At 40.0% G+C, this 245,000-nt stretch overlaps 1 protein-coding gene across 2 annotated transcripts; it reads right to left on the reverse strand.

The window, feature by feature from the left end:
- Window positions 1-31,568: 31,568 nt before the first annotated feature.
- On the reverse strand, window positions 31,569-212,687 carry LOC122806380 (zinc finger protein 883-like). 2 transcript variants are annotated; one of them, XM_044076734.1, is made up of 5 exons: window positions 212,513-212,687; window positions 190,626-190,752; window positions 128,574-128,696; window positions 102,598-102,720; window positions 31,569-35,937 (listed from the first exon to the last, which is right to left on the reverse strand). In XM_044076734.1, the coding sequence occupies exons 1-5, from the start codon at window positions 212,522-212,524 to the stop codon at window positions 33,905-33,907; spliced, it is 2,418 nt and encodes an 805-aa protein (XP_043932669.1). In that variant the 5' UTR covers window positions 212,525-212,687; the 3' UTR covers window positions 31,569-33,904. The 2 variants fall into 2 exon arrangements, with proteins under 2 accessions (XP_043932669.1, XP_043932670.1); XM_044076735.1 differs by lacking the exons at window positions 102,598-102,720; window positions 128,574-128,696; window positions 190,626-190,752; window positions 212,513-212,687 and adding an exon at window positions 44,355-44,427.
- Between the last annotated feature and the right edge of the window lie 32,313 nt (window positions 212,688-245,000).

The raw sequence follows: 245,000 nt of genomic DNA on the forward strand, positions 1-245,000 counted from the left end.
AGTTTGAAATTGCACAACACAAATCTTAATTTATATGAAAAATCCATGGTACTAATCAAATTCAGCACACACTACCATAGCAAATTATGTGTTTCATAGATTTTGTTTAGACGTTACAACAAAAAAGGCAGTATCCCTGCAATTTCGCTTACTTCAACAGAGCCATATAGAATATACAATTGCTTACGAATCTCTCCTGTCATTACGAATATTCCATCCATCAACCATGTAGTAGCAGAAGTTAAATCTGTCAAGGTTTCAACAGTACTAAAAGCAATTTCTGTTATTCTGCATAAAATAGCCTCTACTTCTCAGGTGCTGTCCTTGGTGTACAAGACATTGTGTGTTTGGCATTGATCTGGCTGCCTCAGAATATGAGGAAGCCATTGCATGATCTATTACTTGAAATGGCTATCTCAAGACCTCTCTCTTTCTTTTTATTTCTTTCACTCTTTTCCTAATCTACTTAATCTTAAAAAATGTCTTGACTGCAAATGATATCAATTGTGATATAATTTTTACTTCACTGTATGTTATTATGCAAAGAATTTACTTTTGGAGCCATTCTCCTCGGGTCTCCACTGAAATGGGCATGTGCTCAGTTGGACCAACCCAGTTAACAAATGTGAAATAAATAAATAAATAAACAAGACTCTGCTTTAACCCTAAGCCACATGGCTGCTTCGTAACATTCAACTTCCACCAAATCATGCATATGATCATGTACTGAATATTCAGTCCTGATACAGATGGCAGATTAGCACAACCCTTGCACTTATTAGACAACTTAAACTTTCATGCCAAGTGTTTTTGTTTGAAGAAACCTTTTCTACATTATGTACACGGCCATCCACTTCAAGCACTGCCTTGTCACACCATGACACTGTGATTGCAATATCAGATAAACCTATTCAAAGGTTCCTAGTGTGTGGTATGTATTTGCACCATGTGGTTAGTTGACTTCCATACAGCAATGCTAGCCAGATACTGACAAAAGTTATATATCATTGCCAAACTACACTAATTATTCAAGTACTGTGTTGATGACATTATGCCTGTCAGCAAATTACTAACATGATAAAATACATACATGACTGTTATTCTCGAATTTCAACATCGGAGAATAGTCATAATTTCATATATATAAATATGTATGCACATACATATTCTATATAGATTCTTGCTGAATGCTCTTTATTCTTACTCTACCAGTGGCTTAAGGTATACAGCCATTAAAGTCCTTTACTTGAAATACTACCAATGTACTACATTGAATTAGCCACACTGTGCATTCTCTACTCAGATACCCCAGCATACCAGCAACATATGACTTACAAGTATGCTGCGTATACAGTCTCGTGGGGGGGTTTTGTCAAAATTGCAGTATCTCTGTCTTAACGAGATGGGGGAATGCACAAGATGTGATGCCCTGTACACCTACACTTTCCTTGCAGTACTCTCTTTAAATGACCACAGTTTGAAAAGAACAAATGGCAGAAAAGCAATTATTTCACATGCCTTCCTGCACTAACACCAGAAAATTCAGGCACTGTTGCACAGTGTGCTGTGTCTATCATTTTGCTTCTCAAGAAATGCTTATGTCCAGTACATCATTTATCTCAGTTACTAGCCCACTGACAATGTTGTGACAAATTCATTTTTTTCCTTCTGAATTGTGCATCCATCAGAACAGTGGCAGAGACATCATATACCCTGCATGGGGGCTCAAGTTGCTACCCATGACATATTTGCACATTTATAATTTCTGGAAATAAGTAAGGTTTAAACATCTGCATACATATTAGCAATTGCTTTTGCCTCATATTTTTGTCTTGTACTTCATAATTTTTTTAAAATGTTCTGGTAAATTACTGATGATTACAGGTAGATAATAATACCACACACTAAAATTCCATGCTTTTTATTGTTCAGAAAATGTATGCTGATAACAAAACCTGCTATTCTGGTAACTTTTAAGTAAATTAGAGTAATATTTAAAAACTGTCCCTAATTTTGGGTGCTGTCCACCCACTGTTTTTAGCTTTGTCCAGATTTCTTGATCAAAGAAGTTGAAGAGTGTGTGACTGCAGTTCCTGGAGTGTTCAAAGAAAATATAATCATGTGCCTTCCTCAATGTCATATAATTCAGAAGCTGATCAAACCCAGACATGTAAGATGCTGTATTACAGTTTATTACCTTAAACATAACGCTGTAATTCCAAGAGAACATGAATATTTAGGGGGAGACAGAGCCGGGTAATGGCACATAGAATTTCATATACAGAAATTCAGGCCACAGAAGATATGTCAAAGGTTTTATTGTTCTGTAGTTAACAGCTAAGAAACATAAGCAATCAATAATGCCAGACAGGGTGCTTGTGTTATTGTGTAAACAAAGCATTCACAGGGGTATACTAATTACCAATGCTTTAAGCATTATTGTTGCTGGAGGAAGTATTTTACATCTAAAATATAAGTTATCTAAGTATTTAATGTCTACAAAAACAAACGCACATTCACAAGCACACAAATATATACTTGCAAACATACATGGCGAGAGACATTCAAAAATACAGACACACACACATACATATATATATATATATATATATATATATATATATATATATATGTGTATATATATATATATATATATATATATATATATACGGAAACACTCACATGCACAGTACTTACAGTAACTTTGTTAATGAGCACATTGTCAGACGTCTCGTATAGTAAAATCATAGAATGCGTGACATTGCAGCTCCTCCCCCTCACCACCTTTACTGTCCTTGATTTTGTCCTTACTGCAGCTCTATAGAATTATCTCCTCCTACAATATTTAAGAATAAAGTCCGTCAATAATGACAGACATTAGGAGTTTCATAACTCCATGCTGATTCTATCACTGAACCACCAAAGTAAACATGGTGGACTACCTGTTGCAGTCAGCGCTGCCTCTCTCATTCAAGCACACACACGCAGACACACACTGAGCAGTCAAGTGCTCTGGATTATGCAGAATGTTCTGAATTCAACATTGACTTAGCCCACTGCTTCCCTGTCCCGAAAAAAACAGTGATGGTTCCAGTTTGCGATATTTTTTTAATTAATTCATATACTGCAATTACAGTCAATCTGTATTGCAGTATACAAGCCAATCAAGTAACTTCTCCTAAGACATACAAAGCCAATGAGGATGCACATAATTTAGCCAATTGTGTGCCTCTAGTGTTCATGCCACTGCAATTAAAGGATATTGCAAGGAGCAGAGAGTTCACTTTTAGCTAGGAGAGAAGAGGAGAGGTGTTCATAATGGAATTGTGGTAAATTCTGAGCTGAAGATTAATTTGATGGTGGATAGACAAGACTGGAGGGACACACAGACCGTAAATGATATGGGAGTTGCTACTAGCACTATAGCGCATCAGGGTGGAACAGTGACTGTATGTCAGGCTCGGACAGGAGTAGGGCTTTGTAAATTTGTCACTATTTACCTATTTATTTTTTTAATTTACTTTACCTTCCTTATTTTACTTATGTATTGACCAGCCACTGATTTTAACTCCAGTGTTAGATCTGCCTCTTTTAATCCCTACTAAACTGGTAACTTTTGGTGAAAAGATGTGAATTACACTTAACAAATGACAAGAATTAGAATTACAAACTTCTGTTGTTTCAGAAAATGTATATTAATTCACATATTCTTCATTCCATAAAGGTCTCGAGGTAAAAGTAGCACTATTTTAATAGTGCCCCTAATTAATTCTGGATTTTTTTCTTGATTCTACTCATATTTGTTCTTGATTGGTTAACAGATTTAGCTGGAAGATTTGGAGGGTTGGAAAAGCCGGTGCTAAATGGCATGTTTGTTTGCTATTTTTTAATTCAATAGTTACACTTGAATAACGTTCTTTAGCCATTTCCTGCTGAACATACTGTACTTTATCAATGGTTTCTGGAGATTTTATTTATTGACGTTTGATTACTGGGGTAGTCCAATTGAGAGTGCTTAAGTAAATGTTATTGGCTGTGGTTTTAACTTCTTTTTTAAGATGCATACGATCAGTAATGCCATTCCAGAGTGTCATGCTTACTGTGCATGTAGGCTGATATTTATGCTCCAGTAACTTTTAAGGGAATTACAGTCTAATTAGTAGTTGCACTGCAATCTTAATGATGCCCAAGTATAGTGGTTTGTATGTGAGTTCATAGGTTCGTAGGTGTGTACTAGGCTAATGGCCCTTTTATGTACTCTCCTTGCTTACTATGTCTAACATGTAATTTTTTCATTTTCTTTGTTATATTTTTATATTTTTTTATTTTATATCTGCCAGCTTGAGTTTCTCTGATGATCCTTTTAATGGTCATACAGTATTTGTAATCAACATTTGACCATTACAAGGAATATTTTGTCATGGCAAAAAATTTTTTTCTTTCTGCATCATTAATATTTATGAAGTTGGTTGCCTTATTGGCTGAAGGTTCATATAAAATGTTTGATGGATGGGACTTTGTTTTTGTCCCACACTGAAGAAGGCAACACTTGCCGAAACCGGTCTGCATTTGAATGTTCAATAAAGGATTAATATTTACTCCAAACTGCTCATGCTGGTCTACTTGGTGGTTTCGTGGCATTTGGTTTGGACCGTGCATTTCCCCCTTGCATAGGATTTGGTTGGTTTGGTCTGTGCTCACTCTGTGCTGGGGGACCGAGCAGTGGAGTCGTATCTCCCTTTTGTAAGGTGGATTTTGGACTATTTATATATTTTTTACTTTTCTACCCATTCAGTGTGTTTTTTCACTGTGGGTTTTTGTTATGGACAGTGGCTTTGTTCCTCCATCAAGAATTTGAATCCGGAGATTATCGTTTAACTTTTGGATCTTCAGGACTTCTCAAGCTTGCTTACTGCGGGTTAAGCTGCTTTGTTTCAGTTTGGCGCCTAAACGGGAAGTAGCTGCAGCTCATATTCTAATATTTCCACCAGTTTCGGGACCCTATTAACATTTATGGTAAGTCCTTGCATTGTGGATGCCTTACCATATCTCTCCGCTTTGATTCTAGCGACAAGCCAGCATGTGGATACGCCTAGTGTTTTCTCCATTTTGGCTCTGATTTAGGAGGCCATACAACACTAATAACTGTGCTTATACCATATATTGTTTATATGGTTATTATTACATTTGGGGATTGAGCTTCAATTTTTTCAGCCCACGCACATTTGGTGTTTCCGGTCTGCACTTGTATTTGGGGTTGACACATCTTTTGTTATTGGAAACCAACTACGATTCTACGTGTTTGATAACTGATGCTTTTAAAGATCAAGGTGTGTTGAACCTTTTGTCCTTATATTAACAGTGATACTTTCGTGGTTGGGCCTACATCAGGGGACTACGGAGTTAGTTTTCACAAAGCTCTCATTACGCTATGTCCTGCCTTTTTGGGCTCATGTTATTTCGGTGAATGTGGGGACATTGGATTCAACTATTGTTACCATCTGGTTGGTGTGCCATTTACACTTTGTTTTTGGTACAATTCATTGAATGACTGGCGTTGCTGGAACTTTGTTATATTTGTATTTCTTACTGTTTCAACGGTGTTGCTTCACATCTGGGCCCTTAAACTGAGGAACTGCCATTTTTTTATCAGGACTGGTTATTCACAGCATCTATGATTCAAGACTGGTTGGACAACGGAACTAGTGGACTATTAGTTTAAATTTATCATTCATTTAATATTATTAACAATTGGTGTTTGATAGTTTATAAGGGGGTACATTATGTCCAACTTTTGGTTGAACTTGAACTATGTTGTATGTACTGATGTTCAGTGATTTAACTTTCATAAGTTTTGGCATTTGAAATCAGTTTTGTTCATTGGTGCATGCACAGTTGATTCAGGCAACAATTTTCTCGTTTGGTGTATGTTCAAACTTTAGAATTCTGGTTACAATTTGTGGACATCAATATTGGATATTACCATTTTATATCATCACTAATTGATATCAGCATATTATCAGTCGAATGGTCTCAACTTGTCTTAAGTTATATGTCTTGTTATATATTTTTGCATTGTATGCTATATAACTACTTGGCCTAAGTACATCATGGTTGCGGCCAAACCTCAGTTGATTAGCTGACTTATATGCATTGAGCTACACTTGTTTCTATCTTTTAGCACCTCACATTGGGATGTGATTTTCACTTTTTTGTCTAATCTGATGACTATTTTATCGGTCTCATGCCTGTTATAAGTTGAGGCCCTCATTCTGATTGGATTATTATACGGTTCTCTGGAGCAGTTATAGTTCTGATATAAAATCTTATTGAGGCTGGTGTTTACCAGTAGTTTATTGGGTCCTTTACGAAGATTGTTTAACTTTTTTTATTCAGCAATATTGTTGTTCTAAGGGATAGATGAACCTGTCATAACATTATATAGTTCATGCTTTTGAACATCAGCACATGTTTATTATCAGGGTCTCTTTTTGATTCCTTATGGATCTAACTGTAAGAGTTTTTAGTTACTCCATGGTTATCATAAGGTATTGTTAAGCTTTTCCAGTACATCTACAGGACTCTTTATTAGTATTCTAAATTTATTATCAGGTTTTGATGTTGGGCATTTAGCCTATTCTGGTTTTGGATACTTGGATCAAGCATAATAATAAGATTTTGTAATAAGGATTTGCCTTATGATTACAGTGTCCTGTTCTTTGTAGTACCAGTTGTTATACTTTCACTAGTGAATACAGACCCACTGCTCGGTCCTCCAACACAAATAAATACACACATTTTTATGTGACTATATATCTTTCTTTGTCTTTGATTATAATTATCTAATAGACAGGGTATCTAGCCTATTCTGGTTTTGGATACTTTGGTCAAGCATAATAATAAGATTTTGTATTAAGGATTTGCCTTATGATTACAGTGTCCTGCTCTTTGTAGTACAAGTTGTTATACTTTCACTAGTGAATATAGACCCACTGCTCGGTCCTCCAACACAAATAAATACACACATCTTTTGTGATTATATATCTTTCTTTGTCTTTGATTATAATTATCTAATAGACAGCTCTTTGGTTGGCTTTGGAATATATTAATTGGTTTAGGCGGAATATTGCCGGTGCTTCCTGCTGATTCTGGTCTTTTCCTTTTGATTTTTTAACAGAGAATTGGTATCACTTGCGAATTTTCTTTTTCTTTTTGGTGCGACTGGGACCTCTGGTCCCCAGCTTTTCAGGGATTTATCATTAACATAATAGTTTTCTGTGTTTTCTCACTTTCATAGGGTGGGTCATTTTTCAGTTACATTCGCAGCATGGATCTCAACAACATTTTGTCCGGATTATGTGCTGATCGGCAGGATATAGGTGTTTTTGGGATTGACACCCTACCAAGCAATGATCCGGCGAATTCGGCACAACCATTTTACGGTGGATTGTGATATGTTTTTTCATTCAATCACCAAAGCATTTAAAACACTTAGTTCTAATATTTGGCATCTGAAATTGTTCAGAGCATACTCTACTCAAAATATGGCTCCCAGAGGACTTCGAATACGTCTTCAACCTCTAGTGGGGAGACCAGACGATAAATTGAATCAAGATTGGAAGGAAGCCTTACAGTTGGGATCCATGTCATTTGTGAATATTCTACTACAATATTATGAAAGAACGGTTGATTTGAACATACAAGACATCAAGACTTTATGTTCAGATGTCCACAAGTTCGAATCTTCTCCCAAATATCAAGATAATATTAAAATACTCTCCCATGATCTGATGGAACATGAGAAAACTATTAAGGAACGTAAAATCAAAAAGTTCCATAGGGATTATTCGGATTATCAACGGGGTAGACCATTTGATTTCAGTCGGTCTGTCAGATTTGCTGACACCAATCAGGTCAGGACTGGGCCCAGTCGCACCAAAAAGAGACCCCGATCTATTTTGAAAAACAGGGGTGAGTCTTCAAATAGTACGTCAGGGGATGACTCTTCAATAACTGATAGTGAAGGGGCCTCTGAGAGGGGTTCTCCCAATAGGAAGAAAACCAATAGAACTTCCCCTTTAGAAGGGGTAAGGGACACCGGGGGGGCAGGAAGCACCGGAAAACAAACCGCTCAGGTTTCATTTCAGGGCCTACTGAACAATTTTCTGAGCTAGGACTCACTCAAACTCTCAATCAGAATGTATTAAATCTGTCAAATGTTTCATTATCTAATGAACAAACAGCTTTATTGAACAAAGGTCTTAATTATATTCCCTCATTTTTTTGTCAGGAATATCATATCATTCAGGACTTACAGGCTTTTTGTCGGACTTTGAATTTAAAATTGTTTTTTGCTGATGATAGTTCAGGACCATCTGATGATTTTTGGTTTGGCAAGTCATCTTTCCAACCGCCCATGAATAAACATGTTTCCATATTCATAGACACAATTTTGAGGGACCTTCATTTTGAGAACCTTGGGCATGTTATGTTAGGAAGTAACCTTACCTTGGATGACAAGTTGGCTCTGGACCAACTATGTAATAACAAAGATATTGTGGTTGTTTCTGCTGACAAAGGGGGTGCTGTGGTGGTCCTTAATACTGCTGATTACATACAGGAGGGGTTGACACAATTATCTGATAAAAAATGTTATATGCATATGTCTATAGATCCCACACCCGTTTTCAAAGAAGAAATTGACTCATTTTTGAAGTTAGCTTTTGAGGAGGGTATCATCAGTAAAAAATGTTTGTCATCATTAATGGTGTCTGAACCCTCCAAACAGATTTTGTATCTTTTACCTAAGACTCACAAATCTTTGAATAAACCACCCGGCAGACCTATTGTCTCTGGAACAGGATCTCTGACTGAACCCTTATCTGCATTCCTCATGAGATATCTCAAGCCACTTCTAGGTTTGATAAGATCAAGATTGCAGGACACTACCCAATTTTTACAGATCATTCAAGATACTCAGCTGGAACCCGATTGGTACATGTGTACACTTGATGTTAAATCATTATATACCAGTATCCCTCATTGGGCAGGTTTACAATCCCTTCAATACTGGTTAGACAGGGCGAATCTCTACACACCAGGGTTTAACACATTATTGATTTGTATGTCAGAACATGTACTCAACAAAAATGTTCTATATTTCCAAGGCCAGTGTTACTGGCAGTTGCAAGGGACTGCCATGGGATCATCCTTTGCTCCCATTTATGCCGATCTTTTCATGGCTTACTTTGAGGAGTACATGATATATGACGCTTTACACAACATCTATCAGGTGGAGATCGACATCTGGCGACGATATCTGGACGACTGCTGGTTAGTGTGGCGTGCGGATTTGGGTTACCTATACGAATTTGTGGAATATTTAAATGATAATGCATGGGGACTTGAATTTTCAGTCACACATGACCAAAATTCAATCAATTTTTTGGATGTCACGGTCTCCAGAAATTCTGACCACACCTTATCCACGAAGGTGTTTCGCAAGTACCCACAATATAACACTTTGCTTCATGCTTCCAGCTTGCATCCCCGTCACACTATCAGAAGCATTCCAGTGTCTCAGTTTATACGCATAAAATGTCTTAGTTCCAAGGATGAGGAATATCAAGTAGCTAGTATGGATCTGAGCCAGAGGTTTGCCAGCAGGGGTTATGACCATTATGATATCACTTCAGCCAGATGTAGGGCAAATCGTATGGATAGGGAACAACTATTGGAATACAAAAACAAAAACAAGAATGCATCTTGTACCCTTGTCAGGTTTGTTACGACTTATGGAAGAAATATCAATATGGTCAGGAATATTATTAACAAACATTGGAATATCCTACTGGCTAATGACCGGTTACGATCAGTTCTGGGCCCACAATGTCGGTTTTCATACAAGCGGGGGAAAACCTTGGGTTCATATTTGTCACATTATAAACACATGGCTAGTGGAGGTACCATTCATAAACAACTTACCTTACAAGGTGATGAGCTTTTTGGCTCCTTTCCCTGCGGTCATTGTGGATCTTGCTCCTATATGCCCAAATCCAAGGAATTTTCCAGTCGCAACACTAGTAAGATATTTAACATCAAAACATTTGGTAACTGTAGTAGTGATTGGGTAGTGTACCTAGCATCTTGTTATTGTGGTGCATTCTATGTAGGCCAAACTTCCAGGGCATTTAGATCTCGAATGAACGAACATCGTAGTGACATTAGAAATCACAAAGAGACTAGTGCTTTGTACCAACATACACTCAAACATCCACAGGCCAGATTCAATTTCATGATCATTGATCGCATTTCCGGCGATAGAAGTAATAAACAAGGTTGGCATGGCCTATTAGATCACAAAGAGAAATATTGGATAATTACATTGGGGGGTTTGTTCTACCCTGGGCTCAATGACCATTTTTAATGGGTTTCATATGTAACAGTTGCACAAGCCTATCCAATATATGTATATATGGCATATACATTTGGTCTATGTTTGTTTCTGTATAACTATTTCTTATTTCTGGGTGGCATTGTTTTCAGAAGGGGGCAGATCCGCTTTGTTTTGTATGAGCCCTTGTTGTTTTTAATAGGGTTTTCCGATATCAAGACATATGACAGATATTACCATTTATGTGTTACATTAACATGTCCCTAGGTATCTCATTTGGAGTGGTTGATCAGTGCAATCTAGTTATTGCTAATTTTGTTCATTATAGGCACTATGGATATTCACCAGATGGAGGGTTTGTTCAATATATTGTTGTATATCCAGATCATGATGTTTGGTCTACAACATACAGCAATTTTTCATTAACCTTTTTTTCTTTAACTTTTGTCTGTTGGTGAACTGTGCTATACAGTATACTATTGATCATATGGATATTTCTTGAACACTTTATATCCAATGTATATATCTTTTATGTACTCTCCTTGCTTACTATGTCTAACATGTAATTTTTTCATTTTCTTTGTTATATTTTTATATTTTTTTATTTTATATCTGTCAGCTTGAGTTTTTCTGATGATCCTTTTAATGGTCATACAGTATTTGTAATCAACATTTGACCATTACAAGGAATATTTTGTCATGGCAAAAAATTTTTTTCTTTCTGCATCATTAATATTTATGAAGTTGGTTGCCTTATTGGCTGAAGGTTCATATAAAATGTTTGATGGATGGGACTTTGTTTTTGTCCCACAATGAAGAAGGCAACACTTGCCGAAACCGGTCTGCATTTGAATGTTCAATAAAGGATTAATATTTACTCCAAACTGCTCATGCTGGTCTACTTGGTGGTTTCATGGCATTTGGTTTGGACCGTGCATTTCCCCCTTGCATAGGATTTGGTTGGTTTGGCATTTACAAGCCTTGCCATAGGATAACCCTGGCATAGTGCCACCCGACCTTAGTTCCTAGTGCCTCTGTCAAGTAGAGCCACTGGAGTTATCTCCAGGGTGAATTATCTGTTTCCCGTCTGCTCATAAAGATTTCTCTTGAAGAGGGTCAGCGAGGTGCTCTGCTTGACATGTATGGGAAGTCTGTTCCATAGCATGGGCAGTCTCTGGGTTATGAATCTGTCCCTCCAGCATGTTCTGTTAATTGTGGTAATGAGGTTGAGGTCTCCAAAGTGTGTGGTGCGGAGGAATTGGGATTTCTTTAGATGTAGCATTTCTAACACAGCTTGGTCAGACATGGCTTTGCAAGTCAAGCAGAGATCGCCTCTAAGTAGGCGATATGAGACAGAGAATAGTTGGAGTTTTTTGAGTCAGACAAATGTTTAAGGCCTAGGATCCTCTTTGTGAGGTACTTTTGTGGCCTCTCCAGTTGTTGCAGGTTTCTTGTGAGGTACATGCCATATGGGACATTGTACTTGATGACTGGCCTAATGAGGGAAGAGTAGAAGGAGACAATGACCTCTTTCTTCCTGGATGCAAAACCCTTAGTAATGAGATGTGCACATAGAAGGACTTTCTGACCACAGTGGCAATGAAGTGATCAAAAGAGAGTTTGCTGTAAACCTGTGTTCCCAGATCTCTTATAACACCTTCTGTGTTCAGTGGACTACCATCAATGTGGTAATTCATGAGAACTGGGTTTTTCCCAAAGGGGATGATGACACATTTTTTGGCATTGAGCTTAAGGCCATGGTTCAAACACCAGTCGTTGGTCTCAGTGAGGCCATTCTGTAGGATGTCAGCATCCCTTGGGGGGTTAATAATAGCTCCCAACTTGCAATCATCTGCGAACATTGACAGCCAGAGTCCCTTCTTGTTGGCCTAGATTTCAGAGAAGTAGATAGCAAACAGGAGAGCACCCAGGACCAAACCCTGTGGGATTCCACTCATCCCTAGTCAGCAGTCTGACCTGGAGTCAGCTACTTTCACACTGTGGGTTCTATCTGTGAGCCAGTTTTCACCCCACCTAGTGATATAGGGGTTGATGCCAAGCTTAGTGAGTTTTTCTATGATTTCTGTGTTGGGAGTGGTATCAAAAGCCTTGGTCAGATCAAGGTAGGCTGTATGAACCACACTGCCTTCATCCACAGCTCTGGTGACTGACTCAAAGAAGTCAATCAAGTTGTGCAGGCATGATCTACCCTTTACCAAACTGCGTGGGATCCAGAGTTTGGAGAATCCCTATATCCTTGTTTATTAGGTCCATGATGATGTGTCCCATAGCTTTGCATATCAGACTCATCGGGCTAATGGGGCAATAGTTCCTAGGGTCTATATTCACTCCACCATTGTGGAGAGGGATGACTCTAGCAGTGCACCATTCGGTAGGGACAAAGCCTGAGGTGAGGCTGGGACTGAACAGGGCATACAATTGAGGTGCCAGTTCACTCTGTAGTTCATGTAGAACACAACCAAGGATATTGTCAGGTCCCATACAAGATGTATTCTTGGCCTTGGACAGTGCTATTTTAACCTGTGAAGCAGTAATACTGGATGCCTGGCAATCAACTGGTATTGTTATTGGTCCTTGGGGGGGGTGAGGGGTAAAGTTGGCACTGAATATGTCAGCCAGTATATTGGCAATATGTGTTTGTTCGGTATAGGAGGTACCATTGTGCAGTAGCTCAAAGCAAATCTGTGTATTGCCGCAGATATTCTTTACTTAATTATAGAAGGCCTTGTGGTTGTCTTTACTATCTGCTGCAATTCTGTTTTCATAGCTAGCTTTAGAGGATTTGATGAGGGATCTCAGCTTTATGTTGAGGCTGATAAGGGAGTTTTCCCAGTCTTGGGACTTCACCTTATTCCACATCAGTTTCCTCCTTCTGTTGTAGAGTTTGTTTATGGCAGGGGACCACCATGTTGGCTTCCTTTTTCTGGAGGAGAGCTTCTTGGTTCTATTGGGTATGGTGAGATCCATGCATATGTGCACGTGTTTGTACAGTGCATTGGTGTATGATTCTGCAGTCACACAATTACTCTCCATTTGCATGGGTGCCGTTAAGTTAGCCACCTCTGTTTTTAGGAGCCCAAAGTTAGCTCTGGAGACGTTTTTCTCCAGTTATGGGCTTTTCAATAAGATGAGCATAGTTTCATGCACTACTGTGAAGAAGATATTGACTGAAGCAAACCTAATCTAGTAACTTTTTAAATGAATTTGTCTTGTCACAAAAGCTATTTTAATGTTTCACAATGACCAGGAACTGTAGGCTGCTGTAGGATGTGTTCAATAAAGTACAATGCATTTAGTAATTCCTAATGCTGAGTAACATTTAATGTATTTTGAGGTAAAACCTGTTATGGGCTTTTTAGGAGTGCCATACTATTTGCATATGTTGTCACAGGGAAAATGTAGGTCGATACAAAATGTTCTAGTCACTTTTTACACAAATTGTGTTTTTGTCACTAAAAGATGTTCTTGAATGCAAACTTTGTTGCCTAGAAAAAGAATGATAATGCATGCAGGGTTCATTACTATTTTTGTTTGGTAAATGTTGGCATTTAGAATAAAACATCCCTACTTTTGACAATGTAGGTTACTGCATGCAGCAACTTATTCCGATTACTGCTTAGAAAATGTAGGTCAGTGCAAAATGTGTTCTATAATAAAAGATTATAGGTAATATGTAAGTACAAGTAAAATAATAAAATAATTCAATCCCAAACATATATACCCTTCAAATACACCTGGAACAAGAAAAACTTCTCTCCAGAAACAATCTTCTACTTCAACATTGTGACTGGTCCCCATTAAAAACCCTGCAACTAGACCTTGCAGTTGAATACTTTAATAATAAATTCATTGAAATCCTAAATAATCTCGCCCCCACCAGGAAAATCTGTACCAAATCAAACAATTACCATGGCTGTCTAATGACACTAAGGCTGTAATCAAACAAAGGGACAAAGCCTGGTCACATTACCATACAACCAAAAATAAAAATGATTTCTCCATATTTCAGCAACTAAGAAAACAAGCTAAGAGAAAAATATCCATTGACAAAAAACTTACTTTCAATCCACCCAACAAAAATACCTGAACCACTCACAAAAGTTCTGGCAAAACATCAACTACTTCCTTAACCCCTGTAAAACCACCACCTCTGCTCCCTCCACAGGTAATACCTCTGAGTCCATAGCATCACAATTCAACTCCCACTTTATTAATTCAATCACCACCCTCCTAAACAACACACAACTTTGCCCACTAAACCTACCCCCCCCCCCCCACCACCAAGACACAAACTTTTTCTCTCTCAAACCCATTCAGGCTATGTACATAAAAAACAAATCAAAAAAACTAAAACCCTGATGTCTTGCCATAGACCAGCTCCCCAATGAATTCTTGAAAATAGCTGCTCCATCCATAGCCTGCCCCATATCCACCCTAATCAATCGCTCAATCTCTAAACAATATGTTCCTCACCTCTGGAAAATTTCTTAGATCATTCCCCTTCACAAGGGCGGCCCCTCTAGAGAAATCTCAAATTATCGACCTGTCTTCCATAACTAAAATACTAGAAAAATGTATCCACCAACAGCTTCTAAATCATCTCTGCTATCCCCCTCACAATATGGATTCAGGGCCAAGCCTAGTACTAACTGTCCTAATTACCTTCACCAATACCATTCAACACCTTAAAAATGAAGGACAATGGGTCTCTGCAATATTTCTAGATATGTCAAAGGCCTTTGACACCGTGTCTCACCAATTGCTACTCAACAAACTTGCAAACTACAATTTCAACTACTCATCTCTAACACGGTTCCACAGCTACCTTTCAAACCGTCAACAGGCTACTAAATGGGAAAACAATCTCTCTCCTCCACTGTCTGTCCATAATGGAGAACCCCAAGGATCCATACTTGGGCCCCTTCTTTTTATCATATTCACTAACAACCTAAATTCCACCACCCAACCTGCAACTATCATGCAATATGCAGACGACTCCACACTTATTTGCTCAGCCCCTTCTCCCCAAGAACTTCAACAAAAAATGCAATCATCCTTCCTGGACATAGAAACATTCCTCTCCAAGCATCAACTCATCCTAAACCCAAATAAGACCAAGTTAATGATTTTCACCAACAAATCAGTATCTACTCCTCCAATAGAACAAAAATCGACCCAACTAATCAGACTAAACTCCTTGGAGTTACAATCGATAACAGAGTAAAATCTGACATGCACATCTCCTTAATAATCAAAAAAGTCCATGTCAAACTAGGTACTCTCTACAGGGCCAAACCCTACCTCACTCACCAAGCCAGACTAGCCACTGCTAGAGCCCACTTAACTATCTACACTCCTCTATTGTTCACATATTTTCACCAACCTACGCAAGACTGACCTTAATAATCTAGAATCTTATTACGAGATAGCTAGGTTTGCAGCCAATCACCCCCATAAACACATCATTGCTCTACTCTCCAGCACCTCAACTGGCTGGAACTTCCCAACCTGCTAACTCTACACCAACTTACCTTTGCCCACAAAGTCTTCCACAACCCCAATAACTGCCATGCCCTCTCTAACCTGATCCAACCCAATGTTAACTGCAGGTCACTTAGACCCTCTGAGCAGTTACTGCTAAAAACTACCCCATCGCACAACTATCATGGCGATTCCCTCTACTCCAATAAAATAGCCAAGGTCTGGAATGCTCTAACTCAGGACATCCAAAAGAATACAAACACCTCTTTTTTAAAAAAAAATCCTAAAAGAATATCTCACCAGCAGATGGCTCTGTCCCTGTACTTCACCTGTATAATCTCAAGTCTGTACTATCATTCACCTCAAACAACTACAGCTGTTTGCTACTGGAGTTCTCATAAACTCATTTATACTGCTGTAAGTTGTTATAATATGTAACTAGAACTATTTGTTTTATGAGTACTGTATTAATGTAATGTTACATTTAACTAATGTACTGTTTTATTAAGCTATATTAACTACTATGTTCTTAATAATCGTTTCTGCTTATAATCTTGTTTAAAGTTTGTTGATGTGTCTGGAGCTTATCTCCCCGGGTCTCTGCTGAAAACCGGCTACTGGCCCACTCGGACATTACCCGGTTAACAAATGTAAATAAATAAATAAAATAATATTTTTAAATGTATTGTGAGTAAAAGTTTGTCCCTGCTTTTTTACATTGCCTCCCAACTTGACCTTGACTTGTGAGACTGAAAAAGTCCATTGCAATGTTTCATACTAGTTATTACTGTATTGTGCCATTAGTTTGCAGTACTTTTATCCAAAATAGCAAACAAAGCATGTTCACGTGTGCAGCACTGCAGCCATACTTGCTGCCTTTATATTTTCTCTATATTTATAACTGCATGGAGTTTTCTATTGCAGCTGAAGTATGATATTTAGGTTTTAAAGTAGGATATTACGATTTTTTGTTTCACAAATATCCCTTGTTAGGGCATGGAATGTCTACCTGAAAGTGTCTTTCTGCTTAAAGATGTGAGATCTTGCATTATTTGGTCATGACCATGACTGCAGTCACTTGCGGCTTCTGTCTGGGCTTCTAAATGTTGGCTCATGTTATTACTACCTACTTGATTTTCTACGTCAGACCTGCCAAGACATTACTTTAGTTGTCATGTTTGTTCACAGACTTATCTCCAAACTGCCTCATGTTATGACTTGTGTGAATGTCATATCCTCTGTAAAAATACTGAGTGCCATGGTTTGTATTAACTTTTAGACTAATCTAAACTACATTCAAATGGCACCTTTACCAGGTACAGATCAGGGTGTGTAGAGCACGCCTAGAATACATCTGAAGATGTGACAGGTTAATGACATGCAGGCGGTATTAGTGTAATTGTGCATGTAACAGTTTATATATTCATTGCTACTGCTTAGGTACATAGTATTTCCTGTAGGTACATTTCAGAAGTGTTCTGCAAGGATATTTGCTAAGCTTGCTTTACTCATTTTGAACATGGATTTCAAAATAGAATTAAGGGTATTTCACGCAAACTGCAAATATCATCTGTGTAATGAAAATCATAATCTCCTTTCTGCAACACTGGTTAGGTGGGCAAGTGAGAGCCAAAGGATTGCAAATGTCACTGTGGAGGCAAGGGAGTGGCAAACCTTAAGAAGACAGTTCTGCATTTTTTCCCAGTTTCTTTGCCTTTGTTAATTGATACCCTTGTTTTACAAATCTGCTAGATACAGACTGCCTGGATCACAACGAAGACACGGATACAGATGTTACTCCATTGAGGAAATGCACAATTTTTCAGCCAAGCTGGGCAAGTCCCTTTGACTGGCTTTCTGTGAGTAGGTGTTCAGTAAAATATGCTTACTACAAGACCTGCGGCACTGATTTTGCAATTCATCATAGTGGATGGCATAATCTGCAGTGAAATGCCAACAGTGAGAGAAAGGCAGAATTGCAAACATGCAGATGAAAGGACTATGACAGACTTCTTTAGACGTCAGTGTTTAACAAGTACAAAGGTTATTGAGGCAGAGGTTGGTTTTGTGTCATTCCTTGCAAAACAAAACGTGTCATTTAGAGCAAGAAACCACATCCTCAAGTTTAAGAAAACCGTGAAGAGGATTGAGATGTTCTAAGGAGAATGACATGTGGAACAACAAAGGCAGCCTGCATTACACAGGATGTTCTAGGGCCTCATTACCAGAATGAAGCTGCTGCCAATTGCCAGAAATCGACATTCTTTGTGTATGTAGGCAACACAGAGATGACAAACTTTTGGTGGCCCTTGTCAGTTACTTAGCTCAAAAGACAGGCAAAAATGTGTTATGGTTTCCTCTTATCCCAGAATATATGTCAGAAACTGAGCAAGCATTGTTTGATGCTTTATTATCCACGCTGACAAAACATGACATTCTAGCTTCCAACATTGTGGGTTTTCTTCAGACAGTGCTGCCTCATGACTGAAGAGCGCAATGCTGTGCTATCTCATTTAAAGGAGATTAAGCCCACCACTGTTACCATAGGGTATCTGTGTGTAAGGTTGGTGTAAAAGCACTACTTTCACCAGTTGAAGAACACATGTCAGATGTGTACTGTCATTTCAGTTCCACTGCACAAAGACAACAAAAAGTGCAAGAATTTGCTTTGTTGACAGACACTGATCCCCTCAAGATTATTAGTCACATGTGCCTACTAGGTGGCTGAGTCTAGGGAAGGTCATTAACAGAACTCTAGACATGTGTCCAGGCCTAAGTTCATGTTTTTGTCTGAAGAGCCATGGTCTAATAAAGTTAACTTAATTTCTGGCCATCTGAAGAGTCATGAATTGAGTATGAGTTTTATGTATTTCAAGTATGCACTGGAACCTTTACTTACGTTCAACCTTCAGCTTTACAGCCAAGACAGTCAGCTACTGACACTGCATGCCACTGTTCATAAACTTCTATAGCAATACACTGGCAGACTCCTGAGACCTGCAGCTACTGACACTGCATGCCACTGTTCATAAACTCTTGTAGCAGTACACTGGCAGATTCCCCGAGACCTGCAGCTACTGACACTGCAAGCCACTGTTCATAAACTCCTGTAGCAGTGCACTGGAAGACGCCTGAGACCTGCAGCTACTGACACTGCATGCCACTGTTCATAAACTCCTGTAGCAGTACACTGGCAGACTCCTGAGACCTGCAGCTGCTGTCTGACTTCTCCAACATAATGATGTTTCCATGTTGACTGATAATAGCTCTATTCTTCCAAACAGTGAGATGATTACTGGCTAAGAGGTCAAGCAGTACATGAATGGCCATAAAGAGGATATTGCTGTAACAATTATAGAATTTAACTTTTATAAAAAAAAAAATACAGCTTTTATGCTGCAGTAAATGCTTAACAAGTTTCCAATGCAAAAAATAAATAATAATGAAAGACACTGTATTTCTTATTAATCCTGCCAAAAAGTTGGACATATCCTCGGAATTTGTTAGAGAAGTTGGTTTCCATCTGGGTGTCTGTAGAAATGATGCTGAGGCTGAAGAATTAATTGAGGAATTTAGCCAGTATCAGATTGAGGACACAGGGAATCTGACATGTCTAGTAGAAGGGCCCTGCTCCTGTGTGTACTGGTACTGGGCACACCTTCTGAAGGAACTCTGTGTTGATGGGAAACTTTTCAAGCATTTCCTGATGACTTTATCTTGCTTGCTACATTCAAACGCAGAAGCTGAAAGAGCTTTTAGAATAGTAAGGAAAGTAAAGACTGAATTGAGTCAGTCAATGTAAAAATGTTGAACTCTTTATTAAGAGAAAAAATGAATGAAGAACTGGACTACCAAGATCTTAAGCTGCCAAAATATGTCTTAGATGCTGCTAAGAAAGACACATCAGCATACAATGTGTGCATCTAAAGGATGCTGTTTTGTTCATGCAGTTGCTGCATACATGGAATCGGCTGGGTGATATGGAGCAGATCTGTTTAGAAAATGTAAGAAGTGGTATTAATGAGCATGTGATTTTAGTTTTGATTCTATACAGAACTGTTATTTCATATTTAGTTACTTATGGTACAGATATGGTGGTTTTGCAGATTACAAAAGTTTTGGATTTGAATCACAAGCATTTGTATCACTGAATTTTACAAATGTACATTATTCACCAATTCAATATTTCTGGCAGAAAGACCACATCAATCTATCCCAATGTAAATGGTGCATTTTACCACAGTACGGAAATCGGGTGTTCCACATTTTGAATGTGTCACCCATTGCTAGGGTCTGTGTTCCACAAGGGGCTCTTAAGATGGTGAGACCCAAATACAGAGACGGAGGAGTGAAGTTAGTCACTAATGCCAAACATTAGGAGTTTCACAACTCCATACTAACGGGGTGTCTGTTGCAGTTAGTGCTCTTTTTCTCACAATTTCTTATACACACACACACACACACACACACACACACACACACACACACTCCTGCATGCACAGACACAGACATACTCAAACACAAACACACACACACACGTTTTTTTCTTCTTTTCAGTTTACTTTTTATCATAGTTTAAGGACTCTAAAGAGCAAAGCGCTGTTCAGCAAGAGTAAGAAAATGTCAACTTGTTTGTTTTTTCTGATATCAGATCCAACTTGGCTGCCTTTTCCAGACTTAGACTCTGAGTCTCAAGTGCATCCCCCTTCCCATAATACATCACACCTTCTCTAATTCACCAGATTTGAGTTTGCTGCCCTTTAGTCCAATATGTCATAGTAATAGTACAGAAAGTAGAAAAGAATCAAGGCTCAAACCCAGAAAATAAGGGTTCTGAATTTCATCCACAAACATCTCAAAGGCAAAAGGCTGGGGGATGGCTGGGGGGGACATGAGGAAGAATGACAATGGACAATACAGATACCGAGTTATGGCAAGTACATAAGATTTAAATCTGATGTGATCCTTTTCATTCTTCCTCATTGATGGGCCACAGTCCACAGCTATATAATTCTTGGGTGGCCCTCAACAAAGGATGTGCCGGAGCACAGTCGAGCAAAAGGATGCCCTGCTACTAGAAACAATATCCAATTTATAATGAGAGACAAAGGTGTGAGACTTAGACCAAGTGGTTGCAGCACAAATCTCATCAATTGAGGTCCTGGAAGAGAAGACAGATGATGTAGCCATAGATCTGGAGGAATGAGCATTGGGTAGCTGTGGTAATGGAATATCTTTTCTGTAAATAAATGAAGGAAATACACTCCATAATCCATTTGGCTAAAGTAATCTTTGAAAATGTCTGATGTGAATGGTTTGCTGAGAAAGATACAAATAGCTGATCAGAGTTCCTACACATTTGTGTCCTGTGGAGATAAAAACATAATTGCCTGTGAACATCTAGAGGATGCAAAATATATTCTCCTTTGTTTGAAAAACTGAGGAAAAAATGGTAACTGAACTGATTGGTTAATGTTTGATTATGTGGCTACCTTAGGTATAAAGGAAGGATTTGTTCTCAATGATACCCTGTGTTTATGAAAAATGATGTAAGGAGGTTTCATTGACAATGCTTGAAGCTCCAATACTCTCTTATCTTAAAATTGTTTTCCAGGATAGAAATTTCATGTCACAACTATCCACCAGTTCAAAGGGCTTCTGGTTAAGGCCTTGCAGCACTAAAGTGAGATGTCAAGGAGGAGAAAGGTCTTTAATAAGAGGTTGAAGAAGAAAAATGAAAAACAACAAAATGGTCATGAACACAGAAATAAAATTTATTACCAAGACGTAGAACTTCAGCTCAACAACAGCCTTCAGAGACTCTTGGAAGGCTATTTTTGAGCTGAAGCACTAGGTCTTGTTAATAAATTTTATTTCTGTGTTCATGACCATTTTGTTGTTTTCTATTATTTTCCGTTACACAGTTGTTTTATGAAGAAGAAAAATGCCCTTCAAGAAAGTCTTGCATAACCTGGAAGAAAAAAGAGAAGACCCCTTTCCAGCATGTAAATTGGGTATGGCAGCCATTTGAAGCTTAATCATAGGGAAACTGGCTCCATCTTGAAAAGGATTACTGAGAGAAAGGAGAATAGCTACAGTGAGAGCTGAGAAAAATCACTGATATTCTCTTTAGAAGCCTAAGCAGAAGATCTCTTCCACTTACTGCTGTAGACCCTTTTAGTGGAAGCCCTCTGAGAGGCCAGGATTACATCACGGACAGAAAGGATGAGCCTGGACCTTCTTATAATTACTGGAAGTGGAGAAATCATGTGGTCAACCTTAGGTTGCGGAGATTGAGGGGGGACTGGTTGTTTACTGGATGGAATACGAGTTCCTGTCTGGGATCCAGGAAAACATACTTTATGAGGCCAGAAAGGGGCAATTAGGATAATTGAACTCTTAACCTGCTGGCTTTCTATAGAAATTGTGGGATCAGAGAAATGCAAGATAAGCATAAAGGAGCCCTGGGGCTCAATATTGTACTACAGCATCCCTCAGTGACTTCTGATTTAAGGGGATCATTGCAAAATACTTGCTGCACTTGAAGTTCTGGGGAGAGGCAATGAGGTTGCAACAAGGTTGTCTCCAATGGCTGAAAATTTTGTTTGCTACCGACTGATTGAGAGACCACTCATGAATCTGAATAGATCTGAGTCTGAATAGATCTGCCAAATCTGTCTGCTAGGGCATTGGTTGTGTGTAGCAACTAGAAAGCAGTTTGAATATATTGCCCATTCCCAAACTATCATGGCCTCCCTGCACAATGGGTACAAATGTGTTCCTCCATTTTTGTTGATGTAAAAGACCACTGACATGTTATCAATATAAATTACAATTGGCCTGAGAGGCAGAATGTCCTGAAAAGCTTGCAATTTTAGAAGAACTGCTCTCATCTCTAGGACACTGATAAGCAGATTGGTCTCGATTGATGACCACATGCCTTGGAGAATCTTCCCTCAGTAATGCCCCCCCACACACACACACATTGGGAAGCATCCATGGTCATTGTGGCTATCAGAGTGGGGAGAGAAAAAGGTCTGCCTAGAAACAGGTCATCTGATTGCATCCAGCACTGCAGATGATTTCTGCAGATTGAAGACAGTTTTATGGGAACTGAATGTGTTTGGCAGAGGATGGACCATTGAAGTGCTACTGTCCACTGAAGTACTCTCATAAAGAAACTCACTAATGGGAGTAGAAAAATTGCAGCTGCCACTGAACGCAGAGCCCGAAGTATTAATTTTGCTGGCAGAGAAGGCATATCTAATAACTCATGGACCTGTTGTCTTAGAGATATTATACAATGCTTTGATAAGGAAGCCACTTCTATAGTTGTGTTCATCTGTGTCCCTATGAATTCTAGGTTTTGCACATGAATCACAATTGATTTTGCCAGATTTATTGTGATATCCGGATGTTTGAAGATCTTTACTAGACAGTTTTGGGCTGAAGCAGTTAATGCCTTGTTGGTGCAGTGACAAGGCAATTGTCTAGATAGGGAAACACCTAGAATCCTTTTAGCTTCAGGTGAGCTGCTACCACTGCCAAGCATTTGATAAACACCTGGGGGGTTGTGGTGAGTCCAAAGGATAGTGCTCTGAATTGGTAGTGATTGTCTCCCAGCAGAAATGGCAAGTGCCATCTGGAGCTTGTGTCTATTTTGATATGATAGTATGCGTCCTGAAGATCCGCTGAGCACATCCAATCATCCTTGTGCAGACATGGCAGAATGGACTGAACTGTAACCATTTGGAACTTTGACTTCTAGACAAACTGATTCAAATTGCTGAGGTGTAATATAGGTCTCAGGTCCAGTGTTTTATTTGGCACTAAAAACAAGTGAGAATAAGTTCTGAATCTTCTTTGTTTGGTTGGGACCTCTTGGATGACTCCTTTTTGCACAAGTGTTTGGACTTCTTGAATAGTGTACACCCTTTGTCTAGGTGGTATATTGATGAATTTCCTCCTGGGACCTGTAGGATGAAGGGAAAAGGTATTGCAATAGCCTCTGGACTCTGGATATAATGTTTATCATCCAAGTGTCATTTGTTATGTTTGTCCAGAAGTCTAGGTGCAAGGATACACAACCCCTAACTTCCTCCACAGTAGAACAGTCTGGCAGCACTTCAGCAGCACTGATAGGGTCTGTCGGGAAAGGGCTCCCTGAAACTCTGATTTTGTGGACCCCCCTTGCCTCTAGTATGGCATCTGCTATTAAAACCTCCTCCTCTGCCTCGGGAGGAGTTGTCCCCAAGTGGGTCCTGGAGAGATCCTTGAGATTTTCTGAACCAAGTTTTCTTCCCTCCTTGCTGACTCTTTCAGAAGGTCTTCTGAGGGGTAGAAAACTTGATCCCCATGGTAGACAAGGTCTTCCATTCTTGCTCACTGTGGGTTAGTGTGTCTTTCACTGATGGTCCAAACAAAGAGGAGCCATGAAACCAGGCATTAATAAGTGACATCTTGAAGGGCTCCACAAAGTCACAAAGGCGCATGCAGGGCTGTCACTTAATCACTATGCCTGCACCAGCTGGTCATGAGGTGCCTTCCACTGTGTGTGAATTCAACCTCATTGAGGAATTTGCAAGGGAGGGAATCATAGCCAGTTGGGGAAAAACTTTCTCCTCCTCTGACATGGTCTCTGCAAGAATCGGTTAACTCCTTGATTAGATCTCTCTACAAATGGGTGAAATGTACCAAACAGTTTAACGATCTCAGAGCAAAAATAGCAGAGGTGTAAACGTGTTTTCCATGTCTGTTCATTGAGAGAGACTCCTTGTTTGGTAGACAGACAGTGGAGCTTTGTTCAGCCAGCTCCTTTTTTGTGGCTGGTGCAGCAACAATAGTATCATGTGAAATACCTTTGCTCCAATGTGGATGATCAAAAGGTGGTCTGAGAATCTTATTGGGGTGCTTGGGAACAGGATTGAATATGTCTAGTTCCTTCCAGGTGTGGTGGGAGACTAAATCTATCAGGGCATGCACTGAGGAGACACCCAGGACATAGATAGGCCCGCCTCCAGGAACACTGATTCCTCAGAAGGAGGAGGTTGGGATGATCAGCCACCTTTTTTGCTTAAGGAGTTCCAGAATGTCTCCAAAGTAGACATTGTCAGGTGGTAATCAGTGGGATCCTTCTCCCTCATTGAAGTCAGTGTCCTCTGTGAGGGACTTCATAGAAGAGTCTATGTACCTCCTTTTACACTTCTTCTTCCGAGGGACCTCCTCCTTGGTGTGTTCTGTAGAGGCATTGGAAGGGGGGACTCCCTGGGGTGGGGGTGGTCTATAGGCTCCGTGAGGCAGCCTGACCTATGGCAGGCATGATGGGCTCAGTGCTCAGATCTGATGAAGGGCGGGACAGACCCTGGGAGTGATGAGACATACTCTAATCATGGAGAAAGCCCTTTCTGCAATCTGGAAGGTTGATGAACCTGAGGAAACCCTCTCCTTGGAGCTGAAGTTACCAAAAGAGAGCCAGCAGAGCCAGCCAAGTTTCCGAGGCCTCCATACAGAACCCAATCTGAACTGTTGAGGGCTAAAGCTCGGAGGGGAAGTAAAGGATCTGACAAGATCAGAGCCGACAGCAACCTCCCAGAGTTGGCACTGATGTCTTAGATCTGGGATGTGCTCTGATCAGAAAAGAAAATAGTAGGGCTGGTCAGAGATGTAGTTGGAATTGAGGAAGGCAGCTTCCTGGGATCTGACCTCTACTTTCTCAGGAAACAAGGATCTTGGGTTTCCAAAACAGAGGGAGGAATTGGAAAAGGAGTCTGTAAAGTAGGAGATGGAACACTCATGGATCCTAGAAGGGACGGAGATGGCAGGACCCCCATCTGGATCTGCACCCTGAAGAACTTTCACATCATCCTGTTCATATAAGCCTCAGTGAGAATTTGGGAAAACCTGGAGAAGGATGCCGAGAAAGTATGCCTGGATTTAGTTGGTGTCTGAAAGAATATTTACTGGAAGGGCTTGAGAGACTGGTTCTATTTGGAAGGCTGGTAATCAAGTCAATATAGATGACTTTGAGGGTTTCGAATCTGAAGAAGCTGCTGGAGTAGGAGAACTGGAAATAAGGATCAGTTCCTAGTATCCAAAATAGACTTTGATCCACTTGGGGCCAAAGCAATAGGATCCAAAAAAGGAGTTTTGACAGTAAGATCCATAGCAGATGGATCCGAAGATTCTTTGGATCAGACACTTTTCTGGTCCCAGTCAGATCTGGGGTTTTCACTACACTACAAAAAACAATAACAACAATAAACTTTAGAAAATAACTCTAAAATACTATAAGTTTTTTTTTTTCTAAACAGTGAAATAAGTGCCAATGGCACAATACGAAGGGAAAGAAGAGATCTAACGGTCCCTAATGCCCTCGCGATCCAATGATAGGAAGGGGAGAAAAATAGAAAACAACTGTTTACAGTACATTTATACATTAACAGAAGAAAACTTTGTGAAAAAAATTATCTGAAATCACCAACACTCATAAGACTTTGGAACCACGAAGGTACGTGAAGTGCAACAGATGAGATCAGGGGAATTAAGAGAAGGTGTGAACTATTATGGAAGAGGGAGGAAATTGACACTTGGAGCCTAAGTCTGGAAAAAGCAGCTTAGTCGAATCCAGTGTCAGATCTGAGACCCACAGTATGGAAGAATGAAAAGGACAACATCAGATCACATAACTCAGTGGTGTATTTATTTGCAAGTAAGGAACAGAAGGTTTCAGATTAAAAGATGCAGTTACTGCATACAACAGCTGAAATGAGATGTGAAATAACTAAAAATAATACACATTAGAAAAGGAAGGGAAACCAAGAGGACTGCCAATCTGGAATACATGGTTTAATACTAGGATTAACCCTTGGACCCTATATATACTTGTTGAAAAGATAACTCAGTTAACACAATGATAACAGCATGGCAGCCAGGATGCAGTCATACAACAGTATGAATTTGTTCAGCAAAAATGTTATTGCTACTGTCTGACGTGTACTAACTATAAGTCACAATTCAAGTATTACAAGTAGCTCCTAAGTATAAAGTACTTCATACTTACTAATTAGTAAGTGGCAGAGAGAGACATGGGTACAGCCAAAGTAGAATGAAATGCATCATCTAGGGACTTGTCTGTAAGGGCATTCAAACATGGATGGTTTAGAATACTGTCCTTGAACTTTCTAATAAGAACTGAGGGATCTGGATAATAAAAGGAAGCTTCTACAATTTAAAAAAGCAATTCCAATTAGAAACAAGGAATGATTCCACATAAGAATAAATTTGATTAAATATACGATACACACAGTGAGCAGAAGAAACTTTAGTTACAGAGTGTGAATAAGTCAAGGGGTGTGCTTTCACCCACTAACAGCATCAAAAAACATTGTGGTACAGATTTAATAGGTTAATTGCTGTTTACTAGGTTAACGAATACCCTTGATAAGTGTAAGCAGGGGTTTGGGAGATGGAACAATTTACAGGTTGCCTGTGTCCATTAAAAGCATAGGTATCAAACCAGGGATGAATTTCCTAGTCGCAATCCAATTGTCCAAGTTACACTTGAACTGAGTTAGGGAGGAACTCTGCTTCACATCGATGGAGAGCCTGTTCCAAAGAAGGGGTAGTCTCTGCGATACATACCTGTCTCTCCAGCAGATCTTATTTATATCACAGGCCAAGATTTAAGACTTTAGAATGGGTAATATTAGTGCTGTTTGTTTTGTAGATATGCAGGAGGTCCATCAGCTTGGGGCCTGACAATGCATAGATCTCCCTTCAGCAGTCTGTAGGAGGCAGAATACAGGGATAGGTCCTTGAGGTGGTCAGCATAAGACCTAACACTTAAGCCCTGTATTCTTTTGGTGAGGAACCACTGTGGACATTCCAGTTGTTGGATATGCCTGGTTAGATACATACCAAAGGGGGCATTATCAATGATAGGTCTGACAAATTGTGAATACAGTGGAATAATGTCTTCCTTGGACCTAGATGCCATATTTTTGTTTCTAAGTTGAACAACATAGAATGATTTCCTCACTACTGTAGACACATGATGGTCAAAGGCTAGATTATTATCTATGTGTGTCCCAAAGTCCTGACCACTGGGTCAACTCTTAGGAGTGTGCTGTCAATAGGACAGTTACCAGGGGTGAATGACTTTCTGAAGGATACTATTATGCATTTCCTGGCATTCTTGGTCCATGGCCCTGACACCAGCTGTTTGTTTTTGTCAGCCATTCCTATAGAACATTTGTGTCAGTGTGGGATTCAATAACAGCTCCTAATTTGCAATCATCTGCAAATTTAGTGAGCCAGAGGCCACTGACATTGCTCTTGACTTCAGAGAAGTAAATACCAAAAGGAAATGTCCCAGAACCAACCCCTAAGGGACTCTGCTTGTGACTGGCCTCTTTGTAGAGATAGACTCCCCGATTCTAACTTACTGGGTCTTGTCGACGAGCCAGCTGGCTATTCACCAGGTAACATAAGGGTTTTTACCTAACCTCCTGAGTTTGTCAACAATCCCCAAGTGGGGTATTATTTCAAATACCTTGGCTAGGTCAAGGTACGCAGTGTGAACTACTTTGCCTCATCCGTTGCTTTGGTGACCTTCTCAAAAACATCCACCAGGTTGAGTAGGCATGACCTACCCTTAACAAAACCAAATTGGGCTGGGTCCAGTGTCTGGAGATTTCCTGTTTCATTACTGTTCACTTACATGATGATTCTTTCCATGGCTTTGCATACAAGACTAGTGAAACTTATGTGTCTGTAGTTTCCAGGGTGTGTAGAAGGCTGACCTTTGTGCAGAGGGATGATTGTCGCTGCGCCCCATTCATGATGCATGAAGCCTATTTGGAGGTTACAGTTAAACAGCAATTTCAGATGGCCTTATAGGTCATACTTCATGCTATTTAAAATGCATTGTGGGATACTGTCTGGGCCCACTGATGCCGTGTTCTTGGAATTAGAGAGAGCATTTAGGACCTGTTCCCTAGTGATAGAAGGGGGAGTTATATTTGATGGCATTTCCTGAGGAAAGGTTCAGGGGGAGAGAGGGGTAAAGTTGGAGACAAAGTTTTTGGCAAATAGGTGTGCTATGTATTCTGGGTCAGTACAGGAGACTTCATTAACAATGAGCTCTGCATTCAATTGAATATTTCCTTTGATGTTGCAGTCATAGCTAAAGAATGCCTTATGGCTGTCCTTGGACTGGGAAGCCAAATCTACCTAAAAATTTGGCTTTTGTAGACTATTTGTCTCTGAGTTGTTTGTTTAGTTTGATGACAGCACTTTTACCCTCCTAGGTGGTGCACCTCCTCATTTCTGCCATCATTTTCTTCCTTTTGTTATTGACCATATTGATGATGTGATTCTACCAGGGTGGCTTGTTTTTTTATTTAGTTCTGTACTTCTTCCTGGGGTGTAAAGCTGCCTCTTTGTAGCTACTAACATACTTGTATAGGGTTTCTCTGAACAGTTCTGCATAGGCAGCAGTGTTCCCAGAGTTTATGGGGTCTGGAAATTTTGCCAGGTTATCACTTAATAGTAGTAAGTTAGCCTTAGAGTAGTTCCTGAACATTCACAGATTAGCTGGGGTTCCAGGTTTTATTTTTACTTCAAAGGAAACTATTTTATGGTCTGACCTTATCGGAGAAGACATTACACTAGGGGCTGTGCAGCATTCTCCCTTATTAGTGAGGACCAGATCCAGTATGGTTGTACCCCTGGTCGGTTTACTGACAATCTGGTCCAGGGACTTTGTGTTTGCAAAATCCCTGAATCTCTGCGCCTGTACATTTGGTGTCATATATGATTCCCAGTTAACACTGGGCTAATTAAAGTCGACCATGAACATGGTATTGGGTTGCATGGTGAGTGTTTCCAGTAAGTTTAAATACATGGTATGTGTTTCCTGGGTCATAGAGGGGGGGACTACAGCTTGTAAAGAAGTGGTATTGGATTTTGCCTACAGTGATTTGAACTTGGAGACGCCAAAATGTGTTGTCCTGTTTGACCAGCCTTGAGGCATATTTATCTTTGATGTAAATTGATACACCTCCACTGTTTGTCCCTGTCTGTGTAGTAGGTGGCCTAAATGTGTGGAAAGCATTATAACCTTGCAGTGTTGGTGTGCTGTCCATGGCTTTAAACCATGTTTCAGTGACTGCACAGACATCAACATTCTCTATGGTGAAGAGAGCTTCTAGGGAGTGGAGTTTTTTTTGTTTAGACTCCTAGCACTGAGCAGTAAGGCTTTAGATTTCTTGGTTTTGATTTATGTCAAAAGTACTTTCAGACTGGCTTTGCCTAAAACAGGCTCTATGTGGGAGGACAATGTTTTAGCTAATATTCAAAGGACTCAAGAGAAGAGGTACAAACCATCCCTGGCAAAGCAGCATGGTCTTTTGACCATCTCCTTTCATGCTGACAGATATTGCACTCCTTTAGAATGACACCAGAAACTAAGCTAATTATTAAAGTCAGTCATCTTTTGTTCATATTGCTGCACTATCCTTGGAGAAGGTAAAATGCTAATCAGTGCTAGGCTCATAGAGCCTGGAAAATGAATTCTGACACCTCCATGATGTCTCTCTTCTTATAGTCTAGTGAGATATGTCTCAGGTCATTTTCACCCACCTAGACTATAACTGAATCATACTGGTACTTCTGGTCCAATGACTTGAGTGCATGCATAATGTGATAGATATTGGCCCCTGATAAGCAAATGACCATGATTTTCTCCTTACTCAGCCTTGTGAGAGGGACATCAGTGTGTCTCACAATGGAGTGCCCAATGACCAGAATGTTGGACTGAATGGTGGCTTGCCTTATTAACTTACAAGTAAGAGACTCCATGAGATGTGGCTGTATGTGCTGATGCGGGTATTGTTTTGAAAGACTACATTTGGGGCAGCTGGGGGTATCTGTTATGCAGACTTCATCTAGGAAGTATTTGGGGTTTAGGAAGGTTACATTTAAGTGCCTCAGCATATGTGGGTCTATATGTCTGCTTTGAATTGTGTGTAACAGGTGCAGTGTGTGTACTCCTGACAAACTTATTGACACTAGGAGTGTTTTTATACGTAAGCTTTGCATCCAGGAACACTGGGGGCAGTGCTTGTCACTACAAACTAATTGTCCTGTGTGTAACTATGTACCGGTGAAATTGCAATGGTGCTTTTACAAGAAAAAAATGCCAACTCAAGGTGCCTACATCTATACAGTGCACTGCTAAACAGTTCAGGGGAAAATAAAAGTGGACCCTGATGATTTATGGATTAAGTACTTAGGCAGATATTCTGCAGTCAGAAGCAAATCAAGCAGTACTTACTGAAAAGGGAGACTTAGCTTGTCAAGAATGATGAAAAGAGGGGAGCAGGAGTGGCCTTAGGTCAACTGGTGCCCTAGGCAAAAGGGCTTCATGGCACCCCCCACCACATGACCTGCTGCCCTCATCCTGGTCTACCTAAACCAAATAAATACTGGAAAAGTGCCCCTAGTTGAGTGGCGCCCTATGCAGCTGCCTAGTTGGCCTATGCCTAAGGCCGGCTATGGAGGGGAGTTACGTGAACATCTACTGCCTGGCTACTACTAGTGTTGGTCTCACCACAGCTTTACTCTGCTGGGATACAGTGCTCCTTTGTTTCTTTTCTCACTAGAAGCAAAACAGCAGCATCAGTCCCAAGATGACAAACAGATGATGCGAGGATCTGTATGCTTGTTGCACTCACATTACAAATTGTTCAAGGGCCAAAATACCAGGGATCAATGAAATTAAACTACTTGCTTGAACATATGATAGCAGATTCATTTTTTTTTTTAACAAATACTCCTACTTAGGAGAGGGTTACATTCATAAAGATCAATAGACAGTCAATTCTGGGATCCTGTAGCAATAAAATGTATAAAGTTTTTGTTTGTCTGATTCTGTAAGGGCATCCCATACACCTTAATAAAATATAATGCCCTCCAAGATTGCACAGGGAGATAAAAGAAAGCAGTCCCCATTCTATTAGTATTACAACTGATGATTCTCAGGACTGACCACCAGTGGAACAGTGCTTCTAATTATTCAATAGTATGGCACTAATAAGACCTTTATAGATGGATATCACAAGAGCTTGATTTTCTACATACATTTCAGTATATATTAAAAGACATCTGGAACACAATATTAATATATCTTGAGAAAACCTGCATAGTGATTAATATTAACAGTGCATGCTGATTTGAATCTCCTGTTCTACTATGTAACAACTGTGCGCTAAAGACCTCTACAAAGTTTGTCTCCTTAAGACTAAGATTAACTTTAATGTCATTTTATTAAAGTTGTCTGTTTCAAATGGCATCAGATATTGGCAGAAATGATCTCATCGTTTGTAAAATTTCACTGCAGTATTTTGAACTATAATTGTAATAAATCTTCTGAATGTGGAAAAATTGTGCTACTAATACTTACAATTTCTGGATTTCAAACAATATGTACTATACACACAAAGACAGTGATAGAAAGTTTAGCATCTCTGTAATGCAGCAAAACAGATGTGTGGATGTCAGGCAAATTGAATTACTGTGTTGTATAAGTTAGCACCTTTCCTCATTAGACTTAGTATTGACAAATCTGACATAAAATATTTCACTTGACTTTGCTCATTACACTATGGACATCCTGTTCTTTAACTGCTGTGCATCGGCTAAACAATGCATTTGTCGATTCTGTCCGCTCAGCTGTATGTACTACAAAATTTATTTAAACACATCCATTGTACCTTACTCAGGGGATTACATGTAGTTTTTTTTTTTTTTTTCCTTGTTAAACAAAAGTATATTAAGAGAATCACTGTATCAAATTCTCTATCCCCGGACTATCAATGCTGAGCTTGATTTCTGAACGAAAATGCCTTTTCTGAACTTTACAGGGCTTCTGGAAATAATGGCTTTACTATAATGGAGTTTGTTCCCTTATCCCAGACAGTACATTTCAAATACACTTTACTAAAATACTCTCCATCTCTGCTTCTTATTTTCCTTCCAGGTTTGTAATGTCTAAGTTTATAATGAGCTCTTGCTTGTGAAAAGTGAAAATAGTGTGTATCAATACAAACATCATTACAGTTAGCTGTGTAGAACACCTTTTTTATACGTTTTTTTCTCTCTCACATCTGTTTAGATGAAACAGTTTTGATGTTAGCCATTTTATTTCCAAAATGAGAAAAGCAGTAAATGGCACTGTTTATGTTTTTGATAATTAAAGTTTTTGATATTCTTCAGCTCGTGGTCAGTTAGCAAGGCCTTATATTTGCCTCCCTTACAGCAAAGCTACCACTCACAATAGCTGTTAAGGAATGCTTGCCCTTTACAAACAGGCTTCTTATTATTACATTTCTAAATGGTACATCTACAACCATTTGACTTAAATCAGATATTATAATTGCTTCCTTCACCTGGAATAGACATTAGCCTTATAGCATGTAGTTCAGGTTTGTACAATGTCTTCATGTGTTAAGCCACACTTATCTTAAAACATCTCTTCCCACTATAACAGCAGCAGGACAAATCTTTGCTCATTTGCATCCAACGCCCAGAATGCATCTTCTCAATAGCTCCGCATAGAAGAAGCTTGTGATTTGTTTTTTGCATAGAGGGTCTTAAGAAATGGACCTTGACATGTCACACATCAGATTCTACTGCAGCAGAATTCAGCATGTGGTAAAAATCTGTTAGATGTTACTAAATTAATTTTTTTGTGTCTTGAGAGCAAAGTTCAGTTACTATTTCCATGCAAGCTCTAGTAAAGTCTGCTATCTCCTTGCCCTTTGCAGTGTGGTGTTGTCCTTCCATTCATCCACTTTGTTGAGGGGAACATACCACCAGGTTTCAGTATCTGAAGATCTTTTTGAGATAGTTACGCATCTCTCTGATTGTTCACCTTCCAGCATTCTGAAACACCCAATGAAGCCAACTCACAAACATTCTAATCTGTAACAAAACTGTGTTACCTGCTCATCAGCTGAAAACTCCTTTTTCAATATTTTCTCTTTCCATGCGTATTGCATTTCGTTTTTTCTTTTCACCTTTTTTTTGTACAGCATGTCTTTTCCTTATATGAATTTGCTGGTGTGTCATCAAATTACCTTTCTGGTTGAAGCACTTACCACATTCTGGACATTTAAATGGTTTTTCTCCAGTATGAATTCGAATATGTGCTACTAGATTACCTTTCTGAAGGAAGGCCTTGCCACATTCTGTACATTTATACAGTTTCACAGTTTTGTGAATTTGCTTTTCTTTTAATGCATTACCATTTGTGCTGTAACCATTCACACAATCAATGCATGTATATGGTCGAGTTTCTTTGGAAATCAGCTGCTGCTGCTTTACAACAGAAACATGCTCAATATAATACTTGTTACACTTTATACATTTGTGAAATGATTCCTGCGTATGCAGTGGTGGATATGATATGCTGTCCTTGTTCAAATGGTTCTGGTCAGATGCATTAAAATTGTAGGGTTCTTTAGGAATGTGAACAATCAAGTGCTTTTGTAAAGCAAAGCGTTCTTTAAAGTGCTCTTCACATTCTGAACACTTATAGGATACTTCCTCTGCATGAATCTGTTGGTGTTTTAAGAGGCTTCTTCTTCTATTAAAACTTAGATCACATTTGCAACATTTATAGGACCTCTCACCTTTGTGAACTTTTTCATGTGTCAGTAGTGCACTCTGCCCTGTGTACGTTTTTTTACATTGTGAGCATTTATAAATTCTCTCATTCCTGTGACTTCTCTGATGAGCTAAGAGATTTCCTTTTTGGTTAAAAGTCCTGAAACAGTCAACACATTTGTATGGTCTCTCTCCAGTGTGAATTCGCAGATGTGTAGTAAGTGCACTTTTACCTGAAAACGTTTTGTCACAATCTGTACACTTATATAGACTTTCATCTGTGTGTGTTTGTTGATGCCTCATCAGACTACTCTTAACTGTAAAACCCTTGTCACATTTTGCACACTGATATGGCCTCTCTCCAGTATGAATTCGTTTGTGTATCAGCAGAGCACAGTGCCGTAAAAATTCTTTTGAACACTGTGGACATTTATATGGTCTGTCTGTCCTATGAACTTCCTGATGTGTTATTAGGTTCCCCTTCTGGCTAAAGCATTTGCCACATGCAGAGCATTCATACGGTTTCTCACCCAGATGAATTCGCTGATGTACTGCAAGAATACCCCTTCCTGTAAAACTCTTGTTACATTTATTACATTTATATGGTCTTTCACCTGTATGAATTCGCTGATGCTGCATCAGGTTACATTTCTGGCTAAAGTATTTGTCACAGGCAAAGCATTTAAATGGTTTCTCTAGCAAGTGAACCATTTGTTGGTGTTTCCTAAGAGCATGCTGTTTTGTAAAACTTTTATAACAGTCTGAACACTTATACGACTTCTCTTCATGAGTTTGCTGATGCCTTATTAGTCTACTTTGTGCCTGAAAACTTATGCCACATTTATCACATAAGTATGTTATTTTCCTGTCATGAGTGCGAGTATGTGTTTTGAGATTTCCCTTCTGACTAAACCTCTTATTACATATGGTACAGATATGGGGCCTTAATCCTGTATGAACTAATAGATGCATATTTAAGTTACCCTTATGAACAAATGTCTTGTTACAGTCAGGACATCTATAAGGCTTCTTCAATAAAACATCGTCTTCATATTTTACAAATATGTCTTCCTCTTCTAAAGTAATATCAAAACCTTCACAGTTGTACTGCATGCCCTCATCAGGTACTTGCTTAATTATGAGTCCATTTTGGACAATGTAATTGCTACAGCTATCATCTAAATTTATCATGCAAATATCCCCTTGACAACTGTCATCTTGGGTATCTTTCTGTATAAAGACTGAATGATATTCATGCAAACTCTTTCCATATTGCTGGCGAAGATGACGGTTTTTCTCCTCCATTTGGCTTGTGTGTTCTCTTTCTGGTGAGAATCGCTGCTTCGGAAGCTCACTGCGATCAAGACTCCTGCTGACTGAAGAGAGAAATTCTATTAGAAGTTAACAATGCAGGGTAGTGTGCATTTCAGAATTTTAATATTGACTGAATTAAATATAAAACTTTGTTTATAAAAAAAAATGAACTATTTGAATTATATCACATATATTTATAATGTACCAGTGCTAACAGAATGTCAGGTAAAACTGCCATTAAATTAACACACATTCTTACCAGCATAATTATTTCTACTTACAGTCAATAACAAAACACAATTAGTACTCATTTCCTTCCGCAGGAATTAATCAATTTAAAGGGAAGAAGAATAGGTTAATACTCGGCGGGTTGTCTTCTACTTCTCATCGACAAATAATGCACTACTCTAATAAATTACGTAACTACATGTGGTCCCTACTAAAACTGCAATAAAATAGCATATCATTAGTGAAGAAAAATACACCTAGGTCAAGTAAAAATTATTTGATTTGATTAGCTAGAACACAGTTTGTCTATATAGGGCAACACTTAGTCACTACTAAGTAGTAGTGCGAGACACTGAGACACTGAATGCTCTACCAACAACTGCTTGTTCCGTAGAAAATACATCTAACCCCATTATGGTATCAGATGCAACAGAAAATACACAAGAAGTAGCAGAGTGTTTTCAAAAGATACCACAAAGTAACCGCGATATGTGGAGCATGCACTGGCAAAGCAAACTGAGCTCTGCAATGCAGTGATTAAATCAATGCAAGAAGTATAGAACAAAAATTGCTCAGAAGCCAATATTCAAGTCTTATTAAGTACTAATTTGTCTACTGTTTCAGGATCTCAATCTTGGAGGACAGGAAAAGAGAATGGAAGGCTGCAGGTAAGGTAGTAACAGCTGAAGGCACGGGGAAGGGGTATCAGGGATCCAAGTAAAGACAGCGGAGAAAGGTTTAGTGAGATTATTCATTTTATCATCACTTTCACTTGTTTGTAAAGGGTGGCAGGAAATTCCAAGGGTGTCTACTTAAAGGTGTATACCGCTACTCATGTTATGGTCTTTCTCTTTGTTTAGTTGGTATTCTTTCTACGCTCTTATATTTCTATTTTAAAAAGGTTTGTGACAGTCAGGAATAAAAAAGAATCCATTGTAAGTAGTCCAAATATTGAACTGCACAGTGACGTATATGGATAAGTCAACAGTACTTTACCAGGAATGTTGATAGTGAAACTAGAAGACCACCAACTTTAAGTGCTAAGCTTAACTGTAAAGCACAGTATTTAGGGCACTAAAACAAACAAAAACTTTTAGTTATGTACTCACCATAACTTCAGATGTTTGGGATCCATCTCGCCTACATTCTGACTGATGGGTTCGGAGCCGATCCCTCGGCTCCGACTCGGCACGCTTATGCCAAAGAGCGAAGTCTCTTATTGGCTGAGCTTACTATATCCCAGGATGCACCACTACCAGTCCCCCAGATCTAGTTTGTCCGCATACATACACAGACACACACGCTGCTTATATAACATCGTCAGATGAAACAAGATAAAAAACAGTAGAACTCAAAACCGTTCAATCTCTTCTGATCTCCAAGGCAGGGGAAGGAGGGTGGGTATTAGGAATGTAGGCGAGATGGATCCCAAACATCTGAAGTTATGGTGAGTACATAACTAAAAGATGTTATGTGATCCTATCTTGCCTACATTCTGACTGATGGGACAGCGTCCCTAGCACCTGAATCCTGGGTGGCTCACTGGAAAACACTCCTGAGTACCGTGGAACCAAATGATGCTCGCCCTTTAGATGCCACATCCAATTTATAGTGGGAAATGAAAGTGTGCGGGTTGGACCAAGTAGCCTCAGCACAAATCTCAGAGATAGCGAGCTTGGAATGAAAAGCAATAGAAGTAGCCATAGCTCTGGTAGAGTGAGCTTTGATAGATGTTGTAAGTTGCTTATTTGAAGAGGAATAAGCCTGAGTTATGCAATCTCTAATCCATTTGGAGATAGTAGCTTTCGTGATGGTTTTACCCAATTTATTATCTGAAAAGGACACAAACAACTGGTCTGTTTTTCGAATTTGTTGAGTCCTGTCTAGATAGAAGCGCAATTGCCTGTGAACATCCAATTTATGGAAGGTGTATTCTGCTTCATTTGAGAATTTTGGAAAGAAAACTGGTAGCTCTAGAGATTGTTGGAGACAGAGATTAGAACAAACCTTTGGAACAAAAGATGGATTAGGCCTAAGTGATACTCTATCCTTGTGAAAAATCAAGTGCGGTGGTTTGATAGATAGGGCTTGAAGCTCTGAAACTCTTCTTGCAGAGGTAATTGCAACTAAGAAGGCAGTTTTCCAAGACAGATATTTTAACTCACATGTAGCAGCCGGTTCGAAGGGGAAGATGTTAAGGCACGAAGTACCAAATCAAGATCCCAGAGGCAGGATGAAAAACTGGGGGTCTTAACAGCACAGCACCTTTAATGAAAGTTTTGCATAATCTGCTGCTCATCAACGGTGGATCCATGGATTCGTGAAATTTGGAGATAGCTGCTAGTTGGACTTTAATAGTAGAGACTGAAGATCCTTGAGTAAACAAGGATGTTAAAAATTTCAAGACCTCTGGTATCGGGTCAGTGATAGGGTCTAAGCCCCTGAGTTGAGCCCAGATAGCAAACCTCTTCCACTTACTGAGGTACAATTTCTTAGTGGTGGGTTTGTGGGCCGAAGATAAAATGTGAATAACTTCCGGGTCTAAGTTGTGATTTCTGACTAAAGTCGGAAGTGGAGGAGCCAAGCTGTTAATTTCAAAGTGTGAAGGGACTGGTGTTGTCGTCCCGACTGATGAATCAGCAGGTCCGGAGTTAGATCCACAAACCAAGGACCGTCCAGAGCATGTTTCTTTAGGTAGGGAACCATACCTGACGAGGCCAGTCTTGAGCAATTAGTATCATTGTGGACCCCAATTGGGAAGCTTTCTGGATGACTTTGGGGAGGAGTGGAACCGGAGGAAAGGCATAAAGTAGTCCTGTTGGCCAAGGTTGGGCTAGAGCATCCGTAGCTGCCTCTCCCTGACGCGGAGTCAAGGAAAAGAACCTTTTGCACTTTGTGTTTTGTGGTGTTGCAAACAGGTGCAGCACGGAGTCCCCCATCTTCTGAAAACCTGAGCTGCTACTGTTTCGTTCAGGGACCACTCGTGAGGAGAGAGAATCGTCCTGCTTAATTTGTCTGCCAAAATATTGGATTTCCCTGGAATGTGGGTCGCTACCAAGAAACGGTTGGTAGCTACAGCCCATTCCCACACCCTCATGGCCTCTCTGCAAAGGGGGTAAGATCTGGTCCCTCCTTGTTTGTTTAGATACCAGACCACCGACATGTTGTCTGTGTGGATGGCGATAATGCCTTGAGGGAGAAACTTGTGGAGGGCCTGTAGGGACAGAAGTACAGCCCTCATTTCCAATACATTGATATGGAGAAAGGTTTCGTCTGGAAGCCAAGAACCCTGAACTAACCTGCCCAGACAATGCCCCCCCACCCTGTCTGGGAGGCATCTGTTGTCAGGGTGGCCACCGGAGGGGGGATAACAAAAGGTCTTCCCTGATTCAGATTGGATGACTGAAGCCACCAGCAGAGGTCCCGTTTGCACGTTTCTGTAATCAGTATGAGATGATTGAGGGGGAGATTCTGAAAAGACCATTGTGTCGATAACAGCCACTGAAGAATCCTCATGTGCAATCTTGCCAGTGGAACTAGGAGAACCGTGGCAGACATCGAACCTAAAAGTTGCAGGACCATCCTGGCTGGGGCTTTGGATCTTGGAAGCAGGGCTTGGACTTGACCTTGTAAAGTTTGAATCCTTTCGGTAGGAAGGAAGACGCGCATCAATTTTGAGTCTATCTCTGCTCCTATGAATCTTATGCGCTGAGAGGGAAGCAAGACAGACTTTGACCAATTGAATGTAATTCCCAGGGAAGCACCCAGGGAGATGGTGGCTTTTAGGTTGTCTATTAGTAGATGCCTGGTGGTGGCAGTCAGGAGCCAGTCGTCCAGATAGGGAAACACTTGGAATCCAAGACTCCTCAGGTGAGCAGTCACTACTGCCAAACACTTGGTGAACACCCTGGGGGCTGTGGTGAGACCAAAGGGCAGTGCACAAAATTGGAAATGACTGTCTCCCAGGCTGAAGCGCAGATACCTCCTGGACGCCTGATGTATTGGTATGTGATAATAGGCGTCCTTGAGATCTATGGAGCACATCCAAACATCCTTCTCCAACAATGGGAGAATGGATTGTAAAGTGACCATTCGGAATTTGGACTTCATGACGGACTGGTTTAGTTTGCTGAGATCCAATATTGGTCTCAGGTCCCCTGTCTTTTGGCACTAAAAGAACCTTGAGTAATTTCGGATCCGATCTGGTCTGTGGGGACCGGTTGGATGACTCCTTTTTCTAGCAGCTTTGAAGCTTCTGCGGCTGCAATTTCCCTTTGACTGGGTGGTGGGTCCGGGATTTTTTTGGACGGTGGGGGTGAGTGTGTGAAGGGAATGGTGTAACCTCCGGCAATAATCCGAAGCACCCATCTGTCCTGAGTGATAGACTCCCAGGCTTTTAGGTGCTTGGCAAAACGGCACCCGACTGTCTCCGGAGCAGCACAGCTGGGCAATCCCTCATGAAGTGTGGGAGGCTGAAGAGCCACGAAAGGACTCGCGGTCTCCAGAATTGCGGGGCCCTCTGCCGCCTCTGGGACGGCGTCTCCCAGAAAAATTTCCCCATCCTCTGCCTCTGGAAGGGGAATCTTCCTGCTGTTGAGGCAAAAACTTCCGTGATTTGCGGAACCACATCTTCCCTCCTCCTTTAGCCTTGGGATAAGGCCGAAAGGGAGTGGAATAACGTGCACCTACGGCAGATAAAGTTTTTCCCTCTTGCTCACAGCGGGTAAGAGTGTCTTTTACCTTAGGTCCAAACAAAGAGGACCCATCAAAGGGAGCGTCGGCGAAGGAAGACTTGAAGGCCTCCGCGAAATGACACAAACGGAGCCAGGCTTGTCTCCGTAGAGCTACGCCTGTGCCTGCCGCATATGAAATGAGCCTCATGGACGAGTTAGAAATCGAGGTAAGGATAGCCAACTGAGAGCTAACCGACTGGGCTAGCTGCTCAGGTAGGTTACCTGAGAGGGAATCTGACAGCTCCTTGACCAGATCCCTCTGTAGCCTGGTAAAATGTGCCAAATAATTCAGGGACCTTAGTGTAAAGGCCGCTGAAGTCAGGGTGCGCTTCCCGTACCGGTCCATGCTCCTAGACTCCTTATTAGGAGGATGGACAGACGTTGAAGCCTCTGCCACGTCCTGTTGTGTAGCAGATGCCACCACCATGGCATCTACAGCCACGCCTTTTGTCAAGAACTCCTTCTCGGGTGGGGCAGACAAAAATTTGTTAGGGCGAGAAGGCACTGGTTCCACAGTATCTGGATGTTCCCACGCCCTCCGACAAACCAAGTCCAGGAGCTCATCGAAGGGTGGAGACACCCAGGAGGCGGAGGGCTGAGCCCCAAAGGCCTTGAGAAGCACTGACTCATCAGCAGAGGGGGGTTTGGATATCCAGCCGCCTCGTTGCTTAAGGATCTCTAAAATGTCTGCGAATGAGACATCATCCGAGGACGACTTTGGGGACCCCTCCGCATCATCAAGATCAGTGTCCGATGTAAGAGACTCGGGGGAGTCCACGTGCTTCCTCTTGCACGATCTCTTCCTTGGGGGCTCCTCCGAAGACAACTCGAAGAACCCTCAGGAGGAGGGAACCCCAGTGGGGGTAACCTCAGGCCCGGGCTCCGCTGTCTAGGGACAGGGGAACTGCCAAAGACCCAGTCTCCACGCCCAGGAAGGTGCCGGTAAAGCCGTAGAGATGGCGAAGAAGACTTGGCCAAGGCACTCCTCATAGCTCTGAAAGCCGGACCCCAGAATCCTGGGAGTGTCCGGTCCCGAGCCATGATAGCAGACGGAAGTCCTGCAGCGAAGCACCGAGAGGGAGGCTCGGAACCGACAGCATTGGTCCCAAACGTCACCCCGGGTCCGGCCGAAGAAGTCCGCGTGCCAAACTCGGACCCGAAGGCGGGTTGGAGTGAGGGTCGGAGCCGACCCTAGGATCTCCACCGGCTCCAACAGCACCTGCTCCGGCGGAGCAAGCGGTCGGAGGAGGAATGGCAATGGAATGGGCTATTGGCTCCGAAGCCAATTAGGTCGGAGCCGAAACAAATTTTTGAAAGACTGGGGACTGGAACAGTCTTTGGAGCACCCTGTCTATGTCCGAATCTGACATCCTCGATGACCTAGAGGAGACTGAACGGGTTCGAGTTGGCCTCTCCAACGGCCCCAAGGGGCTAGGGGACCGGCTCCGAGGCGACTCGATAACTATCGGCGCCGAAGGAATGCACAAGCCAGTTTCCATCGGTGCAGAGGAGGACTTAGGCGCCGAGGAGGAAGCGTCTGAGCAGACAACCTTCATCGGCTCCAAGATCAGTGGAGCCGATGAAGGTGACCCGCCTCTCGATGCCCCAGCCATCGGCTCCGAAGCCAGAGGAGTCGAGACTGGAGGCATCGAGGCAGACCGTTCCGCCCTCAGCTCCGAAGTCCTTGGAGCCGAAGGAGAAGCCTGTCTATGTCTTTTGGCGGTCGGGTCCGACGGACTGGTCGGAGCCGACGCCCTTTTCTTTTTAGCAGGAGAAGGAGAGGATGCTAAAGCTTCTTCAAAAGAGGGTTTTATAAGGCCTTTCAATATAAGCTTATTTTTCCTCTTTTGGAGGACCCTCGAGGAAAAAGCGTGACACACGCTGCAGGACTCCTGCAAATGTTTGGCGCCCAAACAATATACACAGAGAGTGGTCATCCGTGATAGACATTTTAAAACTACATTTAGTGCACTTCTTAAAGCCCGAAGGCCTAGGCGCCTGAGACATTATAAGTAGAATTGAGTAACCCTCTCACAGACAAAACTCTTTTGAAAAAGACTGACACTACAAGGATTAACTTGCCGTTAAGAATGACAGCCAGCAATTAAATTAAGGCCAACTGAAGACATACAACAGTGAATATATCTAAGGGAATCCAAGAACCCCTAAAGGTTCAAAAGGGATTGACTGACAGGGAAGGCCCTACAGAACAAGGGGGCCTGTAGCCAGAACAAACACCAATCACACACAAATTTTCCACAAAAAATTTTCAAAACACACACAACAGCACAGAGTAGCCGTTAAAACAGCTTTTTGTTAAAGAATTAGCAAATTTCTGACAGAAAAAGTTAGTGAAAAGACACTACTTAGCTCAGCCAGCTCGAGACCACGTCTTTGCTAGTTAGCGGCAAACGAGATCTGGGGGACTGGTAGTGGTGCATCCTGGGATATAGTAAGCTCAGCCAATAAGAGACTTCGCTCTTTGGCATAAGCGTGCCGAGTCGGAGCCGAGGGATCGGCTCCGAACCCATCAGTCAGAATGTAGGCGAGATAGGATCACATAACATCTAAAGATAATAGAAATGGAATTAAAATGCTGGGTAATAAACTGAAAAGTAAATGTCTCCAAAGTAAATTAGTGTCATGCACACTGAAAACAAAAACTTTCATTCTTTGAAAAACAGAAGGTTGGCACAAGGTTTACTTGCTAATGTTATTAAATTGGAAAATACTACCAATCATATAAACAAACAGTCTTTAAATAAATTACAATGAAAAGATCTTAAAAAATGTTTTGCTGAAATGTACTTTACCATAAACAGCAACTGTCCACATGGTCCCACAACATTTTTTACATCAAAATATGATTTCCAATTTCAGATGGAAATCAGTATTTCTTTACAGTATATTATATTTGATTTTTTTTTTTTTTGGTACCAATATCAATGCCTTGAAAAACTTGAATTAAATGTGAAATACTCCCTTGAATTTCTTCAAAATAACTCTTACTATACTAGGCATTTAAGCACACACGACGTTATAGTATTTCTTCTTTTCTTGCCCAACTACATTTTATATCAGTCTTGTTGCAAACTTTGTGTGTCATGTCACTCATATTCACAAAAAAGTGGAATGAACCCAAGACAAACTCCTGACTCCTGAAGTTGACAGTATTTAATTCTCCTTGTCTAACCATTAACTCTGCATACTCTCGACTCTCAATGTCCTACTGCCCATACCTGTTTAATCCATTTTTATTAGATCTGTATCTTACTCCTTACTTTCAAACACTACTGTTAATATACAAGTTATAATGGAGACCACTGAACCTGAACTAGGTCCAGAATTGATGAGTGCTATGAATGTGGGTACATCACTGGTTAAACTGTTTAGTACATTAAATAAAAATGGCAGTTAAATGTGACTGGTCAAAATACATTCGTTGTTTACTTTTAATAGTTACATATCTTTGTAGTTTCTTTTTTTCTGAAAAAAAGGGAGTATGGGCATTTACTCACAGCAGTTGATATACACTGACAGCATGTGTTGTTGCTTAGTAACTGCTCTACAACTTCTGAGATCCAGTGCATGTCCTCCCCATTAACTGAAAAAAGTGAAAGATTATGTTATTGCTGAAACATTTTTTCAATGAAGAACTTCCACATTCAGATGTCAGTATAGTAACAAGTCAGGGGAAAAAAAATAAGTTATGTCTTACCATAACATTCCATCTGTATTGTAGATCCTCGTTCAGTCATTATGTGTGGGTATTGGTTCCGACCTCGGAACCGAGCCGGCCATTTTCCAAGCTCACGTCAACTACAAACTCTCGAGCTAAAACCTCTTACCCAGAATCCCCCTCTCCCTGTTACCTCAGATTGAGTTTGCAAGTCAAAAGAAGGTAGAGGCTACCTCTGGACAAATGACCTAATAGAACCGGATGGTGAGCTCCACTAGAAGCCACAAAAGGGGGAAGGAGGGAGGGTCATAATGACTAAACGCGGATCAACAATACAGATGGAATGTTATAGTAAGACATAACTTCTTTAAATGATATTGTTAATCCTCGTTCATTCCTTACGTGTGGGACAGAGTTCCCAGCTACCTTTATTCCTGGGAGGCTCTCATGGAAGGACATTCCTGAGCACCATAGAACCAAAAGATGCTCTTCCCCTGGAGGCCAAATCCAATTTGTAATGATTGATGAAGGCATGAGGGGTAGCCCAAGTTGCAGCTGCACAAATGTCATGTAAAGAAGCTCTGGCATGGAAGGCAGCAGATGTTGCCACTGACTTTGCAGAATGAGCCTTTATGGTAGTAGGTAATGGAATATTACGTTGTCTATAAATGAAGGTCACGCAGTCTTTCAACCATTTAGCCAATGTGACCTTAACAACAGCACATCCTAATCTAGGTCCAGAATAGGCCAATAATAACTGGTCTGATTTACGAGAGGTCTTAATCCTGTTCAAGTAGAAGCAAATTTGCCTGTGAATATTTAGGGTATGTAGGCAATACTCTCCTTCGTTTGAATGATTGGGGAAGAAAACTGGCAATTCAATGGTTTGATTAATGGATGTTTCAGAGATCACTTTCGGCAGAAAGGAAGGATTAGTTTTCAATGACACTCTATCTCTATGAGAAATCAAATATGGACTCTTGATGCATAAGGCTTGAAGCTCAGAGATACGTCTGGCAGAAGTAATGGTGACCAAAAACAAGGTTTTCCATAACAAATACTTGAGGTCGCAAGAAGAAGCTGGTTCGAAAGGTGGCATTGTCAAAGCTTGTAGAACTAATGACAGGTCCCATGGTTGAATAGGTTCTCTAAAAGGTGGGTTTTAGATGAGTCACACCTTTTATGACAGTCTTGTAAAATTTGTGTGACATAAGAGAGGAGTCTTGGACACCATCATGGAAATTAGATATTGCAGCCAAATGAACTCTAATGGTAGAGGCCGATAGACCGGATTGAAAAAGGGTGGCTAGATACTCCAGTACTATCGACACTGGTGCTGAAAAAGGATCTACCTGTTTTTCTTTCAGCCAAAAAGTAAATCTTTTCCACTTGCTGAGATATGTCATTCTGGTCGAAGACTTATGAGATGCAATAAGAATGTCACGTACCGGCAAAGAAAGATCATTCTGCCTGGCAATCAAGGGAATTGGAGTTGCCAAGCTGTGAGCTTCAAGCTGTTCAAATTGGGGTGAATCAAATTCTGCAGATGGGAGATCAACCCCGGGGTTGGATGGAGACTCCATGGTTGATCCAGCAGGTGAGGCCAAAGGAAGGGGAACCAAATCTGACGAGGCCACTATGGTGCTATGAGGATTAATTTGCTCTTCAACCGGCGGGCTTTCTTCAGAAACTGGGGAATGAGGGGGAGAGGTGGAAATGCATAAAGTCTGTGTCTTCAGTAAGGGACTCCTCTGTGAAGTCCATGTGCTTCCTCTTGCACAAGCTCTTTTGATGAACTTCCTCAGAGGTAGAAGCTGGGGAAGACAGGGCAAAAAGGGGTATCCCGAGGCCCTTGTGCCCGGTATCCGCGATGGTCGACTTGTGTACATTGTGGTCCAAAGGAGGGCGGGGAGAGTGATAGCACAGGATCAGCAACCGACTCCAGAGTCTTCTCCATTAGCTAAAAGGCCAGTTCACCTGAAGAGGGGTGAGTGCCCAGGATAGGGGCCACCCCTCTCCTAAGTGGCATAGCCTGCCGACTCAGAGTCCCTGGATGACTGCGAGACACCAAATTACGTATGCCACAGCTGACATCCTGGGTCATAGCAAAACTCTCCTACCTCAAAGTTAACTGTGGCTCCTTAGTGAGGTCTATAAAGGGAACCATAGAGGGGGAAGACTGTGCTATATCAAGGAGCTTCAAAGACAATGAAGGAGGAGAATAAGTAGGGGTCTTTGGTAAAGGGTGATCACCTCCCAAGGAAGGATAGGTCCTGGGGGGCGGGATACCTCTGGCCAAAAGCACTTGATCCACAGGACGCAACACATCGTGTTCAGACAGTCTTCTAGTGGATTTCACAGACACGGCTGTGGGGGGGTGAGGTCTATCCAAAGACAGAGCAAGCTCTGTGCCCACATTGGAGGTCTGCATTGAAAACAACGGGGCTGTAAAGGACTGAACTACAGGTGTCTGCACCGAGGAAATCATCGGTGCCGAAGTCATGGTCTGCACCGATGAAAAGGTCGGCACCGAAGTGGTTGTTGGCGCTAAGGTTGGAACCAAAAAATAATCGGTGCCCATAACTGAATGGTCGGTGCTGAGAAGGAAGTTGGTGCCGGGTAAGTTGTCGGAGCCAAAAAGGCAATGGGCGTCGAAAAATCCATCGACATCATAACAGTCTGCATCGACTGGACAGTCGGTGCCAGTAAAGAAGTCTGAACTGAGGAGCCCCTCGGTACCAATATGGTAAAGGGCACGCTAGTCGGTGCCGAAGTCAGAGATGGTGCCAACAGCCTCGGTGCCGAAGATCTAGGCACCGAAAGCCCTGGAGCCGAAGAAGTCAAATCCGAACTGGAAAGCTTACCTTTCTTGAGTCTCGGTTCCTGGGAGTCCCCAGCAGGGGACAAAGGAAGAGACTTGGCCTTTATATGTTCATCGCTCTTTTTCTTATGGGATCTTGGAGGGGTTGAAGCCTACAACCCAGAAATAGCCTCTGAAAAGGAAGATTTCAGTAGCCCCTTCAATATTAACTTATTTTTCCTCTCAATCAACACCCTGTTAGAGAAATTCTTACACATCCCGCAGGGCAGGTCAACTGTTAAATGAGGCATACCCAAGCAATAGGTACATAGGGAATGTGCATCTGAAGTAGGTAATTTATGGCCACAATCTAAACATCTTTTAAATCCTGGACTACCTTTTTTATCTGCCATGTTAGAAAGAAAGAAGAAAACCCAGAAAAAATACCAGCAATGGTACAAGAATTACCCGAAGGTAAGAAGGAAAGGGGTTTTACCAAAGATGGTAAAAAAAGAAATTACCTCGCGGTAAAGAGGAGGGAAGGAACTGAAAAGATTCAAGAAAGGATAGTCACACTAAATGGGATAAGGTAAGAGAAAACTATCTAATAACTTTTCTGTGAGAAAAAGGCTGTTTTAGAATTTAGTATGAAGAAAAATATTGTACTTAGCTCAAGAGAAGTAGCTTGACATGACCGAATGGCGATGCGGCAAACTAAATCTAGGGTAACAGAGAGAGGGGAATTCTGGGTAAGAGTTTTTAGCTTGAGAGTTTGTAGCTGACGCGAGCTTGGAAGATGGCCGGCTTGGTTCCGAGGTTGGAACCGATACCCACACATAAGGAATGAACAAGGATTAACAATATCAGATTACATTTTCTGCTTCTTTCCCAGGTGAAACATTCTTGTCTCAGTGCAGCTGTATCTGCTAAGCATGAAATTATCTTCTTCTTCTTTACTTTCTGTGAAATGTTTAAACATTCCATCAGCGAGGGATTGTTATTTTCTAAGACCTGCCTCAGAAGGGGGTGTGTGTGTGTATGAGAGATAGATACCACTTTTGCTGAATTAATTTAAGCAGTCTCACCTAGGACTGTGACAGACATAGGACTCAGATTGCAAATGCTGCTTCCTGATGATTTGAAATGAATATAACAGACGACAGTTACCTGATACCGCAGACACTGAGCATGTGTATGGTGTAGTTATTCATTCACATTCTTTTCTTTCTTGGTGGTCTTGGCAAACAGGATAAATTACCGTTTGGGATAGTTATCAATCACAGGAACTGCAGCATTAGCAGACTCAAGTGAAGCTCTGATCAGGACAATGACAGAATACAAAACTCTGGTTTGCTGCAACATGCGTTATGAGGGTCTAGACAATATTTTTAACACAACTATATGTTTAACAACATAGGAACAATACTAGACAATTAATCCTGGGGACCACGAGATGCCTTACCATATGCACCTTTACGAAGTATATTGAAACATTTTCTACACCCTTTATAAACACATAACCACTCTCCCCTACCAAATCAAACAGAGCCCCACATGACCACTCTCGAATAAATTTGTGACTACCCACCCAGTCCTCAAGATTAGCCTTAAAGTCTGGAAAAGGTAGTTATTTGGCATGTAGTGGTAACTTATTCCCTAGGCTGGGAATATGCTGAGTTAGGAACCTATAACTCAGTAAGTCTGGTTTAATTGCTGGTATAGACTTAGAGCCATAGTACAGTTATTTGCCCAAGCATAGGCTTTGCGAAGAAATGGTAGTCAGATATCACTGGGTCTTCTGTGGTTCAGAAAGCCAGATATAGGTCACCTCAGAGCAGGCTGTAGGCTACTGAGTATATGGAAAACTGTGCTAATCTATCAGGATACTTGAAGGATTTAGTTTTCTCGTTTACAAAATCATTGCAGCCTTTCCAGTTGAGAAATATGCTTGGATTTGTAAATATCAATTGGGATCTGATAGAATGACAGTATGCAAAATTTAGTCTCCTAACACTCAGTAGTGGTACCTTAATGTTGTCTGAATTGAAGTTTGAGTTACGGCAAGACTTGGAATGTCTAACAGCAACACATTGACTAAAAAAGACACTATAGGGTCAGTAAAAGCTTTAGCCAGTATGTAGAAGCACTGGTATGAGATGTGTAAGCCATGCCTGGTGAAACAGGAGGTCTTATTTAAGATCTTATACCAGGCTGGCATCCATAGGATCCTCTCTCAATTACACTAAGCCAACAGTTAAAGCCAACTGTTTTGGCATCATTCTGAATAAAAGTAAGATACTAGTCAAGGACAGTATCTTTGCTGACAAACTCATTCATAATAAATGTCATTCTTGTCTCACTGCATGTCCCACTGGTGGAGCACCTCAGGTCATTCATTCCTGCATGGGCTACCAATAGGTTACAGACATAGTTGATTAGTTTAATGGACATTAAGGAAATTGTGATGTCAGGGATCCTGGCACTGGACTAACAGCTTACACCTAAATCTGTTCTTGTCCAGTCTGATTCATGTTGGCTTTGTGATTAACAAACTGAGTTTAATGTCTGCTTAACTACCATCCCTTCTCTCTGTGCCAGAAATACAGAACTGCTTATAGGAGAATGAAGTATACATGTTTTTCACAGCAACATGGTTTAATGAGAGAAATCTTCCTTCAATACAAGAGGTTATGCTGCTTGCTAAAATCACACGATAAGGACAGCTGCAGGATGTGTTTCAATCTACCATTTGTAGATTGGGGAAGTGAACTGATCTGAGGACCCTTTTCAGCCACAGCACATGCTACGTAGGCAAGAATGATAAAAAATAAATAAAACAAGTACACGTTGTATAAAGCAAAATAACATATCAAACTCAAATTCTTAACAAAGACAGTTTAGAAATTATTTTATCAAATCATTCATCTATCTCAATACTAGCTCTATACAGGGGTCCTAGACTGCATTTTCTTAGCTCATTTCTATTATCCATGGCAGTAACAGCATTATAGCAAGGGACTTAAACTGCATTAAACATCATCAGACAAGTTTAGCTCACCAAAACTGAGTGATCAAAGTTCACTTTCTTCTACATAATGGTTACTTAAAATACATTGATTTTAATACCACCCTGGATAACTTACAGGCTGTGGCATTGCTTAGACCAGATCTTGAAGTTTTGAGTATCTCTTCAACTGAACAGTATGGGAGTTCAGATAGTACAGTTGTGTACCTACCATAAATGTAGATGTTAGAGTGTATTCACTGTTGCAGTCATTACAGTTGGGTTATCCTGCTGGCAGGCGACTCACAGTTGGCCCGAGTTCCAAAGTCTTGGTCCGGCGTTGGTTGCTGTCACCTCTTCCCTGACGTCAGTGCGCCAGGGGTATAAAAGCTGCAACCAACGCCATTTTCTTCAGTTTTGCTTGCCCCAGATGTGCCCCCAATTATGCCAAAAAACATGCATATATTACTATAAACATTTCCTTAATCTACAAGCAAATACACCACATAGGTTGTATAGAGTTGAGAAGTACAGAAATGTCCCAGCAATAAAAAGGGGGATGGTGGGTAACCTGGACTGCAACAGTGAATAAACTCGAACATCTATATTTATGGTAGGTACACATCTGTACTATGTTCATCATGTTTCATTGTTGCAGTCATTACAGTTGGGTAGAATCCCAAAGCTGAGGTTGGGCGGCTGGGTCTAAATAGGATTTGGAGAGGCTACCAGGCCCTGCAAAACTGCAGTGGCAAAGCCTGCTCTGGATTTAGAGTAGAGAGGTAAGTGGTAGTGCTTGGTGAAAGTGTGCACTGAGCTCCAGGTTGCAGCTTCTAAAATGTCTTTGGTTGGTACTCCTCTGAGAAAAGCTGCTGAAGTGGATGCTGCTCTGGTAGAATGAGGCCTAATGTCCTTAGGCACTGATTTGCCATGTTGTGCATAACAGAAGCGAATGCAGTGGCCTATCCATTTTGAAATTGTCTGCTTTGTAATAGGCTTTCCTTGTGATCCTGCAGCATAGGCTACAAACAGTTGCTCAGTTTTTCTGAAAGCTTTTGTTTTGTCCAAGTAGAATCATAGCTGTCTGTGTATATCCAAAGAGTGCAGAAGTCTTTCCCCTTTATTCTGGGGATTTGGGTAGAAAGTAGATAAATGAATGGTTTGGTTCAAGGCCACATTGGAGACCACTTTTGGCATGAATGTTGGGTTTGTCCTAAGAGAAACCCTGTCCTGACGAAAAATGATGAAAGGTTCCACAGCCATTAATGCCTGTAACTCTGAGACTCTTCTTGCTGAAGTTATTGCTAGGAGCAGAGCAGTTTTCCATGATAAGAATTTTAGATCAGCTGTGCTGGCTGGTTCAAAAGGAGGCAGTGTGAGTTTTTCTAAAACAAAATTGAGATCTCAAGTTGGTACTGGTGCTCTCCTTGGGGGTCTTATATTTTTTGCCCCTCTGAGGTACTGTCATAGTAGTGATATGAAAAAATAGGAGGTTCCGTATTGTAATGAGCTGAAATGGCAGAGGCATGGATTTTAATTGATGAGAAAGATAGGCCTTTGTCCAGCATCTCAGTTAGGTATTGTAAAATCTGAGGTATATTAGGGACAAGTGGTTCAAGCCCTTGTGTCTGGTTCTAAGCACAGAATCTCTTCCATTATTCTGCATAAGATTTCCTAGTGCTGGGCCTCCTGGCTTCTAAAATGACATCCATAACAGCTTTAGAGAGAGGTGCAGTCTGAGTGGCTACATTATCTGCCATGCTGCCAGATTTAAGGTTCTGAGTTGACTGTGCAGAATCTGATTGTTTTGTTGTGTCAGAGGATGAGGAATTTGAGGTAGAGGCCAAGCTAGGCCTTGAGACAAGCTCTTTAGGATTGGGTACCAGTGCTGGCATGGTCAGTCTGGGGCAATTAGGATCATTTTTGGCCTTTCTTGTCTGATTTTTAGGAGTACCTTGGTAAGGAGAGGCATCGGAGGGAAGACATAGACTGTCAGGCCTTTCCAGTTGAATGATAGAGCATACACTTTCTGTGCTTGAGAGTGATAAGTTCTTGTGCAGAATTTCTGTATTTGGTTATTGTGAGGGGCTGGGCGTCCCCATTTCCTCGTTATCATGCTGAACACCTGTGGATTTAGTTTCCATTCATGAGGATCCATGAGATTTCTGCTTAGTTCATCTGCCAGTGTATTTTTTTGTTCCTGGCAGGAATTGTGCCTGCATATGTACTTGATAGGACAGTGTTGTGTTCCACAAAGTCATGGCTTGCCTGCATAGGGGGTAGGAATGTGTGTCCCCTTGCTTGTTTATGTACCACATAACTGTGGTATTGTCCGTCTTTATTAATAGTTGTCCTGGATGTAGTAGGTCCCTGAAAGCTGACAGGGCATTCTGTACATATAGCATCTCTTTTTGATTGATGTGAAGATGCATTTGTTCCTTGGGCCACGTGCCCTGAATACATTTTCCTGCCATATGTGCCCCCCAGGCATAATCCGATGCATCCGTTGTTATTGTCTGCCTAGCTGTGGGTAAAGTGAAAGGCTGTCCCTTGTTGTGGTGACAGGCCTGGGCCCACCATCGAAACTCCTGTTGTAGGCAGGGAATTAAAGTTATGATTGTCTCCAGGCTGTGACAATGCTGAGTCCAAACACTTTTTAGATACCATTGTAGTTTACTCATATGCAGTTTTGCATATGGAATTAGCAGGATGCAGGATGCCATGAAGCCCAAAGCCTGCAGAATTTTTCTTGCAGGGAGCTGGGTCTTTGTTGCCATCATTTGAAAGTAATGAGTCAGTTGCCTTTGTTTGTATGGCGTGAGATAAGCCATCTGGGCAGTTGTATTTAAGCGTGCACCCAGGAATATTATCTCTTGAGAGAGCACTAGTTTTGATTTATTTTCGTTTACTGTGTACCCTAGGCAAATTAGCAATCTTTTTACAAACGCCAGATGCTTTAGAAGAATGTCCTTGCTCTATGCTTGAATAAGGCAGTCGTCCAAGTAGGGATATATCTGAATTCCTTTTTGTCTGCAAAATGCAATTACTGGTGCCAGGCATTTTGTGAAGACCCTGGGCGCAGTAGATAAGCCAAAGGGCAGTGCAGAGAATTGGTAATGCATTGAGCCTGCTATTAATCTGAGGTATCTTCTGCAAGATTGTCTGATTGGGGATTGAGGTCCAAAGTAACTAGCCAAGCCTTCTTGCTCTGCATGGGTAGAAGTTGATGTAGTGTTAACATTTTGAATTTCGGAACATCCAGGAAAGTATTTAGGATTGACAGGTCCAGTATTGGTCTCCAGGCTTTGTCCTTTCTGGGTACTAAGAAAAGTCTTGAGTAAAATCCTTGTCCCTGTTCTTGCTGTGGAACTTTTTGAATAGCTCCCATGTCCATATGAGCAGCAATCTGTTTTTGTGCCTCTGCCCATTGGTTTTGTGGCAGGTCTGGCATGCCTTTTGGTTTTGGAAGCGTGTGGAAGTGGAACCTGTAACCCTGAGAAACAATATTCAGCACCCATTGGTCCTGGGTGATCATGTGCCAATTTTCTGAGAAAAGTGCTAGCTTTCCCCCTAGGGGTGCTGTCAAAAGGTAAGTGCTTGGCATTTGCAGAGGGATGTCATTGGGACTGTTTCCTATAAGGTTGTGATTTGTCTTCCTCTCCTTTGGGGGCTGAAGCACCCCATTGTTTAGGTCTGTAAGAGCCTTGGGGCTGAAATCTGCCTCTTTGTGGCCTGTCTGACAGTGGAAAGGACCAATTTTTTGAAGGCCAGTTTCTGCTAAACCTAGGTGGTTGAACCTGTAAGAAATCTTTCACTGTCTGCATTGACTTTGCTTTATCCTCCATTTTCTTTAACACCTCTTCTGCCTTAACACCAAACAAAGTATCATGCTGTAATGGAGCATCCAATAATTTTACTTTAACATGGTCAGGTAAACTTTGTTCTTTCAACCAAGCATGCCTTCGAATAACAGAGCCTGAAACTGCGGCTCTACAAGAAGCCTCTAATGAATCAAAACCACATTGCAGAGTATGCTTTCCCACTCGTTCAAATGCATGCAATAAATCCTGTATTTCCTTACTGTTGGGACCTTCTGTATTTGAAACCATTTTCTGTTTCAACAATGACATGAGGTACTGTTGGTATTTAAGCATGTGAAACTGACAGTTTAAAGCTCTTACAGCTAAAGTAGCAGAAGTGTAAACTTTTTTCCCCCATCTGTCCAGGGCTCTGGAATCCCTATCCGAGGGGACAGGATTTTTAGCAGTAGAAGCCGTAACCCCTTTTGGACCCTGAGAAATTGTTTCTGGGTCTGCAGCGGGGTTTTTGTAAAGAAATTTCTGAGAGTCAGGGACCCTGTAGTACCTTTCTAGCTTGACCGGTGCAGGGGTTAAAGAATCAGGAGACATACTGGATTCAGAAAAAACATCATCAACAATATCAAGCACAGGGGGGATAGCCAGGGGCCTGTGCTGAGACACTAAAAGGAAGTCTCTGAGCCTTTTCTTGGATTCTGAATAATCCTGGCTCTCCCAATGGAAATGCTCCCTCATGGTGTGCAGGGTTTTCCCAAAGGAATAATCCTCAGGCGGAGAGGCTGAAGGAATGGACTCTTCTGCATCAGAGTCCTCATAGGGAGGGAGAGAATATCCCTGATCAGAAGAGGAATCAGAGGAAATGGAAACTTGGTCAGAGGAATCATAATTAGTGCCTTGCCTAGGCCTTTTGTCAGGAGGGGGATGGGAACCCCTGATTAAAGTAATTAGGTCTTCGGCCATTTTAAGCATCTGTTTCTTTGGCATGGACGACTGTTCAGGAGAATGCTGTACTTGTTTCCTTGTCTTTAATGGTGTTTTTGACTTTGCCTTTGCTGCTGTAGTGGTCTTAATTTTAAGCTGTGAAGGTCTGAAAACACCCTCAGAAGCCGATGCCTGCTCAGCGGCTCCGGACCCATCTGAGGGTATAGGTTCCATAGGCCCAATACCTTGAGTTTCCACAGGCCTCTGTGTCTCCACGTAGCTGTTGGTTATGGCCTGTGGCTCTGAGGTAGCCGATGTCAGGGGCTGCGAAAGCGCCTCACTGAGAACTGGTGAACCGGCGACTGGCCTAGAAGAGGCTTCATCATTGGTTTTGGACCTTGGATGCCTGTCCTTTTCTTTGTCTTTGCGTTTTTTATAAATTCCGGTCGTCGGTTGTTCCGACGGCATTATGTAATTAAACCTTCGGCCAAGATAATGGAAAGCAAAATCAAACCGACGTTTAATACTACGTTTATTGAATCTAGCACAAAACCGACAACTAGTAACGTCGTGGTCAGGGCCTAGGCAAGGAATACAGTAAGAGTGAAAGTCCTTATGAGGTATTTGCTTCCCACAAGAAATAAAATTATTAACTTTTACTGACATCGGTCTGGAGCAAGAAAAAGTTTCCCCAACGGGGTACTTAGCTTTATTGAAGACTTCGGTTCTGAAACTCAATTTTGAAAATCTCTGGAGTCAGCCGACAGGCACTTGTGAACTGCTTCTGCTTCGGGCACCGTGTGGCAAGAAAGAAAGAGAAAATGGCGTTGGTTGCAGCTTTTATACCCCTAGCGCACTGACATCAGGGAAGAGGCGACAGCAACCGATGCCGGACCAAGACTTTGGAACTTGGGCCGACTGCGGGTCGCCTGCCAGCAGGATAACCCAACTGTAATGACTGCAACAGTGAAACACGATGAACATCATGTTTGCATCTACTCAACTGAATCCCTAAATTCACATTGTTAGGGATAAACCAATACACTCCACCTTATTTTATAAAGTACCTATAAAGCCACGATCTTGGATTTGTTAGATGAGACTGGCATTAGGATCTAGACAGGAGGGCAATTGATGAGGGCTGGGATGCAGTGACAATAAAATATAGAGGTAAGTTTCAAATTATGTGCCATTATCGCATCAGTCTTAAAAGGGAAGACAACCATATGTACCATGGATGCATAGCTTACAATGTACAGTAAACTTTTAATCTGAAAAAAATACTGGGGACAGAGCCTGGATGACCAGCTGACAGCAGCACTTTTTTAAAGCTCCACAAAAAATAACATAAAAAACAGAAAAATAATTAAGTTCATCAAACAAAAACAACCAAATATCATTGATAAACGTCTGTTCCACCTGTAAACTAATTTTAGTAACATTTCTTCAATATTGTCCTGTCAAAACAATTTGGAGATAACTACTACTTCGTGGAAATGAGCAACTCAAAGAAATCACACTCTGAAACTACCTTGAGGAAAGAAATCCATCTGATGTCTTACACACTACAGGAGCTATCCTTGAAAATGGATGGATTTAAAGACAATCTGGAAAATCTAAGAGAGAACTGCCAAAAGCAAACTGATGTCTTCAGACAATTATTACAACAGCAACAAACAAAAATATCGGACATTGAAACTTTTCTCTGTGACACAGAAGGGAGATCGAAGGAGGAAGAAAATCAAAGTGAATTTCTTTTGCAGCAAAACAACTGGCTAATCAACAAGATAGATGACCTAGAAAATAGATAAAGATGAACAAATATCAGAATATTTGGTCTTCCAGAGAAAACTGAGGGTGAGGTCATTATTTTATTTTTAAATTCCTGGCTACCTGAAATCGTAGATTTAAAAGAAGGTCTATTGTGTGGCATAGAAAGGACTCATTCAGCCATAGGAAAGTCTATACCTTCCTCACCTAATGCTTCTCCGAGATCAATTGTAGTAAAGTTTTTATGATATGCGGACAAAGAACTTGTACTTAAATTAGCATGGAGAAAAAGTCATTTAAAATACAAACACCACCAAATCTGATTTGATAATGACTATCCTACTAGAGTCCTAGACTTGAGGGAAAAAAATCTGGCCACTTGTGAAACTACTTAAAACTAAACAAAATAAAAGCTCAACTTGTATATCCTGCAAAAATCAAGATCTTCCATTCAAATGAAATGAGGACCTTCAATAATATAGAGGAGGCATCTTCCTTCATCAAAAACAATAATATAATTACAATCCCAGAAGACATGGACTGGACATCATCTACTTCACTGAAAAGATCTCCTGAATAAAATACCTAGATTGATGTAAAGAAAAAGAAACAAAGAACTGAAACAAAAAATGCAGTCACTACAAATACTCTCAAAGAATCTAGTAAAATGTGAGACTCATTCTAAAGAAAACAAAAAAGTACATGCAAGACTCATTCTAAAGAAAACAAAAAACAGTTGTCTCACTACTTATACTCCTTTCTACTTTTTTTTACTCTACTCTTATTTCTTTATTCTTTCTCTTTCTTTCTTCCCCACTCTGTAAGATATTTATTCTATATTAATTAATTTAGTATAAAAGCACTTATGGCAAATGTAAGAATGATAAGTAATAATAAGTAGTATTTACTACAAAGAATTGCTATTTTTTTTCTTATCACAATTGGAAGAGAGGGGAGGGAAGGGCGAGAAGTATCGATGGTATCAAGGGAAAGGGAGAAAAAAAGCGGAGATTAACATGAATACAACAAATGAAAGCATATTGATATATAGTCACTTTAACTGGTATGGGACTGTTCTCAGACCATGTCTTGGTATAGCCTAGGATATACGTTATGATAGACATTGTTCACAAGTAAATGAATGTTGTAATTTTTTTTTCTCTTTTTTTCTTTCTTATGAATGAATTGAATAGACAATCGGAAGACAGTTGCATATACTTTGATAATGATTATTGCGGTTTCCTTCCATTAAACTCATTTCATTCAAATATACAACATTCAGAGAGGTTGTGAATGGACAATTTTTACTTGTGCAGAAGCCGCGAGCCCATGAGAGCACCAAGCCTTCTCACAGATATCCAAACAACTCCTCTACAATTAATAAATACAACAGACATAACATTTAGTGATGTAACCATTTGACAGAACTAATATAATACGATAGAGTGAGTGAGCGAGAGTGAGAGAAACATGTGGTAGGATGAGGGAGAAAAGGAAAGGAAATACTGTTAAAACATACTGATTCTACACTGGGTCTGTGTACATTAAACACTGAAATGATCTCTCCGTTTCCTCTGTTCTCTGTTTGCCATCAAGACAGTAACATAAGTCAGAAACATTCACCTACACTAGATTTGTAGACTGTGAGGACTAAATGTACAAATGTGGAAGACACAATAGTTTGGAAATATAACGTCAATGCACGTACGCACTTCCTCATATTTTTAAAGAGACAAGCAGCCTCTTATTAGACTAAAAGCTGAACCATGTTATTAATAAGAGGGAAGTTATTTTGTAAATTTAAAAAGAAAAAATACAGCTTTTTGAGATGTTATCATTTATGTTCAACTTATTTAAATATTTTAAACTTTTAGCCTAGAAGATGAACAGTATTAATGCAAAAGGCAAGAAGTAACAGTCTAGACATATATAATGGTCTAGTATCCACTGATGTCAAGAGATCAGCCCTACTATAACCTTTTACATGAACTACACAAGTTTCTTCAATCAGAGTAACCCAGTCAGTATACAGTGAAACTTGTATACTGTAGTGCCACAGTAACTGAAAGATTCATGTTATCCAGTAATAGTTAGAATCTTACATGTATTAAAAAGCTGTGGACTGGTGTATTCTTCAAGCATGCAGGTAGGGAGACATTAGACATATTAAGTCATGTATATGTTAGGATTATTTACATCAGGTCAGCTAATATGTATTAATTAATATTATGAATACACAGATAAGAGTTTTCTGCTTCCTTGTGCAGACTAATGTATTACTTGTATGTTCATGTAATACAAAACCTTTCACCCCCTTTATTGCATAAAATATTTGTATTCATAAGGTAGTCAATGAATTCTTTCTGATTCCTTCATTGTTTATTTCTAGCACTGCTTCCACTCCAAGGGTTATGTATCTTAAAGAGAATTTCCTGTATCTTTGTTCTAGGAATGACCTGATGGATTACTAATCAATATCTGAAAATTATCAATTGTTTTTGAATTTGTTTTCTCCCTCTCTAGGTGAATAGCCCTGACTCACTAATACATACAAGAAAGATCTTTGTGAAACTGTTGTATATTAGAACACCCAGTGTAACACACTTACAACCATAGGTAGGTTTACATATCCTAAACAAAATGTATTCTAAATAAGCATGTAACTAGGGGACGACAAAAGTGAGGCAGTAACATTAACTGCTTGAGTATCTAATTTAAGGAGACGGACAGATGTATTTTTCAATTAAAGGATGCAGACAGATAATTTATTCATGTTCTTTAGGATTTCATATTAGGAAAAAACTATTTTTCAAATGTCAGACTACCTAGAGCAACATACATGTTTAATAACATCGGACTGCAAAATCGTGCAAACTTGACCAGCACTATAATTTGAACCTCCCAGTGCTCTGTCACATTTATAAGTCTCAAGCCCAGCATACAAATAGGGCATTCATTTTGTGACGCAGGCACTAACAAACAATAAGAAGGCAAAGTAGAGAGGCCATTAAGCCTCTTTGCCAAGGTAAAAGCATACATCTATATTGTCTGCAATGTACCCAAGTATCACATGGTCACTAGAAACTAGGCCCACTTGGTAGAGGTACAGATATAAAATTAAATCTTTTATCCTTTCAAAAGTAAAGTTGCAAAGAAATCATACATCTAGAACAATGATTGCTCATTACAATATATTTAAAGAATTTGTTGTACATGAAAAGGCGGGGCGGCCACGGTGGTGCAGTGGTTAGCATTGCCGCCTCACAGCAAGAGGTTCTCCGGTTCGATCCTCGGCTGGGGTGCCTTCTGTGCGGAGTCTGCATGTCCTCCCTGTGGTCGCGTGGGTTTCCTCCGGGTGCTCCGGTTTCCTCCCACATCCCAAAGACATGCTGCAGGTGGATTGGACACTCTAAATTGGCCCTAGGTGTGCGTGTGAGTGTGCCTTCTGTGGAAGGTTGGGCGCCGGGCTGGCAACTCGACACTGTAAAACTCCACTGCCATTCAATGTGCGGACAAGGTGATCCGCTGTGGCGACCCCTAACCGGGAAAAAGACGAAAGAAGAAGAAGAAGAAGAAGAAGAAGAAGAAGAAGTTGTACATGAAAAGGCATCACATTACTCTTCAAGATATATCTAGGTAGCTGATAATTATGAACCATTAAGGGGTAGAGAAACTGGTATGTAACAGTTTCTCTATGAAGAGAGGGAAAAGCTAATCTATGAAGTACATGATATCACTTGTGCAAGGACTTAAATTGTTTTTTTATTTTAAGTTATTTTAATACAGACATTGGTTGTGATGTCAGGAAAAGTACAGTTGTGCACGGTTACCATAAATGTAGATGCTCGAGTGTATTCACTGTTGCCGTCATTACATTTGGGTCATCTGCCTGCAGGTAGCCCTCAGCCGGCCTGAATATCAAAGTCTTGGATTCCTGTGTTGGATGCAGTCTCTTCTTCCATGACGTCAGGTCATCAGGGGTATAAAACATGCAGCCCACGCCATTATATCAGTTTTTCTTGCCCCAGATGTCAGGTGCCCCCATAATGGGAAGCAATTATATGTTAGGTTACACCTCCAGCAACTGTACTATGTTATTCGTGTTTTACTGTTGCAGTCATTACATTTAGGTTGATTCCCAAAGCTAAGGAAGGGAGGAGGAATTTAGAGATCATTAAGACCAGCTATTAAGCCCTGCAAGACTGCAGTGGCAAAACCAGCTCTGGATTTAGAAAAAAAATAGGCATGTGGTATGGTGCTTATAGCAAAAATTAATGCAATGGGCTATCCATTTAGAAATGGTTTGCTTTGAAATGGCCTTCCCCTCTGCCCCTGCAGCAAAGCCAACTAGCAGCTGTTCAGATTTTCTGACAGGCTTGGTCCTGTCCAAATAAAATCTAAGTTGTCTCTGCACCTTTGATTTGTGGGTTCCGGAATAAAGGAGGTAAATGAATGGACTGATTTAGGACCACACTAGACACCACCTTGGGCATAAAGGAAGGATTGGTCCTGAGGGAAACCCTGTCTGCATGGAAGATAATGAAGGGCTCCACTGTCATGAGGGCCTGTAATTCAGACACTCTTCTTGCTGAAGTGATGGCTAGAAGGATGGCTGTTTTCCAAAAAAGGAATTATAACTCTGCAGTTGCAGCTGGTTCAAATGGAGGGAGAGTGAGCTTTTCAAATACAAAGTTAGGGTCCCAGGCTGGAGTAGGGGCTTGCCTGGGAGGTCTTAAATTTTTGGCCCCTCTGAGTAACTGCTTTAGCAGGGGGTGAGAGAAGAGGTGTGGTTCAGTATTATAATGTGCTGAAATGGCAGAGGCATGAATTTTAATTGACGAGAAGAATAGGCCCTTGTGGAGCATTTCTGTTAAGTACTGAAGAATATGAGGTAAGCTGGGCACTGTTGTGCCCATCCCCTGAGTTTTGCTCCAGGAACAGTGTCTTTTCCACTTTTCAGCATAACATTTTCCAGTGATAGGCCTCCTTGCTTCCAGAATAACATCTAACACCTGCTTACTGAGGGATGCTATTGGACAGCTCAAGGGATTAGCCTGGCTGCAAGGTTCAGGGTTTGAAGCTGAGGGTGCAGAATCTGGCCCGCCTGCTGGGACAGCAAGGAAGGTGTCTGAGGTAGGTGCCATGGCTCCAGCAGTATCATACTGCGCAAGAGGGGGTACCAATGCTGGCGTGGCCAGTCTGGTGCAATTAGTATTGTCCTTGGTTTGTCTTGTTTGATCTTTAGCAGAACCTTCGAGAGGAGAGGCAGAGGGGGAAAGGCATAAACCAAGAAGCTTTCCCAGGTAAAGGACAGGGCATCCACTTTCCAAGCTTGACTGTGGGGAGTCATTGTGCAGAATTTGTCCAATTGGTAGTTCTAGAGGGAGGCAAAAAGGTCTATTTCTGGAGTCCCCCATTTGTTCCTCAAGAGGTTGAAAATTTTTGGTTTCAGTTTCCACTCGTGTGGGTCCATGAGATTTCTGCTTAGGTCATCTGCCAGTGAATTTAGCTTGCCTGGCAGGAATTGAGCTTGTAGGTGCACTTGGTAGCTCAAGGCTGTGTTCCACAGAGCCATGGCTAGTCTGCAGAGAGGGTCTGAGTGGGATCCCCCCTGCTTGTTTATGTGCCACATAACTGTGGTGTTGTCTGTCTTTACCAATAATTGTCCTGGAAGGATGTGGTCCTTGAAGGCTGTCAGGGAATTCTGTATAGCTAACATTTCTTTTTGGTTGATATGCAGGTGCATCTGACGTGGGTTCCATTTGCCCTGAATGCACTGCCCTGCCAAGTCAACCCCCCATCTATAGTCTGATGCATCTGTTGTTAGGGTTTGGGCAGCAGGGGGTAGATTGAAAGGGAGCCCCTTGTTGAGGTGGCAGACCTCTGCCCACCAACGAACTCTGTCTTTATACAAGGAATGATAAGAATCATTGTTTCCAGGTCCTGAGAATGTTGGCACCATAGGCTTTTCAGATACCATTACAGTTTCTTCATGTGCAATCTTGCATATGGAATTAGTAGAATGCAAGAGGCCATGAACCGCAGGGATTTCAGGATTTTCCTTGCAGATAGCTGGGCCTTTGTGGCCAGTACTTTGAAGTAGGCTGTCAAATAAACTAGTTTCTCTGGCATGAGGAAAGCCATCTGGGAAATTGTGTTCAAGGTTGCTCCCAGGAATACAATCTGTTGGCAGGGTACTAAGTGATATTTATTTTTGTTTATGGTGTACCCCAGCAAGGTTAGAAGTTTCCTTACAAATGCCAGATGTTTAAATAGCAAGTCCTGGCCTTCTGCCTGAACCAGAAAATCGTCCAGGTATGGGTATATCTTAATATTTCTCTGCTTGAAAAATGCAATGGCTGGAGCTAGACACTTCATGAATACCCTGGGTGCAGTAGATAAGCCAAAGGGAAGTGAAGAGAACTGATAGTGCATGGAGCCTGCTCTGAAGCGTAGGTATTTCCTGCAAGATTCCATTATTGGAATGTGCAAGGTAAGCTTCCTTTAAGTCTAAGGTTGACAACCAGGCATCTTTGCCCAGTATAGGGAGCAGCTGTTGAAGTGTTAACATTTTGAATCTTGGGATTATCAAAAGGATGTCTAGAATAGAGAGATCCAGGATAGGATGCCAGGAGCTGTCTTTTCTGGGTACCAGGAAAAGTCTTGAGTAAAAAACCTTGTCCCCTGTCTTCTGCTGGGACAGGTTGAATAGCCCTGATACTTAGAAGAGAGACAACCTGCTGTTGAGCCTCTGCCCAGTGATTTGAGGGTAGGTCTGGCCAACCGTTTCTGGTTGGTAAGGTGTGGAAGTGGAATCTGTATCCTTGGAAAACTATATTTAAAACCCATTTGTCCTGGATAATGAGTTATCAGTTTTTAGCATGCAGGGCGAGCTTTCCTCCTAAGGGAGCAGGCAGCTGAGCAGCGCTTGGAAGGGTTAAGGTTAATTCACTGTGACATTTTTTCCATGGGGGGTGTCTTACTACTTCCAGCTTTGGAAGTGGGAGCCTCCCACTGCTTAGGCCTGTGAGTAGCCTGAGACTGTAACCTAGGTGGTCTGCTGTTCCTGGGTTTGGACTGAGAGGGCCTGGAAGAGACTGGAAAGGAACATTTCTTAGAAGGCCAATGCCTACTAAATCTGGGAGGTTGTACTTGCAGGAAATCTTTAACAGTTTGCATAGATTTAGCTTTTCCTCCATCTGTTTAAGGACTTCTGCTTTGTTGCCAAACAGGCGGTCTTGGTTTAAGGGAGCATCCAGTAATTTAGCTTTAACATGATCTGGCATGTTTTGCTCCTTAAACCAAGCATGCCTTCTAAGTATAGACCCAGTGACAACAGCCCTGCAAGATGCTTCTAAATAGTCAAAACCACATTGCAAAGTACGTTTACCAACTTGTTCAGCAGAATGCATTAAATCCTGTAATTCTTTATGTTCAGCACAGTCAGGAATCAACATCATTTTCTGATTAAGTAGTCCCAAAATATGCTGCTGAAACTTTAACATATGAAACTGGCAATTTAAGTCCCTAATGGCCAAAGTAGTAGAAGTGTATAGCTTCTTACACCATCTGTCCAAGGCCCTGGAATCTCTATCAGAGAGGGTCTCTATCAGAGAGGGTAGGGTTTTTGGCAGCAGTAGCCTTAATACCCTTTGGTCCCTGGGAAATGGTCTCTGGATCCGCAGTAGGATTCTTGAAGAGTTACTAGTGAGAGTCTGGTACTCTGTAATCAAGGGCACCCGCAGGCAGGTGCAAGGGGGTGCAATTACACCCCCCCTGGAACCGGGCTGGCTGGGAAATTTATTTTAATTAAGAAAAAACAAAAAAAAACAAACAAAAAAACACTTCTTTTTTTTTAAAGGGCGTTCCTCTTTAAGAATGTCCTTTACATCCCGTCCAGCCGCACAGATGCAACAAGTGTTTGCGACCTGTTTTCATCTTATGTGCCACTCGGGGAGGGCTGCTCCTAGTGTGTCAAATGTAGGTGCATTTCATTCAGTGTGTTCTGGTACCTAGAGCTGGCTTTCTGTTCTTGGAAATAAAAAATCCCGACCTGCGGATCGCACAGCTCAAGTTCCTGTTAACCATGTCTGCACGATGTAAAAGTGAAGACAGAGTTAATGGAAGCTGTTAAAGAAAACAGTGAGTGTTCTAATTTGTGGAAAGATCCTATCTGCATAGTCATGAGGCCTGACCGGAGCCTGCCATTTGAGTAAAGTGTGCATGCTTGTCTGGGGAGTTTAATGAGACCTTGGGACCAACAACAGGGTGAGAGATGGGCAGTTGTGAGAAAGGGATACATGTTCTGGGCATTTTAAAATCGTATTTGTGTACCAACAACAGGGTGAGAGATGGGCAGTTGTGAGAAAGGGATACAAGTTCTGGGCATTTTAAAATCGTATTTGTGTAAAATAAATACAGTTATGCATTGTTAATGTTGACATGTAGTCTGCTAGCTTTTTAATTTGTGTAAGTTATTCATTACTTGATCTTTCAAGAAAGGACATTAAACTATCCCAACTGATCACTTCTATGTGTTGCTGGTGAAGGATAATGTAAATTAAGAAACATAAATAGCTTAAAATGTATTTTATGCATATTCCACTTTTGCTCAGTATACTTTAAGATGTTTGCTTACTGTTAAAATAAGTACTGTTAAACTAAGCACAGCCATGGAATATCTGACTAAAGGTGTTGGAGGTATGTGTAGTTTTTTTATGGAGATAGCAAGTCAGGGAGGGCAATACTCTGTAAACTGCATTCCATTTCACTTGATAGTGACATATGGACAGTGTTTACAAAATAACACTGCTGGGTGAAATGCTGGTTACTTCCAAAACAAATCACATGTAAGCTTTAGGTCATTGTATGAAGTAAAAACTAATTAAATGCATATATTTAGTACTTTACTGTAGCTTTTCCACTTTTGAATTATCTGGGTTTTTTTTTTTTTTTGTTTTGTTTTTTTTTTTTTGGTACTATTAGTGATTGAATAAGTTAGCTCTTATTTATAGTGGTTAAAATGATTAGGTGATGCAGGCATTAACGTATGCATCTGAATATATGATAAAACTGGTTTTCTGATTAAACATATATATATAATCTACTTGTGTGCGTACCTTCTCTGTAAAGGAAGTGCTTTGAGATTTCCATTACTATAGTGACCTTATGCATTTTTCCTGACTATAGCTACAAACAAGACATTTTCAAAGTGTCTCATCGTTAACATGTCCTTTGTAGTGTGAAAGTGTAACATGTGTGGAAGGCCTAAAAGTATACAAGTACTGACCACTCAATGCTATTTATGCATTTTTAAATATTTTTTAAATGCAGTAAAAAATCTGCTCTCTTGGTCCATTTATAGCTTTGAGTGGTGGTTTTTAATTTCTGTACTTGCGCTATATTAAAATTTGTGTTGTAGGCAGTGTACACTGCTTTTTGTATTTATTCCTTTTAACAACCTAGATTGTTACATCAGTCAAAACTCAGTGCAAATTGTACTACAGCTTTTAAGGCTGTTACGTTTCCATCTCTGTTCTGTGGTGCTGCTGTTGAAACTTTTATGTGAGGCTAGAGCATAATAGCACTGATCAATGCTTAATACAGAGGATTACGATTGGATTTTGGATAATAACTAGCTTGCTATTTGAAGCATGTACCCTATGGCATATACCTTCCTAAGCATCTAAAGTAACTTGACAGCCCTCAATGTTTCCTCTCTAAAAAGATCTCAGGTCTGAGTACCCTTAGCCATTCTGATAGACTAAATGCTTTGCCCCTCTCTTCAATATCATACAGACTTCCCGAGGGGTGATTTCAGCTTAGACTTCTATACTACAAATGACGCAGCACTCTTTGAATTCCTTCACTTAAAGACAACTAGTGGTAAAGCAAACACCTGCTCTACAGAGAGGGGGGTAGGTCTGTGTGTGTGTGTGTGTGTGTGTGTGTGTGTGTGTGTGTGTGTGTGTGTGTGTGTGTGTGTGTGTGTAAGTAAGGGGGGTCATACCTCACAATTATTCAGATTTTTGCCTCATATTTTTGGTTTGTTTCTCATAAAATTGTGTTTTTACTTACAAATCACTAAGGATTGAAGTCAAAATATTGGCAGACATTTCAGTTTTAGGCTTCATATCCTCAGAAAATGCATGCTAATACAAAATTTGTTCTTCTATCCACTTTCTATGGAGGTAGGGGTATGTATTGGTGTGTGTCATAACTCAGAACTGTAAAGATTTTCACAGAATGTCCAAATTTTTGCTTCATATTTTTGGTCTGTTCCTCATAAAAATTATTTTTTTTACATCACTGGGATGAGCTAAGGATTAAAGTTGCTAAATAATGATATTTGTTTGAGCTTCAGACTTCATCTCTTAGAAAACGCATTCTAACACAAATCCTGTTATTGCAGCAACTTTCTAAATGGGTCCCTAGTTTTGGGCCCTTGTCCCAACATTATAACAGGCTTTGTCCAGATTTCTTGTGCTAAGAGATTGACAGGTAGTGTGTGTGCGTGTGTGTATGTATGTATAAGAGTGAGGTAGCATACCCCTCAGCTGTACACGTTTTTGCCCCATATTCCGCCTAAAAGGATTGAAGTTGCTAAATAATAACAGACATTTGAGCTTTAGACGTCATATCTTTTAGAAAAATGCATACTAACAAATTCTGTTATTTTTAGCAATTTTCTAAGTTCATGAAGGCAATATTTATAATCTGTCCCTATTTATTTATTTTAGGCTTTGTCCAGATTTCTTGCACTAAGATGAGGGAGGTGTGTGTGTGAGAGAGAGTGAAATGCCCTAGTTAGAGTTAGCAGGTGGAATTTATTTTCAAGTGCATTTTTAAGGAATTGTGAGCTTCAAGGGAAGAAAAATTTACTGCTGCTCATGCTAAGTTTGCTTAAAATGTACAACTGTTTTGTTCAGCAAATGGTATCACTAATGCCATATAAAATTTTAAAGCAGTGTTAGTAGCACAGGAGGTAGCATACTTGCATCTTGATGTAGAAGGCTATAGGTTCTACTTCCACAGCATAGGGCATCTGCTTTAGGCCTGTGATTCTTTTAGTGAGGTATTTCTGTGGCCTTTCCAGTTGTTGCAGATGTCTTGAGAGGTACATACTGAATGGGGCATTGTATTCTATAATGGGTCTAATGAGGGATGAGTACAGTGGGACAATGACCTCCTTTTTTCTGGATGAAAAGCCCTTAGTGATGAGATGTGCCACATAGAAGGATTTCCTGACTGACTATGTGGTTATCGAAGGTGAGACCACTGCCCACCTGTGTCCCTAAGTCTCTTATCACACTTTCGGTGTTTAGTGTACTGCCACCTATGTGGTAATTCACGGGTACATGTTTTTTCCCAAAGGGGATAACTATACTTTTCTAGGCACTGAGCTTGAGCCCATGGCTCTGGCACCAAGCATCTGTTTCTGTAAGGCCCTTTTGTAGAGTATCTCCATCATTTGGAGATTCAATAATGGCTCCCAGTTTGTAGTCATCTGCGAACTTTGTTAGCCAGAGTCCATTAGTATTGGCCTATATATCAGAGAAGTAGATGCCAAACAAGTGTGGTCCCAGGACTGAACCCTGAGGTACTCCACTTGTCACTTGTTTGGAGCTGGATTTGGCGTCAGCTACTTTTAAATTGTGGGTTCTGTCAGTAAGCCAGTTGGCAACCCATCGAGTGACGTAGGGATCAGTGCCCAGCTTAGTAAGTTTATCTATGATTCCAGAGTGGGGGATGGTGTCAAAGGCCTTGGCAAGGTCCAGATAGGCTGTGTGGACCACCTTACCCTCGTCCGCGGCTCTGGAGACTGATTCGAAGAAGTCAATCAAGTTCAGGAGACAAGATCGGCCCTTCATGAGCCCAAACTTGGGTGGGGTCCAGTGTTTGTAGGTTGTCAATCTCTTTATTTATAAGTTCCATGATAATACTTTCCATGGACTTGCAGATCAGGCTCGTCAGAGTGATGGGGCGGTAGTTCCTAGGATCCAAGTTGGATCGCCCCTTATGGAGTGGGATAACTGTAGCTGGGTGCCACTCAGTGGGCAAAAAGAAAGTTAAGAATTCCTTGTGTATCTGTCTCCATCACTGCCTCAGTCATTGGTGAGTGACTCTTTTGTGGCCAAAGCTGTTTCCTTGGATGATCCATCTTTTGCCTTCTGGTTCCTCTAGCTGCAACTCTTCAGGAAGCCATTAATGACTGGGAGATTGACATATTCCCTGCAGCTATAAGGCTGATTCACTGGGCAAGGAAAAAACACTTTGGTTGACCTTCCAGACATGAGTGGTTGAAGGTATACTGCTTAGCTGGGGTAAGGTACCTGATTCCAGGCTAGTGCTCCTGTCATGAGTCAGTCCCATTCCAGGGATTTCCCTAGGAAGAAAAAGCAGAAACTTAAAAATGTATCTTGTCCTGTGTCTGTTGTTAAGTCAGGTCTACTAATAGCACCATTTAAAAGGGGGAAAAACTTTGGCTAGGCTTGTAAGGGCCTCAGTCAGGGCCATTAGCCTAGTAACCTCTTATGATCCTGTGAAGCTTGGTTGTAAGCAGTCTGCTGCCTAAAGACTGTGAAGATGCAGCCTGCACTTAGACAGTCCATTGGCCTAGACAGAGCGAGAGAGAGAGTTTTTCTTTTTCTTTCTTTTTTTTTTCTTTTACGGACAATATGGCTCCTTGTTTGCATATATGCCTACAAAATCTTGCATGTTAAAGGTCAAAATAAACAATAAGTGATATAAATCCATGGAAGTATGACAGTATTTATGAAGTAATGTATGTATTGTGCTATTTTCTTTTCTTAAAAATGTTTATTGGCTGTAGAAAACTTTCATACCTCACAATTCAGATTTTTGTCTCATATTTTCAGTTTGTTTCTCATAAAATTGTGTTCTTTTGGCAAATCATTGAAGACTGAAGTCAGAAATTAATGGCAGGCATTTGAGTTTGACTTCATATCCTCAGATAATGCATACTAATGCAAACTTTGTTGTTCTATGAACTTTCTAAGGGGGTCAGGGGATGTATGTGTGTGTTGAACTATCAACGGTACAGATTTCCACAGAATGTCCAGACTTTTGCCTTATCTTTTTGGTCTGTTCCTCATAAAAATTCAGTTTTTTTTTTTTTTTGACAAATCGCTGGGATGAGCTAAGGATTAAAGTTACTAAATAATAACATGTATTTGATTTTCAGACTTCATATCCTGTAGAAAATTCATTCTAACACAAATCCTGTTATTCTAGCAACTTTCTAAATGTGGCCCTAGTTTGGGCCTTTGTACCCAACATTATAGCAGGCTTTTCCAGATTTCTTGTGCTAAGAGATTGAGGTGTGTGTGTGTGTGTGTGTGTGTGTATGTGTGTGTGTGTGTGTGTGTGTTCAGCTGTCCAGGTTTTTTCAGAATGTCCAGATTTCTGCCCCATATTCCTCCACTGAAAAAGGGATTTTGCACAGATGGACTATCCCGGTTAACAAATGCCAAATAAATAAAAATGATTGAAGTTGCTAAATAATAACAGACATTTGAGTTTTAGATGTCATATCCTTTAGAAAAATGCATACTAACACAAATCCTGTTATTCTACAATTATTACATTCATGACAGCAATATTTATAATCCGTCCCTATTTATTTTAGGCTTTGCCCAGATTTCTTGCACTAAGAGGTTGAGGTATGCATGTGTGAGAGTGAAATGCCTTATTTAGAGTTAGCAGGTGGAATTTATGTTCACATACATTTTCAAGGAATTGTGAGCTTCAAGGGAGGAGATGTTTACTGTTGTTCATGCTAAGTCTGCTTAAAATGTGCAACTGTTTTGTTTAGCAAATGGTATCACTGTTGTGGTGCAGAATGTCAAAACAGTCTTAGTAGCATAGCAGGTAGCATACTTGCATCTTGATGTAGAGGGCTGTAGGTTCTACTCCCACCACATGTAGATTTGTATTTTAAGGGGGTGGAGTGCTGCAGTCCTGAGTATGTCTTCCTTTGGATGAGATGCCTAGTAACTATGAACCTGTGTTTCCGCTTGTCACTTATTCCTATTGCAATAAACAAGCTTAGCATTTTTTTTAAATGTAACATAGGCAATTTATTGTTTAAGGGCAGTAGGCACTGAATTTGTAGATGAAACACTGAAATATAAAGCTGTTTTTTAGCAACAACCTCTCCATTAGTTTCAGATCTCTTTAATGTGAAATTATTCAGATGACTTTTACTTCTGCAGAGATTGTGCATATTGACTGATATTGGTAGATTGTAGTGCTAGACGTTTAAGTGGCCTTTTATGGTGGAAATGTTCTGAATTGGGCAATTTGTCATTATTGGTTCATATGTTTTGTTTCATTGATTAATGGAAAAAATGTTCAAAACTATAAAACACACTCTAAGTGGTGCTGTATTAACAAGGTATATAATTTAGTTATTATATATTATAATTAATACAATCAGGAAGGTGAATCAAAGCAGTTATGCATGGTTCTGAAATGTGTGCAATGGGCCTATGATATGAAAACAGTCCAAATGTAAACTTAACCTGCCACTGGCCAGATGCATTTTCTTTGAATGTGGGTTTAAATGCTGTTTCAGTGCATGCGAGTTTCAAAGGTTGAGAAGTTTTAATGCTAAGTCTGTTTTCATTGTAAGACTATTGCTTTGTTTAAGTTTAGGAAATGTCTATCAGTGTTTGTGCTATAAAATAGGAGGTTACTAAGCTATTGGCCCTGAGGCCCTAAAATTTGAAATAAATGTTGAAAATTAAAACCAAGTATCTGTAATCATTGTAGAAGTAATGCATAAGACAGCATGCCCACAGAGAGTTTTGAACAGTGTTTATGGCAACTGGGGAGAAATAGCCAAGTAATGGGATACTGGAATGGCTGCGTGTGTATGCTGGGGGGGGGGGGGGTTGAAGGAGGTGGGGTTTGGGGGTGGTGCTTTGAAGGGGGTGGGGTTGGGGCGGTGCTCCAGGTTTGCACCCCCCTGTAAAAAATCCTGCGGGCTCCCTTATCTGTAATACCTGTCAGGTTTTCTGGGAGCTGGAGGTAAATAGTCTGGGGTCAGGCTAGATTCCAAGAAGGTATCAGCTACAATGTCCAGAACAGGAGGGATAGCTAAAGGCCTGTGTTGAGGAAGGAGTAAGAATTCCCTAAGCCTCTTTTTGGAATCAGAGTAATCCCGGCTTTCCCAGCGGAAATGCTCCCTAAGAGTGTGCAAGGTTTCACCAAAAGAAAAAAACTTCTGGAAGGGAAGCAGAGGGAATGGAATCCTCTGCATCCGACTCCTCATAGACAGGTAAGGGCAAATCCTGGTAATCAGAAGAAACAGAAATTTCAGAATCCTGATCAGAAGAATCAGAAGGAAAATCAGTTCTGGGTCTCTTAGAGGGGGAAGGCTGGCTTGCCCTAATTAAAGTAATAAGGTCTTCAGCCATTCTAAGCATTTGTTTTTTTAGGCATATGAACCTGACCATGCGGTTTGGACATCGGTCGAGTTTTAGGCCTTGATAAAGAAGATGACGTTGGTTTAAAATGAAAATCTGTAGGCCTGAATACACCCTCAGAAGCCAATGCCTGCACAGCGGCTCCAGACCTATCCAAGGTAGAGACATCCACAGGTTCCATAGTCGAAGAAACATCTCATGGCATACCGGACTCTGAATGGGTCTCAGTAGAGGCCTGCGAATCTGAAGTAGCTGGTATCAGGGGCTGCGAAAGCACTTCACTGAGTACCGGCGCCTATGCGGTTTGCCTCTGTCTTTATCCTTACGTTTTTTCGGAATATCGGTAGTCAGGTGGCTTACCCAAGCCATTTCTGGATAGTTATACCGAGAACCGAAATAATTAGCTGCAAATATAGATTGATGACAAATAGTTCATGGGTTGAACAAGGCACAAAACCGACAGCGAGGGACGTCGTGGTCTGGGCCTAAGCAAGGAATGCAGTATGAATGAAAATCTTTATGAGGTATTTGCTTTCCACAGGTAAGACAATTGTTAACTTTTACTGACATCGGTTAAGAGCAAGAAAAAGGATCCCTAATGGGGTACTTAGCTTTAGTTGAAGACTTTGGTTCTGAAACTTGAAAACAAAAATTTCAGGAGTCGGCCGACCAGCACTTGCGAACTGCTTCTGCTTCGGGCACCGCGCGGCAAGAAAGACTGATTTAATGGCATCGGCTGCATGTTTTATACCCCTGACGACCTGACTTCATGGTAGAAGAGACAGCATCCGACGCAGGAATCCATAGCTTTGATATTCAGGCCGGCTGAGGGCTACCTGCAGGCAGATAACCTAAATGCGATGACTGCAACAGTGAAACACGAAGATCATCATAACTAGCCCTAGTATTGATTTTGGGAACTCATAGGCTGTGAAAACAGTCTTATTTTTAAACAACTTTGTATACTTGAATATTAATAGAAACATTAGACAATTTTCAGTTGAACCACTAGATGGAGCTCTTCGCAAACAAAATAAGTACAGCTCCCTTTAATAGCAATACAGCGCAACAAACTCGGTATTTACTAATGAATAGAGTTAGTCAATGTATTAATTTGCTGATTGATTATTACTGAAGTTGTACTGAGAATCTATGACTAAAATAAATCTATTAATGCTATTAAGGAGATGAATACAAACAGATATCTTGGAAGATACAAAAACAAGATATATTTTGAAATACATTTCTGTACCTATATAGACTATTCTATCACTTTTAAACAAGATGGAGCATCCTTAATTTTTTAATATTAAAGGTCTATTTGACTCTAAAATACTGTATGATAACAAACCTATATGTCTTGTGATAAAGGTGCTTAGACATATGAAATATATGTCATCATAAATATATAGCAAGGAATAATACTTAGATATACACACTTGTCTGACTGTAATATAAATCCCAACAATTGTGACCAAGCAACAACCACAAACCAACACTATATCCAGTATTAAAAATAGCAGGAACAAACTCCATTTAGATAAAAAAATCAAGTAGTTTATCACAGGTACCAGGTAAGCGCTTTCACTACAGCTTCTTCAGACTGTTAAATTTTAAAAATCTTTGCATCACCTTATATATAGATCACATGTCTTATTCAATTATCTAATTAGTGTCTTAAAGTCAACTAGCTTTTTAGAACCTGACTAAATAACGTTCTAAACAAAATAAATATTATAGAACAGATAGATTAATTTGCTAATTATGACACCTTCTATCAGACTATGCAGATACAAACGCTACATGTATTAAAAAATCTCTACAGTTCTTACTTATACAAAACGAAGTAAATGCACATTTAAAAGCATCAATAATGTACATTTCTAAAAACTTAAACGTCATATTATTCATGACAACAGAAATGGGGAAAACACAACTACTCATACTATTAATGCTGTCAATACTATTATGAAATAAAACAATATTAAAAACAAGACCTGACGGTCTGAGCTAATGGTAAGTTAACAGCATACAATATAAAGTTATTACAATAATCCCTATGTGTTAAGGGTTTTTTTCTAAAATGTCATCCCACAATCTGGGGTGACTTCTTTTATACTTCTAATTAGCAATTAAGCACCTGGATTTAAGGATGAGTCTCAGTGAAGCTCTTTCGTTGAGACCTTTACCCTTATCAGCTCTCATTTTCAAAATCCAATTGATCTCCCTTTTTTCCGTGACATTTTTAATGTCGCCTTCCCTTACCATAGGGATAATAGTGTCAATAACCATAAAACTAAATATGTGTTCCTCTCCACTTGTTTTGACATGTTTAGCTAGTGCATTGTTATTATGGCCTATTCTAATAGCATAGAGGTGTTCTCTTATTCTAGTCTGGAAGGCTCTGTTTGTCTTCCCGATATAGAATGAACAACATTCATGACATTTAGCCAAACACACCACATGGGTACTACTACCATCTGCATTAACATAAAATTTAAAAACCTGTATTGTGTCCGGGTGAATGAACTCACTCCCTGATTCTATATATATGCAGAAATTACATTTCCCACAAGGAGTTGTCCCTGTATGGTTCACGTGATTATTACTAATTCCCAGATGGCACAACATTCTTTTAAGATTAAATTTATTCTTGTATTGAAATCTTGGTTCATCACCTACTATATCTCTCAATTGTGGATCAATACTGAGGATACGCCAGTAGTTATTTATTAAATATCTAATATCTCTGTTATCAATAGTATAATACATAGGAATCTTAATAAAATGCATATCTTTTTTATGTTGCATGGTTTCAATATTCCATGCAGAATAACATGGTGCAGCTACGTTATCTCTTAATGAATGTACTTCTTGTATCCTTGTATCAACTTCAGATTTTTGATATCCACGTTTGAACAATCTACTCTTAAATGCTTCCATTTCTTGTTGGTAGCCTTCATCTGCAGCGTTAAGTCGTGATATCCTAATACCTTGACCCTTTATAATATTTTTAAAAATATATGGCAGGTGAATACTTTGTCGATGCAAGAGGATATTCCTATAGCATTTCTTCCTAAAGACCCCGGAATTAACATAGGTTGTTTATATTCAGCTTTATATTGTCTAATTGTATTCTATCAATGACAATGTAGACTGCCACATTACTTAACATATTTTTCATGGTGTCATGATATTTCGTTCTATCCATAACCACCAAAGGTCCACCCTTATCTGCTGGTCTAAACACTACTGTGTCTTCTTGTTTTAACCTCTGTAGTGCTTTCCTTTCATTAATACATAAATTGCTATTCTTGTTCCTTTTATTAGTAAAATTCTTATTTAGGTTACTATATAGTTTATACACATCCTCTTCCACTAGGTTGTAAAATGCCTCTACTTAAGGGTGATTATGTGGCATGTATTCACTAGGTCTTTTAAATGTTTGCTTATAATTACTATCACTTTCTCCAAACTGGTATCTTAGCATCACATTTCTAGAGAATACTTTGATATCAGTTAATACTTCAGTAAGTTGGCGAGAAGTAGTAGGAATAAAATGTAATCCCTTATTCAGTAAACTTACTTCATAGGGATCTAATATCCTATTAGAAATGTTCCATATTAAACAGTCTTCGTTTGGCTCCACATTTTCTTGAGTGTCTGAGTGGATTCCCTTTCCTTGGAGAGTTTTCGTTTATGTCATCCCCGACTCATGGAACAATCTCTCCTGACCCCCTTCTCCATGGCTATGGGAAGGGGGAATTGTGGAAAAACCGTAGCATTGTTGGATTCATTGGAGTCTTGCTGTATTGCCCCTATGATGTTATTCCTGGGGCGTATGACTGGTTGGTGTGAAGAATTATTCGACATATTTGTAAGAGATTTCATTACTGTACCAATATTAGATGTACTTTTTTATTCTCCTTTATAGGTCTATATGCATTAGGTAAATTAATTCTGCCGACAATGGGCTCAATATCTGTAGTTGAATTGTCTCTGGCATCCTAACTACCGTAATTCTTTCTGCTATTTTTGGCGTTATTACTGTCATTAATTGTTCCAGTGTTTTTGTGGAATATTAGTATTAGTTTCACTTCTTGTGGTCACTGACATTCGCCTATATGCCTGAGTGGGTCTGGGCCATGTGAAGACGTGACATAGGCGGAAATCTTGTGTATCCCTATCAATTTTACTGCGCTTTTGTTGTAATAAGCGCCTCTTAAAAGCCAATATATGGTACCAAAAGAATATTCTCTTTTATCAGCGTTTTGTCGATGATGTCTTTTTCCTATGGGAAGGCGACATATTAGAGTTAGAAAGATGCATTGAATGTCTGAATAATATGACTTTGTTTCTTAAATTCACTTCCAATTACTCAGACATGAGAATAGAGTTCTTGGATGTGTATGTGGAAAGAACTATGAACACCTATGTTAACACCAGGGTCTTTAGGAAGAAATGCTATAGGAATACCCTCTTGCATTGACAAAGTATGCACCCACCATATATTTTTAAAAATATTATAAAGGGTCAAGGTATTAGGATATCACGACTTAACGCTGCAGATGAAGGCTACCAACAAGAAATGGAAGCATTTAAGAGTAGATTGTTCAAACGTGGATATCAAAAATCTGAAGTTGATACAAGGATACAAGAAGTACATTCATTAAGAGATAACGTAGCTGCACCATGTTATTCTGCATGGAATATTGAAAACATGCAACATAAAAAAGATATGCATTTTATTAAGATTCCTATGTATTATACTAGTGATAACAGAGATATTAGATATTTAATAAATAACTACTGGCGTATCCTCAGTATTGATCCACAATTGAGAGATATAGTAGGTGATGAACCAAGATTTCAGTACAAGAATAAATTTAATCTTAAAAGAATGTTGTGCCATCTGGGAATTAGTAATAATCGCGTGAACCATACAGGGACAACTCCTTGTGGGAAATGTAATTTCTGCATATATATAGAATCAGGGAGTGAGTTCATTCACCCGGACACAGGACAGGTTTTTAAATTTTATGTTAATGCAGACTGTAGAAGTACCCATGTGGTATATTTGGCTCAATGTCATGAATGTTGTTCATTCTATATCGGGAAGACAAACAGAGCCTTCCGGACAAGAATAAGAGACCACCTCTATGCTATTAGAATAGGCCATAATAACAATGCACTAGCTAAACATGTCAAAACAAGTGGAGAGGAACACATATTTAGTTTTATGGTTATTGACACTATTATCCCTATGGTAAGGGAAGGCGGCATTAAAAATGTCACGGAAAAAATGGATATCAATTGGATTTTGAAAATGAGAGCTGATAAGGGTAAAGGTCTCAACGAAAGAGCTTCACTGAGACCCATCCTTAAATCCAGGCACTTAATCGCTTAATAGAAGTATGAAAGAAGTCACCCCAGATTGTGGGATGACATTTTAGAAAAAAAACCTTAACACATAGGGATTATTGTGATAACTTTATATTGTATGCTGTTAACATACCATTAGCACAGACCATCAGGTCTTGTTTTTAATATTGTTTTATTTCATAAAAGTATTGACAGCATTAATAGTATGAGTAGTTGTGTTTTTCCCCATTTCTGTTATCATGAATAATATGACGTTTAAGTTTTTAGAAATGTACATTATTGATGGTTTTAAATGTGCATTTACTTTGTATTGTATAAGTAAGAACTGTAGAGATTTTTTAAATACATGTAGTGTTTGTATCTGCATAGTCTGATAGAAGGTGTCATAATTAGCAAATTAATCTATCTGTTCTATAATATTTATTTTGTTGAGAACGTTATTTATTCAGGTTGTAAAAAGCTAGTTGACTTTAAGACACTAATTAGATAATTGAATAAGACATGTGATCTATATATAAGGTGATGCAAAGATTTTTAAAATTTAACAGTCTGAAGAAGCTGTAGTGAAAGCGCTTACCTGGTACCTGTAATAAACTACTTGATTTTTTATCTAAACGGAGTTTGTTCCTGCCATTTTTAATACTGGATATAGTGTTGGTTCATGGTTGTTGCTTGGTCACAATTGTTGGGATTTATATTGCATTAACTTTACTTGGCCAAGAAACATTTGCTCCTCTGAGTGTGACTATACTGCTTAGTTTTATATGTCTGACTGTGCCTATTAATATATAGTGTTACACATCTCATCAAGTGAGAAAGTATAGATAATAAACTATACATAAATATGTTACATGATATGTAGAGTCATACTTTAGCAATATGACCCTGACCCAGAGTAGCATCCTGCCCTCACCAAGAATGATACCACAGTATAAAGAAAAAATTCTCAATTTCAACAATTGGCAAAGTTTCTGGTATCATTCAAAGGGGATCCAGTGTCTGTCTGCCTGGGATGACATGCTTGACAAGCCACGCTGCTTCACTAGAGACAGCTTGCACCTATCACCCTTAGGCTTTCGAATACTTGCCAAGGCTCTTGACACCCCCACAGTGTGCCTTTTTTAAGCAAGGCTCAAAAGACAAACCCACCGCCGTAAACAGCACAAGTAACAAAAAACTGAGGGTAATGCTGCTCAATGCCAGAAGTCTAAACCTCAAAATGCACGCACTCGAGGCACTCCTCAGTGTGGAGAAAATCAATATATGTGCAGTAACAGAAACCTGGTTTAAGGCTCCAGAGAGTACCCCAGCACTACCAGGCTACAACTCATACCATACATTTCGGCCACAGAACCCAAACCAAAATACAAAAGGCGGGGACGTAACCATATTCATCAAGGATACCCACACCTCCAGGGTAGTGGCACAACACGATGCTTCAGAGATCATCCACGTGCAACTAACAATGGGCAAAACTGCAATTCAAATTGTAGCTTGTTACAGATCACCCACAATGTCCCAGGACCCCCATTCCGCATTTCTGGAAACAATGGGAAATATAAAGGTCCTACCAAACACCCTAATATTGGATGATTTCAATTACCCAAACATTAACTGGGAGAGCTACTCAAGTACTAACTCCCTTGCCCAACTTTTCCTAGACATTATAAACTCAAATGCCCTGGTTCAACTGGTCAACACTCCCACCAGAGGTGACAACATATTCAACCAGGTCATCACCAATATGGGCGACCGGTGTTCCACACCAGAGGTCAACCCCTCGCTGGTTAGATCTGACCATTAACAAATCACTTTGGATATCCATATTCCTCCCCCACCACCCGGACAAGAATGCCACCGTGAAAAACTTTTCAAAAGCAAACTTTACGTTACTTAAGACCGAGGTGGAAAGTTTCAAAGCCCCCATGCTGAAGGATAACACTGTCCAAGCTGCAAAATCCTTTACTAATGCATTCTACGGAAAGCTACAAGAATGTATGGATCGTGCCATCCCAAGCAAAACCAAGACTCACTCCTCCAAGAAAAGGAAACCAGTCTGGTGTACTCCTGCCATAAACAAGCTATACAATAGAAGGAGGAAACTAGTACAGAAAAGAGTAAAATCCCAAGAAGGGAAGACATCCCTGATCAGTATCAGCAAGAAACGACGATCCCTCATAAAATCATCCAAAGCAAGCTTTGAAAGAAAAATTGCCAATGACTCCAAAGATAACCACAAGGCATTCTTTAGCTATGTCAGGAATCTAAGTGGAAATGCTCAGATCTGCTCGGAGTTACTGCAGAATGGCACAAAATACACTGAACCGACCAATATCTCCAACATCCTGGCAGACAGGTTAAGCATAAACTTCACCCCCCCACCCCAAAAGTGCCCATAACCATACCAGAAGAATGTAGAGTCCCTGAAATCACAGACACTCAGGTTCAAAGAGCCCTCTCCAAAGCCAAAAACACAGCATCAATGGGACTGGACGGTGTCCCAGGCTGCGTCCTACATGAGTTCAAAGATGAACTAACCCCTGACCTAAACACACTGTTCAAACTCAGCCTCTCCACGGGCTACATACCCATAGAGTGGCGCACAGCAATGGTTATTCTGCTCCACAAAGGTGGAGCCACAACACATCCCGGGAACTATCGCCTATAAGCCCGACTATCTTGGTCTAAAAGGCTATGGAGCACATCATCATGGAAATCATTAACAGAGACATTGGGAACCTCCAAACACTGGACCCTACCCAGTTTGGCTTTGTTAAGGGCAGATCATGCCTCCTAAACCTGGTGGACTTCTTTGAGACAGTTACCAAGGCTATAGACGAGAGAAAGGTGGTACACACAGCCTACCTAGACCTCGCTAAAGACTTCAACACCATTCCCCATTCTGGTATTACAGACAAGCTCACCAGCCTGAACATAAATCCCTACGTCACAAGATGGGTTGCCAACTAGCTCATAGGCAAAACTCACATGGTGAGAGTTGTGGGAGCTAGGTCCGACTCTAAACCGGTTACAAGTGGTGTTCCCCAGGGCACAGTCCTAGGACCCCTCCTGTTTGGCATATACTTCTCAGAGGTACAGGCAAGCACAGGAGGACTATGGCTGACCAAGTTTGCAGACGACTGCAAACTAGGGGCTATAATTGACTCTCTGGCTGATACAGACATCCTTCAAAAGGGTCTCACCGAGATGGATACCTGGTGTCAAAATCTTGGCCTCAAGCTAAATGTCAAAAAGTGCATAGTCATCCCCTTTGGAAAAAACAAAGTATCCACAATCTACCACATAGGTGGTAGTCCCCTAAATATGGACAACGTAATAAGGGATCTGGGGACCCAAGTAGATAGTAATCTCACCTTTGATAATCACATTACCAAAGTGGTTAGAAAATCCTTCTATGTGGCCCACCTAATCACAAAAGGGTTCGCATCCAGATCAAAAGAGGTCATTGTGCCCCTCTACTCATCACTCATCAGACCCATCTAGAGTACAACTCCCCATTTTGGATGTACCTTACAAGACACCTGCAACAGCTGGAAAGACCACAGAAGTACCTCACCAAGAGGATCAATGGCCTCAAACAGATGCCCTATGCAGCTCGACTGAAGAAACTCCAGTTGTACTCGGTTGCATACCGCCTACTCAGAGGTGATCTCTGCCTGACATACAAGGCAATGTCCAACCCAGAATTGATGGACATGCTCCACCTAAAGAAAACCTTATCCCCTAGAGCCACATGCTCTAGGGATCTAAACCTCACCACAACAATAAATAGGATGTGCTGGAGGGATAGATTCCTGTCCCAGAGACTTCCCATGCTTTTGAACAAGATCCCAATCTACATTAGGCAGAGCTCCTCGCTAACACTCTTCAAAAGAAACTTTGATGAGTGGATGGGAAACAGAAAGTTTACCTCGGGGATCACTTCAGTGGCTCTGCTGGACAGAGGCACAGGGAACTAATCTAAGGGGCGGCACAAGGCAACACATTCTGGCTAGGCTTATAAATGCCTTCGGGCAGATAGCCTAGTACCCCACCTATCAACCTATACAGCAGGATGATTATACATAAATATGTTGCATGATATGTAGAATTACACAGCATGATGATATGACTTAAATTAACTGATTAGAAGTCTAAACATTTTATCTTTTTAAACATGGTGTTATATTAAATCTTCTATAGACAAATGGAATTTGTTTGAGGACATATATGTCTGATGAAACAACAAACAATAACTTACTATCTATCTAATGATTGCTCATTAACAGATGGATAAGTATGAACTGATGCTAGTGTTTAACATAGTTAAAGTATCAGAGGATTCATTTATTATGATTCATTCTTATACAAAAATATCACATATATGAGAAAAGATGAACATATACTGAAACATAAGAACAAAGTTACACATAATCAAATTTAATTGAAAACGTAAAAGATTAGTATGTTTAACTAAAAGTTATTTTACTCATATAAATCTAAAAGATCTCCAGTGAATTAAATATAGAGCATAAAGAAATGTGTTGACTTGGAGGATAATCTGATAGATTTTTATTGGTCTATCAGATTAGGAATGTATATCATTCCATGCATGATAGTTCGAATATTGAAATTTTCGACTACACTGTTAGAAATAATACTTTTTATGTTATACTTTTTTCTTCTACTGTGGCCTGAAATGAACTCCAATCTAAAGGTGTTAAAAAAAGAAACCCAATCTAGTCAAATACATAAAATGGGAAACAACTTTTATCAGCTACAATGTTATAAAAGCTGTCTGGGTATTATTATATGTACTAGTAAAATTAAAATTCAGAAAAACATATGGGCTTAACATTACTCTCCTTAAACACTAATGGTCTAAACACTCCAAAGAAAAGATCAAACCTATTAAAATATTTTAAATTAAATAAAGCACAATTAGTCTTTCTTCAAGAGACCCACTTCAAAATAAATTAAACACATCTATGGAATTCAAATGAGTATTCAGCATTAGCCCATTCATCATATAAAACAAAAACTAGAGGAGTAATGATCTTATGGAGAAAAAAAATATTAATCCTCAAGTTCTATACAGCTATGAAGACAAAGAAGGATGTATTAATGCTTGTAATAATAAAATTCAACAATAGAATCTGGACACTATTGAATCTACACTGGTTTCCAGGCATAGGAACATGGACAGCTAAAAACATTTAGATTTTATTGGCAAAACATACAAAGGTAACTTGATAATATGTGGTGATTTTAATTGTACTCTTGTTAGTGGTCTGTGAATTATCAAAAGACGTTTATGTCTAACTCATATAGCAAAATTACTCAAAAAATGGATCAAAAATCATAATTTAATAGACACATTTAAATTCAAAGAGAATAACTCTATTATTTTCTCATCAAGATCACATATTAGTTACTCAAACAAGAATTGATAACATTTATGTCTCCCAAGACTTAAACACAAACATACATAATTTTTCAATAATTCCATATCCACTATCAGATCATAGAGCAATTCTCCTTAAAAGTCAAGTAGATTTCAAAAAATGAATACAAATGACAGGAATACCAGCATACATCACAAATTAAAAGAATTTAAACCTTGGCTACTTACAGAGTTACATTTTTTCTTAGATACTAATTTCTCTGATGAACTTAACATAGTTATGATATGGGACACCTTAAAATCATTTATGGTAAAATTCTCACATGGTACAAAAAAAGTTAAAAGAATGGGAATTAGAATTACTCAACATACAAAATCAACTTACAGAAATAAATAATAATGATTCAACAAATGTACTTACTAATAAGAAGAAAATTGATGAATTAAATAAAAAATATAATGAAATTTTAACACATAAAACTAATTTAGCATTAGAAAAATTAAAATTAAATTCATATTCCGTTTCCCCTAAACATATGCACAACCTAGCAATAAGAGTCAAAATGCAATCTAGAACAAATAATATTACCAATATCATTCAAAAAGGAAGAAAAAACAAAAAGTATCAGCTATAAGTGATATACTAAATGGTTTCAAACATCATTATACTGAACATTATAGAATGGATGGAAATCAAACAAATAGCTTTAATTTAGAATTGAAATTTAACTCGAATAAAAAAGTACCAGAGAACTTAAAATTAGAAATTCAAAAACACATTCCTCATAAAGAAGTTTTAGAGAAAATTAAAGAAAGCAAAAATAATAAAGTTCCAGGAATGGATGGTATTATAATTGAAATATATAAAATCTTCCCATCATCTATAACGTCAGTCTTCCATAAAACCTTACTTGAAATACAATCACAAAATATAATACCACCATCTTGGAGATATTCATTAATTACTCCTATAATAAAAGAAAATAAAGATCCATCAAAATGTAGCTCTTATAGACCAATTTCATTACTTAATGATTACAAAATCATTATGGCTATTTTAGTCAACAGAATCAAAAAATCTATGATACAAATTATTAATGAAGATCAAGCAGTTTCATATATAACAGGTGTACCTACGATAACATACAAAGAATATTAACCCTTACTGATTTCCTAAATAGAGAGAAACAAGAAGCTTTGCTAATTACTTTGGATATAGAGAAAGCTTTTGATTCCCTAAAATGGGATTACCTGTTTAAAGTATTTGAACGCTATGATTTTCCTCATCCCTTTTTTTCATTGATAAAGAATATATACAATAAAAATCTAGCATATGTAAAACTAGGTCCTTTCACGTCTGAATCAATAATGCTAACAAAAGGTACAAAACAAGGTTGTCCCATGCCCCCTATATTAGTTGCATTAGCTATTGAATTACTTGCCTTTTCAATATGTAATAATCCCAAAATAGAAGGCATAAACATATATAGCCAATATAATTCAAAAATCATGTTATTTACAGATGATATACTTCTTACCATGACCACTTCTAAAAAAATCTTTTAAAAGTGTTAGACATACAAGTTGAAAAATTTTATTCAATTTTAGGACTTCATTTTAATAAAACAAAATCAAATTTCATGATATTAAATAAAAAAGTGATCTTCGGATAGATGATAATCAAATAATTGGTAAACAAGTTCTCACCTTAAAGTATTTAGGTGTAATACTAAGTACAAACATTGAATAAACCTTAACTATAAATTATAAAAATATTATAAACACAACAAAGTCTAATGTAGTAAAATTGAATAAAATATAGTTAACATTTAAAGATAGATTACAATTAATAAAGATGATATTACTGCAAAAATTTTTATACATTACTCAAGTAATTCCTGTAATATCAGATAAGCAATCTTTAAAAGAAATAAATACATTATTATTAAATTTTCTTTGATATCCCAATAAAAACAGAATAGTCCTCACACATCATATTAGACCCTGAAAACAAGGAGGGATTAACGTTCCAGATGTTGAAACTTATATTAAAGCCTCCATCTTTAGTATCATTATAAACTGGATAGATCCAAATTATTCTTCCAGTTGGAAAACCTTACATACTGTTATTTATTCAAATGAATATACCACTTTAAAGAACCTACTGTTAGATGATAATACTAATGAACCATGGCATATCTTATGCATTAGTTTTCAATATAATCTAACAAAACCTACTAAACTAGGATTCATAAATGACATGTATAATTCATTTAGAAGATTTGTAATTTCTAACAAAGACATAAAGCTACAGATGGATCTCTTATATTCTTTTAGTGTCACAAAAAACTTCCAAAACAAAATTCATAGGATGGTCTTTATTACTTGGGGAAGCAAAATACTTTATTTGTTGGCAGCAATGCATCAACAATCAAAGGGTTATAGATAGCAAGTACATAATAAGAACATATGATCTCTCTTCATCGGACTGGCTTATAATTCAAAGTGTATTATTATATTCACAAGATCTATGCTGAATGACCAATAATTCCTCCTTTAGAGACAGACCTAAATTTATAAATTTATTTAATATATAATAACCAAAACTGGGAAAACTTAACATCATAATTATATAATATTTTAATAAATTACAAAGTTAAAACTAGTCAGAAATTTTGGAGCCATATTACTAAAGGACATTCAATAAATTTGTCTACGGAAAATAAAACTAAAATATTAAATTACCATCCAACATGCAATTCTGGAGAATCTACACATGGAAATTTCTGCATAGAACTGTTTATACACACAATAAACTAACACAATGTAATACTTTTAATAATATCATATGTTTGAGATGTTTATAAACATGCAAAGCAGATTGGATGCATATGTTTTATGATTGTATCAAAGTCAAAAATGTTTGGGAAGATACTGGCAACTTTTTACAACCCATATTTTCAGATACATTTGTAGTATCCAGGTCTTTATTTCTGTTAAATGTTAATGAGAATCTAGAATTAAATAACAATTTCTACTTACTCGGGAATATACTAACGAATGATAGAAAATGTATTTCTAGAAAATGGAAATTTAATTCCAAACCGTCTTTTGAAGAATTCTTATCACTATTGAAGGAAACTGCGCTGATGGAAACAAAAGTAAAAGAACTAAGAAACACCAAAACTTTGGACCAATAATCCATGGGAGAAAATATTATCTCTTATTGACACATTAAACTTGAACTCAGACTCTTCATAATTGTTAGAGAAAAGATAAAAAAAAAGTATTCTTTTATTTTGTATGACACTATTCTGATTGGATTGGATAATTCTATAATTAATCTTCAGGCCAATTGTAAATACTGTATGTAGTTAGTAATCTTGTTTCATTCATTAAACAATGCATTAATAACCTATATAATAAATCTTTTTTGAAAAGTCAATAAAAATCATTTGAGTAAAAAAAAAAGAAAAAAATACTGGATGTTTAAATGCAACTGCTTCTTCTTCTTCTTTCGGCTTTTCCCGGTTAGGGATCGCCACAGCGGATCACCGTCCGCTCATGATTGGCAGTGGAGTTTTACAGTGTCGAGTTGCCAGCCCGGCGCCCAACCTTCCATAGAAGGCACACACACACGCACACACTCACACCTAGGGCCAATTTTGTGTGTCCAATCCACCTACAGCATGTCTTTGGGATGTGGAAGGAAACAAGAGCACCCGGAGGAAACCCACGCGACCACAGGGGGGACATGCACACTCCGCACAGAAGGCATCCCAACCTCTCATATGACAAAAATGCATTATTTATATAGGCAAATCTCCCAAACCTATATTAAAAAGTATTTTTTTAATCAACACATCATGGACTACAATTTGACTTATACTGAGATTACATCGTTGAAATTAGAAAACAGTCACGAGACTAGTGAAGAGAATCAAATTGTTGTGATGTTTTACTGTTTTTCATGCTCTGCAGTGTAAGATAAAGTCAGAAAAAAGTTGGAATGGGATTTAAAGAATTCCGTCCAGTCATCAAGGGATACTTAGTCAAATATTGTTTAAATAAAATATGATCTTACTAAACAGATGGACACGAAGTGTTAAATGGACACTTCATAAAGAAAATAAATAACCATCTTATATCATATCTAAGCTACATATTCAAATATATTCTGCAAAATGTATGTGCTCTCAATATCTGTACAATGGAGAAGTTATGCTGCTTTTTTAAGGGGTGCATGGTCACTAACTCATCAAACTATATACCAAATAGCTTAACTTGCATTTTGAGTAATGTTTTTCAAAGAAAAAACGGACATCTTCTACTGGACATAGAAATAGGGTTATCTACCAGCATGATTTTAGACAGGGTAAATCAAGTAGTACAAACTTGATAACGTTCTATAGATCTGTCACAGAAGTGCTAGATGGATGATGGGATGTATTTGGATATCTGTTTAGATTTAACAAAAGTTTCTAATACAAACCTGTAACATATAATCATTCAGGTTATGAATAACTGGAGTTTATATGGCAGTTTAATGAACTGGATTAGTATATGGTTAATGCATACAGAAAACTGCATAAAAATGAGAATGTGACAGTCTAAATACTTCTGTACTGGTACCGATTTTCTATAGCATTCTACTGTACTGGACCCAGCACTGTTTAACAAACTTATGACAACATCAACTGTGAACAATTGTTTGACAATAAATGCAGAAGATTCACAAATATTTTGCATCATCATCATTAAAACAGCACAAGAAGTTTCAAAAAATACTTGGGATACTTTGCAAGAATGGGTGGATGCTAATAACACAGGGTTCAACCCCAAAAATGTGGTATGTTACATGCACGGCCAAGTAATAAACACTATCCATATGTAGTAGACAAAAATATATTAACAAAAGTCCAAGAATAAAAAAAATGTAGAAATACTAGTGACTCATACCCTTAGCTTTGGGGCAAACATGAATGCAAATGTTATGCAATGTTAATTCATGATGAGGACTACACCAAGTACCATCATGTGGAGGAAAAAAAATGTTATTTGACCCTTGTTTAAAACAATGATAAGACCAATAATTGAATATGGAGTTTTTTTTTTTTTGGGGGGGGGGGGGGATAATTCTTCATAGAGTGACATGGGTAAGCTGAGGTATGCACATGAAAATATAAAATATACATCTTTGTGAATAATCCCTACAGGCAAAGACTAGTCACATTAAAGGTTCAGTCTACAGATTAAAATAAGGGGATGCAAGATGGGCATTAGAAATTTCAAAAAACAGAAAGATAAGAGTCATGGTAATGGCAATAGCAATCTTCTACCATACTTGGAAACGGTTACTACTTCTTCTCTTTTGGCTGCTCCCGTTAGGGGTTGCCACAACGGATCATCTGTTTCCATTTCTTCCTGTCCTCTGCATATTGCTGTGTCACACCAACCACCTGCATCTCCTCTCTCACCACATCCATAAACCTTATCTTAGGCCTTCCTCTTTTCCTCTTACCTGGCAGCTTCATCCTTAGCATCCTTTTCCCAATATACCCAGCATCCCTCCTCAGCACGTCCAAACCAATGCATTCTCGCCTCTCTGACTTTGTCTCCAAATCGTCCAACCTGAGCTGACCCTCTAATACATTCCTAATCCTGTCCATCCCTGTCACACCCAGTGCAAATCTTAACATCTTTAACTCTGCCACTTCCAGCTCTGACTCCTGCCCTTTTGTCAGTGCCACCGTCTCCAATCCGTACAACATAGCTGGTCTCACTACCCTCTTGTAGACCATTCCTTTCACTCTTACTGATACCCGTCTGTCACAATTCACTCCTGACACTCTTCTCCACCCATTCCACCCTGCTTGTACTCTCTTTTTCACCTCTCTTCCACACTCACCATAACTCTGAACTGTTGATCCCAAGTACTTAAACTCATCCACCTTCGCCATCTCTACTCCCTGCATCCTCGCCATTCCTCTATCCTCCCTCTCATTCACACACACATATTCTGTCTTAGTCATGCTGACCCTCATTCCTCTCCTCTCTAGAGAATATCACCTCTCCAGTGTCTCCTCAACTTGTTCCCTCCTCTCACTACAGATCACAATGTCATCTGCAAACATCATAGTCGATGGGGCCTCCTGTCTGATCTCGTCTGTCAACCTATCCATCACCACTGCAAATAAGAAAGGGCTTAGAGCTGATCCTTGATGTAATCCCACCTCCACCTTAAACGCATCTGTCACTCCCAATGCAGACTTCACCACTGTCACACTACCCTCGTACATATCCTGTACCACTCTTAAATACTTCTCTGCCACTCCTGACTTCCTCATACAATACCAGAACTCCTCTCTAGGCACCCTATCATATGCTTTCTCCAAGTCCATAAAGACACAATGCACCTCCTTCTAACCTTCTCTATATTTCTCCATCAACACTATCAGAGCAAACATCTCATCTGTAGTGTTCCTTCCCAGCATGAAACCATACTGCTGATCACTAATCATCACCTCCCTTCTTAACCTAGCTTCTACCGCTCTTTCCCATAACTTCAAGCGGTGACTGATCAGTTTTATCCCTCTGTAATTATTACAGCTCTGTACATCACCCTTATTTTTAAAAATAGGTACCAAACACTTTTTCTCCACTCCTCAGGCATCCTTGTTCTTTCCAAGATTTCATTAAACAATATGGTTAAAAACTCCACTACCATTTCTCCTAAGCTATTAAAAAGGATTATTTTCATATTAGATTTGCAAGGGCTTGGAATATGATTCCAATGAACATGAGGCTCTCTCAACAATTTAGTAGTATTTAAAACATATTTTGGTATGTGTTATATGACAAGGCTTTTATTTATTTTTTATTTATTTTACATTTGTTGACCGGGCTAGTCCAACTGGATATATGTCCATTTTCAGTGGAGGCCCGGGGAGAAAAGCTCCAAGGTCATAGTTAGATTAACAAAAACATTGATGTTGTTACACAAGATAATATACTGGTTAATACATATACAATTATAAACCTATAACAAGTGAGTACAATTAAATACACTGATGCTTACAGACCAAATAAGAGAAAACAAGAATTATTAAATGATTTCACGAGGTACAGATTTGAACAGCCAGACAAGGAGGGCTAAAATAGAGTGTTCTTTGGTTTTTGGGTTAGGCGGAGGCTGAGAGAAGCCTAGGTACGACTGGGACAATAGCTTATTAGTCTGGACTGGAGCAAGGGCATAACCATTTGGATTTCAAGTATGCTCTAAGATGTAATTTAAATTGGTGCTGAGAGGGCATAAGTCTTAGGTTGTTTGGTAGGGCGTTCCAGGATTTGCCAATGGAATTGGCATATAGTGCATCACCACCAGCATTGTTAGATTTAATGGTCCTTACTTGTAGACTTTTGGAAGACCTGAGGGAATTAAGGTTGGAGTACGGGTAAGTATTTTGTTCAGTGAGGGAGTTTTACCTGGATGGTTAATAATTTTAAAAGCCTCAGTTAGCTGGTTGAATTTGAGTAAATTGGGCAGTTCCAGCCATTCGAGAGACCTTAAATTTAGGCAGTGATGAGTGCGATAGGGCGTTCCTGTTATGAATCTGGCTATGTGATTATAGGTAGTTGTTAGTTTATTAAGTTCTTTCTTGTTTAGGAAGGAGAATATCGGGGAGGCATAAAGGAGAGTGGAGAGTAGGTGGGTTCGGGCAATAGTCAGTTTGGTGTGCGGAGTTAAGAAGGCCTTTATTCTATACATCGACCCAAGCTTTCTGTTAACCGATTTAATAGTTAAGTTTACATGCATATCAAATTTAAGTTTATGGTCTATGGTCACCCCTAGTAGTTGGGAGTATGAGTCATTTTACAATCGTGTTATCTATCACAGTATGATATGTCATGTTGAATAGCTTGTTTGATATACCAGTGAGCTAGATGGCAGTTCTAAAAGGAAGATAATCCCTAAGGGATAGGAAGCCACCTTGATGTCCTTTCTACTAACTAGAGACTAGAACTGCAAAAGTATGGCTCGTGACCTGTTAATGTGCCAACTCCCAAATATTAAGATAGTGAGTTCTAGCAGACTGATACTTACATAAGCAGATGCTTGATAACAGGGAATTGTAGACTTGCTTTTCTGGAGCTACATGTACACTGATCAGTTTCCCATATAAATTCCTTTACAGATTAAATTAATAGGGTAAGGAAGCATTTCAATGTCCTAACACAAAGTGCACAGATCAGGCGTTTATCTGGTACTAGATCTTAGCTAGTCCTATACAGTCATACATGTAGAAAAAACGCCACTAACTTCTCTAGTTAGTAGAAAGGACATCAAGGTGGCTTCCTATCCCTTAGGGATTATCTTCCTTTTAGAACTGCCATCTAGCTCACTGGTATATCAAACAAGCTATTCAACATGACATATCATACTGTGATAGATAACACGATTGTAAAATGACTCATACTCCCAAATGTGCCTATCAACATAATCACTCTCCTGTACATTCTTGTTGATCCATTTTTTGTAAGTGCATCTGTTTGTATCTGCTGTAGGTCTAAGGCTCATCTGCTCAGAATGTCTCCTTTAAGAAAGTCCTGAATTAAATCTTTGAACTCAATGGTAAACCGGATCTGTTTATCAATAGTAATATCTGAAACCATCAAAACCTACCCAATTAGTATTCTAAAAACATAACATCTTCCTTGAAAGAACTGTTATGAACAGATTTTTTTCTACTGCTGTTTCTTTCATGCACTCATACAGAGGTACAGTTTCATCAAGTCTGATCTAGTTCTGATATGTCTATTCAAGAACAGTTCTGCAGTTGCCATCTAATATTACAATTCAGAGTTGTTCCACATTTCAAAATAAATTTGAAAATGTTATCCTGAGTTTGCAATAATGTGTTTGAAAATGTCTTCATACCTACCTTGAAAACATATACATATGTTTTAGGTAGTCCATTTCTTATGTGGCATTCTAGTACATAAGTGGAATTACTTTTTCTCTGTTTCTTTACAGAACAATGACATTCCTCTAGTGCACGTTCCAATGACAAAGACAGCATTTTCAGGTAAACTATTAACAATAACAAGTCTTAAAATAAATTAACCTGAACAATGACTTCAGGCATGCAGTACACTTTTAGCTACTTTGTGTACGAATCCAGTACGATAATGAATATATTATTCACAAACAATCCAATGAAGTCCATGAGCAACTTTATAGGTTCATAGGCGGTTACTAGGTAAATGGCCCTAGGGCCCTTACATGCCTAGCCAGTTTCAACCCTTGTTCTCCGGTCTATGTTACAGGCAGATCTAATGAGCACTGACTGCCCCTATCCAAGAGGGACACAGGTGAAACCCCTGGGGTGAATTTGTGGTTTCCCATCCAATCATCCAAGTTTCACTTAAAAAGGGTTAATGAAGGGCTCCGTTTCATACCTCTCAACTGTCCAAATTTTCACAGAATGTCAAGATTTTTGCCTCATATTTTTGGTCTGTTATTCATAAAGTTAGTTGTTCTATGGCAAATCACTGGGCTGATCTGAAGATTGAAGTGATTAAATAATGACCTACATTTGAGTTTCAGACTTCAAATCCTTCAGAAAATGTATGTTTAAACAAATCCTGTTACTCTAGCAACTTTCTAAGTTTATATGACCAATATTTAAAATTTGTCCTTATTTTGCCCAAATATCTCACCACTGATTTAGAACTTAGGGTGTTGTTATTAATATGGTAATATGCAAGAGCATCGCCTTTCCCAAAGGGGACGATAATGCACTTTTTTACAGTTAGTTTAAGACCATGACTTTGGCACCAATCATTGGTTTGTGTAACTCTTTCTTGTAGAATGATAACATCATTTGGGGACTCAATGTTTGCAGTCATCAGCAAATTTTGTCAGCCACAGACCTTTTGATTTTGCCTATACTTCTGAGAAGTAGATTCCAATGGGAGCTTCAGCACTGATCCAAGTGGAACACCACTGGTAGCAGGCCTGCTGGTGGAGGTGGAGGCCCCTATTTTGACTGTATGCATTATGTCTGTGAGCCAGTTTGCAACCCACCTTACAGTACATGGATTGACCCCCAGCTGGATGAGTTTTTCAATGATGCCTGAGTGGGGAACTGTGTCAAAGGCCTTGGCCAAGTCTAGGTAGGCCATATGCACAGATGTGCCATAATCCAGGGCTTTGGTAACAGTCTCAAAGAAATCCACCAGGTTCAACAGGCAGGATCTCCCTTTAACAAAACCAAACTGGGTTGGGTCAAGTGCTTGAAGGTCTACATCCTTGTTGACAAGGTCCATGATGATTCTCTCCATGGTCTTGCAGATAAGGCTGGTTAGTCCTATATACCTCCCAGGGTTGCTGGATGCACCCCCCCCCCCCTTGTGCAAGGGGATGATGGTAGCTGTTTCCATTCAGCAGGGAGAAAACCAGTGCTTAAGCTGTGATTGAAAAGAGTACCCAGTGATGTTGATAACTCCTGTTTTAAACCATTGAGAATGCAGTCTGGGATGTTATCAGGTCTTCCAATGACAATATTCATGTTTAATTAGAAGAATTTGACTATAAACTTTCTAAAATCAAGTGCTTACAGTTTGATAATGCCTACTTTGCTGAATGTATAAAAGGCCACATTGTTCCTAAGGGGTTACGAATGTGGAGCTACCCGAGTGGCTTGATAGCAGGTTCTGACCTGCATAAAGAATTAATGACTCTGTTTGATGATCATGGAGCTGAATACATGAAAGTTATTGTAAAAAATAATGATATTGTTATCAATGATTTAATAGCTAGTGTGACAGAACTTGATAAAAGTATTTGTGAACATACACAATATGAGGATTTTAAATATGAACATTTACATATATTTCATAGCATAGATCAGTTATTTACTTCTATTACAGCCTGTAAGTTGAAAGAACTTAACAGGGACAAAAATGATTATGGTAAGGGTTGGGCCTACCCAACCCCCTCCCCTTCACAAGAATGGGGCAACAAGTTCCCAGACCATGTTAATAATTCTGATACTAACTGTGAGTTCTCTAATGATTCTTCAAGTGTTTTTTTTTTTAGACCCTCGGGAATCCCCCCCACCCCGATACGCTCAGAGAGATTGAGTAACAAAACAGCTGGTCTGGACCAATCTTGGGAAGCAAACCACAGGAACACATATCCCCCCAGCACTCAATGGAACATGAGAGGGAAATACAAACTTGGTCCAACAGGAATTAAATAATGATTTTTTACCTTTTTTAGTGGATAGTATTGATCATTTACTACCCCATTGTCACATTATTACCAATTCAGAGGGTGATTTTAAAGTATACAATTTTTCCAATGTTTCAATTGAGACTAAACACTGTAAGTTGTTTGCTAAAAGTTTTACTTATGTACCTGCAAAATCCACAGACATTTCCAACATATTAATAGGCCTTAAGTTATACACACACAAATTGAATTTTAAGGTTTTGTTTCAGAATTTGTTTTCGGACTACTTTATTAACCCCTTGGCTATGTCCAGTACATACAACCCCCACTTCACCCTATTATTCAACTGTTTGAAAGAATATGCAAATTAGATATTTGTAATTTTTTAAGGATTAACCAACACAGACAGGTGGACAAGAATGTATATGATGTCCTACATGATATCAAATGTGTACTTGATTCAGTTAGAATAATGAAACGCGACAAGGGAGAGGGGGTAGTCCTTATGAATCAGGATGATTACACCAATAAGACATTACACATCCTAGAAGGGAAGGCCTATACAAAATCCTCTGTTAATGAATTATATGTAGCATACAATAGAATTAAAAATGACTTACAGGATTTATTTATTGAGGGTTCCATCACCATTGATGTTTTAAATTATTTAACTGTGTCACATCCCAGGATGTCAGTTATGTTTGGGTTACCCAAACTACATAAAAACCTCGAACAACCACAGATGAGACCCACTGTAGACGCTAAAGTCTCCATTACCCACAAAAATTGCAAAATTCCTCGATATTAAGCTCAAGGAACTGGTGTACAAGGAATCCCACATTTGTAAAGACTCATGGAGTCTTTTACAACTTATTAACAGCATTCCGTTTAAAACCTCATATGTGCTTTTGACTATTGACATTAAAGATTTGTATTCTATCATTCCCCATTGCACAGGGCATGACTGCTTTTCAGAATTTTTATATGAGAAAGGTGTTGAACATAACAGTTTCCAGGTATACACGCAATTACTTGAACTTGTTTTGAGGAATAATTTTATTTACTTCAACCATAAAATATATTTACAGCAGGAGGGTGTGGCACTGGGTTCCTCATGTGGGGTCCTTTATGCGAATATTGTCACACAATGGGAAAAGAAATTCCTTTTCACCTGCTCTTTAAGTATGTAAAATGTTACACTTGCTTCCTGAATGACATTTTTATTTTATGGGATGGACCCTCAGAATACATCAAGGATTTAATTGCATATATGGATTCCACTACATCATTTTTGAGATTCACATATAATTATGGTATGGAACCTTTTTTGGATGTCCTTTTAATCAAGGATTATGTTAACAACAAATTTGTGTTGAAAGTGTATAAAAAGGAAACCTACTCCAGTTCCTTACTTTATTATTCTAGCACACATCCACAGAAACTGAAGAAAGCCATTGTAAAAGGGCAGTTTGTTAGGGCAGCCCGGATGGTTTCTGACAATGGAGGATTTCCTAAGTGAATGTGATAACCTGAAGTGTATGTTTCTAAGTAGAGGTTACCCATACAAGTTTATTATGGATATTATGGTGAAAGTAATGTATAAAAGGGAGAGAGGTTTTTTAGTCCTCTATTATCCAACCTGGATACCCATACAAGTTTATTATGGATATTATGGTGAAAGTAATGTATAAAAGGGAGAGAGGTTTTTTAGTCCTCTATTATCCAACCTGGATACCAACATAGTTAGCTCAGGTGATTATCGATAATAATCAAGAAGAGAAAAGGGACTATACGACCTCATTTATTACTATTTACACTAATGACAGTTACAACTTAAGAAGAATCCTAGAAAAGAATTGGTCCATACTAAATCATGAGAAGGCTATTAGACCACTTATAGGTACCCAACCAACCATGGTATTTAAGAAGAGCAGAAATCTAAAAATCATTTTTGAAATGAAACCACAGGTAAACAGTAATTAATGGCTACATGAAAAAGTGTGCAATGTGTAACTATTGTAAACACATTAAGGAAGGTAACAGTTTTCAGGTTGACCATCGAGCTGGCACCTCGGCGTTCATCAAAATCTACTGCCAATCATTAGCAGACTGGAGTTCCGCTGTGGTGACCCCTAACCAGGAAAAGCTGAAGGACGACAACAACAACAACAATGTGAAAGTAAGGCTTCACCAAAAAATATAATTGTGCCTCTGAAAGGATTATCTATTGTGCTTTATGCAATTGTTGCAGCTGTTTTTATATAGGTAAAACAGATCAGAAGTTGAATCTACGAACATTTACACGATATAAAATAAAAAAAAAAAAGACACCAATGCACTTATCAAACATATAATGGAAAACAGTGGACATTCCTTCAATTTTATTATTACTGACAACATAACAAAAGAAATCCGTGGTGGTGCTTGGCCACTTTTATTAGAGAAAAGGGAACTATACTGGCAGCTGCAACTTAATGCATCCAGCTGGCCAAGCTTAAATGAGCATATTTCTATTAGTTCCCTTTTAAAATTGAAGGCCCTAGAAAGATAATACAGTAAATTATTAATTATATACATTTTTAATAGAATTTTAAATATATATATATATATATATATATATATATATATATATATTTTTTTTTTTTTTTTTACCTATTTATTGTATTACATGAATGTTTTACTATATTTATTGCTGTATACATTGAATTTATGTGATTTATATATACAGCTATGGGATTTAAAATGTGTTTCTCTTTAAGGGGTGTGTCATTGTAAACAATCCACTAACTGGTCAAGACGTTTTTAATTTTTACTATACAATGTATTGGAATGTTTAATTATTTATCTGATATAGTTCTGAAGTGGTCAGGACGATAGCGTTTATCTGTTGTTTTAAATTTTTGGCTCAATAAACTCCAGTATTGGTTTTATTGAAGTGGCTTATTTGGTGCACTGTTTCACTGTGGAGTGGCATTTCCTACTGTTCCATCTTGGCATTTACATGTTTGCACATGTTATCAGGTTCCATATAGACCATTTTTTGACATTGGAACGAGTGCTTTTGACCTGTTCTTTACAGATAAGCGGTGGAGAGTAGGTGGTAGGAATGTTTTGAGGTATATGTGGTGAGGACAGGTGGGAGACGTTTTCACTGAACCTGTCCACTAGCAGGTTGGATATTTCCACTGGTTCAGTATATGTGTTACCAATCACTACCAGTTCAGTGCAAATCTGGGCTTTTGCTTTATGGTTTCAGATGTAGCTAAAGAATGCCTTATGATTATCCTTAGCTAGGGATGCTAATCTAGAGGCATAGTTAGCTTTAGAGGACTTTAAAAGATGTCTTACTTGTTTGCTCAAGGTGAGAAGGGTGAGCTTCCAGTTCTGAGATCATTCCTTGTTGCTCTTAGGCAGCACTTTCTTCCTCTTATTACATAAGCTGTTTATGGCAGATGTATACCAGGCAGGCTTGTTTTTTGTCGAGGATCTTGCTTTGGTCCTATCAGGTACGGCTGAGTCAGTACAATTGTATAGATGTTTATACAATGCATTGGTGTATATCCCACTATAGGTGTCCTTGTTGTCAGTGGGGAAAGGAGCTCTGAAGCTGTTAATGCCTTCTCATAAGAAAATGTAGTTGTCTTCTGTGTGTGTGGGGGGGGGGGGGGGGGTGCCATTGTTACTTTGAAAGGGACTGATTTATAATCAGAGTTCACCAGGGAGAGATATACACTTGTGGGGGTGCCAACTATCTGCTTCAAGGCACTTGAGTTAACGAAGTCCAAGAGCCTTTGGGTGAGTATGTTTGTACATGTATAATTTACCCAACCTATGGACGGGTTGTTAAAGTCACCCATAACCAGGGTGTTTGGTTGTATTTTGAACGACTCAAGTAGATCCGAGTAGGCAGTGTGGATATCATGGTTCATGGATGGGGATATATAACTGATAACTAGGAAAGACCCCCTCTCCAAGTTATTTGCACATGGAGTAACTCTAGGGAACCATTCTATTTATAAAAATCCATCTGGAAATTTCAAAATATGACCATGCTTTTCTAGGTATTTTACATTTCCCCTTAACATGGCTGACCAGATTCACACACATTTTTGATTTTTTCATCTAGCTTTCACCACAAACTACTGTTCTATCTAGTGCTTTCATTTTACAATGTCAGTATGACTTTTACAGGAGTTGTTCCAATAGAGCAGTTCTGAACTTTGTAACAATTATGTGAGTGTTTCATAAACTGAATTTTTTCCCCACTGGAAGTCTGAATCTTGTTTTAAAACAGTCTCATTCCTGTGTGTATTTATTTGTTTATTTAACTCTGTGTTGTACAGCAATACAGATATTATTGTAAATCTGATTAAAAAGAGATTAGATTTGAGAATTTCAAACTATGCTTTGCATTTAGTTACACGGCTGCAATTCCATTGATTTGAATATATAAGCAATAAAAAAGTGACACAGGTTCCTTCCACACTGTGAATTTAATATATAAGCAATAAAAAAGTGACACAGATTCCTTCCATACTGCAAATTTAATTTAACTAAGAGCTTTTGTATCTTTTATACTGAGACTATCAGAACAGTAACAAAACAAATAAAAGATCACGTCAGTCAAATCACACGACTCCTTTCATATACTCCAGTTTAGTAGACGTGTACACATACAAACTCTAAACAAAATACGATTTCAACACAAAATACGTTTTCAACACAGGTTCAAGTAATAAACATAGACTAATACTTAAAACGCTGTTTACAGTTTGGCAGCTTTCTTTTCAAGAAAGCTGTTAACAGAAAAGGGGCTCATTCAGTCCAGATTTCAGTGCTGATTCAATTTTAGCTGCCAAACTGGTTCTCCCAATCTTATGCCCCCCATGTATTTGGTGGACACTTTTCAAGTATTACAAAAAAAAAAAATTCAAATTGTTACAGTTCAGGGTATGTTCATGTAGGCCATTTGTTAGATGACAGGTTTTAATACTATATACCTGTCAATCTATTCATTCACTTACCTGACACTTAGTCTTCCCAACATAAAACAAGTCACATGACACACAAATTGCAATATAAATAACCCTGATAGTAGCATAGTTATAATGTCCTTCACAGCCAGCAACTACAGGGAAACCTGAAACAATACTGGGTGTGTCATAAAAGAACTTACATTATTTGCATGTTCCACATTCTGCCATCTTGTTGTTGGATCCAGGTTCATTTTTTTCTGCTTCTACCTTCTCTTTAAAATTCTGCCCCTTCTAACAAATTATCAATTCATTGCCTAAAGTCTCAATAGCCAGGTTCCCTTAAATTTCAGTGTCCCCAGTTCTTCAGAAACATATGACTCAAGCCAGTGGATTTTGTATAGTACACCAAAATTATACAATTCCCAAAAACTATTTGGCTAGCCATTGACCTATGGTGTTTTGACTAGTCTTTAAATGACTAAAACCACGTTCGGTGCAAGAGTACAGTACTGATGCTTTTTGAAAGCCAAAAATACATTTGTGGTCACAGTTTGCTACAGTTTCAAGCAGAAGAATTGTGGAGATGCTAGTTTTGGGAACTGTACATGGTGTCAGAAGACCTAGCTACAGTTTTGGTGTGCAGTCTCAAAATGCAGAATTTACACATATACGTATGTGGGGAAAAAGGGTGCATTTAGGCTTGCCACTGTCCAAAAATATATTATTTTCTGTACTAATAACACCGTTAGATTTTATGGTTGGAAACATTTTAATGTTTGGTCTTTTCAGCTTGGTATTATAAGACTCAGTAAACTAAGTTTAGTCTATAAACCAGAACCACAACAATTCTTGTTTCGAAGCAAAAAGCATAGCATTTCAGTACTCATCTTTTTTGGTTAGTTGATTTGTCTGTATTCTAGGTCCATTGCTTAACAAGATGCATTGGGAAATCAATATCTGTTTTGTAGATGTGGAAAAAAGTAACGAGAGGAAATGTTAATGTGTCACTTATATGCTCCATTATATGAGTTTCTCAGAGTATTTTGAGAGGCTGATGAATGAAGAGAATGAGAGAGAGAGAAGGTTGGATGATGTGGGGATAGTGAATCAGGAAGTGAAACAGATTAGCAAGGAGGAAGTAAGGGCAGCTATGAAGCGGATGAAGAATGGAAAGGCTGTTGGCCCAGATGACATACCAATGGAAGCATGGAGGTGCTTAGGAGAAATGGCAGTGGAATTTCTAACTAGATTGTTTAATGAAATTTTGGAAAGTCAGAGGATGCCTGAGGAGTGGAGAAAAAGTGTTTTGGTACCTATCTTTAAGAATAAGGGTGATGTGCAGAGCTGCAGTAACTACAGAGGGATAAAACTGATTAGTCACAGCTTGAAGTTATGGGAAAGAGTAGTGGAAGCAAGGTTAAGAAGGGAGGTGAGGATTAGTGATCAGCAGTATGGTTTTATGCCAGGAAAGAGCACTACAGATGCAATGTTTGCTCTGAGAGTGTTGATGGAGAAATACAGAGAAGGTCAGAAGGAGTTGCATTGTGTCTTTGTAGACTTGGAGAAAGCATATGACAGGGTGCCTAGAGAAGAGTTGTGGTATTGTATGAGGAAGTCGGGAGTGGCAGAGAAGTACGTAAGAGTGGTACAGGATATGTACGAGGGTAGTGTGACAGTGGTGAGGACTGCAGTGGGAGTGACAGATCCGTTTAAGGTGGAGGTGGGATTACATCAAGGATCAGCTCTGAGTCCTTTCTTATTTGCAGTGGTGATGGACAGGTTGACAGATGAGATCAGACAGGAGGCCCGTGGACTATGATGTTTGCAGATGACATTGTGATCTGTAGTGAGAGTAGGAATCAGGTTGAGGAGACTCTGGAGAGGTGGAGATATGCTCTAGAGAGCAGAGGAATGAGGGTCAGCAGGGCTAAGACAGAATATATGTGTGTAAATGAGAGGGAGGGTAGAGGAATGGTGAGGATGCAGGGAGTAGAGTTGGTAAAGGTGGACGAGTTTAAGTACTTGGGATCAACAGTTCAGAGTAATGGTGAATGTGGAAGAGAGGTGAAGAGGAGAGTACAGGCAGGGTGGAATGGGTGGAGAAGAGTGTCAGGAGTGATTTGTGACAGACGGGTATCCGTAAGAGTGAAAGGGAAGGTCTACAAGAGTGTAGTGAGACCAGCTATGTTATATGGGTTGGAGACAGTGGCATTGACAAAAAGGCAAGAGTCAGAGCTGGATGTGGCAGAGTTAAAGATGTTAAGATTTGCAATCGGTGTGACTAGGATGGATAGGATTAGGAATCGGTATATTAGAGGGTCAGCTCATGTTGGACAGTTTGGAGACAAAGCAAGAGAGACGAGATTGCGTTGGTTTGGACATGTGCTGAGGAGGGATGATGGGTATATTGGGAAAAAGATGCTAAGGATGGAGCTGCCAGGTAAGAGGAATAGAGGAAGGCCTAAGATAAGGTTTATGGACGTGGTGAGAGAGGACATGCAGGCGGTTGGTGTGACAGAGCAAGATGCAGAGGATAGGAAGAAATGGAAAGAGATGATCCGCTGTGGCGACCCCTAACGGGAAAAGCCGAAAGAGAATGATGATGATGATGATATGAGTTTCTCATCGCAGTGAGTTGTGAAATGTACACCTTTTATGACTTCACATAAATGTCCATAATAAGTAACATTCATACTGCCAACATAACAAACTGGTGCAATTTACTATCATACCACTGTTAATGTAGTAATTCTATACAACATATAATTCCATCTACACTGACAGAAACATCATTTCTCTGTCCCTGTTATATTTAAATGTCATCATTCCTCTGCCTTTATACCTTATATAGCCGCGGTGTTGCAGCGGTTAGCGTTATCGCCTCACAGCAAGAGGTTCTCCCGTTCAATTCTCGGCTGGAGCGCCTTCTGTGTGGAGTCTGCATGTTCTTCCCACGGTCGAGTGACATTAAAGAAATGCAGGTAGGTGCGAGTGTGAATGGGCGTGCCTTCATTGAAGGTTGGGTATCGGCTGGCAGCTCGGCACCGTAAAATCCACTGCCAATCATGAGCGGACCGGAGTTCCGCTATGGCGACCCCTAACTGGGAAAAGTCAAAAGATTTTTATTAGAGCTTTATACTATTCTGCTTAACTAATAATGAAGCACAAATGAAAACCTTCCAGGAATCTTCATCTTCTGTGTTTAAGACATTCTCAAATCTAATACTTAACACAGATGTGCATACACTCACATATTTCTACTGCAGTGCTTATCTCATTCTGAGCTGAAAAAAGCTGGCACAATCTTTTTACATCTACTTACATCCTGGAGAAGACTCTAAGTGACTATCCGGTATTGTGCTTTCTTCTGCTTGTCCATCTTCAGACCACAAATTCTCAACTGTTTTCAAAATAAGTAACAACTCGTCTTTTGGAATACTGCATTCTGTGAATTAAAGGAAATTGTTAGAAAAAATGTTATATGAACATAATAATGTAATTTAGCCATAACTGTATTACTGCTCATCATTGCTGAAAGCTTTTCCACCATGCATTTCCCCTAAACAATAGCATTGTCTTCATTTCTGAATTTAAAACAATTTATTAGTAAAGATTTGGAAAGAATTGGACATAGATTTGTAATTTCGCAAGTCATGCATCAAAAGTTAATGACACATGTTAATCTGAAGCAGATTTAAAATGCTTAAGTCACATTTAGCTTTGGAACAGGAACATGCACACATAAGCATTTATGTACTTGATCTAACTATTCAAACATCCAAGGAGTTCCTAAAAATAACCAAAATGCATGACAGTGCTGACATGAATTTATCATACGTGGCAGTATTTTTTTTCTATTTACTGCAATATTGCATTGGAACGAAGCAACCTGCAACTTGTGAAAAACTCTTACGAGTTCAACAATGGCTATCATAACTTGACATTTATTGATTTAATACAATTGCCTGAAAAAAACTTCCATTTTTGTCTTACATATTAGATGCAAACATCTTGTATACAATGGATGCATACTTGGCACAGAATTAAAAGGCAGGTTGAAATTATGAAAAATATCATAGTCTCCATCCAGCCCCTTAGAAAAAAATTTTCCTTAACAGATTTATACCTGTAATTTAACATATTATTTTGGATAATGTATACATGTTGGCTTGATACGGATCCATGATTTAAAGATTATTTGAACTGCTAATGAGCTGCTTCCTGTGCCAGAGTTCAAGGTTGGAGTCCTTCCTCCTTTACTTACCTGCTGTGCAACTGTGAACAAGTCACTTAACTCCCAGGTTGATCCCGAAAAGGAATAAATTGTCCAGTGGGCTTACCCAGTCAACAAATGGGTAAAACAATAAAGACAAAAATCACCCAGGAGCTTGATATTCTGCCTAGACTGATACAAATCACAGAAATGCAGGGTGTTTCTTTACAGACTTACAGTATTCTAATTCTTCCTTATTGATGGACCTGTTATCATCTGACAAAATGGAAGTTTATTACTGAATGCAGAGTAGGAAATGCCAGAGTAACATGATGTCAGAAGGAGGCGATAAGCCTACCTACTTTACTGTTTAGGTGCACTCAGCATTCTACATTACCTCCATCTCTGGGCCCCTTGCACCTTTCTCTACATGTCCTGTGTCATATTAAGTGCTTCTGTGGATTCTCTCTCCATCACCATTTCTAGTGGTCCACTCCACATGTCCACAACCTTTTCTGTAAAGAAGTACTTTCATATATCCCAGAAGCTAGAGGTCCCTTGAATCAGTTGCCTGTGCCCCACATGCACACACTGTCATTCCTGTTGAAAAAGATCCCCTCACATTTCAGTGAAAGTTTTGTGTTTATGGTCATTGTCTAGTTGGGTTGCCAGGGCTACGGCTTGGAGAAAGCACCTCACCGGTTCTTTTGAGCTTTTTTTAAAATTGTTTCAGGTTTCAACTTTCTGTTAATAAGTTAACTTGAGTGTTTCAGCCATTACACACAGAGCTATCAGAGGAGGAGGAGCAGCTGATCTGTGATATATAGCAATAAGTAGCCTTCTTTTTGCATATTTGTAGTAGTTATTGCTTATTCTAGATATTTATAGCAATTTTATTGTATACTGCATACTTGTACTGTATTTCATAGCTATTGCCTCACTTGTGATAAACATTTCTGTAGTGTTTTCTCCCACCCTCCTTTCCTATTGGCATCTTGTCTTTATACCTGCTGGCCTTGCAGTTGCCCGCCCCTACTCTAAATTTGATCTTGGACACTCCTCCCAGTCTAGTGTAACTAGCTTATTCTACCTAATACAGAAAGAATATCTGAGAAGGCCGACCCACTTAGTTTCTTTCCTTATGTTCCTCCTTTCTCCCTTTCTTAAAAAAAAAAAAAATTGCCTGAATATCCTTGGGTTCTGACTGTGCTTCTCAAACATTTTGGAAATAGAGAGTATATTTTAGTGCATTTATTAAAATTAGAAGTTATGTACTCACCATAACGTTCCATCTGGGTAGGTGTATTCATTTGTCTGCAACCTGTGGGTTATGGATCCGATATCGGATCCGAACCGGCATGGTTTTCCAGCTATGGATCCAAGCTCTCAGCTCCTCCACTCACCCATAATGCCCTGCTCTACCCTCATGACCTCAGATCGAGTTTGTCAACAGCAACAACACCCTGAAAAGGGTAACAGATAATATGCAGGAAACTGAAAGGCCAGGGGGATAGGAGGGCGGGATGGTTGCAGACAAATGAATACACCTACTCAGATGGAACGTTATGGTGAGTACATAACTTCTAAATCTGAAGTAGGAGATTCATTTGTCTGCAACCTGTGGGACAGAGTCCCCAGCTACCTGAATCTTGGGCGGCCATCATGGAAGGATATTCAGTAGCACAGCAGAGCCAAATGATGCTCTAACCCTAGATGCAAGATCCAACTTATAGTGGGAAATAAAAGTATGAGATGAAGCCCACGTGGCTGCTGCACAAATATCATCTAGAGGAATCCTAGCCTTGAAGGCTGCCGAGGTAGATACTGACCGGGTTGAATGGGCATGTACACCTCCGTGCGGGCCTTCCTGAAGCTTGATAAGCCAATAAGATGCACTGTGAAATCCAGCGAGACAGAGAAACTTTAGAAATTGGCTTGCCCAAATTAAATTTAGCAAAGGAAATAAACAACTGGTCGGATTGCCTATGACCAGCCGTTCTGTTTAGATAAAATCTAAGTTGCCTGTGGACATCTAATGAGTGAAGCTTGTATTCACCTTTATTTTCATATTTAGGGAAGAAAACAGGGAGGTTAATGGACTGATTAATGTTTGCTTCAGATGCAACTTTAGGAAGAAAGGACGGGTTGGTCCTGAGGTAAACACGGTCCGGAGGAAATACCAAGTAAGGAGGTTTAGCTGATAATGCTTGAAGCTCTGAAACTCTCTTGGCCGATGTAATGGCTACCAAAAAGGCTGTCTTGTAAGACAAGAATTTGAGATCCACCGTAGCCGCTGGTTCGAAAGGGGGGGGGCGGTCAAGGCCTGTAGAACCAAAGAGAGGTCCCAAGGAGGAACCGCTTGTTTTACAGGGGGCCTGAGAAGAAAAGTACCTTTAAGGAAAATTTTACACAACTTGGCTGACATAAGAGGATTAGAGTCATGGCCAATGTGATAATGAGAAATTGCCGCCAGTTGTACTTTGACTGTGGAACTGCTGGCACCATCGTTAAAAAGAGTGGTTAGAAAGTCAAGCACTAAGGGGAGAGGAACCGTGAAGGGATTCAGGCCTTGCCGCCCACAAAGAAAACCGTTTCCACTTGCTGCGGTAGACTTTCCTAGTGGATGGTTTATGAGCTGCCACCAGAATTGCCTTAACAGGTGACGAAATACCGGGAGTCCTGATCAAGAGTGGAACTGGAGCAGCCAAGCGGTCAGCTTCAGGTTGTCCAGATTCGGAGGAGGTATGCAGGATGGATGGGATATCAGATCCGGAATGGGATCTAGAATCCAAGGAGGATTCACCGAGTGAGACCTTAGAAAGGGGAACCAGATCTGTCGAGGCCAAAACGGAGCAATGAGAATCATTCTGCAACCCACCCGAGAGGCTTTCTGAAGAACTTGGAGCATCAGAGGCAAAGGTGGATAAGCATACAGAAGACCGGGTGGCCAAGCATGCACCAGAGCATCTCCTGGGGAACCTCCTGGAGGAGGTATCAGAGCGAAAAAACTGTCGCACTTGGTGTTTGAGGGAGAGGCAAAAAGATCGCATGAAGGAGTTCCCCACCGTGCGAATATGCGTTCTGCTACTTGAAAATTGAGAGACCACTCGTAAGGGGTCAGAATGGTGCGACTGAGCTTGTCCGCCAGGATGTTGGACCGACCCGGAATGTGCATTGCTATTAGAAAGCGGTTGGTGGAGATTGCCCATTCCCAAACTCTCATGGCTTCTCGACAAAGGGGGTAAGACCTTGTTCCCCTTGCTTGTTGATGTACCAGACCACAGACATGTTGTCCGATTGAATCGCAATTGTTCCCAAGGGAAGAAAGTCCTGAAGTGCTAGCAACGCTAAGAGCACTGCTCTCATCTCTAGAACGTTGATATGCAGTAAGGTCTCTGAATCGTTCCATGTGCCTTGGACGGTCCGGCCTCAAAATGCCCCCCCCCACCCGAGGCGGGAGGCGTCCGTGGTCACTGTGGCGAGAGGGGGAGAAGCACAAAATGGGCGGCCCCCGTGGAGATCTGGAGAGTGAAGCCACCACAGGAGGGACCGCTTGCAAGCCTTGCTGATCGCAATGGGATGATGCATAGGGAGAGCAAGGTATGACCACTGTACTAAGAGAGTCCATTGAAGGATGCGCATATTGAGCCTGGCAAGAGGGAGAAGTGCTATAGCAGACGCCATGGACCCTAGAGCCCTCAGGACCAACTCCGCCGGAACAGAACTTGAGTGGAGAATGGCCCGCACCTGGAGTTGCAGATTTTGAACTCTGTCCGCAGTGAGGAAGGCTCAGAACTCCTTGTGTCTAGCCCGCCCCTATAAAATCTAAGAGCTGTGTGGGCCAGGTTGGATTTCTTTGTATTTATTGTAATGCCCAGAAAGGGAGCAAGATGGAGAAAGGAGTCTCGCCAATAATAGTAGATGCCTTGTTGGGGCGGTAAGAAGCCAGTCGTCCAGGTAGGGAAAGACCTGCACCCCCTGAAGCCTCAGGTGGGCCGCTACCACTGCTAATACTTTGGTGAACACCCTGGGGGCTGTGGTGAGACCAAAGGGAAGGACCCGAACTGGTAGTGACTGGCTCCCAGCCGAAGCGGAGGAACCTCCTGGAGCCTGTCCATCAGGATGTGGTAGTACACGCCTTTGAGGTCTATCGAACACATCCAGTGATTTTCTCCCAGAAGGGGAGAATAGATTGCAGAGTGACCATTCGGAATTTTCTTTGGGGACTGCCAGATTCAAGAGAGAAAGGTCTAGAATTGGTCTTAGTTCCCCCGTCTTCTTTGGCACTAAAAAGAACCTGGAGTAGAACCCTGATCTGATCTGGTCTGGGGGGACGGGCTGGATGGCTCTTTTCTTTAGCAGATGGCCAATTTCTGCCAAAGCGGCCTCCCGCTGACCGGGTGGAACGACTGGGAGGGACTTCAACTTTGGAAAGTGAAGAAAGGGGATGCGATATCCTCTGGATATGATTTGGAGAACCCAGCGGTCTGATGTTATGGACTCCCATGCCGCTAGGTGCCCCGAACGTCCCCGACTGCCTCCAGAGTGGAGCAGCCGGGCAACCCTCAGGGTTGCTGCGCGGGCCGCTCAGAGAAAGGTTCCCTGGACCCGAAGTTTCTGGGAGCCCCTCTGCCTCTAGGGCGGCGTCCTCCCTGTCCTCCTCTGCCACGGAAGGACTGGTTGTCCGGAGCAGGCTGAGACTGCTGCGACTTCCCGAACCACATCTTCTTCTGACCCTTTTGGTTCCTAGAGTAGCGCCTCTGGTGTGCACAGAAGCGGATTCTGACGGCAGACAGCGTCTTCCCGTCCTTCTCGCTCTGGGTCAACGTTTCGCGAACGGTTTTGCCAAAGAGAGCAGAACCATCAAAGGGGGCGTTCGCAAATGACGCTTTGAAGGGCTCAGAAAAATCGCAGTGACGGAGCCAGGCCTGACGTCTAGTGACAAGGCCTGCCCCTGCGGCTCTAGCGGTGCCTTCCGTAGCGTGGGAGAGTAGCCGCATAGAGGTATTAGTAACTGACCTAAGAGTGGCCATGCGGGTGGAGTGCAGCACTCTGTCCTCCTCCGACATGGACTCTGGGGGAGATGCAGCGTATTCTTTAATGAGATCTTGCTGCATCCTAATGACGTGTGCCAGGTAGTTCAGCGCCCTTACCGAGAAGGTTGCTGAACTAAACATCCGCTTCCCCAAGCGGTCCATCATCCGAGACTCCTTGCTCGGGGGATGGACTGAGGGACTCTCCTGAGCAAGTTCCCTCTTGGTGGCCGCCGCCGTCAACATGGCATCTACCGGAGGCCCCTTACTCCAATGGGCCCGGTCGGACGGTGGGCTGAGGATCCTATCGGGCCTCTTAGGAATTGGCTCCACGGTGTCCGGTTCCTTCCACGCCCTGGTGGTAATGAGGTCCACCAGGGGGTCGGCAGGAGGGGACACCCAAGAGGTAGACGGGCCCGCTTCAAATGCCTCCAAGAACACAGACTCGTCCGAGGAAGACTTGGGGGCAGACCACCCCCCCCTTATACGGAGCATTTCCATGATGTCTCCAAATGAGACATCCTCGGGGGGTGACCGTGGGGAGCCTTTCCCTTCCTCCAAGTCCGTGTCTTCCATGAGAGACTCGGGGGAGTCAATGTGCCTCCTTTTGCACGTATGCTTGCGAGGGACATCCTCTGGGGGGCTGTCAGAGGACTCCTCGCAAGCAGCAACTTGTTCCATTGGAGCAACTTGGGGCACAGAAGCGGGCTGTCCCAAGGGCCGGATGGTGGAAGCCTGGCCCAGTGCAGAGGGAGCGCGGGACGGAGCCGAAACAAGTGCCGGGGGTCCGGAGACCCTCAACAGGGCCCTCTCCACTACATCAAATGCCGAAGGGGAGCCGACCTCGACCAAAGGATCCGACAATCGCTACCTCGGATCCGAAGAGTGGATCGGAGCCGGCGCCGCGCCGGATCCGGCGACAGTGCGCCCGACACAGACGGGCGCCGGCGAGCACTGATCCCCGGATCCGAGGCTCGGATCCAGGCTCGAGAGGTCGGATCCGATGCACTCGAGGGCAGGGTCGGATCCGGCACAGTACTATCGGCGCCGACCCACCCCGCCCGGCTGCTCGGCTCCAGCTGCTCCAAACCCGGATAGTGGGTCGGAGAAGGAGCAATCGGTTTGAAAAAGGGTGTTGAGCTCCCCCCCAGAGGGGGGGGAGGAAGAGCACTCCCATCTGCATCTGGGCCTGGATGAACCTTCTCATCATCCGGTCCAGATCAGCATCCGAAAGGCTATACGTGGATCTCGACGAGGCTACCGAGGTAGGCCTGGAGTGCCTCCTCGATAGCCTCGATGGAGATCGGGTCTCCTCCTCCTCAGGTCCCGGTGAAAAACACACTGGAGACCGGAGCCGAGAAGGAGGAGACCGAGCCGACAATGGAGCCGACAACGGAGCCGGGGGAGAAGCCCGCTTGGCTGGCGGGGCCGAAACAGAGGTCTCGGCCCGCCGCTTATGGTGCTTCTCCTCCGTCCTTTTCTTGGCATCCCTCTCCTCCGAACCAGAAATGGGAGGTTGAGTCCCAGGAGGAGGAGGGGGTGCCGCAGAGGGAATAACCGTAGGCACGGTTACTCCCGAAGGAGCGGAGGTCGGAGCCGAGTCCGGCGGTAAAAGGTCCGCCAAGACAAGCTTGAACCTCCGCTCCTTCAAAGCCCTGGGGTTGAACCCTGCACAAATTGAACATCCAGATGTGAGGTGTTCAACCCCCAGGCATCTAACACACCGAGTGTGGCCATCAGCTGGGGAAAGCTTATGGCCACACTCGGAGCATTTAGAAAATATAGATTTGGGTTGGTCTGCCATCCCAATCTAACAAAGTAGTTACCAAACTAAAAGTAACTAAACAACCAATATACACACACAGGCCCAACACACACACACACTACGCCAACAGCGAGGGGAGGGATAAAACTTTTAGATTAACTCTAAAAAGTAAAAATATCAAAGGGGAAACCTACACTTTCACACAAAAAATCAATAAAAACTTCAAAATTCTGAAATTTAACAGTAAAACTAGCACTTAGCTTGAGAGCTTGAGAAACAAATCCAGTCACCATGCGCGGCAAACGAGATCTGGGGTCATGAGGGTAGAGCAGGGCATTATGGGTGAGGGGAGGAGCTGAGAGCTTGGATCCATAGCTGGAAAACCATGCCGGTTCGGATCCGATATCGGATCCATAACCCACAGGTTGCAGACAAATGAATCTCCTACTTCAGATCTGTATTTGTCTTAATATTGCTGCACTGTATCTGAATTGTTTTAGTGTGCTTTAGCTGCTTTTCTGTATATGTAAACTTTTCTGTATATGTAGAGTAGCTACTTATTCTACTGTATTACTGCCTCTTAAATCGTTTTTCAGTTGTGCACTTACCTTGCTTCATTTAAAAAGTTTTAAATTGCTAATTTTGTAGAGTTTTAATTGTATTTACTGTTTAGGGCTACACACTCAAGTGTGTTAGCCTTTTCTGTGTTTATTTAGTGTATTAATTGCATTGTTTAGCCTGTTTTAACCCCAAAAAAAATACTATCGTGTTTGCTCGTTTCCTGCCTTTCCTAGCTAGTATAGTCCAGATCCCAGGCTTTGCTGGTTTCAGGACTTTATTTTCCGTGTTCAGAGCTATCCAGACCTTGCTGTGGTAGAGGGAAGTCCTACTGCTTACCAGTGGGAGTGGTGAGCATTGTACTGCCTGTCTAACATTAGAGGAGTGGTTTCCAGCTCTAAAACTGTAATTTTAGCCATTTTGGGCTGATTTCTATCCCTTTCAACGTTCTGGCTTAAAAATGCATGTGTTTGCGCATTTTTCACATCGTGCAGCACAGCGGGGCTATGGTTAAACTATTCCAGGTGCGAGAAAATCTGCTCTTCAAATTTTCCCTTAGAACTAGCTGGTTTCTTAGTAGTAGCACTAAAATCTGAACTCCTGTGACTACCACTTGCTCTAGAACCTGCTGGAAAGCACTAGGAAGCCTTAAACTGATACAAGCACTCAACTCTCCTTGTTAATAAGGAGAAATTAATCGTAGGCACTAAACAGACTATAATTGCAAAGTACCTTGCAAAGGTAAGGGAAAACAGCTCTTGTACTTTACATAAAAGCACCTAAACAAGCATGTCCAAGGGTCAACTTCCAGTGATTTCTCCTGTCCACCTGGTGAATCTGGGCATACTGGGGCAATGCAGCAACTGCCTCATGTACACAAACAACCCTCTCCCCCTACCACCCAACACTACAACCTGAAAGAGATGCACTTACATAGCCAAACTGGAAGCAAAGCTCTCTCCAGCTAAGATTGTGCTAGACAGTCAACAGGAGAAGATTAACACCTGCACTACACCTCAAGCAATACATAGCCCTTCAAAACCCACACCATCAACACCCACACATAGCAACATCAAACCCACATATGGTGAGGCCCTTAACATTAACCTGCTCAAGCAACAAGGACCTCCGAAGTTGAAATGCCAACAAACACCAGTCACAAACAAAGTGACACATAGCTCACAACACCAGTGTGCCACCCAACAACAGCACCTAAGGCAGGACAACGTGCCCAACACTTTAGTCATAGGTGACTCTATAGTCAGGCACACTGATTACTCACCAGGCTGAACAAGGAGAAAATTACAGTCAGCTGCCTGTCGGGTGCCAGGATCCACCACATAACGCATGCACTCAAGTCACACCACAACACATACAAATACGACTGTCATTGTCCATGTTGGAGTGAATGACTTGAGATGTACCTCCCTGGACTGCATGTAAAGAGACATGGAAGAGCTCTCGGATCATGTGGCCCAGGCAGCTATGACCCTAGTCCTGAGTAGCATCCTGCCTTTGCCCAGAATGATACCACAGTATACGGACAAACTGATTGACTTCAACAATTGTCTAAGCTTCTGGTGTCATTCAAAGGGGATCCAGTATCTGTCTGCCTGGGACGACATGTTCAATAAACCACGATGCTTTGCCAGAGATGGTCTGCACCTGTCACCCCTGGGATTCAGGTTACTGGCTAAAGCTTTTGCCACCCCTATAGTGCCTTTTTTAGGCAAGGTTCAAAGGACAAAACCTCCACCGAAACAGATACAAGCATGCAAAATCTGAAGGTAATGCTACCCAATACTAGAAGTCTATACCTCAAAATGTACTCTCTCAAGGCACGCCTAAAAATGGAGAACATCGATATATGTGCAGTAACTGAGACATGGTTCAGGGCTCCAGAGAGCACCCCTACAATACCAGGCTACAACTCTTACCACACTTTTCAGCCATCAAACAAAGATCGAAACACTAAGAGGAGTGTCCATATTCACCAAGAATATTCACACCTCCAGGCTAGTTGCCCAACACAATGCATCTGAAATTCTCCAGGTGCAACTAACACTAGGTAAGACTGCAATCCAAAGTGTAGCTTGCTACAGATACCCCACCATGCCCCAAGATCCTCACTACACCTTTCTAAACATACTGGAAAATATTAAGGTACAACCAAATACCCTAATACTGGGTGATTTCAACTACCCTGCCATCAAATGGGAAAATTACTGGGGTACCAACACCTTTTCTCAATGGTTCTTGGAATTCATAAATTCCAATGCCCTGGATCAACTAATCCATTGTCCCACCAGGGATTCCAATATCCTAGACCTAGTCATTACCATCAAGGGAGATAAATGCTCCACACCAGTGGTCACCCCCTCACTGGTTAGGTCTGACCATAAGCAAATCACCATTAACATCCACATCCCACCCCCACCCCCCAGTAAGGAAACCTTCATAAAAAACTTCTCCAAAGCCAACTTCATGCTACTCAAGTCAGAAGTGACAAACTTCATGACACCCATGCAGATGGCAGCTGAAGGTTCGACTGCTGAATCCTATACTAAGGCACTGTACGAGCACATCCACTCGTGCATGAATCGTGTCATCCCAAAGAGAACCAAGACACTCTCCTCCAAAAAAAGGAAGCCAATCTGGTGGTCCCCTGCCATAAACAAACTATACAACAGAAGAAACTGTTGCAGAAAAGAGGAAAATCCCAGGATGCAAAAAACTCCCTTACCAGCCTCAGTAAGAAGCTGAGATCCCTCATAAAATCCTCCAAAGCTAGTTACGAAAATAAAATTGCCAAAGATTCCAAAGACAACCAGAAGGCATTCTATAGTTATGTCAATAATCTAAATGGCAATGCTCAGATATGCTCTGAGCTACAACGGAATGGCATTAAATATACTGATCCCAAGAATATTGCCAATATCCTGGCAGATTGATTTAGTGCCAAATTCACCCCTCTCTCACTCCCTAAAGGGCCCATCTCAATACCAAAAGATTGCCAAATTCTGGTAATCACGGCCACACAGGAAGAAACCACACTCTCCAAAGCTAAGAATACAGCATCCATGGGACAAGATGACATCCCGGGCTGTGTACTACATGAACTACAAAATGAACTGGCACCTCACCTAAGTGTCGTGTTTAATCATAGCCTCACCTCAGGCTTCATGCCCACTGAGTGGCACACAGCTACAGTTATCCCACTCCTCAAGGGTGGATCCACCTTAGATCCCGGGAACTACCGTCCCATCAGTCTGAAGAGCCTTATCTGCAAGGGCATGGAACGCATTATCATGGAACTTATAAACAAAGACATTGGCAACCTACAAACACTGGACCCCACCCAGTTTGAGTTCGTAAAGGGCCAATCTTATCTCCTGAACCTGAATGACTTCTTCAAATCAGTCTCCAGAGCTGTGGACAAGGGTAAGGCGGTCCACACAGCCTATCTGGACCTCGCCAAGACCATTGACACCATCCCTCACTCTGGAATCATAGAAAAACTTACTAAGTTGGGCATAAATCCCTACCTCACTCGATGGGTTGCCAACTGGCTTACGGACAGAACCCAGACTGTAAAAGTAGCCGACTCCAAATCCAGCTACAGACAAGTGGAGTACCTCAGGGTTCAGTCCGGGAACCGCTCTTGTTTGGCATCTACTTCTCTGAAGTACAGGCCAACACTAAGGGACTCTGGCTAACAAAGTTCACAGATGACTGCAAACTGGGAGCCATTATTGAATCCCCAAATGATGTGGATATTCTACAAAAGGACCTTACAGAAACAGACACTTGGTGCCAGAGCCATGGGTTTAATGCCAAGAAATGTATAGTTATCCATTTTGAGAAAAATCATGTACCCATGAATTACCACATAGGTGGCAGTACACTAAACACTGAAAGTGCGATGAGAGACTTAGGAACACAGGTGAACAGTGCTCTCACCTTCGATAACCACATTGCCACAAGAGTCAGGAAATCCTGCTATGTGGCACGCCTCATCACTAATGGCTTTTCATCCAGAAAAAAGGAGGCCATTGCCCCACTGTACTCATCCCTCATTAGACCCATTACAGAGTACAACGCCCCGTTTGGTATGTACCTCAGAAGACATTTGCAACAGCTGGAAAGGCCGCAGAAATACCTCACTAAAAGAATCACAGGCCTAAAGCAGATGCCCTATGCTGACCATCTAAATAAACTCCAACTATACTCTGTGGCATTTCGTCTACTCAGAGGCGATCTCTGCTTAACATACAAGGCCATGTCAAGCTGTTGGACATGCTCCACTTAAAGAAATCCAAATCCTTCAGAGATACACGCTCCAGGGGATCTAAACCTTGTCATCACAATGAACAAAACATGCTGGAGGGATAGGTTCCTGACCCAGAGACTCCCCATACTCTGGAATAGACTGCCAATACATGTCAAGCAGAGCGCCTCCTTGGCCCTCTTCAAAAGGTACCTTGACAATTGGATGGGAGATAGGAAATTCACCCCGGGAATCACGGCAGTTGCCTTGCTAGAAAGGGGTCCAGGGAAGTAAATATTGTGGGAAGAAATATCCAGGGAATTGTTATGGCTAGGCTTGTATAGGCCCTAGGGTTGATGGCCTAGGACCAACCTATGAACCTATGACTTTGTGTACTAGTGTCACACCTCCCCATTTCATATAGCCTTGATTTCAAATAACATTAGCTCTTCCACCTTCCCCTGGCATCTTTCTTGTGCTATTTCTCTTTAATCCTTCAAGCATCCTCTTGCCCTATTCCTTGTGTGGCATCTAGAATGATGATATGGTGTCCCCAGAGCCAAAAAGAATGGACGCACTATTCCTTTCCTTCTGGTGCCTATCCCCTGAGGACACACTCTAGCCTTCCAGCTGTTGCTCTCACTGTCTAGTCACTCTACTCATTATCGCCAGTCCAGGAATGATCACAACCCAGGTCATCTTCCTGTTCCACTCCTTCAGATAACTAAGGCCAAGGATCTTGTACCTTAAATGTAGTACTTTACATCTGGATGCCTTAAGCCAACTTTCTCAACTTTATGCTCACTTGATCAGCCTTTCCAAATCTGGCCATAGACTCTTTTTTTTCATTCTCCAGTGTCGTGTGTCATGAGCAAAGAGTCTGCAATTCTTTGGTATTCCATAAAATATGTCACAAACACAGGTACGTGCAATAGATCCAGACCTTTACAGTACTCCTGTAGTCTTTTCAGTATTTCTAACACTGTCCTTTCTCAGCACAACTTTCTGTCTCCTACCATTTAGCATACTGCAGTAGAGATCCTCAGTCGTGTTCCAACCATCACTCCCCATCCCCAGTTTTTCTATCAGCAACCTGTATAAGACCAAGTCAAGTGCTTTGCTGAAGTCCAAGTAGACTATGTCAACTAGTACCCCCCTGTTAGGTCCACCTGTAAAAGAAATCATTAACTGGATCAGGTTTAACTAACATATCAATTTTGGTCATGAAAACATATTAATTGCCATTCTGTAGTCTGCCATCTCCCAGAGATACTAAAAGCCTAAACCTCAAAATTCTTCTTTATACTACTGTCTGTCTGCTGTCATAACAATAGGTCTACACTTCCCCAGACTTGCTGTCCTTTTATTCTTAGGCACCTCTGCACTGATTGATGATTACTTACAGACCTGTCAACGTGTATGCAGATAAAGTGGCCAGAATGCTGAGGATGATGGTAGGTAGCCCAAACAGTTATTTTGCTTTATCCTACATTAATGAAGTGGTTCTGCCCCTCTACCTCATCCATCACTACCGTAGTGTTTACTTATGGCTCTTCTGACTTCTGACTCTGCCTTGCCTTCGTCACAGCAAAACGCCCTCTCCTTACTTTCCTTTGGGAATTCCTGATATCTTGGATATCTAACAATGAACATAAAAATATGTATTATTCCACACTTTTTCTGCATATTCAGCATGATTCAGAATAACAATTATTCCATATCTCTCTCTCTCTCTATATATATATATATATATATATATATATATATATATACGGTTTAATATCAAAATCTCAACGTTAAAAATAAAAAAGAGTTTTAACGTCAAATTACAGTGCTGTATCCATGCATACTAATGAGGTGTAAATACTGAATCTGATGAACGAATTCAGCAGATTCTACATTTACATCGAATATCGAACGGAATGTCTGCATAGGAGGTAAGGTAAGTCTAGCTCCTACCCTGGAATTCACTGTTTTGCAGGGGAACAAGCCCCCTTGTACCCCCCCATGGTAGACTGTACCCCCCAAACCCCTGCTAACTATATATTCCAACTCCAAGATCGCACTACAGTGAGAAAAGATGAATTTCCCAATCAGCACTGTACCACGAACTGTACCTATTACATCGAGCTGTGCATTCGTTGATACAAACTATCTCCCTCAAATAAAGTTTGGCAAAATGAAAACTGTCCAACTGCTGTCCAACATTCGCATGTTCACCGAAGGTTACTTCTATCTTTTAATAGCAATCATATATATATATATATATATATATATATAGATATATATATAGATATATATATATATATATATATCATGCAATGTAAACTACTTAATGATTAGGCTTGAGCTACTGTTAACACAAAAAAAGAATTATAAGCAGCGACCTGCTTCATAATTTTGTTTTTAATGATAAATGGTAGCATATGTAAAATCTTTGTTGCACAATGTTGGCATCTTTTCAAAAATGTAAGTCCCTAATATTCTTGGAATTGTAACTGAGATAATATGGGCAATCATGGGGTAATATCATACCACTGTTCTGTGCAAGAATTCTGCCTGCTGGACAGCACTAACTTTCAGGGTGACTTTTTACATGGTTTACAAGACCAGTGCATTTTCTGCAACTTATTCCTGGGGTCAATGTAAGCTGTCCAATCAGATTGTGTGTCCTTTTTCATCCAGTTTAAAAGTAGTTTTAAATTATATAGAAAATTACAAAAAAGATGAAGTCTAGGTCACTACTCATTATTAGCATGGTTCTGGCATCCTGTAGCGTTTCGGTGGTAGAATTTGTTTGTGTGATGTGAAAGGGGCATTGTACTACATAAAAGGGTTGCAAGTCCAGCAGAGCTTTACATCCCACATCTGTTACAGATGTATAAGAAAATAAGCTCACTGTTATGAAATGCAAGGTAGGACAAGTAGCATTAACATAGCTATATCAACAGCCAAGCCTACCAGTTCATTCATGACCATAAAGTGTGAAAGATAAGGTTACTGTATTACAGAAAAAACATCACAGGTACAGCAGGGAGCCTCACTTCAACTCAAACTGAAACTAATGACTTGCCTGCAACTGCTAACTTTTGCTTTTTGGTTAGCCACATAGTTCGCCACTGATTGGCACTAGATTCTGCTGTTGTTGTTGCAGACTTGCCAGCTGGAATGGATGTTTGGTTCAGTCCAGCTCTTTTATTTTTCCTATTTTTCCTCAACAGTTTAACATATATAAAGCTAGGCTGTGATACCGGTTTGCATTTAAAGTGTAGACAAGTATTCCACTGGTGCAGGAATACACTTACCAGTTTGGAGTGGGGGGGAGGTGGGACCACAGAAGATTTGTAAGGACCAAAGCTGACACAATGAAATAAAAGGAATTATGGGATAACCTTACTTTAGTTATAAATGCAGAGTCAGCATCAACCTGTACTGTAACTACTTTACCTAGCAATTAAATTTCTATCACTTCAGATTAGGGATTATAAGAAAAGTACAGTTTTGTACCTACCATAAATGTAGATGTTCGAGTGTTCACCCTGCTGCAGTCATCACACTTGGGTTATCCTGTCATCAGGCGGTCCCGCAGTCAGCCGGAATTCCAACATCTTGGTCCGGCGTCGGTTGTTGTTGCCTCTTCCCTGACGTCAGTGCGCCAGGGGTATATATAGTGCAACCAACACCACTTTCTTCAGTTTTTCTTGCCCCAGATGTCATGTGCTCCCAAAAAGGTGATCAGAAATTAGTAGCAAATGGAGTAACCTCTGCCCAAGCACAAAATTCCTTCAGTTATAAGCAAATACATCATTAAAGTATTAAAGAGATTTAGCCAGTAGATCAGAGGGGATGGAGGGAGGGTAACCTGGACTGCAGCAGGGTCAACACTCGAACATCTATATTTAAGGTAGGTACAAAACTGTACTATGTTCATCATGTTACCCTGCTGCAGTCATCACACTTGGGTTGAATCCCAAAGCTAAGGAAGAGGGAGAGGTATCATAGAGGGTTAGTGGAGGCTATAAGGCCCTGCAGAACTGCAGTGGCGAAGCCCGCCCTAGTCTTAGAGTAAAGAGGTAAGTGATAGTGTTTGGTAAAGGTGTGTACTGAACTCCAAGTTGCAGCTTCTAAAATCTCTTTGGTTGGAACCCCCCTTAGAAAGGCTGTAGAGGTAGCTGTTGCCCTGGTAGAGTGGGACCTAATGGTAGCAGGAACTGGTTTTCCATGATGAGTATAGCAGAAACGTATGCAATGACCTATCCATTTAGAAATGGTTTGCTTTGATATAGCCTTCCCTTGAGTAGCTGTAGCATAGGATACAAAGAGCTGGTCAGGTTTTCTGAAAGCCTTAGTTTTGTCCAAGTAGTAACAAAGTTGCCTGTGAATGTCCAAGGAATGCAGGAGTCTCTCACCTTTGTTCTGTGGATTTGGGAAGAAGGTGGGCAAGTGGATGGTTTGATTTAAAGCCACACTGGAAACCACCTTAGGCATAAAGGAAGGATTAGTTCATAGAGAAACTCTGTCTTGATGAAAAATGAGGAAAGGTTCCACTGCCATTAGTGCCTTTAGCTCTGAGACTCTTCTAGCTGAAGTTATTGCTAGGAGCAGGGCAGTTTTCCATGATAGGAACTGAAGATCTGCAGAGAAAGCTGGTTCAAAGGGAGGCAGTTAGTTTTTCCAGAACAAAATTGAGGTCCCATGTAGGTGTAGGAGCTCTCCTGGGTGGTCTAATATTTTTTGCCCCTCTGAGGAACTGCCTTAGAAGGGGATGTGAAAATAAAGGTGGATCCGTGTTGTAGTGACCTGAAATAGCTGAAGCATGGATTTTAATGGAGGAGAAAGAAAGTCCTTTGTGCAACATCTCAGCTAAATACTGTAGAATGTGAGGCATGTGAGGCTGAATTGTGTCTTGGTCTTTAGCTTGGTTCCAGGCACAAAACCTTTTCCATTTGTCCGAGTAAGCCTTCCTGGTGCTTGGCCTCTTGGCTTCCAGAATAACATCCAGAACTGCTTGGGAAAGAGGAGCTGGTTGTATGTTTAGTTGATTTGCCATGCAGCCAGATTTAAAGTTTTGAGCTGGCTGTGAAGAATCTGATTGTTTTGTTGTGTGAGCAAATGGGGGATTTGAAGCAATATCCATGGTGGGCTGTGGGCCATATTTCTCAATAGTGAGTAACAGTGCTGGCGTGGCCAGTCTGGGGCTATGAGAATCAGTCGTAGTCTCTCCTTTTTGACTTTCCGAAGAACCTTTGTGAGGAGAGGCAATGGAGGGAAGGCATATACTGTCAGGTTTTTCCAACAGAAAGAGAGTGCGTCCACTTTCCAAGCTTCATGGTGAAATGTCCTTGTACAAAATGTTGTTAGTTGATAGTTTTGAGGACTGGCAAACAGGTCTACATCTGGAAGGCCCCATTTTTGAGTTATCATTGCAAATATTTGTGGATCTAGTTTCCACTTGTGGGGATCCTTGATGTTTCTGCTGAGGTCGTCTGCCAATGTGTTCTTCTGTCCTGGCAGGAATTGAGCTTGCAACTGAACTTGGTAAGCCAGAGCTGTGTTCCATAAGATCATTGCTTGCCTGCATAGAGGGTAGGAATGTGTACCCCCTTGTTTGTTTATGTACCACATTACTGTGGTGTTGTCCGTCTTTATTGCAAGTTGTCCTGGATGTAACAGATCCTTGAAGGCTGTCAGAGCTTTTTGTACAGCTAGCATCTCTTTTTGATTTATGTGTAGATTTCTTTGATCTGCAGTCCATAGGCCTTGAATGCATTGTCCTGCCATGTGTGCCCCCCAGGCGTAGTCTGAAGCATCTGTTGTGATAGTTTGCCTGGCTGTGGGCAAAGTGAAAGGCTGACCCTTGTTGAGGTGACATGCCTGTGACCACCATAGAAATTCCTGTTGTAGGCAGGGGATGAGAGATATCATTGTGTCCAAGCTGTGGCTGTGTTGAGACCATACGCTTTTTTAGGTACCACTGTAATTTCCTCATATGCAGATTTGCAAATGGTATTATTAGTATGCAAGATGCCATGAAGCCCAAAGCCTGCAGAAATTTTCTTGCAGTTAATTGGGTCTTTGTTGCCATTGTCCTGAAATATTGAGTCAGTTGTAGTTGCTTGTCTGGCGTAAGATAAGCCTTCTGGGCCATTGTATCCAAGCTGGCACCCAGGAATGTCATTTTTTTGTGAGGGTACTAGTATTGACTTCTTTTCGTTTACTGTGTACCCCTGGCAGTTTAGTAGATGCTTTACAAAGGTCAGATGATGTAGGAGAATGTCTTTGCTTTCTGCTTGGATGAGGCAGTCATCCAGGTATGGATATATTTGAATTCCTCTTTGTTTGCAGTATGCAATTACTGGTGCCAGGCATTTTGTGAAGACTCTGGGCACAGTAGATAAGCCAAAGGGCAGTGCAGAGAATTGGTAATGGGTTGAACCTGCAATGAAATGGAGGTATCTTCTGCAACTTTGTCTGATTGGGACATGCAGGTATGCCTCCTTGAGGTCCAACGTTACTAGCCATGCTTCCTTGCCCAACATGGGAAGTAGCTGCTGTAGAGTTAGCATCTTGAATTTGGGTACTTGTAAATAAGTGTTTAGAATTGAAAGGTCCAGAATTGGTCTCCAGGCATTGTCCTTTCTGGGCACTAGAAAGAGTCTTGAATAAAATCCTTGGCCTTGATCTCAAGTAGGTATCAGTTGAATGGCTCTCATGTCCATGAGAGCTGTAATTTGCTTTTGTGCCTCTGCCCATTGATTTTGTGGCAGGTCTGGCATTCCTCTTTTCATTGGCAAGGTGTGAAAGTGGAATCTGTATCCTCATAAAATTATGTCTAGGACCCATTTGTCCTTTGTGACACTGTGCCAGTTGTCTGCAAAAAGTGCGAGTTTTCCCCCCAAGGGGGCTGCCAAGAGAGTATTGTTTGGCCAGATGAGGTGCAAGTCATTGAGTTTGCCTTCTGGTGGATTGAGACCTGTCTTCTCCTCCCTTCTGTGTTGTAGTGCACCACTGGCGAGGCTTATACTGGGCTTGTGGTTGTCCTCTGCCCCTTGGGCGTCTGTATTTACCCCTCTGTGGTCTGTCAGTAGCTGGAAAGGACCAATTTTTTGTTGGCCAGTTTCTGCTGAAGCGAGGGGGTTGTACCTGTAGGAAATCCTTGACTGTCTGCATAGATTTTGCCTTATCCTCCATTTTCTTTAAAACTTCTTCTGCTTTAACTCCAAAAAGCACATCCTGCTGTAAGGGAGCATCTAGTAATTTTGCTTTAACAAGATCAGGCAGAGTGTGTTCCTTTAACCAAGCATGCCTATGTATAACAGACCCAGTGACAGCTGCTCTGCAGGAGGCCTCCAAAGAATCAAACCCACATTGTAAGGTATGTTTGCCCACCTGCTCAGTGACGTGCAACAGATCCTGTACTTCTTTCAATTCAGATTGTTGAGGGAGAGTGGTTATTCTTTGTTTTAACTGAGAGATTATGAATTGCTGATATTTAAGCATGTGAAATTGGCAATTCAGTGCCCTCATAGCTAGTGTGGCTGAGGTGTAAACCTTTTTCCCCCACCTGTCTAGTGCTCTGGAATCCTTCTCAGAAGATACTGGGTTTTTAGCCATAGAAGCCTTAGCCCCCTTGGGACCCTGGGAGATAGTCTCTGTGTCAGCTGCAGGGCTTTTGTAAAGAAATTTGTGGGAATCAGGCACTCTATAGTATCTGTCAGGCATAGCCGGAGCAGGAGGTAGAGAGTCTGGGTTCAAACTGGATTCTAAATAAACATCATCCACAATGTCCAAAACTGGTGGGATGGCAAGTGGTCTGTGTTGGGGGAGTAAAAGAAACTCTCTGAGTCTTTTCTTCGAGTCAGAGTAGTCCTGACCTTCCCAGTGAAAATGTTCCCTCATAGTGTGTAAAGTTTCCCCAAAGGAGTAGTCTTCAGGAGGAGAAGCTGAGGGAACAGAGTCCTCAGCATCAGAATCTTCATAAGGAGAGAAGGAATAATCTTGGTCCTCAGAGGAGTCTGAAGAAATGGACAGTTGTTCAGAGGATGCATTATCTTCCTCTTGTCTAGGCCTTTTGACAGGAGGGGGTTGGGAACCCCTGATTAAAGAAATCAAATCTTCAGCCATTTTGAGCATCTGTTTCTTAGGCATGGGGCCTTGAACAGGAGACTGAAGTGCAATCCTTTTAGATTTAGTAGGAGTCTTCGACTTAGAAAACGTTTTAATGGTGAGAGTCATCAGTCTGAAAACGCCTTCAGAAACCGGTGGCGTTTCTGTAGCACCGACGTCTTTTGAAACAATGTCGTCAGAAGGGCCTGAACTAAATGGCTGCGTTGGCCTGGTGCCTTCCGCCAAAATTTCTGTAGCGGTCTCGGGTTCCAGATCTGCGGTAGTCAGGGGCTGCATCGGAGCCTCACTGAGGACTGGAGAACCGGAGACCAGATTAGCCGAGGCCTCGAAGTCTGGCTTAGGCCTGGGCTGTCTGTCCTTATCCCTGCGTTTTTTGTGGACGCCGGTAGTCGGTTGCTCCGACGGCATGGTGTAGTTAAATTTCCTACCGAAGTAGTGTCATGCGAAATCAAAGCGTCTTTTAATAGTACGCTTATTAAACCTAGCACAAAACCAACAAGAAGTGACGTTGTGGTCTGGGCCTAGGCTAGGTATGCAATAAGAATGAAAATCCTTATGAGGTATTTGCTTCCTACAAGAAATACAATTGTTAACTTTTTCTGACATCGGTCTGAGGCAAGAAAAGTTTCCCGAACGGGGTACATAGCTTTATAGAAGACTTCGGACTGAAATTCGAATTCGAAAATCTCAGGAGTCGGCCGACCGGCACTTGCGAACTGCTTCTGCTTCGGGCACCGGCGGCAAGAAAGACTGAAGAAAATGGCGACGGTTGCACTATATATACCCCTGGCGCACTGACGTCAGGGAAGAGGCGACAGCAACCGACGCCGGACCAAGACTTTGGAATTCCGGCTGACTGCGGGACGACAGGATAACCCAAGTGTGATGACTGCAGCAGGGTAACACGATGAACATTGTTAAATCACAAGTCGCCCGTGTTAGGCTATGTCGTCTGTTTATTAAGGGCTTGTCAGGTATGCTCCTTATGATACAGAATCTTTCAGTATCTTCTCACTGGTAGTATATAGGTTTCACTATTTGTGCTTATCTCCTTATAACCTTTATCACTCTATCCTGGGTTTGATTATCTTAATTCCTTGAGACTATGAGCAGGTCACTCAATCATAGACTGCTCTTTATTTAGCATTGGAAAATGACATGCACCTAGTTGGTTTATATGGTAAATGAATAAAACAAAGATTCAACAAATGGTACATCTTTTATAGTTCTGTAAAAATGTTATTTCTTGTTCACCTTTTTATTCAGAATAGAAGAAACACTATGACAGTCTAAATCAGATGAGGTAAGTGTTAAAATGCATCGAAATTCAACACTGCAGACACAAGTACCTATTGCAGGAGGTACATATGGATCCTTGCCAGTCCTTTCCCAATCAGGAACATCAGCACTTGAACTGCCATACTAAATGAAATAGGCAGTCCTACCAATTGACACAGCACAACCTTCTGAATCCATTTTCCCTGATCTTAGCTCCTTGAATACAGAAGTCCTGTAACAGTTTAAATTATTTTTCTACATTACAAGATCAGTTATTTGAACTATTTTTTTACCCTTTCTTGATATTTCTCTTTTGCACAACTATGAAATTAGTATTTAAGTCAGGGTGGAAGGTGAAATCTCCAACTTAAAAAGTACAATGTATTGTCTCCTGTGAGAACAGGAAAAAAAGCTCTTTCATAATGCCACTTGCAGTTTTGGTAGGTCTATTACATGATGAATATGATTTATCTAGTTTGCTGATTTGCTGTCAGTGGATTTTAAGTCTTCTTGTAATAAATCCAATGAAAAAATTGTGCTGAAATTAACTGCAAGGAAATTAGTTTGAAATAACACAGCAGTGTTAGCTATAACAAAGTTTTAAAATTGGTTAAATGTTCTATGAATCTTAAATAATGTTTCATAGAGCTGCAACTACTAAATCACCAACCTTACAAAACGTCAATCAGAGCTTTATAAATAAAGCTTACTTATTAGCAATAAAGGTCATTCATCTCCTACCACTTCCTGAACATCCATGGTCACTTCAGTCCAGATCATGTCCACTTTCCTGATATACTGTGTCTAACTAAAACCTGGCTAAAACCAACAACCTCAGATAATGAAGTTTTACCTGCATGGATTGGACCGTGCTACCAGGAAGGGAGGTGGAGTAGCTGCATTCTTCAAATCAACTCTGTTACTATAAACCCCACACAACCTCCCCAGGTCAGTAATGCAGAAATTCTTTCTATCAAATTTCAGATTAATAATAACAAAAGCATAAATATTGTCTGCATTTACATTCCTCCAGGGAATAATGTCAAAACCCTTGCAGATATCCTCCAGTGGTTAGCTAGTAATTATCCCCAAGAAACCATAGTACTTGGTGATTTTAACATAGACTGGAACACCTGTTCCTCAGAATCTCTCACTACCCATGTTAACCTATATGGGTTTACACAGATAATATGCACCCCCACCAGGATAGGCAAATCTAATCGCAAAGAAAGTATATTAGACTGGATACTTATCAATAGTCACCCCCAATTGTATACGTCTGGGACTCTCCCCGATGACCTCAGTGATCACTTTCTCACATTTATAATTAAACACAAAACTAATAAACCCACATGCCCACCTATGGAACAGTTAGAAATAATAAGAACTTTGACCCTACCAAGTTTCAAGAGGATCTTAAATCATGCAATTGGTCTCCCCTGACAAACTTGCCCCTAGATGAAGCTGTCTCTTACTTTAATAAAAAATTCCTGGCCATACTTGACTTCCATGCTCCTACCCGCTCCATTAGGACTAAAACAAAAACTGTGCCATGGCTCTCTAATGAAACCAAATCAAGAATTTCATTTGGAAATAAGGCATGGGCCACGTGGCGTACCACTAAATTTCCTCAAACTCAAAATAAATCTCGGCAATTAAGGATTGAGACTAAAAGAGACATTTTACTAGATAAAAAAACTACTACTTCCATCTTCAGAATAGTAATGAAAAAACCCTCAAAAGTTGTAGGCAGGTATAAATAAACTACTGCACCCAGGACAAACCACCAGACAACTCCTTCAGCCTCCCCAGAAAAAACATCAGAGGATGTTGCTAATGACTTTAATAGTTTCTTCACTAAGACTATCCAGGCCTTAGCCAGTAAGCTACCTATGGGTTCCTCTAACTTGCAGCTTCCCATTCCCAGTACTCCTTCAGCCTCCTTCCAGTCACTACATCTATTATCTGTTCCCTAATCAAAAAACTAAAACCCACAACCTCATCTGCTGATCTTCTCCCTGCTGAGTATCTGCAAAAAGCTGCAAATATCATAGCTTATCCCATTTTAATTCTAATCAATTGTAGCATATCAGAAGCTACAGTCCCCTCTATCTGGAAAACTTCTCATGTCATACTACTCCATAAAAGCGGTAGCTCCACTGAAGCTGTCTTATCACCACTGGCTAAAATTATGGAAACGTGCATCCATAAGCAGCTTCTGCACTATCTAATCCAGAACCACCTACTGGAAAAATCTCAGCATGGCTTTAGACCACATCATAGTACCACCTCAGCCCTCCTTACCTTCTCTGATGCTATTAACTATAACAATAACTTTAACAAACCATTCTCAGCTCTTTTTTTTGATCTCTCAAAGGCTTTTGATATGATAAACCACCAACTACTTATTTCCACTTTGAAAAACATTTCCTTAGGCAATCATTCTCTCCAATGGTTCCAAGCATATCTCTGCGATAGACAACAAGCCATCCTATGGCAGATCAAACTATCCAACCTCATTCCCATCACCCTTGGAGTCCCCCCAGGGATCCATTCTGGGTTCTCTTTTGTTTTCCATTTTCATCAATGACCTCCATACGGCCATTCCAAAAGCTAATTGTATTCAATACACAGATGACTCTACTTTGATTTGCTCTGCCACCTCCCAGCCAGTATTGTAGACACTAACCCAAAATACATTTAACACAGTCAAAAACTGGCTTTCTGACCATTGTCTAATTTTACATCTGAACAAAACAAATCTTCTACTTTTCTCTCCCACTCAAAGGTCCTCTGAGACGTAAATGCCAAAAAGGATCAGCCCAGGGACTGATCCCTTAGGGACTCCACTTGTGACTGGCCTCTTTGTAGAGGTGGACTCCCCAGTTATAACATCCTGGGTCCTGTATGTGAGACATTTGGCTATTCATCGTGTGACATACGGGTCTGTACCTAACCTCTTGAGTTTGTCAACAATGCCCAAGTGGGGTATTGTGTCAAATACCTTGGCCAGGTCAAGGTACAAGTGTGAACAATTTTGCCCTCATCCATTGCTTTAGTGACCTTCTCAAAGAAGTCCACCAGGTTGAGTAGGCATGATTTGCACTTGACAAAACCAAAGTGGGTTGGGTCCCGTGTCTGAAGGTTTACTATATCTCTATTGATCATCTCCATGCTAATACTTTCCATGGCTTTACATATAAGACTACTGAGACTTATGGGTCTGTAGTTTCCAGGGTCTGTAGATGGCCCACCTTTGTGCAGAGGTATGACTGTTGCCTTTTTCCATTCATGAGGCACAAAGCCTGTTTGGAGGCTAAAGTTAAATAGCAATTCCAGAGGTCCTGATAGGTCATGTTACATGCTATTTAGAAGGAATCCTTGTAATAGCCCTACAAGACAGAGAAAATACAGGTAAGACATATCTCACAAAGGATACCCCTTCAACATAAAACAAAGTCCATCCATGTCCATTTTCAAGTGAAACTTAGATCTATGGATAGGAAACAGAAAATTTAAACCAGAACTGCCCGCGTACGACTAATGGACAGAGACACCTCCTAACTACTTTGTTCCATGCATGCCTCCCCTCAATTACCTTCAATATGATCCCAATTATCCCAGTTATTCTCATTAAAGGTAATATATAATTACTGACCATGAAATGAGTAAGACAAGTCTATAACCAAATGTAATGGGTTATTTTGAGCACAGAAAGGGAAATTTGCTAGGCGTAAAATGGTCAACAAGGGCAGCCAGCCTAGTACTTTCCTATAAACCTATTAATCTCACTCATCATTCTCATGTGTTCCATTACTCTGAAGAAAGTGTTTTCATGGTTAGTGTCATTTTTGTATGAAAGACCCTGCTTTTTTATATTTTTAATCCTTAAAAGTATTTGTTACAACATGTCATCGTTGTTGCTTTACTTTCTGCTTAAAACCAACTTGTATTAAACAGCTTTGAAATCCAGAATGGTAATAAACAGATCACTAAACAAGAATGTTTCTCACTGCCATCTCAACAGTATCACTTCCTTACAAACCAATCATCTTACCACTGAGATAAGTGTCCTCATCATATTCCCCCACCGTTGTCGCCTGCACATGCACATCTCCAAACTGATCTTCCGCTTCACTCTTAATCAGCACTAATAACTGCTCCTTCTCAACAGTGTATCCTGCAGAAAAAAACAAAACAAAAAAAAAAACAAAGAGAAATACAGTTATGGAAGAAAAGTACTCAAAATGATAATGGGCAAGACAGACTCATAATCAGTTCTAAAATGAAAGGATATCCCATCTACAGGCTTGGATTTTACAAATATTTTCAAATGCAGTCTGTGCAGCGGATGTCAACCAATAGCATATTTAAAACATTCTATGAAGTTGGATGATTCTGCAGGCTACTCATCTGTTTCTCCTAATACCACAGCATTAAATAGGAGTCTTTATCCAGCTTTAACCCTCAAATAAAGCCAAAGAAATAAAAGTTGCATCTGATTTACATGAAATGCTACTGAAGTTCATACTTTTCGAATCATACCCTGAGTCTGCAGAACATCCCTTGTTATATCGTATATTTTTGCCCTGCCCAATGTAAAATTTTGTCTTTCTAATAAATCATTTAGGATTATAGACAAATAATGCCAGACAGTGGAGTTTCATACTTCCTAGTGTTCTGAAAATGCATGCTGATGTAATGCCTGTTATTCTATTGAGTTTTTAAGTAAATTACTTAAAAAAAGGGTTTACCTTCATAAGTGCGTTATGCACTCGTGCAAATCCACTTTGAAAACCTACTTTCGCACAAAGTGGCAAAACCTAAAAAAGAAATTGTCCGAATGTGCAATGGGCGAATGCACATCGGAATTCGCTCATTGCAGATTTGACATTGTGGGTGCGGATTGCACAACAGCAGGGATCAGGAAATTATCCCTTTCCCCACTGTAGTGCGATCTCAGAGTTAATATATTAAAGTATGGGGGATGTGCAGGGGGGCTTGCCCCCCTGCATTACGATGTGTCTTTGACATTTTAGTTTGAAAACCAGCGAATCAGCTGTTTGATTTGCTGATTTTCAAACTTCTGAGAATGTCGAAGTTTGAAATTTGTGCATTTGGTTTGCCGACAATATGAATGTATACCAAAAAAAGTCCATGATCTGGGGCTTTTGCCACTCCCCACCACATTTTTTTTTTCTTTGCCAGAACTCTTGAGCAAACAAGTTAAGCAGTATAATTAGAATTCAGAGTTAAATTTTAGGGAAAAGACAGTACAGTAAGAATGTAAGTATTACATTCCACTGAGGGGTCTACTTAATAGGCTGAATCACAATCAGCATTCCAAGAGGATGGAAGCAACCAGATAACTGCACAAGTACAGAAATCAGCATGCCATCATACAGTGGTAGTGCACTGGACTCCAGAAAACAGGTAGCTGTGTTCAAAACCTGTGGGTACAAACTACTTCCCTTAACCCCCCCCATTATCTTTAAATATCACTTACTGAAAGTGCCTAACAAGAACACCTGGTGCCATTATTAATGGTGTTAAACATGCCTTAGCAGACCCAAAATTAAACTGCTTAGCCTACATTTAGCTACTGGTTTTGTCCCTGATGGCTAGCACACTGCAGTAGTGATGCCTCTCCATTAGGATGGCCTTACAACTGACCTGGGAAATTTCAGACCTATCAGCTTTACAAGCCTCATCTGCAAAGTTATGAAATGTATTACAAGTGACCTTCTATACTATATCAGGATTCTTATTAGACTTGACTCCTAACAGTTTGGATTTGTGAAGGGTACATCTTTTCTACAGAGTTAAACTTCTTCATAAGGGCTAAACAGGCTGTAGAAAGTGGCCAGGCAGTATGCATAGTGCATCTTGATCTAGTCAAGTTTTTAACACCATTCCCATACTGGTGTCATATAGAAGGTAAACACTTTTAAAAATAGACCCATAGATAAATAGTGGACTAGTTGAAACACTCATCCCACACAGTGTGAGTTTCAAGTGCCTTATCAGAAAGTAAGAAAGTGACCACTGGTATCCTTGAAGGCTTAATGCTGGGCCCTCTCCTTTCTTTGCAGTTAAATCTCCTGGCAGAGGGTGACAACTGTGGCTAACAAAAGTGTACAGATTACTGCATACTGGGGTTTGCTGTTAAGTCACCCCTGATGTCAATGTCCTCCAAAATGAACTCAACCTAGTAAAACTTTGCTGTACTAAAAATGGGTTCAACCTACATGCTAAAAAGTCTATCATTATTTTTGGTTGACAACCTCTCACTAATCATGTTCTATAGGCAACTCACCATGAGAAAATGATAATGTATTTATAGAACTAGGAACCTAGACCAATAAAATCTTTTCTTTTTTGACCATCATGCAATAATGATAATCTGGAAATCCTTTAATTTAGCACAGCTATTTGTCAAAGGAATAACATAAAGGTCTAAAGAGGTAATCCTACTTATCATCGACCAGTCCATTTACTGAGAATAAACCTCGAACCCCTTATATATCTCACTAAACATATCAAACAGTTAGAGAGAAAGTACAGTATTGTACCTACCATAAATGTAGATGTTCGAGTGTTGACACTGCTGCAGTCATTACACTTATGTTATCCTGCCATCAGGCGGTCCTGCAGTCGGCCAGAGTTCCAAAGTCTTGGTCCGGCGTCGGTTGCTGTCGCCTCCTCCCTGACGTCAGTGCGACAGGGGTATATAAGATGCAGCCAATGCCATTTTCTTCAGTTTTTCTTGCCCCAGATGTCAGGTGCCGCCAAATAGGTAGGCAATTCAAATTGCTAGCAAACAATACCAAAGAAAAGCAAACAACCATTTTTAGTTACCAGCAAATACTCCCCATAGGTAAAAAGGGTTAGATGCCCTAGGTAAGTACCACAAAGTAAGAGGGGAAGGAGGGAGGGTAACCTGGACTGCGGCAGTGTCAACACTCGAACATCTACATTCATGGTAGGTACACAACTTTTCTATTTTCACTGTGTTACACTGCTGCAGTCATTACACTTGGGTGGAATCCCAAAGCTGAGGTAGGGAGGCTGGATCTATAAGGCATTAGGGGTGGTTATAAGGCCCTGCAGTACAGCAGTGGCGAAGCCAGCTCTGGATTTGGAGTATAAAGGCAAATCGTAATGTTTGGTGAAGGTATGCATAGAACTCCATGTTGCTGCTTCCAAAATATCCTTAGCAGGTACTCCTCTGAGGTAGGCAGTTGAAGTGGCTGTTGCTCTGGTGAAGTGAGATCTAATGCTGCTAGGTACAGGTTTCCCATGGTGGGTATAGCAGAAACGTATATAGTGTCCTATCCGTTTTGAAATAGTCTGCTTTGAAATGGCTTTTCCCTGTGCTCCTGCAGCGTATGCTACCAATAATTGCTCAGATTTTCTGAAAGCTTTGGTTTTGTCCAAGTAGAAGCGTAGCTGTCTGTGAATGTCCAAAGAATGTAGTAGTCTCCCCCCTTTGTTCTGTGGCTTTGCAAGTGAATTGTTTGGTTTAGAGCCACACTTGATACCACCTTTGGTATAAACGTAGGGTTAGTTCTTAAAGACACCCTGTCCTGGTGGAAGATGAGGAAAGGTTCCACTGCCATTAGTGCCTGTAATTCTGAAACTCTTCGTGCTGATGTTATTGCCAGTAGCAGAGCAGTTTTCCAAGAGATGTATTTTAATTCTGCTGTGTAAGCTGGCTCAAAAGGAGGTAAAGTTAATTTTTCCAAAACAAAGTTGAGGTCCCAAGTTGGTGTAGGTGCTCTACGGGGCGGTCTTATGTTTTTAGCCCCTCTGAGGTATTGTTTGAGCAAAGGATTAGAAAAAATTGGTGGATCTATGTTGTAATGAGCAGAGATAGCTGAGGCGTGGATCTTGATGGATGAAAAGGAGAGGCCCTTGTCCAGCATCTCAGTTAAGTATTGTAGTATCTGAGGAATGTTTGGGACAAGAGGGTCAAGGCTGTGCACTTGGTTCCAGGCACAGAATCTCTTCCATTTATCCGAGTATGCTTTCCTGGTGTTAGGCCTTCTGGCCTCCAGAATGACATCCATAACAGCTTTGGAGAGAGGCACTGCTTGCTTGACTAGGGAATTTTCCATGCAGCTAGGTTTAAGGTTTTTAGCTGGCTGTGAAGTATCTGATTGTTGTGCTGTGTCAGCAACTGTTGGATTTGGGGTAAAATCCAGGGTGGTTCTTGTGTTAAGTTCTTTAAGATTGGGTACCAGTGCTGGTGTGGCCAGTCTGGTGCAATCAGGATCATTTTTGGCTCTTCCTGCCTGGCTTTTATGAGTACCTTTGGAAGGAGAGGTAAAGGAGGGAAAGCGTATACTTGTAGTTTTTTCCAGCTGAATGAGAGGGCATCCACTTTCCATGCTTGTGGATAGTAGCTCCTTGTGCAGAATTTCTGTAATCGGCAGTTCTTCGGGGAAGCAAACAGATCTATGTCCGGGTTCCACCATTTTTGTGTTATCATTCTGAATATTTGTGGGTTCAGTTCCCATTCGTGTGAGTCCATAATTTTCTGCTTATGTCGTCTGCAAGTGTGTTTTTCTCTCCTGGCAGGAATTGTGCTTGCAGATGAACTTGGTAGTTTAGAGCTGTGTTCCACAAGGTCATGGCTTGTCTGCAGAGGGGGTAAGAGTGTGTGCCCCCTTGCTTGTTTATGTACCACATAACTGTGGTGTTGTCTGTCTTTAGCAGTAATTGTCCTGGATGCAGTAGGTCCTTGAAAGCTATAATAGCATTTTGTACAGCTATCATCTCTTTTTGATTGATGTGGAGATGTCTTTGCTCTGTGGGCCACTCGCCCTGGATACATTTTCCTGCCATGTGTCCTCCCCAGGTGTAATCCGATGCATCTGTTGTCAGTGTCTGCCTGGCTGTGGGTTGAGTGAAAGGCTGTCCCTTGTTGAGGTGACAAGCTTGTGCCCACCATCGAAACTCCTGTTGTAGGCAAGGAATTAGTGGTATAACTATTTCCAAACTTTGACAGTGTTGAGACCATACGCACTTTAGGTACCATTGTAGTTTCCTCATATGCAGTCTAGCATATGGAATTAGTAGTATGCAAGATGCCATGTAGCCCAAGGCCTGCAGAATTTTTCTTGCAGGGAGTTGGGTCTTTGTTGCCACTAATTGAAAATATTGAGTCAGTTGTCCTTGCTTGTCTGGCATGAGATAAGCCATCTGGGCCGTTGTGTTCAAGCTGGCACCCAGGAATATTATCTGTTGTGAGGGCACTAGTTTTGATTTCTTTTCATTTACTGTGTACCCCAGGCAACTTAATAACTTTTTTACGTACACCAGATGCTTTAGTAGAATGTCCTTGCTCTCTGCTTGAATCAGGCAGTTGTCCAGGTATGGATTCATTTGAATTCCTTTTTGCCTGCAAAATGCAATTACTGGTGCCAGGCACTTTGTGAAGACCCTGGGTGCAGTAGATAAGCCAAAGGGCAGTGCAGAGAATTGAAAGTGCATTGAACCAGCTAGAAATCTGAGGTATCTTCTGCAGTTTTGTCTGATAGGGACATGCAGGTATGCCTCTTTGAGGTCCAAAGTCAGAAGCCAAACTTTCTTACCCAGCATGGGAAGAAGCTGCTGTAGTGTCAACATCTTGAATTTCAGAACATCCAGGTAAGTGTTTAGTGTAGAAAGGTCCAGAATGGGTCTCCAGGCTTTGTTCTTTCTTTGAACCAGAAAGAGTCTTGAGTAAAATCCTTGTCCTTGTTCCTGTTGTGGTACCTTTTGAATAGCTCTCATGTCCATGAGTGCTGTAATTTGTTTTTGAGCCTCTGCCCATTGATTTGGTGGCAGATTTGGCATTCCTTTTAGCCTTGGCAGGGTGTGAAAATGGAACCTGTAACCTTGAGATACAATGTTGAGAACCCATTTGTCTTTGGTAATGCAATGCCAGTTGTGATAGAAAAGTGCCAGTTTTCCTCCTAAGGGGGCTGCCAAGAGAGTACTGTTTGGCAGCTGTAGTGAAAAGTCATTGAGGCTGTTTTGTATAAGGTTGAGGCCTGTCTTCCCCTTCTTTCTGGCCTGGTGTGCCCCATTGTCGAGGCCTGTAAGGGCCTTGTGTCTGACCTCGACCTCTTGGACGTCTCTATCTGCCCCTTTGAGGTCTATCTGGGAGTAGAAAGGACCGATTCTTTGTTGGCCAATTTCTGCTAAAACGAGGAGGCTGAACCTGTAAGAAATCTTTCACCGTTTGCATGGATTTTGCCTTATCCTCCATCTTCTTTAATACCTCCTCTGCCTTAACTCCAAACAGCAAATCCCGCTGCAAAGGTGCATCCAATAATTTGACCTTAACATGATCTGGTAACGTATGTTCTTTTAGCCAAGCATGCCTTCTAATGACAGAGCCTGTAACTGCTGCCTCTATGGAATCAAACCCACATTGCAAAGTATGTTTTCCCACTTGTTCAGCTGCATGCAATAAATCCTGCATTTCTTTTAAGTTAGGAGGATCTGAATCTGGAAGCATCTTTTGTTTCAACTGAGACATCAAAAATTGCTGATATTTTAACATGTGAAACTGGCAATTCAAGGATCTATTGCTAAAGTTGCAGACGTATATACCTTCTTTCCCAATCTGTCTAATGCTTTGGAATCTCTGTCAGAGGGAACTGGGTTTTTTGCTGATGAGGCCTTAATCCCTTTGGGTCCCTGAGAAATAGTTTCAGGGTCAGCAACAGGGCTTTTGTACAGAAATTTGTGAGAGTCAGGGACTCTGTAATATCTATCAGGTTTAACTGGGGCTGGGGGTAAGGAGTCAGGGTTCAAACTGGATTCAGAGTACACATCATCCACAATGTCTAAAACTGGCGGGATAGCAAGGGGTCTGTGTTGAGGCAATAAAAGGAAGTCTCTGAGTCTTTTCTTGGATTCTGAGTAATCCTGACCTTCCCAATGGAAATGCTCCCTCATGGTATGTAAGGTCTCCCCAAAGGAGTAATCCTCAGGTGGAGATGCTGATGGAATTGATTCCTCAGCATCAGAATCCTCATAAGGGGGTAAAGAATAACCTACGTCCAAAGAAGAGTCTGAGGAAATGGACACCTGGTCAGAAGATTCATAGTCTGCATCCTGTCTGGACCTTTTATCAGGAGGGGGATGGGACCCCCTTATCAGCGTGATTAGGTCCTCGGCCATTTTTAGCATTTGTTTCTTAGGCATGGAAACCTGTCCTGGAGAGAGTTGTGCCTGTTTCTCTGCTTTTAAGGGAGGCTTAGACTTAACAGAGGGTTTAATGGTTAACTGGGTAGGTCTGAAAACACCCTCCGTAGCTGTGGATTGCTCAGCTACTTTGGTTCCCTCTGTAGGTTTAGGATCGGTAAGCTGAAGACCAAGTGCGTCCGAAGGCCCAGCCAGCTCCACGTGGGAGTTGGAGGCAGTCTGTGGTTCTGTAGAAGCGGTCGTCAGAGGTTGCGTAGGCACCTCGCTAAAAACCAGAGAACCGGCGACCGGCCTAGAAGAGGTCTCGTCATCAGTTTTGGGACTCTGATGCCTGTCCTTGTCCTTGCGCTTGCGCTTTTTATGCATTGCGGTCGTCGGAATTTCCGATGGCATGGTGTAATTGAATTTTCTACCGAAATAATGTCGGGCAAAATCAAACCAAAGTTTAATAGTGCGCTTGTTAAACCTAGCACAAAACCGACAACCAGTGACATCGTGGTCAGGGCCTAGGCATGGAATACAATAGGAGTAGAAATCCTTATGAGGTATTTGCTTCCCACAAGAAATACAGTTATTAACTTTTACTGACATCGGTCTGAGGCAAGAAAAAGTTTCCCCAGTGGGGTACTTAGCTCTTTTAGAAGACTTCGGTTCTGAATTCGGAAGGAAAATCTCAGGAGTCGGCCGACCGGCACTTACGAACTACTTCTGCTTCGGGCATCGCGCGGCAAGAAAGACTGAAGAAAATGGCATTGGCTGCATCTTATATACCCCTGTCGCACTGACGTCAGGGAGGAGGTGACAGCAACCGAGGCCAGACCAAGACTTTGGAACTCTGGCCGACTGTGGGACGGCCTGACGGCAGGATAACCCAAGTGTAATGACTGCAGCAGTGTAACACGATGAACATCTCAAAGCTTCCTAAACAAGAAAATCACAAGCCTAAAGTCCCTGAACAACCAATAAATTCAGGAAGCTACATCCTTTTATTCAGTGTCTTATGGACATTTGAGGGGACATCTCTGTCACACTCACTGCACTATTAGAAACCTGGCTATTGTGGACCTCCTGTTTCCCTGCAAGGCTAACATCTTCACTAATATTAGAACTCAGACTTATATCTTCACCAACAGAAATAAAACATGGTGGAAAGACCAGATTAAAACTCAGCCTCTCCTGACTTCTGGAAATAAAACTTCTCCTGCATTTTAAGCTGTGTAACTCTCTACCTTCCTTTAAAAATAGACTAGACAAATGGATGGGTACCATAGTTGCACTCTGGGATTGACTGGTAAGGCTTTCCTACTGATAGGTGGTGCAACATGAGTGAAGGTAGTTGCAAGGAGCGAATGGTAGTAAGACTTAGTAGACTTGAAATATCTATGAAATTCACATTTAAATCTAAGACCTGCAGCAGTTTTTTCCTAAAGAAGACCCAACTCTCAAAGTAGCAAATGACATAATAATGCTTTGTAAATGATGTAGTGAAGACCAAGAGGAATGTCTGCAGTACAGACAGTCTTGAAGCAAGCTCTGGAGACAATCAAGTTGAAATAAACTATAAATCTCTTCAGTGAGAGTTTAACCACTTGATGTCAAAAGAGAATGCAACTGGTAAACATGTTAAAAAATGTCAGCTTGGCAAAGACACACACTTTTCTTCTACAGTGAATTGGAAATGAACTTCCTTTTCTGTCCCCATGGACATTGCTTATTCTCTTATGGACAAATTCTGTTCAAAATTCACTCTAACCACCCTGCCATATATTCTCTAGATTCCCCCCTCCACCTCTTCTCCAGAGATCAATTTAGACAAGTTATTCTGGCAATATGATGCTTTCATGGGTCCTGACACTATAACTGGATACCTTCTGAGAAGCATAAAGTGCCATTTAGCAAATCCCCTCCATCAACTCTTCAACTGGAGTCTCTTCACTGGTTATGATCCTGAGGAATGGAGAATGGTAACTGTCGTGCCCTTGCATAAAGGTTATCCCTCTACTGAACCCTGCATATTGCAGGCCTGTTTGGACTCACCAGTATTATTTGCAAGGCTATGGAATGCATTACAGCTGAACTAATAAACAATGATATACATGACCTGATATTCTATATACACATTAGTTTAGCTTTGGAAAAGGCAGATCATGACTGCTCAACCTGGTTGAGTACTTTTACTGAAGCCATGGATAAGGGAAATATAATCACACTGCTTATCTGGACCTTGCTAAGCCCTTTGACCCTATCCCTTATGCTGGTATTATTGGATTATTGACAAACCATTCCAACTCAACATTAACTCACACTTATTTTGCTGGATTGGTAATTGGTTGTCTGACAGAACCTATACTCTTATGATTGAAGTTACTTGCTCTAGACAGAAAAATGTCACTACAGGCATCCCACAACAGTCTGTCCTGAGTCCCTTCTTCTTTAGTATATATTTTTGTGACATCACTCCTCTGGGCCAGTGATCAAGGAGCCTCAGTCATCACTACTGACACTGGTGGGGAACATTCATTTTGAGAGAAAAATAGACACACACAGTATTTTAAGATACAGCTCTCTGCGTGTCTATATTAGAATCGCGAAAGCTGACTTTCATGAAAACAAGTTCACCGACACATAAATGGTGATGTACTAAAACAGCGAAGTACAAAAAAAGCGAATTTCAGAATGCCGAATGTGTTTTCTTGCCCAGCAGGGTGATTGTGGAGATGAGGAAATAAATCCTTTTCCCCACTGTAGTGCAGTCTCTGAATTTGTATATTTAAGTAGGTGGGGGTGTGGGGGGGTGCAGGGGGGCTTGCCCTCCTGCAAAAACGTTTGAAAAAGTGTTTTACATTAGGTTTGTTCATTTAGGTTTACCTTACCTGTATGGAGCTGCTACTTCCAGGAATACGTTTGGCGTTCTCATTTTCAGTTTTTTTGTACTTCGCTGTTTTCGGACTTCAACATTTATGTGTCGATGAACTTGTATTTGCGGAAGTCAGCTTTCACGATTCTTATATAGACCCGCTCTCTGCACAGAGCACGATTTCACTTAAGAGCACACAGGGAATGCACACTCCAGTCCTGGGGCTGGAATTCATCTTCAGGCCCCAAATAAGACTCCACACTGATCACTTCAGCTATGAGTCCTCAGTCGGGTGTTCCAGGCCAAGTCCTCCACCACCCTCTGTGTGAAATCAGTGCTCTGTGTTCCAAGTAGCTGACATACACACACTGACATTTTGATTTTCACACACACACACACACACACACACACCTGGAAAAGGCTGGCACAGATGTTATCTCCACCCAGACTATAAGGTTAATACTGCCACCAGAACACCCCAAAGGCAGCTACTCTAAGGCTTTTACCAGGGTACCCAATTATACTTAGTAAAATTAATACTTACACAAATGGTAGTGTTTCCAAGCAGCAAGAGTTTCAGAAATGTGAAGTCACAGTGCCACTAAATAAATGCAAGTGCTCTCAAAGGATAAAATATTTTCTAAATGACCATCCAGAATGAAAGGTTTAGATATACTTAATAAAAATATGCATATGACAATACTGAATACATATACTCAACAAACACCAGAGTTTCAATTTACAGGAAATATAACAAAACACTGATCGAAAGATTCAGACAGATACAAAAACATAATATTTAACTAATCTCACTATATTTTTCTAACTGGCAGAAGAATTACTGTTCCCTACTTACTTGCTAGAGCATGGCAAGATGAAGTTAGATGAGTGTCCCTTGTCAGATGTAATAAAGTGCTGAGTGCTCTTATCACATCTCGCACCAGTATCCAAATACAATTTCAGTGCTGGCTACAGAATGACATCACATCTGGTCACCTGACTCTGTGGTTCCCACACTACCCCCTCACTAGCAACTGAGCCAGGATTTGGCACAGATGTGTCACAATACACACAGAACTTTGCTAAGGTGTAATACAGCATCTGGAAGCTATAAAACAATTCCAACATTTCTATCCTTCTGTCACAAAGGCTTTTCATAGATTTTGCGTCTCTGGCTGCATTCAGATGTATGAGATAGAATCTTTAAGGCCTAAAGCAAGTCATTTAATTTCATTTAAGGTAATTTTTATTAAGGTTAGCTGGGCTGAGCTTAACCCCCTCTCTTCTAGTACCCTCTGTTAAAATAGATACATTTCAGCAGTTACAACAATATAGCCTGACATACATATATATATTTCCTTTCTGTCCAGCAGGACCACTGTTGATACATTTTTAACACAAACAGCTTTACAAATACATTTTAACACAAGTTTGTGTCTTTCAGCTTTTCCCAGTTAGGGGTCGCCACAGCAGAACACCGGTCCGCTAATGATTGGCAGTAGATTTTTTTTACATGCTGGCTTGCCGGGCCTATTGCACAACCTTCAACGAAGGAACGCCCATTCACGCATGTCGCCACACAGAAGACGCTCCAAACTGAGGATCGAATGGGCAACGTCTAACTGGCATCAGAACAAATCAGTTTGATATTCAAATGACATACAATTCTTTACAAAACTCCAACTAGCTATGCTGACAAATGTTACAAATGCACCGCTCTATTCCCTCTTGCGCAGCCAGCACTATCTCACATCATCACATCTCTCCCCCTTTGAAGACTCAAGTTAGTTTCCCAAGTGACCCTTGAGAAATGTTGCTTGACAGGAATAAGCCTGTCTGAGAATTCATTAACCCATACCATGTCTTGAGAGCTCATCTGTATTGGCATTGCTGACCCCTTCCATTGAGGTGTCAGTCTGAGCCTCACTGAGGAGATAAGTCACCAGATCCCCATCGGAATCCTCCTGACACCCACTGCAAATGCTCAGTACAAGGCATCCTTATCATGGTAAAGTTTCATTATGTTAACATAGTACAGTTTGCCCCTACAGCCTATCTAGAATGTTTACCATGTAGTTAAAATCAATGACCTTCCTCACCACTTTGAAGGGTTCTTCTCAAGCTGTGAGCAGCTTACTGTATCTGACAGGAATAAGCACAATAACCTGCTGTCCCACAGCATACTCTCAGGCTGAAGCATTCCTGTCACAGCAGATCTTTTCTGCTGTTAGGCTCCTGCCAGGTTCTGCGGGCCAAGCCTACAAGCTCCCTAAGCATTGTCATGAAGTTTAGGACATATGCCACAACAAACTCCTTGTGGGATCCATAGTCATCCTCCCACTCATCACTAATCAAATATAAGGGCATCCTCATCCTATGCCCATACAGCAAATCAAAGGGTGAAAAACAAGTGGATTCATAGGATACCTCTCAGTCTGCAGAAAGAAGATGGGGCAAATATTTGTCCCACATTCTCCCCAACTGGTCTGCAAATAACCTTAGCATGGTCTTTTGTGTAAAATCTAACCTCTCCACAAGACCATTAGTCTGAGGGTGGTAGGGAGTAGTCATTAGGTGCTTCACCCCACAGTGCTCCCACGGGCAAGCCATGAGGTCTAATATGAAACTGGCACCTCCATCAGTCAGTATTTCTCTCAGGAAACCTACCCTGCTGAAGATATCTAACAAAGTGTCTGCCACCTTCTGTGCCTCGATGGAGGATAGAGCTACCACCTCAGGGTATCTAGTAGCATAATCTAATGCCAGTAGGATATATTTCTTCCCTGTAGAACTTAGGGTACTCAGATACCCCACAATATCAAAAGCTACCCTCTGAAATAGCTCCTCAATCACAGGCAAAGGTGTCAAAGGAGCTTTGACCTTGTCTCCTGCTTCGCCGACTTTTTGGCACTGCTCACAGGTTCTGCAGTACCCTGTTATGTCCTTTGCAATCCCAGGCCAACAAAAGTTCTGCATAATATGACTCGTGGTACGCTTTACACTCATAAGACCTGCAAAAGGAATTAGTAGGTTTCACATAAAACTGTGTATGGTCTGAAAACACCTTCAGAAGCCGATGCCTGCTCAGCGGCTCCGGACCCATCTGAGGGAATAGTTTCCGAGTGTCCAATACCTTGAGTTTCCAGTGGCCTCATCGGCTCCACGTGGGAGTCAGAAGTGGCCTGTGGCTCTGAGGTAGCGGGCGTCAGGGGCTGTGAATGCGCCTCACTGAAAACCGGCGAACCGGCGACAGGCCTAGCAGAAGCCTCGTCATCGGTTTTGGATCTCAGATGCCTGTCCTTTTCTTTTTCCTTGTGCTTTTTATAAACTCCGGTAGTTGGTTGTTCTGATGACATTATGTAATTAAATCTTCTGCCAAAGTAATGGAATGCAAAATCGTACCGATGCTAAACAGTGCATTGGTTAAATCTAGCACAAAAACGACAACTAGCAACGTTATGGTCAGGGCCTAGGCAAGGAATACAGTAAGAATGAAAATCCTTATGAGGTATTTGCTTCCCACAAGAAATACAATTGTTAACTTTTTCTGACATCTGTCTGGAGCAAGAAAAAAGTTTCCCCAATGGGGTACTTAGCTTTAATGAAGACTTTGGATCTGAATTTCGAATGTGAAAAACTCAGGAGTTGGCAGACCAGCACTTGCGAACTGCTTTTGCTTCGGGCACCACGCAGCAAGAAAGACTGAAGAAAATGGCATTGGCTGCATCTTTTATACCCCTGGCACACTGACGTCAGGGAAGAGGTGACAGCAACCGATGCCGGACCTAGACTTTGGAAATCAGGCCGACTGAGGGTAGCCTGCCAGCAAGATAACCCAATTGTAATTACTGCAACAGTGAAACACGAAGAACATCTGCCAGATTGTAGGCACCGGGCACTACCAACTGCTGTATTATTTCACCTTCTTGCCCTGGTCAGGGGTCTATTCACTACACAGTAACCCTATGTTCCAGTTTACAGACTCCCCTTTTCCTTGGGAACTAAGTACCTCCTTAGCTACCTGCCTCAAGCCTCGTAGTGCAGGGTCCAATAGCTGAGCATGTCTCAACTCTACCTTTGTGACCCTTCCCAGCTCCCCTTCCACAGGAAGTCTGATATACTCTGATACCAGTGTCAAACTGTTAGCATGGGTACTAATAGTCACCTTTGCCCTTGCAATCACCCAGTCCAAGGGAACCTACCTATCAGCAGCTGTGGCTCACCTTGAAGCTCACTGGTACAGGGTAGCTCCATCCCTGAAATAGCTACATCACCAGCCCTGGCTTTAGGTGTGGGGTCTGTCTGGATGTCCCCCAGGCTACCAGACCCACATGCCTGTCTCCAAGCCTGACTGCATGCAACTGTAAACACACAGTTACTGCATTATCAAACTCTTTCTCTATTAAGACATCTGCAGGGATATCCTCAAACACTCCTACTTGACTGCTTCTTTTTCCACTCTGCCAATCAAGGTGAACCCTGGCCAAAGGTATTTGGAATGGGGTTCCTCCTAAAGCTCTGACTGGAGTGGACTGCCCAAGCATGTACTGATCCTCTTTAACTACTGCAGACTTCACAATGGTTATGTCACAGACTGTGTCTCGTTTTCCATCAGCTAAGATAGGATATAAACTCTGGTGATAGTTTGGTACCCCTGTTGTCTCCAGACAACTTACCACAGGCAATGCTGTTACTCCCACTTGCTGGCTCTCCCACCTTTTGTTCACCACCTTGCTTCAGTGGACATTTGTATGCTACATGGCCCTGCTGGTTAAATTTAAAACATCTAAACCTTGATAATGGCCATGTACCTGAACTATTAGCTTCTACTGTTACCGGTGGACTTTGTTGGGGTAGTTTAAGCCGTCCACCATGTGTTCCCTTATATCCACGTGCATTACTGGGTATCCCCTTCTTGTGCAGCAGTGCCCTACTTGCCAAGTAGATATCCCTTTTCTCCCTAGCTCACCTGCAGAGTTACACTCCCGGTCTGCCAATTAGATTCACATGTCCTCAGGCAAAGTGCTGTTTCCTCACCAAAAGGTCTGCCAGCCTATCAAAACTAGTGACCTGACGTCCACTCTCCCATCTATGAAAATAAGTGCTTAGCTCAGCAATATAATCAAATACAGTTTCATCTGCCTTATGTCTATGCCCACAAAACTTTTTTTTTTCCTGTAAGCTTCAGGTGTTAAAACATTCCAATAAACATTATTTAACCTTGTCATAAGTTAAACAATTAATATCAGATAATTTAAAAACAGCAGTTATAGCTTTACCATGGAGTAAGGGGGTCAGGAATCATACCCAGAGCCCTTGAGCCCTTGGTAATCATCACATTGTCTGCATACTCTTTTGAATATATGAATAAAACTATCAGAATTATCACCGTTATACTGCGGAAGAAATTTGCTAACCTTTTCTGCATTTGGGATTTGGTTATTCCCTTCCCCATTACCTCCATGTACCTGTCAAAGGGTCAGCATGTCCCTCTCATGTTGACGCTGCTTCCCATTTTCTTAGGCTTCCAAATGCCGCAGTCTCTAATCTTCTTTGCCCTCCAAACACCACAGTCTCTCACTTTTTTCAGCCTCCAAATGCCACAGTCTCTCATCTTCTTTGCCCGCCAAACACCACAGTCTCTCACTTTTTTCAGCCTCCAAATGCTGCAGTCTCTCTGCCGATTCTAATTCCATACTTTTTGCGTCCAGTTCAAATCTTTAATTCCAGATGGATTTTTAAGTCTTCTGAGGATAAGGTGAACTGCCCTGTTTCTGAGGGCTGTACATACACATCACCAGATGGTCTGTACGGCTGCTGTGACTAAGGCCAAAATAATTTCCTTTTTAGTCAGACTGGCATGCACCAGTCCTTTGGATTTGCACACCTTATTCAGCTGGTTCACTGTCAACTTGCCATAATTCTCTGCTGACATCATTGCCTCCTCTCCTTGAAAAAACTAAACTAACAAAAATAAATAAAACTGTTGTGAAAAATGAAACTGTGTATGTTTACCTTGTGGCTGCTGAGAGTACACACACCTTTAGTGACAACTGCTTACAGGCTACAGAAGTTCAATTAATAGCCATATTGCTGCCCACCAAAATGTGACATCCCTCCTCTGGGCCAGTTATCAAGAAGCCTCAATCATCACCATTGACACCAGTGGGGAATGTTCACTTTGAGAGAGAGATGGACAAACATAGTATTTTCAGATGCAGCTCTCTGCACCGAGCACAATTTCCCTTAAGAGCATACAGGGAATGCACACTCCAGTCCTGGGGCTGGAATTCCTCTCCAGGCCCCAAATAAGACTCCACACTGACAACCTTAGAGTTCACTCCTCAGCTGGGTGTTTCAAGCCAAGTCCTCAATCATCCTGTGTGTGAAATCAGTGCTATGTGTCCCTGTTCCAAGCAGCTGACACACACACTCTGAGATTTGATTTTCACACACACACACCCACACATACATACATGGACATACACACACACACACACACACACACACACACACACACACACACACACACACACACACACACACACACACACACGCATACATGCACACACGCATACCTGGAAAAGGTTGGCACAGATTTACCTGCTATGCCACCTCCACCCAGACTGTAAGATAGACACTGCTACCAGAACACCACAAAGTCAGCTCATCTAAGGCTCTTACCAGGGTACCCAATTATACTTAGCAAAATTAATACTTAAACAAATGGTAGTGTTTCCAAGCAGCAAGACTTTCAAGAACATAAAGCTACAGTACCACTAAATAAATGCAAGTGCTCTCAAAGGTTAAAATATTTTCTAAAAGACGAGCCATAATGAAAGGTTTAGATATATTTAATAAAAAAATAAATATGACAAGTTCACAGGAATATAAAAACAACAGAGATGGAAGGATTCAGATAGATATAAAAAAAACAATAGTTAACTATATTTTCCTATCTGAAGAATTACTGTTCCCTACGTATTTGCTACACCAAGGCAAGATAAAGTTAGATGAGTGTCCTTTGTCATGTCTAATAACAAAGTGCCAGGTGCCCTTATCACATCTCTCACTAGTATCTAAATATAATTTCAGTGTTGGCAACAGAATGACATCACATCTGTTCCCATACTATCCCCTCACTAGCAACTGAGCCAGGATTTGCAAAGATGTGTCAATACACACATAGAACTTTGCTAAGGCTTAATACACCATCTGGAAGCTATAAAACAATTCCAACACTTCTTCCCTTCCTCCACAAAGACTTTTCACAGATATTGCATCTCTGGCAACATTCTCTGAACTTGTTCATATAAACTTTGCTAAGGCTTAATACACCATCTGGAAGCTATAAAACAATTCCAACACTTCTTTCCTTCCTCCACAAAGACTTTTCACAGATGTTGCATCTCTGGCAACATTCTCTGAACTTGTTCACATAAACAGAAAATGTGGTAAAGCAAACACCGATTCTGCAGACTTAAACTTACACTATCACATTGATACCACCAGATAGCATGACAGATGCTTAATCCAGTGTATCCCATTTGTGGAATAGGCTGCCCTTAGCTATCAAGCAGACTAATTCACTTGAAACTTTTAAACCAGTCTAGATGAGTGGATTGTGATATCACAAATTTTCACCACGGATAGTATACTTAATGAGGGATACTGGTAATTTCCCACCAGAATTTGGTAATGTAACTGAGCCTCTTGATGGTCATTTTTGGCCATAAGCTAAGTAAGAACTTATGAACAGGTATCACACAATATCTTTAAGCAATATGACAAATTCTGGAATTCCTGGACAATGGTTTATTCCAAGGTCTGATGTAAGGACAACTATAATGCATAATTCAACAAGTCAGATATGACAAGCTCAGCTTCAGTTAGTAGCACACTCACATCTGTCAGATGTGCCTATATCACCCTGAATAGTGGTATTTGATGGTGTGGAGGCCTCTCTCTCGGCATGTGGTCCAGAGAACGACTGAGCAGCCTAGCCAAATTGTCCTATTATGCAAGAGCTCTCTCTCTCTCTCTCTCAGCACAGTATGCTCCATAAACACAGCTTCCAGACTTATCACAAATGTCCAATCTTCTAGATCCAAAGTTACTTCCCTACTCTACTCCTCCCTTGTCATACCAATAAAAGAATGTAATGCCCCTTTTGGTATTTACTTGGCTTGGCACATGGCCCAGCTCAAGATATTGCAACATTACCTTACCAAAAACAAATCAAGGTATGTACGCTGGTATCGGAGCATTAAATAATAACATTGAGTCAGTCACTTCACATTTATAAAACAACGTAAGAAACTTCTCTGTTTGGAAGATTTTCAGTCTATATATTTCTAGTTAATCACTGTATATTTAATCAGATCAGACAATAGTAGTAGAAGTAGCGAACTTAAACTCGTCTTAAGTCAAAACAAAACTAAAAATAATACAAAATATATAATTGTACAGCATTACTAAGTATTCAAAAGTATGTATATATTTATATATATTTTTTGATTGCCAAATGAACTAAGGTTGATATTTCCAGCCATGTAGTATATTGTCTTGAATAAAATCACAGACTTAATAATCTGGTTAAATAAGAGGTACCACATCATTATAAATTTTATTTAAAGTACATAATGGTTATATATTATTATGACAGCTACTAAGTAGGGCAGGACCAGCTTGAATGCCACAATGATGGGGAAAGGGATGTGAATTTAACATGTGTACCAATAACACTTTGTTTTACAGCACAATAAACCACTCCCATGCCTGATAAAAAGTATATATATATATATATATATATATATATATATATATATTTAGAAAGCTTGTAAGGAAATTATTACTCTATTTTTGTTTTAATTGGATCGCTTGTCTGTGTACTTAATAAAGGATTTTCGACTGGAAACAGACTGCCTGCCTTGCCTGGATTACTTTTGAATACTTAGTAATGCTGTACAATTATATATTTTCTATTATTATTTTTTGTTTTGTTTTGACTTAAGACGAGTTTAAGTTCGCTACTTTTACTACTATTGTCTGATCTGATTAATATACAGTGATTAACTAGAAATATATGGACTGAAAATCTTCCACACAGAAAAGTTTCTTGCACTGTTTTGTTTTTGTACCCACTACACTTTAGTGGGTTGTTTTGAGACTTCGGGGATACCACAGAGATTACTTGTTTTTTCACTTCACATTTATCTGACCACAACGCTTTTAGAAAAGATTTAAATTCCAGCCAAAAAGGGATTACAGTTTTACTTTCTATAAACATATGTGCCCAGTCTGCACATCCTGTTTCTTCACATTTCCAGGATTCAGATATTTTGTTTCCCGATATCAGTACCAATTTATGAGGAGTAAAGAAACTTTTGTGAATGAATTTCCATGTGTAGATTTTCCAAAAAGAAGATGATGTAGTATTACTAACTGATTTAAGTATTATTGTTTTCTCTTTTTCTGAAAATCTGAATTTATTAACCTTTTCTGCATAATCCCATAGAGATTCATCTGGGCTTGTATGTCCGTTCGTAGTGTTCTATGTAATCTTGACACTGAAAACCCATCATTATTGCATAATGCATTAATTTCACAAAAAAGTGTTAGAAGTTTGGGTCTAGATGTGGATGTCACTATTTGACTTATTTTGAATTCATTTACTATATACTCTCTGAATGTTTGTATGTTTAGCCAATTGTTTTGATTTATGTTGTATCTTGTTATGAGGGAAGTAGCCTCCGGAATATAATTGGAGTCAAGAAATTGCCTATGGACACTGTATATAGTTAGGTTTATTTTCATTGTTTTAAAGTTTTGCTACACCTGTATTTATAAAAATCAATAAAAATTATGTGGAAAAAAAATCAAGGTCATGTCCTACTTGAGTTACCCTGACCACCTCAAAGTGTTCTTGTTCTCTTCTGTTTCCTACTGACAGGCTATTTCTAGACTCTGTAAGCAAGGCAGAGATCTCCTGTCTTTTGTAACCTCCAAAAATTCACAAAACTAATACCACCCTAAACACCCATTCAGGAGACCTACATCTCCACTGAAACATAAAGTCGACTTGTTGGTGAGATAGATATCTTTCAAAGAAAAAACTTTTATTGAAGAAACTTCCATTAGAAGTTAAACAGAGTAGTTCCATGACCATTTATAAGAGTAACCTTGAGACTGAAGGGCAACCCGGTTATGGCTCGTATGGAAAGAGGGCACAATTAGGTTGGGGTCTGGTATTAATTTGTGTCTTAGTAAATAGGCAGGATTGTTGGATAGGCTATACATGGTCCACTAGAGCAGAAGCCTGGTACGAAATCTATAAACCTATAACAAATCTAGTCCTTTTATGGCTCAGTCTCACTCAATTCTGCATAACAAGTCACTAGATCACTAGTAGAAAGACAATTCATTGAAAATTTGCAAAAATCCCTAAACAATATAAAACACACCTTCATCCTAATCATTCAGCTGCAGACATTGTTTTAGTTCCACTGGGGAAGCCAGACAGTTGGTTTATGGAAACCGCAGCTAAACTCCTCTTTCAGATAGCAACCACTAGTAAGCTTCCCCATTCGGAACCTGATGAAGAGGAAAACATGATCAGAGTCGGTACAGTTCTTTAGAAAATAATTTTACCTAATCTATTCCATGCTTTCCCACATTGGAAGCACCACAATTTTTATCAAGAAACACCATCACTGCGATAAGGGCAGCAATGTTGCAAAAAGTGACCTGTAAGTCTTTTCTGACTCAACTCTGGTTTACAGAGCTTAATTGCTGACTTAACCTGTTCGTGCACATGCAGGTTATCTGGACATCACCATTGCCATGTAAAATAAAAGATAAGATATTTTTTAAAATACATATGGAATTTTACTTGATGTAAGACAGAATAGTAATTTCCCTGCCATACTAGATTCAACAGCAGAATACGACATTGCTCTCTGTTGCAAGACAAAGCTGAAGATGTAGAAAGATCACTGCAAAAATTAATCTGAAAAACATTCGATTGGAAAAGTGCAATGACACAGAAATTCTCACAGCAAGTCTAGGGTGTTCAGACTGCCAAGAAATGCAAAGGAGCAGACCTACAGATTTGAGATCCACGGATATGGGGGAAGAGGCAACCATCTGTTTGGCCATACATGCTAAGATTCTGCAAGGTAAAATGATCCCCCTTGGCAGAGGAATTTAAACTACATTTTTTTTCCATCAGCAGTTTATAAAATGTCAATTAATTGCTGTCTTTGATGAGGTGAATACCTGATCCAAGAGTCCTTCTAGCTAACTTTATTCTTATGATTCATGCTATTTAATTTGTTCAGCATATCTCCAGAATAGCACAGTGGTGCAGCTCCTAATTTACTGGTTTGGTTTCTTGCAGTGTCTGCAAGTCTCACATGTGTCTACCCAACTTTCCAGCAGATTCTCAGTATTAGATGAAAACGCTACAAAGTAAATTGCTGGTGTGTGTCTGTCAGGATGAACACATTGGCATCTATGTCTTGAACACATAACAACATGGCTACGATAGGAGAACTGATCATAACTCTATGTTACAGGCTAACTCCCTTGAATAATAACTAACTTTACTTCATTTTTTTATTCTCTCACCCATCTATTTACCATTACCCCCGTTCTCAAAAAAACATTTATTTTATTTACTATCATATGTTGACTGGGAGGTCCAACTGGGTGAAGAACCCCTTTTCACTGGAGATCTGGGGAAAAAAGCTCCACTGGGGAAATATAGCACAAGCTGTGATGTAATTTAACACTGTTAAATTAAACATTAATGTCATCATTGACAGTACAGTACAAGAAAATGTCACATAGTAGTATACTGAACTGGTAAACAATGCATAAAAGCATATATTGAATAAAAGTATACACTTGTACTGGGACAGTCATAATAGTTCAAAATATTCAGCAAGGATACAAACGGAGAGGTGGAATCAGCAAGAAAAGTTGAGTAGTATTGCTGGAACTGAATTAAAAAGTGATTTTCCTTCCCTATGACACTACACACACCACATACAAAAAAGCATCATATAATAATTTGTTTTGTGTCTGAATTTATTTTTATTTGCTTTTCTTTCCTGCATTTATTTCATATGGAACATCACAAAGGCTACTAAGATAGGCAGAGTAAAGTTAGATCACTTATTCCAACTACAGAGCCAACAGTGACTCAAACTGTGGCATTTAAATGTGCCTTATCAGTCACAGATTGCCAACATCACACCTCAGACAAAATGTAGCCTGCAGTGTGAACAAAAGCAAGGCTTCCTAGCTTAGTTTTCATATGCAAATAACACGCTCACTTAGTTTATTTATCCATTTACAAATTAGTTGTCTTTTCCTGTAATCTAACTCTGGGTGCCGCAAAGACAGACTTTCATTTTACTCTTATTTTCTGTCAGTATTTTATGTTTCTTCTGATGTTTTGTTACAGCATGTTTGCACTTTAAACATACCTCTCAACTGTACAGATTTTCACAGAATCCAGATTTTTGTCTCATATTTTTGGTCTGTTTTTCATAAAATTCTGGTTTTCTGGCAAATTAGTGGCAAATCATGAAAGACTGAAGTTAGAAAATAATGACAGACATTTGAGTTTCAGACATCATACCCTTCAGGAAATTCATAATAATGCAAAACCTGTTATTCTATCAACACTTGTCCCTATTTTTGGGCCTTTGTCCCACTTTTTCCTATTGCTTTGCCAAGATTTCTTGCTCTAAGAGGTTGAGAGATATGACTGCATACATTGTTTTGGTGAGACAAGTCAGTAAGTTAGGAAAGGAAAATTAGCATTAAATACTCTTAAAACCTATGAATGCAAAACAGTCATCTCAGCTCAAAAAACACATAAGGGTCAGATTTCTCACGCCAATACTGAACTACAGTGTTACTTAGAACTGAGCATCCAAGTGCTCCGGATTATGCGGAACGCTCTGCATTTAACGACGAGCAAAGCCACTGTTCCGTTGTTCCGCATTGAACAGTTGTGGCTCCGCTACACAAAATCTGACTGGTTTGTATACCACAATTACTGCCAATCGGCATTGCGGTATACAAACCAATGCATAACTGTGCTGCTCTTCCACATTACACAGCTTTGGCTGTGCTTCGCAGTTTTTGATTGGCTCGTAGACCGCATTTACAGCCAATCGTGAATGCGGTCGACGAGCCAATCAAGTAAGCTTCTCAGGGGGACGGAAGCCAATGAGAGCTCCCCAATACAGGCCAATCGCGTTCCGGGAAGCCTTTTTGCACCAAAATAATGGCTTGAAAAAGGCTTCCATGAATCAGGGATTTTACTTTTTGCAAGTTGCTTGCAACAACAACTTGGAAGGAAAAACTCTGAAGACTGGGAAAGTACAGTTTTGTACCTACCATAAATGTAGATGTTCGAGGATTCCATTGCTGCAGTCCTGACTATTGGGGTATAGTCCGCGTCCAGTCGGCCCGAATACCAGAGTATAAGGCTGACGTCGGTCATGGCGCCTTAGACTGACGTCAGTACGTCAGGGTACTAATGCGCATGACCGACGTCATATCCTCAGTCTTTTCTTGCCCCAGATGTCAGAAGACCCAAAAAGACAAGTCCCAAAAAACCTGCACCAAAAACATGTACAATATATACAACAATATATACAAAAATATAAGCATGTAAACTCACCTACACAACCACCCCTAAATACAGAGGGAAGGAGGGAGGGTAAATTGGACTGCAGCAATGGAATCCTCGAACATCTACATTTATGGTAGGTACAAAACTGTACTATGTTCTTCGTCTTCCATTGCTGCAGTCCTGACTATTGGGTAGAATCCCAAAGCAGAGGTAAGGGAGGCTGGCAAATTATAAAGAAGTAGGAGCTGACAACATGCCTTGCAAAACAGCTGTGGCAAAACCAGCCCTAGACTTAGAGTAGATAGGAAGGTGATAATGCTTAGAGAAAGTATGCACTGAACTCCAAGTAGCTGCTTCCAAAATATCCTTAGTTGCCACCCCCCTTAGAAAAGCTGTTGAAGTGGCAGTAGCCCTAGTGGAATGAGGCCTAATCCCAGCTGGAATCTCCTTGCCATGATGGGAATAACAAAATGCAATGCAAAAGCCAATCCACCTGGAAATAGTTTGTTTTGACACAGGCTTGCCCTGTGAACTCAAAGCAAAAGAAACAAACAACTGCTGAGACTGCCTAAAATCCTTAGTCCTGCTTAAATAATATCTCAATTGCCTGTGTACATCTAAAGTGTGCAAAATCTTTTCCCCTTTATTTTGGGGGTCTGCATAAAAGTAGGCAAATGAATAGTTTGGTTTAAAGCCACACTAGAAACCACCTTAGGCATAAAGGAAGGATTAGTGCGTAATGATACCCTATCCTTATGGAAAATCAAAAGGGCTCTACTGCCATAAGGGCCTGCAACTCAGACACCCTTCTTGCAGAAGTAATAGCCAACAGAAAAGCAGTCTTCCATGACAAGTATTTCAATTCAGCAGTAGCCGCAGGCTCAAAAGGTTGTAGAGTAAGTTTTTCCAACACAAAATTGAGATCCCAAGCAGGAGTAGGAGCTCTACGTGGGGTCTTATATTCTTTGCCCTCTAAGAAACTGCTTGAACAAAGGATGCGAAAATAAAGGTGGGTCACAATCATAGTGAGCTGAAATTGCTGCAGCATGAATCTTAATGGAAGAGAAGGACAAACCTTTGTCCAATAACTCAGTAAGATATTGAAGAGCCACACTCAAATTAGGCTCAGAAATCTCCAAATCCTTTGCTGTACTCCAAAATAAAAATCTCTTCCATTTTTCTGCGTACACCTTCCTTGTACTAGGTCTTCTAGCTTCCATAATCACATTTAAAACTTGTTGAGGAAGTTGAGACCTGCTGTGCTTCAACAGAGAATATGCCAGGCTGTTAGATGAAGAGAGTGAAGCTTGACATTGAGCAGATGACCGTCCTTCTGAGATAACAGATGAGGAATCAGAGGTAAAGGCCATGGAGGCTTCTTTACCAGACTCCGTAGTAGTGGATACCAGTGTTGCCGAGGCCAATCTGGAGCTATCAAAATCATCCTTGGCCTGTCTTGTCTGACCTTTAATAGTACCTTTGAAAGAAGAGGCAGGGGTGGAAAGGCATAGACATGAAGGTTTTTCCAACTGAAAGACAGAGCATCCACTTTCCAAGCTGTGTGATGAAACCCCTTTGTGCAATACTTTGGCAGCTGGTGGTTTAGTGGAGAAGCGAACAGATCTATGTCTGGAGTTCCCCATGACACTGTCAATTTCTGAAATACATGAAGATCCAGTTTCCACTCGTGGGGATCCATGATTTGTCTGCTTAACACATCTGCTAGGGAGTTCTGTGCTCCTGGCAGAAACCTTGCCTGAAGAGTTAGTTGCAAGCTTAACGCAGTCTCCCATAAAATCATTGCTTGCCTGCATAGAGGATAAGAATGTGTCCCCCCTTGCTTGTTGATGTACCACATGACAGTTGTGTTGTCTGTTAGAATCAACACCTGCCCTGGAAGAAGTAACTCCTTGAAAGCCATCAATGCAAACTGGACTGCTAACATCTCCTTCATGTTGATATGTAGATGCTGTAGTCTGGCAGGCCACTTGTCTTGTATCCACCTTCCATTTAGATGAGCTCCCCAAGCAATGTCCGAGGCATCTGTCGTTAAAATCTGACTCGCCTCTGGCCGGGTCACAGAGAGTCCCTTGTTTAGGTGACATTCCTGAGCCCACCACAAGAATTCCTTTTGAAGGCAAGGTATTATTTGAATGACAGTGTCCAAATCCTGGCAGTGCTGTGTCCATACATTTTGAGATACCATTGCAGCTTCCTCATATGCAGTTTGGCATTGGGAAGCACCAGAATACAAGATGCCATGAACCCTAATGCTTGAAGGACTGTCCTTGCAGTCAGCACGGACTGATGAGATAGTTGATGGAAGTAAAGTGACAGACTCTTTTGTTTGTCCGGGGTTAAAAAGGCCATCTGGGCTGCTGTATTCAGTCTCACACCCAGAAAGCACATGTCTTGAGAGGGTACTAGACTGGACTTTATTTCGCTCACAGAATACCCTAGGCATCTTAGCACTGCTATGACATATTCCAGATGCTGTAGAAGGTCTTCCTTTTCTTGAGCCAGAATCAGGCAGTCGTCCAAGTAAGGATAGATTTGAATTCCTTGAAGCCTGAAGTAAGCTATCACTGGAGCCAGAACCTTTGTGAATACTCTGGGCGCAGTAGATAAGCCAAAGGGCAATGCAGAGAACTGATAATGAAAATCTCCAGTTCGAAACCGCAGATACTTCCTGCAACCTAGCCTTATAGGCACACGAAGGTAAGCTTCCTTGAGATCTAAAGTTACCATCCAGTGATCTTTGCCCAGCAGAGGTAAAAGCTGTTGTAACGTCAACATCTTGAACTTGGGAATGTCCAGATAAGTGTTGAGGATAGATAAATCCAAAATTGGTCTCCACGTGTTCCCCTTCTTTGGTACTAGGAACAGGCGAGAATAAAATCCTAGGCCCCTTTCTGATACAGGGACTGGCTGAATGGCCCCCATCTGGAGTAACTGAGAAACTTGCTTGTGAGCCTCTTTTCTTTGTGGAGGAGGAACGTCCGGCATGCCTTTGAAAGGGGGCATTGTGTGGAAATAAAATCTGTAACCGTGATGAATGATATCCAACACCCATCTGTCTTGAGTAATTAAATCCCAATTTTCTTTGAAAAGAGACAGTCTTCCTCCCAAAGGAGCTGCCAGACGAGAATCCACTGGCAGCTGAAAAGGCAGGTCATTGGGTCTGTTTACGAAAGGACTGACCCCTGCCCTCACCAGAAGTCTGAGCAGGTGAACTGCCTGATCTAGGCCTAAAAGAACCTTGAGCCCTGCCCCTACCACGTCTAGACCTACCCCTAGACTGGGAATCATAAGCAGGATATGTCCACCCCTTAGCAGGCCAATTTCTACTAAACTTGGAGGCTGCACCTGCAAAAATCTTTAACAGTCTGCATAGACTTAGCTTTGTCCTCCATTTTCTTTAAAACTGCTTCCACAGGCGGTCCAAACAACACATCAGACTGTAAAGGAGCATCCAAAATCCTTGTCTTAACATGCTCAGCTAAATTCTGATCCTTCAACCAGGCATGTCTGCGAAGAACAGAACTAGTAGCAGCCACCCTCGAGGAGGCCTGTACAGCATCAAAACCACACTGCAAAGAATGCTTACCCACTTGTTCAGACACATGAACCAAATCCAGCAACTCTTTACACTCAATACCTTCCGCCAAAGCATCCACCTTAGATTTCAATTGTGAAAGGAGATAATTTTGATATTTTAGCATGTGAAACTGACAATTCAATGCCCTCATGGCTAGAGTGGAAGAAGTATACACTTTCTTTCCCCACCTATCCAAAGCCCTTGCCTCTTTATCAGAGGGTACAGGATTTTTAACCACAGAAGCTTTAACACCTTTAGGCCCCTGAGAAACAGTTTCTGGGTCCGCTCTAGGACTCTTAAACAAATACTTATGAGCTTCGGGCACCCTATAATACCTATCAGGCTTAACAGGAGCAGGAGGCAAAGAGTCAGGGTTCAGGGAAGCCTCTGCAAAAACATCCTCCACCACATTCAACACAGGAGGAATGGCTAAGGGCCTATGCTGGGGTAAAAACAAGAATTCCCTAAGCCTTTTCCTGGAATCAGAGTAATCCTGGCCTTCCCATTTAAAGTGCTCCCTCATGGAGTGTAGAGTTTCTGAAAATGAAAAATCCTCAGGAGGAGAAGCTGTAGGAGTGGAATCATCCACATCAGAATCAGAATAAGTAGGATACTCCTGTAAGTCTTCCACCGAAGACTCTGAAGCCTGTGAACACTGTTCAAAACTATCAAACTCCTGTTCCACCCTAGGCCTCTTATCAGGCGGGGGCATAGAACCTCTAATCATAGTAATCAAATCTTCTGCCATTTTAAGCATATGCTTCTTAGGCACAGAACCCGAAATGCTAGGAGAAGCCCCCACAGAAGCTGAACTTGGCCTACCTCTAAAGGAAGCTTTGGCAACAGAAGGAGAGGCCCTAACTACCTTGGGAAGAGAGGGAAGAACAGTTACCTGAGAAGCCCCCTCAGCCTGGCCTACCTCCTGAGAGGGCACATCCTGTAACAATAAAGTTTCTGCCTGAGACTCCATGGAAACTCCTGGCAAAACCTCTGGCTCCACTGAGCCTTCCAAAGAACCGACGTCCGGGACTGCCGGTTCATCAACCCTAGGCTTCACTGTCTTGTCCTTGCGCTTCTTGGATGAAGCAGGCCGGAGCATCCGGCGGCATATTATAATTGCAACGCTTCCCAAACACTAACCTGGCACAATCTAGCCTCCTCTTAATAGTGCGTTTGTTAAATCTAGCACAAGAACGGCAACCAACAACGTCGTGCTCAGGCCCTAAACAAGGTATACACAATGTATGATAATCCCTATGCGGTATCTGCTTCCCACAAGAAATACAGTTATTCACTTTTTCTGACATCCGGTTAAATACTGAGGCAAGAAAAACCAAAATGTTCCCTAGCGGGTACTTAGCCAACTCTGTTTCGGTCTGAAACTCCGGTTTCGGAAATATCTCAGAACGCCAACCTGCACTCGCAAAATTGCTTCTGCATCGGACCATGCGGCAAAAAAGACTGAGGATATGACGTCGGTCATGCGCATTAGTACCCTGACGTACTGACGTCAGTCTAAGGCGCCATGACCGACGTCAGCCTTATACTCTGGTATTCGGGCCGACTGGACGCGGACTATACCCCAATAGTCAGGACTGCAGCAATGGAAGACGAAGAACATCTTCGGTATTGGGGAAAAGGAAGGAGCGGCTGTGGTAAAGACTTCAGGACTTGGAAGCCAGCCTGCTATGAGAGGAGTTAGTGAGCTGAACGGACTTTAGGTACAGGGACCTTGCTTGCTGCTGCATTGGTGGAGTGAGACCGGTCAGAAGGCTGAAGTTTATCTTGCTGCCTGCTGGATCATGGTTTATGCCATGGATTGTATTGAGCTGCTGGTGCTGTTTACATAGGTAGAGATAAGTGACTGTTTTAGCTGCAATGGTTAAAGTTAATGTTAATGGTTAGGCAAGTATTTCCCTATCATTAAAACTGGTATGCTAGCACAGATCCTGTTACTGTAGCAATTTTCTAAGTTTATAACAGCAATATTTAGTGTCTCTGGGCTGCTTGTTCCACTAGTGCATCTCTAAATGCAATTGCCATTTTTTAGAGAAACTGTATGCCAAGTCAGGTCCTGTTATTCTAGCAACTTTCTACATTTATAAGATCAATATTTAAAGTGTCTCTGTTTGTGCTGCTTGTCCCCCTCGGACATCTTTGAAAGTAATTGCTATTTTTTTGCATTAACTGTATGCCAAGTCAGGTCCTGTTATTCTAGCAACTTTCTAAGTTTATAAGAACAATATTTAGTGTCTGTTTGTGCTGCTTGTCCCCTAGTACATTTCTGAAAGTAAAAGGCAATTTGTTGCCGAAACTATATGCCAAGAGTTTATGAGAGCATCATTTTTAAGTTTATCAGAGCAATATTTAAGGAGTCTCTGTTTTTGTGCTGCTTGTCCCCATAGTACATTGGGCAGGGCTTTGTTCAGATTTCTTGCACTAAGAGGTTGAGAGGTATGTCAGAAGTGAGTTATTTATAGTAATGACATGATTAAAGTTCTACCAGAAAACAAAATCGAATACTTTAAGAGTGTAACTTGTGCATTCTTTTGTCATAACTGTTCTAAGGCATGCTGTCTTAAATGGCACATTCTTGTAAAAGTACAGAGGGCCCTGGTTTTAAGTACCCTTTGTCAGGCCCAGAACTGGCTGTAGGACAGGGGTAGAACACATCTAAAGTGGTGTATGTAACATGCAGGTAGTATTGTCGTGTGTGTGTTGCAAGTGCATTTGTTAAGTTGGAAGTGTTTATCCTTGGCGTCAGGGCCGGCCTTAGCTGAAATGGCGCCCTAGACGAAGTAGTACTCTAGTGCCCCTTAAGCCCCACCCATACCAGTGCCCCTTAAGCCCCACCCACACCATACTCCTGAAACACCCCTATAAGCCACATCCATATGAAGGTCACTTCTCAAGAAAGCCACTCCAGTCATTTCCTTCAATTATTTAAATGCACAGGAAGAAAAGATAGCTTGTAATATACTTAAACTGCAGGTGAAGTGGAATTTTTTTAAATAAGTCTGCTTTATCTGTTGCTCCTTCACACATTTTACTGTAAAGTCATGTCCTCAGAAAATACAAGCCCATGTGCCTTCTTTCAAAGGGAAGCTTAAGTTAATCTAAACAGTTTAATTTACTTTGGGTAGGCGAGCAAGCCTTACAGCTCAGTGAAAGTAGAACAGCAACCTCTCTCCTTCCTGTGTACAGTAGCTTAAACTAGAAAGTACAGTTTTGTACCTACCATAAATGTAGATGTTCGAGGATCTACATTGCTGCAGTCATAACCTGTGGGTAGTCCGCTGTCCTCGATCGGCCCGAATACCAAAGAGCTGGGCTGGCGTCGGTCATTGTCGCCCAGAGCTGACGTCAGTACGTCGTAATACTTAAGCGCATGACCGACGTCATATCCTCAGTCTTTCTTGCCCCAGATGTCAGAAGGCCTAAGAATGAACAAAGACCAGAGCCAAAAAAGTAAAGGCCCAACAACTACCAGTGTGGAAATAGAGATAATCCTAAAATAAAAACCACAGCCATCACCAACTATAGAGGGGAAGGAGGGAGGGATAATTGGATTGCAGCAATGTAGATCCTCGAACATCTACATTTATGGTAGGTACAAAACTGTACTATGTTCTTCGTCTCACATTGCTGCAGTCATAACCTGTGGGTAGAATCCCAAAGCAAAGGAAAAGGGAGGCTGGCAAACTAAAAAGCATTAGGAGCTGCTAACATGCCCTGTAAAACTGCAGTGGCAAACCCAGCCCTGGACTTGGAATAAAGAGGGAGATGGTAATGCTTAGTAAAAGTGTGTACTGAACTCCAAGTAGCTGCCTCCAAAATATCTTTAGTAGCTACACCCCTCAAAAAAGCAGTAGATGTGGCAGTAGCCCTAGTAGAATGAGGTCAGATCCCAGCAGGAACCTCCTTCCCATGATGAGAATAACAAAAAGCAATACAATGACCAATCCACTTTGAAATAGTCTGCTTTGAAACAGCTTTCCCTTGTGAACTCCAAGCAAAAGAAACAAATAACTGTAAAAGTAAAGGTTCCCCATGGAATTCAGCCGAATCCCCGGCCGGATCCACAGGTTCAACCGGAGGCTCCGTAGACCCAGTGTCCGTAACGGACAACTCATCCGGTTTAGACTTCAAAGATTTATCTTTACGCTTTTTAGCAGTAGCAGGCGTCGGAGGATCCGACGGCATGTTATAATTACACCTTTTCCCAAAAACAAGCCTGGCACAGTCTAATCTCCATTTAATGATGCGCTTGTTAAATCTAGCACAAAAGCGACACCCGACCACGTCGTGCTCAGGCCCTAAGCAAGGAATACACAAAGAATGAAAATCCTTATGAGGTATCTGTTTCCCACAAGAAATGCAATTATTAACTTTTTCTGACATCCGGATAACTGAGGCAAGAAAAAACAAAGATTTCCCCAACGGGGTACTTAGCCCAACCTGGTCTTCGGTCTGAAACTCGAAAAAGGAAAATTTCAGAACGCCGAACGGCACTTGCAAACGCTGCTTCTGCTTCGGACCACGCGGCAAGAAAGACTGAGGATATGACGTCGGTCATGCGCTTAAGTATTACGACGTACTGACGTCAGCTCTGGGCGACAATGACCGACGCCAGCCCAGCTCTTTGGTATTCAGGCCGATCGAGGACAGCGGACTACCCACAGGTTATGACTGCAGCAATGTGAGATGAAGAACATCAGCACAAACACAGATAGACTTAGCATATGCAGTAAACCTCTGTCATTGAAACGGCATGAAAACCAGCACTCATAGAAAATGCATCTGGCCAGTGGAGGATTAGGTTTACTTTTGAGTCGTTTTCAAAATAGACTCCTTGCACACATTTTAGGGCAATGCATACATGAATTTGTTCTTTTATTCACTTTCCTGATTGTATTAAATTATATTCCTTGTATAATACAGCACCACTTGTTAGAATGTGTTTTAAAATTTGTAGTTTTAAACATTTTAATAAGCAATGAAACAAAGTATAAGCCAATGACAAAATTACCCATTTCAGAAAATTTCACCCATAAAAGGCAACCCAAACTTCTGTCATGACAATCCACCAATATCACTCGATACACAATCTCTACAGAAGTAAAATCATTGGAATAATTCCACATTAAAAGAAATCTGTAACTAATGAAGAGGAATGAAGAGGTTGCTAATGGCAAACAACAACTTTACACCTCAATGTTTCATCTACAAATTCAGTGTCTGTTGCCCTTGTGTTAATCATTATTACATAAAAAAATTGGTAAACTGGTAATACTGCAATAGGAAATGACTAAAACTGACACGTTCATAGTTACTAGGCATCTCATACAAAAGGAGGAAACTCAGGAGAGTAGAACCTCTATTCCTCCTTGTAATACACCAAATAATCTGCAATCATGTGGGCACTGCGATATCAGCACTTCATCTACATGGTGTGGGAGTAGAATCCACAGACTTCTGCACCAAAGGCAATTATGCTACTAATACTGCTTTCAAATTCTACAACAGTATGCCATTTGATAAAACAGTTGCACATTGAATACAGACTAAGCATGAGCAGCAGTAAACTTTCTTTTGAAATGTAATCCCTTGAAAATACACAAACTCAATCCCTTGAAAATGCACTGAAAACTCCATTCCCTGAAATGCACTGAAACACAAACTCCTTTCTGTCAGCAGTCTGGTAGGTGGTATAAAGCAGTGGTTCCCAAACCTTTATGGGCCAAGACCCACTGTTGAAAATGGTAATTTTCATGACCCATTACTCATATCAGAATGTGTAGCTCTCCTGTTCCTCCTTAAAAGAGAGGACGCCGGCACCATGGAGTGTTTTTCTGGGATTTAAAGAGGCCATGTAAACTACTCTCATACTTTATTAGCAGAGAAAATCATAGTCAAATGGGACCCTTGGCAGGGTAATAGACTGGGGCATCCTGAGCAGCCCCCTCCCCATCCATACCAGTGTTTCATTATTTGGCTATTTCTCCCCAGTTACTATGAAAAATGTTCAAACCTAAGTGTGTATACAATTAGGTATTTTCTGCCATTGAAACAGAATTAAAACCTACATTCAATGAAATGCATCTGGAAAGTGGAGAATTAAGTTTACCTTTGGGCTATTTTCAAATTACAGACTCCTTGAACAAATTTTTATGGCCATGCATTCACGTATGTGTTCTTTGATTCACCTTCCTGATTGTAATAAATTATATTCCTTGTATAATACAGCACCAGTTGCTAGTATGTATTAAATTTGTAATTTTGAACATTTTTCCAGCAAACAATGAAAAAATGCATGACCCAATAATGATAAAACTGCCCATTTCAAAGCATTTTAACCATAAAAGGCCACTCAAACTTGTCATTACAATCCACCAGTATCAATCAATATGGAAGGACGACCACGGTGGTGTAGCAGTTAGCATTGTCGCCTCACAGCAAGAGGTTCTCCGGTTCGATCCTCGGCTCAGCTGGGGTGCCTTCTGTGCGGATTCTGCATGTCCTCCCTGTGGTCATGTGGGTTTCCTCCGGGTACTCCTGTTTCCTTCCACATCCCAAAGACATGCTGTAAGTGGATTGGACATGCTAAATTGGCCCTAGGCGTGAGTGTATGCGTGCCTTCCGTGGAAGGTTGGGCGCCAGGCTGGCAACCCGACACCATAAAACTTCACTACCAATCATGAGCAGACAGGTGATCTGCTGTGGTGACCCCTAACCGCGAAAAGCCGAGACAGAGTATCAACCAATAAGCACTATCTCTGCAGAAGTAAAATTCATCCGAATACTTCTACATTAAAGAGATCTGCATATCCACAGAACAAACAGTACCAGAATTACCCATTCTAAAGACGTAAACCTTGCCTGTGATATAAATAGGACCTGCTGGAGAAATAGGTATGTATCCCAGAGACTACCCTGTCTATGGAACAGGCTCCCCATCCATGTAAAGCAGAGTTCCTCCCTAACGCAATCCAAGTACAACTTGGATAATTGGATGAGAAACTGGAAATTCATTCCTGGTTTGGCACCTATGTCTCTGATGCAAACAGGTAACCTGTAAATGGTTCATCTCCCAGGACCATGCTTACATTTATCAAGTGTATCAGAACTCGTCAGAGATTTGGAATTCATGGCGAAGCTTAAAAAGGCCCTTGTGGTCGTTAGCCTAGTAAACACCTATGAATCTATATGAATTCTAATTCCTCTCCAGAAACAAACACATTTGATAAGTTGCAAAACATGCCTAGGAGTCCTTGTAAGCTCTAAGATCTAGAAAGGTTGTTATAAAAGCTGAATTTGTAGAATGTCCTTTATGAAAGACAATACTAACTGATCAGTAACTTGTTCCTCACCAAATAGTTCCCAAGTCGATTAATTGTAATTTCTAAAATGTTATAAATAAGGAGATACTAGAGTAGAAGGAGAACAACTTTCAACTGTTTAAAGGAACAGAGGAAGGAATCCCAGCAGAAGGTACCCAAAAGGTCTCTCTGTAAAAGGTAGACTCCACAATACTGTACAACATCACCTGCCAGCCCTTCCAGAATTACTTTCATAGCAATAATACCCCACTTAAGAACTGCAACTTGTCAGCATCCTTCATTCAGCAACAGGCTGCTTTCACATCTGTTACCTGTAAAACATCTTTATCACTATGAGCTATGAGCTATATGTCCTTTACTCTGGACACTTTAAGTGCTATCCACTCACTTTCAAAGAGCACATGTTACTTTCTTCTGGGGTGTATACACAGGTTACTCTGACGCTGATATGGACAGATAATTTACAACATTGCTATTTGTTTCTTCAAAATGAAGGTTTAACTTCATGGTAACATTTACTTAGGATAAGTGATCACTGCAAGATTCAATATGATCTTGTCCTCACATATTCTCCGTCCAAAAATGCTAATATAATATAATATAATATAATATAATATAATATAATATAATATAATATAATGTAATATTATAGTAACATTCCAGTTGTGCAATGCTGCAAAGCTTGGCAGAGACAGCTTAGCTAGTTTGCTTACTTTGAATCCTGCATGTAACATGTCATTCTTTCATCCTCAGCTTCATAAATATACATTACTTAATGATTTAAGGACAATTTTCTCATCTGTCAACCCATAACTGAATGAGACAATAGCTGACTATTATACAGTATAATGTAATTATGCACCTGGCTAACTCAACCTCCACTAACAATTAAAGATACTGAAGCTTCCCTTACATGTCCATTTTATGTTTTACAACAGCTGAAAATTGTACAGTTTGGTAGTACATAGCCTTTGCAAAAATTATTTGTAAGCAGTTCAAAAATCTATGAGCAACACCTAAAGTTTAATTCACAATGGTCGACTATAGTTTACATATACCTTTGGCCTTTATCCCACTTATTTATGGTATGATACACACACACACACACACACACACACATGTCTTTAAATTCCACACACTCTTACTCTGCTCTTATACGGCAGACACACACACATGCACTTTTCTCTCTTATACAGAAGTGAGCAAAACCACTAGTTTAAGTTATGCACACACACTAGTTTAAGTTATGCACATATACTAGTTTAAGTTATGCACACACACTAGTTTAAGTTATGCACACACACATCTAGCACAGCAGCACATGCATACAATGACTCTCACAAAGCAACACACAGACGTACACACAAGCCCACACCATAAAAAGTTACTTTGTAAACTTAAACCAACCTGTCTTGGCTGCATATCACACACTCAGCATAACAAAACAGAACCTTGCATACACACGCTCCTTACCTCAGCCTGCATAAAAACGGAGCTTCCTTCCATACCAGCGTAGCCTGCATAAAAATGGAGCTTCCTTCCAGTACATGAACACCTCAGCCTGCATAAAATGGAGCTTCCTTTCTGCGCACTTTTGTGTTGTAATGTTAGCATGCAATGCACGCATGGATCCTATAGGTCTTACTGCTGTAAAAGTGGTGGTGGAGTGCTCGCTCGCTCACTCCCTGCCTTCGCTCTATGGTTCCGGCGCCTGTGCGTGGTGGATGAATCGTGCTTTTAATTACAGAAGTGGGGGGGGGGGTGCAATGCTACAGCTGAAAAGTGAAGAGAATTAAAGCTTGCTAACTCACTTAATTTGAGCCCTTTATGATGCCGGCTCTTACGGCGCCCTAGGCAGTCACCTAGTTCGCCTATGCCTAAGGCCAGCCGTGCTTGGTGTGGATTTTGAGATATAATCAAAGGTGCTTTGAGAGTATTGAATGTCATGAAAGTCACTCTTCCTTTCTGCAACACTGGTAAGGTGGGTAAGTGAGTGCCATTGTCAAAGCAAAGAAGTTAATAATCTGATTGTGCAGGCCTTCACAGTACACAAAAGGAGCAGAGATAAGCAAGAGAATAGGGTGCAAAGTCAGGAAACTTCCAGTGATATGGGTAGGTTATGGCCCTATTGTCTCATCTTTTCTTTTGAGGAGATTTTCTAATTTTCCTTTCTGCACTATAGCCCCATTTGTTTGTCATTGATTAACACCATTGTTTTACAAACTTGCTAAGTACAGATTGCCCAGATTACAATGAGGACAGGGATGTAGATACAGATCGCACCCCAAAGAAGAGAAGATACACAATTTTTCAGCCAAGTTGGGCAAGTGCCTTTGACTGGCTTTCTATGAGTAGGCGCGGAGTCAAATATGCCTTCTACAAGACTTGTAACACAGATTTCACAATCCATCACGGGGGCAGACATGATCTGCAACGACATGCCAACAGTGAGAAACACAGGCAGAAATGCAAGCATGCAGCTGGAAGATCTATGGTGGATTTCTTTGGATCTCAGAGTTTAGCAAGTACAAAGGTGGTTGAGGCAGAGGTTGGTTTTGTGTCTCTCCTTGCTAAACACAACTTATCATTTGCAACACATTCTGAAATTTATGAAGAAATGTGGAGAGGATCAATATGTTCTCCAGAAAATGACCAGTGGAACAACAAAGGCAGCATGCATTGCATGGGATGTTCCGGTGCCTCATTAACAGAATGAAGCTGCAGCAGCCTGCCAGAAATCACCATTATGTGTGTATATGGACCAAAGCACAGACATGGGATTTGAGAAACTGTTAGTGATCCTTGTTGGTTACCTTGATGAAAAGGCAAGCAAAAAATGTGATAAGGTTCCTTCATATGCCAGAATGTGTGTCAGGAACTGGACAAGCAATGTTTGATGCTTTAATGTCCACTCTGACAAAATTTAACATTCCAGTTTCCAACATTGGGGACTTTTCTTCAGACAATGCTGCCTCAATGAATGGGGAACACAATTCTGTGCTGTCTAAATTAAAGGAGGTGAAGCCCACAATTATAAACATGGGGTGTCTTTGCCACTTGGCAGATCTCTGCAGCAAGGCTGCTGTAAAAGCACTGCATTCACAAGTTGAAGAACTTATATCAGATGTGTACTGCCATTTCAGTTCCAGTGCACAAAGACAACAAAAACTGCAGGAATTTGCTTTGTTCACAGATACTGCCCCCCCTCCAGATCATTAGAGATGCACCTACTAGATGGCTCAGTCTTGGTACGGTAATTAACAGAATTCTGGACATGTGGCCAGCTCTAAATTCTTATTTTCTGTCTGCATAGCCAAGGTCTGCTAAAATTAACTTAATTTCTAAATACCTGCAGAGTCATGAAGTGCATATGAATTTTATGTTTCTTAAGTACGCACTGGAACCCTTATTGGAGTTCAATATCCAGCTTCAGAGTCGAGAAAGCCAGCTACTGACACTGCATGCCACTGTGCATAAACTCCTGCAGCAGTATGCTGGCAGACTCCTCAGACCTGCATCTGCTGTCAGACTAATCAAACACAGTCATGTGTCAGTGTTGACTGACAATAGCTGTGTTCTACCGAACAGTGAACTGCGTATTGGCTACGAAGTCAAGCAGTACATGAATAGCCATGAGGAGGATATTGCCAGCACAGTCATTGAATTCAACTTTTATAAAAAAGTTACAGCTTTTTATGCTGCAGTGCTGCAGAAAATGCTGAAAAAGTTTCTCATGCAGGATCACTTACTGAAAGATGCTGCCTTAGTTATTAATCCAGCCAAAAAAATGGACATTTCTTCAGGACTTGTCAGGGGTGTTGGATTCCGTCTGGGTGTGTGTGAAAATGATGTTAAGGCTGAACAATTAATCAATGAGTTTACCCAATATCAGATCGAGGACACAGGGAATCTGACACACCCAGTAGATGGGCCCCACTCATGTCTGTCAAAATACTGGGCACACCTTCTGAGGGACATTTGCACTGAGGGGAAACTGCCACTCTAAGCAGCTGATGATGAGTCTACTTTGCTTGCCACACTCAAATGCACAAGCTGAAAGAGCATTTAGCATGGTGAGGAAAGTGAAAACTGAACTGCGTCGTCTTTGAGTGTAAAAACATTGAACTCTTTGTTGGCAGTTAGAATGAACGAAGAACTGGACTGCTGTGGTGTTACGCTGCCGAAATATGTTTTAGATGCTGCCTAGAAAGCCACAGCAGCATACAATAAGTCTACATCTGACATATGGCAGGATGCTATTTAACTTGGTCTAACTAAAATCATTTGTGTGACTTATGTCTATGTAGGAAATGTAGTAACTGTGATTTTTATTTTTGTAAAGTGCTGTTTCGTTTACTTATGGTGTGGTTATGGTATTGCAGATAAATAAAGGATTTGGATCTGAGAAGTGTGTCTTATTGAATTTTAAAGATGTTCTACCATGCTCCATGGCGAAGGCACATTTCACGCAGTGCGAAATAGAGTGTTCTACATTTTGACCATTTGTCACACATTGTTAGGGTCTGTGTTCCACATTGGCCTCTTAAGAGGTTGAGACCTATGACTTTGAAAATGTAGTGGCCATTCAAACATTCCCTAGCAGAAAAGGACATTAATGAAAATAAAAGGAAGCTAATTAATTAAAAACACAGACTGATGCTGACAGTCAAAAGTTGGCAGTCACAGTACTGTTGTAAGCTGTTGAGAGAGAAAATAACAGTAAATGATTCTCACATGTCTGTCCCCCTAAAATGACAACAGGAATGCAAAGCTTTTGTTTACATTTCAGGTTTGCCTTTTGGAGCATGCACACCTTTGGCTGATGGAGGGGTTGGGGAAATGTGCCCGAAGGAAGTTTCGTAGGTGTTAGCCAAATCCCATCTCAAATTGCAGCTATACTGACAACATCTCTGCCTGTGAGCTATTCATTAGTTTAATCTGTGCATTTTACCCATTGAGAAAAGTAGCCTTTCAGGCATTTTATGACCTGACTGCTGCTGCAGTCACATCAGAAAGCACATCAGTAATGCAAGGCTTTTAAAACATTAGCAAACAGAGTTTCTTTATTTCTTTCATGTCGTATTTTATTCTGTGGTGATTCTGAAACCTAGCCATCTGCAACAATTGTATGACATGGCTTCTACCTATAGAAAGCATCTGAGTCACCACACAGTAGTGGAAACCATATTTCTCTTTCTTTCATATTTTACTGCATTCTGAATTTTGAATACTAGCCTGGTGTAGTGACTTTCTGACCTGCTAGTAATTCCATAGAAAGCAAGTGTGTGACAGAAGTTTGGGGCATTAGTAGACACACTTGTCTGTTCCATTTTCATCTTCTAGTTTGATATGTGCAGATTTCTGAATACTACTAGACAAATGCACTACTTTTTATGAGCGGACTGTAGAAGCATGAGTGATGCAAAATTTAAAAATTAGTATACACTGATGTCCCTTTTCCCTGGCACAGCTTTCTTTATTTTAAATATTTATTTTAAATATGAGTCAGGAGCTGGAGGCATAGTTCCCCAATCCAATGTAAATCGGAGAGGAACACAGAGCCAAAGATTAGTTCATCCTGGGAGCTGAAACTATACTGGATTTACAGGACATTTACAAGTAAAAAGACACTGTGTGAGGAAAAAAAGTGACGTGTCAAAGTTGGCATGATGTCAGCATAACTTGGACCCTAATTTTAAACACTGGGATTGTCCCTTTAATGCAAAAGATAAAGGAAAAGCATTACCTATATTCAAACATCATACCCTTCAGAAAATTCATGTTAATGGAAAACCTGTTACTCTATCAACTTTCTAAGTCTATAAGGACATCATTTAAAAATTGTCTTTATTTTTGGCCTTTTATCTGTCCATCAATTATTGCTTTGTCCAGATTTTTTACTCTAAGCAGTTGAGAGGTATGCCTTGAGTAAAGATTACTTATATGTACATTCCAAACACACATCAACCTTGTTAACAACAGGAAAAAGGATACTTCTCCTTAAGCGTGAACCTGCTAGCTATATTAAGAGCTATAGATCAATAACTTGCCTTCTGACAATATTTAAATTTTGTACTGCAGAAAGAGTTTATAGCTATCAAAAAAAAATTCAATCACCCCAATAGAACAAAAAGATAAATCGGTGGACTATTTTGAAAAGGTCACCAAAGGAGTGGATAAAGGCAAAATTGTACACATCTCATACCTCGACCTGGCCAAAGCTTTTACCACATTCCTCCATTCAGTCACATCAGAAAAGTTAAATAAACTGAGAATAAACCTCTGCATTCAAACAATGGATTTTCAACTGGCTCACAGATAGGACACAGATAATCAAAAACAGGGAAAGTTACCCACTTAAAATGAGAACAGTCACTAGTGGAGTCTTGCGGGCTCAGTGCTGGGACCTCTAATGTTTGGCATCTACATTTCTAACGTAAAAGCCAACACCAAAGGGCTGTGGCTGACTACGTTTGCAGATGACTGCAAGGTAGGAGCAGTTACTGAATCCCCAAATGATTTGGATATTCTGCAGGAAGTTTTGTCCCAAAGGAATAACTGGTGTCAAAATCATGGACTAAAACTAAATACCAAATAATGCATAACAGTAGCCTTTGGGAAGTCTTCTATCCTGGGGAACTACAACATTAACAATAAGCTTTTAAGAGTTGACCCGGTTGTTTAGGATTTGGGAACTACTATGTACAGTGATGTAACTTTCAACCAACATGTGTCTACTGCCATAGAAAGAAATCCTTGTATTTTGCACAGGGATTGTGTATACATCTAGTAATGTCATTGTTTCCTTTTACTCAGCCCTCAGTAGGGCAGTCATTCAATAAAATGTCTCCTGTGGCATGTATCTGTCCAGAAATCTGCAAGAAACACCCATACTGAAACCTTATTACAAGGATACAAGGCCTAAACAATATGTCCTACATGGAAGGACCTATCAGTATTCTCAGTATAGTACAGAATGCTAAGAGGTGACCTATACCTGACATGCAACATATCTTCCAACCCAATACTGATGGGCCAACTGCACATCAACAAGTCAAATAGCATCAGAAATATTCCATCAAGGGATTCAAACCTCTTCTGCAACATCATCAGAGCAGTTTTGAGGGACTGGTATATCTCACGTAGGATACTGCTGCTCTGGAACAGACTACCCATCCATGAAAACAAAGCTCATCCCTGTACATATTCAAGTGCAACTTGGATCTATGGACAGGCATTGAAAACTTTACCTCAGGACTGCCAACCTCATATTACTAATGAGGCAGTTCCTAAATGCTTTCTCCCCATGCATGGGCCTCCTCAAATTATCTATGTCATGATCCCGGTTACTCTCACTATGGGTAATATACTATTATCGACCATGGGACAGCTAAGGCCAATCTATAACCAAACGGGATAGGTTATTTTTGAGCACAAAAAGCGAACTTAGCTAGGCATGAAACAGTTTGCAAGTGCAGCTAGCCTAGTACTTACTTATGAACCTGTGAATGAAAAGACATATGTTTAGAAACCTTAAGAATTACATATGAACATAAAAAGAAGTTGACATTGTAAATTAGCCATTAAGGTATGCTCCCTTTTACAGATTCATGGATTCATAGATTGTTACTAGGCTGAAGACCTGGGGCCTTTCCAAGCCTAGTCAAGTTTTCCGAAAGAATAATTACATCCTGGATTGAAATAGGATACTGAGGGCCAGGCAATTATAAGGGACATGGGTACCACACCCTGTGTAAATTTCCCATTCCCCATCCACTGGTCTAGGTTGTACTTAAATTGGATAACAGATAAACTGAGCTTCACCTGGATGGGAAACCTATTCCATATGAGGGGGGAGTCTCTGGGACACATCTGTCTCTCCAGCATGTTCTGTTTAAGTCACAGACAAAACTCAGGTCCCAGACCTTGTATTTCTGGTACTGCTTGACTTACAAATATTCAGGAGATTCACAAATGTCGGGTTTGTGGATGCCTTGTAAGCCAAGCAAAGATCAGCTCTCAGCAGCCTATAGAAGACTGAGTAGAGGGAAATGGTTTTAAGGCACCCTGCATAAGGCAGGTTTGTTACGCCTTTTATTCTTTTTGTAGGAAATCTCTGAGGACAGTCTAGTTGCTGCATATGTCTTGTCAGGTACATACTGCACAAAGCATTGTACTCTATGACTGGTCTGATAAGAGCAGAGTACAGTGGGATAATGAACACTTTGGACTTAGATGCAATGCACTTACTTGTAAGATATGCAAAATAAAAGGATTTCCTCACCACTGAGCCCAATATTCATTATCCCCTGGACAGCACTCAGCTTTGGCTTGTAAGCAGCCCCCCACCACACACACACACACACACACACACACATACACACACTCACACTCATCTTTCATTTCTCTTTTATTCCCTTCTGTTAGCAAATAGTATCCATAACTGATCAAATATTGTTAATTTAAATTGAGACCACAGTAGCCTACTGATACAAGGTTATCCTGTTTTTCCACCTGAGAAATGTTTAAGAAATGACTTACAGCATCAGAGCAGTCCTTGGTCAATTCTGATTGCTTCTTAACACAAGCTTGTCTTTGCTTGAATCTTGGCTCATTAGCAGCAGTACAAAAGATCTGCCTGCTCACACCCTTGTTCTCCCCCACTTCCCTGTTTATTACCTTATGCCAATCCCAAACTTAATAAATATTACCTGTGCAGGCACCATTTTTAAAACTACAACTACCCTGCTACAGGCCCCTTGAAAAGCTCAGTGTCTCTCCAGTAAGTGTTTTACAGCTGTATATGCTTATTTATGTTGAATTGTGTTACACAGACATCTAATATGACTTATGCTTTATTACTGAAGGTTACTATGGCATGCTAGCATTGTGTTTGTTTGCACCAAGTTGTTTTTAGTACAACAGTATGTACTATCTGCATAGCTGCACCTTGTTAACTAATATTCCTGTATATGTGTTGTACGTAGACAACTCATACTGGTGTCTATTTATTGCTATATAATTGTGGTGTTAGTGGTGGACAGAGTGCTGCGCGTTATATTTTTATCTGTGACTGCATACCTGTCAGCTGAGGTCCCTTTTCACTGATGTGTTTTTCCAATTGGCTCAGTATCTGCATATTCTAGTAGTTGATCCAAGACATATTTTCCTGTATTCAGTAGCTATTTGCTCAGTGTGTTTTTTGTAATCTTTATAATGTATCTTTACCATCTCAAAGTGCTTACTCCTGTCTGTACTCCTCTTTTCTAGACCTAACACCACTCTAAGTATTCAGCTGCTGTACCGCCTTTATCTTTTATTTGACCGTGGATACATTGTTATAAGAAAAGCACAGTCTGGGTCTGAACTGTCTGCAAACACAAACAGCTTACCTCGCAGGCATACACATAAGGTACCTCGTGGTCTGGATTAGTCCCGCTCTGCTCGGCTCGCTCCATGCCCCGTTCTGCCCCCAAATATCACCCGCCCCCAGTGGTGCTAAATTTAAAGCTTAACAAACCACACCCCCTTCCACAACCTATCACAGATAGCCCATACTTCCAAATAGCACTCCTTCCTGCCACTACCCCTTCTGTATTCCTAATTCACGATCATTAGCCAAGTGCTATGTTAACTATCAAAATGAGATCAATAATGTTACTAATTCCAATAATGCTCATTCCATATCTCCTCATCACCTATGAAAATCAGTCCTACCTTGGCTTTCACTACCCCTTATCCCAAACCAACACTACTCCTACTTTAAATAAAACAGATCAGCTCATAGCTCTCTACAAACCTGACTTTTCCACTCTTAACAACCACCAACTAACCAGACTATGGTCTATCCCCCCCGAAAACCAGACATTATCATAAAATAATTAGCAAAGCCCTGAAAAAAATAATTAATGTACAATACAGTCTGACAAGGGATGGAGATATCCACCCAAACTCTGGACCTACCCCTCCCACAAGCTTTGGCTCCCAGCCCATTACCCCTTCTAACATTTGGCCAACTACAAGGACCCCTAACTCTCTCTTGACAGGTCACCTACATATCAGGAGCATAAACAAGGTCCATAATCTCCATGCCCTCTTAGCAGCCTACTCACCAGATGTGCTATGTCTCACAGAAATCTGGCTAAGACCAGGAACTAAAGACAATGAAGTTATCCCAGCAGGGTACAATATACTCAGACTAGAATGTAAGTCGAGGAAAGGTGGGGGAGTGGCAGTACTCTTTAAAAATACACTAGATGTCACATTAGCCCCACAACAACCTCCCTTGTTCAATAATGGTGAAACTCTCATTATCAGACTACAGCTTAACAAAATTAAATCTGTATTCATTGCCTGCGTTTATATCCCCCAGACAATAATACAAATATCCTAGAGGACTTCCTTCAATGGCTATCCAACATGTACTCCCATGAAACTATGGTGTTAGGAGACTTTAATATTGATTGGAACAACTGCTCCTCTGAATCTCCCTCAACCCATGTAAACCTTCATGGCTATACACAACTCATATCTTCACCCACCAGAATAAATAAACCCTACAATAAAGGTAGTATCCTGGACTGGATTCTTATCAACAATCACCCAGACCTGTACAACACTGTACCATCCCAGATGATATAAGTGACCACTTACTCACTTACATCATCAAGCATAAAGTAGATAACCGCTGCCAAATTCTCTATAAATCTATTAGAAATAACAAGAACTTCAACACCACTGATTTTCAGAATGAACTCAAAGCATACAATTGGGCCATCCTAAAAGATCTTCCACTGGATGATGCTGTAACCTATTTTAATTCTAAATTCCTTACCATTCTAGATTCCCTCACTCCTCCCCGCACCCTTAGAGCCAAAACTAAAACTGCCATCTGGCTCTCTAAAGTAACCAAAACCAAAATCATAGCAAGAAATAAAGCATAGGACAAATGGCGTACCTCAAAAGACCCACTTGACCATATTAAATTCTGGCAGCTTAGGAATGATACTAAGAAAGTCATATTGTTAGACAAAAAAAACTTCTATCAACACCTTCAACAAAAACATCAGAACAAACCTCAAATGTTTTGGGCAGGAGTAAAGAAACTGCTCCACCCCAGACAATCCACCACTCCCACCCCATCAGCTTGTAACCCAAAATCTCCAGAGGAAACTGCAAATGTCTTTAACAGTTTCTTCACTAAGACCATCCAATCACTAGCTAGCGAACTGGCTCCCAGTGGCCCCAATCTGGATTCCTCCTCGACCACTACTCTACTCTCCTTTAACTTCCAGCCTGTATCTACATCAACCATCAGATCTCTAATTACCAAACTAAAACCCACAACCCTAGCAGAATATCTACAGAAAGCAGCAGATGCCATTGCATACCCTATTTCTATTATTAAAAACCGAACCTTGTCCGAAGCCACCATCCCCTCTATCTGGAAGGTTTCCCATGTTATTCCTGCCCATAAAGGAGGGAACTCTTTAGATCTCTCAAACTACAGACCAATAGCCACACTATCTCCACTGGCCAAAATAATGGAAAAATACATCCATAGCCAATTAATGCACTATCTCAGCCAGAATAAACTACTGGCCAACTCTCAGCATGGCTTTAGGCCAAACCACAGCACCACCTCAGCCCTCATATCCTTCTCTAACTCCACTAACCTCAACCAAAGCAATAACAAACTTACCTAAGCTCTCTTCCTAGATCTCTCTAAGGCCTTTGATATGGTCATCCACCAACTATTTATCCATACCGTGAAGAAACTGTCACTAAATATCTGTGTGACTAAATGGTTCCAGTCTTATCTGTCTAATAGACAGCAAACAGTATTATGGCAGATTACACTATCCACTCGTCTACCCATCATACTAGGAGTCCCTAGGACCACTTCTCTTCTCAGTCTTTATCAATGATCTATCCACAATCTCTCTCAAGGCCACCTGCATCCAATACGTGGATGACTCCACTTTAATCTATGCAGCCTCCTCCTCAACTGAGCTGATGACTCTAAACCAGAATACTTTCAATGATGTCTAAAAATGGTTTGCAAACCATCAGCTTATTTTAAACCCCAACAAAATTAAGCTGCTATTTTTTTCCCCAACCTGTAAGCCCTCTTCACCATTCTTTACCATAAGATCCAATAATGGTACACTTATATCCCCAGATGTTCACACCAAACTCCTAGGGGTCACAGTCGACAATACCCTAAAATATGATACCCATGTCAATCAAACCATCCAAACCATCAACAAAAAACTGGGCTCCCTCTATATGATCAAACCTTTCCTCACTCAATTTGCAAGGACTTCTATCGCTCGCTCCCACTTAACATACCTCTCAACCTCTTAGAGTAAGAAATCTGGACAAAGCCATAAATAATGGGGGGACAAAGACCCAAAAATAGGGACAGTTTTTAAATATTGGTGTTACAAACTTAGAAAGTAGATAGAATAACAGATTTTGCATTAGCATTAATTTTCTGAAGGGTATGAAGTCTGAAATGTCTGTTTTTATTTTCTGACTTAAATCTTCAAAGATTTGCCAATAATTTTCTAGAAAAACACAATTTTATGAAAAATGGACCAAATATATAGGGCAAAAATCTGGACATTCTGTAAAAATCTGTACAGTTGAGAGGTATGCCACTTACTGTCTACCCTTCTCTATTCCTCCCCCTTTTCACTATCTTGAATAAAACCACTCTTAGCAAACTTGCAAGCTGTTACAACCAAACTGCTAGATTTGCTACAGGTACAACCTTTAGGACCCACCACTGTATCAGCTTAACTCAACTAGGTTGGCTTGAATGGACTAGTCTTCTCCAATACAACCGACTTATAATAGCCCACAAAGTTCTAAACCACTCTGATAAGACACCAGCACTAAACAAGATCATTAATCCCTAAAGCAACTTGAGGTCACTGCGCTCTGCTGACAAACTGTTGGTTCAAATAACCAAAAGCATAAATGTGGCTGGTGACTCTCTATTTGCCAACTCTGTAGGCAAAAATTGGAACTCTCTACCTGCTGAACTTACTCTCCAACCCTCTCTAACCCAGTTCAAAAAAAGCCTCAAACTACACTTTCAAATACACTGGCAATGTCCTTGTTCAAAACCTGACTAACACCCACCCCCTGGTATTGGATATCTTGCCTAATTAAATCTGTCATTTGACTCTAAAATGTATATGACTTTGCTTTGTGGCATATCTAGAGCTCGTTATGGGATAAAGTTCTTATCTGTGTAAACCCTGTGTGAAACTCTCAATTGCCTACCATGTTCTACAAATGTTTGCAACCTTACTGAAGACTGTAAACTATGTTAATTTTGTAAATGTTACTAATGTAATGTAATCTAACTTGGAGCTTTTCTCCCCGGGCCTCCGCTGAAAATGGACATATATCCAATCAGACCATCCTGGAAAACAAATGTAAAATAAAATAAATGTGTGGGTCGAGGGTAAAGCCATATATGTGAGTACCCAGATCCCTGACCACTGGGCCAACTCTTAGGTGTATATTATCAACATGGTAATTAGCAGGGATAGTTGACTCCCAAAGGGAACAATTAGGCATTTCTTAGCCCTGAGCTTAAGACCATGGCTTTGGCACCATCTGTTGGAGACAGGCCTTCTTGGAGAATGCTAGTGTCTGCACAGGAGTGATAAGCCTTGGCTTGCAATCATCTGCAAACTTAGGCAGCCATAAACCTTAAGCATTTGCTTCCACTTCAGAGAATTAGCTGCCAAAAAGGTGCAAGCCCAGTACCAATCCCTGGGGGATTCCACCAGTGACTGGCCTCTTGGTGGAGGTGGCACTCACCTATTTTGACCTCCTGGGCCCTAGCAGTGAGCCAGTTGGCTATTCAGTGGATGACAAAAGGGTTTATACCCAATTTAGCAAGCTTATCTATAATGCTTTAGTGGGGTATTCTATCAAAAGCCTTGGCCAGGTCGAGGTAAGCTGTGTTCACAGTCTTGCCCTTATCCATTGCTTTGTTGACCATCTCAGTGAAGTCCACCAGATTTAAATGGCATGACCTTCCTTTAACAAAGCCAAACTGTGATGAGTCCAGTGTTTGTAGGTTACCTATGTACCTATTTATAATGTCCATGATGATTCTTTCCATGGCCTCACATATGATGCTGGTCAGACTTATGGGCCTGTAGTTACCCTGGTCAGTGGGTAGACTGTGTAAGGGAATGACTGCAGCTATCTTCCATTCCTTGAGCACAAAACTTGACTTTAGGGTCCAGTTGAAAAGCAATTCAAGTGGACCAGATAGGATATGCTTCATGCTGGATGCTATTGCGGCCCATTGATGCAGTGTTTTTGGCCTTGGAAAGTGCACTGATGACCTATTCCCTACAAATGTTGGAGAAATTATGGTATGCAGTATTTCCTCTGGACTATCAGGGAAAGAGTGGGGTTGATGTTTGAGATGAACCTGTCAGCTAAAAGGCTGGCAATGGCCTTCGGTTCAATGCAAGTGATGCCATTTACAATAAGTTCTGTGCATTGTTGTGTATTTCCCTCGAGGTTACAGACAAAGCTATTTTTTTCTTCAAATTTAGGCTTTGAAGTATAAATTAACCCTCTTAGCTGCCTGTTTAGATTGGTCAAGGGGCTTTTAGTATGTTGGGCTTTGTTTCTCCTACATTTGGCCAAAATTTATTTTGTTGTATAACGAATTAACATTGTGATTCCACCAGGATGGCTTGTCTTTTGAGTTTGCCTTATTCTTAACACAAGCAGGCACAGCTCACTCTATACGGCTATCAATATGGTTGTATAGAGATTTTGTAAATAACTTAGCATAAACTATGGTGCTTACAGGCTTTGGGGGTGATTTGAATTTAGCTTAACTACAGTAGCTATAGTTAAGATTCTAAACCAGTTTGGGGTTATTTAAGGTAGATCCTGCCTCCCAAACTTACTGGGCAAATCACCAATGCATAGGATAGAGACACATTTGCACACACTGCTTACCTCAACCTGGCAAAGCCCTTTTGACACCATCCCACATTCTAGCATTATCAACAAGTTAATCACACTAAATGGAAACTCTCACATAAACCTCAGGATGGCAAACAGGTTTACTGCAGAACCAAACCCATTACTGCAGGGGGCAAATACTCATTGAAAAGTGCCTAATGGTGTGCCTCAGAGATTGGTCCTTGGGCCACTTCGATGACATCAAAGCTGACATCAAGCACTTGTAGCAGACCACGTTTGCAAATGACTGCAAACTCAGAGCTTTCATAAAGTCTTCAGCTGACCCTCAGATTCTCTAGGAAGGTCTAACATGTAGTAATAAATGGAGGCAGGACCACAGTCCTCAGCTAAGTAGCAAGAAATATAGTATTGTATTCTTTGGCAAACATAGGCACCCACATACCTACCACACAGATAACACTCCTTTGAAAACCAACACAATTATTAAAGACCAAGGCACTTTCATTGACAATGAACTATCCCCTGACTACAATGGATTTACTGTCATTAGGAATTTCTTTTATCTAACTAGACTGGTTACCTGAGGTATATCTTCTGTCAGCGCATATTATTAGCACTCCCTTATCACATCCATAATAGAATATATTGCACTTTTCTGTATATATTTAAACATACGACCCAGCTTAAAAAACTGCAATGTTTGCTTAGAGCTAAAATGTGCAATACAGACTGCCTTAAACCACTTCTGAATGAGGATCTTTGTCTCACTTACATAATCTTAAAGACTCCAGTCCTATACAACATCTGCAAAACCAATACCATGTTAATCACCTGTATGAAGGAAGGACTAAAAGTTCTACTGCAAAATAAACAAGATCTGCTCTAGAAAGACAAATATCTCTGTCAAAGAAACACTATTATGGAATAGACTTCATTACATTTAAAACAAAGAAGCTCTCCAACCCTCTTCAAAAGCAATCTGGATGAATGGACACAAAACTACAAATTTACCCCAAGTGTGGCCCCTCAAACCCTCAATGACAAGGAATGACATTAAGTTGCAATAACTTTGCGTTACAGAGTACTGATGAAATGAGATCTTGAATATAGCCTACAAATGATCTAGCTGCCCAACAGCCTGGTATGAACCTATATTTTGATAGCCTTTGCAAATCAAGAATTTAAAAATAGAACTGCAACATATACATCTACAAAATTATATAAATTTGCTGCTTATGAAATAAATCCAAAAATGTAAACCATCTCCAGAGTTTAGAACTGCCAGATAACTCAAAAAATTAAAATGTTTTCAAAAATAAAAAAATTACATTCAGTGAGTATTCTTCTTCTTCTTCTTTCGGCTTTTCCAGGTTAGGTGTCGCCACAGCAGATCATCTGTCTGCTCATGATTGGCAGTGGAGTTTTACAGTATCGAGTTGCCAGCCCGGTGCCCAACCTTCCAAAGAAGGCACACACACACGCACACACACACACTCACACCTAGGGACAATTTGGAGTGTCCAATCCACCTACAGCATGTCTTTGTGATGTGGGAGGAAACCGGAGCAGCTGGAGGAAACCTAAGCGATCACAGGGAGGACATGAAGACTCCGCACAGAAGGCACCCCAGCCGAGGATCGAACCGGAGAACCTCTTGCTGTGAGGCGGCAATGCTAACTGCTGCACCACTGCGGCCGCCCATACATTAAATGACTATTAATCACACAATAAATAGATGTTTGTGCATGTACTATTTTTTCCCACTGCAGGCTACTGTCACAGCTATATGAAGAATATACTAAAGAAACTAACTCCATATATGGAAACCCATTATGTGATAGTAGCTCAGGGATTACAGCACTAGTCTAGTAAACCAGGGTCAGGAGTTCAAATTTCATCAAGGTCTCTACTTATGTTTTAACTCTGGCAGTTGGCATACAAGGTTAAGGCTGTGAGCTGTAGTTCCTGTAGTACAGGTTTGATTCCCTAAGCCCTATCTGCCTACTGTGTGACCCTGAGCAAATCACTTAACCAGGCAGTGCTTGAGAGTAAGTGGAAAATTTGGGCTAGGCTGCTCAATGCTCCTCTAGACTGCATACCTAGCAAGCATCTATAAAATACTGTTTTTCCCTGACAGGGTAGTAAGTGTAAGGTATAATTTTATAACAGATGTTTTAACAAATTTGGAAATGAATGTGTCTTGAAACCACACTGTACTGGAGTGAAACAATAACAAATAAATTTATCACTGCTGAAAAAAGTGAGAAAATCATGGAATAGATAAAAACCTGGACAGACAATAAAAGCATAGGGAACACAATTTACTTGGTGACACCAGGTTTATAGTCCCTTCACTAGTGCTACATACACTAAATGCTGAATACTAATATACGATGCCATGATTACTGCTAGGAAGATTAAGATTTTTGTTGGGGAATTCACCGTTCCTTGGAACAGTGAGATTTTGGAGATGGTATCTCCATGTTGGGGATACAAAACAGTATGTTCCCAATCTCTATTATAAAGCCTAACAGACTGTAATTTTGTTATGAGATAACATTTCATGAAGCCTTAATTTAGTTCTTTATCAACAAACATTTTGCTTAATTAGGCTTCCAATGTATTTACACTCTTAAAAAATCAATAAATTGAAAGAAACTAACATATATAAAGAAACTGTTTATGTGTTCTCTTTTTTTTTTCTGTGCAAAAAAAAAAGTTAATTTGTTTTCAATTTAAAGCCACTTGAAACATCATCAGCATAAACCACCTTTCCCCACTTTGTACATGGGGTTGAGGTGTCGCTTCAACTGCCACCATCATTTTTGATTCATTGCCCCTCTCCTTCTTTCTTTAATAGTAATGCCTGGCTGTCACATGTATTCCCTTACACAAGCCATTCTTCCCTTTCATGCATGTTCTTGTTCCTCCTTACCTTCTTCCTGTCTCTCCAAAATCTTCTTCATCAGACTGTCTACTGCTTTTCTGCACACATGTCCAAACCCCCATAATCTGTTCTATTTCACCTTCATTGGAATTGAAACTACTTGGGTTTCTGTTCTGACATCCAAATTTCTTCATCTGTGTCACAATGTGCTGCCTTCATTTCAGACACCAACTCCATTGCCTGTAACTTCATTAACTGCTCTGCCTTCTCTGTACATGTTTCTGTACCACATAATAATACTAGTCACACCAGGGTTTTGTACACCTTACTTTACAGCTTCTTTGTCATTCTTCTCACACACACTACCCCAACACAGTGTGCCAGCTGGCTATAGACCCTCAGTTTCTAGTTCTGAACTTCTCATTAAGACTTCATTCTCCTTAGCCACCCCTCCCAAATATCTGCAGCTGTTAACCTCCTCCAGTACCTTCCCTTCTTAGATTTCAGCTTCTTCTAATTAAGTTTCTTTCTATGTGCTTTCAATTTTGCATTCCATTCCCCTATCATTTGCTGAGGTTCTTGTTCAAGGTCTGTTTGCAATGCCACAGTGTCTGCATACAACAGCTTGTTGATTTCTACCCTCTGACCTGTTTTTAATATAGTCCATCACCGGTATTAACAGCAGTGGGCTCAGAGCTCAACAATGATGCACACCCATGCCTACTAGAAACCCCTCTCTGAGTTTGAGCATTGTTTGTACTTGTGTCATTGAGTCTTTTCAGAGATTCTACCAATGCTTCTGGGACTTTGACCATCACAAGACTGCACAAATCAGCTTTCTTGGGAGTTTGTCTTATACTTTCTCCAAATCTAGGAATTACCAATTAGATCTCTAGATTCTGCTCATCTATCTGTCTCACGGCAAACATCTGGCCAGCTGTGCTACATCCTGGTATGAATCTTAACTGCTCATCTCCAATCGTACTGTCTACCACTATGCATATTTGTTTATCTGTCACCCTTTCCTAAACTTTCATGCAGTGGGAGAGGAGTTTGATACCTCTGTATTACCCATAGTTGAGAATGTTCCCTTTGTTCTTGTACACTGGCACTAGAACATGTATTCTCCAGTCCACTAGATCACCGACAAAAGCAAAACTGTTAAATGTGATAAACCTCAAACTAAAAACAAAAAAAAAATGACCAAATAACACATGCAAAATTAATGCTGAACATAGGGATTATTCTTAAAGAGTTGCTCTGCAAAATGTTCAGCGCTATCAACTGAAAGTGCAGTGTCTGCTGATGATTAGTATACACTTAAGTTGGCTCTGCTCAAAATTTGCTTTGGAAAACTGTTCAGTGCTCTTTTGACAAAAATTTTATATTTCGTTATTTGATTCCTCTGTTTTAACTAGAAGATGATAAACAACTTGGTAATGACTCTCCTTGTGTTATTTCATAAGTGAATACGTGTCAGCAAGCATTTACTTAGTCGGAAGTCATTCTGGGTATTACAATGACTTCATTTAGCATGTAAAAATAAGATGAAACTATCCTTTCCTCTGACTTCTCAGGAGGATCTCAGACCAAAACGTTTAAACTGCAGATCTCAAGATCAGGGTCTGAATTTAACATTTTGTTAATGGGGTGAGTTTATAAAGCCCTCTCTTTATTATAACAGTTTGATGATGAACTTTTTTGCAAGTGACTATTAATAAAACTAACTTTAATTTTAAAAATACTTGAACAATCAAAGTCTTGACTTTCTGACAAAGAGGACAAGATTATACCGATAAAGCAAAAACAGGGCAGCATCAAAACAGTATTTTAACAGCTAAGGAAAAAATGTGACATACAAATGGCAAGAAAAACAATATTATCATATTATCCTTAGCAAGCTACATGAAAAATATGATATGGCTAGATTGAAAAAAAAAAAACAGGAATATCTTATTTCATTTAGCAGTAATGGTGAAAACTAAAGATTTCTAACATTTTTTTATAATTAGAGAGAGTATTTCCCTCCTTAAAACTAATTCAAGGAAAGAAGGAAAATTTAGATAAGGCTTCTTAACTTCCACAACACTGTTACGAGCTTCAATGCAGTGCAGTAAATATGAATACTTTGCATGGAACACCTATAAAGTGTACTTTCTACCCGATTTACCACAAGAAATTAAGGAAAAGAGGTAGAAGCTTTTACTTGCTTCTCATAAAGATAGAGAGATTACAGTTAACATTTCCTGTGGGACAGACAGAACAGCTGGAAAATTTGCATGGAGTTGTTTCTGTACTTTGCAAACTTGTTGATGTTAAGTCAACCTAAGAATGCATTCCGAGTTCTTCAAATGTTCTAATGTACTCCAAGTTCTTCATCACTAATTTAAACATCTTATACTTCAACTAACTACGCTTTGTGGTATGTACTTACCTGCATGTTCTCTTGGAGGTAGCAAATGCTATGGTTGTAAAAATTAAATTCCAACAGAGAATTATAGCTATTGATTGAGCAAACAAAATGTAATGGCAAAATTGTTATCTTTCCTGTGGTTGTTATTCCAGTTTATACAAATTTAATTTTAGGAAAGTTTAAAACTATGAATCATCATAGCAGCCTACTGGAAACCAATAGTACTTGTGATTAAATTTGTTTTAAGTTCCTATTAGTAGCTGTTATACCACTGAAAGGCATTTCTTGATATGTAGGCTAAATTGCACTTTTTGTCGTGATGTCACTACACTAGATCATTTTAAAGGAAGACTCCACCATGCAACATACGTACCTAAATATCAGAGTTACTCTTTCTCCCCATAATGTTAGTTAGGGGTCATGTGATATTCATAAATCTTTAAGAACTTCTTAGGTTCTTCACTGCCCCTTTCTCCTGCCAAGATCATGAAATTCCATCTTTTTTTTGCCTGTTCATATGTCTCACTACTCAAAAAGGATGGTGTTGCAGTCTGTGTAACTAATGCTTGATGTTCCATTCCACTTTCTTCTTAGTGTTGGTTGACACCCACTTCAACATCTGCAGACTGTGTCTTCCTGGATGTCAAACACACAGCGTGACACCATTTCTAACAAGTTAGTCTCAGGATTGCTTTTTATGTAAAGAACAAGGATAACTTAGCTGTACTACAACCCCAAATAGATGATAAAGTACTCTCATTTTTGGCTACTGAAATTATGCTTTTATCTATGTAAAAACAGATAATTTAAGAACAATTACAAAATACATTTAAATACAGAATGCAAACCTTATCCTTTAGAAGTGACAACTATCAACTGCAAATGAATGCTGCTGTACTGAACTGCCATGTTTGACACCCCATCAAAAGAATTGAGAAGGTCTATCAGTTAATGATGGACAATAAATGTGACACTAAAAAAACCCTGGTATTTAGCTAAACTGTTTTTTGAAGAGGAATAACCTTTTGAAATAGTGTTCATTTAGCACAAACTGTAGTCTTTTACTGAAAAAAAGGCCCACCTTTTAAAAAAAAAAAAAAAAAAACACCCACAGTACTGTCAGAGTACATAAAAAATACTTCCTTAGGTCCAGGACAGAAAATTCATCTTGGGAAAAGCTAAAATGTACAAAAATCTCGAATCAGTATGAGAGACTGTATAAAGACCATTTTGCAGAACAATAATTAAAATAAAACACAAAGCACTTAGATGGAGTTGGATGCATTTATTGTGGCACAAAATGTCAGGATATATTGAAAAATATATATCGTTTGGCATTTCATGGTGGATTTTTTTCCTTTAAGAATAAAACAGACAATATAATTAATGAACCACCCACATTTCCAGACTGCTTATTAACTTAGATTTACACATTCACGTTACTTCTTCACTGTATGTGCTGAGATGTCATCATATTTGTTTTAAATATTTCAGTTTACTTTCTGCAACACTTCTGTTAACATAAATTTGCAGTGTTTTGCTGAGGTTAATGCGTTAATCTCTGAAGTGAAATGAAAGTGATTTTGATGTTAGCAAACCACAGCTTTTAAGTGGTCATGAAACATTTTTCTATACAGGAGCTTATTAATAATTAAGCATTCACTGTAAAATAGGCATTTAATGTTTGATTTCATGAAACTTTTTTTTTTATTTAATGCTAATAGGGCATTCGGTTTTTGCTTTAGTTAATAGTAAGATGGGCTGCTAGCTGGTTCCCAAAGTGGACACACTATCAAAGTGGGTGACTCCACATCAACCAGCAGACCAGTTACCAGTCGGGTGCCACAGGAGTCAGTGCTGGCCCCCTACTGTTGGGTAGATACTTCTCAGAAATTCAGGTTAAAACCAAGGGGTTGTGGCTGACCAAGTTTGCAGACAACTGCAAACTGGGTGCAATTATTCAATCCTCAAATTATGTCAGTATACTCCAGAAGGGTCTTACACAGACCATTGTCTGGTGTCTTAGTCTCAGTCTCAAACTGAATGCAACAAAATGCATCATCATTCCCTTCAGCACACACAATGCCCCTTCAGACTATCAAATCAACAATACCCTAAGTACCCAAAGTGGTAAGGGACTTAGGTTCACAAGCTGACTGCGAACATTAACTTCGACCACCATGTGTCTACTGTAGTAAGGAAGGCTTTCTACATAGCACACTTGATTAGTAAAGGCATCACTTTGACAGTAAAAGAGGTTATAACCCCTGTATACTCGACACTAATCCAGCCCATAACTGAGTATAGAGCCCAATTCTGCATGTATCGTACAAAGCACCTGCAGCAATTGGAGAGAACTCTGAGGTTTCTAACAAAGAAGATCAAGGGCCTCCAGCGTGTGTCATATAGAGACTGACTAAAGTCCCTGTCACTTTACTCTATATCATACAGACTTCTTTGGAGAAACTTATGTCTGGCTTAAAGAGCAATCTCACAGCCAAACCTAAAGAACTTGCTGTATATCCGTAAATCAAACAGGACTAGGGCCACCCATTTCAGGGACCTAAATATTGTCTGTGGCTTAAATAGGACATGCTGGAGGGACAGATTTAGCTCCTAGCGACTGCTATGTCTTTGGAATAGGCTACCGATTCATGTCAAACAGAGCACCTCTATGACACTGTTCAAAAGGAACCTGGACAAGTGTATGGGGCACTGTAAATTCTTACTGGGAATAGCGCCCACAAACCTCCTGGACATTGGCAATCATTACTAAGTACAATCTTGGGTATTAACTTACATCTCTATGGCATTGTATTGGGATGACATGGCTAGAGTTGACATGATCTCTGTTAGGATAGCCTAAGAACTTCCTATGAGCCTATGATTAGGTTTCATTTCAAATTGGATATGTCTGATTTACTTGATATGGGGAACCTTAATGGCCATAGTTTAACCTGAACCGTTTTACTGTATTTTGAAACGATCACATCAAGACCATTGTATTTATTTCTGCAAATTCTCTAATTAATCAGGAAACAAACATTGTACTCACCTGTTAAGTTTAGTAGTATACAGCTATAGTGTTGTAAGCAGTTCTATAATACGGATCATATTACACATTCAGTTCGTGTTCTGCTTAATATGCAATGTTCTATTTGCACAATAATGATGCAACTGACTTTATTTCAGTAGACTAATATGTAAAGTCATCCTGGTCAGTGATATTACACCCTTGCAGAATAAGTAAAACAGACAGTATTATTTAAATTGTTTGCATCATACAACCTATAATGCATCATCAATAACTTATTACTTTGGCTTGGAGGATTGTTATTTTTTAGTAGTATTTTGATAATTTTTGGAGACTTGATCCTTTTATCTCCTTCTTACAGTGCTGGTTGTTTTCCATACATCCATATACATACAGACAAACACACGCACACACACAGATAGAGACATATATGTGTGTATGAGTGCGTGCATGTGTGTAAGTGTGTGTGTGTGTATGTGTATATATATATATATATATATATATATATATATATATATATATATATATATAAATCGATATGAGATTACATTATGTAGACTTGAAGAGTGACATGAGTAATGTTGAACATACATATCATCGAAAACTCTAAACACTGAACATGCAAAAGACTGAACAAGGACAACTTCCTTTTCTGATCCTTACACCGAACCCCCATAAGACAACCCTTTAATCTGTCTGAATACTGGTAGTGCTACGAGAGGGGTTTTGTTAAGGTAAGGTTTAGGGTTAAGGTTGGGGACTGGGGTAGGTTTAGAATCATGGTTAGCATGCTGCACCTTAGTAATGCATGGTAACCCTAACATAATGCTTCTACATGTGGATGAGCATATATGGTCTCCTAGCACATCAAGGAAAAAATCGCCCACCATGTATGCTTTCTATGACATCCTACATGGGGATCCGAACTGTCTACCAAATGACTATTACACCAAAAGTGAAACGGCCGAGCACACATTCGGGAAAGTTCTTTTCACCGAAAAAGCACTTCTGTGACATTGTGCTAAAAAAAAGAGAAAAACGTGGGGAAATGGATGTTGCTGAGATCATAGCACAGTGGGGATGAGGGAATATTCCCTTTTTCCACTGTAGTGTGATCTCAGAGTGAGAATATAAAAGAAGGGGTGTGGGAGCGCTGCCCCACACATGGGGGGGGGGTTGCAGGAGGGCTTCCCCCCCCCCCACGTAAACATGAGTTATGTGCTTTTTTTATTTTAATTTTGTTTTTTGTTTTTTTTGGGGTTTTTTGCACACTTTAGCGAAGGTGCTTTTTCGGTGAAAACCACTTTCACTAAAGTGTGTTTGGATGTTTTAGTTTTGGTGTTGTGGGCATTCGGTAGATTGTCCTAGATCCCCTACATGTAACAAGAGAGAGCCACTTAGTTAACAGGTACAAAGGTTTGTGAGCATAAGAGCTACCATTCCATGAGCAGCCAGGAAGTGTAAGATGTACACTGGATCATAACCAATATGCCCACTCAACACTCTGGCAGTTTGCATGATTTTACATACATGGCACACAAGAGATCTATACTATCACTTCCTGCATACTGACATTCCACACGTCCATCTGGTTGATAAGGACATGCATTGTGCCTGATGTTAACAAAAATGGTTATTATACAACCTGTGTTCAAATGCATTAACCTACTCATATGTAGATGCTATCATACACATGATACTGGATATCCGGATATCCATTACAGCCCTGGCTAACAGCACCCCATGAAGGGCACTCACACTGTGCAGAAATTCCATTACAATACATAGCACACACAAGTCAAAAATGTCACCTGAGTATGAGTTTGGACTGTTCAAAGCCTGACACCACTGCCTTGATATGTCTGGACACTCCAGTATGACCCTACACAACTTACAGAATGTTCTTAGCATACTGCAAACTATACAACATGCTATTGTTGAAACAAGCAGGGCAACCCCAAGACAACTTTACAGTAGTACCACTCACAGAGAAAAGCAGTGCAGAAGATAAACCAACACAATGTACAAAAGAAACAAGCAAAAGCTGCACATACCTCTGTTCGCAGACAGCAAACTGAACAGTACATGGAAGTGCAAGCAATGGGGCAATACCTAGTCCAAAACTGTGGGCACTCATGATCACATAAAGACAGTGCAGTGTTAAGCAGAACAAGCATAATACATGCAGTATTAACTTCAGGTTATACTGGTCGGTGCATGGTCAGTTCACAGTCTACTTCAAAAAATCCCACAGATACCACAAGGATAGTGGAGTGAATAACAGCCATGATGTTCAGAGGTGGCTAGGGGTACGATGACAAGTGCTGTCTACACATTCATAGACACACACACACACACACACACACACACACACACACACACACACACACACACACACACACACACAAAGCCATCCAGGCATGTATCCTACCTTGAATTCAACAACACTACCAGTCATGGCAGTGATATTGGCACTGCAAATCCTCTACCTGGTGGTTGACAGCCCTCCTAAGATCAATCATTACATTGTCCTGGACTCTTTATCCTCATAGCGCAGCTGGCAGTGCTGCTGGGAGATATCCAGGCAAGTGACATGCAACGCAGCAGTCATCTCCATTATGGAATGAGTAGCTGCAGAAAATACTTCAATGATAACCTAGCACATTTAATGGCTGATCCTCAGTGTTGCCCACATGCCAAGGACAACATGTGGTATGTGATGGCTTTGGGCACTCCTACGATGTTGTATTGTGCCATTGAGCCACGGGGATTCCCCCAGTTGGGATGCTGAGTGCACATACTATACAGCTTCAGGTTCACCTGTGAATAAAACCATATTTTAACCCTGTAGTGTAGGTGATATCCCTCCAGGATTTAAATCTTGCCATAGTACCATATGACTGTGACTTGGGTATTTGGGAGTTATCACTGTCAGCCCCTCCAGTACCAAGTTCCATATAAAGGCACAGTTGTACTGGTACCATGCACAAGAACAGTTCAGTGTAGTGTGAGCCATCCTCCAATCTCCTCTGGGAATGGCTGGCAATGTTCTGTTTTCAAAAAACAAGTTGACTCCTTGATGAACTAGTGGCTACAAAATTCCATTCCTCTTCTTGGATCAGGAGAATGCATGTATGACGGCCATACCCCTCTACAGCTGGAGCTTCTGCACTGAAAAGCCTCATGGTTCTGCAGCTTCACATGTATGTCAAACATGGCTCCTTGCCTGCAATACCAGGTCTGACACACAGGAGGAGCTGCTGCTCCACATAGCATTGGCCACTGCCAGCCTTGGCTGCTCAACCAAGTCTTTGGGTAAATTTGGGCTTTGCTTGGAATAAATAAAGAGATTTAATATCATAGGATGTTATAAAATCTAAGAGCTGGTTTATGGCTTAGTAAGTCTCCCTTCAATTTAAAAGTTTGATGTATTAAACTACATGCTGTTTGCCCCCTTATGACCTCAATAAAAGGTGCTGTCGTGTGATTCAGAATGAGGAGGTAACTGTGCAGCTGCTCAGCGTACAATATATACAAGACCAAGTTATTTTAAAAATGTAATAAATATAGCTCCAATGATGAAGATAAAGTACAAACTACATATTTTGGAATCATAAAGCCCTCTTTATACAATGACAGCATAATTACATCAAAAAGAAATGGAGCTTAAGTATGTCAGAAAGAAATATCACCACAGGAAGAAGCTGAAGTTCTCTAGTGAAGGTCTGGAGTGACTGAGGAAGAAATCCATGATGCTCACTATGGTATTCTGTTCAGCACACAAAGTGGTGAGATTCTGAAGTACATCAAATGTGAAGGAAGACCACCAGCTATGCATGTAATGTCAGGAACACTAACTCTGCAATCTGAATAAATCAGATTCCATTAGAAAGAAACAAATCTCTACTGTTCTTTCATTTTACTAACTCCATAAACCAACCACAACATATTATCTGTACCTTTTTTTCTAAATATACAATGAGAAGTCTCCTCCTTCTTTAACAACACTGTATGCACTGCACCTTTCAGAAGAGCTACAGTTTATCCCATTTTTCAGACTTACTTGTTCATGCATTACTGGTATGCATAACACACTTTCATAAAGCAGCCACAAAGATGACTTTACAAAACAGATCTGTTCTCTTCATTCATCTTACCCAGTGAAATCATATTTTCGAAGTTCTGCTTCATCACCTCCTTGTGCAGTTCCTTTTCCTGCTGACTAAGCATTGTCCACTCCTCATCAGAAAATGTCACAGCAACATCTTCAAATCTGTCTGGTACCTACAAATATAAGTGAGGTTAGGATTTAATAAGGACATGGCATATTCAAAACATGGAAACTTTCAGAAATGCAGCAGAATTAAGGCTGTTTGAAATGAAGAAATATATATTATGTTAGTTTTAATAGCAGAAAGCAACACTTCACTTATTCTGTCTCCTTTTCATCAAACCCACTTTCCTCACTTGTCCACACCCATTTGATTTCCTCTGAAGATTTCTTCTCCACCATCCATTCCAGTGGTGCATTTCACTGGTCCAAAACTATCTCAGCATGTAGATCAACACAAAACCTATCACCATCAGCCTGCACGCTCTGCTCACAGCAGCCCCTTTACCATTCTCCAGTGTGACCCTCAGCTCCCATATCTTATGCCATAAATTCTGCTTCTTCCAATCTCTAGTAAGAAGAGCTCCAGCTTTTCTCATTTTTGATCATAGTCTTGCCCCCTTCGTACAGTATACTTTTTTGATGGCTTTCATCCAGACTCACTCTGCAGCCTGATGTCCCTCTCCCTTTATGGACTCAAGAAATGTACACAATACACATAGGGGGTCTTCACCAGGGGCTGCTTGAATGAGACAATTATACTTTTGCAATAAGCTTACAAATAATGTACCTTCTGGCAGACCCAATGAGCTTGGGCTGTCATACAAGGCTATAAGGGGCATTGGAGCTTATCTTTTGCCAGAGGCTTACTATACATACATTAGAGTTGTAAGGACTATTGGATACATTCCTTAGAAAGGCAGTGAGTCACTAAATCACCAATGCTTTTAGGTTGCAACTAATAAGAGGTAAGAAAAACAAAAATACAGTAGTAAACTTGATTTTTAAGAATAAGGGTCATGTGCAAAGCTGTAGTAACTACAGAGGGATAAAACTGATTAGTCACAGCATGAAGTTATGGGAAAGAGTAGTGGAAATTAGGTTAAAAAAGGAGGTGATGATTAGTGATCAGCAGTATGGTTTCATGCCAGGAAAGAGCACTACAGATATGATGTTTGCTCTGAGGGTGTTGATGGCGAAGTAAAGAGAAGGTCAGGAGTTGCATTGTGTCTTTGTGGGCTTAGAGAAAGCATATGACAGGGTGCCTGGAGAAGATTTGTAGTCTTGTATGAGGAAGTCGGGAGTGGCAGTTAAGTATGTAAGAGTGGTGCAGGATATGTACGAGGGTGGTGTGACAAAGGTGAGGTATGTGGTGGGAGTCATGGATGTGTTTAAGGTGAAGTTGGGATTACATCAAGGACCAGCACTGAGCCCTTTCTTATTTGCAGTGGTGATAGATAGGTTGAGAGACGAGATCAGACAGGGGTCCCCATGGACTATGATGTTTACAGATGACATTGTGATCCGTAGTGAGAGTAGGGAACAGGTGGAGGAGACCCTGGAGAGGTGGAGATATGCTCTAGACAAGAGAGGAATGATGGTCAGCAGGACTAAGACAGAATATGTGTGTGTGAATGAGAGGGAGGATAGAGGAATGTTGAGGATGCAGGGAGTAGAGTTGGTGAAGGTAGATGAGTTTAAGTACTTGGGATCAGCATTTCAGAGTAATGGTGAGTGTGGGAGAGAGGTGAAGAAGAGAGTACATGCAGGGTGGAGTGGGTGGAGAAGAGAGTCAGGAGTAATTTGTGAAAGACGAGTACCAGTAAGAGTGAAAGGGAAGGTCTACAAGAGGGTAGTGAGACCAGCTATGTTATATGGGTTTGAGATGGTGGCACTGACAAAAAGGCAGGAGTCAGAGCTGGGTGTGGCAGAGTTAAAGATATTAAGATTTGCACTGGGTGTGACGAGGGTAGGCAAGATTAGGAATAAGTATATTAGAGGGTCAGCCCAGGTTGGACGGTTTAGAGACAAAGCCAGAGAGGCAACATTGCATTGGTTTGGACATGTGGTGAGGAGGGATGCTGGGTATATTGGGAAAAGGATACTTAGGATGGAGCTGCCAGGTAAGAGGAAAAGAGGAAGGCCTAAAATGAGGTTTATGGATGTGGTGAGAGAAGACATGCAGGTGGTTGGTGTGACAGAGCAAGATGCAGAGGACAGGAAGAAATGGAAACAGATGATCCGCTGTGGCGACCTCTAACGCGAACAGCTGAAAGAAAAGGAAAATGAAGAAGTAGTAGTAAAGTTGATAACAGTGACTAAGAAAGACAACTTGAAAATAGATATCTAATAAAAAAGAACCAATTACTGAGGTAGTAGATATGATAAAGTGAAGAATGAATGAATTGTATGGCATAATTCATGGTAAAAATTTGATTTCAGATGACTGCTGTGATGTACATATAAGGAGATCGGGTATAAAACAAATGTTAGTAAAACTTAGAAGCATGTATTTATTTTTTTTATTTATCTGACATTTGTTAATGGGAAAGTCCAACTGGATATGAGGCCATTTTCATGGGAGGCCCAGGGAGAAAAACTCCACAGTACAATTTAAGCAGAATTATAGATCAGCATTGGTTACAAAGGCTAAGACAATCACACAGGAGTACAACTTGTGGATACAATAAAAGAAAAAAATAGGCAAATATAAAGCAAGCGGTAAAGTTGAACATACATTATATAGAAGATAGAAGAGAGTTCCTAATATACATGTTACATAATAATGCATGAAAAATATATTATAAAATAAGTAATAAGTTGTAAAAACTATATACATTTTCTGGCAAGAGACTTGGGTATAAATTTCAGTCCTAATTTCTGGAACAGATAAAGGTTAGTGTAAGAACAGAGAGAAGGAACATTAAGGTTAAGGAATTACAGAAAGGTTAGGCTAGAAAGTAGGTAATGCGGAACAGGAGGAGGACAGATCAAGAAAAAGTCTATTAAGACTGGGGAGAAGGGAATGGAAAAGACTACTAAGATGGCGGGGAGCATGGACAGATCCAATTATTGGTTAGATGTTCTTTCAGCCTAGACCTGAAGGAATAGTAGTGGGGTATAAGTCTGCTTGATTCTGGAATGCTATACCATGATTTGGCAACACAGTGAAAGTAAGGATTAAGCACAAAGAACAAATCACACCACTAAAGGCCATTCAAACAAATATAAAATGTGTAAGAAAAAAGAATGAACGTGTCACCTCTAGCTCTCAAATATTTAAATAACTGAAACACTCTTAGTACAAACTGCAGGTTAGGTGGAAGCTTGGTACCTCTTACAAGAACTGTTGAGCTGTTACAAACAGCAGTTTAAATTGAAGCTTGCAAAAACTGTTGAGCTGTTAACAGCAGCTGAAACACTCTTGACACAAACAGCAGTTAGAGTGGAAATTTACTAGCTCTTACAAGAACTGTTGGGCTGGTAAGAACCGCTGAAGCACTCTTGATATAAACAGCAGTTTAAGTTGAAGCTTGCTAGCTCTTACAGGAACTGTTGAGCTGTTAAAAACAGCTAAAGTACTCTTGATACAAACAGCGATCTAAGTAGGAGCTTCCCAGTTCTAATTAACTGCTGTTTGTATCGAGTGTTTCAGCTGCTAACAGCTCAACAGTGGCACGCTCATTCTTTTTTATTTTATTTTATTTATTTTACATTTGTTGACCGGGCTAGTCTAGCTGGATACATGTCCATTTTCAGTAGAGGCCCAGGGAGAAAAGCTCCAAAGAACAGAGGTACATATACAAAAAGCAGAACAAGTAAATATTATTATAAACATAGGCATATAAAGAAAACAAAGTAAGGACTAACACTGTTAGATCTTTGAGGTTTGTAAATAGGTAGTAGATATTTGTGAAACGAGAACAGATCATGAGATGAAATATAGTGTTGAAGTAGTGAGTTGTACAGTATTTTGTGTGTTAGTGTTAGCAGATTAAATGTGAGAAGGTGGGGTAGTTTGAGCCAATTTAGGGACTTGACAGCAGAGCAATGGTGAGAGTAGTGGGCTCAGTCTGTGTCAAATGTAGCTGTTTTATTATAACATTGGCTAAGTTTTGCTTTGAGGGAAGACTGAAGATTGGTTAGGATAGGTAAAGCATAGAGAAGGGAGGGTAAGCAATAGGTGGTGGCAAGGGTTACTCTTGCGGAGTTGGAGATGAATTTCATTACCCTATATATCAAGCCCAATTTCTGATTAGTTTTTTATGTTGTTGCTGGTATGCAGGTCAAACTTAAGATTGCTGTCAATAGCTATATCTAACAGTTTTGTGTGTGAAACCACATTGATTAGCAAAGTTAGAAGTATCTGGAGAAAACTGTTTTGGTAAAAATAATAAAAATTTAGTTTTTGGGGGGGTTAAGTAGCAGATGGTAGTTGGTGAGCCAAGATTCAATGTAACTGAATGATTCTTGAGTTAAGCTCCATAGATGATAAAGATCCCTGGTGGAGCAGATTAATTTAGAGATGTCGGCATATTGAAATTTGGTGGCAGTATTAAGATGGTTAATAAAAATGTTGAAGAGGAGTGGACCTAGTACTGAGCCTTGAGGTAACCCAGTGCTGATGGGTAAGTACTGACAGAAGTTAGAGTTCCATTTGACAGACTGATATCTGTTAGAGAGACAGCTAGTGGACCACTGCAAGGATGTTTTAGTTAAGCCCAGAAGAGATAGCTGGTATGATTTTGGGGTGGGAGACATTATCAAAGATTTTGGGTAGATCTAAGAACAGAGAAGAGGCAAAGTTTCCAGAGTCAAGAGTTTTGTTGACAAGTGTCAGTAAAGTATAGCAAAGCAGTGATACTGCTATTTGCTGGTATGAATACATGTTGGGTAGGAGAAAGAAGATTACTGTCAAGTAGGTATTCAAGAAGTTGTTTATGTATACAGTCTTTCTAAAAGCTTTGATACTGGCGAAAGAATAGCAAACTGGCCTAAAGTTAGAATTTCTGTGGTGGTGCCACCTTTGTGGAGGGGAAGGATGAAGGATTATTTCCACAGGGAGGGGACATAAGCTTCCCTTATAGATCTATTAATGATCTTGGAGACTGGGTAGGTAACCGAGTCAGTAGTCATTTTAGGAATTCATTAGGAAGACTGTCACAGAGGGGGAACTTGATGTGTGCTTGCACAAGAGGGATTTGATGAAGGAAATGGAAACTGGTTAAAGGGAAAATGTGGAGAGAAAGGTAGTAATAGGCTGAGAGAAAGTAGAGTGTGATGGAGGGAACTTTTTAGTGATGGAATCTATTCTATCAGTGAAGTAAGAATTAAACGGAGATGTTATGTCAGGGGAGGTACTATCACAGGAGGGTTGGGGGAGGACCGACTTCCTGGGTGTTGGATTTTTTTTGATAGTGTGCCAGAAGGTTTTTGGACTGGATATTTGCTGATCTTGTGGGCTTTGCATAGAATTGTGTTTTTTATCTAAATTAACCTGTTTCTTTACAAGGTTACGCAGTGCTCTGAAATGCTGTTAATTATTATGAGTGCTATGTTTTAGGTAATTTGTCCAAGCCTTGTCTCTTTTTTGCATGAATGATCTGGTATAGACAGAAAGTCAAGGAGTATAATTAGTTTTGACTCTTTTCCTTCTGGTGGAAGCTAAACTGTCTAAAGTGTTTAGGAATGTATAATTAAACTGTTCAACTGTGTCATCTAGCAGTAAGTATTTAAGGAAGGACTAATTAATGTTGTTTAATATATTTATAAAGGCCTGCTGATCAAAGTTGGATAGATTTTGTACCGTCTTGTAGGTATGTTGTCTACATGAATGAGAGATATGTCTAGTTGTGCAGATGGGGTGGTGATCACTGACAGAGGCTGGAAGTGTTTTGGATATAAAGAAATTGCTAGGATGTGAGACCAAAATACAATCAATAATTGAGCCATTTTTGTTTGCAGAACTGGTAAACATTGAGTGAGCAATTAGTTGAGAAAATCCAAATAGGTTTTGCTATCTGTGGGGAATTGTAAGTTAAGTTTCTGCAAGAGCTGATAAACTATTGCCAGGGGAGTATGTATAAAGCTATAATGCAGACTCGTTTACGGTTTAATTTAAGGTAGGTGATCAATAGTTCAGCTTTGTCAAAACAGGGTATGGATTGGTTGTGAAGGATTAAGGAGATAGAATCAGGATATATTACTGCAATACCATTCCCTTTTCTTTTAAGTTGATCAGCTCTGAACATATTAAAGCCAGGAAGAAGTACTTTGGTATCGTTTATGTGCAGTTTAAACCAGGTTTCAGTGATTTCTAGACTGTCAGGAGATTGTACAGTTATCCATGCATGCAGTTCAAGAGATTTTGTTGCACATGCTATGTGTGTTTACTGAGATAAATTTAAGTATATTTCATAAAAGTGGAATATGGGTTGATAGGAAATGAGTGATGTTGGGACCAGGGTTAGAGTGGATGTCACCAGAGAGCTGGAGGAATTTCAAGACTGCATAGCAAAGATAAGATTTAATCTTGGTTAAACTGTTAGCTAAACATGTTTAACATTAAAATTACTGTGTCTGAAACAGTTTAGGTTTAAAGAAGAATATATTATCTGTGTGAAAGAAATGAACAGTGATGGTTAGGCAGTAGTGATTTGTGTTATTGGTGTAAGAGGCAGTGTCTGTAGGAGAGCTTAGCATAGGTCAGATGAGGACTAGATATGATGAAAGTGAAGAGAGGGAGAAGAGCATTAGTGACAGGAGAGGAGGGAGAATCATTTTAGATTAAGGATTATTGTACTATCTTCCAAATATCCATGTAGATAGTTTTAGTCTGTAGAAATTAAGAAAGAGAAGTAGTATGTGGATAGAATGCTAGTGTGACATTAATAGAAACATGTTGAGAGATGGAGTGTATGGATGAGGAGGGTGAAGCTACTGGAGGAAGGGGTGTGGTGTGGATAGGTTTAAATTTAGAGGAATTGGGGGTGGGTAGGGGAATGAAGTCTGCCCAGATGGCGAACGGAGTGGGATGACACCCCAGAGACCGAGAATCTTCAAGTATGTACTCAGATCAGTGAGGGAGCAGCAAATCTATCTAAAACACTTGTTAAGGGGCTAGTTAAGTATTGGGAGCACAGTAGCAAAGTATATAAGGTTATATACACAGCATTAAAGAATATAAGGTTAAGGTCATTCTGTACTCCTTCTTAACTAAGCACAGTGGAATCAGAAACTGCTGCAAGTACAATTTTTAATTGAATTAAGCTGGGAGAGGGATAGCCATACTTGGGGGTGCATACCATATATATTAAAAATGTAAAAAAAAACTTGTAATGTTAAAACAATTATTCAAGCCAAAAAACACTGCATATTGAATTGCAGATTAATAGAAAAGAAACCCCATTTATACATACTTTCTCATTTATAAAGTGTTTTGGCAGCTTTGCACTGAGTTTTAACTGATTTTTTGAATCCCCATGTGTTTAAAATCATTCAGTGGGGTGCCTTGTAGTTTAGAGTTGAGGGGGGAAGCAGAGCTAAAAAAAAAAAAAAAAATACAGAACGGAACAGGTTAGTAAGAGAGAGTCAGGTAATGACCACACTGCGCTCAAGGCATATAATGTGAGATAGATATTCTGTTTAAGTAGGTACACAACCAACACAAATGAAGCTACAATAGATCTCAAGCTAAGACTAAGACTGATCATGCTTTTTTTTTTATTTTTATTTTACATTTGTTAACCGGGAGTGTCTGACTGAGCCGAAAAGGCCCCTTTCCAGCTGAGGCCCAAGGAGAAAAGCTCCACATAGAAAAATTACATTTAGACATGATCAGTATACACACAAATTACAATAGACATGTTTTTACAGTGGTATGCAGCACATCAACAGTTACAGTGGAGAGAACTAACAAGAAAATATTAAATATAAAAATAATGGTAATTAATAGATTTGTTTTGTACAGCTGAAATTTGGAACATAGGTAGAAACATACATAGTACACAGGTACAGTACATACATTGTACCTTAGCCAGTGTTTGTGAGTAAGAGTGAAAACTATTATCAGGTACTCTGTTTAGTATGTGTACGTTATCCGCTTTCACTAGCCTGGGGAGCAGTCATGGCACTGCCAACTTTGCTTGACATGTTGCCTAATGAGGTCTTTAAAGGAGGCTTTGGACAATGTGTTTTGTGTGCTACAAAAATCAGAAAACAGACATTGGGCAACCATATAATCCCAACATCCTATATTTATAAGAAATATATTTCAAGTCAAGCATTAAGAGAGAAGTGGTCTGCTTACCCAGCTGCACAATGTATAGGAAGGGCAAATACCATAACAGAGTCAGGGGGACAGCACTTCTTCACACGAGTTTCTTAACTATTCCTTATTGTTGAAGTATTTTTTCAGTAATGTTACTGAAGTTATCATACTTAACTCCACCTAGATACCTACAAACCCTGCAAGTTTACAACATCCTGCATTCTGATCAGCAATTCATCAAGTCGTCTGAAGGATACCCTAGTACAGAAGGCTGACTATACCAAAGTAAAACTACTACGCCTTGGGGATTCCAGTCACAATATGTCCAACCCTGGAGGCATCCCTATAGAACTATGGCACTAATTAATTAATCACTATATGCAATCAATCAGTTAAACCTGTGATTATGTAATTTATTCAAAACTAGTGCTACTTTCCTTAACTTCATCTTCCTTACCATTTTCTGTTTGGATATTCCCTACTACCTTTATTATACCACATCTTACATTCACTTTTCCTTTTATCTATCTCTTTCACTCTAAAGTTATATTCTCTTAATCTATTTTAACTATACCTATCACTGTATCATATGTATACCTATCAAGGCATGTTTTTATGCCACTATACTGATATTTCAAATCTATTTTTATAGCATGTGCTACTATTATTAACTTGCCTTGGTTGTGTTTCTGTTGTACCTTTTGTAACTAAAGCAATGTTATTTTTTGAATCTTGGAGCTTTTCTCCTAAGGCCTCCACCAAAAAGGGGCTTTTGTGCCCAGTTGGACTATCTTGTTAAACAAATGCAAATAAATAAACACATCCATAAGATCAGTAAGGACAGTCTCATGGGCTGCATTCCCTCCTCTCCACTCTCTAACATTCAGTCCAGTGGCCTACTGTCACAATCTACCAGTGGCTACTGTGTAACCTTTGCTATCAGCTCTTCCTTGACCGGGTTTGCACCAGTCATACCTGTTCCTAAGCTCATCAACACTGACATTATCCAGTCGATTGATTGGCATACCTCCAACCATCTACCCACAAACTGCATTTTGTATAGTGTTCTGTTTATTTAATACTGCATTTTGATACTGTAAGCTAAACTGCGCTGTTTGTACTGCATTTCTCTGCCTTACTGTGCCTGTTAAATCATATTCTGTTGCTGTTTTTGCTGTTTGCAAATCTTTTTGCTATTTTCACTGTTTGCAAAATAATTGTTGCTATTTTTCATTGTTTGCAAAACATCTATTTGGTTTGCTCTGTTTTCCCGCAAAACAGTGTCTTAAATAACTTATCTGTTTGCTTTTTAAAGCATTCTTTAGTGTCTCCTTGCTGTTTTGCTGCTGTTTAAAACATTGCTTAGTGTTTCTCACCTAAATTAGTGTAGCTAGTAGCTGTAACATTGTCCAGATACAGGTTTGCTGCATCTGGGTCTGTTTGTAGTGGCTGTACTTTTCTGACCATATTTTCCAAGCCATCTTTGATTGGGAGGGGTCCTTCTGCACTCTTGTGAGAGAAGTGTGCTGATTGCAACCTGTCTGGTGAAGGATGATTGGTCTAGGTCTTGGAGTAGGTACCCTCATTGTTTTTTTTTTGAGTTTTTTATAGTTTTTTAAATTTTAGCTTTTGGTATCTAAGCTCCACATTTGAGCAGGTTTCTGCTTGTTTGCATGTCACACAGCACTTCACACTACCACGCAATTGTGCTCCATAGCCTGACAGACAATTTTGACAATTTTTCCCTGTAGTACATTAGTGTAGTCCTCATCTTTAGTACATCTCCAATCTAAGTAGTACTGCTAGAGAGCTGTGACTACTAAACCATCAGCCAAAAACCCAGTCAGAAATATCTATCTACAGTGCACCTCCTATATAAATTCTGAAAGCATCACCTTTGTGATAACAGTTCTTCAAACCTAGAATTATGGACAGTTGGATTATCCTTGTTTCTCCTGCCAGCCATGTCGACATGGGTTTCCTGTTTCAGTGTAGCCTCTCATAGGATCATAGAAACACAGGAGGCTACTAGGCTATTGACCTGGAGGTTATTTCAAGCCTAGCCATTTCATCCCAATATAGTACCATAGAAATTCTAGTCAATACCCAGGAATGTATTTAGTAATGATTGCCCATGTCCGGGAGGGTTGTGGATGCTATCCCTTTATTTACAAAAGATAAAATTTAAAAAAAAGTAAAGAAATGGTTAAGTGCTTTCTTCCTTACACATACTGGACTTAATCAGAAATAAAGTTCAGTTAATATGGTTTAAAGTTTCACCTGGTGGCTCAGTGAACTATTTTTTTAAAGTATTTATCAACTATTATAACCTTCACATTATTTTCGCTAAGTATTTGATTCTACATAATACTGGATCCCTTGTGTAGTTCGGCACTATGTGAGCCTATTTCTCTTGCTAAGTCTTTATATGGTGGTTGCATGGTCACACACTGGTTTGCTTGGTCTAAACTAAAAAGTAGAGTTTACAGCTTAATAACCAAACATTAGTGTCCTTTTTCACGTTTTGTACGTGGGGTCAAGGAGTCGTATCAACAGTGATCATCACCAACAAAACCCAACATTAAAATGGCATCTAGAATTTATTTGCTTAGAAGAAACACATTTTTTAGGCTCATAAGGTTGTGAATTTCTGCACAATATGTATATCTCTGACTCAATCCCTTTTCTTTTTCCATTTCCACACCATGGAAGGTTGGGCAAGTCGACACTGTAAAAATCCACTGCCAATCATGAGCGGACAGATGACCCGCTGTGGCGACCCCTAACTGGGAAAAAGCCGAAAGAAGAAGAAGAAGAAGAAGAGAGATATATAGAAAAAGGCAACCTAGCCAAATTGCAATGAATTAGTGTCCTGAACAATGGCAGAGCTGATGAAGAGAGAAGGGAGTGAGTGGCCAATTGTCAACCTGTTCACCTCAATGTGAGGGACATGGACTGACCGGTTGCTTCATTGACTCTTACAGTGGCAGAACGTCAGACAAGGTTGCTGCTGCATGTGATTGGTTATACTAAGCAGTGCTGACCACTGTAGTCAGATTCACAGAATTGTTTATATAACATGGCTGTTATTATGTGGCCTTGCATTGGCAGCATGAACAACAGCCCTCTAAGAGGTGGTAATTAACAAAAAGAAAATGCAGTAAAGCATTGAGGATGTTGCTGTGACACAGACTGAGGACAGTTAGCACCATGCCTACCAGCGCAAACCACAGGAATAGGGCTTGACAAGCAGGGGAGCTCTATGAGGTTGTCTGTTTGTCACAGCAATAAAAAAAAAAACTATGAAAAAGTCACTCTCCTTGTTAAACATCTCATAATTCCCTCACTTCCAGTACCACAATAAAATCTGCAGTGCAGCCTTCCTGCTATAATCATGGCTCATGTGCTTCTTGCAGAAAGTCTGCATGTTGTCTGTTTCACCACCGCTTTTTGCCAGCTACTAATGACTCCAGCCACATCCAAAAGATAGAGTGTAGCTGAAATGTTAATTCTTTACAGTGAATGTACTTGCAGTGTGCATGCCTGTGAGTCTTTGTGTGTGTGTGTGTGTGTGTGTGTGTGTGTGTGTGTGTGTGTGTGTGTGTGTGTGTGTGTGTGTGTGTGCGTGTGCGTGTGTCTTCATGTTGGTAAATATATCTACATTTGATCAAGACAACATCTGACTTTAAGCAGGATAACAAGACAACAACCTCAAGAAAAAAAAGTCGGATACAAACTCTGCACCATACAAAAGTCTTATTCTGGAGAGTCTCTAAGTTTCCCTTTAAATCCTCATAGGAAAAGTCCTCAGGATCTGTTGCCTCTGCATCTTCTGCTTGGATTGCATGTGCTTGAGCATTCACTGCTTAGGCAGCATGGTGACTTAGTGGAAAGATAGCTGCTTTAATGTTCCAGGGACCAAAGTTTATTCCTGAGAACCACTAAACATGTGTATGTTGTCTGCGTATTCTCCATGACTAAGTTTTATTCAGGTACTCTATTTTTCTTTCACATTTTAAAAGCATACTAGTTAAATGTCAAAATAAATATACATAAATATTAAATTAACAATTTTTTGTAGAAATAGCATTGTTTTAACTCTCTATAACGTTAGTCTATGGAGTGGGATCATAATGACAGGGGAAAAAAGAGCACACTAGAGAAATATGTTTTAAAAATTAGATTGCATTTTCATGCTCTAATTTAGTGAGATCTCAAGTCAGTATCTGTAAGTAAGCAGGATTTGACATGGGTGCAGGAAATCTCCCTTCAGTAAAGAAAAAAAAAAAAAAAAGAAAAAATATATATATATATATGTTTTGGACGCTTTTTGGGTGGTGTAGGTGTCACTCTACACTTTTGGAGATGTAACAACATTTTGAGTTAGCACTACTGTGCATTTCACAAGACTGGAACTCTGAACTGCTCATCTGAAGTGGATCCATCCACCTACCCTTGTCATAGCTACTCCAAGTCCATTTCTGCTTGGCCAGACACAACCCAGGACCATGTTATCTAAAAAGTTTTATTTCAAGTAACTTTTTTTAGTCGCATACCAAATTAATGTGGTACACAGGTATCACCATCTGGCTACAACATCTTTATAATGAGTGGAGACTACAAGGGTGGTGGTACATTGGCAATCCTTTACAGGATTCAATCGCAATAAATCTAAAAATTTGTATAGCACAGCTGTTACGGGTGGCAATTCCTTACACCTTCCGTGAAAAGATTAATTTGCATCAGGAATCACTGTGGCTCTCTGAAAAGTCATCCTGTTATGCAGTCCTATGATTTCACCCAAATAAACTCAATCAGAGCCTGAAGTGACAAACCCTCATTTTGGGAAAGCTTCTGGATCCTCAAATTCCTTCCAAAAAGAATGTACTGGCTAGTGTAATGGCTGCAGTCTTCATTAGTCAGCTTTCTATTTTTGTGTAATTGATTCTAAACAGAGCTCCAAGCCATAATGATTGTGACGTTAAGTCTTTTAAGTAAAAGGTTAGATCATAAAGATAGTAAATTAATGTTTTGGCATCATTTTCTTAATGGCAGGAAAATATACTCAGCTAGCAAGACATAGTTTAGAGAAAAATGGTTGGTTGAGTATACAATTATGTAGGGAATATATTGTGACAAAATAAAAGTATCTTTGGGTTACTAATCAAACCCTATTCCAAAAATTTTAGAATTTTTCTTTAGTGTTAATAGTAACTTAATTAACAAGAAGTCATACTTATCTAAAATATATAGAATTATGAGAGCTGAATTTATTATCCCGGATTTGACATTTTGGAACTATTCATCAAAAATTAATAATGAAGTTTTTTCAGATGTTAATAAAAAATATTCTTAAAATGTGCAGGAAAATCTATGTCTTTAATTTATTGGAACATTTATACATGAAAGTACTTACATAGAGTTTTTTCAACTACTCATAAAGCCGCATTAATATATAAATCAGAAAAAAATAACTGCTGGAGATGAAGTGACGTTTATGATGCTGGTTGGGCTCATATGGTAATAGAATGCAAAACAGTATCTTCTTTTTGGATGGAGTTCAGAAACTTTGCTTAAGCATTGTGGTCAGATAATTGTATTATCACTAATACTTTGATTTTATTTACTGCTCTAATCCCAGATTCTATCCCAGCTTCACAAGTGCCTCTTCTTTGGTCTATACTAGCTATAGCTAGGAAAGTTACTACAAAGAATTTGAAATGTAAAACTACCCTTTCCTTTACTGAATTTGTTTATTTAGTTAAGACTGTCTGTAAAAAAGAATTGTTAACTGTAAAATGAGAACTGCAAATGTCACCCATCTATACATATCTTGACAAAACTTAAGCAAGTTAGTTGAAAAGTATTAATGGTTTAGCTTCATATAAGGAATTCTTGTTGTAGACTTTTGTAAATAGCTAAACAATTATCTATTAAAAGTTTTGATTTTTTTTTGTTTTGTTATCTTTAAAATCTAATAAAAAGTTTTTTTAAAAGGCTTGGAGCTCTGTTCTTCAAGTTGAACACTGTTCATCTATTTACAGTGCCCTTTGGATGATGCCATCTCTTATTTCTCTTCAATCCTCCTAAGTATTCTAAAGAAAATTACCTCTTTAAGGAAATATTTTCATTTTTATCCTAACTTGGATTTCAGCAAGAGTCAAAATAGTGCCATACAGCCATGATCACTTACAATCAAGCTACAGCCGAACAAGAACACATGCTGACTACAAGAAATTCAAGAAAGCCTTGAACTTGGTAAAATGTATAATTCTAACAAATATAAAAGCACCACTTCCTCTACCAGCATCATAAGCATGTCTATAATCCTGCAAAAAAAAACTAAATAACATAACATCTGTATTAATAGCTGAGTCACCCTGGTCAACAGCAAAATCCATCTTTATTTCCTCACTGTAAAAACACGATAACAAAAATGTAATTTATCACTTCCATAACTCTGTATATACAGAGCATCAAATGATCTTAAGGCCAGTATTAGCATAGCCAATCCTAGCTGTTCACCCTTTACTCACCTTAAACTCCCAGTGGGTTTGGTGAGTAAGTTCTTACAAAAGCTTAAAACTGGATCAGCACCTCTGTAAAATCTACCCACATTTATTCAAAATGTCAGCAAAAAAAAAAAAAAACGATCTGCTACAGTGTTTCCATAATTAACAGGTCATCAAGAAATGGCATGTCCCACACATTTGAAAACAGATAGCCCTATTACATCTTACTTTCCCTACTTTTAAGAAAATCAGAGAGTCATGTGCACCAGTTAACTATTACAATACTGAATAAATCTGTTTGCTTTGTCTACTTCAATCTTCCAGAATCCCTTGTCTGGATCCAATTCTAAGAAAAATATAGTATTTGGTACCTTAGACAGCACTCCATCAACTGAAAGCAGATCAATACAAATGTAAATATGTTTTTTCTATCCAAACATGACTAGCCATCCTTATGTGTTCTCTTGGTTCCAATTATTTCTTAACGACATCAACAATTTCTATTCTCTTCTACTTCCGTTGTACTTCACTTCTCAACAGCCACCGGTACTTTTCAAGAAGAATGACACACCGACACTGCAGAATGTTTTACTCGTATGTGACATTCCTCTAATAATCTTTATAAGCCTGTGCATAACTCTGTACAGTCTTGCAGGATATGAGTGTTTTTTATGTAAGTTAAATCTGAAAATCTGCCCAGTAATTCTCAGCAATTCTTATCATAGTCAGCCCTGTACTCATGTTAGAGTACCTGATTTAATTTTCTGATTTTCATTTTCATATCTGTTCAAAAACTAGGAAAAGATTCTCAAAGCCTGAATAAAGTGATTTGTTCACATTCACAAGTATATTGCAGCATTAAAGAGTGGTGCAATGCACTTCTGTTACTTTCATTTCTTATTTATTTCAGCAGTTTTTTTTTTTTTTTTTTAAGAAGCTTCATAAACTTTTTCACTAAACTATGTCTCAAATAAATTTAGTGTATCCTTCAGTGATGTCAGCTTAGGAATTACGTGAGGTGTGTCCACAGACTTTAAAAAACACATCTCTGCATGCAAGGAGATGTATCCATTAAAGACTATGAATCATTCTGATAGAAAGCAGAGCTGGTTGAATTACTATCAGGTTACTATATCACCAGCTGGTTACAATGAATTAAACTTTTTCACCATCATATTTCCAAAGGTTCATAGGTTGCTACTAGGCTACTGACCACTAGTGTCCTTACAACCCTAGCCACACACTCAAACGTATTTGAGTCCTGAGTATCATGGAAGTCTGCGGCGGTGGCCTGTTAGTAGGGAGGTAACACAGTGATTTGTAGGGTGGGTGCTTGTTAGGATAATACTTCTATTATTGACAACCTCTGTCCGTAAGAGACATGGGGGTTAAACCAGGAGTAAGTTTACAACTTTCAATACAATTAAGATTTCATTTAAATAGGGTCAGTGAAGTCCTCTGTTTTACATGGACAGGGAGTATATGCCATAGAGTGCAGATCTTTTGGAACACATATCTGTCTCTCCAGTACAGTCTGTTTATGTCACAAGTGAAGTTCAGATCCCTGGATCTACTGTTACTGGTGCTGTTTGTTTTGCACATGTGCAACAGATCAAGGCTGGGATTGAGGAAGCCCTGTAAGGCAGACAAAGATCCCCTCTTAGCAGTCTGTAGGAGACTGAATACAGAGACAGAGCCTTTAGGAGATCAGTGCAGGGCAGAGTATTCATGCTCTGAATTCTCATGGTGGGAAACCTTAGTGGGCATTCCAGCTATTTCAGGTATCTGGTTACGTACACCTGAAAAGGGGCACTGCACCAATGATAAGTCTGATAAGGGCCAAGTAGAGTTACACTATAACTTCATTGGATCTGGATACCATCCCCTTAGCCATAAAATGGGCAACAAAGAATTGTTTTCATACTATCTTAGCTACATATTGGTCAAAGTCCAGACTGCTATCTACATATGTTCTCAGCTCCTTTATTTCTGTGTCAACTCTCAAAAATGTTTTATCTTTGGAGTAATTAACTTGGGTTGGCAGTTTCCCAAAAGGCATTATAATGCATACTTTTGGCATTGAGTTTTAAGCCATTGCTTAGGCAACATTCATCTGTCTTTGTTAACTGCTTTGCAAGATGTTGGTGTCTTGAGGGTAAATCTTTAATAGCCCCAAATTTACATTCGTCTGAAACCTGGTTAGCCAGAAGCCTGGAACTTTAGTCCTGACTTCCAAGAATTAGATGCTAAACAGCAGCAGTCTCAGCACAGAGCCCTGAAGTACTCTGATGGTGACCTGTATCTTGGTGGATGTGGTCACATCAGTCCTGACTTCTTGGGTCCTGTGATCCAGCAAGTTATTTAGGCATTTACCCGTAGCTCAGAGGGCTTGTCAACAATGCATGAGTGGGGTACAGTACTGAATGCCTTGACCAAGTCAAAAAACACAGAATGCGTTGTTTTACCCTTGTCCATTGCTTGCTGACCCTCTCAAAGAAGTCCACCAGTTTAAGTAGGCATGGACTTCCCTTGACAAATCCAAGTTGGGACTGGTTCAGTGTCTGTAGGTTGCCAATGTAATTGTTTATCATTTCCATGATAATTTGTTCCATGGCTTTGCATATTAGGCTTGTTAGACTGATAGGTCTGTAGTTCCTTGAGTTAGTTGATGGTCTGCTTTGTGGCGAGGAACATAGTTGAAGACTTCTTTTTCATTCATTAAATATGGTGCATCTAATCTGAAGGCTATGTCAAACATAGTACATTCCTTTGTTTCTGGGTCATTTAGTGACTTGTGGCTTCATGCTTCATCTTGGTTTGTGACAATCCAGGCAACTCCATTTTACTAAGTTAATCCAGCCCTTATTAACAACATAGGATCATAGGAGGTTACTAGGCCAATGGCCCTGAGGTCCTTACAAGCCTAGCCAAGAGTTTACCCCCCCCCCCAAAAAAAAAGCCTCAGTCAGCACCTGTCACCCCTGTCAATGAGGGACACAGGTGGAACCCCTGGGACAAATTTGGGTTTCCCATCCTCTCATCAAGATTACACTTGAAGAGGGTCAGCGAGGTACTCTGATGTGTAAGGGAAGTCTATTCCAAGATGGGGCGGCCTCTGGAAGACAAACCTGTCTCTCCAGCAGGTTTTGTTGATGTCACATACTAGATTCAGGCCTTTCTAGTGGATAATGTGTGAGGAGCTAGACTTGCAGATATGGAGCAGCTCTAGTAGAGCAGGGTCTGAGATTGCCTTGTAGGAGAGACACAGATCATGTCTGAGCAATCTGTACTAAACCGAGTAGAGTGATAGTGATTTGAACCTGTCCGCATATGACAAGTGTTGGAGGCCATGAATTCTCTTTGTGAGGTATTTCTGTGGCCTTTCAAGTTGGTGCAGATGTTTGAAGAGGTACATACCAAACGGGGTATTATACTCAATTATTGGCCTAATGAAGGATGATTATAGAGAGGTAATAAACTCTTTTTTTCCTGGATGCAATCCCTTTACTTATGACATGAACCAAGTAAAAGGCTTTTCTGACCACTGCTGCTACATGATGGTCGAATGTGAGACTGTTGTCAGAGTACCCAAGTCTCTCACCACAGGTTGTGCGCTTAGGGGGTTGTAGTAGATATGGTAATCAGTAAGGGCCATGTTTTTGCCGAATGGTATGAGGATACATCTTTCTGCATTAACTCGAGACCATGACTTTGGCACCAGTCATTAGTTGCTGAGAGACCCTCTTGTAGTGTGTTATCATTTGGGGAGTCAATGACAGCACCCAACTTACAGTCGCCGCAAACTTGGTCAGCTACAGGCCTTCTAGTGACAGGTCTGCTATTAGTGATGGAGGCACCTATTTTGACCTTGAGGGTCCTGTCAGTGAGCCAGTTGGCCACCCACCTGATGAGACAGGGATTTATGCCAACTTGTATTAGCTTTTCGATTATGCCTGAGTGGAAGACTATGTCAAAGGCCTTGGCCAAGTCAAGATAAGCTGTATGTACTGACTTTCCCTCATTCAGGGCCTTGGTGACATTCTCAAAGAAGTCAACCAGGTTCACCAGGTAAGATCTGTCCTTGGCGAATCCAAAATGGGTGGGGTCAAGTGCTTGGAGATTGCCTATTTCCTTGTTTATGAGATCCATAATAATACACTCCATGGCTTTACTGATCAGACTTGTCAAGCTAATGGGATGATAGTTTCCAGTGTCAGTAGTGGCACCACCTTTGTGCAAGGGGATGACAATGGCAGATCTCCACTCATACTATCCTTCCTTTTTTCAAGGATTTGACTAAGCACACAGATCCTTTGCTACTGTCCTCTGCATCTAAAGAAAACAAATCAGTGCTGATAGCACTACAATTAATGTACCTGTAAAAATGTTTCCTTATGCAAATACTACAATTCCTATGAGATTGACCATGCCCTTTCATCATCACATTACAGCTAAAACGGACTCCTTTAGAGACAGATGAGTTGGTTTATTTCAGTATAATTGTGAAGTTTTAACTCATAAAATGTGCAGAATTGCAAATAGTTTTACTGTTCTTAGTCCAATAATGGTATAAATAATAGTAATTCAAAATGCAGTATATGAAATCTCATTATCCAAGCCCAGTAATTCCAGGAGTCAGCTATGTTATCTTTAATACAGAAATAATCAGCCCTTGGTATTATATTATTTATCAAGTCAGATTTCTTTCAAGTCCCTTTTCCAGTTATTTTATCTCAGTTTGAATGTGTTCCCTTAATATTAAGCCTACTGTAAAACTCACCACTGCTTCTCTTTCTAACTTGCACATCATAGTATTGAATAATGATTGTAATACCTTAACTTTTGTTTTATTTATTAACAATTTGCAATCTTTACTGCAGTATTTTTTCAGAGATATAACTGTGTTTAAATAAATAAATATTAACCATGTGTAGCGTTACCCTGTGTTTTTCTTTAGACTATGTTCAGCTAGTCATTTCTACTAAACAAGTGTGTAAATAAATAAATGGTTTTTTTTTGTTCTTTTCCCTCCTGTACCTCCTTGCAGCCACAATAATAAGCATTTTTTTACCAAATAGTATTGTCAGAGGGAGAGTCATTCTTTTTTATAGCTCTTCCACAGACACTTGGAAGCATTCTAGTACTGGAGGAGAATACCTGTCCAGCTACATAAATGTCTGAATAGCCAATCAGTTAAACCCTGTTTACATACCTATATGGTTAACCATTATGAAGTAATAAAGGGAAAATAAACAAGTAACTAAGCAATGGGACCTAGGGGGTTCAACAACCACACATCTAAAATGGTCTCCAGAAGGCTCTGTGAAAGTGATGCATCAACAGGCACTTACTGAATCAGTGTACAGGATTATACAAGCAAGGCCATTGTGTTAGCAAATGCCACATGGGTCTGGTGCACAACATAGGTCTTAATCCTAAATATGAGGACTGTCATGAGTCACGTGGTAACTAAGACAAGTCTAGTAAATACCGGAAGCAAACAAAAGCTTCTTTAAACAGCAGGATCTCAGTCATGTAAGGCTTTAAACACTACCACAAGCACTTTTAGAGTAGCTGAATCCTAGTTAAGGCTCTGATACTGTCCAGTTTATTTACAAGTGTATTCATGGGATGCTGTCTGCCACATATCTTACTAATGTGTGTGTATGCTGGATCACTTGCAAACCTAAGTTCCATTCTCCTGTCAGATACATGCAGTAAGTTTGCTAGAAAAGAGTTATTTGTTTTAAACCACGGGAGCAAATTTAGTTTGCTCATCTGCATTTTGTTTCAGTACTTTTTAGTCCACTGCCCCCTCTCAAATCCAGACAGCAATCTAAAGCTGCTCTCATTAGCAATTACTAGCACTGTATTCTCAGCAACAGTGCTTTCTGCCTAAGTAAGGCAGTTACTAGAGGTTGGGAGTGGCTTAATATCTAACACCAGCAGCAAATGATGTGCAATGCTATGAAATTAAATCACATGCCAATGACTTTACTGCACATGATGGAATACGATAAAGTAATCATAGAATAGTACTGAGCTAACTGCCCTTGCGAGCCATTTTAAGCTTAGCCAGTTATCCCTTGTGAGACTCAAGCCCTGCACCTTGTGTTTGGAAGGCAAACACCTTAACTATTAGGCCACCCTCCCAACCTCTCCAATTTGTAGTATTTGTTGCATATTCGTGTGAGGTCATGACAGCAAAATGTGAGAGAATACGGCACAGTATACCAAGCAAAATAAGGAGTGTGTTCAATATTAGTCAACAGTTCTCCATTATATAGGGTAAACCCATTATGACACATGGCAGAAAAATCCCAAACATATCATAACATACGGAGTCCTCACTTTCTTTTGCTTTATTTCTGACATCCTACCCCATTGAACAAAAAATGCACTTACTAAATTACATTCTTTGGAAACTGTTCTAAAAATACAGCATTTTTTTTGTTAGACAACACTAGCAAGCTTGCATTATACAGCATAATTCCAAACGACACTGTCAGTGCATCTATGTGATGACTCGCAATTAAGTCTGTCACCTAGCTAGTCTCACAGCCCTTTTTAGCTTTGTAAACTCCTTTGGAACTTTGGAATTTCCACCTCAATAATTCAACTAGGCTGAATCTGGTACTGCATGCTTTTACTTTAGTGTACTTACTATGTAATATGTGAAATAAAATACAGTCTTCATTTTGTTTTGCTGATACAGAATAAACAGAAGTGTATATAAGCAGTTGCTGATAACAACACAGTTTCTAGTGTGCGATTCAGATATGCTCGTGCAACGTCCAGAGAATATCTTACCAAAGCAAATAAAAAAGTACAAATGTAATGCAAAACTGAAAATGATTCCTGCAATAAGTTCTATATTAAGTGGTTTGTTGCATCTAGAGAACATTTCAGGACAAACATATTAAAAACTGGGCCACACTATAAACATTTTATATGCAAAATTCTACTCTGCAAAATCAGAATTTAATTTCGAGTAACTTTTCCATATCCTGGATACACGCATTACACAGCACTACAGAAGGATAAGCAAAACCTGGATAAAGAAAATCCTGACCACAAGCAAACACTCAATATTTAAAAAAATTTTCTTTTTGTTTGCTCTTGTTAAACAGAGGTGCCTCCTTGCTTTCTTACCTCTAGTTTCATAATTTATTGTTTCCTTCTCTTCCTGACAGTTGTTTCAGAATGCAGTGTAAATAATGATACACCCTTGGTATCTTGAATGAAAGCAGAGGAGGGGAAAAAAAACAACCTAAGAAAATGAGTTCATTCTGTAACTCCCTTTCAACTCCGTACTGCAGATACTACTTTCAAAGACAAAGCTCTATTTCCTGTCCGTCTGTGAAATGCATCCCTAAATGTATTCATCTTGAATACTGTAACCAGGAAGGGGCCCACTTAAGGGTTTCTGATCAGGGATCTCAGATGCAGGAAAGATTTAAGCATATAGGAAGGCTGACCAAAAATTCTGGTCAGAATATCTACCTCAGAGGCTAGAAAGCTCTTATATTTAGTAACACTTGTCAGAACTCTGCATGGAGTGGTATTTTAGTTACAGAAAGTTGACAAGCTGTTCAGCAAACCACTAGCAAACAGTGTGCGGGTTTTAAAAGATACATTAATTTTTATAAATAGTGTGTGTGTGTGTGTGTGTGTGTGTGTGTGTGTTTGCAATTGCAGTCACCCTAAACATTTTAGTAACTAGACTGAGAATTCCTTATGATTTTAAGCTTTAGGAATTTGTGCTGTGAACCATTACAGAGGAATACATATGATCCACTGAAATAACACAATACTAATTTAACACAGTACTAATTCACATTTTCATATATAAAACTTCAACAAACTAAGAAGTATATTAATAGTCATGCTGAAGTTTAACTTGGTTTTATTCTATTGCACTGATATTTTTGTATCAGTTTGTATCTCTTTTCAGCAATTTTATATGTAGTATATGTACAATTTACATTGTGAGGTATGCCTTGAAGTTCCATTTCACACATGCATGACTAATTTAAATTAGATGTAACAAAGAGCTGCCTATTTTTTCATCTGATGCACAAACAATATGCTTGTTTTGCTTGCATTTAATCATTGAATTGAACTGATACGGGTTGATCCTTTTCAGAAATGACCTTGACTGGTGACAAAAAGCTGGAGATCATGGATATAGTTGATGTTGTTGTTGTGTCTTCCGGCTTTTTCCAGGTTAAAATATAGTAGTGAGTGATGCAACAGAAAATAAAAATCAGTAAATCATATACTATGGTTAGACTTACAAAAAAATAAGTGGCAGCCCTTTTAGTTGGACAACATATATTAAAATAACTTATATAGGGCCATAGCAATTATTTTAATTTTTTTAATTATTATTTTAATTACTATTTTACTTTATATTTGTTAATGGGATAGATCAGTAATTCGCATAGACCTTTCTTATACCAGGGAGAGGTGTCTTGTTAAATGCCTTACTCAGAATCACACAGCAGGCAAATAAAGCTTGTGGGAATCAAACCCTTAAGTATAGGAAGCAGCCTGTTAACAGTTCATAATATCAATCTTCTACACAAACACATCTAGAGTTCTGGGTCAATGATATTTGAACAGATAACATCCAGCAGCTGCAGCCTTGCATTTTTCATATAGTTCAGGATTGGGTTCTGAATTCTTTGAGATTCTCATCACTGTGAACCTGCACTGAGATATTATCCCCTTTAGTAGGGCCAGTGCTAAGAAGGGTAGCTCACATTTCCTGAAGCAGGTGAAAGTTAGATGTAGATAATGGGCCACTAGATCCGTGCTCATAATGTTCCTGTCTGAGACTTTCTTGACAGTAGAAAACTCAACTTAAATAGTAAAGTTCCCAGCAATGGTTCAGCCCTTTCTCTCACAAGGAGCCATTCAGATCTCTTTTTTGAGCCAGAGTTAGACACAGTTAAATGAGACAGCAGACATCATTGCATGTGATTTGAAGAAATTATTGATGCCAAATGCTGTAAGCCTGAACTGTTAGATGACTTACACAGCTTTTCCCTAATCATCATTTGATTGTCAATGAGAAACCATTAAGAATGAAAGCAAATTTTTAGTTGAGTATGGATCTTTCCTTACATTGTTCTAGTATGCAGTGACTAGGAGAGGGTCTGACTACACCAAACTCTTAGGTATTTGAAATGTATGACATTTTGAAGTTCATATATACTCCAGTATCTGATGACTTTGAATACCAAAAATCTTGTTACTGGGGTTATTATATTAGCAGCTAGTGAACTAATTTCTTATTTTCTTCCCTGGTGAATATCTGTATGTACGGGTGCAAATCTGAATTTAACAGGATAATTAAATAGAGTTGTAGTATATCTATGAGATTTCTAACAAGGTGATTTAAAAACAGAATTGGTACCAGGGCTAATTCCTAAGGTGTTCTGAACTTATCAGATGTTAAGAGGCCACAGGATGTGTTATTGTTTCATCCTGTAATTCAGGGTGTGATTCCCTCAACCTCCATCTGCCTAATCTGTAATACTGGGTAAATCATTTTAATCAGACAGTACTCTCAAATTCCACAGAATATGGGCTTGATCTTCTTGTATTTAATGGGTTAACAAATTAGAAAAACATAAAAATTAAATAAATATCCATTGCTAATCTTAATAAGCTGTTTAGACAGGTCTTAAACTAATGATAATAACCACGACCCATCTCAGTTTTCTTCAGCATCTACAGGAATACATGGTGGCAAATAGTTGAATGATGTTCCTTTTTTTTCCTTTCTCACCCTCTTTGCAGCTGACTATCGGCTTTCATCTGCTGCTGGCCCATGGTAAGGTCCATTGAGGAGATAGAAGATGCTGGTGGAGCTTCATACTGCTGTTGGGGACTGCACCCTGACCTCCATCATCCCACAGCAGCCATGCAAGCTCTGCAATAGCTGCCTTCAATTTCTGTAATCCACATATGTATCACTGCCCAGCCAAGCAATATACTGCTTTACAGCATGGAACTTGCTATGTACTTAATACTGATAACAACCCCAGATGGTTGAGCTGGGATCGGCCACTGACTGCCTCCTACTCCACCTAGTCTCTCTAGTGCCAGGGTCTCCAGTCAAACACAGTTTATCTGGGGCACAAGGTTTTATTCCTCTGTGCCACAGGAAGAGGTAATCCAAGCTAATGTTCTTGATACCACAAAGAAAATAGTCTATATCAGCATATTCCTGCCCAAACATGAAAATACAGAATTAGGAAAAAGCCAGCGTGCAAATATGATTTTTTTTTTGTTGATTAACTGGAAAACAGTCCATTCTTATTGGAGTACTTGAAGAACTGCTGTACATCATCACTGTATGGTATATTTGGCACTGGACCATCCATTAATAGAATAATTGCCTGTCCAAGGTGTTTGCCAGTGTTATTGGTACACTTAAAATAAAAACACTCAGATGAAGGGGGTTTGCAGCAGGGTAATCTGAGTGCCAGGGATCCTGAGGTGTGTGTATGAGGAGCAGAATGCTTTTCTAAAAGCAGGTTGGTTAAGTATTCAGTTGAGTGATTTCAGGGAGTGGTTTCCTTTTAAAGACTAATGAAGAGTGGAAATGTAACGTAAAGTCAGATTCAAACACATTGTTACATGGTTGTTATTATCATCAGGAATATATCCGTTTCTCAGTGTGATGCAATGCTTTACAACTTGGGGCAATATCCTTCATGGTTCAAAGCATGCCTGGTTTACTTTTTTTTTTTTTTTTCCTTGTTTTTTGTTTTTGCATTTATTCAGTATGGTCATGCACTATTCTTTGTTACCCATGTATCTTCAGTTGATCCACTTATTCGTTAAAAAGTCACAAATTCCTAAGGCCTTTGACGTCATCCATGAGTTATCTCTGCTGTACAATTTTCATTCTTCAAATTGCTGAAAGAAAGTAATTGTCTTGAAATTTATAATAGAGTTTTAGTGTTTCTGCAATAAAAGTGTAATAATTATCACTTATGTCTGTATACTACTTCCTTTGTGATTGATAAACACACACACTTAAAAAGTCATTCCTGACTCAATTGACCAAGATTACAGCCTACTTAAACTTGTAGTCATCAAAAACAATATTTTTGAAAGAGTGCAAGCCCCCCTTTATCCACACACCTCAGTACTTCTGTATACTGTCTCCATGACCACATAACTGTGCAGAAATTTTAAATACTTCAGTACAGCACATAGTCATCTGGTAAAATTATGTCACCTAATAAAGTTTGCAACAGGACAGACTTCTAGGAATAGCTGCTCAGAGGAAATTTGATAAATAAAACACTATGGAGAGATAAGTTCATTACACAATACTTTCTCCACCTCTGGAATAGAGTCCCACTGCAAATTAATCAGCATAAAACATTATTTTCCATAAGATGGGAATTGCATAATTGCCTGGGAATTTTCAAATTTATCCCTGGCATAACTAGCCTAGTCCTCCTTGAAAAAGGAGCTACGGTCAAAGGGTAGGTAATGGCGAGGTGTAAATGGTCATACGACACAGTTACCTTGTATTCCTATGATCCTATAATTTATGGATTTATAGATTGTTACTAGGCCAACTAACAAAGCCTAGCCAAGTTTTCCTGAAAGAATATTGGTGTCCTGTATCCAAGCAGGACATTGAGGACCAGTCATTTATAAGCTAACTATGAAACTATAACTGTAACTGTATAACTGTAACTATATAAACTAATGTTTATATACTAGCAATGGCTAGCTTGTTTTAAGGAATGTACAGTTGCATGTAATGTGGAAACGGTCAGCTGTAATCTGCACGTAACACGTGGAGTAATTGCAAGCTATCCCACTTGAGAAAGAGCTGTGTTACACCATAACTTAGTGTCTTAGAGGGTTATCTAGCAAATAGTCTCATGGCATTAACTTTGCTGAGTGTTTTTCAAACAGACAAGCCCACTATATGTTTTTCCGTAAACCTCTTAGTGGTAGTAGTGGTCTGTAATTTGACCTCAGGGTACTTGTGACCTTTTCATCGTACTTACACTTACTACAGGTAGTAAGATTATGACTCACACACCCCTCACAAAGTCAGTTAATTGTTTATCACTTTATAGTGGCTTTCAGATGACCTCGGAGCCTATATGAGCATTCGTACTCTACTACGATATCCACAAGTAGTGCGGGTTTTCCTTGCATTCCTCCACTCAGCTAACTAAATACCTGTAAACCTGGGAGGCTCTAATGGCACTGCTCGCATGCTCCCACATAGCTATCTAATTGTTTTTAATCCCTATTATACAACCCCTCTGACTAGATTGAGTAAAACACTCATTAGCTAACAACTGGGGAATCTTTCTGGATTGAGGGTAGCGCTGCTATTTTTACATTGCCCGAGGTAATACGATAACTATAAAAGGCATCGGAGCTACCAGTGACCTAGCGGTGAAGTTATTTTAGATCAGTATGTGGTGAGGACCCTGTGTTTATTAGTATTACCTCTAGCAGCACATCTTTAGAAGTGGTGAAATGCTTGCGGTTGCACAGTCTTGTGTGGGTAGCGATATAGGGTGCTGTCGCTAGCTACTTTTTATGTGCCTCAGACTCCATATGATATTATAAGCAGATAATCCTTGTTTGTAATGTTGGAATACTTCATTTGACCCGTAATTGCTTTGTATATTCCTGTATGTACAGATACCACTAGTAAAGAATTATTTTAAATACATTAGCTGAAAGGATTGCTTCTTCTTAGATCTTTGTTACTAATTTCCTCTGTGTCCAAAGGATTATAGCGTATATGTATTATTAGTAATACATAGCTGTACTTGTAAAGGGCACTCACAGCCAGGATAATTAAGCTACTTGACCCCTGTGTCATGTTTCAGTTAGTGTAATGTGTACCTCTTTACTCTGTTACCGCACTATGGTCTAACCGTTTATCTGAATGCTATGTAATGTATGTTTGAATGTTTCTGAACTAAATACTGTTGATATCTGTTCTTGAACTTAATTACTGTATTCTCTACCCTATTTCTGAGTATATGGCTATATACTTATCCTATCACTGTTTCTCTTTTACCCACCATTCTCAGGTTTATTTTCTACTACCCTGTAATAGTACAGTGGGATCTACTTACCTGGCGAAAGGACCCATGCAAACTATCCTAAACAACAGATTATAAATAGAAAGTCACTTGCCGTCCTGCAAAAGATCCCTGTTACCTAAAGAGGCAAGAAAGTACGTGCGGTCTATACTTAGTGGTAAAACTGAACACTTGCCTAACAACTTGTGTATGCTTTCAAGCATGCTACCTAGCCAGGATACCTCGCAGCCATACCCTCCCTCTACCCCTAAAAGTATTTAGTTATTCCTATCCTATCCCTCTACCCCTTATACCATCGTTTTTGTCCTATCCTTGTACTGTGTCCTGCAACTATTTATAGAGCCTCGCAAACCTTCTCCATCTCTGCTCACCAGTTTCGGCTGCAATACATTATTTCCCCACTAGATGGCACCCTAACCTAGACTGATTCCTAGCACTGTTTTGCCCTAACATTATCTGAAGTAAGGCTCAGACTCTACACTAATAAAAAGAGCCTAAGGAACTTTTCTTTTGTACAGTTCTAGAAGCTCTTTCCTGCCCTGCTATTACCACCCTGAGACTCCCTCCCAATACTTGCACTCCACTGTCCCTTACCTTTCACTTCCACTGTTTCTACCCGCTATACTTACCAGTACCTACTGAACTGTACCTCAGAATTCAGCTGCACACATATAGGTTTTCTGATAGTCCTTAGCCACTTGTTTCCAATCTGCTCCGTTCGCCCTGTGGGCTCACTACACTCCCCTACATTACCTCCAATTCCCACCCACCCCCAGTGGTCCTACATTTATACCTCACAGGACACTCTCCTTCCCCTAATTATCCAACTGGCACATTACCTTTCCCTAAACACTAGATACAGACACACCCTTAATCTCATTCCTCTACTCACTACTTCCCCTACAGCACAATCTCTATCCTTCCTGGCTTTCTTATCTATCCTATTACTACTCTACACCACTCCCCATTCTACCATGCCTTCATCATATCAGCCTAAACATAAAAACGTACTCCTCTTTCTTACTGCAATACACATACTACTCATACCCCTTATGCTTACGTGGTATGAAAACTCACACACCACTGGATCCCTCCATCCTCTAAAACAAACATCACCATTCAATCTACCTACTACCCACAACCATGCAAACATCACCTCTACCTCAACCTACCTCTCCCCAAAGTATCATAGGCTAGCCCACATTAGTCTCCAACAAACCAGAAAATCTCAATATACTCTCTTTAAACTCCTTAATCTCTTACGTACTTTTCAACAACACCCTTTTCTTCATGGGGATATTCACCCCAACCCAGTACCTAACAACAATACCCTACTAAATCCCCACCAGCCCCAGTCTACCACCCCAATTATCCAGACCAAAACTGCTATCTCCTTATTAATAGCCCATCTTTATATACAGAGCTTAAACAATAAAATTACCCAACTGCATACTCTGCTAGACATACACTCCTTTGATGTCCTATGTCTAACAGAAGCCTGACTCAAACCAGGAACAAAAGATAATGAAGTCATCCCACCAGGATACAATATAATAAGGTCAGACTGAACAAAAAAAAAAAAGGTGGAGGCGTAGCAGTTTTGTATAAATCTGATCTAAATGTTTCTCTAGTAGACTTACAAATAGGTTCATAGGTTCATAGGTAGGTACCAGGCTATCTGCCCGAAGGCATTTATAAGCCTAGCCAGAATGTGTTGGCTTTCGCCGCCCCCTTAGATTAGTTCCCTCTGCCTCTATCCAGAAGAGCCACTGAAGTGATTCCCGAGGTAAACTTTCTGTTTCCCATCCACTTGTCAAGATTTCTTTTGAAGAGTGTTAGCGAGGAGCTCTGCCTAATGTAGAGTGGGATCTTGTTCCAAAGCATGGGAAGTCTCTGGGACAGGAATCTATCCCTCCAGCATGTCCTAGTTATTGTTGTGGTGAGGCTTAGATCCCTAGAGTAAGTGGCTCATGAGGATAAGGTTTTCTTTAGGTGGAGCATGTCCATCAATTCTGGGTTGGACATGGCCTTGTATGTCAGGTAGAGATCACCTCTGAGTAGGCGATATGCAACCAAGTACAACTGTAATTTCTTCAGTCGAGCTGCATTGGGCATCTGTTTGAGGCCAGTGATCCTCTTGGTGAAGTACTTCTGTGGTCTTTCCAGCTGTTGCAGGTGTCTTGTAAAGTACATCCCAAATGGGGCGTTGTACTCTATGATGGGTCTGATGAGTGATGAGTAGAGGGGCACAATGACCTCTTTTGATCTGGATGCGAATCCTTTTGTGATTAGGTGGGCCACGTAGAAGGATTTTCTAACCACTTTGGCAATGTGATTATCAAAGGTGAGATTACTATCTACTTGGGTCCCTCCCCAGATCCCTTATTACGTCTTCCGTATTTAGGGGACTACCACCTATGTGGTAGTTTGTAGGTACTTTGTTTTTTCCAAAGGGGGTGACTATGCACTTTTTGGCATTTAGCTTGAGGCCAAAATTTTGACACCAGGTATCCGTCTCAGTGAGACCCTTTTGGAGGATGTCTGTGTCAGATGGAGAGTTAATTATAGCCCCTAGTTTGCAGTCATCTGCGAACTTGGTCAGCCATAGTCCTCCTGTGCTTGCCCGTACCTCTGAGAAGTATATGCTGAACAGGAGGGGTCCTAGGACTGAGCCCTGGGGAAATCCAGTTGTAACCGATTTAGAGTCGGACCTAGCTCCCACAACTCTCACCATGTGGGTTCTGTCTGTGAGCAAGTTGGCAACACATCTTGTGACGTAGGGGTTTATGTTCAGGCTGGTGAGCTGGTCTATAATACCAGAATGAGGAATGGTGTCAAAGGCATTTGCAAGGTCTAGGTAGGCTGTGTGTACCACCTTTCCCTCATCTATAGCCTTGGTAACTGTCTCAAAGAAGTCCACCAGGTTTAGGAGGCATGATCTTCCCTTAACAAAGCTGAACTGGGTAGGGACCAGTGTTTGGAGGTTCCCAATGTCTCTGTTAATGAGTTCCACGATGATGCGCTCCATAGCCTTGCAGACCAAGCTAGTCAGGCTTATAGGGTGATAGTTCCTGGGGTCTGTTGTGGCTCCAACCTTTGTGGAGAGGAATAACTGCTGCTGTGAGTCACTCTATGGGTATGTAGCCTGTTGAGAGGCAGAGTTTGAACAAGTGTTTAGGTGAGGGGTTAGTTTGTCTTTGAGCTCATGTAGGACACAGCCTGGGACACCGTCCAGTCCCATTGATGCCATGTTTTTGGCTTTGGAGAGGGCTGTTTTAACCTGATTGACTGTGATTTCAGGGACTCTACATTCTTCTGGTATGGTTATGGGCCCTCTTGGGGGTGAGAGAAGGGTGAAGTTTGCACTGAACCTGTCTGCCAGGATGTTGGAGATATTGGTTGGTTCAGTGTATTTTGTGCCATTCTGCAGTAACTCCGAGCAGATCTGAGCATTTCCACTTAGATTCCTGACATAGCTAAAGAATGCCTTGTGGTTATCTTTGGAGTCCTTGTCAATTTTTCTTTCAAAGCTTGCTTTGGATGATTTTATGAGGGATCGTAGTTTCTTGCTGATACTGATCAGGGATGTCTTCTGTTGTATAGCTTGTTTATGGCAGGAGTCCACCAGACTGGTTTCCTTTTCTTGGAGGAGTGAGTCTTGGTTTTGCCTGGGATAGCATGATCCATGCATTCTTGTAGGTGCCCGTAGAATGCATTAGTGAAGAATTTTGTAGCTTAGACAGTGTTATCCTTCAGCATGGGGGCTTTGAAACTTTCCACCTCGGTCTTAAGTAACGTGAAGTTTGCTTTTGAAAAGTTTTTCACGGTGATTTTTCTGTCCGGGGTTTGGGGCAGAATGTGGATATCCAAAGTGATTTGTTTATGGTCAGATATAACCAGCAAGGGGTTGACCTCCGGTGTGGAACACCGGTCGCCCATGTTGGTGATGACCAGGTCCAGTATGTTGTCACCTCTGATGGGAGTGTTGACCAGTTGAACCATGGCGTTTGAGTTTATAAATTCTAGGAAATGTTGGGCAAGGGAGTTAGTACTTGAGTAGTTCTCCCAGTTAATGTTTGGATAATTAAAATCACCCAATATTAGGTTGTTTTGTAGGACCTTTATGTTTCCCAATGTTTCTAGAAATGCAGAATGGGGGTCCTGGGACATGGTGGGTGATCTATAGCAAGCTACAATTTGAATTGCAGTTTTGCCCATTGTTAGTTGCAGTTGGATGATCTCTGAAGCATCGTGCTGTGTCACTAACCTGGAGGTGTGGGTATTCTTGATGAATATGGATACGCCCCCGCCTTTTGTATTTTGGTTTGGGTTCTGTGGCCGAAATGTATGTTATGAGTTGTAGCCTGGTAGTGCTGGGGTGCACTCTGGAGCCTTAAACCAGGTTTCTGTTACTGCACATATATTAGTTTTCTCCATACTGAGGAGTGCCTCGAGTGCGTGCATTTTGAGGTTCAGACTTCTGGCATTGAGTAGCACTACCCTCAGTTTTTTGTTACTTGTGCTATTTATGGCGGTAGGTTTGTCTTTTGAGCCTTGCCTAAAAAAGGCACTATGGGGGTGGCAAGAGCCTTGGCCAGTATTTGAAAGCCTAAAGGTGACAGGTGCAAGCCATCTCTAGTGAAGCAGAGTGGCTTGTCGAGCATGTCATCCCAGGCGGACAGACACTGGATCCCCTTTGAATGACACAAGAAACTTAGCCAATTATTGAAATTGAGAATTTTTTTCTTTATACCATGGTATCATTCTTGGTGAGGGCAGGATGCTACTCAGGGTCAGGGTCATACCGGCCTGGGCTACATGATCAGAGATCTCTTCCATGACTCTTTTCATGTAGTCTAGAGAGGTACGACTCAGGTCATTCACACCAACATGGACAATGACAGAGTCATATTTGTACTTGTTCTGTAGTGACCTGAGTGCTTGTGTTATGTGTCGGATCCTTGTGCCCAACAGACAGCTAACAGTAACCTTCTCCTTATTCAGCCTAGTGAGTGGGATGTCAGTGTGCCGGACTATAGAGTCACCTGTTACTAGTATGTTGGGTATGTTATTTTGCCTTAAGGGTTGTGATTGCATGGCACACTGGTTTTGTGAAGTATGTGTTTCATGGTTTGTGTTGGGGGGTGGAGGTTGCTTTGACGTTTGCTTTGGAGGTCTCTGTTGGTTTTGCAGATTTTTATTTAGAGCCTCCGAGTATGTTTTCATGTATTTATGTGGGTTTTTTTCCAGTGCTGCTTTAATGGGTTTATGTGAGACTGGTGGTGTAATGCAAGTATTTCTCTTCTCCTCTTGACTGTCTGATAATTACATAGAAATCCTTGTCTCTAAACTCCAGCTTAATACTAGCAAAGCTATCTATATAATTTGCTCCTACCTACCTCCAGGCAATAACGTCAACACCCTTGAAAATATCCTATGCTGCCTCTCATCTTCCTTCCCTGAAGAAACCATAGTACTTGGAGACTTCAATATAGACTGGAATTGTTGTACTTCCAACAAACCTTCAATCCATATAAACCTGTATGGCTTTTCTCAATTTATCACCACCCCAACCAGAATCCATAAGCCCACTAACAAAGAGAGTACCTTAGATTGGATCCTAGTAAGAAACCGTCCTCTCACTTATATAGCAGACGCCCTTCCTGATGATATTAGCAACCACTTACTCACTTATATAATTAGACATAAAACCTTCTTCCCTAATCAACCTATCATTAAAACTATATGAAACAGAAAACAGTTTAATGCTATAAATTTCCAAAAAGAGCTTGAAGCCTGTGATTGGTCTCCCGTAAAACAACTCTCCCTTGAAGAAGCAGTAACCTATTTTAACTCCAAATTCTTACAAATACTGGAATATCATGCCCTTAGTTGATCCATTAGAACCAGAAGCAAAGTAGCACCTTGGCTCTCTAAAGAGACAAGGCAAAAAATCCTAGTAATTAATAAGATCTGGTCTAAATGGAGATGTACTAAAAGCCCAACCAATCACCAGAACTACAAACACCATAGAAACACCACAAAGAACTAATCTATGGAGGGTTGGGAGGGTGGCTTAAAGGCTAAGGTGTTTGCCTTACAAACACAAAGTGCAGGGTTTGAGTCTCACAAGGGATAACTGGCTAGGCTTAAAATGCCTCACAGGAGCAGTTAGCCTAGCACTAAACTATGAACCTATAAAAAATCGATACTCCTTGATAAAAAAAAAAAAAAATACTACTTTAAACTCCAAAACAAGCATCAAGAAACCCCACAAACATTTTGGACAGCTATTAACAGGCTTTTACACCCAGGACACGCCAAGACTCCAACTCCTTCAGGACTTTCCCTAAGCACACCTAAAGAGATTGCTGACACCTTCAATACCTCCTTTACAGAAACTGTACAATCTCTTGCAAATTCCCTACCTCCTGTCACCCCAACCCTCCCATTCTCCATAACTAGCAACCCCCCTACCTTTCAACTAAACCAGTCCCTACATCTTTCATCTTCACCATACTAACTAAACTTAAACCATGTACCCCATCCCCTTATCTCTTACCAGCTGAATACCTGTAAATTGCAGCTGAAGTTCTTTCCTATCCTATTTCCATACTAATCAATAGAACTATTACTGAAGGTTCTATCCCATCTCTCTGGAAAATCTCACATATAATTCCTCTTCATAACGGTGGTAACTCAACTGAAATATCTAACTATTGCCCCATAGCCCTGCTCTACCCTCTAGCCAAAATAATGGAAAAATGTATCCACCACCAGCTACTTGATCATCTTCTCCAATATAACCTTCTATCAGACTGTCAACATGGTTTTAGGCCTTTCCACAGTACTACTACTGCCCTACTATCCTTCTTTGACTGCATCAATAAGCATAGCAACAGCAATAGGCTCTCTACTGCTCTCTTTATAGACCTATCAAAAGCCTTTGATATGGTGAACCATCAATTACTACTACATATACTAGAACAATACTCACTCAACACAAAGACATTACAGTGGTTTAAGTCCTACCTAGAAAACAGACAGCAAGCTGTTCTCTGGGACAATAACCTTTCTACTTTTCTTCCTATTACTCTTGGGGTCCCACAAGGCTCCATCCTGGGACCTCTCCTCTTCTCTATCTTTATCAATGACTTACAGTTAAATATTCCACAATCTACATGCATACAATATGAAGATGATTCCACACTAGTGTGTTCTGCCACCTCATCTGCCGAACTCCAGGCCATCACCCAGATAGTATTTAACTCAGTTGAAAAATGTTTTTTCAACGTTGCCTCCTACTAAATGCCAAAAAAATAAATAAATTACTGTTTTCTTCCTTACACACAGAAGTACCCCCCAATTGATCTAACTGTCAAATCCAGCAATGGCACTATAATAACACTTGACCCAACCACCAAGCTCTTAGGTGTAACAATAGATTGCAATCTCAACTTTGACACACATATTAACACTATGATTAAAGCTGTTAACAGAAAACTGGGCTCAGTCTATAAGATAAAATCCTTCCTCACTCTTGAAGCCAGAACCACCATTGCCCATACCCACCTGATCTCTACCCTCCTCTATGCTTCATCTATCTATATAAATCTTTCAAAACTAACCTAAACAAACTAGCAACCTCCTTTAACAACATTGCCAGATTTGCTACATGTTCACCATATAGAACCCATCACTGTTTAAATCTCAAACAACTAGGCTGGCTTGAACTCCAAAACCAGCTACTATTTCAGCAACTTACAATTACCCATAAAATTCTCTTTCACACCGATAGGAGTCCTATTCTTAGTAGCATAGTATCTCCTTATATAAATCTTACTACCCTACGCTCAGCAAATAAATTACAAGTAACCATCCAGAAATCCCTTAATAAAGCCGGGCACTCCCTCTTTTCAAATTCCATGGATAAGATTTGGAACAAACTCCCCAGCAACCTAAAATTACTTTCATCCTTACCACTTTTCAAACACCAACTAAAACTACACCTTAAAGCACATTGGTTATGCCCATGTACTAACCCAGATTAACAGTAATCATGTGGCATACTGCCTTTATCCCCCTCTATTACCCACTAGTGTGCAAATACACCCTCCTCTTAAAAAACAAGAAGGTGAGTTCAACAAACCACAGAAGCCGAAGTGAAATCCAAAAAATACCTTTTACTGAAAACTTGTTAGCACTTTCGTGTGATGATATCCAAACACTTCTTCAGACAAGTTTTTTACATTTACAACCACTGTTTAAATATACGTCTCTATTAACACATTTATTCAATTACTTAAAAACAATTAAACCAATTTCTTAATTAGTTAAATCCTGCCCTGATGAAAAGTAATGCTGTATTAGAAACACAGTTTAAAAACAAATGCTATACTACATTAATTTATTAAATTAATTAAATTAAAAACCTAAATCTATATAAATTGATTGATACCATAATATATACCTTAATGTTTAACAATCATATTTACATTTTCTAACCATTGCAAGTCAAAATTATTGTATTACTTTTGTTATTTAAATTCTTATGTACAAAAATTGTTTGTAAAAATGAATAAATAAATAAATGAATGAATGAATAAACAATATCCCAACCTACATATATTAATATAAAACAGTTATTATTTAAAAAAAATATATATATATACATATGTTTATTTTATCTTATAAGGGCTTTTTGCTTTAATAAACATTTGATTGAACATGTTTCATTGATCCCAGGGTGGACATGTGCATTTGTTTTTAGTTGCCAAAGCAACTCGCATTCTTCTAACTTTAAATGCCATGGTCCTCCCCTGGGGTTTGTTCTTATTTTCTGCACAACGTTAAACACAAAACTGTGGTTAATGTTTTCTGAAATATGTTTTGCAAGTGCATTGGACATGGTTCGCCTAGAAATCGCATATGTGTGTTCATAAATACGTTGTTTTAGGTGCCTTTCGGTTTTTCCAAAATAGAATGCAGAACAGGCTGTACATGTAGCCAGGTATACTACTCCTTGAGTAAGACAATTATATTTCTCATTTATGTAGTATTTTACGCCTCTAATGGAAAATGTTGATCCAGTTTTTATATATTTACAGTAACTATAATGACCACACTTGAACATTCCCTTGTTAACTTTATATGTTCTAGTGGGAACTTCTAGTATTGTTTTCAGGGATGGAGCCTTTCTAAAAATTACTATAGGTTTTTGTCCTATGTTAATATTAGGATTTAGGCCTTGTTTTAGGAGTTCCCAGTTGTTATCTAGGATACGTCTAAATTCCACACTTAATTCATTAAATTGTGTGGAAAAACTAATATTGAAGTTCTTTTGTTGTTGTTGTTGTTCTTCTTGAATGATTCTAGAAGTATCATTGACTTCAGTCTCTACTATTCTGTCTAATGGGCTATTGCTATCATGTATTTTTAAAATGGGACCCAATAAACCAATAGACCTCTTTCTTGTTACTTCTTGAATAACTGAGTTTATTAATCTTCGAGGATACCCTCTATTCAGAAACATGGTAGTCAAGAAGTCACACTCTTCTAAAAGAACTTTCTTCTGAACACATCCTAGATGCTCGTACTACCTGGCTCTTAACAACCCCTTTCTTTTGAAAGGAAGGGTGGGAACTCGAAAAATGTAAAAATGAGTTACTGTAATGGGGTTTTCTATAAATGGAAGTAGTATATTTCATCTTTTCCATATCTTTTTTTATGTTGATGTCTAGAAAATTAATTGATGACACATTGAACTGATAAGTAAATTGTAAGAATGAAACAAAAGAGTTCATTTCGTCAATAAGTCTAATAGCGTTGTCTTTATTTGTTTTCAAGATCATTAGTATGTCGTCTTGGTATCGTGTGTACCAGACGACTGAATCTTTGAATATTTTTTGTGGGAACAAATAAGTATGTTCCCAAAACGCCATTACTGAGTTGGCAAAGGACCCCCCGCAAGGGGAGCCCATTGCCACTCCTGTTGACTGAAGATACAATTCATTTTTAAACATGAAAAAGTTATTTTTCAAGACCAATTCTAACAAACTTATAATCAGATCAATGTCTTCACCTGGCAAATGCTTGTTCAATAGAAAATCTCTAACCCATTCTGCACCCATTTCTTGTGGAATTGCTGTATATAGGTCCTTGACATCAGCTGTCAAGAACGCAAAATCAGCTTGAAATGGAATACTGTTTAATTTTTCTAGGACAAACCAAGAGTCCTTGCATATTTGTGACTCATTTTTAAGGACTTGTTTTAGTTTATTATCTACCCACTTAGCACAAGAGTAAGTTATGGACTGGCGTCCATCTATTATAGGCCTAAATGGGGGGTTATGAATGTTCTTATGCAGTTTAGGACCTCCGAAGATGACAGGAATCATAGGAGCTGGCATAGTTAAATACTGATATAATTCTGTGCCTATAGTGCCTTCAATATACAAGTCACTCAAAGAATTTTTTATTTTTTGATAAGACTGATTAAGTTCATTCTTTGAGATTTCTATATAGTTGTCACTTGATAACATTTCTTTTATCTGCTTCTCATAGTCATCTTCGTACATAAGGACAGCCCCCCCCACCTTTATCGGGTTTCATAACCCGGATATTATGTGCCTTTACTAGATCTATCAAATTATGCATTTCTATATTAATATGTTTTTGATGAAAAAACTCTTTATTCAGTGCTCTTAAGTGGATTTCTACTACTCTTTCAAAAACAAGAACACTGTTGTCTAATGGTGGGTTGTATGTGCTTGCCACTCGCTCTGTACTAAACACATTGTCACTATCCCCCAACAAGATTTTTAAGTTGAGCTTGCGAGTGTAAAGCTTAAGGTCACAAAGAACTTTAGCTAAATCTGGCTTATGTGGAAGTGAATAATTAAAGCCTTTTGCAAGCAATTCGACAAATTCAGTTGGAATCTCAAACAGTGTATAATTATGTATTTTAAAGTCATTACTGTCGCTTAGAGTAATAACAGGAAAAAGAACAGAGCCTGTCACCTCTTGCGGCGATTGAATGTTCTCCTGTTGTTGTTCTGATTCTTCTTCTGGGCATTCTTCCACCTGTTGTTGTAAACTACTGGCTGAAAACCCTGGTTAGTATAATCCACTCGGCCATTATTGCCTTGTTGTTGTCTTTGCTGGTTTAAATTTTGGATACGTTCACTTCTCCTATTTTGATTGCCGTCAGGGACCTCGCCATGCAAAACTTCATTGTTATTATTTGACCCAGCATTAGTTGTTATGTTGGCAGGTGTGTTTTCGTTAGTTGTGTCAACGTCGTCCGTTGAGAGGAAATGGAAATCATTGTGGGCTCTGTTGGATGGCGGGTCGGGGTACGCATTGCCATTAGCGTATGCCGTCATGTCCCTATTGATCTTCCGCTTCTTGGTTTCGCCAATTTTTATGAGAAGTGAGTCAATGCTGGAAAAGATTCTTCCGTAATCGTATTGATAACGATTAAAGTCTAAGTTAGCTTTAATTTCTTGCTCTAGGCTTTGTAATTGTTGCTCAAGAATCAGCATTTGTTCCATGTACTCTTTGATTAATATTTCAAGAAAGATGAGCCCTTGCTGATTAAAGAATGCAATGAGTGTCTTGTGGAAATCAGAGTTTCTTTTAACCCCCAAAGGGTATTTCCACTGCCTAAGACCCTTAGTTCAAACAAGAAAATAAAAATGACATCGTTTCAGCTTTAAAACTTTTTGATAACAGTTTATCCAAATATAAAAAATTACAGCTAGAGATCTTATATTTTAAAGAATGCATTGGTTTAAAGATTGTGCCTAAGGGTCTTAGGCAGTGGAAATACCCTTCGGGGGTTAAAAGAAACTCAGATTTCCACAAGACACTCATTGCATTTTTTAATCAGCAAGGGCTCATCTTTCTTGAAATATTAATCAAAGAGTACATGGAACAAATACTGATTCTTGAGCAACAATTACAAAGCCTAGAGCAAGAAATTAAAGCTAACTTAGACTTTAATCATTATCAATACGATTACGGAAGAATCTTTTCCAGCATTGACTTACTTCTCATAAAAATTGGCGAAACCAAGAAGCGGAAGATCAATAGGGACATGACGGCATACGCTAACGGCAATGCGTACCCCGACCCGCCATCCAACAGAGCCCACAATGATTTCCATTTCCTCTCAACGGACGACGTTGACACAACTAACGAAAACACACCTGCCAACATAACAACTAATGCTGGGTCAAATAGTAACAATGAAGTTTTGCATGGCGAGGTCCCTGACGGCAATCAAAATAGGAGAAGTGAACGTATCCAAAGTTTAAACCAGCAAAGACAACAACAAGGCAATAATGGCCGAGTGGATTATACTAACCAGGGTTTTCAGCCAGTAGTTTACAACAACAGGCGGAAGAATGCCCAGAAGAAGAATCAGAACAACAACAGGAGAACATTCAATCGCCGCAAGAGGTAACAGGCTCTGTTCTTTTTCCTGTTATTACTCTAAGCAACAGTAATGACTTTAAAATATATAATTATACACTGTTTGAGATTCCAACTGAATTTGTCGAATTGCTTGCAAAAGGCTTTAATTATTCACTTCCACATAAGCCAGATTTAGCTAAAGTTCTTTGTGACCTTAAGCTTTACACTCGCAAGCTAAACTTAAAAATCTTGTTGGGGGATAGTGACAATGTGTTTAGTACAGAGCGAGTGGCAAGTACATACAACCCACCATTAGACAACAGTGTTCTTGTTTTTGAAAGAGTAGTAGAAATCCACCTAAGAGCACTGAATAAAGAGTTTTTTCATCAAAAACATATTAATGTAGAAATGCATAATTTGATAGATCTAGTAAAGGCACATAATATCCGGGTTATGAAACCCGATAAAGGTGGGGGGGCTGTCCTTATGTACGAAGATGACTATGAGAAGCAGATAAAAGAAATGTTATCAAGTGACAACTATATAGAAATCTCAAAGAATGAACTTAATCAGTCTTATCAAAAAATAAAAAATTCTTTGAGTGACTTGTATATTGAAGGCACTATAGGCACAGAATTATATCAATATTTAACTATGCCAGCTCCTATGATTCCTGTCATCTTTGGAGTTCCTAAACTGCATAAGAACATTCATAACCCCCCATTTAGGCCTATAATAGATGGACGCCAGTCCATAACTTACTCTTGTGCTCAGTGGGTAGATAATAAACAAAAACAAGTCCTTAAAAATGAGTCACAAATATGCAAGGACTCTTGGTTTGTCCTAGAAAAATTAAACAGTATTCCATTTCAAGCTGATTTTGCGTTCTTGACAGCTGATGTCAAGGACCTATATACAGCAATTCCACAAGAAATGGGTGCAGAATGGGTTAGAGATTTTCTATTGAACAAGCATTTGCCAGGTGAAGACATTGATCTGATTATAAGTTTGTTAGAATTGGTCATGAAAAATAACTTTTTCATGTTTAAAAATGAATTGTATCTTCAGTCAACAGGAGTGGCAATGGGCTCCCTTGCGGGGGTCCTTTGCCAACTCAGTAATGGCGTTTTGGGAACATACTTATTTGTTCCCACAAAAAATATTCAAAGATTCAGTCGTCTGGTACACACGATACCAAGACGACATACTAATGATCTTGAAAACAAATAAAGACAACGCTATTAGACTTATTGACGAAATGAACTCTTTTGTTTCATTCTTACAATTTACTTATCAGTTCAATGTGTCATCAATTAATTTTCTAGACATCAGCATAAAAAAAGATATGGAAAAGATGAAATATACTACTTCCATTTATAGAAAACCCCATTACAGTAACTCATTTTTACATTTTTCAAGTTCCCACCCTTCCTTTCAAAAGAAAGGGGTTGTTAAGAGCCAGGTAGTACGAGCATCTAGGATGTGTTCAGAAGAAAGTTCTTTTTTAGAAGAGTGTGACTTCTTGACTACCATGTTTCTGAATAGAGGGTATCCTCGAAGATTAATAAACTCAGTTATTCAAGAAGTAACAAGAAAGAGGTCTATTGGTTTATTGGGTCCCATTTTAAAAATACATGATAGCAATAGCCCATTAGACAGAATAGTAGAGACTGAAGTCAATGATACTTCTAGAATCATTCAAGAAGAACAACAACAACAACAAAAGAACTTCAATATTAGTTTTTCCACACAATTTAATGAATTAAGTGTGGAATTTAGACGTATCTTAGATAACAACTGGGAACTCCTAAAACAAGGCCTAAATCCTAATATTAACATAGGACAAAAACCTATAGTAATTTTTAGAAAGGCTCCATCCCTGAAAACAATACTAGAAGTTCCCACTAGAACAATAAAGTTAACAAGGGAATGTTCAAGTGTGGTCATTGTAGTTACTGTAAATATATAAAAACTGGATCAACATTTTCCATTAGAGGCGTAAAATACTACATAAATGAGAAATGTAATTGTCTTACTCAAGGAGTAGTATACCTGGCTACATGTACAGCCTGTTCTGCATTCTATTTTGGAAAAACCGAAAGGCACCTAAAACAACGTATTTATGAACACACATATGCGATTTCTAGGCGAACCATGTCCAATGCACTTGCAAAACATATTTCAGAAAACATTAACCACAGTTTTGTGTTTAACGTTGTGCAGAAAATAAGAACAAACCCCAGGGGAGGACCATGGCATTTAAAGTTAGAAGAATGCGAGTTGCTTTGGCAACTAAAAACAAATGCACATGTCCACCCTGGGATCAATGAAACATGTTCAATCAAATGTTTATTAAAGCAAAAAGCCCTTATAAGATAAAATAAACATATGTATATATATATTTTTTTTAAATAATAACTGTTTTATATTAATATATGTAGGTTGGGATATTGTTTATTCATTCATTCATTTATTTATTCATTTTTACAAACAATTTTTGTACATAAGAATTTAAATAACAAAAGTAATACAATAATTTTGACTTGCAATGGTTAGAAAATGTAAATATGATTGTTAAACATTAAGGTATATATTATGGTATCAATCAATTTATATAGATTTAGGTTTTTAATTTAATTAATTTAATAAATTAATGTAGTATAACATTTGTTTTTAAACTGTGTTTCTAATACAGCATTACTTTTCATCAGGGCAGGATTTAACTAATTGAGAAATTGGTTTAATTGTTTTTAAGTAATTGAATAAATGTGTTAATAGAGACGTATATTTAAACAGTGGTTGTAAATGTAAAAAACTTGTCTGAAGAAGTGTTTGGATATCATCACACGAAAGCGCTAACAAGTTTTCAGTAAAAGGTATTTTTTGGATTTCACTTTGGCTTCTGTGGTTTGTTGAACTCACCTTCTTGTTTTGTTCGTGGTTTTTAACTCTTTGGAGTTACTTTTGGTGAATACACCCTCCTCTTAGCTAATATTGTAGTTTCTCATTTCCTTCCTACTTCATGAAACTTGCTCTGTACTTGTCTAAAACCCCTCTCCTGCTCCTGACACATTCATTGTCAGTGTTAGTATTAATGACACCTATGACATATTGCGTAAAGTTCTACAGGCATAATAACTAGATAGAAACCTTCATCCCTTCCTCACTCTTTTGTCTAATTATTGTCAAACTATATACCTCTGGTGCATGCTTCTCATATTACTGCTTAGCCAACACACTCACTTGTGCTGCTCTTGTGTTGTTTGTTCCTTCTATGCTATCCTAAAGCTACTTTGAATTTAATCATTCTTTTTAGCGTTTTTGTATCTTTGCTCCTTGAAGCTAGTTTTGACTAAATTATACCTTTTACTGTAATTGCATTTTTTAACATGTATTATTTTTTATGTAATAGTTTACTGTTTTGATTTACTTTGATCTGTATTCCTGCTACATTAGTTTAATTTTGGAGCTTATTTCCCCAGGCCTGTACTGAAAATGGGCATGTATCCAGTTAGACTAGCCCGGTCAACAAATGTAAAATAAAATAAATAAAAATAAATAATAAATAACTATGTACATGATGACTCAGAAGTTAGGACCTAACCTCTCTTCTACTCTCAATTTTAGGAAGGCCCTATGTCATCATTTTATGGGTACTACATTTAAAAGCAAAAAGTAAAGTTCTTGTGCCTATTGTTCATTTGGAGAATAGTTTTGAATCATTTTGTATAACACTAGGAACCAAAATGGGACAGTAGTCATTACCACCTGGATGTCAACAAAGTGATATGTTTGATTCCTTCAAGTCTTTTAATAATAATGAGTTCTACTAGACACTGGCAGCCTGAAGACAAGGTTAATGCAAGCTTGGAGATTAGCCATTTACATAGTCTGCTAGTCATCAAGTAATTTGATGAATTTTGCTTTGTAATTTACTAATAAATATAGTTTAGCTGTCATGTATAAGAAAAAAAAACTTGCAGCTCTAGCAGAATAAATGATAGAAAAACAGATTTTAGCAAACATAGATGGAAAAGTAGTTAAAACAACATAACTATGGTATGATAATCAGAGGTGAAGGCAAACAGTGCTGTACAAAGCTATTGATGCAGGTCTAGCTATTGTACTCTAACAGGTCTGATAGAACTGTATGCAGCCTTTCGCTCTATTAATTGAATGCAGTCTAATAGCACTGCATGTAGGTCTTGGCTCTGTCCAGCTAATGCACTCTAACAGGTCTCTCAGATCTAATGATTTTCTCTTGACTCATTATATATCTTGTTTCCATTATGTAATATTTACAGTCAAGATGGCACAATGGACATTGTCTCCAGTGAACAGGGATGTCGGGAGGCATACGCACTGTACTGATTTCAGTACAACTTCTTTAGAAGAGGGGTTAGCTTTTTTAATTAAAAAAAACACAGCGTTGGCTCCTTTAAGGATGCTAGTCACTCACATCACGTCATGTCCGGCTGGCTGCGAGCGGGAAAGTAGCTCGAATGGAGCAATCAGCAATCGTGAACAGCTGGCTGCAAGCGGGAAAGTAGCTTGAATGGAGCAATCAGATAAGGAAATTAGCTTGACTCGGGTGAATGTGTGTGTGTGTGTGTGTGTGTGTGTGTGTGTGTGTGTGTGTGTGTGTGTGTGTGTGTGTGTGTGTGTGTGTGTGTGTAAATTAGCTTGAATTGAGTGAATGTGTGTGTGTGTGTGTGTGTGTGTGTGGAAATGAGCTTGAATCGGGTGAATGTGTGTGTGTGTGTGTGTGTGTGTGTGTGTGTGTGTGTGTGTGTGTGGAAATAAGCTTGAATCGGGTGAATGTGAGTGGAAATTAGCTTGAATCGGGTGAATGTGTGTGTGTGGAAATTAGCTTGAATCGGGTGAATGTGTGTGTGTGTGTGTGTGGAAATTAGCTTGAATCGGGTGAATGTGTGTGTGTGTGTGTGTGTGTGTGTGTGTGTGTGTGTGTGGAAATTAGCTTGAATCGGGTGAATGTGTGTGGAAATTAGCTTGAATCGGGTGAATGTGTGTGTGTGTAAATTAGCTTGAATCAGGTGAATGTGTGGAAATTAGTGTGTGTGTGTGTGTGTGTGTGTGTGTGTGAAAATGCCTCCCCACGTAATACACCTGCTGGCTACAGGTGTTTAGGCTCACTGGTGAGAACTGAAGTTGTATTCCCCAGCTGTGGTGGGAAGTGAAAACTGAAGTTGTATTTCCCCCATTATTGTTTTTGTTGTTTGTCCAGGTTTTTTGTGCTAAGGTGTGAAGTGAGAACTGAATTTGTATTCCCTCATTATTGGCTTTGTTTGTCCAGGTTTTTTGTGCTAAGAGGTTGAGAGCTATCTAATAGTCATTAAGTTTCAGTCTTCCTATTTTTCAAACTGCTGATTTAGCATAGTGGTATGTTGTACTGACTGTAATGCATATGGTTCGGGGTTCAAGACATGCATGGTGGTAACAAAGCATTTTGTTCTAGCAACTTTCCAAAATTATATAGGCAATGTTGAAAATGTGTCCCTGGTTTTTGGGCTTTTGCCCCCCCCCCCCCATAAATGTTGGCTTTTTCCAGATTTCTTGTGCTGCAAAGTTCAGAGATACAGCTGAGTGTCGAGTACATTTTACAAGGAGTTGAGAGCTGCAGGGGAACTAAAGTTTAGTGCTGCTTATGCTGAGTCTGCTTGTATTGTTAATAGCACAACAGGTAGTGTACTTGCTTTTGATGCAGAAGACTGTGGGTTCTTCTCCCAGAGTACGCAGATGCATTGCTGATAACTGTACTGTGTTGTAAAGGGGGGATGGATGCTGTAGTCCTTTTTGATGAAGATATCTAGTAGCAGCTATGAACCTGTTATCAGTTTGCCATCCATTCTCTATTGCAATATTACTAGAGTATCATTTTTTTAATGCAACATAGGCAATTTATTCCTCAAGGGCAACAGGCACTTTATTTGTAGATGAAACAATGAAATATAAAGTTGTTTGCTAGCAGCAACCTCTTCATTAGTTACAGATTTCTTTAATGTGGAATTGTGTAGATGGCTTTTATAGTTCAGAGATTGTGCATATTTACTGATACTGGTGGACTGTAGAAGTTTGAGTAGACTTTTATGATGGAAATGTTCTGAAGTGGGCTATTTTGTCATTATTGGTGCATGCATTTTGTTTCATTGTTTACTGGAAAAATGTTCAAAACAATACATTTGAAAAGTTCTCTAACAACTATACTGTATTGTACAAGGAATATAATTTAATACAATCAGGAAGGTGTATCAAAGAGCACGTGTATGTTTCATGTGCAAGGGGCCTATTATTTGAAAACAGCCCAAAGTTAATCTTTATCTGCCACTGGCAAAATGTATTTTCTTTGAATGTGGGTTTCAATGCTGTTTCAATGAATGTGAGTTTTAAGGGCAGAGAAGTTTTAATGCTAAGTCCAGTTTCATTGTGAGACTGCATTGCTTTGTTTAGCAGATATTTATTGGTGTTCATGCTGTAAAATGCAAAATAAAACTTTTCTGGCAAATCATTTAGGAATGAAGTCACTAAATAATGACAGACATTAAGTTTCAGACGTCATAGCCTTCAGAAAAATGCATGCTAAAGCAAGACCTGTTATTCTATCAACTGTCTTAAGTTTATACAAGATCAATTTTTAGTACTGTTTGTCTGTTTCCCCAATATATTTGGCCTTGTCCAGATTTCCTGCATTAAGAGGTTGAGAGGTACGTGCAAATAAATCACTTTATAGAATTAGGAATATCCAAACCTCCCAACTGTCCGCAATTTTGGCTCAAAATGTTGCTCTCCCCCTAATAATCCCTCTGCAAAATAGCAATATTGGAAAAAAACGTGGAGGGTTTACAATTATAAATAACTGTAATGATCAGAGTTATACATTACTTTTATTTCAGAAATGCATGTAGATTCTCTAATTTTGTCAGATGCTCAAGTTAACAGTGCTCATATTAAAATGGTGTCCCTTCTTTGACAGGTTCCCAGCTGTATTGTCTGGCAATTTTATATTTTTGCATCACATTTTTGGTCCGTTTTTCATAAAATTGTGTTTTTCTGGCAAATTAGTGGCAAATCGTTAAAGACTGAAGTTAGAAAATAAAGGCAGACATTTGAGTTTCAGATTTCATACCTTTCAGAAAATTTGTACTAATGCAAGACCTACTACTATTCTATTATCTTTATAAGTTTATAAGAGCAATATTTAAAAAATAAGTCTTTATTTTTGGACCTTTGCCTCAGTTTTATTTATGGGTTTGTTGCTCTAAGAGGTTGAGGTATGTGTGTGTGTGTGTGTGTGTGTGTGTGTGAGGTAGGTGGGTAGCATACCTCTCAACTGTCCAAATTGTGCAGAATGCCCAGATTTTTGCCCCATATTTTTTGTCTGTTCCTCATAAATTTTGTGATTTTCTAGAAAATCATTGAAGGCTGAAGTTGCTAAATAATGACAGACATTTGAGTTTCAGACTTCATGTGCTTTAGAAAAATTCATACTAGCACAAATCCTGTTATTCTACCAACTTTCTCATTCTAGCACAAATCCTGTTATTCTAGTAACTTTCTAAGTTCACGAGAACATTATTTAATATCTGTCCTTGTTTATTTTAGGCTTTTTCCATATTTCTTGCACTAAGAGGTAGGTGGGGGTGTGTGTGTGAATGAAACACCCTAGTTAGGGGTAGCAGGTGGTTAGTAATTTACTCAAGCTCAAAGCCTGTACCTTAGCTGCAGAAAACAAAAGCATGAATCCTCTACCCCAACTACCATGCTGCATTTTTCAAAGAACTGACTTTCAGGTTCATTTCGAATTCAAGGATCCGAGTTTTGAGTGAATCTATATTATATTACTGAAGAGGCATTACAGCGAATGCCTCTTCATCGACACTAAAAGAGCGAACCGTGAATTACGAGAATGGCCGTAGCTTGGCTGGGGAGGGGGGTAGCAGTTTGAGAGCTGTGAGTACAAATTTGAAAATCCTAGCTCCACCCCTGCCAGTGAAGTTATCTTTTCAAGCAAAAAACTGTTATCACCTATTTTGCTTACATCATTTGTGGAAAAGTGACTTAGAACATTATATCATGAACCTAAAGTAACAGGTAAGATGCTATATACTTTATAATATTTCTAAATATGGTGCAACACTAAACAACGTAAGTGCACTTATGCCCTCTGGATGGAATAAAAATTAGTTTTGGCTCCTCTAAGTATAAAAATGGTTTCCTAACATTGATTCTTCTCGGGTTTTGCACTGTCTGATGTTCCCAGTTCTTCTCTTAGCATCCTCCCTGCACAAAAGACACAAGCCACAAGCAATGGTGTTTGCATCATCCTGCTATAAAACAAAATGTTAGCCTTCTTTGTTTGGCTCTACAGATCCTCCCGCAGTACCATCAAGTTCATTCGTACAAGGATACTAAACCTGCCATCCCACATCATTCTTAAAACTTTCAGCAGCAGGCCAAAGAGGAAAGAAATCATGCACTTCTGTGACAGGCAGCATGATGAAGAAGGTGACTGCTATTTTTTTAATAATTTAAGAATTTGTTTATTGTTCCTACTTGGGGTATCAGACTTTCTGTGGCAGTGAGGGAGAAAGTACTGGGTTTCAGGGTGGCTTGATTTTAATCAATAGCTCTGATGAAGTCCGATTGAAATGGATGAAAAATGTGGTGATCAAGTTAAGTCTTTGTGCTTTGATTTTTTGCTCTGGTTCTTCAATAAACGGGTTTATTATTATGGAATAGATATTCCTTGTCGGATTTACTTTTACTGCATTCCCATAGTATAATTTATTGGTTTTGGAGGCTGGTGACTTGTTCATTTACTGATGGTTGTTTCCATTAAGGATTGTTGATTTTAACACTCTCTGGTCAGCTGATGGAGTAATGCTTCTGTGGATGTCACTGTTACTACATGAGTATGAAATGTTGAGGGTCTTCAGAACTAATTTAAAGAGCTATCACACTTAACAGGAATTCTATTTTCGCTAGCGCTCCATTCCTCATGCATGAGGCATTTATGCAGTTGTTAACATGCTCTAGTTTGCCTTTCCATGTTTTGTTTCTCTACTACAGAACTGAGAAGAACAATGCTTTTAGGAAAATTGTGCTCAGGACCGTAAAAAGATAGGGAGTCTGGACTTTTAGTTGTGAATCCAAATGTGTTCCTGTATGTCAGTTGAAATGTAAGAAATCCACCTTTCCATCAGACTTTCATTCTAATAAATCCTTATTTATGTAAATGAGTCTAGAGAATGAGATCTCTGCCCATGGTAGGAGGGCAGTGCATGACCTGAAAAGTTCCTATTAGCTTATATATATGAATTATACATTGAAAATAATCTAAGACACATGACGATGTCAGTACTTCTGTAAAGTCAGGTTTCATTTAAATGTAGTTTGTTAGATGAAAATACTGTATTCTCTTTGCATAAGTCTAGAAATGCAGCCATATTAAACCTGGACTCTACGTTTTGTATGCAGTGTCAGTGAATGCACTTTCAGTCAGTGAACATAACCTTTAATCAAGAATAAAATGTGCTAAGAGAATGTATAATACACTGAGTACAAACATATCATGTTTAGATGGTATGAGGCTTGGGAACCAAGGTTAAAGAGGTGTGTAAAAATTTACAGGGTTTTGGTATTACTAGAAGATACTGCAAACACAGTTCATTTGGAATGATATGTAGAAAATCTTTGTAGTGCAGTCCTCAGACATTTGGTAGAGACACTCAGGAGTGAGTGCAGAAGTCAGGTCAAATATCCAGAATTAAATAATATTAATTATATTATTCAGGAGGAAAGGAATATGAGTGCAGAATCTATGGGCATAGTTATCAGCACTGTTAATGGAGACAGTAAGATTTGGCATTCTGAGTACAGAATTTACCACTGTTAATGGAGACAGTAAGATCTGGCATTCTGAGTACAGAATTTACCACTGTTAATGGAGACAGTAAGATCTGACATTCTGAGTACAGAATTTACCACTGTTAATGGAGACAGTAAGATTTGGCATTCTGAGTACAGAATTTACCACTGTTAATGGAGACAGTAAGATTTGGCATTCTGAGTACAGAATTTACCACTGTTAATGGAGACAGTAAGATCTGACATTCTGAGTACAGAATTTACCACTGTTAATGGAGACAGTAAGATTTGGCATTCTGAGTACAGAATTTACCACTGTTAATGGAGACAGTAAGATCTGACATTCTGAGTACAGAATTTACCACTGTTAATGGAGACAGTAAGATTTGGCATTCTGATTACAGAATTTACCACTGTTAATGGAGACAGTAAGATTTGGCATTCTGAATTTTTACCAATTTACCAACAGTATAATGAGTGCAGAAGCTACAGACATTAACACTGGATTCAGTTATTGTTGATGTCGACCTCTACTGTACATAATAAAACATTCTTAACTGAACTACAGTGTATTCTGAAAGGTACAAGAAGATTTACCACATAAAGGAGAGACTGGCACCTGTTCAGCACTGGGTAATTAAAAGATAAGGACATTAATTCCAGCCTCATTCCAGTTTCTTTCAGTTGTTAAAAGTTCATTCCAGTATTCTACAGTCCTATTAATTCTTACAACTTTATTTATTATTATTATTATTACACACACACACACACACACACACACACACACACACACACACACACACACACACACACACACACACACACACACACACACCCCCCCCCCCACACCCATGCATGCACGTACACATGCACACACATCTATACTTGATATACTTTCTCTGCTGTTGCAGTTCATGTTTTTATTTAATAACCTGGAAACTTATATGGTGGCAATCATGACAGCATTTTTGAATGATGTGTTTTTAAGTCAAAGATTACTCTTACAAGCAAGATTCAAGTAGTAATCATCAGGAAACTGGCTCTGCATGTGTAGTATGCCTTTACTGTACTATTTAGCAAAATGGTCTTTATGACTGAACTACCTTTATCCTGAATTTATACATACATTAAACCAGGAGTAGGGGATTTATTAGGCAATGTGGCCTGCCCAGATATTGAAGTTAGCAATAATAAAAACAACTAAGCAACATCCAGATATTAAATGTATTTAAATAAATCAATATCAGCACATTTATTCCTTCTCTAGCACTGAAGACAGATCTTCAAAAGAACTGCAATAAGAATACAACAAATACGTCAGTTAAATAAAACTACAGGTAAAAAAGCACCCAATTATATAAGAACATTAAAAATGCAACCAATAAAAGTTGCACTAGCTAACTAAATATCTCCAATAACCTGTATTATTATATCCTCTAGGGTAAACAACATGTTTTAATAAATACATTCTTCTTCTTCTTCTTTCATAATATATATTTACTCTTGTATGCCCACTATTGTTACTTACAGATTTCTCCAAAACTCTAGAATGAAGTCACTTATTTAAATTGAATGTTTTTTCCAGAAATGTATACAGCAATGCTACTTTTTATACACCTTTTTTCATATCTTTGACAAACCCAAAGTTGAACTTTGTTCTCTGGAGCATACTGCATACACACATACATGCATACATACATAATGTGATCAATATTTACTAATGCAAATTGTTAAAACAGCCCCAGCAGTAAGAAGCAATGAAAGTAAAATCACAATCAATGCATGGATGTCTTAAACAAGAACACCGCATTTCATGTAAAATATCAGCAAGTCACAGCTGGAAGCAAAGCAGAAGGCAGGAAATTTAGGGTCACAGCCTCTCAAATTCAGTGTTTAGTGTTGCAGCACTGTGATAGGGCTTACTGCCTTTCTGCAGCCAGTCTCACATCAAAGATAAACTCTTGCAACTTCTCAATATCAGACTTTCTCCACTAGGAATTTTCATACCTTGATGACCTTCTTGTTCACCTTATAACCTATGAGGACCTTGTAGCTGCCTATGATGCTCAGCCTTGTCACCGTACCCGATACTAACAGCATCTGGTCACTGTCTATTTGATCACTCCTCCCAGGTCCTGTGGTATTGTCTTTACTCTCTCTGGGTCCTCAACTCATGAGGCTTTACCATTACTCTTGTTCTAGTATTGTCAATAAAGCTTACAACTACACTCTGTACTAGCACTGATTCATAGGTAAATTTCTCCAGTTCCTCTTTAGAACATTCAGGGGACAAAGGTATATTTACTGGTGTGCCCACCGAGTCTGTACTCTTTATATTAACTTGCCAATACATATGGTCATCATTTCTGCAAGATTTCACACTTCTATTTCCTGCCCCCCCCCCCCCCCCCACAAAAAAAAAAAAGCCATGCTGGGAAGAAATAGCTCTTTCACTCTTTCAGAGGCTTTGAAACTCATTAAGAAGAGTATATTTTTCTTGCAGGGATTTCAATTTTCTTCTTCTTCTACTGTACCACTTTCACAAGTGAAGCTGGATATATTACTCATGATGTTATGTACAATTCCTTTTGCTCACAGCTAATGCAAAGGAATGCCATCCTTCTCTGGAAATCCTTACAAAAGCCCTGGCACACTCAGATTTCTTCACTCTTTACTTGAATACTGTGTACTGGGTATGTATTATTTAACAACCAATCATTTGAAGAATAGGAATGAAGCTTACAAATGACTCACCTTCAGTTATAGCAATTTGGATATAATTGGCCTACCCAACATATTTGATGAATTTCCCAATAAAGTGTAAAGGGGGTCTTTATAGCCAGAAGCAATTCAGACTGAAAAAATTGTGCATCTCTTCAGGAGTCTCTTGTATACCAGGAAGTCAAATATTCCCTCTTTATGCCCTAACCCACCAACCTTAATTTTCTATTTTATCCAGACTCTTTCTAGCTCATTTATTCTTTTATCATGAATGTCTGTTGGTGAGAGTTTCACCATTAGCTGTAAATGATCACCTATTCCAAGGAGCACATATCTTCCTGCTGTCTATGAACCACCACTGAAGGCTACTTGTTTTCTCTATCACTATCTCAAGCATTGTATTAGTGTTCTGCATCATTTCCTTGTCAGACAGTTTGTCCAGGGAGACATCATCCTGTTTTTCACAGTTTCAGCTCTGCTATTTAATTATCAGTGCTTCTATACCCAGCAAATGATCAATTAAACACAGAAAATGGATGAAGCAAATGCTGGGTCTCACTGAAAGTCACCCCGCTATATATATATATATATATATATATATATATATATGGATCATAGGAAGTTACTAGGCTATTAGCCCTGAGGCCCTTACAAGCTTAGGCAAGAATTTAGCCCATGTTCCAACAAGTCAACACCCTATGCCACTGTCCAGCAGGGACACAGGTGGAATCCCAGCGGTATATTTTCTGTTCCCCCAACCAGTTATCCAGGTTGGTCTTAAAAAGGTTTAATCAGATACTCTGCTTTACATGGAGAGGGCATCTATTCCACAAAAGGGAGAGTCTCTGGGACACATATCTGTCCTGCCAAAAAGACCTAATGATGTCACAGACCAGAATGAGGTTACATGCTTGGGTTACTCCAGTGTAGCTTGACTTGTGGATATGCAGCAGTGCCATCAGGTGGGGTCTGATATTTCTCTGTATGCCAGACAGAGGCCACCTCTGAGGAGTCTGTTGGAGACTGAGTAGAGGGACAAGGCTTTTTGCCTAGCTGTGTATGGTAGATGTTTGAGACCCTGGATTCTATGGCTGAGGAACCTCTGTGGTCTCTCCAGCTGCTGCATGTGCTTTGTGAGGTACATGCTGTAAGGGGCATTGTACTCAATAATGGGTGTTATAAGAGAACAATACAGGGCTGTTATGACCATCATGTCCATAAATGAAATACCCTTACTAATTAAGTGAGCTATGTAGAAAGATTTCTGTACAACTGAGGCAATATGGTGGTCAAAAGTCAGTTTGCTATCAACCTGGGTGTCCAGGTCCCTCATGACTGATTGCGTGCTTAGTACCTTATTATCAATCTGATAATTTGTGGGGATGTCACTCTCCCCAAAAGGGATAAGGATGCATTTTTTGGTATTCAGTTTGAGGCCATGTATCTGGCACCAGTCATTTGTTTGGGTGAGACTCTCTTGGAGGATGTGCACATCACTAGGGGAATTG

The sequence above is a fragment of the Protopterus annectens genome, chromosome 7.part0, assembly GCF_019279795.1.
Source record: "Protopterus annectens isolate FY-2018-M chromosome 7.part0, PAN1.0, whole genome shotgun sequence".
Classification (NCBI taxonomy): Eukaryota; Metazoa; Chordata; order Ceratodontiformes; family Protopteridae; genus Protopterus; species Protopterus annectens.

Excerpts from the sequence above, each read along its gene's own strand:
- LOC122806380 (XM_044076734.1), bottom strand. Across the intron at positions 128,697-190,625 it reads CGAAAATATGATTTCACTGG|GATACACTGTTGAGAAGGAG; the intron begins GTAAGATGAATG and ends TTTTTTCTGCAG. Across the intron at positions 35,938-102,597 it reads CTTAGAGTCTTCTCCAGGAT|TCAGCAGGAGTCTTGATCGC; the intron begins GTAAGTAGATGT and ends TTCTCTCTTCAG.